We start from the raw sequence: 251,998 nt of genomic DNA, 5'->3' as shown, positions 1-251,998 counted from the left end.
TCACACGCATTTTGGCCATATTACAGATACATGCTCTACTACTCCAGAAATGTTTGTAACCTACAAGGTTGTCTAAAGTTTTCTGTGATGCAGTCATCTACGTCATTATTTCATCATAGCGCCTTTGGGTTGCTTATTCAGATTCCTTGAGAAAATTGAGGAGTTCATGCTGACCAACAATCTTTTCTTCTTGTGGCAACTGATGGCTGAAGCATCAGAAGATTTGCAGGAGGTTTCACATTCAGGAGATGGTGTCCTGCTACTGGAGGAGGAATGTTGTGGAGACACATCACTTGGCCAGGGAGAAGAGGGCCTTGAAGAATCCTTTCTGAGTGCCTCTGGTTTCTTTATTTGGACATTCATAGCATCACCAATTACTAGGAAGTCGATGTCATGTTTACTCTGCTGGAATCTGTGTGGAAACAACAGAAACACAATAATTATATAATGTATAAAGTATATGTACTGCCATTTTTCCAAATGATAACTTGCACAGTGCAACTAATTGTTTAAAACATTACTTTATAGAGACAGAAATTTCAATTCATAATAAATAAAATAAAAAGGCAATTTTGTATGTTGACTCAGAGTTGGCGTCATCTTAAGTCCTTGCAGAGGTTGGCATCATCTCTTCACATGTGTTGGGTCATCTGAAATCTTCATAAGACGCTGGATTCAAACTGGAGCTGGCATAATCTCTCGAAATCTCCAGAGGTAGAAACAGAAAAGCAAATGGAAAATAATTAGCGTAGCTAATCTACACCCCTCATGTCTCTTCACAGACTAGAGTCAAGCTCTCTACAGGGTCTTCTTTCCCAGCAGATTCTGCCAAGCCGTCCCCTTGGCTGTGGTTTCGCTAGATAGCATGTAGGGACAGATGGCAGGTAATCTCAAGCCCTCATGTCTCTTCACAGTGCCAGACTACAGTCAAGCTCAGCAGGATCTTCTTTTCCCGCTGATTCTGCCAAGTTTGTTTTCTTGGCCGTGGTTTCACCAGATAGCAGGTAGGGACAGTTGGAATCTCATTCGTCCATTCTCGCTTAATCTCTAGAAACCTCTCGAGCTAGAAACAAATGTAAGAAAATAAGTTAATCTACACAATGTCTCTTCACAGACCAGAGTCAAGCTCTACTCATGACTAATTAGATGATGAGGCATTTGGATATTAACTTCTTGTTATCAAGCCGCCTTGGGTTAGATGTTATAACCCCAGTGACTTGAGGCTGGACACTATTGGCGCAACTATCGAAGGTATCACCACCTTGACAGTACATAGAGACATGGATTTAGTCCAAGTTGACAATGTCTTCTTACTACTTAGTTCCACGTGTATAGAGATCATAACATTTCAGGAGAACAGCGATGGTCAGCAAGCATATGTAGCAAATTAGCTCAAGGAATATCGTCTCAGGTTACACATTTACCTATGGTTCCCTGAGAAGGGGAACAAGACACTGCGTCCAAAGACACTTTCGGGAATGGCGAATGACGATGTCTGAAGTACTTGTATCAAACTCGACAATGACATTGGCCTGCGACAGCCCGTTGTAGGATTTGAGAATGAACCAGACCCAAATGAATCTTTCAGACTTATCAAGAAGCAGAATTTCATAGAAACTCCTGATCAACATGCAGGAACCTAAATCAGACAACTCCATTCAGTCTGAGCTAACTAACCCCTAGCCAAGTACTTTTATGGCCATGCAAGCTTGTAAAGATGAGCCTAGCTAAAGGAAGAATGTGTCAACATTAGGCAGTTAACCCAAGACTAATGGTCAAAAGAGACATCATGACCAGCACAAGGAAAACCACAACAATTACATCAGAGGTTGGTTGAAAACAAACCTTACTCTTCTTAGGGTGTTTTCACACTTGGTCCTTTTCAGGGGTCTGAGCGTAGTTTGTGTGATTTTTGGACCATATGTGAACACACCAAATGATCTCAGACCCCTTTAAAGCAAACCAAACCGAGACCATTTCGGGAGGCGGTCTGAGTACTGTTGTGGAAAATATGCAATTGTCCTGTTACTGTTGTGGAAAATATGCAATTGTCCTGTTATAAGTTTGCCTTTTTGTCTGTAGAACACTTCTGTATTGTAATCAACCACACTTGAAACTTGTTTATTAAGAAAGTGGTTTATGAAGTAAAACTCCACAAGAGTTATTGTAACTTGTTTATTAAGAAAATGGTTTATAAAGAAAAACAATGCAATTGTTATTGTAAAAGGATTTGTTGAGAAAGTGGTTTATAAAGAAAAACATACCACACTTAATGTATTAAGCATTTATTTAAAAGCATAGTGAGGAACAAAACATGTAATAGAAAGAGCTTTGCTAAAAAAAAAGAAGAAAACTGCTAGCATTACCGTCGGATGTGTTGCGGACGACACACAGAATGCAACAAATAAGAAAAAGTCAGAAGAAGAAGGATGAAGAGGCCAAAGGCTTTACATAGACAGGTCCAAAAGGGATGTCCAGAACGTATGACAGTTCAAGACTTCAGATTGGATAAAGATAATGAATTATGAGGGGATTTCCAGAGATGACGACCTCAAGAATTCAGGTGGTCTATAAAAGGCTGAAAGGAGAAGATGAAGGCAGACGCTGATTCTTAGAAATGGCCTCTCCGGTGTTGGATGCCATGCCTTTGAAGCCTCTGACAGACAATGCTTATAAACGATTTACTTTTGATGTTGTTTTGTCTTGTTTTTTTATATATTAGAACTTTATATGTAAACTAGTTAACCTGTAAATAATAAAACTAAATTTAATTGAAACTATGAAGCTTGCCTGCCAAAAGTCTTTTGATTTCTACTAAAGTGAGCTGAACAGACCTCAGAGAAGTCTTCTGACCTATGGATTGTGAGTATGAAAATACAGATGCTTATGATTTAGGACAGATTCGACTTACTTCACCTAACCTGAGAATAATCAAAATAAGGTTAAAGGTGTCTAGAAATACGCACCATAAAACCGTACGGTTCACTAAAAACACTGAATCTGAACACAAACTGCTCTGGGCTCACTTGATTTCTTTCATTCGCGAATCCTAGTTTGGTCATCAGATGCTTCTGTACAAATCGGCTGTTCATCATGACTGCTTCTTCTGGCAGATCTCTACAAATTATTCGTTCACAACGTACACTTGTTTATTGTCATTTCAACCACTTCCAAACTGTGAGACGCGGTAGTACTTGCCTTACTACGATCGACCTGACTTCTCAGCAATCTATCTCCAATCTCTACTCCAGCGTCATTCAACTAGTGTCTCCGTGTCTCCAAGTCTCCAGCGATTCTGCATATCCTCCTTCCACGCCTTCATTCCTGTAAGAAGATCCATTCCTTTCACTGCCAGCACACCACTCTCCAATCCAGCATTGCACTTCTCACTCACCTGCTTCCCGTTCACCAGCCCTGTTGTTGTCAAACTTCCTATTTGCATTTCATCTCTGTCTTATGAGTCTGATTCCATAATAGTTTTAATATCCTCCTGGGACCCAAGAATAGACTTTTGTCCACTGTAGTGGACATTATATTTTAGTGTATTTCTCTGACATCATACACTGGGTGTCCTGTAAAGAGCACATTCAGGGCTTTTCAGAGATAACAAATGTTTGGAGGTTTCACCATGAAAACATCTTATCATTGGTCTTTAAAAATGTCTGACATTAATTTAGTGATCAAATGTAGCATTCTTATGGAAATATGATAATATATTGTAATTATAATTTAAATTGGACTACTTTTCAAATTGTATTTCATGAAACAACATCTCAGGAAAATGTTATGGGGTTTCAAATTAAAAAAAATACTTTCTGTTACAGAACAGGGCATTGATTTCATACGTGTCCACTGTAGAGGACATCAGGACTTACATCATGTTTATCAGGCATTTTAGGAGACACAACAAGTGAATATGGAAATAAATTATACATCAATATTCCTATGAAATATTATATATTATTATTAAAATGTTGCCAATTATTACACTTCTTTTTTCATTAAATGTTGCTCCAAGAACACATTAATGTGCAAATTAGATACAGTGTATAGATACATTGCATTGAATGGGAATATTAATTTACGGCCATTTTACCCACATATTGCATAACGGAATAAATTGATACACAATTTTACTTTATTTCTTTCATAACATAGTTGAGAATAATCTTTATAGAACTTTTGGTTGAAAAAAATCCTGAAACCCCAAAATTTATTGGAGATTGAAAAAAAAATCCCATTGTTTTTGCCTATACATATAATTTCTTGTCATTTTATTTTTTAAACAACTTAGTCCTGGCGTCCACTACAGAGGACATAGCATAACGTATGAATAAAATATTATTTTTCAAAAATGTTTTTTTACCATTTGTTTATTGTGCTCTAAACAGTGTGATGACATGGAAAAAAACTAAATTCAAAAAACTTTTTTTTTCTGGGTCTCAGGAGGATATCACTATTAGTAGGGATAGTATGATCACTGTATAATAACAGTCTTTAAATGCAAGATACTTAAAGTGTACCTAAAATCTATTTGCAATAGTTTCACTTTAGCACAATCAAATATAGGCTACTTAAGTATATATTTAGTTGGACCTCAGCACTGTTTCTGGATAACTAAAGTACATTAAGTACAAAGTTAGTTGTTCCAATTTAGCAGACTTTAAGTATACCAATTTAGTATACTAAAAGTACCATTGCGGGGTATTTATATTAAGTACACAAATATGTTAATGCATTAGTGGTATACTTGGCATAAAATAAATGTATTTCAAATACATTTTTTTTTTTTTTTCACTAGGGTGTGTATATTGGATCCGTGCATTACTGTAGTTCTTAAAGTGAAAGCAGCCTAATATAAGAATCAGTAGAGAATACGTTTTATTCATACAGTGAAGAATATGCAGTTTTATTTTTTCATTTGATACTCAATTTCATACTTGAATGCTACTTTTAGGCCTACCTACTTTACCTGGAAAATTTAAAGTAGTTTATTTTATTTGCATCTTTCTTTTATTGTATTTGTATGGAAGCCCTAAACCACAACGAAAAAAAAAAATCCCTAAACAAACAAAACATTCTACAATTACGAGATTAAAGTCTAAATATTTCGAGATTAAAGTAAAAATATTTCGAGATTAAAGTCGAAACATTACGAGAATAAAGTCGTAATATTTTGAGAAAGTCAAAATTACGAGAATACAGTCTTCCGTAGAAGTTTTTTGTATGTGTGTGTAAAGAAATGGATCTAAACAAAGTAGTAGCTTTTTACTTTTATCTGGGCTTTCAATATTTTGAAGGAGTAACACTGCACTCACGAACAACAAGGTGCCAGACAAACAAAACTGAAGATCTCAAAAAATTAATAAAACTGTCTGCACACTTGAATCCTTTCAGCAAATTTAATAGCCAAGCTTTCGGTCAAACGACCATCCTCAGGACATACAAACAGTCAATGTAGCAATCAACTTAACTGTGTTCAAACACATCAGGATAATTAACAGTGATTACCACACCTGTGGAAGCCAGGTAGGAGAGTTGTAGTCCAAAGGTGGGAGTTGTAGTTTTTCTCTAACCTACCCAACATATTGAGTAATCTACATAATTTACACATTTACTCCCCATAGTGAAAATCCCCCATTACAAGAAACAAACATAAGTACAAATATACAAAAATACAGAAATACAAGCACATATATACATATATATATACATACATGCTGTATAAGTACATGGAGACTGCAAGGACATCAGTAAAAACCTTCATAAACTGCAGTATTCAAGACTTATAAAAACAGTACAGCTGTGACTATAACATGACACTCATGTCGAAATCCACATTTAAACCTTTGGGATATAAGGCATCCAAAGTATGAATCCAGTACAGTTCCCTTTGGCATAGCACTTTATCAATGTTGCCACCTCTAGATAATTAAATCTGCTCAATTCCCTGAGCTTTCAATAAAAGGAAATTCTACAGTTGCTAATCTATCAATATGGTATTACCATTTGTTTTAGGACGTTACAAAATATATACTGCGCCAGAACAGACTTTTCAGACTAGATGGAGTTCCAGAGACAGACTGGAAATCACGGGATCTGGTCAAATGATTGGATACAGAAATATCCACTTAAAATGTATCCAGAAAGGATTTACGGTGAAGAGGGAGACAGTATGGTTACTGTTAAGTGTTCTCTGCCCAAATGGCGTTGCCTATAGACGAGCAGGTAGACACATAGGCTTGTAATTAATTTGCTTGTAACAAATGGTCATTCCATGTTGGTAGATTAGCACCTGTAGAATTTCCTTTTGTTGAAAGCCCAGATAAAAGTAAAAAGCTATAAACCCTATATTATTCTGTGGACACCACATCGACAGCCAGCCATTGAGTGAGGACAGTCTGTTAAGTATCTCATCATTCCGCTGAACAGGGAGCGGAGGCCCAACAGAGCTACTCTCTAGAAAGAGAGGAGGCCAACACACTCAACCTAAGAGACAGCATCACAGTGGCCTACAGAAAGCAGACACACTTGATATGCTGCCTAAAAAGCAGCTCCCACACCAACAACACAAACAGGCTTTTTCCAATCCAAATCCGAGGTGCGGCGCAGCTCAGGGACCTCTTCAGGGGACATACCCTTGCCGTCACCCAGGTCTTTAAGCATGAATTATTCATTTCAGTGTGTGTTTCAAGGTCTGTCATATTCTGAGATTGTTTCCGGAGAGAGTGAGCCCTCACGCATCGTGCTGTGTGAAATATATGGACTGAATGGAGCGTCAAAACATCCTACTGCTGTATGGGCAGATGAACGTGAATGTGTTAAACAAGATAAATGGTGTATGTTTAATTGCATCATTAGTATGTGATTAATAGCGATTAATGTGCTGTATTGTGAATAAGTCACAGGTAAAGGGCGTTGTTAGGCACGACGCGAAGCGATACAGCACTATCCTCGAATACCTTATGGCTTTTATAAAAGAGTTACCACACAATACAAATAGTAAAGCCAAAAAATATGTATCAAGGCAACTTTCATGAAGATCACTAAAAGCCCTCCTTCCGCTGGGAAAAATTGACCCTGACCGTTTAACAGCAACAGAAGTTATAAATATTATTTTACCATTAGATGGCGGCAAAGATGTCTTTATGAGTGAGTCAGTCAGAAGACTTTTATATTGAAAGGACTGAAACTTGTAGACACGGAGAAGCAAGACGCAACTGACAAGTGACTAGTTTGTCGGCACGGGAAAACCCCTCAACTGTTAAAAGGATAAGATATCGCAGCGGACATTCAAACAGATTTTTTTTAGTACGAATATATGACTGACCTGAAGGAAAATGCTATATCTAGTGTAAATGCAGGTACATTCGCCTACTCGATATCTCACAATACTCTATAAGCTTCAATGAACAATATCAATGAGAACATAAGTTTACGTTGTTAAGAGTGGTTGCTAGGGGTGTTGTGTAGTGATACATAGAACCGTTGTGTAAAGCAGTCATAGCATTGTTTTATCGTGAAATAAACACTATTGACCAATCAGAATCAAGGACTGGAACTAACCGTTTTATAATAAATATATATATATATATATATATATATATATATATATATATATATATATATATATATATATATATATATATATATATATAACATTATGTGAACGTTATTTTTCAATGTCATATGAATGTTCTGAAACAAATAGTAACATAAAAAAAACAAAAAAAACATTAGATGAACATCCAACTATAACGTTTCAGAAATAAAGTGTTGCACAATGTATAAATACCCAGACAGCAACATAGTGTCGGCCCAGATCCGGCCCACATCCGGACCGTGTGAAATCCACATGAACCAGATTTGGGCCAGATCTGGGCTGATACTATGTTGCTGTCTGGGTAACGCTTTTATGCTAACGTTTCCTGAACATTAGCCAACATTCTGAGAATGTTTATTTTTAGGTGGGAAGCCAGGCATTGCTGTTCACAGAAGTGGAACATGAATGCCATTTTTATAGCAAAAGAGTGCAAGGTAAACTGCAAGTTGCCAAAATACTTCTGTAATCTGTAAAAATGACCATCTGTAATACTATTCAGTAATGCAAACTACTATTTTTGTCAACTTTCACAATTTTGAATTGAAAGTACAGGCTGTAATTTCCGTGATTCATGTAATTAAAACTGAATGTGAGTCAAGAAACGGATCCCTTTTCGACATTTTAAGCAAATGATTGTGATTGAGTGATTGTGCGCATAAAATAAAAAGCATTATTTGTAAAAATTATGAAGAAACATTTAACAAAAAAATTCCAGTGCAAGATCAATACAAGTTATCAGCATGATATACTCTGAATCACCTGACATACAAATAAATAAAAATCATTATGAATGATAAAATTCATCCCACAGAAAGAATTTTGTCAGGATCTGTGTCAATATTTAGTTGCTGATCAAATACTGATCTAAAAAAAATGACACTGTCGGTTCATCTCTTACAGTTTTACAGTGAATTGTAATTCAAATCTGGTCTGATTTTATGTTCACACCCCTGTGTAAAGTGTGTAGGGTTAGTAGTCTAGATCTAAACTTAACAGGAAACAGCAAAGAAAGTTTTTGAAGACTAAGATTACCTACATTAATGTCACCTTGGTGGGAAACTTACTCATTCATTAAAATGTTAAGACAAAAGAAGAAATATTGTTTTGAATAATACTTAAGTACGCAATTAAATGTTATGAATTTATTTTTATTCATATCCGCAGCACAACCCCAAGCTCAAGCATTTAGATGAGCTGCATCCTCTCAATAACACAGCTACGGTTTCCAATATCACAAGATTTTAATTGTATTCTTTTACAACAAAAAAATGTGGTATCAATTATGGCACCATGATATTAAGCACTACAACAGATATGCAATTAAAATGTCTTTAATTATGAAAATAACAACAGTGCAGTAGACGGGTTAAGGTAGCTTGACTGTGCTGACAAAATAACAGCGCTGGTTCCAAATATCTCCCTGTAAAATGTTTGTGTCAGGTACTCTTCATCTCTGGATACAAAAAACACAAAACAGAACACTGAGTTTGCTGTTAAGACAAAACACAATGTTGAAATGCTGTTTTAATGGTGATAAAAAATAAACCAACCTACTAACAGCTACGCCATGGTTCGGAGCCGCTACATATTTTGTGTGGCACCGCATGTGTTCAACAGCACGTCTCCGGTGGAAGAGTAAGTACTCAGGTCCTCTGCTCTATAAAGAGATTCAGGTCTGCAAACACACACACACAAAGCGGACACATTACACATTTTTACTGCTATAAACCCAGAGATAATGTAATGTTTATGCAAGTGAATTTAGAAAGAAATTGAGGCAAGTGGGGAAACTTTCCAGTGCAGAAATAATAGGTTCAATAAATGTTAGAAATAGTGACCTCCTAAGATAAAGGTTGGAGATGCAGCCCTCAAAGGTGTCCTTGCCCAGGAGAACGCTAGGGGAATACCGGCCAGATGAAGAGTCCCTCTCTCTCTGTCCAACATCATTTTCATCAATACGAAGTTCAGTTCTAAAACAAAGGTGAAAAATAAGGCTTATTTACAATTTAAGAGACTCATGTTTATCAGTATCTAAAGCTACACAGAAATCATTCATTTGGCTATCATCACACTTCTCATAGCAGAGGTGTCAGAATATCATTTATAGAACGCAAACCCTCCTTACAAAAGTTACTATAGCTAGGTTTCCATACCGATTTTGGTATATCACAAAAATGTATGTAAAAATCAAATGAATCTTACCCTGGACCCTGTCCGAAAACAGTGAGATAATGCCATTTGCCATCCTGGTACTGTTTAGTAGATTTCCACATGTTGCCTTGGAATTTCAGGACCACATATCCTTTCTCCATGGAAAGTTGAATGTTATTATTCTACCACAGAAAAATCACAGAGCCAATGTTAAAAACAGGTTGATATTTTACTACAGTCTGTAAATTGCTAATGAAATGTAAGGAAAAGTAAGCCTGATTGCCCAGTTAGTCAGACTAGTTCTTTAGACACATAATGGCTATGTTTATGCCACTGGCCAAAGTTTTGTTCGTGTCAGATGCATTTGAGCATATAGTGTGTGTAATTGTGGAAGGGATGTACATTATTGCTGTTCTGCAGCAGGACACCGTCTTTTGTACTCTTGAAGCCCAGTGAAAGGTTCACATCGTCTAAGCTGAAGTCTTCATGGAGTTTCTCCAATGCACTGCCTAGGCTGAATTCAGCGTTCCTGATCATCTGGAAAAGAGGTGAAAATAGATTATGGTTAATAAATTATACCTTTCTGTGTTTCATTTGCCGAAATCAAGCATTATTCTTTTAAATGCACAATGCAAATAAAATAATATTAACTTGATTACCAGTAATTCATCAGAGCAGCCTTTGCCAATCCCCACTTTTTCCAGAAAGACTGGCGTTATACCACCAGCAGTGCCGATTTTCACACACCCTTTCAGAGGAGGGATAGTGATATTGTATCTAGGGTACAATAATTCAGAATTAGTAAACATTCATATGATTGCTTAGAAAAGGTCTGAATCACTTGGTTAATCAAAACAGGTTAAAGGGAAGACATGAAGACACAGACCTCTCACGCAAAGCATTAGGTATGCCACCGATGTACGAGTGCTTGAACTTTGGTGGAACGACGTCTGTCCTTTTGACCTCGGTGTTCCCTATTCGGACCCTAAACTCCTTCCCTGAAATAATGTAGACTTTCACATCTATATCCTGTAATATGGAAGACAAAAGTGCAAGTTATTTTTTTACTGCCATGATTATGTCCAGTACCTTAGAGAAAAAGTCAGCCTCATTCTTCCTTACCGTAAAAAGGCTTGGTTTATCTTCACTTATGACGGGCTCCAAAATATTATCTTTGTCCCGGCCACGTAGAACAATGTAACCTCTCTCAAGAGAGACACTGTAGTAAAAGTCCTGATAGCGTATGAAGAAAATAAATAAATAAAATATAAAAGACACAACAGAAAAAGGTTCAGTAGGTATGAACAAATTCTTACATCATTCTCATCTCCAAAATACCACAAAAGAGCATCCTTAGCTTGGGTTCGCACTCTCTGGTTGATCACTTGATTGTTGAGGAATTTTTCAATCAGGACTTTGGCATAACCGGTGCCTTGAAAGTATTCTGAATCTGACAGCGTGTTTTGTCTGAGCAAACAAAAAGAGAAGCAGATTTTTTTCTTTAATTTTTATAAAGCTTGCTGTACATGCAAATGTAGTGATGTGATGAACACGATTGGTGTTATTGTGAATATATTATTAATTATTAGTACATAAGCATCAAACCATTCACACGTTGAGAGCTTACCTCTTGCAAGGGGTTTCTGTGTTGATATTAACCGCATTCTTAAAGTTGTACAGACTGATAAATTGGTCATTAAAGGTGGAAAACTCAATGCAGCCAATGTATTTGCCATAGTTGAGTGAGTCTGGTGGCTAAAAAAGGCAAAGACAAATGGATTTAATAAATAAACATGTATTAAAAATGAACCAAGAATTAAAGAGATCATCACACAAAATCCATTGACACTAGGAGGAAAAAAAGGCATTTACTGTGAAGTCATCTGGATAACCTCCTACATAGAAGACCACATTATCTGGACTGAGATCCAGCAGGTTACGCGTCAGCTGTCCCAGGCTTCCCTTCATCTGCTCAGGCTTGAACTGCTGTGTGTGAACGACTTGTGCATCTTGATAAATTCTAGGTGGGCAACAAATTAAAAAAAAACAGGTGCATATAGTAGATAAAAAATAATGGTAAACCTGTACAATAAGGTTCCACTTGTTAACATTAGTAAACTACTTTAGTCAAAAATAACTGGAAAATGGTTCCAAAGCATTTAATAAACATAGTTAATGTTAATTTCAACATTTAGGCTACTAATACATTATTAAATAAAATAAAATAAATACCTGTTTATATTATGTAATGGACCATGAACTAACAATGAACAGTTGTCTTTTATCACCTAACATTAATAAAGATGAATAAATGCTGTAACAAATGTACTTTTTATTGTTAGTTAATGCTAATTAACTAATGGGACCCCATTGACTTATCAAGTGTTACCAATATAATGCAAGTACAACATTTCAGCTGTAATGGTATTTTTAGTTGTAACTTGTAGAAACATATGGCATATGAACATATGAAAGGACAAATCAACATATTTTATTCCTTTAAATAGACACAAAACTAGAACATACTTAATGGCAGCTATTTGTGACTCAACATCAAACTCATAATGTTTGATTATTATGCATTCAGCATTGTATTGTATTAGAATATTTTTGGAGATGCATAAGTAAAACCTGATAGACACTGTAGGACATAATAACAGATTCATTTAAGGGCCTTTTGCACTGGGTCCCCCAATAACTAAATTTTCCCCTATGGCTATTTTCCTGGTTGCATTCGCACCGCTAGTAGGAAGTCTGAAGTGACGTAAGCTTGCCGACAACGATGTCATTTAAATGTGCCATTCAACACCTGGAGGATGTAGGACGCCATGATCGGAGTTAACAGGTTTAATGATAAAAGGGAATGGGATGCGATTGGAAGAGCAAAAAGGAGGGTTAAGAGACGAAATCTCCACATATCATCGAGGCTGAGAAACGAACACAACGCTGCAGACAAAGGGGAATGCAGTTAACATTAGCTTTCTGTATGTTTCTGTGCCGATAACTCTCTGTATGTTAGTTTGTGGAGTAAGCATATGTAAACTGGTGTTTGTTTTACTGCCGGTTTTTCGTACGACATACTTTCGGCCAACTAATGTACACTTACATCCCTGGTAGCTCCTATTGTGCTGCATGGTTTAGACCCTACTCTGAAGTAGGAGCTAATTTAGTTCCCCCAAAAGGAGTTCCTAGAACTAAAACCTCCCAGTTCCAGCGGTGCAAACACGCCAATAAGTGGGTACTTCCTCCAAAAGTTATAGGAACTATGAAAACGTTCCTATTTATAATAATTGTTTCTGCCTAAAAGAAACAAACATAATAAATACCAATGGTTCTTATTTAATTGATACCGCATGTTACTATACCTGTAAAGGTCGATTTTGTCAAAGGAAGCCAGGCTAGATGAGGACTCAGTGATTTTGGTTGTCTCGACATCATACTCCACTCCATTGAGCTTATAAATGACATGCAGGATATTATCTCGAAGAGCCATGCCGATGAAGTCTCCAGATGCCTGTGAGAACATTCAGGTAATGCATTAATGAGAGTAACAATTAGTAGGCTGGAGCAAAAATGAACTTGTATCCTCACACAATTGACAGGACAGGTAATCACACTCACGTCTTTTTTTCCGAGGTAAAGCACAAACAGATCGTCTTCGACCTTCTGGGTCTGACGGCGGCGGCGCCTGGTGCCGTCCCCTCGAACGGGGGGTTTCTCGGGTCTCTGGAGGGACAGGGTGAGAGAGGTGTATGCACGCAGGTCATCCAAGTCTCTCGGGGGACGCATCTCCACATATCCATTACCAGAGAATTTCATAGGGACGACAATCTGCAACACATTTAAAACATGAAGAGGACCATGCAACATTATGCTTGAAAAAAAAAAAAAGTCATGAGTTATGGGTCTTGAAAACTAGACAGGTCTTATAACCTTTACACAGTACAATCTTTTGAAGGTCCATTCTTGGCAAATATATGTCGTCTACCCTGACAATAGTGAAACACTCCATGAGTTAGTAAACCACATGAGGTTTTCCTGATGTATTGCTGAAGGCAGCTGAAATTCAGATTCAGATTTGGTGTGTAAGGGAGATTAAACTCTTGTCCTGTATTACTTTCTGAACCATCGAAGAAGTAACTGCATTTATAGAGCAAATCGAGCAATCAATTTTAAAAGGAATGTATATAAGCTAAAGCTAAGGAGAAATCCGACAGCATCTTCATTTTAATCTGTTTATCTTGTCGTTTGGTAACACTTTATTTTGATGCTTCCCAACATACATTCTACTAACTTTGTAACTACATGCCAACTCTCAGTTAGGGATGCACGATATATCGGCCACCATATCGGTATGGTTGATATGTGTTCTTTTTTAATGTTATCGGCCCAATGAGAAAATTTGGCCAAAATATTAAAGCCGATAAATAATGGATTTTCCTTCATCTGCACACTGTTGGTCATCATGATGGTTTTGAATTGCTTGAAATATGATTTGGAATCGCTTCAAAAGTGCAACGCAAGTCCGTCAAATTGACTACATAAAACTTTAATGAGATCATTATACTGTAGTTGTGTGTTTGGGACATTGTGTGCTTTGTTTTTGTAATCAGGCTCTAAAAAATATATATACAAATTCATATTTAGATTTATCGGGCAATATCAGTTTATCGGTTATTGGCTTTTTCAAATATAAAGAATTATCGGTTATTGGTATCGGCCAAAATGTTCATATCGGTGCATCCCTACTATCAGTCGTTAGAGTATTAGTAGACTGTCTGCTTAAAGTCTAAAGAATTTCTCTACTAATTAAATTCAAATATGGTTGGAAAATACTGCAGCCTATTTTATGTCAATTTAATTGTAGCAGCAATGTTCAATGTGTAGGATATAAAAAGAAATAGTCTTACTCTGTTAGCAGCCTCACGCGCTTGCTCAATCAGTTCCTTTATCTTATTAATATTTTCAGACACATTGTTCCCGGAGCCAATCTGAAAATTCAACTCTTCTATTTTATCCAGCAGGGACGGGACGGAGCCGCTCAGGTTTTTGACTGTCAGATGGAAAGTGCAGAGAAAGTGAGTGAACAATACAAAAGTGGAAGCTACTGAAGAAAAATGATTAAAAACAACACCTACAGCCCGTTAAAGTTAACATTAACATTACCAGCACTTACCAGTCATTTCCACATCATTGAGAACACTGTCAATATTTGAAACTGAAGGACTAACAGAGATGTTGGCAACTTCTGCTTTGATGTCATTAAGCTGGTCCATTGTGTCACTTGTGCTGCGATTGGCTGCTGCCGCCGCTTTCTTAGCCGCGTCGATGATCTTTCCAATGTCATCTGTGATCAGACAGAATGAAAACATATTTTCAAGCACATTCATGACCCTAAAAGTCTATAGTTGACAGCTAAGCTGCGTCCATTGATCAGACTAATCTGGTTTGGGCTAGTTGTCCGTTTTTTTCCCAGCAAAGAAAACTATATAAGATACAATGAATGAAAATCAAACACGCCAGCACCTGTCCTTTCATAAAGCCTCTGTAAACAAACTTCTCAATGAACTCCGCTACCAAAAGCATCGGGTTATATGAAGCTGTCTTGTGTAAGCATTGGGCTTAGTTGTTTCAAACAATGCTCTTTTCTTACCTCGCTGAATTCCTCTCAAACCATCCTGAACTGTGAGCAGCTCCTTTTCTAGTGCTTTCTTTTTCTGCTCGGCTTCTTGCAAACGATTCTTCTGATTATTGAGGTCTTTGGTTGCTCCTGGTAAAGACGTAATAACAGTTTTTAAGCAACCAATGATTGATCAAATGAAATCAAGTTTGATACAGTACGTAGGTTGATCTTTGTAGAGTTAAGTTTTTATTTTAAATTCACACATGTGTCACCTTTAAGATCTTTAGCTGCGTTTTTGGCATCTTTAAGTAGGTTATTGCCATTGTTTTTCAGAGTTTTTGCCCTGTTGATTAAGTCCCCTTGACTGACCTCCTGAAAAGAAAAATCAACAAAAGTCACACTTAAAAATGTATTACTGACAAAATATCAAAATTCAGTTCCCTACAGTTCCCATAGATGTAACATACACATTAACTATGGACATGTTCAGCTATCATTTCACAACTATACTTTTAGTCATTTTACAACACTATATATTTTTTTTTAGTGAAAAGTTTTTACAACAAAAAAAAAGTTGTTCGTGCACTGACAACAACGTTGTTAAAATTATCCCATTCACACAAATTCGCAAAAACAACTAAAAACGCTGTATTCTGCTGCCTGGCCAGTAGTTGGCGATGTCACTTTGTAAAGAAACGCTACGCACCTATAGACTGAACATGTAATACACACGCATATGAAGTCACCATTTTCCAAAATTCATGTTTTTGTAGTTTACACGGAGACGATAACGGTATTGTTTCGCAAAATTTGCGCTTTGAAACCCGATTTGAATAGTTTGTGTTTTCATGTCCCCAAAAAGCTATCGTCGTGTAAATGAACAGCCAAAACGCATAAAAAGTTTTCAGTTTTTAGTTGATGAAGGTGTCGTGTAAACGGCCCCTTAAAGTCCCCGTGTGGTGAAAATCAAGCTTTTAATGTTGTTTATATGTCTATGAGGTGTTTTTAATTTGCTTTAAGACAAACCATGTGTAAATTCATAAGTCGACACGATTGCTGAGTATTTTCTCCTTAAAACTGCAGTGAACCAAAGACAGTCTCAAAAACACGCTTTGAAATCGCTGGTGTTTCTGACGTCACAAACTACCTTGTAACCAATCAGATCAACGTGTGATCATCAACGAGTGGATCTCTGAGCTGGTGTGAGTGAGTGGAGGCGGGGCTCATTTGCATATTCATAGAACCGCGTATACTAAATGAGGCAAGGGTGTCGGGTTACATTCAAGCTATTTTAAGGCATGAAGATATGTTTTTTTTTCAAGAAAAAAACTTTAAATATGTAATTTTGGTGATCAAAGATGAGTTTTAATGTATAAAATGATTGACTACAGGGGGACTTTAAACTTCTTTTTGTGAAATGCTTGGCTTGAAAAGGGTGCTTCCTTTAATGTTTTATATAATTCATTGGCATTCAGAAGTTTGACACAAGTGTCCAAATACTTTTTGGGGCAATGTATGTATCCTAACTTTGAGATTTATGCTAATTAGATAAGGTCTCCTACATTAAGCGCTTTGTCTGCCGCCTCTTTGGCCTCCTTCGCAGCCTCCTCTGCAGCATTGACAGCGTCTGTGATGTTTTTGTACGCCTCTATCCCGGAGAGAGCGGTCTGCACACCAGAGCGCCCACTCACATTCTGCACAGCCCTGTCCGAGAGAAAATATCACTGCTAGTCATATCAACAAGGAGAAAAATAATGTGGAAGATATACATGTATATGTATGAGGAAAACATGGAACTGCCATTAAAACAAAACTTCATGAGAAGGTGAAAAGGGCGTGAAAGTTTGGCATGATTTATCTGATTGAGTGACACAGGAAGATTTGTGGTCACATGAGAGGCACTCATGATCTTACTCAGGTGTCAGTAAACTAATAAACCCTCTTACTCTTGGAGGTCTTTGGCCAGTTTGTACATGTTCTCTGCATGCTCTTCTGCCTGTTTCACAATTCTCTCTTTGGCTGCTGCTTGTGAGATAACTTGGACTTTATCCTTGAGTTCAGTCTTTGCACCGCTAAGTTGCGCGGCAAGCTGTTCATACTCCTGTGGGAATACAAGAGGATTTGTCACCAGTGAAATCACTAAAACTGTAACTGATAAATAACTCATCTGTAACTTGTACTACTTAACCAGTTAGAAAAAGCCAGTTAATGAATTTAAAAATATTATTAAATATAAATATTGATGAAAAATGTGTGTTTATATATATATATATTTATTTATGCCACATTTATGACAACTTTATGCCACACCTGCCAATGGCCAGTGACTTTCTATTTTCATTATTAAATGTAGAAATAAAACGAAGACAAGGACAATCCATATTTTCTTAGCATTGTGTTATTATGGGGGAAATGCTCAATGCAAAAAAAAAAAAAACATAGTTGTCAAAAAAAAAAGGCTTTACATAAGTAAGTGATAGTTTCTTAAAATGATTTTTTTATCTGTCTTGTCTCATAATTCATCCAAACCCAAAGGTGTATGAGTGTGATTATAAATTAAGCTCCAAATCTCCTGTAGTTTCTTATACTAAGCACATTTGTCTGAAAAGTTTACCGTTTTACTGTCATTGAACATGTTCAGGAGGTCCTTGGTGTCTTTCAGCTGGTTCACTGCAAGAGTAATCTGAGTCCCAACAATGTTTCTCTCGCGCTCCAAATCTTTCACTCGTTTCTAAAAAAGAAAGAAAAAAACTTAATGGACATCATTCCCTCTTGATAGAACGTGTTTTGAGGATTTTAAAGCTCTTGATGCTTACCAGAATGTCTCGAAGGCCTTCACTATTGATGTCATTCTGATTGCTGGCTTTCTTCACCATATTATCAGCCTGTTTGAGCAAATCCTCTAACTCTTTCAGCTTGGCCTCATAGTTGCTCAGCAGGCTATCAACACGCTTGGATGCCACTTCATTCTCATCGCATTGCTTTATGATGTTTTTAACATCCTCTAAAACTGTAATGAAAACATATAACCACACATTAATGTAGCCAATGGCATTAATTATTAGCCTACATGTTAGCATAAGCAGCTTAGACGTTCACAGACTAAATCGGTAGTTTGATTAGGGGATAAATACATTTGTTTGCTTCAGCTTGCTCTTTCTTGGCTGCATCTTTCTGTGTCGTGAAGCTTCGCCTCTCCATTTCCTTCACCATGTTCTCGGACTGTTCCAGAAGTTTGGCTAAATCCGCGGAGGGAAGAGCCGCTCCACTGCTGTTGGAGTCCATGAGCTGTTTCAGGAGCTCTGAACAACACATCAAATATTTATATTTCAAATACATCACAGATTTGATTACTTAAAGTCCCCATGTGGTGAAAATCAAGCTTTTAGTGTTGTTTATATGTCTATGTGGTGTTTTTAATATGCTTTAAGACAAACCATGTGTAAATTCATAAGTCGACAGCATTGCTGAGTATTTTCTCCTTAAAACTGCAGTGAACCAAAGATTGTTTCTGACGTCACAAACTACCTTGTAACCAATCAGATCAACGTGTGATCGTCAACGAGTGGATCTCTGAGCTGAGTGAGTGAGTGGAGGCGGGGCTCATTTGCATATTCATAGAACCGCGTATGCTAAATGAGGCAAGGGTGTCGAGTTACATTCAAGATATTTTTAGGCATTAATAATTATTTTTCAAGGAAAAAACATTTAAATATGTAATTTTGGTGATCAAAGATGAGTTTTAAGGGATACAATTATTGACTACAGGGGGACTTTAATCACTATTGTTAATTTATATAAATTCTAAACTTTCTTCAAAACAATTGTTGAATTTGAATCTAAGAAAAGACAACTACCCGTGTACCGTGGGTGTTTAAAATAAAGGAGCTGTGGCTGGGAACATTCATAGGGTCAGTGCATTATGGGATTGTTTACAGGATCTGTTAGGACAGGCCTGCTACACGAGACGCATCGGAAACTGCACACCTGGGGGGATTTTTCAACTCAGGACACAAATGGAGCACTGCTAATGCAGTTTGCCAAGTTAACTCCATGTAAACTGAGGTTTATTAACTGAACCGCTGTCCTCATTATCACACAGAATTACAGGTCAATTCTTATTAGCAAAAAACAGTTTGTGTTTTTTTACCTTTTATTTTTGCAAGGAGGTTCTGTGCCTCAGTGTTCAGATCTTTTGCCCTTTGGTGGCTGTTTTCAGCATTAGCAAGAGCTTTCTGAGAGTCGTCTGATCGCTTCCTGACCTGGACATACAAATGCTTGGTGAATTATTTGATTCCCGCATGAAAATAGACAGATTTAGACACACTAAATCAATTCTAACTTGCTTAAACACAGTATTCTACATGAAATCTGCATCTGTTTAGAAGAGAAAAGTCTTACCTGTTGTTTTAGATTGTCCATATCATCGCCCAGATTGATCACATCTTGTTCCAGTTGGTTAACTTTAGGCATCTGATTGTTGACCGTGAAGCTGAATGTATTCACCAGATTCTGAAAAAAAAGAAATAAAAAAATATAGAGTTTATGTTTATTAGCCTATTCATGTAATTATTAATTTATGTTCTTTGAAACATATTGTTATACATTGTTCAGTTGATGCTTATTGAGTTTGGGAAAGGTTTTAAAACATTAAAGTGTTGTCATTCACTCCATTGTCTTAAAGGCAGTTCAAAAGGGACTTTACTGTTTAAATAAGAAGAAATCTTTACTATTAAAACAAGAGATGACTGAAATTTGTCAATTGGGGCAGATTTATAAAATGCAAATATGTAAGACACTTGCCCATTTTTATTTCATTGCATCAGTTATTGGAATTTTCTGACTCTCTGCTTGTTTGATTTCAAAATCAAAAGTCATAAAATGTAAAAAAAAATTATAATTTGCTTTTGTAAAAACATTGCTTTGCTTTTGCCTTAATGGTTGAGAAACATTTCCAAGTACTGTGACTGTTCAGTCATGTCTGAAAATTTAGCTGACTCAAATTACCCACAGAACGTTCCAGACTACATGTTCTCTATGATCATTAAGTTGGATGTGGATTCTGAGGTAAATGATAATCACTATGATATACTTTGAGCCACCTACTTATTTTAATGCAATAAACTTTCAGAAAAGAACAGCAGTGTGTGTGAGTGTGTGTGTGGTAGACTATTAACGTTAACATGATCACACTCGTTCTATGTGCAATTTGCCCTTACTAGGAAAAAGAAAATACAACTTTGTTGTGTCACAGGACAAAACACTGAGGAATAAACCAGGGAAATACCGTTGTGGCAGCAATGGCTTCTTCAAGCTTTCTCAGATGTTCTTTAGATGAAGGTCTGAGAGAGTCTAAATCCATTTGATCTTTGATTCTTCTCAGCTCAACATCAAGCTTTTCCAGATCGCTCAGCAATGTCTGAGCACAGTTATCACACTCTGAAAAATGACATACGGCGTTACAAAAGAACATTAAAAATATAAAAAATAATGTAACCCTGTGATGCCAGTAATATCCTTTACCTTCACACTGTTCTTCTGTGTTTGTGTCCTGAAGCTCTAGAGAATTCCTGCACACTGTGAAAGAACAAGACATGTTGTGAATGAAGATATTTACATTTAATATTTATTTAGTGTTCACAGAACAAAGTATTAGTAACTATTGCGTTAGTACATTAAATCTACTGCAGACAAGCATATATTTTTTGTAGTACGGTAATGAGAAAATGAGTGTGTTGGAGGGTGGGAGGGGATAGCATATGTTTGAAAAACTTAATGGTGCTATTTTTTTTATTATTTTAAGTTGAAATGGTGCTATTTTTTTATTATTTTAAGTTGAAATGTGGCATTCACCCTTGAAGAGCTAAATGTATATGCTAAACAAATAAATCCACACCTCCAGTCTTAGAGTCACACAAGTTTCCGGGACAGTTGCACAGACGACAGCGCCCACCGTAGACCAGAGGATCACCGTAATATCCCGGGGCACATCTGAGGAAACATGGTCAGAAACGCTTCATTACAGCTTCTTCTCTTATACAGCAGCGGACCGATGTCATGAGGTGATCGTATGCGCTGGATTCACAATGTGTTGACTTCTCTGAACATCCAGCTTCAGTAGATAAACCATGCTGGATGCCCAGGTTTACACCAGTGTCTAACCAGCATAAAGCAGCCTGGAAAAGCTAGTCTTTTCAGCAGTGATGATGAGTAGTCATAGATGACATGAGTGAGTTTGAGTTTTTACAGAAACACTGCATAGAGTATATGTGAAGCACACAGGGATATCAATTTTAGGAAATTCAAGTTGTAGTATTTCACCCCGCACCACTCACCGCTCGCATCGTTCGCCCGTGTGACCCTCTTTACACAGACACTGGAATCTGCCACGTGTTTCAGAGCAGCTCAGTGCAAAACTGCAGAAAGATATGCCACATCATAAATGCATCATATAAAAGAAAGCACATCATTAGGTAAAATTTAAATAAAAAGATTTACAATATGGCACAATATCCACTTAAAACTGTCAGGAAACCTGGAAAAAAAAGGACCTATTATGCCATTACAAAGTCTTGATGTTGTTTTTAGGCTCTACTAGAACTGGTTTTCATGCTTGAATGTAAAAAAAAAAAAATCATATTATTTTCCCCATATTCTCCAATGTTGTAGCTCCTCTCTTCCCAGTCTGTCAGTAACGCTCTGTTTAGTTCCTGTCTCTATGAAGCTCCTCCTTCTGAAAAGCACACTGTGCTCTGATTGGTCGGTTGGATCAATGTGTTGTGATTGGTCGAGCGCTTCGAGTGTGTTTGGGAAATGTCCCGCCTCTTACCATAACCGCCAGTTTCAACACACTAATAACTAACTCAACCAGGCCCCGCCCCTTTATTCTGCGTATTAATAATTTAAATGAGGAATATAGTGACTTGTTCGTTCCCCGAAGAAACTCAAGACTACAATGGAGGCGTTTCAGGAGTTCAGAAACACTGACACTGATATAGAGAAGAACTTTGCAGAGCTTTTTCATGCTCAAACAGCAACACAATTACACACTAAAAAGCAGAATAGGTCCTCTTTAATGTACAACAATTTGTTGAACTTCATTATAAAAATCTATTTGCACATGCCTTTGTTACTCAAAAAACGCTAAAAATGATTTCTATGAGTACCATTTTGTCAAGAAAAAAGGTCAATATGTTGATGAATTGTCAGTACATATGAAATTTTTGAGAGACCATGACTTCATAAACTGATGTTGATTCCCTAAAATGGTTTTGTTTTTGAAGTTTAAAGGGGTTCACTTTGCTACACTTGTGGTATTCCTGGTCAAAAAAAAAAAAGAAAAAAAAAAAGACATGCCTCTACAAAAAAACATGCTTAAATGCTCTAAGATGGCTGAACTAATTTCACGTTGTCAAACTGAGTTACGAATACTCGCAATTTCTGGTTACCAATTCAAACACACAATTATCCATATGAAGAATGTATGTAATCTACCCAAACATGATGAAGGACTCTACTTGCAAATTTTAAGGCAGGTTTTTTTAAGTAAACTCAACTTGCATTGTACTTTTTCCATCACACATGCAAGACTTACTTGTTGGCTTCATTGCTGAGAGGACATTGGCACACCCTGCATTTTCCCTGAACAGCATTCAAGTAATATCCCTCTCTACAGCGCTCACAGTGCTCTCCCGCAGTGTCATCCTGGCAGTTCTGTTCAACACAGAGCATTTGGGTTAAAAGTACATGAGCACAGGCAAACAGAGCGCATTATTGGAGGTCAGTGCAGCACTTACTAGACATCGGCCGGTGATCTGCTCACACTCGTTCGAGTGGCCGTTACAGGAGCAGGGAACACAGCGAGGTAACTGACCTCTTCTGTCTAGATAGTAACCAGCAGCACATCCCTGATAGGAGGGAAACACACATGTACTGTAGAACAAGGGGTGGCGAAAAAAGAAATAAAAAGCTTACACTTATTTTAAGGTATCATTGTTACAATGTAATTATATATTTAAGTACTGAGTAATATTAAGCAACTACATGTACTTACTATTGTGTTAGGGTAGGATTAGGGTTTGGTTGAGGGTTAGTTACATGTAATTATGCATAATTTGCTGTTATAACTATTGTAAGTACATGTAACAGGGACACTGTAAAATAAAGTGTTACCAAAAAGTGGGAAAATTAGGAAAATGAGAAACAGTATCTTACATTATGTACAGTGACCCCCAAAAAGATTATAGACTCAAAGCAGAAACGTGTTCCTTTTAACTCACATTTTACCAATGTCATTCAGCATTATCGTTCCTGTTTTTAAAGTGGCCATTGTTTCAGTGCTTCACAAAAGCAATAGACAGAGTTGGTGCAAAAGTCTTCCAAGTTACCTTTACTGACATATGGATCTTTTTTCAATTCACAACTTTTTGTTTAGGTTAAACAAAGCAAAAACAAAATCCTTTCAAGTACCCAAGGGAAACAAGTACCCCTGCTTGCGAATCACTGCATTATACAACATTAACACAAGTGTAATCTGCAAACAAATGCTCTTCAGAATTGTGAGATACAAACTCGTAGCTGTGACAAAAAGTCAGAATTGCAAGAAAAAATGCGCTGTTATCTTTTAAATAGTGTTATTCAGTGGCTTTTTATCTCACAGTTCTGACTTTTTTTCTCGCAATTACGATATTACGAGATATAAACTATTTTGAGAAATTCTGTCAGTCTTTTTTCCCTTCATAATTTGGGCTTAAGTCACAATTTTGAGTTTATATCTCACAATTCAGAGAAAAGAAGTCAGAATGCTGAGATATAAACTTGTAATTGCGAGAAAAATGTTAGAAATGCGAGAAATAAGTCAGAATTGCGAGATATAAATTCGCAATTACGATAAAAAAGCTAGAATTGCAAATGTGCTTTTTATCTCACAGTTCTGACTTTTTTCTCGTAACTGCATGATATAAACGCGCAATTGCGTGAAGTTTCAAAGTCAGAATTGCGAGGTATAAACTATTTTGAGAAATTCTGTCTTTTTTCCCTTCAGAATTAAACTTTATAACAAGTTCAGAGAAAAGAAGTCAGAATTGCAAAATAAAATCACAACTGTGAGATAAAAGCTAGAACTGCGAGAAAAAAGTCTGAATTGTGAGATAAAAAGCCGCGATTATCTTTTAAATACATTCAGCAACGTCTACAATTACAACATATTGTTTTAGTAACTGTTGAAATATCTCTTTACTATCCAAATAAAATTTACTCTGAAATAAATGTCATGGGCTATAAACGTTCAGAGCATAATTTGATTTAAAACTCAGTGTAAAAAATAGGATATATTTTATGCCATAACTTTGGTTCTCTGGAATTCTAAATGGAAGAGTTGCAAGTATCGCACATGTAATAAGTACTTCACAACCCTGGATACACTATAGACATTAAACAAATCTGTTCTGGCAATTATAAAAGCTATTTGGACAAAAACACTAATCATCCACAATCAAATTTCAAAGACCTGTTTTCGTCCGCACACATACATAAAAAGCAATACTTGAAAACAATAATATTCCTCTTTACCTGTGCATCATCCACTGAAGGAAACTGGACCTGCTGTGTGTCATGGATGGAAGGGTACTGAACGCGCTGAGCATCATTTAGTGCTGGATACTGAACTCTTTGAGTCCACTCTGCCTGTTCTCTCCGAGGATGGTCTGGCCTGCGTTCGGGTCGGGGCCCTCCAGACCCCAGCGCTAGCAGGGCCGCGAACACAACGGCCCTCAGTGCTGCACTCCTCCATGCCATCGACTCTGACATTCCTGACTGGTTGATGCGTGTGAAATAACTCGTACCGCTCTCAGGTACGGTCTTCTTAAAGAGGGAGAAACGCCCCAGACAAACTCTCATACGTGAATCAGTCGTGGACACGCTGCCGCAATTGAACCAGGAAATTGAGTCACACTTAGGTATGTGAGTGAGGAGAGATGTGTACTGGACTCAACACCTGGAGAAATAACTCAGCTACACACATTCACTCAAAAGTAAACAAGACATGAACTAAAATGCCCCAGCACTTTATCAGTACATGGGATAGTTGTTGTGGTATTCATTTATTATTAATATCTTCTCTCAAGAACCTCTTATGTTTGCTATTTCACTATTTCTTCACTGTCAGTGTTTTATCATTGTTTGTAACTATGACAAACCGTGAGTGTTTAAGACACAGCTCCACATTAATCAGAATGACTCACAGCAACAGTTTGTTTTGTCAGCTCTTCCACACCCAGTCTAGAGAAGTCAGCACACGCCCCGTACGTGGAGGAAAACATGCCCTCCGGTTACAGACTTCACAGGTCTTCCCTTGCCTTTATTGGCATGTCCCGAAAACAAAATGTATTTAGGGTGTGGTGGGAAGGATATGGCTACAGAAAGGATTCTGGAAATGCAATGGAAAAGTGCTTTAATTCTTTAACAATCCAACAAAAGAAATACACATTCTGCTGTGTTGCAAAGTCAATTTAAAGCATATCGAAATTGGATTGTTCCACTCACTCATTTTGAAAATGAAATTAAATATTTGTTTGTGAAAATAATATATATTGTGTGGAATGATATATCTTTTATCTTCAAAATTACATGAATTAATCATGTTAAACAACTTGGGGTAGCAATGGGGTTGTAATTATTGAGTTTATTAAGGGAAAGTGGATTATTTCATAAAATCCAGATTTCTTTTATTGTAAGTATACACAATTTGAGGCCCGGACCTCATTTCATATGTTACTACTTTCTTCTAACTTGACTGTACATCCATTTGTGTGCAATTCAGGTAAATGTTGTACTCGATATCTTAAAAATTATGAAGTGATATTAGTGCTCTTGGGTGTGATAGGACAAGTCAGTACAGCAGACCATAATTACTATACCTTACCCTGCAATTTCATACAAAAAATTCAAATGTGTTTTGATCTCTTATCACCCCATTTACCATTCCCATTACATACAAAAAAATATTCAGACATATCTTTCAGGTAATAAGTATTAGCTGGTTTATAGATAATATAAAATAGCGTAACCACAGGCCCTTAAAATCTCTTATGTATCTTCAATAGCAATACAAATGTACATTTCACTTGTGGAAGTCTTAAACTTGGGGAAAGAATGTAACAAGATGCTTGTAATAAAAATATTTGACTTATGGGTTACCACAGAAATTTGAGTGCTAACTACCTTTATGGGCACCACAGATCCAGCAAACTGATCCGCTGCAGTGTGTCAGAAAAGCTGCACCTGAGAGCTGAAAAATACTGCCTCCGCAGGGTACATTGGGTACATGCAGAAATGTAGCATTATATTTAGATGTACTCCCATGGCATACAAAGGTTGCAGTGATGAGCATTGTAGCCAATGACAGATATGTCTGTAGAGCACGTGAATGTAGTGATCTCGTCATTGCAACTCAATTTCTGCACTCTCATGATTGCTTTCATCATAACTAACAGTTCAAACACGATGTAAATAAGAGTGTAGACAGCATCACTGATTATAACGGAAGTTTTGGCGAGAGTCCAGAACTCAGTCATTGTTAAACGGTGTTTGGTGTTTTAAGCCCCCAACGGCGCCTTCCAGGCAGCGAGGGGATGGGTAGGTTTAAGGTTGAGGGTAGGGTTAGCTGCCTCTAAGGAGCCATTGGGGGCTTAAAACACCATCGAGCTTGATAAACTCCTGCTGTTTGATTGACAGCTCCAGCGATTGTAAAAGGAGCGCCCTTTGGTTGCTTTCTGTATATAATTTAATCACAGTTTAAATAATAGATTAATTTCATGCTACTAAGAGAAACAATGTAAAGGGGATCATTTAGTCACTGGCTTGATTTACTGACGCATAAACAGCAATAAATGGTTTTGAGACATTGTATGACTGTGCCTGGATGCCAGCCGAACTTAGCCCCGCCCACAACATTTTTATGTCGGGAAGTTCGGTCTGGACTTGATCCGTTGTTGGAGCTATTATGCCCGAACAAAAGCTGTTCGGACCAATCAAATTGTCAGGGCGGGCTTTATACGATGATGGACAGATGATCAACAGTAACGTAATCATCCACATCACCAACGAGCGCTTGGGTTGAATTCGTTTACAACAAAGATGACTACCGCTGGAGAATTGAGATTTCACACTTACAAATAAGTCATATAGAATAAATGCATATTTGGCGTGCTGTCCGAGGAGAGGCTCCGGGCTCGGTATTCGGCCCGAATATATAGAAATGCTTCCTCTCATGCTGATAGGGTAGACATGGTAATTGTTTGATGACAAGTTGATTGGATTGATTATTTGAACGTGCTCCTCCCGAACTTTGTTTATGAAACATCATGTGTCAGGCCCGGATTGGCTAATCGGGAGCACCGGGAGAATTCCCGGTGGGCCGGTCTGTTTTATTGGCCAGGAGGGCCGGTGTTGTCATGGCACTGGGTTGAATGCTTTCCCTATAGGCTCCAGTCAGAGCGCAGCCCCACAATTTTTTTATAATTATTTTCTCGCAGCCCCACAAAAAATAAATAAAGTCACTTTGTTAGAGATGTGCGAACAAAAAATAAGAGATACAAAAACATGGATAATAATAGCCTAGGCGCAAAGGCGGCGCTAAAAAGGCCAGAATAATAAAACATCTCTAGAAAAGCGGCCAAATAGCCTACGAGTCAGGGCCGTACCGACCATTGAGGTAATTTTTCCTGAGTGTAGCCTATAATGAACATTGTGAAATAATTGCCTAATATTAACTCTAATTTGGTGCTGCAATGATTCGCATATCGCGACGATAACCGACCTCATCATCTGAGCTGCTTCAGCACTCAAACACCGCTCATCAGAAATGGCAAAATGTTTGATATGACCGATCAAAGCAAGCAGGATTTATGTTCACAGAAGCGCGAGCCGCGGCCGTGCGCGAATCCCAACGCGACGCTTCACGAGATAAGGTGCACGTTGACGTTGCTAAACTAAACAGCTGTTTTGCGATAGAAATTTTAAACGACCGACCGACATAAATAATCACTTTGCAAAGACTGTATCAATCTAAGCTCAGCTTCAGGAAGGGGAGATTTACAGGTTAAGATAAAGAAACTGAGAGAAGAAGAAGGAGATGGAGATGAGAGAGGAGAGCAGGTAGAGCAATAGCCTATTGCATAATAATGAGAATAACTTTATTACAATGGATTCCTATTTAACACAGATGTTCTTTGCCAATGACTGTGGAAAAATAATATGCCCCCGAACCCCCTAGATCACTTTTGGGACCTCTGTATTTATAAAACCCTGTGTACTGATATTGCACAGAATAGAAAATTCTATTTTTGAAAAATACAATGAATTACAAGGCTGTACAGAACAGAGCACTATTGCAGACTTAGGCTCAATCCCAATTCACCCCTTGGCCCTTGACCCCTCCGTTTTGCGCGTTCCCGTGAAGGGGTAGGGTTGGCTCGATTCTCTTTTGGTTGGAGCGGTAGGGGTAGGGGGAAGGGCCAGATAGCCCTTGGAAGATTGGGCCTTATATACTGAGGGTTTAATTACATTAATTTAATAGTCAGTCGGGAACTAAAGTGGGCCGGTCTAAGGCATGAAACTCCAGGGCTGAAAATGAGTCCCACTCCAGCCCTGTCATGTGTAGATTCCGCCATCGCGTCTGTTATAGAAGATATCGACTGCACATTAATTTGAAAAGAGGAACAGAGAACCGCGATCAAGGCATTTGTCGATCGGAAAGATGAATGAAGAACATACGTCAGTCCGTTGCTCTGATTGGCTGTAGGTCTATCCAATTGAGTGCAGAGGCATTTTCTTTCCTGGTTCGGTTGAAACACGCCCCATAATCACAGCCCAATGGAGCAGTATCAGACTTAGCCTGGGAAAACCCAGACAAACTTCCGGCAAATTTAGATTTGCTCTGCAAGTAGTCTGGCAAAGAGCTCATTCAAGCCCATTTCTAATCCGTCCAAATCGAGGCACCAATCAGAAACGTTGGGGCGGGCTTTACACGATGATGACCGCTCTGATTGGTTTTAGGTCTATCCAATTGCGCCCAGAGGCATTTGAGCGACGTCCGTTGGTGAAGCGCAGCAACTTTTAAATGCATTATTATATTCAAATTGCAAACACATGAGGCCAGTCTCCATGAAAGACCCACTGGCAGATGAATGTGCTACTACATTTCTCTCCGAAACGGTAGGAAATTAAATTAGATTTAATAGAGGATTTTAACTGTGACAAGATGATTGACAGGACAGTTTAAGTGACAGGACGCACGCGACAGATCCGTCCGATAAAGATGACGAAGTAGTATGTCCCAAAGCTTGCCTACTTTTTTGCTACACATTCAAAAGTAAATACCTTTTCTTCACAAAAAGAGTACATACTTTTATGGCGTAGTGTAACTTAGGCGAATTGGGACGCAGCATATGGCTTTACACGATGACGATCGTTCTGGGCCGGGTTTCCCGATAACGATGTATCTTAGCTCTTAAGAGCGCTCTCTACGTGCAAGGTTACGAACGCTCGCAGCAATTCCACGAGCGTTTCCCAAAAATGCCCTTAACATGAACGCGCGAGAACGCGTTTTACGTGCTACTTAAGAGTCGCTGTCCATTCGCGAAGTGCTGAAATATAACCTTATATGGAATCGTATTCTGAACGTTTAGCCTTAATTATTAGATTTAACCTAATAATTGTCATCTGTGGATTAGCAATCAAGACAAGTCTAAAGTCTACATTCAGGTGGAGATAGCCTACTGACAAAATGTATGAACAAAAAAACAAACAAGAAAAGATACCTTTCAAAAAAGATTAAATTAATGTAGGCCTAATTTTAGAGGACATAGAGCGAAACAAAGATGTTATTTTTAACAGATTTAAAGGACACCATACAAATAAGGAAAAACAAAACATCTGGGTGGACAATGCAAACAACCCGGGGTGTTCAAAGATCAGGGAAGGTGGTCTGCAAGAAATGCCCAATACATGGCTGGCTTTCGTGCACGTCAGCAAGTCATTGACAGATTTTTTTTTTATTCATCCATATTTTGCCCAGTCTTTGAAGCATATTTCCCACATTACTTCATTCTTTTATGAATTTTTTTGTTCATTCATTTAATTTAGATGTGTATTTTTTTCTTCCCTTTTTTATTATTTAATTTATACATTCATTTAAACAAAAAAACAAGTACAATAAAGTGTACAATAAAAAAGTACAATCAAAACCTTATATTTGTACTCACTTTGCAGTGTAATCTGTTAAATCTAGATAAAAGTGTAATCTGCCGGTTGTCCTGCAGGTGACCTCATAAATCTGTCTTCTTACGATGCACTTGGGGATTTACGATTACTCCAGAGCACTCGTAGTTCTACGAAGATTTTCAAGTGCTACTTAAGTTACGATGCTTTTGGGAAACAGACCATAATATTAAGATCAGTCGTACGATCGTTTTTACGAACTTCTTAGGCTTACGATGCTTTTGGGAAACGCAGCCCTGATTGGTTTTAGGTCTATCCAATTGTGCCCAGAGGCATTTGAGCGACGTCCGTTGGTGACGCCCCTTTGGAAATGAGTTATTAATGAAGCTTTGCCAGACCATAACTCAGTTACTACTGAGAATGATCTGGTTTTAACCAGGCTATATCAGACTCACATTCTGACTAGAATCTGAGTATGACGACGTCAGGCTATGACTGTACATGAATCATATCAGAAATCACCGTTGTGATCATAGATTAGGCAACAGATTGGGTAACTTAAATTTTGTGGCATTACTGTCGGGTCCATATCTTACAGTTAAAGTCTGTTTGCAAAGCTTACGCCAAAATGCGACTGATTTAACAAAGATTCGACAGTGAAATGCACAGAATAATTAAAAACAAATAATACTGAGACATTCCCATAGTTAAAAATTAAAACCACTCTCTGGCTTTAGGATCCTTTAGAAGGTAATGTCAAGTGGTCCCGTGTCTTTCTTTTCTCCATCTCACAAACGTGTCAGTGGGCGGGGCCAAAGATGCGATGATGTAGAAGAGGAAGAGGAGACGCAAGATCCAGATGCAGCATAGTTTATTCAACAGACACAAACAAAGAACATCTAAACAGCGATCACCACAAAGTGCTCTTACAAACTCACACCAGAGGTCCACCACAGGTACAGCTTCTCCTCTCCCTTTCCCCGCAGCAGGGGTGGAAAGAAGACTGAAAACAACTGACTCAAGTAAAGTACAATTACTTTCCAAACAAAATGTAGTGTGAGTACAGTAAAAAGTACTTGTCCAAGTAAGAGTTAAAGAGCAGCTTATTTACGAGTACTCATGAGTACTGAGTAGTGAGTACTGAGCTGCGGATTCTACCCAGTTGTAATCAACACTGTACACTGAAATTTCACAAATGTTGAAAACACTGTACATACTGTAATACACATTCTCTTTTGCTGCTTGTCAGAAAGAATGTAGAATATCTTTGGCCTCCAATGTTTTAATTTTGACTGCCAACTTTTTAAAATACATCACTTATCAGTGATAAAATGTGTCTTCCAAAACAACAAGGAAAGACTATTACAGAGATGAAAAGATGAAAAAGTTGTATTCAGTACACTCATCACCATTTTAAATCATAATGTAATCATAAGACACACAACAGATGGGTAGAGAGAGAGAGAGAGAGAGAGAGAGAGAGAGAGAGAGAGAGAGAGAGAGAGAGAGAGAGAGAATTTGTCTCTGAACTGTGCCAGTTTTTAATGTTTTGTGATAAAGAAATGAGAATTACTATTATTTACTAATATTATCAAATAGTTAACCTCACCTAATGCACTGAAATAGGCAAACATGAGCTAACACTAATTATATTGGGTAACACTTTATTTTACAGTGTCCTTGTCACATATGTTACATGTACTTTCCATAGTAATACCAGTAAATTATGCATAATTACATGCAACTAACCCTCAACCAAATCCTAATCCCACCCTAACCCTATAGTGAGTACATGTAGTTGCTTATTATTACTCGGTATTTAAATATATAATTACACTGTAACAATGACACCTTAAAATAAAGTGTAACCTTATATTGTAATTCCATATAGTATACAATGCTACCATTGCATACATCCCAACAGCCCAATAATACCGTGATAACCAGGGGTTAACTGGGATTTCGGAGGCGGGGGAACTCTAAATTCCTTAAAGGCACAATATGTATTTTTTTTATTTAAAAATATAAAAAATCACTATATCTATGTTATATATTTTTTAAAGTTGTGTATTTACATTATCCCGACAGTTCCAATTAACTTCTAAATCCAGAGAAATTAATATTTTAATTCGAAGACACGGACCGTGTCTTTATTTCCGTTTTGTCGCCGTCAATGGCGTCATATCCGTGTTGTCTCTGGTTTCCGCTCGTGCTGCCATGGCAACCAGAGCTATGAACCAGAGCCCTCTGATAGTAACCAAACTGACGCGGACAACTGTGTAGTTCGCAATGTCTATTTGAACGCTGTTGTTGTTTCGTTCAAACATTATGGACCATGGCAAGCAGACTTTGGATAAAAAAGGAGAACTAAACCGAGAATCAATATCAGCGCGGTGTTTTCGAGATGTCGAGAGCTCCCATGGACACTATATAAACGAGAGCTCCACGTCCGAGACTTCGACAACTCCTACATGTACTTTATTAAACAGGTGAGCACATTTACATAAAACTAATCAAGGTTATATAGTTCAACAATGATAAAATGTTAGAATATGATCTGTATGTTATTCTAATGTTGATCTAGCTAGCTTACTGCTAGTCTCATACAGACAAACTAACGTTAACACATACATTTCAACACATTCAAATGCAGTTTAGTGTGATAGTGTAATGTTAGACCGAGTGAAACAGCGCTGCGTTACCTCTCAAGTTTAATTTGTCTAATAAACTGACCTGTGAGTAGTAATTCTGCGTGTAGTTCGGTAGAATGAAATGTCCATATTCCTTTTATATCCGCGGGACTCGCATCGCGTTTGGAGCTGATAGCTGTCTCTTAGCAATCCCGAACTGCTTCATATCACATGTATTCAGTCATCCATATACATTATTAGATCGGTCGGCTTGACGTTGACGACAAAATCCATAATTCATAGCAAATGTTGCGTCATCAATCTACGCCTTTGTTATTGTAAATAGGTTAGCGACCCCTAGTGGAGAAAAAATCCCATATTGTGCCTTTAAAAGTAATGCTAAGAATACATCATTATTGTTTACTTCATTTTTTTAAATAATAGTGTTGTCATTAGAACATCTTTTAAAATAAAATATTGGTATCTAAATATCTATTAATTGCACTTTATATCTAATACACTTTTTTTTATTTTAATTAATCTCTTTAACTGATATATTAAATGCAAAGCTAGTCTACATATTTACATAGAATATTTGTTATTATTTTATATTAAATGGCAAATACAGTGTTATTGATATCAGATGACAGCTGGGAAGTGTTGTAATCTTTCCTTTGATCATAACGGTTACATCCTTCAGCTGGAGTGCCCATGATCTCCACCAGAGGGCACTCGTCCAGACTCCCTTGCTCTCCCATTATGAACTACATTCCCCATGGTCCATAGCCTGGACTCATTACCTGTCGATCATTTGCTTGATGACTTTGCCTATTTAAGCTGTGTTCTCCCTTGCTTTCTTTGCGTAGTCTTGTGAATGTTACTGCAGCATTTCTGAGCACCTGTATTCCAGTTCCCTGCTCCAGTCTTCAATTTTCTCTGTCCATTTTCTTGGATTTTGCCATGATTGACATGTGTATTTGATCATTCACCTTTGTTTGACTATTCTTATGGACTGTCCTAAATAAAGGCTGTTCTTGGATCGCTCATCAAGTCTCAGAGCAGTTATTTGTATCACATACTAATATGTGAATGTTAAAATGTAAAGTGCCATGAGATGGTGGGACGAGGGGAGAAAATGTCAAAATGACCCGTATTGGAATTATTTGTTTTCTTCAAATAAATGGGTGTCTTATTAATTAAATAATTAAAATAATTGATACACAAATGTTTATTTGTCCACTTTTCTTGTATATGTGCATTACAATATATGAAATGTACTTTTTAAAGTACTTTTTCTTAAACTCTAAACTAAATTCGATCTATTGCAGAGTATATTCAAGTCTGAGCCTTTACTTCCCACATTTCTCACTGAACATGTAAAACTCTTCCTTTGTTTGGGCCTTGTCACATGCCAGTGTTTGTTTATATTAATCACGTCTTCCTTTGTTCTGTTTTCCCGCCACTCATTTGTTTCCATGACAACCTTTATCAGTTCATCTGTGTCACCTGTGTTTAGTTCATCATCTATGTCACCTGTGTTCTGTTAATCAGTGTTCATCTGTGTTTATATTTAGTTCCATTCAGTTCAGTCAGTCTTTGTCTGATCTACGGCGTATTTTGCGTACGCGCGCACTTGTACTTGTGTGTACCTTCTGCCTGTCTGTACCTGTTTGAATTATATTATTAGCAAAGGTTTGCATTGGAACTTTTATTTCTCCTTCGTCTTCTGCCTTCACCACACCGTGACCGGCCTAAGTTGTCCTTTTTCTGTAGCCTTTCTCTACTCATCTATGTTTTGACAGTGACATACATTTTGTGTTTTGCTAAATTTGCCGGTGATGATTCACGTTGTTTCTAGATTATTGTGCAGAGTGATAAGATGCATTTTAAAGGGGTGTGTATCATCTGGACCAATCAGACACACAATTATTCATTATTTAATGAATATTCCAACAGATGTCTCAACACTGTAACAAGCAAAGGTCCAAGAAGGCCCACATACTGTAGACTCTGAGAAGTCGGCTCTCCCACTAATCATTATCAGCTTTAACTCCCCATTGCTAACTCTAGTCCAGCAACAAGTGGACCTTAGAGACATTCCAGGTGGGGGAAGGCGGCCACACGTGAAAGCATAGGCCATAGAAAAGACTCCATAATGCCCCCATCCATTCATATAAAACCTTCTATGAATGAACATGCATATCCCCAGGACATTTTACTGTCTTGTATAGTGTCTTTTGTACTGTATACCGTTTTATGGTAGAACCACTAGATAATGTGATTGTAGTGAAGTGCCGCTGTTTGGGTTGCGTCTTCTCTGCGTGTGTCGTCTCCGCCCTAGAGGCCCGCAGGTAATCAGCGTCTCATTCCCACGAGTATATTAAGGTGGCTGTTTTGCCAACGGACATGGCGTCAATGTGCGACCGCCTCTTTAGCGTGTCATTCTGCTGTCGGTCTGGTGTTCTGACTGGAGGTGAGTGTGACGGCCGTTTGTGATTGTTGCTCAAATCTACCGGACTTTAAACGGTTAACAGTGTTACTCTTGTCAGGTGCTGGGCTGTGTGCGGATAAGCACACATTGTGCTGAGTGTTTGCAGCCATTGGCAATACGCGCCGTTTGCCAGATACCAACGCATGTTATATATTGCACTAAGCGTCGCTGGTGTATTGCTGCTTGGCTCCCTGGTAGGTCTCTTTCTAGCTTTTGTAGCCGTATTTATTTAAGTAATGTATAGTGATGGGGTTTATGCGTGTATTCCAGCTCACCTTTGTGAACTTTGTTCATCTGTTGCTGCCGGACGAATGACGCGATCTCCGCATGTTTGGTATGTGCGGTTAGTGTATAACAATGATGAGTTAATGCTATGTATTTTTTTAGCTTATATTCGGGCTTTTGCAGGTGAATTAATCTGCCTGTATAAGGACACTTGAAGACTGCTGCTCGGATTGGGACTTCGCTGCTGTTTTGTTCCTACTATTTGAACTTTTTGTTTCTATTATTTTGTTTCATCAACATGCTGGAAGTGCAGTTGCTCACATGTGAGCACGCTTCAGCATTGTTGATGTTTGTTTTTGTTTGCTTATTTGTTTGAGTTATTTTGCTTTATCATTGTGTGATTATTTAATTCATTGTTTTTCTGTTTGCTTGTTTTTGATTTCTTTATTCTTTTGGGTGCTGTCCTCATTTTTTTTGTTGTGTTGTGAATAATATCTTCTTTTTTTGGTCCTGTGAGTGATACTCACCCTGTTAAAGGAAAGAGGGGTTGTGAGTGGTAACCGGCCTGTGAAGTTTGGACAGGTTGGTGACACTGATCTATTCACAATTACTACAACCGATGAGTGCAGGTTTGAGAGGATCGTCTTTTTCTTTTTGTTATAATGGTTTTGTATATTGTGTTTTGTAAACTGGGTACCCATATGTAAGAATAATTATTTTCTTTTTTTGTAATTTGCATTTCTTGTGTTTCAGGCACTGTGAATCCGGAGCAGGAGGGCTAGTTGCTCTATTTGGTGGTGGGTCCTGATGATGCACAGTGTGTGTGGTCTACAACCCATAGTGATTGATCTTGGTTGACGTGAGTGTGCGTGTGTGTGCAGTGTAGTGCACGTGTGGGTGTTCCTTGACCATCGCTGACGTTGGTAAAGTCTGGCACTAGCTCGTCCTGCTTCTGGTAATCACGAGTCCTGGTAATCCTTGTATCCCTGGTAAATTGTTATTGTGTGGTAGTTATGATTGAGCCTAATTGTCTTGCACTTGAGTATTTTATCTTTGTCCAATTAAGAATATTTTTGTACTTTTTCATATCCACGTCTCAGAGTCTCTGTGTAAGGGAAAAATCGAATCTGTGTGTCCTTATTAGGATACTTCCCTGGCTTAGTGACCAGGGTGGCGTAGTCGACTCTTCCTCCTTTGTTCTTTCTTTCTTTCTTTCTCTCTTTTTTCTTACTTTGTCTCCCTGTCTTTTCCAAGTTCTTTCTGTCATCAATCCTACTGCTCTTCGCCACATAACCATGAATGTGTAGCGGTACTGTCTACCTCTGAGGTAATCCCTTAATAAGAAAGGGGGTGTTTTTAATTGAGCTCATTGGGTGATGTATAAAAGTGGTCGTAGTGTGTGTGCGTCTTCGCTTGGTCAGAGAGCGAGTCACTGTACTTCAAGCGGCACGTGTGAATGTCCGCGAGGTAGGAGCTGTTGGCCGTGATCGTATCGTGGTCTGTTCATTTGTTGGTTTGTCGTGCAGGGTTTCATGAGTATATTGTTGTCAAAAGGTGGACTGAGGAGCTTTGCGGGATGCTTTCAATTATATCCGTTCCCATGGATATGTGTTTAATACGCAACAGTTTCAGGTGCCATGTCGTTATGCTCTGATGTAAAAAGACTGACAGTGACACAAGACCTCATGTTAGCAAAATGTTTTAATCTTTTAACTATCAAATAAAAAAACTCTAAAAAAAAACAATAAAAAAAAACATGTATGTAGCTGGAAGTAGTGCCTTTTCTTTTTCCTTTGCTCACTCGGTTTCTCCCTGTCCGCACCTGTGCTCAGTTGTGTCTGGCTCGTTGGCTCGTCCTTTCCACCAGCATCCTTGACCTCCACACTTTTTAAAGTATTAAAGTGTTTTTTTAAGTATTCAGAAATTGAGCTTTTCATTTTTATATGACTTAATTCCTGAATTCCTAATTGGCGCGTTACACCATCAGTGTGCAATGCGCGTGACATGTACGTTCGTTAATAAATAAACTGCAAGTGTCTTGCGGAAGAACATTGTAGCCGGAGCTACTTCTCTCCGTTAATGTCTATGGCGAGTCACGCAGGCACTGGGCAACTCCGCAGCCGAGCCGACCCCGGGATAAAATAGTCCGAATATAAACACTTATAGTTACGGACTGCATCAGCTGCTGATACAACGGCGTTCTGTTGCGCATGCGTGAATTTAACTGAGTAGTACGTGACCATGCTCTCGCACAAATGCGACCACATGAAATTTTAACTCGCACATTCTCATAAAATGGTCACAGTCTGGAACCCTGCCGTTGATTTGGGGCATGTGGCGTGGTGCCTTCACCATTGAGTATAAATGTGTTGTGAGTAACAAACTTGAATTAAGCCTTAAGCAGCATGCAACAGAAGATCAGCCACTTAGCTGTCACCAGTAGGTTCTGCAGGCTTTGTCTTTTTTTTTGTATTTTGTTTTTAGGTGAATTGATTTGTTTTTGTGTATGTATATTTCTTTTATTTATTGGTGATTTTGATTCAACTCATTTGCTTTATATATTTTTTTTGTTTATTGTGATTTATAGTTATTGCATTCTTTTAGGTGTTTTTTTGTAACTTGTTGATTGATTTTTGACCTGTTCCAGTCAGTAAATAAATTTGTCTTCGCCTGACGCGGCACCTCGATCAGATGGGCCGAACTGACGCGGTGAACTCTTTTAATACTGTGTTGTAAGATGTATGTCTTGATTAATGTGTTTTCTTTTTATAATTGGTTTAGGGTGTGTTTTGTGTCATTCTGTATCTTCCTTCAGAATTGGGGTGGCCAGCTGCAGAGGATAAGCGTCTCCCTGTGTTGTGGTGGTGGGTTCTTCGCTTGAATGCTGTGCTCACAGTGAGGTGTGGCGTGCCGTAAAGTGAGTGTGCACGTATGGTTGCTGTCCTGTCTAGGAGTGCCAGTACCCAATTCTGAAGTGGTAATGTCCGTGTATCCTTTGTGTGAATGTGATTTGAGTTCTTTGGTTGGTGTTTTGTGTGTTAAATAAAATTCAATACTCTTATTGATTGAGAATAAAAGTTTTTTTATTTTTGTACTCGACCCATGTCTGATACCTGACTCAGCCGCAACAAACCTGTGAGCCTTGCTCTCATGTTAAGGGCGTTTCACCAGAAATCGGCCCCAGTGTGGCGTAGTCGGTGACTTTGTAGCAGCCCACCTTATTCTGTGGTCTGTTGATCCATGCTACCATGTAGGTTAAGAAGAATTTACTAAACCTTTTAGTACACCCACCAGTTAATGCTGCCACACATGAATGCATTGTATGCTTGTTATATTAATCAGAGCATAAAGGTACACAAACTGCCAACTTACTCCAATCATGCAAATGAGTCCGCTTTTAAACAAAGGAAATTTTCCCAGTGATTGTTATAGTGATTGTTGTCATGAAATAATAGACCGGTAGATGCCGGGACTGAAGAATCAGAACTGAGAATTGCAGGGAGTTTGTGAAAGGCTGCCGGTGTCAGGTAAAGGTAAATCAGATGATGAATCTACTTGAAAATATTTTTCTCTACAAAAAGAGAACCACTGGTCTAATGAGAGTGTTGACATGTAGTTGCAAAGTTATTTATAGTTAAAGGGGTCATGAACTGAGAATTCAAATTTCCCTTGATCTTTTGACAGTTAAGAGTTTGTTTTACTATAAAACATACCCAGTAAGTTTAAAAACTCAAATCTTCCTTGTTATTCCAAAAGGTGCTTTTATTGAAACCAGGGCCAGAAAACGACAGGATCTCAAAAGTGGAGACTTGTGACATCACAGGGGAGCGAAAGACCGCCTTTGCAGAAGAATATCAACGCCTACGTCTACATCACCGCGTCTTTGGCGCGTAAAGTGAATAGTTACATGAGAACGAGAAAAGATCGACGATGACAGGATCAATACCATTACTTTCCAAAGGATCCTAATGCTTGGAAAGTGCTTTTTTTTTTTTTAACAATGAATGTCTCAGCAGTGCATTAGTATTCGGTACATTTCACTGTGGATTATTTGTTAATTCAGTTGTAGTTTCAACGCAGGCTTTGCAAAAAGACTTTTATGATATAGATCTGCCAGCAATGCCACAAAAATGTAAGTAACCATGTTTATTCCAATGCCTGTTCTGTGATCTGTGATCAGTGATCAAGTTCAGACAGATTATCTCTCAAAATCGTTCAATACTGTTTATGCATTAGTAAATCAAGCCAGTGACTAAAAGATAAACTTCACATCGTTTCTCTTAGTAGGATGAAAAATCTTATTTAAACTGTATTTAAAATATAAACAGAAAACGTAAAAAATTAAAATAAAAATCCAGTTCATGACCCCTTTAATTTCAGGGAAGAAAAAAGTAATGAATAAAAAAAGTTATGTTAAGTTTCATTGTGTTTTTTTATTTTTTATTATTGTTCCCTGTCCCATGTATAGAGTTCTTGTTACTAGTTTGTCGTCTTCTGTTTCGCACCTGTTTCCTGTTACGTTAATTATCCTGTGTGTATTTAAGCCCTCAGTTTTTTCTGTTCATTGTTCAGTGTCATCTTTTGTTTTCATGTGGAAAATCGTTATTCTCTCTTAGAATAACAACTGTCAACCAGCAAGACTTGGAATGCATTTTTGAGCCACTTTTCACGATGTCATCTGCCATCCTCACAAACTGAACTGACAACATTTAAATGTCTTTTATGCAATGGAAATCAACGTTTGACTTTTTAAAGGTATAATTTCAACATATAGCACAGCAGAGGTGATGACTGACCAAAGCAGAGCCAGAGGGACGAGGGACCCAAGGTGGGTCAGAGTAAAGCCAGGGTTTCCGAGGACCAAGGCAGAGCTGTATGGAACCAGCAGAGACAAAGGAGATTGGATGCTAGACAGAACCAGCTGAGGAGGAAGTTCCTGGAACTCGGAGGAATTAGACTGTCCATTAAACTGGGCGGGATCGGCAGGGAAGAAAAGAGCCCAGGAGTTGGTATGTGGGTGAAAAGCTATTCCAGGATGTCTACCTTTAGGATGGACATGGCAGCTTGCTCAGGTTCTGGGACAGAGCTTTCCACCGGCGGAGGGTCCGTGGCGGGATCGGGCGTGGGTTGTTGGGGCACATGAATAGATAGATCTCTACCCTTCTCTGAAGTTTGTATATGTGTGAAAAATAGTGTGGAATGTAGTAATTTTCTACTTTTTATTTTATCAATGTCTATTTAATTCCCAGATAATGTACTTTCTTTTCTAAGAATGTCCCCATAACCTAAATCAGTCCTTCAATTATGATTAAATAGGCTAACATACTTTTCTCCGTTCACTCTGTTGTGTTATCACTATTTCTGAATTTAAAACTATGCTTAACTATGCTTGTTCATTGTAAAGCGTCCTTGAGCCCTGGAAAGGCGCTATATAAATAAAATGTATTAATATTTTCATAGTATGTGATACAGCTATGCAACAGACTAACATGTGTTTCATAGCTGAATAGCTTTGCACTTAGAAAATGTAGTGAGCATTAGACATGTCCTTAAATGGTTCCCTGTAAAATTGTGTATGAATTACATAGTAACCTGTGTATAATGTTAAGGCAATTGTTTGTTGGGATCGGTTATTATAGGAATTTGTCAGTTTGATTCAGACAACCAGTTAACTATAAACAAAATATAAAAGTACACCTTCTAGGTACTACAAATGTCAACGGAAAATACTTTTTGAATATTTATGAATTAATACTTAAATATAAAGTCAATTCTTCTGCCTGATGAATTTCAAGAAACAATGGAGTAGTTAATGGCTGAAGTCAGGAAAGTGTGTGGATTAAATGGGAAATTTAAACTGCAGTACCAAGACAAGAGACTAGTAAACACAAGTAAACTTGACATCTACTGCAGCCAAGTATGGAGCTAAAAGAGTCTCAATAAAGATAAATGCACACACTACATTCACACATGCACACACATGATTCATAAATACACACACAGGATACACAAATGCGCACAAAATTCACAAATGCACACACAAAATTTAAAAAGCACAGAAGATTCACAAATGCATACAAAATTCAGAAATGCACACAAAATTCTGAAATACACACACAATTTACAAATCCACACAAGATTCAGAAATGTATTTCTGATGCACACACAAATATATCTTGATTTACAAACTGCTTGCGGTCTGTGAACTTCACAAATGCCTTTTTTTAAACAGGGAATGATCTGCAACCAATCAGATATCTCCCTTGTTTTAGCCAATCACAAGAACGCACCCCACGTGGGGGATTGTTTACGTATAAGCCAATCACATGAACGCTTTCACACAGTGCTATATTAGCGTTGCCACCCGTCCTGGTTTTCCAGGGATTGTTCTCTTTTTTGAGCGACAGTCCCGGAAAATTTATATTCTTTCCCGGGACACGAATTGTCCCGTTTTTTGGTGAAAATGTACTTCTAAAGTATAATTTCCTGGTTTCAAATTAAACCGTTTCCTTCTACTGTTACTGTGTTTTCTTCATGGTTGTGTACATCCAATCCTGTGTCCGTAAACGGGTAAAAACAGTGGATTGGCCAATGCCGGGCGTTTACTTTTATTTGATTGGAAGCTCAACTTATCGCCTATCGCCTAGCAACTGCCTGTGCTGTCGATCGGTCGCACGCATCCACACACACCCAGGATGAAACAGTGTGAGTTCAGTTGCTAGCTTTTTTTTTACTTTCTATTTACTCAGTTTTGTGAAATGGGGGGAGAGACGGACGAGGAGGATAACACAACAAAATCGGATGAGCCACCAGTGTCAAAGAAAAAACGATTTACAACCTACAACTCAGACTGGGCGAAAAGAAAAAACTTTTCTGAATGGGTAAGGCCCACCCAAGGAGACCCATTCTCCGCTACTTGTATTTTGTTTCCTGCCAAATTTCAGTTAAGTATGAAGGAAAAACAGCGCTGGAAAATCATGCAAAAACAAAGAAGCACCAGAGTTTTGCATTAAGCAAACGCAAAAATCTAGCTATTGCAACGTTTATAAAAAAATAAAAAATAAATCATCTGAGTGTCCCGGTTTTTAACAAATCAAAGGTGGCAACCCTATGCTATATGCATGTGGTGCGGGCGCGGGCTAGCGCGGTGGAGTTCTGTCAGTTGGTTGAGACCTCAACATGGCTTCTGGCAATGACAGGGGAGTGGTAACTTAACGTGTTTAGCTAGTTATCTCCTTGTTAATTGTTAATGTTAACCGGTTTAATTGTGCAACTACTGTATCAGCATAAGCTAGCGAGCTGAGCTAGCGAGTCTGCATGCTAATAGGGTCAGGCTAGTATATTTCCATAAAGTTGAAATTCTTGTGAATTAAGTGACAAACATCTAACTGCTGTGAAGGGTCTCCAGCAAACGATAGCCATCAGCCAGTTCTTGCAAGTATCTGACGGCTCCAGCACTACTTCTACACTGCCTAGGCGAGGCCCACACAGTGGCTCCGCAACTCCCGCAATCGATCTCCGTGTCGCTTTTGGATCAGAGCCAACACTAAAAGCGGAGGTGCTCTGGGTTCTCCACACGGTGACTAGACACCAGTCCTACAGTGCGAATGAGGAAATCGGGGAATTGTTTCAAACGATGTTTCCGGACTCTGACATCGCTAAATCCTTCAGGTGCGGGAAAGATAAAACGTCCTACATTACGCGCTTTGGAATAGTGGATTTTATAAAAAGAGAACTAATTTCCAAAATCACGGGACCGTTCGTGCTGATGTTCGACGAAAGTCTGAATCGCACCACCAAAATGAAACAGCTGGACCTGCACATACGTTTTTGGGAGGGCGGGCAGGTGCAGTCAAGATACCTGGGATCCCATTTGATGGGGCATGCAACAGCCGAGGACTTAATGAAACATGTGAAAGTAAGTAAATGTTTTATTTTAGCAAACATTTTTACTGTTACGACTTTGTTTATAGATTTTTTTTTTCATTAGCAAAAGGGTGATTAAAGTGATATTTTCTGTTGTATTAAGTGGATTGTTTTGTTACCCATTTTTCTTAATTTCATATCGTTTCTACTACCTGTTGAACAGTATGGTGTCTACCTCCCTTAGCTGTAACTGTGCTAGGTGGCTATTTTGCAAGAAATAATTCAATTAAACTTGTAATGTTATAACACCAATGACAGTAGGAAGGAAGAAACATTGAGCTGCAGTAGCCTACCGTAAGATTTTCTTCTTCCTGTTCCTTTTTTTCTCTCTCGTTCAAGCACGTTATGAATGAATGAATAAACATTTATGTATGACTTGTGCAAATAAATAAATAAATAAATAAATAAATAAATGTCCTTTCGGAACCCAGTCAGTTCACACCAAAGGGCTCAGAAGAGCTAGAACTTGCCCATGCTGGCCTTGGGAAGAGGATGTTAAGTATACCAGACCACTTGAATCACGATGAGGTAATCATATAGTATATAATATTGTAGAATGGGTAATGATTAAAAATGTTAATCATTTGCAGAATAGTGAATCATTTCATTTTTTAAAGATTGTAGCTCTACTTGAGGAGGAATTTCCTAAACTGAAGACCTTACAAGGAGGTCTACAGGTAGAATTTTTCTAAATCTCCAATTACGAAAAATATAGTTAATGTTTTTCCAATTCAAAACCTCAGATATGTCATGTGATGTCCGGCGATGAATTACCATTCATACACCACTATTCAAGTTGTAGAGGACAGTACTATGACTTGTTTGCCTGACAAAATATAACTTTTAATATTAACGATTGTGAGACTGCAAGGTTTTAAAGGACTCTTACTACTTTCCATTTTAAAATAGGTGGCAGCAGACGTCGCAAGCTGTCCATAATTCCAACTGACGCTGAGGGTTACTCCACAAGACTTCTTAAATCAGCATCTAACAATGGGAAAAACATAGTATTTGTAGTTCCACTACAGGAGAAGCTTTCTACTGAACCACTTCCCTATGATTCAGTAGAGTTCGCCAAGATGCCACAGTCAAAATGCATTACCCCACATGGGGGATTGTTTACTTATAAGCCAATCACATGAACGCGTTCACACAGCGCTATATGCATGTGGTGCGGGCGCGGGCTAGCGCGGTGGAGTTCTGTCAGTTGGTTGAGACCTACACATGGCTTCTGGCAATGACAGGGGAGCGGTAAGTATAACTTAACGTGTTTAGCTAGTTATCTCCTTGTTATGAGATGTTTTTTAATTGTTAATGTTAACCGGTTTAATTATGCAACTATCAACATAAGCTAGCGAGCTACGCTAGCGCGTCTGCATTATTGTGTGTGCATCAGAAATACATTTCTAAATCTTGTCCTGTGCATTTCTGAATATTGTGTGCATTTGTAAATTTTGTTTGCATTTCTGAATTTTGTGTGCATGTGTGAATCTTCTGTGCTTTTTAAATTTTGTGTGTGCATTTGTGAATTTTGTGCGCATTTGTGTATCCTGTGTGTGTATTTATGAATCATGTGTGTGCATGTATGAATCCTGTGTGTGCATATGTGAATGTAGTGTGTGCATTTATCTTTATTGAGACTCTTTTAGCTCCATAGTATGGGATTTAATCTCACTGTTTGTGATAATTTTGTGTCTGTTTAACTTACAGATCAATGCTGAATTTCTGAGAATTACAACCGTTCCAGTTAAACCACGATTCCTGGTGGAGAGGCACGACAGCAAGCAGATCAAGATCATCAGAAACAAGTGAGGAGCTGGCGGAGAGCTTCTGATATTATGTCAAATAGTTCTGTCAGCCTCATCAAAATGCACTTCTGCACTAACATATCACTATTTTAACAGGGTAAATTGTTGATTATATCATACTAAAGCATAGGCCAGCCAACATGTTGTTTGATCATAATTATAAAACCAAAGTGAATTCATGTTAATCACGTCTCACAATTCCCCCCGCAACCAACAGATGTCCTCGTTACTCTGAATGATTCAGTTATCATTTAATACTGGGTTTCCATGGTAAAAAAAAAACTGGCCTTAAACTGTACATACTTGGTTGTATCTGTTTGTTAAGTAAGAATCTGTCTTAATTACAGATTGTACTGAGAATGTCTAGTTCTGACAGACTGTGGTTTGAGTTATGTTTTTGTTTTTTTGTTACAGTTTTTGGACTGTTGGTACATTTTTTTTTATTTCCAGACAAACCTCATGCAGGGATCTTGAATTTTTGGTTAGCATTATATCTGCATTTTAATAGATCAAATCACACAGTGAAAAGCATGCACTCTTAATGCGCACAGGCGTGTTTTTGTTTGTATTTTTGCTAAGTGAGGGACATACTCGATAATGTCAGATCGCACATCATTAGACTATATATATCACACACCCCTATAGCACTTGCTGTAAAAATGTATAGTGATGTATAGACAGAAAATGTATAGAGAGACATGAAGAATACTGACAAAATAGATACATAAAATGAAAAAGGAAGCCACAAGATGCATAATACATATTAAGACAATTCATGTTTGAAAATTAATGTTGCATCATACAACAAAGAATGCAGAAAGTAGGAATATCATTCTAAATGATTGAGGTATTCTCCAGAAGATCACTATTCAGCAGTGAAACCTTCATACCATTTAAGCCATCAAATCAAATATGATCTCAAGCAATGTGACTTACTTTAGCTCTGCTGCTGTCTCTTTCTTGACTGAACACAAGCAATCTGAACAAAGATGCAGGCTGGAGGAGCCTGAAAACAGGCGGACTAAGAGGTATCAATGATATGGAACCTCTGCAACAGGAAATGTTTTCAATGGAATGTCTTTAAATGTAAAATGACTGACCATTTCAAATTCACCAGTAATCTTTCTACTTCTACCTTCCACAGACCTAGAACATTTTTAAATTCTGAAACCCTGAATTTACTTCACTGCCTTTTCTGTCTGCTCTCAACATATTTATTCTCTGTAAAATGGAACAGATCAACAGAGCAAAAGACTAAGTAATATTAGTAAATATTAGTAAATAATGAGTAATAAATTGAAAATATCAATAATAAAAATCTCCCTATATCTGTAAAAAAAATGTTTGCAGTATTTCAGACTTCATAGTCCACTCTTCTTTCCCTCATGGAATTAAACTTATGTCATCTGCTCATACCACCATGAGCCTCTTCCTTCTAATTCTTTTACAAGGGCTTTTTCAATGGAGAACAGTGCCAATTCAGAAAGATGTTCTTGTCCCATTGCACTGCGCAGGTAGTTTTTCATCAGTTTAGGCATGCACCCCTGCAGATGTAGCTCCAATGGTAGCATAGAGACACAAGAGTTTAACCTGCTAGTCTTCCAAAAAATCTAAAAAAAATGGCATAGTAAATAATGACCTGCAAATTACCACAATAGATAAATAACTAGGCGTACCTTAGTGGGAAGGTCCAAACTCCACCTCGGAGTCGCTGTCATCGGAAGCCTGCGTGTTGCCAGATGTTGAGTTTTTTTTTACGGTACATATTTGATGCCGTAATGGACCGCTCATTGGCTTAAAACCTCCCACATTCTTAACACACTCTGAGGTGTGCATGAGCCCATTTTGGAGTGTCTGTAATGAGCCGATTTCGTGGCTTTGTTTTGATGAGGTTGACTTTTGAAAAAACACGTTCGCATTTGAATGGGGGAAAACGAGAACATCGAGGGCAAACTTTCCCAATTCTCTGAACACGGTTACCCCCTCGAAATCCTCCAAAGTAGAGATATAGTGCCAGAATTCATCCAATATCTATTGCCTTTGTATCTTCGCTTAAAGCCACGAGTGGCAATCACCTCCACTGGTCATCGATGGCTAGGAGACGGTCTGCGTCTGTCATGTCAATCCGCCGTGGCACTTGTTGCATGAGGGGAAGAAAAGACGGAGACTCGGCTCATGCCTTGGCATCAGTCATAGTGGTAGGGGAGCGGCACACGATTTGGGTCAAGAGGGCATTGAAGGCACCCTCCTTTGCAGCCATGCTCTCCTTTCCTGTCACCAAGTCGCTTATCGTGTCAGTGCTTGGGCTGGCTCTGTACTGGGTCTGTGTTTTACAACAAGACTGAAAACCCTTTCACAATCAGCAGTGCTATGGAAGACAACAAATATCCCAAGCATTACTACTGAAAGGTTGGAGAAGACCTCCTTGCCTCCCCTCTTCAACAGGCCAATGTCTCGCCAGGCCTCATCAATACGCTTGTTGAGGATGCTGTGGTAAAAGCTGGTGGTTTGATACATGCGGAAATCATTTTCCACTCGATCCACAGTGACCTCTTCAGGCAGAATAGAAGGAAAGTGACAGATAAAAAATAGGAGGGAACAGAATTTCACAAATTGCCTCTTTGCTATGTCTGCCACAACAGCATGCATATAAGCAGCTCATCGCCAAATTAATATTTCAGCAGATGAAAAGAACTTCCAAACATCTCTGAAGAATGGCTTCAGCTCTAGGTTTTCTTGGCTTTGAATAAAGGTTTCAGTGTCATGTCCAATTGAGAGTTCCTCATCAGGTTGCTGATTTTCCCTTGTGATGGTTGGCATGATACCTCTACCAATTTCATTCATCATAGTGATCACATACTGAGGCTTACAGAACGAAAGAAAAACCTTTTCCAGTTGTAGCTCCAATGTTGGAAGCAAGATATGTATGCAAGGCTCTTCTTTTTGAAGTATTTGGTTGCCGATGTCAAAAAATAGGTATGGCTCTCTTCAGAAAGAGTGAATACACCTTTGATATGGGGTTGCTGAGAAACTGAAGTATCTTCTCATGTTTTGTCAGATCCCTTTTCTCTTCTTTGTTGATTCTTTCAGGTTATTATTATTTTTTATTTTTTTTGCAGCTTTCCTTCCAATTTCATTTTGCTTGAAGATGAATATGGTCAAGTCAAACTCTTGAAGCTTTAACTTCAGGTAGACTGGTAAGTGGTGTGGCTTTAGGCTACTGGGTAGAGCCATACAGGGGTGTGGGCAGCTTTGGTGAGGCCAGCTTTGTAGTTTGTATGCTGGTGGAGGGTGAAGCTGTAGGCTTCTGGGTAAGACCAGATGGAGGCTTTGGCAACTTGGAGGAACCTGAGGGCTCTGTCTTCTTTTTCTTTCCTGCATTTTTAAAGATGTGTGTGTGAGAACAGAAGTTTGCTACTCCTGTCTCATGTGCTTTATTGCTGTCTAATAACTCCTGACAGATACCACATCATGTATGACAGGGATTCCCATTCAGTCAGTCACGTTTGACGTTATGTCGATACTGTCGTATTGGGGTCTCGCCTGGGAGCCTAATCACCGCTAATTGGTAAATAAACAGGCCAATAGATATTGGCCAGTGGGATTTGCATGCAGAGCCACTCTCAGCCAGACACAGGTACAGTATATAAAGACGACTTGAACTCCTCACGTCCTCATTAGCTCTAATGTGACCACACCCATGTGTGCAAGAGCAATTGACATGCAAATCGTCCACGTGAAGGAACGCAGACCTGTAAACGCCCCCATCACCTCAAAAACAAAGAATCAGAGACTTCAGTAGCCTACTCCTCTGCTTTTCACCGAGTTTGGAAGACACGTTGTGTTTGTGCTGTGCTGTGCTGTTTACCTTGCATTTACCTCAGAAGAATTAGAAGAATGCGATTTGAAGATGTGAACAATTTTTAAGGTAAGAAATATCCACTCATAATAGTAAGCATGTTATTGTTGCATAAACTATACATTGTAGTTACTAGTTAAACTGGTGTCAGCCAAAAATGTATGTATATATATATACTGTGTATATATATATATATATATATATAGAAACATGTTGAGATGTGAACTATAGACAGGTAGGCAACCTTTCAATGCTAAATTTATGTACGACACAAGGATGTTTTTATGTTCGATAATAAAACACAGCATGGTATAAAAGTAGGCTAGTATGAGTTTTTACTCTAACAGGGTCAATTATAATGTTTAGACCCGTGTTTACTTTAAATACTGTTTTTGTGGATATCTGCTCAAACATAGATACTGTATGTATAATGTGGTAACAATAATGTCTCATAGTTTGGAGCGGCTTGATCGCTTCAGTAAATGTTCTCTGCACGCGCTGTGAGTTTGAAAAGCAAAATGCGCCAAACATTAGGCTTCATGTTTTTACTCCAATCTCATTTCATAATGTCATAACGAATGGAAACATTTGAAGTAACATCCATATATTTTTCTCTAGTGTAGTGTTTCTGAAGTGTTAATTTTTTACGATTTATAGGCCGCCTGCTATAGGCTATTGTTGTTATTATCTTATAGGGTGGCCATTTCCATAACACCAAAAAGGAGGACACTTTGTGGCATTTAGTGAGGCAAGAATAATTGCATAGGACTCTGGTGTTTGTGTACTCGCAACTAAAATACAATTTCATCCATCATATCGATACAGTGATTCTGAAATAGCCTACTCTATTCATTGCCAGACAATTTGATCAACGATATATCTTGATGTAGACCTATGTATTACAGAAGAGGCAAAAAAGTGTTTGTTCACAGTATTTGTATTTATTCAAGACATTGTGATGTCTGTTTCAAAAACTGCCCACCGAGATGAACCTGTCTTGCAAAGTGCACAGTGCCTGAAAACATAACATTTCTGGACTTCTGGAAATAGCAGAAATACATAAATAAACAAATAATGAATGTGAAAAATAAATAAAACAAAGAAGTTCCCCCTCTGCAGCAGCTCAGGCGACAACAGCTCCTCTAGGGTCATCATGGCTAAATTCGTGCTCTTTTGTCCATTCCGGATTAAATGAGATCTGACGTTTCGGCATGTTAACGTTATGATATGACGTAGCCAGCACGTGGACTCCACGACGTGGAAGCTTGTTTACGATTTTAACCAATGATATATCAGATATTTATTTGACACCGCTTTCAGCCAATCATTTGTTTGACCAGAGATCTTACGGCATTAGACGCTATGTGGCTGCGCCCCAATAAAGATTCTAGAGCGTTTTTTTTTTTTTGCCGATTCAGCGCAACTCCAAAAAGGAGGACAAATGAGTGACCGGCTTGAGGCTGCGCCGGACGCCGGACAGGGGGCTTAAAATCCGGACTGTCCAGCCAAAATCCGGACGTATGGCCACCCTAACAAGGCACAACAAACCTGGTGTTCATTATATATATATAGTAAATTTTAAAGCGCAATTTTAACCAGAAAAACCGTGTAGCCCTATAGTTTCTCTTGATATCAGCATGGTCACAGTTGTTTCTGTGTTTTTTTTATTTTTATACAGAGACCAGATGCCACTGATGAGTCCTGCTGACTTCAACATTCACATGAGTCCATGAGTGTACATGAACATGGTAAAGTGAAAAATCAAACACCTTGGAAATGACAGGTATGGACTATGTTTCAGGAATGGCACAAATGTGTGTGACTGTTCAAGTCCCTGTCTTTAGTTCAGTGTATTCAATAAGGTGCTTTTTTTGTCATTTGTGTATTTTTGGATTATGTTGTGTTGTAAATAAATCCAAACAATCAAAAAGCCACACTATTTTAAATCTCCTGATTCTTTGTTCTGGTTCTCTCACAGTCCCCACCTGATAGGGCCATTAGGGCCCCCTATGGCCCCCATTAGGGCCTTCTCGCATACATTTTTAAATTAATATATTGTTTTATCTGAATGAGTACGCAGGATGATTTTCACATAGTTTTGAAGCAAATAATGTAGGGTACGTGATACAAGTTTCAAAAGTCTTGTGAAGAAATAATCAGTATGGGTTTCATGACCTTATTTCAGTGACAATTTAAAAAAAATTTTTTTTTAACAAACTTCACATAAACTATTGCGTGCTGAATTTGTGCTGAATACAGTGTAATCAGACTTTAGCCATTAACATGTCACAAGTAACAGAAATATAAGCACAAATGTCAGAGCATGTCAGAACACCGCCAGGACCCAGAAAACACCTCAGACCCCAGAGGGTTAATTTTGTCTGTATCTGTGAATATACCAATTATTATGGGCCGTTTTCATCAGAGTTTTTCTCTTCTGTTTGTATCTATAGGAAAATTATTGAGTAGCCTACGCGTGACACAGCTTTTAGAAAATATGGTGTAGGAGATAAATGTTCAGAAACTCCTTGCCAAAGCAAGGTCAGTCTTTAAAATCTTTTGAAAGTCTTCAGTGATGACTCAGAGGAAACTTACTGTTATAAACGATAGGCCCACACTAAACATGATATAAGCAAAATATGAGGAAGAACTCTTTCAACTCATCAATAATGAAACACAGCATTTCAGCTTGCACAGGGTGACACCATTTATCACAAACAAAAAAAGGACCTATTATGCATTTTTACATCTTCAGCTTTCTTTAGTAATATTGCTGTTTGAGCACGAAAAAGGTCTGCAAAGTTCCAGTTATTCTCTATATCAGTGTCACTGTTTCTGAACTCCCTGAAACGCCTCCATTGCAGTCTTGAGTTTCTTCCGGAAACGAACTCGTCACTATATTCCTCATTTGTGACCCTGGATCACAAAACCAATCACAAGTCGCACGGGTATATGTGTGGCAATAGCCAACAATACATTGTATGGGTCAATATTATTTATTTTTTAAACATTTAAGTACTACTTCAGTAATTTAATTATGTTGAATCCCCTGTGTACATTAAAAGTGCAATACAAAGAACTGTATTTTGAGTTCAGTTTGTTGAGTATAAAAATTGTATATATAACAGGAATATATTACATAAATGTGTTTTGGCTGTGCGGTAAGTTGTAGGAAGGCAGACAACGAAGATGATTAGTTCCAATACAAAGTTGTAATTACTATCCAGAAGCCAGGCAAACAGGCTAAGCAACACACACTTACACATAGTGATCGGACAAGGGGTGAAGGAACAGGTACAACTTATAAAGCAAGCACAAACGAGATAATGAAGGATACACAGCTGATCTAGATGAGCTCATAATGACGGTGAACATAGTAACAGGAAATGTGAAAACACAAGGAAAACAGAAACTGAAGAAATATAAACTAAGGCCACATTTACACATAGCCGGGTATTTAGAGAAATACCCCCCGTTTTCAATAATAACATTGTGCACACAACATCGTTTTCAAAAAAGTTGTCATTTACATCAACCCGCATAAATACGGCGTCGAGCGCCATCATAACTATGCCAAACCTATGGGCGGCAGTGTAGAGAGAAGGATAAAGCCATGCAAGCCAATCAGAATCGACAACAATGAATAACACGAGCGACTTCCGAGGGCGCTCACATGACATTAAGCATTTTCTGGCGCATAATGTAACGATTGAGAACCTAAAACCCCGTTTCTCCCAGTTGACACGGCAACACATAACCGGCGTTATCAAAATATCTGTGTCTTCCCTTCGTGTAAACGGGGCCTAAAAGTCCATGAACTAAACAGAACATACTGTACCTTAACCACACTTTGAATCTCAGGAATTGTTTAATTTATTTAATTTATTTATTTCTATAGCACTTTTCAAAATTTTGCATGGTTGCAATAATTAAAGATGGGGCATCTAATGAACCAACAGAGTCAACTTCCAATGTCTCTGGAACTCCACCACAGGACCTGTCTGACCTGGACGAGTCCCCCGTGCAACCTAAATTGCAACGATTCCCAGTAATATCGGGAAAACCGCAATGTTTTTCTTCTTGATGATATGAGAGATTCGGCTGGTTGGAATACAGTACATCCAGTGATGTGGTTTTCTGTAAGCCCTGCAGGCACTTTCCTGAGCAAAGTGAAGCAAAATTTACGGAAGAGGGATTTAAAGATTGGAAACACCTGAGCCAGGCCTGTTTGAAGCATCAGGGCAGCAAAGGACACCTGCATTCACAAGCTAAACTGGCCACTTACAAAGTCAACAGCCCGATGGCAGAGGTACAGTGCACGATCAGCTAAACAGAGACAAAGTAAACGCATCTTTTGTGGAGAGAAATTGGGAACACATTAAAGTTGTGCTTGATATTGTACTTTTTTGTGCCAAGAAAGATATCCCATAGCGTGGTCACAGAGAAAGTGAGGAAGCATTAAACAGGGGATTTTTTGGGGAATTGTTCCGTTTGCTTTCAAACTATGATCAGGAAATTCAAAAGGGCTTTGACCAGCTGCCTAAAAATGCGACGATGACGAGCTCAGATATTAAGAATGATTTACTTGAGTCTGCCGCTTCCTTGTTGCTGCGCAAGAGATGAACAGAGTTGTATGCGACACCGAACACATATTATGCCATTATGGCAGACGAGTGTAAAGATCTTGTGAAAAGAGAGCTTGTTGCAGTTTGCATTCGATACTTGCATGGAGGACTTGTGAAAGAAAGGGCCATTGGTTTTTTGGATACATGTGACACGACAGCTGATGCGCTTTCAGAGAAAATACTTAAAGTGTTAGCACCACTTAACCTGGACCCTGAATTGTGCGTGGGATTTTGTTTTGCCGGCGCCTCTGTGACGTCAGGTGCAAAAGGCGGAGTGCAGGTCGCCCTTAAACGTACTTTTCCTCATGGTTTTTATGCACATTGTTGTTCACATCGCCTCAATCTTGTTCTCAGCAGTGTTGCTAAAGCATCTAGACACTAGACATCTGAATTCTGTTCATGGCTTTATGACTGGAAGCAACCGTCATGCACGATTTATGGAAATTCATAAGGAGTTGAATCCAGAGCGGCAGCGCTTGGAGTTAGAGCGGTCCGTGGACACTAGATGGGGCTCCAGTCGGGCGCAGTCACCAAGATCTTGACACTACTCGATGCGATCCTAGAAACATTTGCCGAGTATTCCGAAACTAGCCATGGTCAAACTAATCTAGAAACTGACTATCTTTTGCAACAGATGCAAACAAAGAAGTTATCGTTTCTTCTAGTAACATTTGGAAACATTTTTGAGATTTTGCAACAAAAGGTTTACAATCACCAGCTGTATCGGTCACAAACTGCATTCATTTAACTGAGGGACTGAAATCAAATTTAAAAGTGTCAGGGACAACACAAAGCACGATTTTGAAAAAGTGCTGAAATTAACACAAGACTTGATGGAAAAACAAGACATACACAAATGGGACATCACTGCTAAACTGTCTGCCTCTGTAGTCACAAGCTCTCTTGGAAAAGGTGGCAACATTAAAAGTGATGAAGATCTGAGGCATCTGTGGAATGAGGTGTTGGATCGACAAATCATGGAGCTGAACAGCCGTTTCCATGACGACACCTATGGCTTCATGCGTGCTGCTGTTGGCTGTTTACCTGGTGCCAACACTTTTGGAGACATTGACACACTAACAGTTGCATGCAAACATTATAGCGTAGACATTGGTGATGCTGAGCTTGCAGTGTTCATGCAGCAACTAAAAACGGGAGGCGGATGCTGGACAGGGCTTCACATCACTTATGGACGTATTGGATAACAGTCCTGAGGACATCTTTCCAAACGTTAACAAAATGATACGAGCACTGATTACTCTGCCAATGACATCATGCGGTGTTGAAAGAATGTTCTCCACTACAAACCGCATAAAGACATGTCTACGGTCCTCAGTGCTTCTGGACGCCTAAACAATTTAACTCTTCTCTCATTTGAAAGTGAACTGACAGAGACACTTGATTACAATGAGATCATCTCCGTTTTTAATCAAAAACCCCATCGTCTCAGACTAATATTGTAGGATCTGGAGTGGAGGATATGTAAAGGAAGGTAGATGTAAAAAATACAAAAATGTTCTCAATATTTTTTGTAAAAAAATCTAACAATAATTCATATAGGCTAATATTTATAGGCTTACTTGACAGAAAATATGACTGTTATTGTGTTTGTTACAGTGTATATGTGCATATAGTGAGTATATATGTTGTTATTCGCTATTATATTAAATGTTGTTATTTGCTGTTATGGAACGTTATGCTGTGTTGTGTGTATATATATATATATATATATATATATATATTTATTTTTTGGGGGGGGTGATTTGGCGTGCAGTTTTCGTACGCTACACTGCCCACCCTGTTTTATGAAGGCCCACCCACTTTAACATTTCTGGCCTCGCCCCTGGTTACACCTACTAGTTACGCCTCCCGTGAAGAAACAAGCGTGGATGTCAATGGCTAAAACAATCTTTTGAAGTAAATTATTTTATGTTTAATGTATGCAATGTTTGTAAAGGCTAACTTATTTTGCTTTCGAATCTTATAAAGTATGAAATAACAGCTAAGTAAAACATAAAATAAATTATATAATCAGATTAATACACTGTAAAAACCCGATAAGTTCAGTAGACGCAAGGCAAGGCAAGTTTATTTATACAGTATATATAGCACATTTGATATACACTATGACAATACAAAGTGCTTTACATAGAGAGGAATTAAAATAATCACAAAATAAAAGCAAGGAAAATTCAAACAGTTATTCAAAAACTTTACATTGAAAGGAATTATAATAAATCACACTATAGCAATTCATAGAGCTTTGCATAGAAAATAGACAATAAAAGCAGGTGAAATTAAAACAGTTATAAAATGATGTATATGTGAAATACATATATGCGAAAACCCTCTATTGTTATACAATTACTCAAGTATACCTGAAGATCTTGCACATGTGACCTTGAAATGGCTTTGTTTTTTGTCCACTCTCTGTACCACAAAATGTACACATCTGTGTATAAGGCAACAACCTGCGCATGAAGTGAACTGAAATTAATTATACTATGTTTTTAACATTCACAGAGCAATATGACAAATCTCATGAGACATTTGGCTAGGAACTATACACTCATTCCTGCGTAATAATCAAGAAACTTTGATGCAGTACCATGAGTCCAGCAGGCGTAATGATATGACGCAGCGCCTGATAATAGTCCCCAGCTCGGTAGCCTATTATCAGGCGGCAGGCGCTGCGTCATATCATTACGCCTGCTGGACTCATGGTACTGCAGCAAAGTTTCTTGATTATTACGCAGGAATGAGAGTATAGCCTAGAAAATTGCAACTTTTCATTTTCCGTCGGTTTTAGTACACGATTTAACTACAGAAGAGTCAAGTTTTAAATAGGAAAAATATCGAAAACTCTTTGTTAATTTTTTTGAGAGAGATGCTAATGGTCTTGTCCGGTTCAATTCATTATGCTAAGCTATGCTAAAAGTGGTACCGCCAGACCCGGAGATCGGCTGAATGGATTCCAAAATGATAAAACTCAACTGTTTAACTCTGGGGGCAGAGCCGATCAGCCCTATACGCACACTACGCAAGGTGCGTAGGGCCCCGCAAATTACTCAAGGCCCCGCCTCCCCTCGTGTCAAAGCGCGTCAATCAATGTTTACAATATCGATGAGAAAATGAAGCGGAACTATCTTTCTGGTCACGAAAAGAGAGAGAAAAAAACACCATGAGAGTTAATTGCGGCAACAGTTATCAGGTAGACTTGTGTGCTCTCCTCTCAAAGTTTGATGTCAGCAAAGAACAGTAGGCTAAAGTTAAGTTGATGTGCGTTGATTTATTATGTTTAATAAACGACAAAGGACAACGGTGTTTGTTTATAAACTGCAGCTCGGAAAAGATAACCGCGTCGCGCGTTAACATGCGATCATATGAACGTGCATGAAATGAAACGCGCACTTTCCAGCAGAAACATCTGTTGTGAGTTGGGACCAGTACAATATGGGCGTGATGGCACTCCTCATTATAGTTTTAAAACAAGACGATGATTATCTAGTCGCTAAGTCAAGGTTTAGTTACAACTCTGCACTAATGCAATATGGAAAGCAATGTATGACATTGACTATTGATAGGCTCCATTGAATTTAAAATGTTGATTGGCTGGAGATTCTGGTCAATATGGATGCACATCCCTCAGTAAATAATAACCATCAAGAATCAAGAGTATCAAGAATTACTTTTATTATTTAAAAACACAGTGACATGCTATCGCGCCATTTTAGCTTTTATTCATTCACAGGATATGCATTTTTGATATCAATAATTCAATTTGTACTATTTAAAATGTGAATTCTTGATATTAAGAATTAACTTTTTACTAGTAACAATGTCTTCTGATATCAGGAATTACATTTTCACTAGAACTAGTTAAAGGAGGGATTGTAGTGGGAACACTGGGGTGTCAGGTGTGACTGTGTGGCAATGGCAAATAGTTCATGGCTCACGGGTCAGGTATGAGGGCCCCTAAACAGAATTTTGCTTAGGGCCCCAGGGAGGTCAGGATCGGCTCTGTCTGGGGGAGTTGCAAAATGAGCCTATTTCCCAAAAAAAGTGGAGTATCCCTTTAAAGAGAAGAGGGGCAAACACTTCTCAAGTCCGCAATATACAGTGTTGCATATGCTGAAAATCTGTGAATTATTTGTCTCTCTCTCCTCCAGGCAATGTAAAGTTGTTTCAGCTTGTCCTGTATTTCAAAAACCGAATTGCATGTAAATTTTGCAGAAAATACTACAGGTGTAGTTTTTTCTTTTTAAGTTAAACATACAAAAAGCCAGTCTGTACCTTATTTTGTTTACTTATAGGAAACAATGACACAGTGAAACTCTCCATATCTTCCTCGACTTTGTCTGGTTCAGCTTGCGGGTCAGTTAATGACTTTGCAGATGTTATTTGGTACATCTCTGCAATGATATGACATAGTATTGAAATAAAATGAAAAGTGTATGTTAATAACATTTGTAGTACTACATTAACTTTTATTTCATGAACTATATTACCTTTGTCTGTTTCCTCATCCACACCTATTAATGGGTGTCCGTGTCGCCCTAGGTACACATCTTTTTGGGACATTTTTTGAATGTCCTGCAAGAAGTTATTGTTGATCCTCTGGTTGTGCAGATGGAAACACAGCCGCAAGGCGAACATGTAATGAATGTCCTTCAATTGGAGGAAATACCTGCTGGTATGTTGACAGCTCTTTGTTAATTTGCTCTGCTGAAGCTGAATTAACAATACAGGCAAGATCTGGCAACAGTTTTATGCTCCTCAGTCTCTCTTCAGGCCTTTTTAGAGGGAGTACCTTTCACTAGTTCCAGTCAGAGGGTGAGGGTAGGTGAATCGGTCAGTTGTTTGATCTTCATGTATATTTGGCCCCATAGAGCTTTGAAGGGTATTCACCCATTCCTTCTGCACTGTAAGTTTTTTTTTTCCAATGCAGCAGGAATATTTTCTGCTGTTGGAGCACATAACCTGCCATCATGTGGTTGGAAAAACCTTTGAGTCCTATTATTGACATGTCTGGCAACATGTCCAGTAGGGTGCATCAAATTTGAATGGGAAATTTTAAAATTTCAAAATATAAATTTTGCTGGCATTGCATTTTGTTCCAATTAACATAAAAATGACTTTTGCAAAGTTTTGAGGAATTCCATTGAGATTTAGGGGTGCCACCTAACACATGAACTTTGGTGAAATTTTGAAAATGTGCAATTTTTTGTCTAATTGCCAAAAGGTTGACCTGCAAATGTTGAGTACAGTGAACTTTTATACAGTAACATGTTCTATAGGGTTATCAAAGTAAAAGTTGTTTGTTTGCCCTTTGGGCAACTTGGCCATTTCTCAGAATTCAACTTTCAAGATTCTCCATTCATTTGTCCTATAGACAAAATGAATGGAGGTCAATGGGACATGTTCACGTGGCCTTACCCTGTTAATTTACTGTAACAACTACAATGCTACTCTCAATACACATGAGACATCTACAGTGGGGAGAACAAGTATTTGATACACTGCAGATTTTTCAGGTTTTCCCATTTACAAAGCATGTAGAAGTCTGTCATTTTGATCATAGGTACTCTTCAACTGTGAGTGACAGAATCTAAAACAAAAATCCAGAAAATCACATTGTATGATTTTTAAGTAATTAATTAGCATTTTATTGCATGACATAAGTATTTGATACATCAGAAGAGCAGAACTTAATTTTTGGTACAGAAACCTTTGTTTGCAGTTACAGAGATCATACATTTCCTGTAGTTCTTGACCAGGTTTGCACAAACTGCAGCAGGGTTTTTGGCCCACTCCTCTATACAGACCTTCTCCAGATCCTTCAGGTTTCGGGGCTGTCGCTGGGCAATACGGACTTTCAGCTCCCTCCAAAGATTTTGTATGGGTTCAGGTCTGGAGACTGGCTAGGCCACTCCAGGACCTTGAGATGCTTCTTACGGAGCCACTCCTTAGTTGCCCTGGCTGTGTGTTTCGGGTCGTTGTCATGCTGGAAGACCCAGCCACGACCCATCTTCAATGCTCTTACTGAGGGAAGGAGGTTGTTGGCCAAGATCTCGCGATACATGGCACCATCCATCCTCCCCTCAATACGGTGCAGTCGTTCTGTCCCCTTTGCAGAAAAGCATCCCCAAAGAATGATGTTTCCACCTCCATGCTTCACGGTTGGGATGGTGTTCTTGGGGTTGTACTCATCCTTCTTCTTCCTCCAAACACGGCGAGTGGAGTTTAGACCAAAAAGCTCTATTTTTGTCTCATCAGACCACATGACCTTCTCCCATTCCTCCTCTGGATCATCCAGATGGTCATTGGCAAACTTCAGACGGGCCTGGACATGCGCTGGCTTGAGCAGGGGGACCTTGCATGCGCTGCATGATTTTAATCCATGATGGCGTAGTGTGTTACTAATGGTTTTCTTTGAGACTGTGGTGCCAGCTCTCTTCAGGTCATTGACCAGGTCCTGCCGTGTAGTTCTGGGCTGATCCCTCACCTTCCTCATGATCATTGATGCCCCACGAGGTGAGATCTTGCATGGTGCCCCACGAGGTGAGATCTTGCATGGTGCCCAGACCGAGGGAGATTGACCGTCATCTTGAACTTCTTCCATTTTCTAATAATTGCGCCAACAGTTGTTGCCTTCTCACCAAGCTGCTTGCCTATTGTCCTGTAGACCATCCCAGCCTTGTGCTGGTCTACAATTTTATCCCTGATGTCCTTACACAGCTCTCTGGTCTTGGCCATTGTGGAGAGGTTGGAGTCTGTTTGATTGAGTGTGTGGACAGGTGTCTTTTATACAGGTAACAAGTTCAAACAGGTGCAGTTAATACAGGTAATGAGTGGAGAACAGGAGGGCTTCTTAAAGAAAAACTAACAGGTCTGTGAGAGCCGGAATTCTTACTGGTTGGTAGGTGATCAAATACTTATGTCATGCAATAAAATGCAAATTAATTATTTAAAAATCATACAATGTGATTTTCTGGATTTTTGTTTTAGATTACGTCTCTCACAGTTGAAGTGTACCTATGATAAAAATTACAGACCTCTACATGCTTTGTAAGTAGGAAAACCTACAAAATCGGCAGTGTATCAAATACTTGTTCTCCCCACTGTATACTCTGAATATGACATTGTCCACTCTAGAATACTGTTGATGTTAAGCTTAATAGCTTAGCTAACATACACTCACCTAAAGGATTATTAGTAACAACTGTTCAATTTCTCATTAATGTAATTATCTAATCAACCAATCACATGGCAGTTGCTTCAATGCATTTAGGGGTGTGGTCCTGGTCAAGACAATCTCCTGAACTCCAAACTGAATGTCAGAATGGGAAAGAAAGGTTTTGAGCGTGGCATGGTTGTTGGTGCCAGACGGGCCGGTCTGAGTATTTCACAATCTGCTCAGTTACTGGGATTTCCACGCACAACCATTTCTAGGGTTTACAAAGAATGGTGTGAAAAGGGAAAAACATCCAGTATGCGGCAGTCCTGTGGGCGAAAATGCCTTGTTGATGCTAGAGGTCAGAGGAGAATGGGCCGACTGATTCAAGCTGATAGAAGAGCAACTTTGACTGAAATAACCACTCGTTACAACCGAGGTATGCATCAAAGCATTTGTGAAGCCACAACATGCACAACCTTGAGGCGGATGGGCTACAACAGCAGAAGACCCCACCGGGTACCACTCATCTCCACTACAAATAGGAAAAATAGGCTACAATTTGCACGGGCTCACCAAAATTGGACAGTTGAAGACTGGAAAAATGTTGCCTGGTCTGATGAGTCTCGATTTCTGTTGAGACATTCAGATGGTAGAGTCAGAATTTGGCGTAAACAGAATGAGAACATGGATCCATCATGCCTTGTTACCACTGTGCAGGCTGGTGGTGGTGGTGTAATGGTGTGGGGGATGTTTTCTTGGCACACTTTAGGCCCCTTAGTGCCAATTGGGCATCGTTTAAATGCCAAGGCCTACCTGAGCATTGTTTCTGACCATGTCCATCCCTTTATGACCACCATGTACCCATCCTCTGATGGCTACTTCCAGCAAGATAATGCACCATGTCACAAAGCTCGAATCATTTCAAATTGGTTTCTTGAACATGACAATGAGTTCACTGTACTAAAATGGCCCCCACAGTCACCAGATCTCAACCCAATAGAGCATCTTTGGGATGTGGTGGAACGGGAGCTTCGTGCCCTGGATGTGCATCCCACAAATCTCCAACAACTGCAAGATGCTATCCTATCAATATGGGCCAACATTTCTAAAGAATGCTTTCAGCACCTTGTTGAATCAATGCCACGTAGAATTAAGGCAGTTCTGAAGGCGAAAGGGGGTCAAACACAGTATTAGTATGGTGTTCCTAATAATCCTTTAGGTGAGTGTAGATAACTAACTGTGGTTAACAAACTGTTGCTAGCTAACGTTAGCTAGATGTAATGAGCACCAAATACCTATATGACTTAAATGACTTATGATAAATAAGTATACAAAGACACAACTACAGATATGATAGTAATGTGTAATAATAGGGGATATTTTGGGGATATTTAATTTAATTTTATCAATCAATAAATTCCTCTTGAAACAAACTTTGTTGTATTATTTTAATTTAATACTGTGAAGCTGCTTTGATACAATCTGTATTGTGAAAAGCGCTATACAAATAAACTTGACTTGACTTGACTTGACTAATACATACCCAAAACAGAAAGATCACCTTAAACAGAAAGATCACCTCAGTTTTCTTGAGCTGTAGTATTGTTTACCTCAGATCTCCATGGCGACCACTGAGCACTGTTAACCACTTTATCCAACAAAAACAGATGTGCGGTGGCACCCCTAAATCATCATGTAGCCTTCTGGTCAAATATTTTGCATGTGTTGTTTCTACATATATTGGAACACTTTTAGCACCCAGCCATATCAAAATTCAAGAATTGTGTTTTTTGATGCACCCTAATGTCCAGCTATATCAGAGAAGAAGACCATGGGTGGACATTTGAAATGAGCAGATTCCTGCCACCACAGGGGTGACTGATAGTACACCACACCATGGGAGCACCCAAGATGCAGAACCCCTCCTGTGGAAAAAAAAAAAAAAAAATGGGGAAAATGCAGATCAATTGCTAATTTCATGTAATATGTTTTCACAATGAGTTATATAGTTTGGCAATCAAATGTAAAATATAAATGTATTGTTTTTCAGTAACTGGCAGTCAATAATGTCTATGAATCATTATTAATCAGGGCAAAATGGTTATGATAGATGGAGGTAACATTCGTGCTTTTGTCTTCTGTGGGACTTTTAGTATACTGTATGCTAGTATGATCGTTTTTTTCTTTTATTAAACTGCTGCATTTAGATTTTTTTTTCTTCCTGCTTCTTCCTGCTAAGTAGGGAGTAGGGAGGAAGGAAGGACGTATGGGATGGAGGGAAGGAAGGAAGGAACTGTAAATCAAATTTAAAGCAAGTAGGCATAATGTTTAAGAAGTATATCAAACAGCTTACCTTCACAAAGTCCTGTTGCAATTATCTCCTTATCAAGGTTTTCCCATCTAGCTGAAACTTTCACCTGTGTGTCCTGTGAAGTGGTGTTCGTCAGGTCTGGTCGTCTCATGAGATGCACTACACAGAAAGAGTAAGTATTTTAAGAGCAGACAGTGGAAACTGTCTTTTGAGGGTAAAGCAGCTTTTTCATGAACGGGTACACTGAATTCCTACCTGGTAAGTCAAAGGCCACTTTCCAGTTGGTGTCAGCAATCAAAATAGGAGGATGGTGGCCACAGTGGTAACAGAAGTAATTGTAGGTGTAGCTCCTCAAAGCAGAGAAGTGGTAAAAAGCTTTCCTTATTGTGTTGTGTGGAATGTACACTTTACTGTGTTCCCCCAATGTACGCAAAAAACATCCGACAGCAATGTGGTTCTGTTGCAGGTAAAGACAAATTTACATTGTAGTTAAGCCAATATGTAAGATAATATTCAGGTAAATATTAAGCCCAGTTGCCTAAAATTCACAGATTTTTTTAGACTTACAGAAAGACCTGTTGTCAAAAGTTAGCACAAAGGGAATTGTGAGGAACACTTTGTTATTGAATTTGTGAAATCCAGAATCATATTCTTGGAATCTGACTGGGGTTCCACAAACAGGGCATTTCTTTATGTACACTGCAACACCTGAACAAAAAATACATAAATAAATCAAATATATATAATTATATACAACAACAATATGTTTCCACTCCAACTCACAAAGTGTGACAAATACCTCTGTGCACAGAAAACAAAGCATAAATGGTAGCGTGCTTTGTCTTCAGTATTGCTTCACTGAGGTCAGGGTAGCATGGTCCGGGGCAGTAAGGGCATTGTGTCTCTTTAGGCACAAAGCTTTCAGGTATCGTCATTTCCTTTAAAGTTAAGTCTTGAGGAAGATTTTCAGGAATTCTCTTGCACCTAAAAAAAGTAGTCTGTCATGTTAATCACTACTGATGTGGTCTCATTTGATGGTTGTGATTCATCATCCCTCTCTAGTTCTTTCTCCTCAAGGTCCTCTATTTCTTCAGGACTTGCATTTGAATGATCTCTCAGTACTAATAGATGCTCCTGGAATACCCACCACATACATACGTGTCTGTGGACACAACTCAGTGTGTGTTTACTGCCCCCACATTGACAGTGCCATCTTCCAGACATTGTGTCAAATGTCACAATGGTTCACCCAAGCTGACACCAGCTGTCTCTGAGGTTAGTAAATACTGAAAAGTAAATGTAAGTCTGTGGCAGGCCATATTCCCCCCAAAAAATAGGGAAGACACAATCAACCTCCTCTTCACTGGCCTTCAAATGTAAGTCCTTACATTCCTGGGCTCTTGACTTTGAGATTAGTCCTTTGTCTAACATTTGCTCCAAAGATGCAGAGTTTAGTGTTCGTGGAGGAATGTAGCGTTGTGCAGAGATAGTTCTTTGAAGGTGGTGGCATCCAGATCCAGGGTGTCCACTCTGGGCTGCTATCTTTGCCATGTCTCTGCAAATGTCTGACTCACAGTATATTTGTCCTGAGAAGCGATTTTTTGACATGGACTGGCACTCTTGGCCCATGTAGTTCCTTTGGTGTGACGTATAGCGCATTTTTTTTATCTATGCAAAGCATAGGTTGCTCCAAGCCATGTTGCATTTTCTCATGCCTCTTCAGATTAGATGTGTTGGAAACGACTCTTTTGTGATTCTGTCTGCAAAACTACATGGGGTTCTTGTTGCATTGGTGCATTAACTTGCTCCTCTGAAAGTCTGTCCTCGGAAAAATAATCATATTTGCTCATGGGTGGGTTGTTGGGCCACTAAGAAATAAAGAACAAAAAAAAAAAGATGTAGCATTCCAAAATGGATTGCTAAAACAAGCAACTGAACTGATATTACAGAGAAATTGTCAAACATGAAGATTTTTCTGTCACTTCATAACCTATGAATCCAGGGGATTTTTTTTTTATTAGTGCCAGTTCTATGCAATTATGATTGATTCATATTTTTGTATAATGAATACAGCTGCACATACAATAGGACGAACCACTGATCCATTATTAGAGTAAATTACCAGTTTTTGCTTCTCTGTAAAATATTGCATATCTAAAATGCCGCTGTGACAGATGTGTCTGTCAGTCTGACTGAAGTCCTGCAGTAAGGACAATTAGTGTCTACACTGAGACTATATAGTTCATCCTCTGAGGCAAACACAAATTGCCTCTCTGAAAAAGAAAGACAGATTTGAAACAGCTTTAGAATTTTGTATACAGCTAAATGATATAAAAAAAAAAAACGTAAAGTGTAAATAAAGTGCTTATTACAGTACAGAACATCTCTTTTTAAACATAATGTCGATAAAGGGAAGGAAGCAGTGCGTGCGAGGCTTCTCTCGGAGCTGGTACACCAGAAAGGCCTGGCTAGCTGGATGTGGTCATGCTAATGCCTTATTGTGCTTTCTGTGATTACTTTTTAAAACAACGTGACAGATCCATCATGGACAGTGTGAGGGATATGAAGCACCTGTCTGAGAAAGTAACGAAACAGTTTGAGATCAATTTCAAATGCAAATGGAAAGTTTGTGCAGTTCAACCTTTTAATATTGGCATTAAATAATTACTTTTTCACAGAGAATTGGTATCCTGCAATGTGTGTTAAATTGCGTTTGGGTGGTTATTATTAATAATAATCATCATTTTTATTTTTATTTGTATAGTGCCTTTCCAACACCTACGGTCGCTTAACAAAGATAGGTTAAGGCAGTCGTTCTCAAACTGGGGTACGTGAGGTGACAGAAGGGGGTACGCAAACAAAATGCTGAATTTTGCCATTGATTTAATTATTATTATTATTATTACCTTTATTTAAAGGTGCCTTATGCAACTTGTTCCATAATAAAATATCCAATATTAACCCTTATATGTCATCAGCTAACGTTAAAACATAGTATCTGGCAGAGTGTCAGAACTGACATTCCCCCCACTGCCTTGGTAGCCAGCATATCGTCGCTGTCCGATGAAAACCGCGTATGTCCATTTTGCCGATTTTGAGATTTTTCGACGGATAGAATGTCCAGGTTCATTTCCGTATACAGTATGCTTCACATATCTAAATGACCAATGAAAAGTTGTGAAATCATGTCATCTGATTTTCACGTATATCCATTTGGTGTCAAAGCTGTCAATCACGCCGCGTATCTCCCGCCCTGTGGAGGCATCTCGCCGGTCTAAGCGTCTCTGGAAGCTCAGCATTGGATAGCCGAATAACTCTGTGAGGTAAAGTATCAGCAAACGTTTGTTTTTGACAACTGTTCAAGTTTATTATATATTCGCAATATATTCACAACTGTTATTTACCGGTAAATGGTCTAGACGAAGTAATTGTCACTTTTTATTGTGGAGATGTTCATGCACGGGTCTGTTAACTTAAGCAATACTTTTAAGGTAGTCTAATATTTTCCTGACTAATAAATTACTGACACAGTAAAGGGTAGATTTAAATAAAGAATAACGAATTTTAAATAAAGAAAAACTAAATTTAAATAAAGAAAAAAACGAAATTTAAAAAACGAAAAATGAAATTTAAATAAAGAAAAAACGAAATTTAAATAAAGAAAAATGACATTTAAATAAAGAAAAAACGAAAATTAAATAAAGAAAAATGACATTTAAATAAAGAAAAAACGAAAATTAAATAAAGAAAAAACGAAAATTAAATAAAGAAAAAACGAAAATTAAATAAAGAAAAACCCGAAATTTAAATAAAGAAAAACTAAATTAAGTTAAATTAAAAACGAGATTAATTTAGATTGATAATGGGTAAAAAGGCTAATAGCCTACATGTTGGGTCCGTGTACTTTTTCGTTCATTCATTATTCTATTTCGGAATGAAAGATGAAATGTAAAAAAAAGGGTGCAGCTTGTTTTTTTGTTTTAAAGAAAAAAACAGAAATGGCTGTATTTTTTTGTACATAGCATAGCCTACTTTGTTATGATTTTAGTATCATAATGATTAATAAATGCACGCACAATTATCCGTGAACTTGATTTGAAGCCTTTCAACTTGTGTGTGCAAAATGCAGAATTAAATGAATGTGCAGCAATTTGTACAAATAGAGTCTGTAGGTCTACTATACTGTTAAAAGTATGAAAAGTGAACAGCACGAGTAATAGGATGCACAATTTGAGACGGGTCAAACATGATTTTGACCACTTCATTAAGTTTGGTTTTGTAGAAAACCTTTCTTTAAAGTGAATTTCGTTTTGTATAAATTGTATCTTAATTTTAATAAATTTTTCATCAACCAATTGCCTGGAGTGGATTTAATAAATAAGAAGCAAATATATAGCAGACAATATAATCATGGAGGCGCCCGCGCGGTCACTTGCATTGCACGTTAACTGGAGCGCATCTCATCCTAACTTAACGAAACTCAGTGTATGCCTCACACAGACATGAGAAATACATCAAATACACAAAGCTTGAAAAGTCTTTAAACGAAATAATTCAAAACGAAAAGAAAAAGGCTCTCTGATTATGTATGATTATATGATCATATAGCCTAGCCTATTTTGTGAATTGTTCATTCCCGGTTGGCACACATTTTGCTGCCCTTACAAAAGTGCCGCTCTAGGCAATTGCCTAGTTCGCCTATATGGACGCGCCGGCCCAGCAATGAGTGTTGATTCATTGTCCCTTCATAGTTTGCAAGAGACATTTAATAAACTGAGACGTAGGCTATTTAATAAACTGAGCGTAGCCTATTCATCTGTCAATATGAAACGCGACTTGGCCATTCTAATTAATGATCGGAAGAACGCGTATCGACCACCGTTACTGTAAAATATGCACGTATGTCCATTTAAACTCGATTTTGGTCAAATGTGGATTATATCATTACACTGGCAAGAATATGGTTACATTTAAAGATGCCGTACCAAGTATGACAATGCTACGTTCAACTGCTTTTGAAATTACGGTGTTTTTTTCACTTCCTGAAAAGTAACCGTTTTGGACATACGTGAGTTTCATCGGGCAGCGACGATATATTGGAGTCGGGACGTTTTGGGGCGTGTACATTTGTAAGGGTGTGTGTGAGGTGATAGCCAATGACAGGCTTTGAGGGCAGGTACACTGAGAGTTACAAACACGCCCAATATTTTGTTAAAGTAATGGCGGACGCAAGCCCTACTAGCGACAGAGCTTGCCAAAAAAATAAGAAAAGAAAATATAGCAATGCAAAGACAGCATCGGATAAAGCCCGGAGTAAAACCAGAGTAAATCTGGGTTTGGCGTTTGTCAGATGAAGTTTGCATTTGGATTGAAGAGCGATGCAGAGTTGGCCACGTTTCTATTGGACAGGTACAGTAATGTAATACCTCATTTATCAGGTTAGCTAGTTAGTCAATGAGTGCTCTAGCTATGTACTGCTGCTAGATTGTTATTTTGCTAGATATCGAAATTATTTATTTCTGCGAGTAGGTCAACATGAGAACTAACGTTATGCAAACGTTAGCTAGCTAAATAACATCCAAGCAGACGTTCCTTTATTCCATGTGCTGCTGGAAAATATTGTAACAACCTAATGTTCGCAAACATTCATTGTGATCTCTGCAAAAGAGAAAGTAAAAAATATGCTTTGTGGGTTCAGGTTGGTCGACCAAACGTAATAAATTGCACGGAATTTTTAGCTATATTTTGCCTTGTGCAAGTTGGTCAAAAGACGCATATTGTTTATCCCCTATGCCTGGTACAGTACTGGATAGTCCAGATGACGTCGTGATTAGTTGAGCTGTTTTTGCTCATGTTGGCTTGATATTCAAACTCGTTCCGATCTTGTTATTCAATTATTATCACAACGCTATTTCAAAATGTCACGTTTTCCAAATTTGGAGAAGAGCATTCAACTTTTGATTCTAGTATGAAAGTTTACCTCTGGGGAATGCATATTTGATATTGCTCGCATAGGTTGCACACCAGTCTCTACCCTACCGTCTCAGCTGTGTAACTCTGATGGTCTGTCTGACTGCAGCCTGCAAGCAAAAAGTGTCTCCGCCTACTGGGAAGCAAAGCTGTCAATCAAACTCCGTTGGTAACCGTTACCAGTGTAATTCAACTAATTGCCTATAGGTGGCTCCAAGTTGCATAAGGCACCTTTAACCAGAAAGAAAAACTCATTGAGATTAAAAATCTCTTTTCCAAGAGTGTCCTGGCCAAGACAGGCAGCAGCACAATTAACAAGATTGCAGACATAAAAACATATAACATCAACATATAACATTTAACAATTTATGCCGGTAATAACTAGTGAGTTACAAGGTCATAAAATATCAAAGTTTCATATATATTTATCACAAGCGATAAACAACAGCAAGGATCGTCCGAATAGTCAGTCAAAACATCTACAGCCAGTTTGTGTAGCCTCCATGTTAATAAAAAGTAATTTAAAATCAACCAATGAAACCGGCTCCTGAAGATTCAGGACATTTTGCAGCTGATTTAACGCCGCATACTTAAACGCCCCTTTTCCCAATTCAGTCTGGACTTGAGGGACAGATAAAAATTATAAGTCCTCAGAACGAAGATAATATCTTCCTGTACCTTTCTTTTTGATGTAAGATTGAAGGTATGTGGGAAGTAGACCAAGAATAGCTTTGTAGATAAAAATGTACCAATGATTAAGTCTATGGGTGGACAATGCAGAACAACCAACCTGATCATACAAAGAACAGTGATGAGTAAGTGCTCTAAAGTTTGTGATAAACCTAAGAGCTCCGTGATAAACAGTATCCAATAATTTCAAGCTTGTAATGGACGCATGCATGTATATAATATCGCCATAGTCCAGCACTGACATGAAAGTGGCAGCAACAAGCCTCCTTTTGGCCTCAAAGGAAAAACATGACTTAAAATAAAATAAAATAAAATAAAATAAAAACCCAGTTTCAGCTTCAGTTTTTTTACCAACTGCTGAATGTGAGGTTTAAAAGAGAGTGAATCATCAATTAGGATACCAAGATACTTGTATTGAGATACAGACTCAATCTCGGAGCCCTGCGAAGTAGTGATAGGTAAAAGGTTCCGTGACTTTGATTTTGCACTGGAAAACATCATAAGTTTTGTTTTGTCGTCATTCAAAACAAGTTTTAAATCGAACAAGGTAAGTTGTACAGTATCAAAAGCAAGTTGTAGCTGACAAAGAGCTTGGTTTGGAGTTGATGCAGAGCAGTATATCACAGTATCATCGGCATAAAAATGAAAATTTGCGTTGGAGACATTTTGATCAAGAATGTTGATGTATAATATAAATAGGAGTGGTCCCAGCACTGACCCCTGGGGCACACCCTTGGATATACTAAGAGGGCTGGAAGTGAGACCATCTTCCTGTATGCACTGAGATCTACCTGATTGATAGTTTTCAAACCAGCAGACTGTTTGTTCTGACAACCCGACACTGAGAAGTCTCTGTTTTAATATTGCGTGATCCACAGTATCAAAAGCCTAGATAGGTCAATGAAAAGAGCTGCACAATGTTGTTTTTTTATCTAAAGAGTCAATGAAATCATTTACTACTTTTAGGGCTGCTGTAGTTGTGTTGTGTTTTTTACGAAAAACCTGATTGAAAATTAGACAAAATATTGTTGGTAGTTAGAAACTCTTTCAATTGTTCATTCACCAGAGTTTCCATAACCTTGGCCAGGACGGACAGTTTCGAGATGGGTCTGTAATTATTTAAATCTGTTGGGTCTCCCCCTTTTAACAGAGGAAGAACAAATGCAGATTTCCATATAAGTGGAATTTCGTTTGTGTCCAGAGAGAGATTAAAAAGGTAAGTCAAAGGTGGTGCAATAAAATCAGATGCTAACTGTAGAAAATAAGGCTCCAAGTTATCAGGACCAGCTGATTTTCTAATGTCTAAAAGTGTGAGGGCTTTATGCACTTCTGAGACTAAAAATGGATTAAAACTAAAAGAATTACTTACTCTAATATTGTCACACCACTGTATGGACTAGGACACAGAGATAATGGTAACAAAGGTTTATTTAGACACTGTATGCAGCTCCGGATAGCAAGGAAGCACAAAAGGTCAAACTCAGGGAATATAACGTTGAACTTAGAGTCTTTAGTATGCATGGAACAGATATAGTCACTCAGGGCAATGAGCTGGGATTCAGGAAGCTTCGCTGGTGGAGACAAACAGAACGGGTCTTGATCTTGAGGTTATCCAGGTAATAGCCGATCACTGATACAGACAGAGAACACACAGAGAGTTATGGAAAGTCTGAACTTGAGAATACTTGCGGGATCACAGAGACACTTGGGAATAACGCTGGGGAGTCACAGACGTCTGAAGACGAGACCGGACAGTGAACTGTGGTGTGACTGGGGTTTATATCCAGAGTGAGCGTGGCATGTGAAGTGATGAGTTGCAGGTGCAGATAATCAGAATTCGGGTGAGTGTGATCGAGACCAGGTGTGTTGAGTTGACGCTGGCTGAGGTGTGCTGAGTGGATCCGTGACAAATATGACCATGAGTATGACCTTTAGGGTGATTGTGATGTGAAATGTTGAGGAAATCGAATAAGGAACCAGAGGCAATAAAATGCTCATTAAAACAGCCAAGCATTTCAGCCTTATCGGATAATTTACGTGAATCCTTAAAGGGGTCATATAATGCCATTTTGGCACTGCCAACACATATTTCAGTATAATCAACTTGTAAAAGTGCATGTACCATTATATGACCCCTTTAAGAATACATGGTGGCAGCTCCATGCCAGTTTTATTTCCAGCCAAGGAAATATCGTCTTCCAAAATTTTAAGGGGTTATTTAAATTATTTGAAGTTTCTATAAAAAAGTGGTCTGCTTTGGCCTTTCTAATAGCCACTGTGCACAAATTGCGCAGTCTCCTGAAGAGCAGCCAATCAGAATCCAGGCTTGTTTTCCTGGCTTTTGCCCAGGCCTTATTACGCTCGTGAAGAGAGTTGGCTAAATCTACATGCAATTCTACCCCACCTTAAAATAACATTAAAACTGAGTATGTATTTCTATCAGGTAAAATGCCGTAAATGCATGACATCCGATCAATTTACCTCATCTTTTGCGGTCAAAACTGACTGCATTCACACAAGCTGCGTGAATGACATGTTTCGTGCAGTTTAGGCTGCCTTGCCAAATCGCGCTATACTGCCATTCACGACCATGTACTTTTGTAAAAGTAGGGATTTAGCATTTACTAGCATGAAGAATAAATAAAGACACAGACTGTGCATTGAGATCGATTTAAGATCTCTCTTAGATCAAAAACCCTGTGTGAGTTTCTGTGTTTAATGTTAATCACATTATACGAATATCCACACGCTTGCAAATGTGACATTGATTTTATACAACCAGTGGTGGAAATGGGCAAAATTCACTGGGCGGACTGAAAATTCCGATTTTTTATGAATTTTTTGTTTTGTTTCATTTTTTATGAAAATAAAAATAAAAATAGAGGTCATCTGGCTTTAGATAACCTTTCAGATGTTTAAAAACCTTTATAATCTATAATAACTAAATTATATAAATTATTTATTTGATGTTTCATTTAACCCCCTGGGGTCGGCTATTACAAATAATAAAAACAAAACGTTGTGTTTTTCGTAAAATAAAATATAAATAAATATGATGCGTTGTCCCATATCTCTCAAAGTGGAGTTCATTCTGAAATGTGACAGAAAATGATCTGTAACTCCGCGAATGCTTGTCACTGTGGCATGAAACGTGTCTTTACAAAGCTTGAAGTCTCCATTTTTAAATGATGTAAACCATATAAAAAACAAATATTCTCTGTTTAAGTAATCCGTATGAAAGTAACGACATGTACAGTTTCTCCAGTCCGAGCTAATTAACTCTAATGTGACCACGTCCACGCACGCACGAGCGATTGACATGCAAATGATCCACGTGCTGTTAACGGACTCATTACCTCAAAAACAAGTACCGTATTCCTGTTTTTCCTCGAGTTTGGAAGACTGTGTTTGTGCTCAATGTGCTGTGCTGTTTACCTTGGATTTACCTCAGAAGAATTAGAAGAACACGATTTGAGTATTTATGAGAACGATTTTTAAGGTAAGATTATTTATTTACCTCAAGCGGTCTGTTTTGAAGTTCTGTGAGTAGTAGGAAAGACGTGCACTGATCAAGCGGCAACCTCCCCGTCTCTCTCTTGAAACCAACACGGAAGTGAGTTAAACTGCAATTCATTGACTGGCCGCTTGAGGCTGGTTGCAGAAGTGAGTCAAATCTGTATCTCCCCCATGTTAAAATTACCAACTTTACAGCAGAAAAAAACATGTTTACAGCCTGGTTCTCTATGTGGCTTTGGTCTATACAGCTAATTTTGCCCTTCATAACAACTGTGAGGGGGGTGAATTTTTTTATAACTCATCCGTTTAGTTGATTAATATTTAAAGTTCTGCATAATTAAGGGTGTGTCCACTTTTGAGTGACAGGTGGATACCCGCTGATGTCAATGCTAGTCGTTTGTTTGCTGTTAGCCGCGTCACTACTCACTTCACCTCAGCAAATTTTAGCTGCTGAACTTGCCATCTCTGCAGTGTTTGTGCTTTTTTCGGGATTATTTCATACAATTTAATACACCCATTACTTCGCCCACGGCTTTGGATTCCGTCGTTGTCGTCGAGTATCGTTCGAGAGAACAACCAGCGCTGTATTTCAGTAGTTTTCCTCTGTGAACATGCACTAACGGATGTCTGACAATTTCTTTGGTTTTTGGAGTTTTCAGATTTAAAAACGCCTATAGATATAAAGGCTCGTTCGTTCTGCTCTCACGGAACAGATAGATTATAATATGCTTATGTACCGTCAGATGAAATCCTGCAGGTGTCGTTGCTTTCTCCGTCCATGCAATAAATGCACATCCTTACATGAGCGTGGATTTCCAGCGCATTTACTTGAACTTCATAGGCAATATATCTATGGTTTAACCCATTTGAGAGGCGGCCAAAATCAGAATTTAAAATGGACTGAATAAGCTCTCTACGAACTTGACGAGCGATTCCGCGCTGACGGACCATAGACTATAAAAAAAGAATGACTGACATGTAACTGTTATGCACATAAATCACTGTCACACACACTCTCTCAGAATAATAGTTAAGTTACTGCATAATACATGTTCAACTAGCAGAATAGTACAGAATCACGATACACAGTCTCACTTGTAGCCATGTCTTTTAATAATATTTCGAAGGGCAAAAACAGGAACTTTTCATTGGCTTTACATCATCAACTGTCACTTTAGCACGAGGCCCTGTGCAGTCGCAGACTTAGTACTTTCCATAGGGTACTTTCAGTAGCATATAGCATTACCTCCCAAGCCTGAGCTAACTGGATCACGTCGAGCGGTGAGCCGCGAGCGTGGTTTCATAGCCAGGCTCCCCCAGCTTCACCCACGCCCTGCCTCTTTGCCCATTTTCTGTTATCCGAGAGTGACGCAAGGTGACGCGAGGCCAAGATGGCGACGGCCGACTCACCCACTTTAGGCTTCAAAAATGCTCTTCAGAAACCTACGGGTGACGTCACGGACACTACGTCCATATTTTTTTACAGTCTATGGCACTGATAGAGAAGCATTTCCATTGGCTGCAGTCTGCATTGGCCAATAACAAAAGACGACATAGCGCAGCCAATTTTACAGAATGCCATTGATAAATATCAATATACCTCTAAGTTTTTATTATCATATATTGTGCTACGTTTATGTAGCTATTATATTGTAGATAAAATATAGTAATCGTTACAATGTCCACAAAAAAAATGTCCACAGTTTTTTTTTCAACTGGAACGCCGTCCCCCCTCGAAATTCACTCCCCACACTCCGTCCCCCCGCGCCCCCCCCCCCATTTCCCCATTTTTTTTTTACAACAAAATAATAGCTCCAACGAAAGCCACAGCAGAACAGCAGCACACAGAAGTGTTTGTGAACGAATCTGTGGCTTTGAACAAATTTGTGAGAGTCGATTCATTCATAAATTTGCTTTGTTACTGTATGAATGAATGACTCGATGACTCACACATAAAGACAGTGACTTACTGCCACCTACTGGCGGTTTTAATTTAATATTTAAAAGCATCACTTCGCTTTTTACCATCATTGCATATTTCTCTATTGAACATTTTTTTTTATTTAAAGCATTATTTATTTTATAAAAGTATTTGTAAAAGTAAAAAATGCACTGGAAAAATGATTTTTGGGGGCAAATAAAGTCCCTTACTGAAAAAGGTGTGACTGCAGAGAAGGGGGTACGTAGAAGAAGGATGTTAAAATCAACACATACCAAGGTCAGAAAGTAATATACAAGAGGCCACTTGCAAAGTTAGGTTAAAGATACAAACAAAGAGGGATTCAAGCAAATGGCATCAATAACAAGGTATAATTTACAGACTGTGAGCAGTAGAAAAAAATTATTTTTAAGAGGTTTTTGAAGGAGAGAAGGGTGGATGCTTGACGGATGTCTTGAGGAAGAGCCACAATGCTAAAAGACCTGATGGCTCCCATGGTTACCAAACTATTGAAACTGACTGAATATGGCACAGCCTTACCTAAGATATTTTTCACCAGCCGCCACTGGTCCATTCCCTGTATAATATGTTTTGGGGGTTTTTTTTCACAAATGTATGACTTTTGGAAGTGCAATTTGATTACCATTTGCATTTTTAATAAAGTTAAATTAGCTAACCTTCTATGTCATTTTTACTCTTCAAAGTGTACACTTGCAGGTGTTGATTATAATGAATTTACTGTTAGGCCCATAAATAATAATAAGGATAAACAATATTTAAAAAGTATATAATTATCTAACATCTGACCAATTAAAAATTAACCTCAAAACATAAAATGTTAAATGGGGAATATCTACAGGCCTATAGACTAGGTGCACAATGGGCGGAGCCAACGTTCGATTTCAGTCAGAGTTGGCATATCAGTTTCCGGTTATGAGCCTGTCGATTTCACTACTAGAATTTTATCACAGAAATGGCAGCCGTCGCTAGCAGTTCTTCCTTTTCCTTTTCCCGGTGTCTTTCGGATTTACCGGCAGTGAGCGTCAGCGACATCCACAGGATCGTCGTTGCCCTGTCCCACACCCCGACAAGTAAGAGGGACAAGGGATTTAAAATGTACATTTCTTCGTACATTCACAACTATGAGGGTAAGTATCTGATAACTTCTAACGTTAGCGCTTGCCTAACGCTACCTAGTAAAAGTACCAGCTAGTGTTTGTGACTATAAATGTATATAAATGTTTAATATAAATGAATATAAATGTTTGCTTGTTATCAAATACTAATGTTGTTATTCAACACAAATGATATACTCAACCTTCCGTCAGTTTCCATAAAAGATCAGGATTCAGGAGAGGTGGTTGTCAGGGCAATGTGCTACAGGTCGCTGACGAAAAAAGAGAAACCTTACAGCTTGAGTGTATGGTGATGCTAGTTATGGATAAGATAAGATAAGATAAGATAATGTAAGAAGATGAGATAAGATCAGATAAGAGTTTGCTTTTCAGCTAAATAACCCAGCGTTTTTGATGTTCCTGGGGATTAGCAATGTTTACTGTAGGGCTACATGTTTACTGTACGGGCGTCACGGTTCGGTGCATGAATATACACGGTACAAAAAATAAATAAAATTTGCGTGCAAATTAATTAATGTAATGTGGAACTACTGTTAGATACGCGGGTTCTTTAGGGACACCTAATCTGTAGCCCCGCCTTTGCTCTGAAGCTCTGTTACCCAACCAAAATCACACACACTGTTTAAAAGCAAAAAATATTTATCCAACCCCATTTAAAAACAGTCTGTCGGTGCCATCTTTTGGACATTGATCATATTGCATTGGTTTTCATTTCTTGTCCTCAAACAGAGCACTAATCTGTTTATTTTTAAGTTACACATTCTACATTGACTAAAAAAGATGGTCTTTTAATGGTAGTATTATTTTATACATAAATCAATAACTTATAATTCAGATGAGAATAAAGTTAGTGTTAATTAAAATTAAGGAAAACAAATATATGGATCTGAAACATAGCAAATTAATTTTAAATTCATTCAGGTACAATTACCAAACATATCTCAAGGTCTTTGTCTTTTTATTAATTTAATTAATAAACTAATTATATAAAACTATTGTCAATGCACTACAAATAAACTGGTTCTATGCCTTTACTTTATTAATAAAACTTATTTAAAAAATACAAGGCTTAAGACATTTATTTTCTTTTGGTGGTACAGACTGAGACATGCACAATAAAAAAAAATTGCCTTCTACATTTTTGTTTTGCTTTTCCCTCCATTGTACCGAACTCGTACCGAACTGTGATGTATGAACCGAGCCGAGACTTCTGTGTACCGTTCCACCCCTAGTACACACAAATACATACATTCACCCACATAAAAATTAAATCACAGATCACAGATAACCATGTGTATAAAACCATGAGAAGGGCACACTTACAGTTGGTCTGGTGACCGGGCTTTCAGTGACTGTGCTGGTGGAAGATGCTTGGCTCTGCTGGTCACCCTGATCATTTTGGATGTTGCACTCTCTATCAGCCTCCAAAACGCCATCAGGTGCTTGTAAGATGGGAATCTGAAATATAGTATCCTCATCAGAAAGAGAAAACGGAGAAAATTGTAGTAACACATAGAAATGGACAATGGCAGACAAAGTACACAAATACTGTACATCAGTGAAAGTAAAACACTTAATATTCACTGCTGTTGAAATTACACAGCCTAGCCTCTCATTCTGTTCAATGTTTTTTTTTAAATATTGCTTCATTGTTTTCTAGTTTTCAAGGTAAATGCAAAATGTTTCGACTGATGCTGTGTTGAGTTTGGTTATGATAACATTAATATTGCGCACAGAGGGGTCAATAGCCCAAGTATAATAGTGGCCATTGCAATGACAGACTAGGATCCACTACCGATAGGCCAGAGCAAACAATAACAATTACGTAGTAATTCACATAATTAGCCTCCTCAAGAAAAGTAGGTACTGGATTACATTTACTTAGTTACTGTCCAACACTGAAAACAGAAAGTGGGATTGTACATCTTACCTGGTGTAAAATCTAATGTCCTCAGGTGACGAGGCAAATCGCTGAAGTCAAAAGAATTGTTTAGATGGAGAGTTTGGACTTGTTCTCTCAAGGCCTCAATTTCTGCCTTCATCCTCTCGGACTCTTCCCTGTCAACACAAACGGTGGGTCGGGCTTCGTGCTCCATCGGGACGGCTTCCTCATCTGGGATGGCCTCATCCTCGATGTCCTCCAGCTCAGGCTCTGGACTAGAGGGTTTAGTACGCCGTTCCCAAAACCCGGCACGTCTCTTCACAGAGTAGTCATTCCAGTGGAACAACTATGGCACTGCATTACGTGATAAAACCCGTCTACCCTTAGCAGTCGTCCGGATTAAATGTTCTTCAAAGTGACGACTGCATACCTTCGTGTTTTGAGTGACTGTAAATTCCGCCCGCCGTATTCTGTGCAGCCACTTAGCACATAGGATAGCCTCCTGAGGAAACCGATGAAAACTTAATACACTGTTGTGTCCACTTGAAGCCGAGCAACTTGGCACACAGCAGTGATCCTTTGAGCTGGCCACAGTTTTCATCAGTTTAAATGTACCACGTACATTGTACTTCTTTCGTACACCAGCACCACTCATTTTGCGAACAACGCCGACGGCTCCGCTTTGGTTGCTAGGATGTAAATAGAACGACCGGAAATGAATACGCCAACTTCTAGACAAACCGGAAGTTTGTTCCTTCGCCTGTGCAAGTAGCCCATATAGCATTAAAAAAAATTGTCAGAACGTCGTCTCTCAGTTGCTGAATGTCGCGCAACAACATTGCTATAGCCCTGGCGCGTCTTGCAATGTTACGAGCACACAGACAGCGACGTTGCCATAGCAGAAATGCAACGTGCCACAGACGTTGCCACAACGTAAATGTGTTTGCTGGGCCTATCGCTCCGAGACTGTAAGCTTGATCACGAACAGTTGGTACCAGAGCTGCCAACTCTAACGCATTCACCGTGAGACTCACGCAGTTGACACTTTTCTCTCACGCCACACATCCATTTTCTCACGCACAGAAAAATCGCTAAGCAAAGAGGACATGGAGACCGACAGACTAGACAGAGCAGGTTACTTATGATATAAAAAAACCCTCAGATTCTGTCAATTTTATTTCGAAATTCAAACAATAAATACCGTTTAAATACACATTTACCACTTGTAAATGTGACATGACAGATCCCTAGCGGCACGTGAACCGATCATCTTTACTAGCTAATAGTAAATAAACACGAATGAACAATGTTGAAAGAAACTACAACTTACCGAAATGTATATTCCTCATACATAATATCGATCAATCAGTGTATTTCATCCAAGTAAAGGGGTCAATAAAACAGCTGGAGAACAATAATATCACATAACATTTACCTCAGCCATTTAATGACCATAATATAGGCTATAGCACATTAGTTGGCTAGAAAAAAAAGAGCTATAGAGAGTATTTTGCTAAATATGTGTACTATATTACATATGTATTATATTTTTACTTATATCATTAAATAAAGTTGTTATTATAATAAAAAAACGCATTCTATTTAATTTGAGTTATTTTTAACCTTAAATAATACTACCAGCTGATAGGGCTCTCTGTTTGTTTACAGCATTAGGTGAGATTGTTTTTTTCTTGAGAAAAATTAACGCCTGTCTTGTGTAACTAATATTTATCCAAATGAGTCAATATTAAATCAAATCACAAGAATTTAATTTAATTGGAATCGTGAAATTTGCGTCAAGCAATAATAAAAAAAGTAGTTTACCAGAAATTGTACCATATAAACATTGTAACATGTTGTCACTAAACCTAATAAAATTCAGTTTAGGTCATTTTAGCATTTACAGTTTAGTAAATGTTTTGACAATCACAAGACACTTTTTTTTTCTTTTTTTTTTTTTACAACAACAACACACAAGTGTATAAACAACAATGGATTTGGAAAAGAGAAAGACAAGTCTGTGTCCTGTTATCTGAGGAGACATCACACATCTTCCACTTCAACTCAACAGAAGTTACCTTAAGAGTTGAGGCTCATTCTTTAGTATGCAGCATCCAGTTCAGCCAGCAATTAAAGAATGTTTGTTAATATTTACTACAAGTTTTGTAAACTTAATATCCAATATACTGCTAAATTCATGTCTGTGTATTAGTCTTAACCTAATCTTGGATGAAGTTCCTGTAAGCGGCTAGTTTTTACATAGAAATAAAACACAGACTGCATAAAATCACATTCACCAGGGTTGCGTTTCCCAAAAAGCATCATAAGTCTAAGTTGATCGTAGAAACATTTGCCACCAATGTTCTCAACAATTGACTTAGCTCACATTCAAAACGTAGTACTGCGTTTACAGGAAAAAATGCCATCTAACGTTAACATCATTGCCCTGCTTTGACGTTAAAATTACACTAAAGCATTGACGCTAAAATGGCATTCAAAAGCACCAGGGAAATGTCGCGCTTTACAGCGCTGCGTAAAAACAGCGTTTCCCAACGATTAAAACATTTCCTCATCATGATATTCTTACAACATTCAAAAAGCAAATAAGAAATGTTCACAGATGTTTTAATTTATTTACAAGTTGTCCCATCACGTTTGCTCCGGTCGTGTACACTCATGGTAATTATAGCTAAAAATCTCCCACCCAAACCCAAACCTTACCCTAAACCTACCCTTCCATTAAATTAAAATTTACTCTAGAGTCTCATACTTAAAGAAACTGAACAAGACATTTGTTTTAATAAACATGTTTATTAATGTTTATTTGTAACAACCAATACAAATCTTTATAAAACTTTGCAAAATGTAAAGTGCAGTAAATGAAAATAAAAATTGTAAATAGTGAATTTGAATAAAAATTGTACATAAAAAGAAACAACCAAAAATACTGTGGTGATTTATTTGCAATCATTTTTGCACCTGTGCCTCCATTACGGCCACCATGTGCCCCATGAGTCCAAGCAGGGAATGTGTGTCCGCTCTCATGTCCTGCCGCAAGGCATCGTCCATTTCTTTGCTGTGCTGCAATAACCTCTCATCTGCCCTTTCCAAATATTGCACCAGTTCTGAAGAACTGTCTCTCTTCCTTTTTCCTGTGTACAACAATAATAGCAGATGACAGATCATCAATGTCTTGTCACAGCATTGCAAATAATTGTTTTCTGCAGGGAATTACGCGTATGCATCTGCTACATGATTAAATATTATTTGTGACAGGTATATACTACTATGTTATATTTCATCATACTATATAGCATCATACTGCATCACTATCACTTCATCTTTTGCTCATGTCCCATAATAGATCATCAACATATACAGTAGCAAGTTAATGTCAGATTGACTTTATATTCTATTTTAAACTTATGTTTTTTCTACACGTTTGCTTTGTTTATCATATCAAAGCATTTTGTATTGATGTTCATTAAGTTAAATGAAGAAAAAATATAAACATTATTTCAGTACCTGATAGTAATGGATACAGTATACACATCTCAATGTTTGCATAGTGTGTAGTGTGACCATTTGCACACCAAGTCTTATGCCATTCTGAAGATGCATCTGCAGAGCTGCTACACGACGGCGCGGGAGAGCTGCAGCCTAGCGGTGGCGGTAACTCAACGTTGTCATCACCGTCGCTGATGGCAGGAAATTCTATATGCAAAAACAAGAAGACAGTGCTTTAAAAAAGATTTTGTCCACTACACTTCATACACTGTTCTGTGATACTTTATACAATGAAATCAAAGATAATACAATCCTAGCTAGCAACATTGCAAACACTGATGTGAGAAATTAGTACCTCGCTAAACAGCTAAGAAACACATAACTGGCTGGGAACAAGTAAAATAATGTAAAAACAGAACTTACCAGGATCAGTGCAACTTTGCTGCAGCGAATCATCCACCATTGACTCCAGCATTATTGTTGCTGAGTTCAGTGCCCCGGTCACCTGGCATGCCGGTCTATCGCTGAGGACAGAGTCGAGAACGTCGAAATGTGGGTTTCGATGTGGGTGTAACGGGTGTTATATTTATTTATTAATTTCACTCAAAATCTCTCCCTGTGTTATTATCATTTGTTATATTTCTTTCATTATTTTGTATTCTGGAATTATTCTTTTAATATTTCATTTAATTTATTCTTCTAATATTGATTTCTATTAACTGAGATGTCATATTTCTATGGTTAGATGGTCATTTTACAGTATTGTTCAATACGGTGCGTGGTTCCTTTAAGACTTGTGTTCCGGTTCCGGTTGTTCTCCTTCAGTTCGCGGTAAATGCGACTGAAGACAGGTGAGTTATACTGATGCTCCGTCTAAAAAGTTTAATAAATGCACTTTAATCTTATTCAAACGTGTATGAAGTTTGTGTGAATGATGTAATGAGTTATAACATGTATTTTCGGAGAGAATTCATTAAGCATGAGTGTGCAAGCTCTGTTGGCTAAAATAATGAATTGTGAGAGAAGGCCACAGACTCGAGCTTGTTCTTAATTTCATTTTTTTATTCATGCAGGTATGTTTTCTTTCATTCTTCTGTTAATATTGTTTTGAGTTTATGTAAAATGCTTAATTTTTTTATGAAATCTTTTGAACAAACACGATTTGATTATATGAGAAACTGAAATTTACATGTTTATGAAGGTGTCAAAAGTGTAAAATGTTTCAGTTCGCGGTAAATGCGACTGAAGTGAGGCTGAATTGTGAGAGAAGGCCACAGACTCGAGCTTGTTCTTAAAATTCTTTTTAGTCATTCAGAATAAAATCTGGCCTGAGAAATTTCTGCTGCCCGGTCTCGTTCTTCGACCAACACAACGCAGAGCTAAACAAAGACCGGTCACATGGGCGACCATTGCCGCTTCGACCGAGGTCCTTTTTTTTGTCCCTGTACTCCTTCTTTAAGTTTAAGTTTGTTGCTAATCTGTTCGACGTTCCTGTCGAACCGCGCTGCAGACATCTCTCACTGAATTTGCTGCAAAACCGGTTTCGTCCGTGAAGTCCTGTCTAATTTACTCTGGACTTCTGCAGAGGACCAGAGTGCAAGAAAGCAGCTTGTTTCCTCCTCGGACCACTGTTGTTTTTGCTTTATCGCGTCCATCGTGTTTAGCTGCTAATTCAAAAATGGTGGTTACAAGTTTCGGTTCGTCTTGTTGGTCACGGTAACCCCGCCCCCAGCCGCTGACGCAAACGGTTCTTACTTCTAGACCAGCAATGATTTGGTGCTACTTATGAACCACTTTTCCTGGTTCAGAGCTGGTGCTTTGGTGTCGAAAAACAAAGAACCGATTTGAAACTAGGCTCTGGCTCCGAACCAGCACCAGCACTGCCTTGGTGGAAAAGGGGTATCAGTAGTGGTGTTCAGTTCGAACCAGAGTCGCACAATAATGCCTACAGAGATCGGATCTGGACATCCATAACAGAGTTTAAATTAAAAGTGTATAACCGATCTATATTTAGTCAAGGTTGGCTAAACGTATACCTTACATAGATTTCCAATAAGTTACATTATATTTGTCCCAAATCATTGTTACAGCACAAATCAAATCTATGCTTTATAATGACAAATAATAATAATTTAGATCAAATTTGCTTTTTTCCAAACACCAAACTTCAAATAAAGACACCACTGTATTCATTCTTGAAGGGAACTTTTGGCTGTATGGCGATAAGATTGACTGTTTAGGACACACTGCCTTGAGCTTGAGCATGAGAACAGAATGACGCATCTGGTGTAGTTCAGCAGCCTCTATATTTTACTACACTTTACGTACAGTGTATTTTACTCCCAGTGAGGAGTTTAAAATGCAGTGGAACTGTTGACAGGAACAAAATCACAGAGAAAATATATTGACATATATTTAGATTTATTTGAGGGCTAATAAATATTTTAGGGGGCATAAAGCCTCTCTAAAATAGGTCTAGTGACATCCCTGGTATTTAGTGGATTAGACTGATCATCAGTTCCACACACACAGAGGTATAGATATACTTTAACGATCATGAAAAAAAATAAAACGACAACACTGGTATCAGCCGTTATTCAGTATTTTGGGTATCGTATTTGGATCAGTTTTAAATAAATAGTATTGGTGCATCCGTACTTTAGACTTGTCAGTTAACGTTAAAGTTCGTAGTTCTGCTTATCGTTTCATTGTTTTACAGTTTGAATCACCGATGACTCATTATCAGCTAAATCTGCAAATAAAAGTCGTCACCTTTATTTATATAGTGCTTTTTACAATACAGATTGTATCAAAGCAGCTTCACAGTGATAACATGAAAATAATACAACAAAGTTTGTTTCTAGAAGAAAATTGCGTCATCGTCCACCTTAAGGCAGATCAGTAATATTGTTGAATATTAAATGTCCCCAACTAAGCAAGCCAAAAGCCAAGGCAACAGTGGCAAGGAACCAAAACTCCATCAGGAGACAGAATAGAGAAAAAAATCTTGGGAGAACCCAGGCTCAGTCGGGGGCCAGTGTAAATGGTGTAGAGAGAGCCTCATGCAACCAAACAGTTTGCAATTTTGACCAAGAACAATCTGGCCAACATGTAAAAGCAGCCAATCACAGTTCATTTTGTTTTGAGAAGACTTTTAGCAACAGACACAAGTATACAAACCAAAGTACTGGCATTGACCAAAAGTAATTCTGATTAGTAAACAGACATAACATTAAGAAACAGATGTATTGCTTGTGCTTCAAATATATAGTTCAGTAGTTCTGAAAAGGTTGTCACTAACACAATATAAGTATAAAAGTCGTCAGACTCATCAGTTCTAAAATGGGAGAAATGCATTTTGAAAAATGTAAGCTTAGACTTTGAGGGAAGACTGTCAAAGTTTGATTAGCAAACATTATGATGCAAGACACTGGAAAAGTACAAGCTGTGCAAATGCTAATATTGCCAAAAGCCTGAATTTAACCTACATTATTGTAGCCTGTTTCAATCATGTGTTCACTACGAAGACATTGCCAAGCTACTGTGACACTTACAGCTGTTCCAGGGTAAGAGGAGCAAAAATAACAGCACTTTTCCATATTTATTTATGTATACTGTGAATCAAATCAGATATTTATTATGCCTGTGTTGGACAAACATTTACTTCTTTATAAAGGTATCCTTCTTCAGATAATCTGTCAAGCTGATTCTCCTTTTATACATTCAATACTTTGTTCAAAATCAGCTAGTTGTTTTACACTAATTCCCAATGCTTGGAAAGTGAATTATTGTGAAAGGTACATTACCACCCATGACCAAATGAGAGAGATTTATTCGTTGTTGAGGTTTGCACTAACTCAGTATAGACTCTGTGCTACAAATCTGTTTCAGTTCATCATCTGACAAACTAAATGATAAGCCACTCACACAATCACATTAAAAAAATGTAAAATACATTTCCATGGTAACCAGTTTTCCTATGTCCTGATTTCCCATTGCGTGTGTATGTGTGTGTGTGTGTGTGTGTGTGTGTGGGAGGGGGAGCACTGGGGCAGAGAGAGAGAGCGAGAGCGAGCGAGAAATGGGGGCGGGTGAGTGCGAGAGATGAGGCAATATGTGATGGTAAAAGACCACATTCACTGTTATAGATCACAGTACCAGTGTAACAGGTATTACAAACTGTACTGCATTACACTGTTCATCTGCGCATCGAGTCTTTGACTGGCATTGGAGAATAAATGGGCTGGGTTTTGACAGAATTTCATGTTTAATAGGCTGAGAAGTATCAGTCGGGATTTAAAAGTGTCATTTTTGGACATTTTTTTAAAAAGGATTTCTTGATTTTGGACAAGACAGAAATGGCAGTTTTTCCAACAGGCCACTCATAAGAAAAGGATACAATGCTTTGAAAAAGACTTCTGTTAAACCGGACTGTATTTTTTTTTCCACAAAAAAGTTTCTTCACGGAGTGCAGCAGGCAGAACTGAGCAGACCTCGTGCCAAATTCTTCAAGCTGATTTGCCATTAGAAGAATGGAGTAAAGCTGGGATCTTCTATGAAAGCTGGGATTGATTATTCCAGATCTTGAAACATGGCTCAGTCTGAAGACATGCCTACGGAGATGAGCGCTGAGGCGAAGGCAGAGAGCGAGTCTGCAGGGGCGATAAAACGGGCTCGGACCATGGCTCTCTACAACCCCATCCCAGCCAAACACAACTGTCTCACCGTCAACAGGTCTCTCTTTATCTTCGCTGAGAATAACTGCATAAGAAAATATGCAAAGAGGATTATAGAGTGGCCATATCCTTTAACAAGCTTTTCTTCTTTTGCCAATGATAGAATGACAAATTGCATGCAATAATCACAGATTTGCTTATTTTCTTTACTTAATGTTTTTGATAGAAGTTGGCTGTCCTTTTACTGTCAGTTGTTTGGTGAAATAATTTCAGACACATTTAGTAAAGCTAGAAAGAAAACAAATAATTAGTAATTATCTGCTGGCGAAACGGCAAGTTCTGTATTAAAAGGTGCTATCAGTTTTTTGTAGACTAAGACTGTCATCTCATATTTCACTGGTTTGCATTGGTTTGCATCTCTACCATTAAGAAATGTAAGACTTTGTGACGCTAGACACTCTTTCTAGGGCGTAACAGTGTAATACAAAACTGTTGTCAGAGTTAATAGAGCTGCTTGAGATTTATGTATATAAGTTTAGTAAGAAATGTTAAAAAGAGTTGGTACGTAATTACTACATTAAAACTAGTTTTAAAATAGGTTTTATTTGCCTTCCATTACACAAGATCAAGGTAAATTTAGCCAATATGAGATTAATACAATGAGTTCAACAGAAAGCATGTGGAGGCTTTTCTCACATGTAATCTCACACGTGTCTCCTCTAGAGTCATATTTGCCAAGACACCAAAGCCTGCAATCAAAAGGTAGACATATCAATATAGACGCACACATTTCAACGCACGCAACTCATTCTTCCTAAACCAAATAACCCTCTAACTGTAAATGTCGAAAACGTATCTCAAAACGTTCAAGAAATACAGATCTTATGTGCGTGTATGTAGTTCTTTGTCATGGATTGGATGTATTCATGTCCAATAACAACACTATTCAACAAGACCTACGGACTAACCAAGATTAGTTAACCAATGACAAAACACACCTAAATACAATTCAATGCCAAAGAACAGAACTTCAAAATAAAGACATGACAAATAGTACAACAAAAAGACAAGAGTATGAAAGCATCAACCAAACTCAGAGATTCCACATGGCCAAAAGATTGCATAACATCCTAAACTTTATACAACTAATTAATTGCAATTAAGACTTAATAATGGCTCGAGGCTAGAGGATGATAACAGCTGTAATCTGGGTTTGTTGCAACTGGGCTGTGACAATAATGCTAAAGTGGACCTGATCACAGGTTTCTGACCTTGTGGCTGTGGTGGACCTGGGATGTTGGATTGTGGTTTACTTGTATAGTGATCTTGTGGTGGTGCTGGATAGGGATCCCCACTGGCTGGAGAAACTGACTCTGCATGGCCAGGAGATGTACACTTGGGAACAAGGCTTGGTGTGGCTGATAGAGAAGCATGGGTGGACATGGTAGGCGCATGAGAATAGGTGGGTGTTGCAGGCATTGGAGCCAAGGCTGCTCTTACTTCACTTGAGACAAGAGCCGTGACATGGATCCCAGGGACATGACCAGCCTCAGGGAATCATAAACATCTTGGAGAACAGAGAATGCAGTGGACTCTGGACTGGCAGCCATAACATGACTCGGGACATGGGTGGTCTCTATGACAGGGAACTAAATAACTAAGTCCAGAGACTGCCATAAACACTGGAGGGGTATGCTGCAGAAATACCAAGCTCCTGGTTTGAGACAGGGGGTGTGAGTTCCTGCTTACGGTTTGTGCGAGATGTGAGCACCTTGGGTAATGGTAGTACACAGGTTTGGTCTTAGATGGACACTACCTCATCTGTAGCAGATATGGGTGCTGATTCAGGTTCATGGTAGGCATGAGTATGGACTCGTGGCTGTGAACGTGATGTGAGAAAGCTGGCATATTTGGGGAAAACTAAGAGGGAAAAAGTGATCACCATCCACTACTTCAACAGTATATGGTATGGAAGCTTGTTTCCGCCAGAGAATAACAAAAAAAAGGTAAATTGCAGCTGTTTATCTCACAATTCTGACTTTTTTTCTCATTGCGAAATATAAACTCACAACTGCGAGAAAGAAACTTGCAATTCTGACTTTTTTTCTCGCAATTGCGAGTTTATATCTCACAATTCTGACTTTATAACACACAATTCTGACTTTATATCATGCAATTCTGACTTTATAACTCTTGATTTTTTTCTTCTTCTTGGAATTGGACATTATAACTCGCAAATGCCAGTTTATATCTCACAATTATGAGATAAGATGTAAGAATTGCAAGATATAATCTCGCAATCGCATGTTATAAAGTCAGAATTACGAGATATAAACTCGCAATTGCATGTTATAAAGTCAGAATCACAAGATTATATCTCACAATTCTTAGTTTATATCTCGCAATTCTGACTTCATGACACGCAATTGTGACTTTATATCACACAATTCTGACTTTATATATTTAACTTTAACTCACATTTGTGAGATAAAAAGTAAATTATCTTTTGAAATGTTTTATTCTGTGGTGGAAACAAGCTTCCATAACATGATTAACCACTCAGCCACAAAGCAAAATGAACATCCCGGAAGATTCCAATTGACTTTGCCTGAAATTGGCATATTTAATGTTTTTGAGAGAATCATAAATGCAACCTAGCCTTATTGGAAAAACATGCCTGTGGCAACATTTCTGCAAAATTACATTACGTTGCTTCTCGAACGTTTCGCAACACTTTCAAAGTTAAATGTCCAGTGAGTGACACTAAAAGTGCTTTCAGTTCTATCCAAAACAGATAAAAGTGAATCAATGTTGAATGTGAAATGAAATGTCTGGTGAGTGGCACTAAAAGGTTAATGTTCTATCGCTTTTGAAAAGAATGTACTGCCAACACCAAACCTAACCAATAGTGTTAACAAAAGCAAACGTGATGTAAAAACGCAATTGTCAGGGATCAGCCAGGCTCCACCATCACACAATCACTGAGATCACGATCACCTGAGTATCAAACTTCAGACGTATCATCGCTTACCTTCTGCGCTTCGTCTTCCTGAGTGTGTCTATTCATCTCCAGTGTTTCCCTGTTCGTCGTCATCTTCGTATTCTTCGTCGTGCCAGCAAACACTCACCTCTCTTCCCATACCGGTGTGTGCTTCATCATCCACGCTCTCATCTACCACCATAACAGAAAGGACAGTCAGTATCTCCGGTTCTTCATCCTTCATTGACATTCATCCACAACAGTTCCCGCTACCGCTATTCTCTTAACATTTAATACAACTGTTTCTCATCTCAACCATCTTGTTTGGAGTGTCTGTTTCGTTACAGCAATGACATTTTAGCAAGTACATTGTTGTGTCAGGTGAACTACCAAGTTTATTATGTCAGAAAAGGTTATGTGATGCAAACTGTATTAGTTTACAAATCAGGCACTATGGTCATAACTTAGTATAATGCAAAATAGGGTTTGCTTGTTGGGTTCAGAGTTGATGGCCGTGTATTCTTTAACTGAGCAGAATTACATAAAGTTGGAATCCATGTACATAATAAGTACAATGTACAACACAATGACAACTCCGTTAGGTCCTCTAGAAAGAGCATGTTCTGACTGTGAATAAAGACTTTTCTCCAGGCTATAGTCAGAATGACAAAGATTGTAACAAAGCCTCAGAGATGGGAAAATAAATGGCAAATGTCTTTTCCTAGCAATGTAAGACACTATATTAATATTACACTCAAATCCAAGCCATTCTGTAAAGTTTATGTGTATTACTGTTTGTCCAGCATGTATTGGTGTCTGTATGTTTACTTTTTATGTTATATCTTTGTTTATTTTTTTACAGTGAAGGATCAAGTGAATATATAGGCTACAATTTTCACATAACAGCCAATTATCCAAGGAAGAAACAGACATGTGGGTATGAGAAAATTATACGGTTAATTAGACTTGCTGACTACTATTTTTCTTCTGCTAATAGTAGTAACTTGTCACCCTGATTTAGTTCTGGTTGCTTGTTCATCTATAAGCCCATCCTCTCAGTGTACTCTATCATGGCTTTCATTACTTGTACTTTTCAACTCAATCAACCACTATGTCACACAATTAGCAATATATTTCATGTTTCCTAAAAATCCTTTAACTTTGATTATATTCACAAGTGTCAGCTACCAATCCAATCAGCAGAAACTGGTCACGGCACATTCTTACGAGGATTGCACCCGTTTTCCACACTTGAGCCTGAAAATACATTACAAGCAGCATTTGAGATAATGTTTGAATGTTTCTCAGGTGAGCAAAACTCAGTCAACCCTCCCTGGAGGAGGTTAAGTGTTGAATGCTGGTTGCCATGGCAATCCTCGCTGCTAGAGAGATGCCAAAAATAAAAAAGCTGAAGATTCTAAGTTAGTGCACCTGATTGAATTGACATCACTATGCGTATTATTTTATAATGCCATTGTGTGTGTGTGTGTGTGTGTGTGTGTGTGTGTGTGTGTGTGTGTGTGTGTGTGTGTGTGTGTGTGTGTGTGTGTGTGTGTGTGTGTGTGTGTGTGTGTGTGTGTGTGTGTGTGTGTGTGTGTTATAGCTTCCAAGTATTTTACCTCTCTTGCAACCATCTTTTTATCTGAAAAGAATGGTGAAATTTGGTGCTCTGGTTGCTCAGAAAGTATTAGCACAGATTTTCTCTACAAGCTGCATGATTTGAGGTATCATTCATGTCTGTAGCACAGCCAGTGCAGGCGACTTACTGTAAGGTCTAAACTGTTCAAATCACTAAATATGATCAACAGGAAAAGTGATGTTTGCCCCAGCACACACACAACTAAAACCATTCTTTGTTCGCTTTTGAAGCGGGTTTATTTGGTGAGGATGTCATTGGGCTCATGAATCTGGCCATTGAGGATTACCCTTTGATCACCCCCTCAAACAAGCTTAAGAGAACATGAATGAATTTGGATTTCCATTAATTTGGATTTGCAGTGAAATGCTCATTAAGGTTAAAAAAAAAATATCAATGGATATTCTCACATGAGTTAGCATTTTATTTTCTCCCACCATATGCATTAAAAAAAAATCTCAGCTGTTTTTTTATTAAATTTTTTTAGCCATGTGGCAATTTAATGGTCATTCAAATTTCATAGTTTACAAAAAGCAATCAATCCAAAAGTAATTTTGTAAATCCTTTTTGACCTCTGCCAAGCACATGCATTTAAAAAAAAAAAAATAGTCTTTTATTTCTGAAATACTGAAAACCATTTACAAGAACAATATGAGGTCATCGCTTCACTCAGTTCATAAGAATAAAAAGAAAAAGTTTTGAAACTTAAAAAGGCTCATTATTATGTCAGCACCAGTTTTGCAATACAAAAAGAATTATATACATTTATATAAAATATAATACTTAAATGCTGAACATGTGACTGACTGTCATGGCTGTTTGCAGCAGAGAAACAAAGGAGCAGGATCTAATTGCAGCAATCTTTAGTTTATTAACAAACTCATAATAACTAAAATAATAAAATACTCAGGCATCACAGAAATCTCAAAATCACGAACAGAACTACCACCACACAAAGACCAAATTGAAACAAAGACTAACAGAAAACATGATCAATATATACCAACAAAAACAAAGGGAGGAAATGAGAAACAGGTGGATCACATTAATCAAACAATGAATAACCCAGTCCCACTTTATATTAAGTGTCCTTAACTACTAAGTACTAACATTTAAATTAATCATTTGATTCAATGCACTTATTGTGTACAAACATGTTTTTACATTGTACTTACATTTTAAAATACCTGCATTTAAATACATCTATAATTACACTGTTGACCTTCCCTTACACCTCAACCCACACTTAAACCTACCCATACCACCACACCTGTCCCTAAAATGATCCATATCCCACCTAAATAACAGAAAAAGTGTTTTGCAATACAATATGAACACGATAAGTACATTATACTTTATTTTTATTTTTATATAAGTACAGTACAGAGTCGTTTAAGGGATAGTTCCCCCAAAAATGAAAATTACCCCATGATTTACTCACCCTCAAGCCATCCTAAGTGTTTAAGACTTTCTTATTTCAGACAAACACAATCTGAGATATATTAAGGCCTTCTGAAGAGAATTGATGCGTTTGTGTAAGAAAAATATACTTATTTAAAACTTTAAAAACTAAAACTAGATCCGAGGAGATGAAGACCCTGGTAGGAAAAGAGAAAAAGGTGGATCACATTAATCGAACAATGCATAACCATAGTAACAAATGCAAATAAAGGAAACAGAACAGGAAACAATGATAAAAAATAAAATTAAAAAATTTAAAAAAACCTTCTAAGAGTCCAACTCAAACACAGTCAAAAGGTGAAATAATGTGACACTCTGCAATAAACACAGAGATGTTAGTCCCGTCCTTATCAGTCCATGATAAGAATTGTAACTCAGAACATTGTTTAGAAAAAAGAGATTTAGTGTTTAACATATTTGCAAGGTTTTGCTAGGGAGTTTTCTTACAATTCTGAGTGGTCTGTGGATATTGTCTGTATTGTTTTGATCCCATGGCTGGTCTCTGTCCATTCAGTTCCTACCAACTGGAGGTTTTGGAGTTGTCTTCTATGTTGGCTTGTGTTTTGGATTTGACGAGTTTGGATATCTCTAGACTGCTTTGTTTTCTGCCTGGTATGTTACTCATAATTCTGCAAATGATTATGAAATCTATGAAAAAATCTCAGCTGTTACACACTCTTATTTGTCCAATCTGACAACTCCATTTGACATTTCTGTTGTATACTGTTTTTGTTCCAAAGAAACATTAATATGAAATCCTTTGGAAGATCATTTTATGATCTGAGACTATAAGATAGACTGGTGCACGCTAAACCCAACGCAGGACTCTAAAACACATGTTTTTATCACTTAGAGATTTGCATTTAGGGTTATGTTTAGCCCAAGAAGTTCAGTGACCCAAAGAAAAGTATTGCAAAAAAAGTATTGGCTTGGAAAAATATTTTTTCTATGGCCTCAAAAATGTTTTAAGACCTGCAAATTGTGTTTGACACTGTTGGACCAAAGTTCACCAAGTATCAGTACCATCTTCCAAGTTTTAGTTTAACTGTTCTCATAATGATGACTCACACTTGTTTCCTACACTTCAATATAACTACCGGGCAGTTTCAGATGGTGCTTACAAAATTGTTCGTATTTATCCTGCTAGTATTTCCTTCGGATTTGTTTGCTGTGTTTTATGGATTCACAATAATTTTCAGTGACAATCCAGTTTACAGTTTACATCATTCTTTCTGCAATCCAACTGTAAAGTCAAAAGTAACATTAGCCGCGTTTCCATTACCCTTTAAATTGCGCAAATTGAAATTGCGAATTGAAAATACGCTTAATGGAAACACGTCAATTTCGCAAAAACTCCCATTTATCGCAAAAAAGTTTTTACGCTCGCATGAGGTGGTTTTTCAGGCAATTCGAAAAAGAAATATTTCGCAAAACTGCAATGGAAACAGTTTTTGCGCATTTACAGGTCACCTGACGTAGAAGGCGCGGTGTGTTTGGACAGAATACGAGAGTTCTTTATTAAATTCATAAAAGACAAAAGAATTACAGGAATAATGGATTCTAAACCTCAAAGAAATGCCACAATCAAGACCACGAAGCAGATATGAGGGAGAAAAACCTCAAACACAGTATAAGGGTCTTGCTTGGCTAACATGCCTACGTTTCCTTCCATTAATAATAATAATGTCTAGTGCGGTACGTGGCTGTGATATAAACCTACCAACGTCCGTTGGCATGATTTTAGGAATGACTTATCGCGAGAGGAAAAAAAAATGACTTTTTAGTCGCATAACATCAGTTAATGGAAACACTATCATTTCGCAATCGTTTTTTTATCGATATTTAGAAAAATCGCAAAAGTTTTGCGCACATCTGTAATGGAAACGCGCCTACTTTCTCATTTCCTTACTTATCAATACATCTTTAGTTTGGGCAACCAGGGTTTAAGAATCTGAGAAATAAGTACTAAATTATTTCAGTTAAAACAAGGAATGATATCTGTAGCTGAAGTTAGGACACTACTGAAATGGTTTAAATATCGCTCTCTACTGTTAGAGCTTGCTTGAGAAATGAATTAAAATATACAAACTTATCAATATCCAGCACTAGAAAAAGTAATGTCAATAATTAAGACTTCTTTACTTGTTTAAGGACATATTTTACTTGCTTTAAAGGGTGGCCTATATTTTAAAAAACATTGTAGCTTCTGATCTACTCTTCTGAAGACATCTTACTGTATGTTCGTCTGGTCTTCCAGTGGTCATGTCAGAATCAACTGAAAACAGGGATTTGTCGTTTTCCACATGGACACAGGTTCCCAAGACATTCTGGTGGATGCAGCCAGCAAAGCTAAAGAAAGAGATTCTAGACTCTGATTTTTTGGTTACAATTTAATTTAATGTGACATAGTAATGTTAATTAGCTACATGTATTTACTATGGAGTTATGTTTAGGGTTAGTGTTTGGTCTAGGGTTAGTTACTTATAATTATGCATAATGTACTGTTATTACTATACTCGTGTAAATACGTCACCTTAAAATAAAGTGTTACCAATTTGTAGTAACTTTTAAATTGGGCGGTGGGTTTGTTGATGCATCCTTTGCATAGACTGAGAGTTTAAGAAGAGTAAATGTTGAAATCAAGTGTTTTATATGTGTTTAATGCTGTTATTTTTGGCTTTTAGAAGAGTTTCTGTTGTTGAGGTTTTTGTGGTTAGTGGTTATCATTGTGCTGAAGAGTAATGTTGGTGGCTTATGTTGTGGTTGGCTATTTCAAAGAATACATTACTTCATGCTATAACGGTAGAGACAAGTAATATTTTACCTATTCATTACATTTACATGCTAAATAAGTGAAATTTAACATGTGGTTTTCTATATGTTTATTTTTACTGAAATACATAAAAAGAGTTGGTTCCAATGCCACCACTCAAGTAGTTGGAACAACTTAGTTTCTGAATAATGTACTGTAGCATTATGCTACAATGCTACTTAATGTAATATGTTGGTTGAACATAATTGCATTAGAAGTTGTCATATCTCAGAATATTGATGCAAGCTGTTGGATGATATTCATTCATTCATTCATTCATTATCAAAATATTTTTAGAGTGTGGCAGACAACCAACGATCAATTTCAATCTACAATTCTACCACTTGTAGACATGTTGGGTTTGAGTTGACTAGTTGTGGATAAATCACTACAAAGCTAATCAAGGCTGACAGGGGCTAAAGCAAGACAATGCAGCCACTGTGAATATGTTAATGAAGACATGCATGCTTCTCACCTGCATCATCCACTCAAACACTCCATTACTGCAGCATGGAGCCATTTATATAAGGTCAACTACTTTACTGGATGACAAGTCAACTAATAAGAATGATTAGTCATGCATTTAATCAAACAAGTCCATATGCTACTGATACAGTAGGGTCATTCCATGTCAAATCAACCAAATATTTTATGGAAGAAAACAAAGATAAATGAAAATGAGTAAAATTAAACAATTAATTTTAAAATGAAGGAAAAGGAAAAGTTGATTGAGAATTAGAATCCAAAAGGATATTAAAGGGATAGTTCACTTAGAAATTAATTTTTGGTATGTTTTAGCTTACCTCAAGGGCATCCAAGATGTAGGTGTCTTTTTTTCCGCGGTAGTTTCAATTTTGATATTTTTAGGTCAAACCGTTCTTGTCTGTCAGTCATATAATGCAGGTCTATGGTCATTATCTCAAAACACAAGCACAGAGTCCAAATTAAAACAATTCCCCGTCGTCCAAATTAAACAATTCCCCATCGTAAGTACACATTGATGGCCTAAGACACGAAACGAGCGGTTTGTGTGAGAAAACGAACAGTATTTATATAGTTTTTACCACTTATACACAGCCATGTCCGAGTGATCTGATCTGACGTGTATGCAGACTGGTGCATAGATATATACACTAGATGTCGCCTTAAAGACATTCGTTCCAATGAACTGCCGTAGACAAGGCGACATCTAGTGTATATATCTATGCACCAGTCTGCGCACACGTCAGATCAGATCACTCGGACATGGCTGCGTATAAGTGGTAAAAACGATATAAATACTGTTCGTTTTCGACGACGGGGAATTGTTTTAATTTGGACTCTGTGCTTGTGTTTTGAGATAATGACCATAGACCTGCATTATATGACTGACAGACAAGAACGGTTTGACCTAAAAATATCAAAATTTAAACTACTGCGGAAAAAAAGACACCTACATCTTGGATGCCCTTGAGGTAAGCTAAAACATACCAAAAATTAATTTCAAAGTGAACTATCCCTTTAAGATATCTTTAATACTTTTAAAGAGTTACATGCACGCAAACTTTGGAAAAAGAATGTTTATGGCACTCACACAGGTATATTCTGTGCAATTGTGTTGATAGAAAAAAATGAGATACATTTCTGGTTTCAACCCTATTTGTTGTTCTTTTTTTTTTCTTCTTTTTTTTCTAATTGCAGAAATACATACAGAAATTTTACAAAATACACATATCGACAAAAACAAAACAACAAAAAAACACAGATAAACAACAATATAAGAATATGCCATAACATTATTTGTTGTTCAGATATTCCTCTTTAAAAGAAACAGATATCAACTGTATGCAAAGTGTCCCACATTTAGTTTTTGATCACTGAAAATGTGTTTATTTGACCAGTTTACTCATGGAGTATACTTTGACCAGTTTACTCATGGAGTATACTTAAACTGTATCGTTTAAGATCTCCATATCTCTGGGATTGAAAGTAACAGACCTACCGATCTCTGTGTAAAAAATTAAATAATGACACCATCTTTCTAAAGTAAAGAAATTGCCGGGGACCTCTGGTTGAGTTGACACGGAATGACTCATAACCATTTATGTGTATACAGTGTATGTTCCTACTGAAGAGAAAAGGGAATTAATGCAGGTATGCAGAATTTTTGGATGTGTTGAGTAGTGAGTATAGAGACTGTGAGTCTTGAAGAGAAGAGTCTTCATTGTTTAGATGCGAGCTAGAATATTTAAATTTAATAGTTCTCCTTTTGTTAGAAATTAAGTGTGTTATTTCATCTGATATAATATTTGCCTTGACTTCTATGCCATTACTCCATTTGAGTATATGATCCTGGCCACCATCATAGCCAACTGTATCGTTTTATCCCTGGAGCAACATCTTCCTGGTGAGGACAAGACACCTATGTCCAAAAGGCTGGTAAGCATTCAAAACTTCAATTACACCACCACAGCACATACACTTTCTAGTTTTTCAACCTTCACTAACACTATCAAACCCGGCCAATTTCCTAGGCACAAATTAAGCAAATCTCAAACATCATAACTACTGGACACTGTACTTATAGTTTCCCTGGGCTGGGTTAACTTGCTTACAATACTAACTCTGAAAATTAAATCTGATCATTTGTTTTCTTTAATCATTGTATCTGTTTCTTTATCATTGGGTCCATTAGGAGAAGACAGAGCCTTATTTCATTGGGATCTTCTGTTTTGAGGCTGGTATCAAGCTGGTGGCACTTGGTTTTGTTTTTCACAAGGGTTCCTATCTCAGAAATGGCTGGAATGTAATGGACTTCATTGTTGTGCTAAGTGGGTAAGTGATTTTTTTCCCCTCAATACTTCACAGTTATGAATAGTTTGAGATAACAGATGAGAGCTTTACAACTATAGAAAGTATGGCTTCCATTAAACTTTCATTAAAAACAAATCTGATAGGACTGTAAAGAGGTAGTAGGTATCTACCCTAAGAGTTCTGCCATGTGCAATATCGGATAGGTGTGCACAATTATCCAAAATAAAAACAGGCACTCTCAGGTAAAAAAGCAGGAGGACTCTCCCATGGTGGCGTGATGTCCTATGCTGCTTTATACTACACTTTAAATATACAGTTGCTAACTTCCCTAAGCATTTCTTCATGGGGCATTTTGAAAGCTCATTTCTCTTACTTAATTGGATGAGGGAAGTTTCAGCTGATCTTAACATCATCAATTCTGACTGAGAGACCTATTCATATACCTTCAGGCATGTTCTCAGAATCGAACTGAATCAAACTTTAGTTCTGAGTTCATGCAAGACGCACATCCACATCCTTCAGATGTGTGTGCTGCGTCATCAACCCGGAACTAGAGTCCGACTCAGTTAGATTCTGAACTGGCTCGACTATTTAAAGGCTTAATTACTACTCCAAATCCCCAAATGCCATATCCCAAAGCTGATTCGAAAGACCGCTGTTCGCCAGCAGCAGCAGCCATCTTCTTTGTTTTCAAGTAGCAGGGAATTCATGCGGAACCCTCACAACTCTGCCGTCATTATGTTAAGCCCGCCCACCAACTCTATACACGATGCGATTGGCCTGACTAGAGTTTGTTTTTTCCAGCTCAAAAGCCAACAGAGAGTTGCTAGACGACCCTGGCTGCAAAATAAAATGTGCTGCCGCTAGGGTGCGTCTAGATTTCTAGGCTAACATGTTTGTGTATTTTTTAAACATTTTCTCCCAACAGCCCAAGCATACACATAGGTTTATAGAGAAGTGCATAAAAAGATTAATATAAAAAATAACTGTAAATAATAAATCAGCACCATAGAAGGTTCCAAGTGATCAAGGGCTTAGGGCATTCCATTTAAACCCATTGCACAGGCTCTGTCAGTAGTGGGCACTCGTGCAAAGTTGACCAAGGTAACCATGAGTTGGAAGGAAGTTAGAGAAAGGAACACATTCCTAAATTAGAACACAGTCACTACCGGATTATGAATGAATGAATGAGGCATTTATATAGATATATACAACTTGCCTTCGCAGTTGTGCATTGCATCCACTACATTAGAGTACAAAATACATTACACAAGTTAGTAGATGCAAGGATGCCAAAAGACTCAATAGCTTATACTGAATGTTTGTCTGATGAGGATATGGTGAAAACAACTACTCACATACATCACATGCATTAAATAATTAGGATGGAATTATTTACGGAAAACTGTAGAATCCAAACAAACAATAAGTACCGATTATGATTGTGAAGACCAAATGGATCTGCATACAAATATACAAACAGAATACATCTCATTTGTTTAACAACTGATTATATTGACACCATCACACCAGGACAAATAAGCAAAATTCATTCATTCAACATAAGATGTGCTAGATAAAGGTGAAGGGATGAGGCGAGAACTCAAGACGCAGAGCATGGGCTTTTATTTGTAGTTATAACTGGCCCCATGAGGTACACTGAACAAAGGATATTCACACGACAACACAAAACCAACACACCAACATGACCACACAGGACAGACACACACCAACAGGACAATACAAGATGGCGAGAGGGATCAATTTACAGAGACAAGAAGTGGAGGGAGAGAGGGGAGCCAAGCCAGTGTTGGCGGGACAGCCCAGGAAGTCTTTGAAAGGTCTGGAGGCCAGGCAGATGATCAGGGAGGGACCGGAGGGTTGCACCAGGGAGGCTCCGACGGGTCTGGAGACCCGGCTGAGGGCCAGAGCAGAGCCAGTGGAATGGACCAGGGGGGCTCTGGTGGGCTTGGAGACCCGGCTGAGGGCCAGAGCAGAGCCAGGGCTGAGGGCCAGAGCAGAGCCAGGGGGGTGGACCAGGGGGGCTCTGGTGGGCCTGGAGACCCGGCTCAGGGCCAGAGCAGTGCCAGGGGAATGGACCAGGGGGGCTCTGGTGGGTCTGGAGACCCGGCTGAGGGCCAGAGCAAAGCCATGGGGGTGGACCAGGGGGCTCTGGTGGGTCTGGAGACCCGGCTGAGGGCCAGAGCAGAGTCAGGGGAATGGACCAGGGGGGCTCTGGTGGGTCTGGAGACCCGGCTGAGGGCCAGAGCAGAGCCAAGGGGGTGGACCAGGGGGGCTCTGGTGGGTCTGGAGTCCTGGCTTAGAGGGCCAGGATGGTGCAGGGAGCTTGGGTGGAGTCGGAAGAGCAGGGGGATTGGGCGGCTCTGGCACGACCTCTGTGACAGGGAGAGTGGCCAACTCAGGGGAGGCAGGAATGAGAGGAGCCAGCAGGGAAGTGTGTGCAGCCCCAGACACACATTAACTGCGGGCAGGGGTGGCTAGGATGGCCTCCGTGGCTCTGACAGGAAAAGGGGGCTGCTCTGGGATGGCCTCCATGGCATATGGCTCTGTTACCTCCAGGACAACCAGACTTGGGACCGCCAGACTTGGGAGCTCTGGGACCACCGGAGTAGGTGAGAAGGAGGAAGCCTTGTTCCTCTTCCACTGAGGCGATGTGGGAGCGACACACCTTGAGTCACGGGCACCTCGAGAGAAACTAAAAGATAATAAAAGATTCGTTCCTTTTCATTTCCCTTAAAAAAATCTAACGAGTTTGAACTGCAACACACTATTTTTGCACCAACTTCTTGCAGCAAAAAAAAAAAAAAAATAGGCAGTCCTCCAAAAACTATCACTGGAGAAACATCCACTAAAAAATAATACAAATGATTAACATTTTATTCAAATACATAACTACATTTGAATGGCTGTCAGTGGTGTAGTTAATGTCTGTGCTAGCCAGCAAAACCTTGACCCCCTGTTGTCAAGGTAATGTGGGTGTCTACAACAAGAAATGATTTTGCACCATAGATTTTAATCCATTTAATAGATGAAAATATGACAAATCATGCCAGGTCTTTTTTTCACATTTTAATAGATGTTCTTAAAAGGTGGGAAATGGTCTGACATTGATTTTAACACACATCACATCAATGAAAGGTGTAATTTCTTTCTGGTTGTATAGACTTAGTACAGTGCATCGACTGGGCCTTATTCATAAAACATGAGCAGAACATATTTCTGTGTAAATTGTTCTTAAATCCAGTCTTACTAATTATTAAGTTAAATGCAAAATGGTTTTACAGAGAAATTCGTTTTTGTTTGTTTTATGAATGAGGCCAATCTTGTTTTTGATAACTGAATTCTCACAGCAACTGTTCTTAGTTTTGCCTGGAAAGATCCACATATCTGTAAATTTGTATACACCCTTATTAGAATTTCAGATTTTTCTCTTTAAATGCCTGTTTTTCTCTTAAAATTCTGATCTTGAAATGGTGGTTAAAATCTGAAATCATTCCGATTATCCCTGCTACATATCTGACACACTTTTGGCTCCAACATACCTGACCTCTTTAAAAACAGTGAAAGTAAGTCAGACTTAAAAGAAAACTACATGTGTCATTTCACTCATCTGGGAACTGAAACAAGGCCAGTAGGCCATTGCTTGTGGCTTTCATTTCATCTGAAATTAATGATTAGCTGCAAGTGAATCTGCTGGGACAGAGCCAATTTGATTTTTTTTTTTATTCACAGGTCTGCTGGGAACATATGGAGAAACTTTGCATTTGACATGATAAAACAAATATGAGTATCATAATGTTGAACTGACAGCTCATTGCTGTACCTTTCCTGCAGCAGCTCACATGTGTCCTCCGCTATTTTCCATATGCGTTTTGTCCATAGCAATGGGTTATTCTCTACTCTAAAGCAACGTTGCTGGCTGGTGGTATTTAATCTTAAGGTGGTGCGCAGATGTGACTAATCGATAATCAAATTTGTTGTCGATTATTTTCATTATCGATAACAATCCACAAGAACCAATTAGGTTCATTCTTTTTTATTACGCAGCAACTGAATTCAGCTGAACATCAACCGAAATGCATTATTTACCTGTCATCACTGAAAAGCTGCTTTGAAACAATCTGTATAGTATAAAGCGCTATATAAATAAAGATGCCGTTTGAGCTTCAACAAGAACCAATGAGGTTAATTCTTGTGTTATGCAGCACGTTTGAGCTTCTGAAAGAACCAATGAGGTTCATTCTCGTGTTACGCAGCACGTTTGAGCTTCAGCAAGAACCAATGAGGTTCATTCTCGTGTTACGCAGCACGTTTGAGCTTCAGCAAGAACCAATGAGGTTCATTCTCATGTTACGCAGCACGTTTGAGCTTCAGCAAGAACCAATGAGGTTCATTCTCGTGTTACACAGCACGTTTGAGCTTCAGAAAGAACCAATGAGGTTCATTCTCGTGTTACGCAGCACGTTTGAGCTTCTGAAAGAACCAATGAGGTTCATTCTCGTGTTACGCAGCACGTTTGAGCTTCAGCAAGAACTAATGAGGTTCATTCTCGTGTTACGCAGCACGTTTGAGCTTCAGCGAGAACCAATGAGGTTCATTCTTGTGTTACGCAGCACGTTTGAGCTTCAGCGAGAACCAATGAGTTTCATTCTTGTGTTACGCAGCACGTTTGAGCTTCAGCGAGAACCAATGAGGTTCATTCTCGCGTTACGCTGCACGTTTGAGCTTCAGCAAGAACCAGTGAGGTTCATTCTCGTGTTACGCTGCACGTTTGAGCTTCAGCAAGAACCAATGAGGTTCATTCTCATGTTACGCAGCACGTTTGAGCTTCAGCAAGAACCAATGAGGTTCATTCTCGTGTTACGCTGCACGTTTGAGCTTCAGCAAGAACCAGTGAGGTTCATTCTCGTGTTACGCTGCACGTTTGAGCTTCAGCAAGAACCAATGAGGTTCATTCTCATGTTACGCAGCACATTTGAGCTTCAGCAAGGACCAATGAGGTTCATTCTCATGTTACGCAGCACGTTTGAGCTTCAGCAAGAAGCAATGAGGTTCATTCTCGTGTTACGCTGCACGTTTGAGCTTCAGCAAGAACCAATGAGGTTCATTCTCGTGTTACGCAGCACGTTTGAGCTTCAGCAAGAACCAATGAGGTTCATTCTTGTGCGTTTGTTCGTCAACCAGGTTCCTGTTTATGATCGCTGATCAAAATGTGAATAAAGCCTAAATTCAATCTGTTCATCATATAAAGTGACCGTGTCTAAATATTAGGACTAAATCGCTCAGTTCATTTGGATTAGAACTTTTTGAAGCATCAAAGTGTGAGTTGCGTGGACTGTCAGTGGAGGGACAGAAATCTCTCTGATTTGATTAAAAATATCTTCATCTGTGTTTTGAAGATGAACGAATGTCTTACGGGTTTGTAATGACATGAAGGTGAGTAAATGATGACAGAATTTTCATTTTTGGGTGAACTAACCCTTTAAGGTTCCCCATCTTCCCCTGTATCTTGAGGATGTGGACAACAAAGTTGCATGAGCATATAGTGCGATCAGATGTTCAGAACACGGCATAGACTCGGCATGAAGCCTTTTCTTTCATAGTGTGTGAAAGATGAAGCATTTGCTGCAGATATGCTGATGATTCACCACTAAGTGTTGATAATGTTATTCCTCCATCTTCCTCCATCCCCTCCCCCTTCACTGCCTCTCAGAGCTCAGTTCAGTGTTGTGTGTAGGTGTTCATGTGTGGGTGAGCCCATATTCATTTCATGTTTGCATTTCAGCTTTTTTACTGGCAGGTACAAAGAAGCCAAATTGTGAAATAATTAATAGTGTTTGGTCATGTTACACTGATTGATAGAAATGGAAGCCACAAAACAAAGGTACAAACATAATTGCTTATTATGACATGTGCAAAACACATTGTTAAAAAAATCCTGTGTTTAAAGAAGTTATCAGTAAATTTGTGAAATGTTGTTAAATCTAAAGACACAGATTATTCTTAAACATACTGTCCTATTTTTTAATTCCCAATATGCTTTAAACATAGTACATAGCCTACTGTAAATACTCCATTGATTAATCAGGAAGCGTTACATAAGTTCTTTTGAATCACAGATTGAAAGCTCTTGTAAGAAACCGCTGTTTATAAAAATGGATAATGAAACAGACTCCTCTCTGTTCCTGTGGCAGATATGAAGGATTTGTTGATTCAAATCATGATGTATAATAGTATGGACGTGGTGCAGTTCTGGAGGCTACAGAAAGATTCACAACCTTGAATTTTCACACCATTTACACCCCCAAGCAATGCTTTCATCCACTCACCCACTCACTCGCTCCATGGCTCGCTCTCTTTCTGACGCTCGCTTTTTCCTCTTTCCTCTTCCCTCTTCCATACTGTAATTATTATTCTCTTATTCAAATTTATCCTAGAGCTCATGACTTTAAGTTCCTCCTGAATATTAACAATGGTCTTAGTGCTCACAGATATTTTTGTAAAATGTATTTATCACTGTGACATTTCTGGGAAGTGCACACACTGCTAAAACAGCTCTCACTAAGGTTCACACCGCATGCCATAGTTAGTGCCCACTTCCCATTTCTTTTGTCAGGTTGTTCACACCTTTGAAATGCGGCACATATCAGGATGAACAGGTGAAACTCCTGACCTGAACTGACCTGCCTCAACTAATTTAAGAATATCATTTAATCTTAACACTTTTTTTCTATTAGAAATTCATTAACATTAATTAATGCATTTGGTAATGCATTTTAACATCATTTACTAATTTAGTGTTAATTCATGTTGCAACACATATGTTAATGAATGTCAATTATACCTAATGCATTAACCTTGATGAACCTTGTTGCAAAGTCTTATTTATAACAAAATAACATTTTGTTTTTATATATAAAAACATATATAAATAGGTAGTACTTTATTTTACAGTTCTGTTCCGCATGTACATACTATATACTTATCATAGTAATTACAATAACTGGGTAATAACCAGGTAGTAACCCTGAACCCCTAAACCCTAACCTTGACCCATGTAGTTACCTTATATTACCAGCAATTTTTTGAGGGGGACTAAGACGTAGTGTAACCACATTTTTACATCTGAACTGCTAATATCACTGTGCAGAGAATCACAACATTTGATATTGTAAATAAATAAAAATTCACCTTGAAGGATTTTATGATTCAAGGGTAAATCAAGCATGCAGTTTTGACTAAATGTAATGTTAGATGTGAAAACTATTGCATAAATTATGTCATTTATTTCTGTGTCAATATATATATATTTTTGCTTTAGGCCACATTTAACAGCTGTTTTGATGAAGCCTTATTTCCCTTTTTCTTTGTGTGTGTGTTTTTCCCCTCAGGATTCTGGCCACTGCTGGTTCTCATATGAATATTCCTGTGGATCTGAGAACCCTTAGGGCTGTGCGTGTGTTAAGACCCCTCAAGCTAGTTTCGGGAATCCCCAGTAAGTTACTCATCCTATTCCCACTACATATAATAATCAAAATCAAGGCAGTTTAACCCTGCTCCTGAAGGGCCGCTGTCCTGCAGAGTTTAGCTCTGAACTCTGTGGCCCTCCAGGAGCAGGATTGGACACCCCTGATCAAAAGCAATGTCATCTTGTTACTATAAACACATATGAAACACAATAGTTGGTATTAAAAGTAAAACCACTTATTGGCAAGAAGTACTTAATTTGTACTAATCCATTTTAATTCCACCAGGTTTACAGATAGTTCTGAAGTCCATTATGAAAGCGATGGTGCCCCTGCTGCAAATCGGTCTTCTGCTCTTCTTTGCCATTCTGATGTTTGCTATCATCGGTCTGGAGTTTTACAGTGGCAAATTACACCACACTTGCCTGCCCTATCCAGATATACTCGGTAAGGAGAATCTTTTTGGTATTTAACTCAAGTGAAACAGGAGTGCTGGACAGTTGTAATATGGCAAACACAAGACATCTGCCATGCATGTAATTTGAAATCTTTGATCTTGGATGCTCAGTTCTGCAGAAAGGCTTTTAAATGGTGCGATCAAGTCCTCCTGGGAAGTTTGTTTTTACAAGTTTGTAATTGGTAAAAGTCACTTTGGTCGAAGCAAGATGGCTATGTACCTTTTTTTCTTTTTTACAAAAAATTCAGTAAAATGAAAACTACTTCTAAACTACTTCGAAAAAATTTAGGAGGAATGCGCATCAGGTGTGTTTTTGCTTTTTTCTATGTTTTATTCAACTTTTGAAGGTGCTGTACATTGAATCTGAATATATAGTGTGTATACACAATATATTTTTTATCTAATTAATTACATGATATGAAGACTAATTCATCTAATTAATCGTATTTAATCACACATGAATATTGGCTGAGAAATTAGCCCAAAAAAGATCAATTAAAGTCATTATTATGTTAGATGAGCATTGGATAGACAATGTACACTTTTTTTTTTATTTTATTTTTTTTATAATATTTATGATTGAACATAAGCCTGTCACTTATACATGACCACATACATATGAGAGAAGTCTTTCATGTATTACAGAGGTTCAGGGGTGGCCAGATATTTGCAGGCTAAGGAAGACAGTTTAACATGTGCCCCTGTATGAGTTGTAGAGGACACTTAATTATCCATCTCAATACTGCGTTCAGCTCTGTCGTGATGTAGAGCATTGCCAAGCTCATTTTCCTCCTCTGATTCTGTGGCCATGTCTGCATTAATCTAGAAAGATTTAAAACAGCGTTTCATTTCAAAATGCTCTCCGTCCACACTAGCGTTTTCGAGCGTTTTATAAAAGTTTCTCATCCACACTGAAACGTCAGAAAACGCCAAATTAACCATTAACCTTACTGTGCATGCGTAAAACCTCATAAAAGCTCAGTGAGATGATACAGACGGAACAGACATAATAAAGTTCTCATGCTATTCTTCTGGCAGGATCATTTTATTTAGCTAAATATCTCAGCATTCACTGATGCGTCCAGGTCGCAGTCATTATATTATATATATATATTATATGTTTGGTCTAAAACGCTAAAACTGCTCTCATGTTTTGCCGAAGCACAGCAATTGCGAGTAAATTTAAATCAGCTTTGCAGGACTGTGATATGAAGAGTGTACAAAGTAACATATCTTTAACAACACTGTGAAAGTGAATAGCACATAATAGCAGTATAATCATACATATCGCACCTTGAGCTAAATAACAATGATTAGTTTTCTGTTAACAAACATTTGCTCACCTGTCCATTAAAACACATAATATATTAAGGGCCCTATCTTGCACCCAGCGCAATTGACTTTGTACACTGACACATGTATCATTCCTATTTTGCACCCAACGCACAGCGGACTTTTCCCTCCACAGACGCACGTTGGTAAATTAGGGAATGAACTTGCGCTCCCGGGGGCGGTTCAGCGCAAAGAGGAGGAGTGTTCCGGCGCAAATGTTCCCTGGTGCTATTTTGCAGTTCCAGAAAACAATTCCGCCACAGACCAGGAAAAGCCTAGTCTAAAGTCAGTGGCGCGTTATTCAGATGCTATTTTATTATAAGGCATCAGCGCCCGAGATCCGCCCACAAAGTTACTTGCGTTTTGCATTTGATACTTGCGTTTCAGATCGTTAAAATGGGGCCCTAAAGGTATTTGTTGTTTCCATGGTTTCTACGAAAGAAAAACTGGAAATCGAGGGTAGCGCGGATATGACGTCATTGACAGGCGACGCACAGACCAGGTCCGTAACACTGGTTAATATTGCTGATTTCTCTGGAATTAACCATTGTTGGAAACGTTTGATGTACTTGCCAACACCGATTTTTACTGCCATATGGCGAGAGTTCATTTTATGCCCTGGATGTGGATTCTCAAGGCTGGCCCACACCTGTTCCCTCTCTCGCATTGATAGGCACTTCAAGTCCTTAAAATGTGGTTCAAGGGCTGAAGCCAGTTTCAGCCATTCATTGTTCATGTCAGCTTGCCGTTCAGCAAGATCTTTTTTGAAGATAGTATTGAACCTTACCATACACAGTGGGCTGGATCCTCATCAGAGACCTTCATTATGATGGCGAAGTGCAGGGAGCATCACAGAGCATGAGATATAAGCACCATATAAGTAGTGGGGTTCATGTGTGTTTAACTTGTTAAAATGATCTTTTCGACATGACTTGAACACACCACATCTGGAAAATGATGTCATGACAACTGTGATTGGCTGAAGTCACAAGCAGAATGCCCTTCATTAGCATCTATCCTGAGCTGTGACATAAAATGCAGCAGATAAGGACATATATTGATCTATTTCACACTCCAAAGAATAACCAGAATGAGTACAAGATCTAATATTACTAGCAATGTTATAGCGTGAGAATACTCAGACATTTCTGAAAGGCCAATGGAGAAAGACGCCAGCAGAGACTAACAAGGCCATGATTAACAGTAAACTGTTTGACTGTAATTGAGGTGAAATCTAGGGTGTTTCTCAATTGGAAAGCTGCGTCCTATTAAGGCTGCAAAACTAGGCTTCCACGTCATCAAGCTCCTTCGAAGGCAGTCTCAACTTTAAGCATCCTAGGAAGGCAGCCTTCGTTTCGCACCCTTCATTCAGCGTATTTTGAAGGATGCATCAAGTGTATCATTTGTGTCCTTCAGTCACCCAAAATCATCTGAACAAATTCCAATCCATGAAAAGGAATTTACAGAAAATGAGTTGGCACTGAGCTCATCACATTTCATCATGAAATGGAAGACAAGATGAAGATGCATGTTTTCTTTTGTTTTAGTTGTGAATTCACTGCTGATGGAACAGCCTTGTTATTCACTGTATTGCATTCAGTGTTGGGGAAAATTACTTTTAAAAGTAATGTATTACAATATTGTGTTACTCATTAAAAAAATAACTAATTGCGTCACTTAGTTACTATTTATGGAAAGTCATGTATTTATGAAAAGGAACGGTTTTCTCACCGTTTTCTTTTTATATAACAAAAAAGCTTATATTTTTGGCAAATGTAAAGGCCCTTTTTACACCAGAAGTGCAAGTGCAAATGGAAATGCAAAATCATGCCTGTACAGTAGAGGTGTTACGAACCGCTCTGAGACACGAGGGTTAAGATCCAAATGCAGCTTTATAGTGGGTAATCCAGAGGCGTATCCAGTAAACAGGCAATAGGTCAAAACACAGGTAGGCAGTCCAAACAAACCAACAAAGAAACACAAACAAAACAGGCAGGAACCAGAGGCAAAAGAGTAATCCAGGGAACAGGGCAAGAAATCCAAATAAACCAAAAGACTAGAAACCAGGGAAAACGCTCAGAATTGCAGTGTAACACTTAAACAAGACTTCGCGGTGAGTGAATGAATGAACATGGTATAAAAAGACTGCGACTAACAGGGTGATGGGACACAGGTGAAAGCAATCAGTGATAATGAGGTACAGGTGACTGTGATGAGTGATCAGAGATGAGTCCGGGCAGTGAGTATGGGAAATGTAGTCTGAGTGAACGTGAGTGTCTGATGTGGAGTGCCCTCTGGTGGCTCTCAAGGGCACTCCAGCTGGTGACCGTTACATAGCCCCCCCTTTAAGGAGCGGATTCCAGACGCTCCTAAATTGTCCAGGAGGGTGGTGGAGCGGAGGCGGACCCGGGGGCGGGATGGAGGGCCAGGCCCGTGGAGCAGAAGAGGACCTGGAGACTGTGGCGACGCAGGCAGTGCAGGTGACCAGGGCGGAGCAGGCAGTGCAGGCGACCGGGGCGGAGCAGGCAGTGCAGGTGACCCTTCAGGTGGCCAGGGCGGAGCAGACGACCCTTCAGGCGGCCAGGGCGGAGCAGACGACCCTTCAGGCGGCCAGGGCGGAGCAGACGACCCTTCAGGCGGCCAGGGCGGAGCAGACGACCCTTCAGGCGGCCAGGGCGGAGCAGACGACCCTTCAGGCGGCCAGGGCGGAGCGGCCAGGGCGGAGCAGACGACCCTTCAGGCGGCCAGGGCGGAGCAGACGACCCTTCAGGCGGCCAGGGCGGAGCAGACGACCCTTCGGGCGGCCAGGGCGGCGGAGACGACCCTTCGGGCGGCCAGGGCGGCGGAGACGACCCTTCGGGCGGCCAGGGCGGCGGAGACGACCCTTCGGGCGGCCAGGGCGGCGGAGACGACCCTTCGGGCGGCCAGGGCGGCCAGGGCGGCGGAGACGACCCTTCGGGCGGCCAGGGCGGAGACTTTCCCTCGGGCGGGCAGGGCAGAGCAGACAGTCCATCGGGCGGCCACGGCGGAGACTTTCCCTCGGGCGGCCAGGGCGGAGACTTTCCCTCGGGCGGCCAGGGCGGAGAAGATCGTGCAGGCAGCCAGGGTGGAGACGACCCCTCGGGCGGCCATGGCGGAGACGACCCCTCGGGCGGCCATGGCGCTGGAACAGACACCACCGGCTCAGGCGCTGGAACAGACACCACCGGCTCAGGAGCAGACACCACCGGCTCAGGAACAGGAACAGACACCACCGGCTCAGGAACAGGAACAGACACCACCGGCTCAGGAACAGACACCATTGGCTCATGAACAGATACGGACACTTGTTCAGGAATATAAACAAACACTGGCTTCAGCACAGTGTCCGGGGTTCCAACCGGACTGAAGGCTGCCATCTTGGTAGTGTGTGCAGCCCAGGCACGCCAGATAGCAACCAAATAAAAGGTGAAGACAGCCCTCTGGGCCGTGGCAGGGCTGATGGGTACAGCCTCCGGCACAGGAACAGTCTCTGCATCGGCAGACGTGACGTGGACAGTCTCTGGGTCGGCAGACGTGACGTGGACAGTCTCTGGGTCGGCAGACGTGACGTGGACAGTCTCTGGACCGGCAGACGTGACGTGGACAGTCTCTGGACCGGCAGATGTGACGTGGACAGTCTCTGGACCGGCAGACGTGACGTGAACAGTCTCTGGATCGGCAGACTTGCTGTGTCTCTTCCACGCATGCAATACCGCCACTGCGTAAAGGAGAAAGACAGCCCTCCTGGCCGTGGCAGGACTGATGGTGGGCAGCTCCGAGACAATCCTCTTGTCCGAAGACACAGGCTCGGCGGTGGCCATCTTGTCCGAAGACACAGGCGTGGAGTCGGCCATCTTGTCCGAAGACACAGGCGTGGAGTCGGCCATCTTGTCCGAAGACACAGGCGTGGAGTCGGCCATCTTGTCCGAAGACACAGGCGTGGAAGAAGTGGTGTACACCGTCTCTGGCTCTGGCTGGACAGGACTGACGTGAAGCTCTGGCTCTGGCTCGGCAGGACTGACGTGAAGCTCTGGCTCTGGCTCGGCAGGACTGACGTGAAGCTCTGGCTCTGGCTCGGCAGGACTGACGTGAAGCTCTGGCTCTGGCTCGGCAGGACTGACGTGAAGCTCTGGCTCTGGCTCGGCAGGACTGACGTGAAGCTCTGGCTCGGCAGGACTGACGTGAAGCTCTGGCTCTGGCTCGGCAGGACTGACGTGAACGATCTCTGTGGCGGCCATCTTGTCTGAAGACACAGGCTCGGCAGACGTAACGTGAATAGTCTCTGGATCAGCAGACGGGACGTGAACGGTCTCTGGCTCGGGAGATCCCATGTGCTTTTTCCATGCCTGCAGAACGGCCAATGCGTAGAAGGTGAAGACAGCCCTCTTGGCCATGGCAGGACTGATGGTGGGAATGGTAGACTCTGCGATAGTCCTCCTCCTTCGCTGTTTACAAGGTTGTGGCGGTGCTGCCGCCTCTTTGGCCACCACCGGACTTGAGACCACCGACATCGGGTCCTCTCGGACCACCGGACTCGGGGCCATCGGACCTGGGACCACCGGAACTGGGACCACCGGACTCGGGACCACCGGACCTGGGACCACCGGAACTGGGACCACCGGACCAGGCATGGAGGAAGTCTTCCTTCTCCTCCGTTTCGGGGCCACCGGAACTGGGACCACCGGAACTGGGACCACCGGAACAGGCTCTGTGCTGGACGAGACCAGCGGTGAAGAGGGCTCTAGCTTGGCAAGCATGTCGCTTGCTGTCTCAGGCGCGGCAGGCATGATGCTCTCAGTCTCAGGGGCGGCGGGCATGACGCATACTGCCTTGGCTTCGGCAGATTTGGCGTGAAGTGCGGGCTCGGCTGGACTGGCGTGAAGTGCAGGCTCGGCTGGACTGGCGTGAAGTGCAGGCTCGGCTGGACTGGCGTGAAGTGCAGACGATGACCTGGCGTGCCATGGAAGGAAGCTCTCCTGACATCTGGAGAGTGCCTCTCTCCAATCCAGACCGGAGAGATCGGGGAGCTCCCTCGGGTCGACCTCCTTAGCCCCCAGCCGGTAACACAACTTAATTGCCTCGTCACCCAGAGAGCAAGAGGCAGCGAGAGGAACAAACCCCCAGGTGTACTGGAACAGATCGAGGCTATCCAGGGCCAAGGCCGCGATCTGTCCAGCGAACTCCCGGCTCATGCTTGGAAGATCAGGCGAGATCCGTACTGCTGGATTCCTGGAGGTCATAGCTGCTGGATCTGGGTGTGGCGAAGTCTTCTGTTACAAACCGCTCTGAGACACGAGGGTTAAGATCCAAATGCAGCTTTATAGTGGGTAATCCAGAGGCGTATCCAGTAAACAGGCAATAGGTCAAAACACAGGTAGGCAGTCCAAACAAACCAACAAAGAAACACAAACAAAACAGGCAGGAACCAGAGGCAAAAAAGTAATCCAGGGAACAGGGCAAGAAATCCAAATAAACCAAAAGACTAGAAACCAGGGAAAACGCTCAGAATTGCAGTGTAACACTTAAACAAGACTTCGCGGTGAGTGAATGAATGAACATGGTATAAAAAGACTGCGACTAACAGGGTGATGGGACACAGGTGAAAGCAATCAGTGATAATGAGGTACAGGTGACTGTGATGAGTGATCAGAGATGAGTCCGGGCAGTGAGTATGGGAAATGTAGTCTGAGAGTGAACGTGAGTGTCTGATGTGGAGTGCCCTCTGGTGGCTCTCAAGGGCACTCCAGCTGGTGACCGTTACAAGAGGGCTCCGCTCAGACAAACCTTTTGGCTGTGCATTTTTGCTTATCAGTGTGATTGAATTTGATCATCGAAGGTCAGCAGCAAAGACATTGGTTAATAAAGTTAGATTAGATGAAGTTTATTTGTATTGTTTAGTTAATTTAATTGTTGTAGGTTTTGCGTAATATTCTGAATTTGCATTTTCACTGTTTTTATTCATTTTGAGGAATACTGAATCTGTTTTTGTGCAAGTGAGATGAGTAAATGTTCATATTTAGTCTAGAACTGCAATAACCGTCATGTTCACACACAGCGTACACAACACCTCTGCACTTACTCCTGATTTCACCGATCCTTTCCCTCTGATTCTAGGGATAAGTTATGAGTAGAGTTAGGTTTAGGTTTAGGGATATGGTTAGGACTAAATTTTCAGACAGGAATGTTGTTCCAGGATCAACTAAATATGTTGACCCAGGAATGCATCTAGCTCTGCAAAATCAGGATGTGCACTGATCGCATTGTACTGTAATAAAAAGTCAGTTAATCCAAAGATTTGTAAGATCAACATTTTTCCCAAATTAATTGTAATAGTATTTTAGTACTGTGATCGCGGGGACGGAAACCTTTTTGGTTTTGCCATGCCATTGGACTGTCTCATTCTACCATTAATGCTGAGGAGGACTCTTGTATAGAAGCCTGAGAAGAACTGGTCTATTAAAGGTCCCATTCCATGGATTATTTTTATTATTTTATAATGTTTCCAGGGGTGCCCTTATAATGTTAGTTTGTTTTTTAGATCAAAAATTGTTATAATTTAGAAATAAAAGGCATATTTCCTAGCCTGATTTCATTCCCTGGTTTGAACACTCTGTTTGAAGGGGCGTGTCTGCTGTGAGACTTCAGTGTAAACGCCCTCTGCTGTGATTGGCTGACATGCTTGCATATGAAATATCTGGCATTACATGTGGAACTATCTGGAAAACTTTTACTATTACAGCTATTATACGTTTTTACTATTACAGCTATCTGGATTAACGAATCATGAGAAGTTTTTTAAGTATTTAGATCTATTACCATCACATAAAAGGTTGCAGTGATGAGCACTGAGCAGATGACAGTCTATTGATCGCGTGAAAGATCTTATCATTGCAACGCAGTTTCTGCACTATCACTAATGATTTCACCAATGCAAACATGAGGCATATAAATACAGTAAGAGCTTCGTTGTACAGTGTAACAGCGTCATTGATTTCATAACGAGTTTTGGCAAGTGTCCAGATAAACTCGCGCTGTGTGATTGACAGCTTGGACGATTGGAAAGGGATTGTTCTTTGATCGCTTTCTGTATATTAATCACAGTTTAAGTAAGATTATTTTCATCCTACTAAGAGAAACGAACGATGTGAAGAGTGATCGCTACTTCCATATTAAATCACTACTTACCGCTTGCTGGAATATAGTTGAAATAGTCCCCTTTGTCAGTATGAAACGCTGAGAGAAGTCTGCTTGATATTATTCCAGGTTAGAAAAACAGTCCGTGGTGAAATGGACAGAGCAAACTAACAACTTCGAATTAAACTTTTGCGGTATCCGATTATAGATAAACATCAACCACGTCTGTTGACATTTCGCCATCAATACGCCTGTGTTCCTGTGGGCGGAGGTTACGGTTCTAGTGACATCATTAAAGCAGGATTTAGAGGGGTGTAGTCCAATCCAGCCGTTTTTTGTAGTCAACTTCTATTAAATAAAATATCTCGCTTGGCATTGAACTTTGAGCTTTATAATTTTACAGATATTATTTATACTCTAACAACAACATTACACACTAACTAAAGTTTGAAACATGGGATCACATAGAACGGGACCTTTAAGGGCGCTGCTTCACTAGGATGCAGTATTTGAGAAACACCCCTAAATGTAGTCTGTCATAGCAGACACTGCCCCCTTCTGACTAGGAGGATGGCATCCTACACAATTCTAAAGCTCTAACTTTAAAGTCTGCCTTGGTGATTTTAATGTACAGTAAACTTATTTATTTTGAACTGTAAAGCAAACGAAGTGAGCATCACTAATATAATGCTTTCACCAATATATTGTGTTCAGCTACCTAATGTTTGATAAAAAATATATATAATACTGTTGTTTAGCAAAAAGACTACAGGAGCATAACGTTTCTGCAATCTTTAGATTTGCTGTATTTGTGTAGTCACTGAATGCATCGTATAATGTTCCTCTCACTGTTCTTTCAGATAATGAGACCGTGGACTCTTCTGAGGTTGAGTTTGCGTGTGGAGTGAGGAAGTGCCCTGATAAATACACCTGCATCGGCTCATGGATTGGCCCCAATGATGGCATCACTCAGTTTGATAACATCTTGTTTGCAGTACTAACAGTATTTCAGTGCATTACCATGGAGGGATGGACTGCAGTCCTCTACAATGTGAGTTCATGCAGTTTTATAGTTGACTGATTGGATTTATGTTTACATTGATAAAACACTCAACGTTTATCTTTATGCATCCTCATTAACCTATAGGAGGATCTTTGTTGACATCTTTGTACGCATGCGCGAGTGGTTGTGTGGCAACAAAACAAACAGTATTGCGGGCAGTAAAGACGCGACGAGCACTTTCAAGAGAGTTAGCGGGCGAAATCCACAATATATAAGCACTTTAACATCTGAAGACCGGAGGAGGTTTGGAGAGAAGCTCAAAATTTGTATTGGTGACAAAATCGAAGTTATTCAAAGCCCATGAGATCTGGGATGACAAAAAACGTTGGTCCGACTTGCCCGTGTCTTGGCCACCAATCTGCTGGGGAGACATTTATTCTTATTTAATAGAAACCCCTGGACCCTTCACTCATGAAAGATTAAAGGCTTTCAAAAGTCTGGAGGCCTATGATTATTTTGTTTTTTCAAAAAGTTGGGCCGATCTTTTCTGCCAAACAGAAAGCAGTGATCGTGCTAAAAGCAGAGGTTAGAACAGCCTTTTCTTTTGCTTTTAAGTTTTGCGATCCAGAATAGCCCATTTTGATGTGAGGAACATAGTCTGGGTGCTGTGGATCGCGGTTTGGGACACCTGAATCAGAACGCGAAAACATATGACTCGGTTGATTTGACTCAGTTTTATTATTTTTTTTATTCAATCTTCTATAAATACATAGTCACTAAGACTTAGGCCTACCATGAACAAAATGAGCCTCACAAACTCGATCAGTAACGTTAGCTGCAGGAATCCAGGCTTTCTTCGGAGCGTCCAGGTTCAATCGCCTAATTGCACGCAACCATTTCTTTCGTTTTTCGCGATCCTTTTCGGAGGGAATTCGAAAAAACTTTTTATCAGGCCCCCAACGAGCCGTACAATCGACCACACAGCAAGAGTGAACCATCCTCTTCTCTAAATCCTCCTCCAAACGTGCAAAACAATCAAATTAGAGGTATCTAGCGGTGTTTCCTGCCACACGATTCCCATGATGCGACGCGACAAACATAAACAATGACGTCACAAAAGATCCGCCTATACCAACTTAACATATGGAGCTGCAGTGCTTGCAGTGATTTCTATATGAAAATATGACAGGATCTTGTCTTCAACTGAATATCTTTGCTTAATGTGATTCATTTATGCAGGATGTTTCTCCTTTAAGGAGAAAACAAAGTAAATAGTGTTGAAATCATGCTGTAAATGTCTATATTGCATTTATTCAAACATAATGTTTACTTTGCAAACAGCAATGATTTATTGGACTGTAAATAAAAAACAAAACTAAAATAACATACACCTAGCCATAATCTTCAGGTGATTATTTTCTACTCAGGTTTTACTTTATTTGTTGATTATTGTTATTTTTCCACAGACTAATGATGCTTTAGGACCCACATGGAATTGGGTATATTTCATTCCTCTCATCATTATCGGCTCATTTTTTGTGCTCAACCTTGTTTTGGGTGTCCTCTCTGGGTAAGAAATTCACAAATACATCCCAAAAGTTGGAATTCTGTCATTATCTATTCATGCTCATGTTGTTTCAAACCTGATTTCATTTTTGTCATGAAACACAAAAGGAGAATTTTAATAATGCACTGTGTTTTTGTTGTTTGTACTAAAAAAACAATTACATTGAATGAGGACTGTAACTTACAAGCATCAAAAGGATGCAAAAGTATCTACTTATTAAATTGTTCTCTTCTGGAATCATACAGTATGTGTGTGGAACAGACCAAAATTGCACCTTTACTTCACCTTTCAAAATTGTCTGATTTGTGATTGATGTTGTTAACTGGATCAAATTTGTTAATAAATCAACATCACTATTTATTTTATGAACAATCAAATATGTACCAAGGAGAGCTATAGTGGATATCTGGATTTTTTGTAAATACAGTCTAATTTATAGCTTCTGAATGTTTGTATAAAAAGCACAAGTCATGTTAACTATTTTTATTATACTTTTTAGATATCTGTTTGGTGCTTTTGCATGATTTTTTGAGTCTTGAGGGCTCCAGTCCCATTTCATAGTAATTGCATGGGAAAATGTACAGTATTTGTGTACTACAGAAAGAAATCCACGTAGGCCTAACTGTTGATCGATTTTTCATTATTTTGTCAACTAATCTTTAATCTTATTTATTCTTATCCAATAATTTCAGGGTTTGATATGCAAAAACGAATGATTATTAGTTTTGTAGTTTTCACTGAATGAGAGAATTATTGCCTTCTGGTGAGCCTGCAGTCGTGGGTGGGCTGAAAACCACACACTCTGGATGATTGGTTCAGTAGGGATTGATTACTGTACTCTTTGCCTCGTTCAGCCTCCACAGTGTTTCTTAGCTGTTCATGCCTTTTATAGATTGTAAAAGGTCAGAACTTATAAAGCACTTAATTGATGCCCAATCTATTGATCATTTACGGAATTATTGTGTGAATGTGTGTAATGACACTTAATTCCCTAAATATTTCTGTAGGGAATTTGCTAAAGAGAGAGAGAGAGTGGAGAACAGACGTGCCTTCATGAAGCTTAGACGACAGCAACAGGTGGAGAGAGAACTCAACGGCTACCGGGCCTGGATAGACAGAGCAGGTACAAGTCAGAAGCATGCATTCATTTACATCCAAAATATTGCTGGTTTTGCTGTTCTACAAATGTTCAGACTTGGATTTATAAGAATGCTGTCAAAAAGTGGATTTGAGGACTTGGTTTCGGCTTGCAAAATACTGGTACTTTGCAATTGTACATGTTTTCTTGTTGTAATGTTAAGCAATAGAACAGTACAATGTTTAAAGTGGAACAACTGTTGTCAGATAAATGAGTCAGGATCGATACTGGTATCGGTTTTGTATGCTTTGTTAAGTGTTCGCGTTGGTTGGTCGGTTAGTCTCATTTCATTCATGTTGATCACTGATGTGTATTTATTCATGTCGGCAAATTTTGTTTAATCTATTTCAGCATACAGTTTTGTATGTTTAACACTCATGTTTTTTGTCATATGTTGTGTATATGTAAGGGGTGGGAAACAAGCCTGCATTACCTGGCATTGGATTCGTCAAAGCATTGATTTATTTTAATAATTTGATTTGTGGCAACATGTTCTCACTACTCACTTCACATATGGATGCTCGGCCAGGACCCCATTGGCATCAATGACCAAGCATCCATATGTGACGATTTGGGAGTGGGAACGTGTTGCTAAGAGAGACAGAGCTTAAAAGAGACAAAAGGCTTGTCAACAATGAATTGATGCCAAAAAAAAAAAAAAAAAAAGTGATCAAAGAAGTGTGGGTGAAATGTTCTGAAGGAGTTGTGGTTGTATTTCCTATGAGACCCGTAGAAACAAGACATCAAGTGATTTTTCGATGCCGCTGATGCAGTAGTATCTGCTAGCGGGACACCGTAGATGTGACAGTAGCTTCATTCATGATGCTTCACTGGCTAATTATTTACTAGCCAAGCTAAATGTTCAAACTTGGATGGCTATTATGCTACTGAAATATTTCCAGTATACTCTTAAAATTGCTAAGACTACTGTGGTATTGCTTGATTTGAATGCAATTTTATTTGTATTTTTTTGCTTTTTAAAACCATTTCAGCCAGGCTAGCAAAGTTTCATGTCTTTACCCAGGTTCAGTGACAGACTGTGCTCTGATTGTGTACTACACCTACACCACTCTTTTCACATTTCACCCTGCCACCCACCACCTGAACACAACATTCAGGTGAACATGAGTGTGTGAAGCTGCTCATTCTCCCACGCAGTGAAGGGTCAACCAAAAGGTGACACTGACTCACTGACTGGAGTGTTTGTGTATGTGCCTGTCTGTGCTCAGAATAGTTGATGCTTCTACAGTACAGCAGATCATTTTTAAGAGGCCTACAAATTGTCTTATTTTTTCACAAAGCAAACTGAATTGACCAATAATCGATTTTATTATGTTAATTTCATGTTAATAAGTCATATTGTCTCTCTCTCTCTCTCTCTCTCTCTCTCTCTCTCTCTCTCTCTCTCTCTCTCACAGAGGAAGTAATGCTCGCAGAAGAAAACAAGAATTCTGGGAGGTCAGCGTTAGATGGTATGAATTACATTTTAACAGAGCTGCACAAAAACAAATGTGTTGTCTTGTGGATGGAGAGTTTGGTTTTTAAACCAGTTTTAAACCCAAAAAATCTACTTTGAAAGCTCAGATTTAAAGACTGCTGTTATTGATTAAATGTGATATTAATAATCATACATTTATATCTTGTGGAAGAGTCTAGCCCAAAATAAGCTCTAGCTCTGCAGAGCCTCAATAAAAAGAAATAATACCTATTTTCAGACAGTAATAATTTGGAGTGAAGATCATGTGTTCACAGGTTAAAAATGTTTGTTTGCAATTGGAAGGCTAATGGCAGCCACAATAAATGCTTCCAGACACTAACAACATATTTTTATTTACTTGGATAGACCTTCATGATAAGAAAACATAAAGCCAACAAATGGTGTCATTTAACCCTTTTAATTTTAGTTTTGAAACGGGCCACTAGCAAGAAAAATGCGAGGCGTCGAGGACCAGGGGAGGAGAAATATTCTGAAATCTCTACGGTTGGTAAGTAAAATATAAATGTCATCTCTTTTTTTCATCCACATTAAGACTTGACTTGTTTTACCTTTAGTAATCAGCTTTTATGTTTGAGGTACTAATCAGAATTAATCTGTCTGAAGGGAAGGAAACAACTATAATTAACACACATTCCATAAATTCATCTCCATTTTTCAGGCTTTTGACACACCACCATTGATATTCTGATAGAAAACAAACAGCAAATTTCAAATGATATTGATTCTGTGAGACTATGGATTTCTTTTTTCTTTTGCGTGTCAGGTGGGCCCCGACCAAGGGTTGGTATACGAACAGCAAGGCGAGGTCCTGCTGCTTACATGCGGCGCAAGGAACGCATGTTGCGAATCTCTATTCGTCGCATGGTTAAAACCGACAGCTTCTATTGGATAGTCCTCAGTCTGGTGGGTCTCAACACCATCTGTGTTTCCATCGTTCATCACAATCAACCGGAATGGCTCACTGTTATTCAATGTAAGTGTAATACTGCAACTAATACTGCTTCTACTGAAAGTAATAATCCTGATAAAGTTTCTGAGACTGTGTAGGCAATTTTTAGCCTGACAAGCCAGACCCACATCAAGATGTTGGGTCTGGGAACTCACCATTGGCAGGGCTCAATCCGAGGGGCGGGATAAATGGTTATCTTTCAAATTCCCTCTGCACGCAATAGGATAGCTCTACAACCAACCAGAGCGTTTTCCCACCAGCGGAGCTAGTTGATAGATTAAACTTTTGCCGTATCTGGTCGGTAAAACTACGAACACATCTTCCTTTTTTAAGAATGACTTAAGTGCCGTTCTTTGTTCTTTTCTCAAAGAAAAGCTTGTTTTTTCCAGCTCAAAAGCCAATGGAGAGTTGCTAGACCACCCTGGCTGCAAAATTAAATTTGTTGCCGCTAGGGTGCATCTGGATTTCTTGGCTAGGCAATTTTATTAACTTTATTACTCAGATTAAAATATTTAAAAGCTTTTAAGTATAAATAATTTTATGAAGTATTGCTGATCAAATATCTTAAGTCTAATAGTCTTAATTATTCTCATATTTGCACCAGGTTAGCATCAGAGGACATAAATAATAATACATCAAAATATTTTTTTTCAAGTTATGACCTCCCAAATAGTAATGGGATATTTTCACTCATGTTTAAACCGCTTTACAGCTCTATACAAAGTTCGTAAATTGACTTTATGGACTGGATTATCCCAAAACTTGAGACACTAGTTGATCAGCTACACAGCAATGGGCTCATGTTTAAATATCCATTGAAATGTGTTTGGTTGACAACATCCCCGACTTCAGACAGTAATGCCTTCTTCCCCTTTAGACCAAAACAAATTGTCTAGTAAAAACGAAGGGGGTATGTGTGTGTATGCGTCTAACAAAGTTCAATCTACAAACTGCAACCCTCGAATCTTTGCAACACATCTGAATCAGCAGAATATTTATCGGTTAGGTGTCTGAGCTACTGCTACTGCTGCTGAGAAAGTTAACAGTGGCTGTCATCATTGCTTGCTACATCCCCTCGAATGCAAAAGCACAGGCCAGTATTTCCCAGTCCTGGAGCACCCTTAACACTGCACATTTAGAATGCCTCTCTTATCATGCCTTAACGCACCTGACAACTAGCTCAGACAACTGGCTATGCTGTAGCACCTAGGCTGTTTGTGTGTGTGTTCTATCCTTTAAAAGTATACTACATTGACCGTGAACTTGAATGGGTACATTTTCAAGGGATGTACCCATACAGCATCCATACTCCTCCTGACCCAGAGAGGACAGTGCAGGCTTTGCTCTGGACAGTTTGGTTTCTGCTCGAAAGGAATAAGGATCACAAAAGTAAAGAAGTTCATGCGCCTGCTGTTCTTGACGGATGAGGAAAAGAAGTTGATCTGTGCGAAAAACACCAAGTGTTAACACCAAGGGGACCCAACAATTAATGTAATACATTTAGGCACATAAGCATAGGATGAGCACAGGTTTCAAATATTTAGGCTGCACATGCCACCGCGCCCCCTGTTGAAGCTGAAATTTACATCATAAGAACTTTGCGTGAGACATAGCAGCAAGCAGAAAACCAGAGCATTTTCTTGGATTAAAACTATCACATTCTATTCAGTAAACTGCTATTTAACAAACACTAAGAGGAAATTGTAATAAAAGTAGGTAAATTCAGTCACAACAGTTTCCATCAGCATGTCTCTATCCCCTCTCCAGGCATTTTTTATCATGTCTACACCAACATTATGAGACCAACGTTCAGCATTTCCCCGCCCCCACCTCATGAACTTAGACCTCTCCTCTGCACTGCCCCGTTTCAGACACAAAAACAGTCATGGCATCCATCAAAATGTGGAATAGCCTCACCAGTGATTAGTGGACTTGGAGGAGTATGAATTGTTGATCATTTGTTAAATTAAAAGTTGTTAATATAACAAATTTTGTGTTTTGCTAAATTTGCTCCTTCAGTATTTGTAGATTATTATTTCACATGTTTCTATGCTATATTGGAATACAATGATATGCATTTCATAAGTTTTAAAGGTTTTTATAAGTAAAAACATTAAATATGGCCAAATAGTCAATGTTTACAGTGTTCACCCTTCTTCTTCATAACCTCTGCAGTTCACTCTGCTTGGAGTTGATCACAATTTGTGGGCTTCTGCTTGTCCACTCGCCTTTATAGGATTGACCACAGGTTCTCAATGCCACTGATCCAAAATTTCAATGTAATGATCTCCTAGCCACTCTTGCTTGTGACATGGGGCTCCATCATGCTGAGAAATGCATGGATCATCACCAAAATGCTCCTGAGTCATTGGGAGAAGTTGCACTTGCAGGACGTCTTGATGCTATTCTTTATTCATGGCAGTGTTTTTGAACAGAATTGTGAGAAAGCCACTCCCCTGGATGAAAAGCAGCCCCACACATGGGTGGACTCGGGATACTTCACTATCGGCACAACACAGGACTGGTGGTAGCATTAACCTTTACTTCTACGGACAATTCATTTTTCAGATGTCCCCAACAGTCGGAAGGGGTCTTCATCAGAGAAAGTAACTTTTCTGCTGTCCAATCCTTCTACTTCCTGCAGAATTTCAGTTTGTCCTTGATGTTTTTCTCGAAGAGAAGTGGCTTCTTTGCTGCTCTTCTTGACACCAGGCTGTTGTCCAAAAGTCTTGGCCTCACTGTGCGTGTGTGACACAAGGTAAGAAAATAAGATGATGATCAAGTTTCAAAAGCCTTTAATAATTCACTTCGAAGGCAATCCAAACAGGCAGGCATACAAAACACAACCTCTAACATAGACGTGACCGGAAAAGATGAACACTGAAAAGGCTGCAACTTAAATACAAAGCAAATAAGGAAAAAAATGACAAACACCTGTAATGATAAATTAATATCCATGACAACTAAAGAGTGGTGGAAAACTGAACAAAGGAATACATGTGACTAAAAATAACAAACTAAAAGTACATGAAAACAAAACTAACCAAAAAGAACCGTGACATTACACCGCCTCCCGGACGGCGTGACCTCACGGTGTGAAGAGAAGGCTTAGGAGGAGGAGGAGATGGCAAAGGGAATGGTAAGCATGGTAGGCAGAGGGATGGTGAGAGCAGGCAGACAGACTGACCGAGAAGACCAGGGAAGAGCCAATGGATGAAGCATCCAGGGAGGAATGGCCAGATGGGGACGACCCAGATCACAGCCCACAGTGGAGCCGAGGGAGGGAGGAGCCAAGGTGTTGCTGTGGCTGACGACATCCTGGTGACGACCAACGGAGGAGGAGCCGATGGATCCCAGGGCGCAGACGGAGAGCCGATGGACTTGAGCGACACCGATGGCACTGGAGACCTAGGCGGACGAGCGTCGGAGACAGAGTGCCCGAGGACTGAGGCTTAACCGGTTTTACAGAGGACAGAAGTGGAGCCGGAGGGAAGGAGGATCCTGCTGACGCCTTAGAGGTGGAGAGCCCAAGCGCAGCGGAAGGCTTGTAAGTCCGTGGTGAAAGTTGAGTGATAACTGACCAAGGTGGAGCCGGTGGGATGAGGGAACCCGGTGGAGCCGCAAGTTCGAGGGTTTCTAGTGGAGCAGAGGGTGGAAGGAGCCAAGGCTGAGCTGACAGGTCAAAGGGTCGAGGTACAGCATAGGAATCAGAGGCAGGAAGCGGAGCCACATGATCCTCTTGCTCGGGCGAGGCTGGTGATTGCACAACCTGTGGCTTCACGTTGCAGCAAGTCGTTCGGGAAGAGGAAGGGCTGCAGGCATCCCACAGAGGCGGGGCTGGAGGACTGGTTGAGGTCTGAGATGACGGAGAGAAAGGGAAGCTGGACGGGATCAATGGCAGTTCATACAGGTGAACGATACAGTTTCGATGCTGTCTTGAAACAGCAACGACGAATAACAGATATATTATTCAGGGTGGGAAAGGGTGGCAGGCAGTACCTCAGTGTCCAAATCCACCAGATTTTCCTCTGCCACAGATGTCGCTGGTTCACACCCCTGGTCAGGCTGAAGCTCTCTGTCTGCGGGGGGCTCCAGCGAAATATCCTCGGTCAAGGGTGGTGGTGGGCTGGGCTCTGGGTTCGGCTGTGAGACGTCTGCAAGGTTGGGCTGAACGTTGATGTTACCATCGACATCCGCTTAAGCCACAGCGCAAATCTAATAAAGTCCTTCAGGGTCCAGCACGGATCTCCCTGTAGCATGATGAAGCAAATATCATTGTCCAGTCCACACCGAAATCCCTCCATCAAACAGACGTCATTACAGTGTGCATGATAGCAGGTGTTGATTAATTCCTCCACGTAGTCCTCCAGGTCTCTTCCTCTCTGAAAAATACAAACAGTCTCCCCTTTCAATAAATGATTCCCCCTCCCAGGGGGAACATTAATGGAGGCAATCTCCATACTTTGTTTGTTCTGGTCATCTGTCACAAAATAAGGTTGAAGGAAGAACAAGAAGATATTGATCAATATTCAAAAGTCTTTAATAATCCACGTCACAGGCAGGCAAACAAAACTGAACCTCTAACATAGACGTGACCGGGAAAATTAACACGGAAAAGGCTGCAACTTCAATACAAAACAAATTAGGGAAATAATGACAATTACCTGTGATGATAAATTAATCTCCATGACAACTAAAGAGTGGCGGGAAACTGAACAAAGGAACACATGTGATTGAAAATAACAAACTAAAAGTCCATGAAAATGAAACTAACTAAACAGAACCATGACAGCATGCATGCATATTGAGCAGCTCTGCACTGGTGGAGACATGATTCCATAGCTGACTTCTCAGGAGGAGTCCTGATGCTTAGTGGACACTCTGGGACGTCCTGAACCCTCTTCATTGCAGTTGAACCTCTCTCATTGAAGTTATTGATAATCCATTAAATGGTTATTTCATGTGCAATATTCTTTGCAGCAATTTCTTTGCATGTTAGGCCATTTTGATGCAAAGCGATTATGGTTGCATGTCATTTTTGGAGGTAACCTTTAGCTAACACAAGAACAGAATGATTGCAAGCACTTCTTCCCCCTTTTATAGCAATCGGTCTGCTTTTATAATCCAATCAGAAAGATTACTGATTACTGAATGATACTACTCATTCACACTTTCCCATGTGCTGATGAGATGATTAGTGAAATTATGTTAGCTGGTCAGTTTGTGCCAGGGCCCAAAAAGTTTTTTTGCACTCATTTAAAATGCATCTGATCACTCTGCACAATAATCTAGAAACATTATGAATAAACGCTATAACAACTGAGGCAGCAAATTTTGCAAGACATTGCTACAAACTTTTACTGCCATGACTGTAAATGTTGTTGTTCCTGCACCATAACCTTATAACCTAACTGGAAACTATGGATAAACACTAAGGTTCTCTCTTCAACTACTTACTCTATTAATATTTTGCAGTTTTCAGATCTAGTGAAGAAACAAGAAGAAAAAAAAATCATTACTCCTGGCATCAAAAAGTGAAATGGTACATACTGTATAGACAAAGGGTCCAGGACCTTTTGGACAATGATGAGGAACCACTCCTCCACTGATGTGATATCACACCCCAGCAGGATGTTTAATCTCATTCAACAAAACTGTGTTTGGGTCGTTTCACACAATATCAAGACACCATACAGAAAAAAGCTGAGAGACCTTTAGCTGTAATGTAAGGACAACAATCTATCTCATAATGTTAGAAAAACGAAAGAGATAATTGTTTGGTCTGAGATCGTGATGTTGAGGTGTAAAGAGTTAACAGAGGGGTTAACATCACAGAGGACTTCACCCAGAACTCCTCCTTCTTAGTAAAGAAGGTCTAACAGTGACTACACTTCCTCAAGAGACTCAGAATGCCTGACATGAGCACACTCATCCTCAAATACCTCTACAGATGTATTATGGGGAGAATCATGACCAATAAAATCACTTGTCTGGTTCGGCAACTATTCCACTACTAACAGAAATGCATTACAGTCTATGTTAAGGACTCTGCATAAACAGATCCAGCTTTCCTAAGTCTAAGACATTCTCTCTGTCCCCAAAGATCAAATGATCTCCAAAACACTGTTGTGCCCATATAGATAATACTTTGGGAAACACCCTGGACCAGTGGTCAGTCCATCACAAAACTAATACACACTCATACATTCATGCTCTCAATCACAGCTACAGGCAATTTTAATATCTCCAATTAACAAGACTTATATGTGGGGGTAAACTCTAATGCCCAGAGAAAACCTAACCAACTTGTGGAAAACATTCCCGACCATTCTTGTTACCGTCTTGGTGTTATTTAGGATTGCATTTTATCAGATATATTAGACCAATGTAATTCAATTACTAATTATTGTCATTGTTTGAAATTAGGCTTTATAGAAAGTTCAGAAGATAATAAGTAGAAAGCCTTAGGGCTAGTCTAATGCAAGTCAAACAGCCCATGGCATATGCAACTAGAGTGCAATCTGTTACCCAGAAAGAAAGAATTAGCACTGTTTAGTGCAAACTGTGGGCCAAGACTGGCTGTCCACTGAAGCTAAGCTTGGTTGAGTCTGGTTAGTATCTGGATGGGAGACCTCCTGGGAAAACTAGGTTGCTGCTGGAAGTGGTGTTAGTAAGACCAACAGGGGGTGATCACCCTGTGGTCTGTGCGGGTCACCCCAGTGTTGTGACAGGGACACTATACTGTAACAAGTACCGTCCTTCGGATGAGACGTTAAACCGAAGGTCCTGACTCTCTGTGGTCATTAAAAATCCCAGGATTTTCTTTCTCAGTGGCCTCTGTCCATCTTCATGGCCTCCTAATCATCCCCATACTGATTGGCTTCATCATTCTGTCTCCTCTCCACCAGTAAGCTGGTGTGTGGTGGGCGTTCTGGCGCACTATGGCTGCCGTCGCATCAACCTGGTGGAACTGCACATTGGTGGTGGTTAAGGAGATTCCCTCCTTCTATGTAAAGCACTTTGAGTGCTGAGAAAAGCGCTATATAAATGTAACAAATTATTATTATTATTATTATTATTATATTATTATTCTAGTGATTCTGAAGACTTTGGTAAGCTGGTTCAAGTGTGTTTAATTAGGGCTGGAGCTAAACTCTGCTGGAAGGTGGCCCTGCAGAAGCAGGAATGGACACCCCTGATCCATGGCGGTGCTTCTCATGCCTGTCCTGGGAACCCCCCACAACTGAATATTCATCGGTCACATCAAATTCAAGTTTTGCGGTCTCTACTAATGAGCTGATGAGTTTAATCAAGTGTGTAAGATGAGAGAGACATACAAAATGTGCAATGGCCGGGGGTCCTTGGGACAGTTTTAGAAGCACTGTTCTGTGGTGCTCAAGTCAGCTTACATGTGGTCTGATCACAAACTCCTTGAAGCACCTTCTCCAAGGTCAATGTCTGAATGCTGCTTCCGATAAAAAAATAAATAAAAAAAACTCTTAATACTTTACAGCTTTGAAAGCACATTTTATCAGGAGACACACTTTAACTAACAGAACCACTTTAGAGCAGCATTATGTTTTCCACTGAAACTGCTGCTAATAAAATGACTACACAAAATAGACCTGTCAGACAGAAAAATGCCCCACTGCCTGCTCAACATGTCAGAACCGTTCTGTGTATCGATGACGGACATTCACTTAATGGTCCCTAGTGTTTTAAGAGTTGCTGAAAATACTCCACACTGCACAACAGGGCATCCAGCACTCTGTAGCTCAAGGCAGGTTGTGTTGTCATGAGGGCTCTGTGAAGCTGTCAGTGTTCCTACATTTTTATTTCAAAAGAACAAGCGGACACTTTTTGTCAGAGATGACACCATATTTAATTTTATGAATAACAACAAGTAGGGATGTACCCGAGGCAGAATAATGACTTGAAAACAAATATCTATTTGCATTACAAATGTGCTTTAATTTGATGCTTAGTGCACTGGTGTAACTAAATGTTCTACCTCTGGAATATACTTTTTAGGAGCATAAAAGAGAGAAACCATAACTAGGAGCACCTGCTTGTGACTGACCAGTACAGTGACTGTGACATACAGAAACAGCAGATTTTCACACAGACAGTGATTTGTAGAGGAAAAACCAACCAGACATCCATCATTTTCAGTAAGAATTTACAACTCCATGTGACACTTTTGGCGATGCACATCAGCAACATGATGCAGTGGCTACCTATGGAATAGTACAACTGAGTAGAAACAATTAATAGCACCCCACCAAACAGAAAGTGCTTTAATCACTGTCATTGTGAATGGATCTAGACAGCTTCAATTATTTTAATGGGAGCAATTTACTTTTTATGCTCACTTACAGAGTAGGCTAATACATGGCCCTACAGTAGGTGCCTACCACTGAAAAGATTTTTTACAATTTGCAGACTACGCAGAATTCGTGTTTCTTGGACTTTTTCTTGCTGAGATGTTTCTGAAAATGTATGGCCTTGGTTTCCGTCTGTACTTCCATTCATCCTTTAACTGCTTTGATTGTGGGGTAAGTGCTTCTTTTACATGTTTTCAATCAAACAAAATAGACATGCAACCCCTATGTCTGATAAATCCAGGCACTGATCGAAGCATAATGTTATGCGTTTTGTGCAGGTTATTGTAGGAAGTATTTTTGAAGTGGTTTGGGGATTCTTCAGGCCGGGAGTGTCTTTTGGCATCAGTGTCCTCAGAGCCTTACGTCTGCTACGAATCTTTAAGATAACAAAGTAAGTTTATAACATTTATCCAAGGTATCAATTCAAGGAATTTTTTTGTATGATGGCCACCAGCAAATGCAAATTATGTTGTTGACATTAAACTACATAAAGGCATCAGATTCAGTGGGCATATGAAACAGATGTGTCTGCTACGTATTCTCTTGACTACAACACCAACATAAAAGTGTTAAGGTAAAATAATGACAATGTAAAGAACATGCATTGTGTTTTATCAGGTACTGGACATCCTTGCGGAACTTGGTGGTGTCCCTCATGAGCTCCATGAAGTCAATCATCAGTTTGCTCTTCCTCCTCTTTCTGTTTATTGTAGTCTTCGCTTTACTTGGCATGCAGCTGTTTGGTGGCAGGTGAGAAATTGATCATGGTATTAAAGCACTGACCTCTTTCAGTCATTCTTACAAACAAACATAAAACCATTCAACTACAGATACACTGTCCTTACATATGACAACAAAACATTACATTAATTTATTAAAACATTCTCTACAAAATAATCTAAAGGGGGAAAAAAACATTTAAATTGAGCCTCAAGACTGACCTACCTTCTCGAACGCCTCACAGTCTTCACATACATGCACATTAGGGGTGGAGCCGAACCCGAATACGGTATTCGGAAAGCACAAATAATGTGTTTTTTACGAATACTTATTTCGAACAAATACTTTTAAAAATATTTGTATTCGGGAACAAGAAAAACTTTATATCAAAAAGCTACGTTTCCTCATGAGACATGGCGACCGGCGGTGCTGCTGATGTGGTGGCTGAAATATTTTGGATTAGGCTAATGTCACGTTGTCATAAGGGGTAGTTCACATAGCGCGTTTTTTGCGCGTGCAGATTTCAAATGTAGGCGCGCGGCAAGCGCGCTGCATAGCAACGACAGACGCCACGGGAGGGCAAGCGCTTGTGGAAAGGAGAAAGCGTGCGAACTGCGCTCTTCATGATTACGAAGTATCAGCAAAGAATTAATTGATTTCTAGCCCTTGCATTAGCTTTAGATATATTTATGGAGATGAGAAATGAAATAAAAAAGCCGTCATTTTGTCATTAATATCAGTCCGTCAGAAAAGCAGTTCTAGGCTTATTCTTGGCTGGATAACTCTTAGCAGGTTTAAAAAGCTCTTTTAAAATTAAATATGAATGCAGTTTTGGATTAAATATAAGTACAGTCAAGTCAAATAAAACATGTTTTATCTCCTGTTTGGTAACACTACAATAAGATACCATTCATTAACATTACTTAATGCGCATCTAACATCAACACATTGAGTGAACAATATATTTTTACAACATTAATGTTTGTGAATGTTATTTAATACAAACACTTGATTGGTCATGTTTGTTCACTTCATTCATTGTGCATTAAATAATGTTAACCCTCTACTGCATAGCGTTGCCCCCAGGCAACGGAAAGTTTTCTTAAGCCCTGTGTTCAGTACATTTTTCTTTAAATGATTGCAACCAATTAGAATGTTTGAAAAAGTATCAAAGAACAGTCCAATAAGGTTTGGGAGTCACTATCAAGCACCATTTGAAGGCGGGACGTCCTTTTCTGACACATGGTCACAGGAGCACATGGTGTGAGATGAAAGCAAGATTATTTGCTTTAGTAATCATATTTAAAATGACATGAACTGTACATAAAAAATATGTGTGTGTGTATGAAGGTGTAGAGAAGCCTTTTGGCAGGTTTTGTGAATTTCTTTTTATTTTGCATGTTCACAAATTCAGTTTTTCTTTTTGTTGCCTCAGGGCAACGTTATGCGATAAGGGGTACTTTTCAAGGATGTCTTGGACAATACCTCACAATGGCAAATAATGTGTTACAAGTAGGGAAGATGTAGGGTTCCTGGGTGCACAGGAACACCCAAAGTCACCAAAGTGACACTAATGTGCAGCATCCACAGTCATGTTAGAACAGAAAGGGGCCATCTACAAACTGTTCCCACAAAGTTGGGAGCATGAAATTGTCCAAATTGTCTTGGTATGCTAAAGCATTAGGAGTTCCTTTCACTGGACCTAAGGGGCAAAGCCCAACCCCTGAAAAACAACCCCACACCATAATCCCCCCTCCACCAAACAACCCCACACCATAATCCCCCCTCCACCAAACAACCCCACACCATAATCCCCCCTCTACAAAACTTTACACTTGGCACAATGCAGTCAGGCAAGTACCGTTTTCCTGCCAAACCCAGACTCGTCCATTGGATTGCCAGTCAGAGTTATTTAAGTGTTTTTCCCTTTTTACTTAAATGATTTCTTGACATTTTTTAATAATTTTTTTTATTTTTGTATTGCTCTCTGAGAATTGTATAATGATCATTTTCTCTATGATTCTTTACCATTGTTGCATAACGTTGCCCTCAGGCAACAAAAAAATATTTTGGGGTGGGGGGGTTGGGGGAGGGACATTTTTCAATAAATCAATAAAATGTTCCCAAATGAGCCAGGAAATGATGTGAAATAATTTTTATCATGTGTCATCAAAATTCATGCAGTAGAGGGTTAACATAAATAATGTTAACTTTTGATTTTAAAAATGTATTTTTAAATGAACCCCAAGGAGAATAATTGCGACAGTATATAGCCTAACTATTGTTTATTGTTAGGTCATTTTATCTATTGTTATCTAACAAATGTAATATTAATGTAGTGTTTTTAATACTACAGTTTCCATCTTTGTAACCGTGATATAAACTTTAATATATGTAAATTTAATCTAAATTAAGCTTTACCGAAATTGTTACCGAGAACCGTGGATGTTCACAGGTATTGGTACCGAATACTGAAATTTTGGCACCGTGACAACACTAGTAGCTCTGTTAGCTTGGTAATTTAGACAATATGCTGTTGACAGAGTAACATTAACGTAGGTAATGGCTGTTATGTTATTTTCTTTTCAATGACGTTCCTTGTTACATGTTCATTGCTGGATTTATGGAAAAACATCAACCAATATTGCATATCCATAATTATTATAATTGATATATAATTAAAGAATACTTACACTATAACGTAAATTAGAAGTGTAACGCAAAAAAAAATGGATTTTTACACCTATTTTGAAATTTACTCGAATACAAATACAAATACAAATACTTTTCCTCTCTCAACAAATACAAATACAGATACAAATACCGGCTGCTTTGCACACCCCTAATGCACATACACACGGTTTGCACCAAACTAGTCAACTACTCAACTAGTCCTGCCACTACATGACACAGTGTGTTAGCTAGTCGATCAGATACCTTAATTTGACCTTGTTCCATGCATCACTCCATGATCATTCCCCTTTGCACACACTTGTTTCAGAGTAACTGTGTGACATTAGGTTTAAAGTTCCCCCATTATGCTATTTTAAAGTTTCCTAATGTTGTTTTGGAGTCTCCTACAACAGGTTTATATGCATCAAAGGTCAAAAAACTGTTTAATTTCCTCATAATATACATTTGCATATTCCAACATTTTCAATAATTCTCAAACGACTCATCAGATGAATCAATCTCTCTAAATCCCTCCATTCCGCGAGCTACTCTGCTCTGATTGGCCAGACAGCTCAGTCAGTTGTGATTGGTTTACTGCGCGTCGAAAACAAAAACGCCCATTGCCATAACAACGTCAGGTCTGCATGTCCTGAGGCTTCCTACACCGTAAACTAAAGACAGTAACAAACAATTACGTTGATTTTACCATATCAATCCGAGCGCGAGTCCGATGATGAAACATTGGAAGAACTAGTTATTCAACCCGAACCTCCATCGCAAGGACGACTCGAGCAGGACGTTTCTCAGTGATACACTACTCAGTTTGAGGCACATTATGAGATGTTGCAACTGTAATTCCTCACCATCAGCATCAACAAGTGCATGTCCATCAACAAACCGATTATTTTACTTGTAATATTTATTTACAGAGTATTTTTCTAATATATTGCAGTGAACACGTGGAAACTGTATCAATAACATTGCATGTATGCAACGTAGACATTAGCCGAGCTCTAGCGTGAATGACTGATGTAACAAACGTTGGTAAAACAAATCTTGATCCATGCTTAATCTTTCCTCAAAGTAGTGAGAATGACAATCTGCATTAATAGACACAGTTATAGGTAATAGTGGCCCACAACTGATTAGCAGAAGTAAAGCAATATATCTGTGCTTCATGCAGTAACAAAGGGTTACATTTGCAGCCAAATGGTTCAATTATATGGATGCTTACAAGGATTAAAAAAAATACAAACACAAATGTAATTTTAGCGAAATCAGTTGAAATAGTTCTTTCTCTTCCACAGGTTCATTTTTGAAGATTACACTCCAACTAATTTTGACACGTTTCCAGCTGCCATCATGACTGTCTTTCAGGTATGACTCTTCAGATTACTATATTTTGTGATTTTCTTCAATGGACATGAACATTTTAAATGCTTTTGATTCAAAAGGCTTATACGTATCTCATATTCGACCTAATTAGCAGCAAAGCTTTTTTTAACAGTTGGTAATATCTATATAATAGATTTATTAAAGCCACTTTATTTTTCTTGCTCATCCCCTCATTGTGACTGCCATTTTGAAATCATATTTCCATCTGTTTGCAATTCGATTGAGGTTTACTCCTGTAACATGCCGGAGAAAGCAGGCGAAGATCTAAAAGCAGGGTTTTTTTTTAATAAAGTAACACAAGGTAAATAAAGTAAAACAGATAACACAGAACTCAAGGAACAAAACCACGAGGATCACAGAAGCAACCATTACAGGTAAAACAACAGACAAAGTAATAAGTGAAACACAAGGGATATGAATGTACAGGGGTAAACAAGCTTAACAAGGTAATGAGGAAACAAGATACACATGGGGAGACTTATCAACAAGAAAAACTACAAAGAACTACAAAACATGACACAAGACAGGGGAAAACAGGCTGAGATCGTGGCAACTCCAACATTTAATTGCTCTTTCTGAATTTCTTAATACAACATAGATTCTTACTGGAGAAGACTGGAATGAGGTGATGTACAATGGGATACGCTCCCAAGGAGGAGTGCAGTATGGAATGTGGTCCTCCATCTACTTTATTGTTTTAACCTTGTTTGGGAACTGTATCCTTTTTAGCCATGACTATTTTCTATGTGAAAAAAAATAGACAAAAGATGAAGGAAAACCCTCTAATTTTGTTGTTGCACATGAAAACCGTGTTGCAAGTTTGAAACATCTGTTCAAATAGAACCTAAATTCTTGACGATGCTTTGAACAGACACATTGCTCAATGTATTCTTGGCCATTGCTGTGGATAATCTAGCCAATGCACAGGAACTAACTAAGGTAAGACAATGAAACTTAACACTTTGCATAACAGTTTCCTTTTTCTTTTCTTTAAAAAATTACAATAATACAATAGAAGTAAAAAATGTCAAGAAAACAAACAAAGGAGAAAAAAAGGGGGGGGGGGGGGGGGGGGGGGGGGGGGGAACCAACCTGCATGCATGCCAATTACTCAATGTAATCTACAGTTTACACATTAAAAAAATACAGAAATTAATATCTAAAATATTAAGTCATGCCTTAAATGAATTCTACTATATAGCAGGTATATCTAAATTATAAATACATAAAAATATATATTTGAAGGAAATACAATAGCATAACCGCTTTCTAATAAACATGTAAATAATATGACACTGACTTTGCGCTAGATAAGTATCCATAAAATAGTAACATATTATGTATGCTTCTCATTAGTATATCTTTAATTATGTATCATGTCTCATGTATTTAAGTAATACTAATGAAAAGTATAACAATTTTTTTTAATGTTAGTTCATAGTGTATTGTGTTATATTGAAGAGGTATATTTTGTGTTAGGAAGAAGAGGAGGAGGAAGAAGAGTTCTTCAATCAGCGTTATAAAAGCAGAGAATTTGGCCTCTCAGAGTAAGTTTTTTGTCTTCTTCTTTTTTTTCTCTGACATAAGCTATTTTTCAAATTAAGGATGCAGTTTCGTATCATGTATTAAGAAGCTGGTAAGACAAAGCCGTCAAAGTATCTAGCAAGAATTTGATGTTGACTGATGCAAGTCTTATTGTGCTTCAGACATGCTTTTAAACCACTATGACACTATGCTACTATGTAATTTTTCAGACCCATCAAACACATGAACAGAAGTGTCATATATGAATGTACCATTTGTCTGTCATGTTTTTTGATCAGTATTGGTTCTGGTCAAATTTGATAGGTAAGAACACATAAACACTTAAATTGGTCAATTGGAATGACAATCATGTTCTCTTTTGTCTTTAAATCTTGATTGTTGAGGGTGTAAGAATTTAATTGTTTTTCTTTTTACTTTTAATTTTTCTATCTTGAGTTGCTAGGAAACTCAAGTGCCTACACCACAGGGGGAGTAGTGTTTATTTTAAAGAGAAAAAAAAAATCAACATGTTATTAGAGCTTGAGTGATTAGAAGCTTTAATTTAGTACAGTAGACAGTGGAGTTTAGATTCAAAAGTACATAACCCAAATTCACAGAAGTCAGTAAACGAGGAGAGGTCAAAACAAGTCCCCAAAAACCCTTTGGATTCTTTCTATGGATTTTCATCTGACTATGTTCACAATGGCTTTTGGCAAGATAGTTTCTTTTTCCTATGATACATCATAACCAAGACTTGGACAGTGTCGAGTATTTTAAATCAATCCATGCTCTTTTGTTCTTACGCTTTAATGGCATTGTGATCATAGTTGGCATGTCAATTGCAGCATTCGTTTCTGTCCTCCTACTGGATCCTCTGTGGACTGGCATCATATAAGTAGTCACATTTTAGGACTGCTACCCAAAATTTCTGACTGCCAGAAGTCGGAGGCTGAAATTCATTGCAAGTAATGAGCATGTCATAATCCATGAGCATGGCACACTAGGCAGTCTAAGACTGTTGATTTGCATATTATAAATATTTATGATTGCCAAAATCTGACATACATTTTGTATAGTGTACACAAGTTTGAAAAGTAGCAGTGAGGTCAAATCCAGTTTTGATTAAAACAAAGTTCCTAGTGACTAGATCTTTTAGCCAGTGTCACCACTCCACTTGAGCAGCCTTCATTTTAGTTATTTTTCTTCTGTTTGGGGAAAGACTATGAGAAATAAGGCATTGGGTATAACCTGTCAGTATAGCACCAAGTACAATCACAAATATAGCATCAGTTACAATCACAAATATAGCATCAATTTCAATCACAAATGGGCGCAATTGATTTGGCTGCACTGTAACTCTCTGATGACCATGCAGTAAAGATTTGCAAAGGCTAAGAATCCCTGAAGGTCCTTCTCTATTTTAGGCTTTGGCTTTGGCTTTTGTACCTTTGAGGCATCGATTTTTTTTAACCATGATTGTTACCTAGGAAGGTAGGAAGGTTGTTTTTGTTTTTTTAAAGGAAATTCTCCTGGACTTTTATAGCCTCGGACAGTGACGTCATCGGAATGCGTTCTCGTCAGAGGCTATAATTTGATGTCCCACAGGTGCATCAACAGGTCTTTTTGTCTTCAGACCTTACTGTGTGTATGTGTGTGACTAAAGCTAGTGTGTGACTCTGTCTCTCTGCTAGGAGTTAGTTTCACTAGGCAGTGTGCAGCAAATTATCTCACTCTTTTCAACAAGTGAAAAAGGAAAAGAAAATATGAGCGATGTGTAAAGTAAATGTTGTGTGCCTCCGTGTTCACTGCCCATGCCTGAATGCGACACACATCAGTTTTGCTTTGTGTGTTTGGGGGAAGAGTATGCTGCCCTTGTTTTTGAGCACGGTGAGTGCGAGCACCGTAAAACGTTCACAGTTAAAGTGCTTCGCGTTCGCTTTGCTTATTTCAAAGGATTAGCACCCACAATGCGATCGTGGGGCTCGCATGTCGATCTGGCTGAGAAGCGAGAGACGGGTCTGTCCCTATCGCTTGCTCTCTCCAGATTGCGATGTCCTTTTGCCTGACTACCAAAGCGTGCCCCGCTGCTTCTTCAGCTCGGGCAGAGGACACTGAAACTCGTGAGTTCGCCGTCTCAGAGCGTCACGATTTAGTTAACTACTCGAGGCGGTCACTCGTGCAGTGGCCAGATTACACTGGCCCTAGAAACAAGAGACCCCCAAACGCTTAAGCGAGTTAACTCGTTTAGAAAAAGTATACATTGTGTGTAATTGTGCCCTCAACGCCGACCCATTCGACTATCGCGGGTGCGAAGGCATGTGGTGATACGATACTGCCTCAGATCAGAGAGACACTCGGGGGCAATCACATTTCAGCAGCAGGTCAGCACTGCACACTATGGCTGTGTTACAGACATACCATGCTGATCTTTTGAAAGATTTAAGCCCAGCCTTTCATCTAGACCGTGTTTACTTGTCTGTTTGATATATGGCTGCATTTAATGCTAAGGAATTAAAGATAATACTCATCTAATTTGAGAAGTTAGATGCTTGTATTAATATACTGTCTGGCCGTTCTTTGGCTACATTTGATTCTTCGGGATTAAATAGTGAAATAGCCATCTAAAATGGATTGTGAGAGCGCTGCCTCAGAGCGCTCCTCCTGTTATGATAAAGCGTGTGAGAAGATACTCAAGGTGTGACTCGTGCAGTGGCCAGATTACAGCTAGACTGCCCCTTCTTGAGGATCTCCCTGGCGTTAACTCGTTCATGGGGAAAACCTTATTCTTTGTGTGTCTTTGTGCTCTCAAAGTCAACTTATTTGACTATCGTGGGTGCAAGGGCGTGTGGTTATACGATGATGCCCCAGTCCGAAGAGACACTCGCAGGCTATCACTTCCCTGGTGCTCATCGTCACTTCATCTCAAGTCAGCGCTCCCCACCAAGCCCGGCATAATAACATCCCCGCTGGTGGGGAAGGCGTTTCGGTCAGCGGGTCAAGCTGGAGCTGCTCTGCATACTATGGCAGTGTTACAGGCATACCATACTGACCTGCTGAAAGAAATGCTCAAAAGCAGAGTACAGTGAGTTACGCCCCCCATCGTGGAGACTGGGGACCGGCTTGTCGCACTTAGCGGCCTCATAATAGTAATTGCCTAGTTGGTACAATGTTGGAGTCCCTGAAAGATCGGTTTTCTGCAGGGTTATCTCCCTCCACTTTAAAAATGTATGTGGTGGCCATAGCTGCTTACCATACACCTTTGGGTGGTCAGTCATTGAGGAGAAACCCGTTGGTGTCTCATTTCCTCCATGGTACCTTGAGGCTGAGGCCTGAAACACACACAACGGTACCAGCTTTGTATTTGGCCTTGGTATTAGAAGGTTTTTCTCACTCTGAAGACTGTTTCTTCTGGCTTTAATATCTCTTTAGAGAACTGACGCAGCATCCCGTTCCCTTGCCAGGGAACAACAGTTACAGTCATAACCTGAGATGTTTTTAATATTAGATATTAGTTTACAGAAGCTTGGCTACTTTAACATATTAGTCAGATGTGTTAAGGACAACTGTGCACTTTTTGTCAGTAGAGAAGACAGTGATGTTCTGAGATCACTAAGATGTGAAATATTTTGAGCAACAGAGAAACACATCTAGTTGACAAGTAATTATCATTTTCATTTCAAGTGCAGTTAAATTGTTTGACTAGTTTCTCTCTTCTCTAAGATGCCTGCATAATGGCACATACAGCTTAAAGTTAGTTACAGTTAAGCCAGTCCCTGTAGCTGGTTACCTGTCTAGTCTGAAGCTTGTAGGTTTTGAGTAGAACTGTTAGTCGTTTTGGCTGAATAGAGTTGCTCAGGGCATAGAGAGAATGAGAGAAAGGGCACATGAAAATCGACCTACAATTAATCTAGTTATTGCAATATTAAGACATATAAAAGAATACTTCCAAAACCACTGGATAAAACTCATCGAAAACATTGATTACAGTTTGTGCATTTCACACAAATGTGTGATGTGGCATTAATGGTACTGAAGTGCCAAAGAACCCTTTAACATTTAACTCAACTCTGGCCCTTGAGTTTAGCTCAAACCTTAATCAAACTCACCTGTCTAATACTTTCTAGTAATCCTAAAGACCTTAATTAGCTTGTTCAGTTGAGTTTGATTCAGGTTGGAGTTAAGCTGTAAGACAGGGGACCACGGGGGTCAGAGTTTTTCTTTCCATCTATATGAATTATGAGTTGACTTGTGTGCAGTCTGGCAATATGCATTGTTTGGTTTGTTTTATCTACAAATACACTAATGGCTTATTTTCAATTAATCATTTATTTGATTTCATGGACAACAAAAGAATACACATAATTGTAAGTACAGCTGTCTATGTATCTTTTTATCTGTTGTGTCTGCCATTATCATTGCACTGTCCATCTCATTAACACTCCAAATGACATGCTGACATGTAGATCCTTGCACTCTGTTTCTCTTATTGTTTCTTCTCTATTTATTTATTTTTATGCAAGAATTTCCCCCTGGTTTTCTCTTGAATTCTGTTTTATTTAGCCTGAATCGATAGCCATTGTTTTTATTCTAATTTCCAGATTTTTATCACACACCCCTGTGAATTGTAATTGTGCATGCTGCAAATGATATAACTCTTGTGACTGAGATATAGCATGTCCACGCAGAAGAAGACGGAGACCGTACTTGTACAGGAAGAGGGCTATCCACCGAGGACGACCATCTCCAGCAGAGGCAGAGGAGGAACCGGTTTGCAAACAAGCGGAAGAGCAGCCTGTGAATGCTTTTGCTGGCCGCCGTGAGAGACGCAAAAAGATTAACATGTCCGTCTGGGAGCAAAGGACAAACCAGCTGCGGAAACGGCGCAAGATGGCCAGTCGTGAGGTACTGTTTGGCAGTCCCACAGAGGATCAGTTGGACACTCCAGTGAGTGATCATCACCAACAGAGCTGCATGTCCCCTGAGACGAGCCCTTTACACTTGCCAGAATCACCAATGTCTGTGGGGATTCCCCTGCCAGAGCCACCCATGTCTATCACTATTCCTCTCCCTGAACCTCCAGAGTCTGAGCCGTTGCCCCTGATGGGATCGGGGCCGGAGGAGAGGCTGAGCGTTAATAACCACCATTCAAATACAGAAAGGAAGCATCGTGTGGCAAGAAAGTTTCGGGCTGCCGCCATTGCAGGGGTAGTGGAGGGTGGGCGACACAAACGGCACAGACATCGAGAGCCCAGAACAGAGAGCCGAAATGCAGAGAATCACCAGCAGTTTGGGTGCAGTGAGAAACAGGCTGAAGAGGGTGAGGGTAAAATGGAGGAAACACAGTCTAAAAACATGATGCACATGCATGAAACTGAAATGTCTGGCAAGCAAATTGAGAACCAGGAGGAATGCACAAGGTAAGAATACCATCACAGCTAATTTTATTTAGCAAGTTACTAAGTTCACATGCTAGTTTACCTTATGTTACTGTTGACATTCTGTTACTGTTGTGCTTTGGTAAAGAACTAATAATGAATGAATTTAGAAATGTTAGTGGTGCAATTATACTGTAGTTGAAGTAACTCCCAGCTTGGTTTTCTATTTGTTGAAGTTGTTCTGCAAGGCACAGAACAGAGCAAAGTTATATGAAATAATTTTTCAAGATCAAACATTCACACCTGTACATTTGTATTTAAGGGAGTTTGTGGGAGATGTGACAGGACTTTCCCAAGCATCTGGCCTTCAGGAGCTTCAGTCTGTCTGTACTGGAGTGGAGGATCAAGCAGAAAGCCAGGAAACTCCATTTCTGAGGCACAAAGAAGACTTTACATCAGAATCTAAATACATCACAGGGGAAGTCTCAGACATTGAGAACAACGGCAGCTATCTTAACCAGGATGCGTGTATGACAGAAACCTGCATTAAAAGAGAGACGTCATCCCAGCCGTTGTTGGAAATGGCACCAATGAGTGGTATTTGAGCTGTCTGTCAATTCTTCCCTCCATCCATCCATTCTGCTTCTGTTTTTTTAATTGCATCTTTATTGTGTAGAGTATGATTCCTCTAGATTGGTCTTCTTGTACAGTTTTTTTCTGTTATATCATACCAATTTCTAGAGGTTCAGATGCTTTGGAAATGAAGCACCAAACCAAAACAGTTTGATAGTAAACAAAAATATAATATCTTTAAAATTTTAGTGAAATCAATATAATTTCGATATTATAATATAAAACCCCTAATACGTCTAGCTTCTTAAGTGACAGATATGCAGCAAATACAATGAAGTTTGGTTAGCATAGTCTATAATGTTAATGTTTTCACCTCCAATTTACAAGTTTATCTAAGGACATGTAACTGGTCACAATTTCACGATTTACCATGACTATTTAAATCCTGTCATGCATAACTCCAATGCATTTTCAATGTCTCTTAATTAAGAAAAATGTCTCTTAATTAAAGATCATAAAAGCTGGGTGCATAATGATTATAAAAGAAGTATCAGAATTATGTTTGGAGTACAGCATGTCAAGCAATCTCCAAAAATAATTTTATCTGAACTACCTATTTGCATTTAACAACGTTTTTACTCTGTATAACTTTATCAGAACATACGTGTGAGAACAATTACTATAATACAATGTGCATTATATACAGTGCATTGAATGAAGTATGAGTTTGAAATAAGCAGTTTTCAGCAATGAAGTGGCCATTGTGTTTGGTGTTTTTTCAGTAGGAAATTCTTAATGATCAAAGTGCAACAGTGAAGTAGTTCAGTGGCTGATGGTGGCTGAGTCCTGAAGGAGGGGTGGACTGCAGCCATTGATTCTGTTTGAAAAAGCGGATAATTTGCTAAAGTGAGGACAGATTCATTTATAGAGACACAGAAGTGGGTCATCAATGCCTGTGGCAATCTCAGAAAATAAAGAGCAGTTTGTCTTTAGAGTATTCTGTGCTATTGCTGTTGTAGTCTTGGTTCTGGGTGTTGTGTGAAATCTAGGTTAGTGTTCACTCAGGCAAATCTACAGTAAATCCCATTTCGGTTTATTTACACCTAATATATGTATGCTTAAACATCACTTAAAACAGATATTAAACATGTTACACAATGGGCTCATGTATATTTCAGCATGTGCATGCCATAAGTGGAATGATGCATCTCAGATAATCAAAATCACAAGAAATCGTGGTCAAGATCAAAACCTGAGAGATACAGAGAGTCTAAAGAGTTGTACCAAGAAAATTATAGGCACAACAGTTCAGAAATAACGCTTTATACAGTTCAATGCATGTTTAATGAAAGCCCAAACATATGTACTTTGAGACCGGCAACAAAGCTTGCCAGCTATCTGCAGTTATAGATTTGCCCTGATATAATTACCCTGGCAATTACACCCCATTCACAGACTCAGAGCCAAAGCTTATTGCTTATTGCAGCAAATGAAATCGCTACATTTGATGAAGAACTTTTGCGAACATTAACAAAGTGTGTTCTATAAAGTATGCACGTATGTAGTATGAATACAATCCAGACACGCTACATCTGCCATGCAGGCGCTGTCATGTGACACACACATTAGTGGTGTTGCTTCCCCCGCCATTCACGACTCTTCTCCTGTGGCCCCATGGGAAAGTTTAGTGTCCATCAGATGCACGCTTCAGAATCTCAGAGAAAGTATTAGGTCATCCTGGTATTTCTTGTGTATTTTTATTTTATTTTTTAAATACTGCAAATTCGGACATACTGTGCACTGCATTTCACATCCCTATGTAATAGGGAAGTAAAAATATTTGGACTTACTGTAGGGGTGATAGGGGTTAAATCCTCAACTGTCTGGCGATTAGAAGTTTGCACAGGCTTTAAGTTGACGCCCAAACTTGCTCTGTATCTGAGATGATTTGTCCTGATCTGACCTGGCGACCGGTACTGTCAAATTTTAAGATGGAAACCAACCTGAACCCCGAAACTGCACACTCAAATAACCTGTAACCATTTAACCCTGTCAAAACTACAAAAAAAACCCCCCAAAAAACAAAAAAACACTTCCCAAATAAACGTGAATACACTCTTTCCACAACAACACACTCAATTGTGTCTAAAACGAAGATAGTTAGTTACTAAATCATAAAGAATACACAGCAATACATTACATAAGTGTATTTATTGTAATATTATTTAAGGAACTTTTCACAAGGACATTTTTCACGTTTTTTTTAAATGTTCATGCATTTTTAAATTCATTTATCAAAATGTTTGATTTCTTTGTCAAGTGAAATATCATTTTTGAAATATCATATATATATATACAGTATATATATATATATATATATATATATATATATATATATATATATATAATATTTCAAAAAGGATATATATACATTATTATTATTATTTTTATAAAAAAAAAATAAAAAAAATTATTTGGAAACAAGTTCTGTTTATATTTATGATTTAAACCGGTTGTGAATAAAGTCCTGAAATATTAGTTTTGTTCTCTTGATTTAACCCATCACAGTCAGTTTCAAGGATGTGGAAGCCAGTCACTCAGATAAAGCTGACGATGATGATGACGACGATGATGATGATGATGATGATGATGAGAATGGAGGTGAACAGTCGACTGTCCCTAAACCTGACATACCAGACAGCATGTTCATTTTCAAAAGCACAAATCCGTAAGTGTTTACACAATCTCACACCTTTAGTTGTTTGTACAATATATCATGCATGACAAAACGGGACAAATCTAACATCTAAAATCATTTTTCTTTCTGTAACTAAAGCATAAGACGGATCTGCCACTATGTGGTGACCCTGCGGTACTTTGAGATGACCATTCTCCTGGTGATTGTGGCCAGCAGTATTGCACTAGCCGCTGAGGACCCTGTGTGCGCCAGTTCAGAGAGGAATAAAGTAAACTATTGTATTTCTACATATTGAATTCTTAAGGACTCGTATAATGATTACTGTAGTGACTGAGTATTTTGATTTTAAAGTGCCCCTATTATGCTTTTTTAAATGTTCCCAATTTTGTTTTGGAGTCTCTTACAATAGGCTTGCATGCATCCAAGGTGATATATATATATATATATATATATATATATATATATATATATATATATATATATATATATATATATATATATATATATATAATACCTTTTTCATAATATACATTGTACCTCACCTAATTTCTCAAAGAGTCTGATTCAGATTCAGTCTCTCTAAAACCCTCCTTTCTGTGAGCTTACTCTGCTCTGATTGGTCAGATGTCCAGTCTGTTGTGATTTGTTCTACTCTGCTCTGATTGGCCAGATGGCACAGTCTGTTGTTGATTGGTCTACTCTGCTCTGATTGGTCAGATGGCACAGTCTGTTGTTGATTGGTCTACTCTGCTCTGATTGGTCAGATGGCTCAGTCTGTTGTGATTGGTCTACTCTGCTCTGATTGGTCAGATGGCCCAGTCTGTTGTGATTGGTCTACTCTGCTCTGATTGGTCAGATGGCCCAGTCTGTTGTGATTGTTCTACTCTGCTCTGATTGGTCAGCTGTCCAGTCTGTTGTGATTTGTTCTACTCTGCTCTGATTGGTCAGATGGCTCAGTCTGTTGTGATTGGTATTCTGCTCTGATTGGTCAGATGGCCCAGTCCGTTGTGATTTGTTCTACTCTGCTCTGATTGGTCAGATGGCCCAGTCCGTTGTGATTGGTCTACTCTGCTCTGATTGGTCAGATGGCCCAGTCCGTTGTGATTGGTCTACTCTGCTCTGATTGGTCAGATGTCCAGTCTGTTGTGATTGGTCTACTCTACTCTGATTGGTCAGATGGCTCAGTCTGTTGTGATTGGTATTCTGCTCTGATTGGTCAGATGGCCCAGTCCGTTGTGATTTGTTCTACTCTGCTCTGATTGGTCAGATGTCCAGTCCGTTGTGATTTGTTCTACTCTGCTCTGATTGGTCAGATGTCCAGTCTGTTGTGATTGGTCTACTCTGCTCTGATTGGTCAGATGGCTCAGTCTGTTGTGATTGGTATTCTGCTCTGATTGGTCAGATGGCCCAGTCCGTTGTGATTGGTCTACTCTGCTCTGATTGGTCAGATGGCTCAGTCTGTTGTGATTGGTCTACTCTGCTCTGATTGGTCAGCTGTCCAGTCTGTTGTGATTTGTTCTACTCTGCTCTGATTAGCCAGATGGCACAGTCTGTTGTTGATTGGTCTACTCTGCTCTGATTGGTCAGATGGCTCAGTCTGTTGTGATTGGTCTACTCTGCTCTGATTGGTCAGATGGCCCAGTCCGTTGTGATTGGTCTACTCTGCTCTGATTGGTCAGATGTCCAGTCTGTTGTGATTGGTCTACTCTACTCTGATTGGTCAGATGGCTCAGTCTGTTGTGATTGGTATTCTGCTCTGATTGGTCAGATGGCCCAGTCCGTTGTGATTTGTTCTACTCTGCTCTGATTGGTCAGATGTCCAGTCTGTTGTGATTGGTCTACTCTGCTCTGATTGGTCAGATGGCTCAGTCTGTTGTGATTGGTATTCTGCTCTGATTGGTCAGATGGCCCAGTCCGTTGTGATTTGTTCTACTCTGCTCTGATTGGTCAGATGTCCAGTCTGTTGTGATTGGTCTACTCTGCTCTGATTGGTCAGATGGCTCAGTCTGTTGTGATTGGTATTCTGCTCTGATTGGTCAGATGTCCAGTCCGTTGTGATTTGTTCTACTCTGCTCTGATTGGTCAGATGTCCAGTCTGTTGTGATTGGTCAACTCTGCTCTGATTGGTCCGATGGCCCAGTCCGTTGTGATTGGTCTACTCTGCTCTGATTGGTCAGATGGCCCAGTCCGTTGTGATTGGTCTACTCTGCTCTGATTGGTCAGATGGCCCAGTCTGTTGTGATTGGTCTACTCTGCTCTGATTGGTCAGATGGTCCAGTCTGTTGTGATTGGTCTACTCTGCTCTGATTGGTCAGATGACCCAGTCTGTTGTGATTGGTCTACTCTGCTCTGATTGGTCAGATGACCCAGTCTGTTGTGATTGGTGTACTCAGTTCTGATTGGTCGTAAACTAAATGTTTATTACCATATCTGAATTTCACCTCTGGAGGCTTCCTCGGCGCTTGATACACAATGATATGAACAGTAACGATGGAAGTGATACTGAAATTGCTGACGACTCGTTTCGACAGTTCGAATGTGATTCTTTCTTTTCAGAGACAGCAACTTTATTTTTACTTTAATCTTCAAAACTTTTTCAAACCTCTACATTCACAAACAGTTATATTACGCACTGCATGAAAGGTAATTTTCAAAAAAAGCATAAAATGGGCACATTAAATCAGCATGGCGAGTCTTGTCCTGTCTTTTGACACCAAAATGTAAATAAAAGTGACATGGTTGTTTACTGTGTTTGCAGGTTCTCCGTTACTTTGATTATGTTTTCACTGGCGTTTTCACATTTGAGATGATTATAAAGGTATCTGCTTTCTTACTTCAAACATGATTTAAATAACTGTTATATTAAAGGTGGTGTATGGAATTTTGATAACTTCATGACATGCCCTCTTCCAAAACCCAGCCATGCAAAGACATTTCACCAAACCCGATTTCAGTAAACTGAACTCCAAATCATTGACAGGCAGTTAGCCTTTATGATTAGCTAAAAAGGTGCGGGCTTCTCCCCTAATACTTTTTCAAGTCTAGGGACAACACAGAGACAGATGTGATATGTAATTTCAATTATATATATTTTTTGTATATATAGATATATAGGTAAACATATATAGAATTTTACTTATACTGAAAATGATATACTCTATATTCTCTATAATATTGTAATATGCCATTTTCTACAGATGATTGACCAGGGCCTCATTCTTCATGATGGATCATATTTCCGGGACTTGTGGAACATTCTAGACTTTATTGTGGTGGTTGGAGCTCTAATTGCCTTTGCATTGACGTAAGTATTCAAGTGATATCCATCTTTCTTGTGTGACAAGTTGTTTGCATAAAGTCAGATTTCTGATGATAATATTAACCTGTAATCATTTTGCTTTAGAGACATCTGGGGATAACTCCATATTCCAGACCGGATAACATTGAATAACTTTAAACAAATATGTTCCCCTACCTACATTTTTGCAAAACTCCAGAAATGTACCTATAAATACAATTCACTGCAGTTTCCAGCTTAAATAGTTCACCCGAAGATGAAAACAAATGTCTTCACTCACCCTCATGTCGTTCCAAACCCGTAAGACTTTCGTTTGTCTTCAAAACACAAATGAAGATATTTTAAATTAAATCTGAGAGATTTCTGTCCCTCCATTGACAGTCCACGCGACTACCACTTTGTCACTTCAAAAAGTTCATAAAGAGATTGTAAAACTATATGAATTAGGGCTGCACGATACAGCAAATTATCACAAATGTACATATTGTGATATGCATATCACAACGGCTTGCGATAACTGCATGATTTTAATTCTCCAAAAAATTACAAAAAGTCCAAGTTTTAGGTTGAAGCAGAGAGTAGACTGGACACATGACTGTAATGTAAGTGTGAAATGCTAAATGTTGTTAAATGCAATAAGTGAAGTACTCACGCACACAGAAAGCCGCCTCTCGGACAGCGAGTAATCCCTAATTCAGTTCCAAATACACACAAGTTATTAATTAATAACGGAACTGTATTCTAAAGTTTTGCCGATATAGGCAAGTAGGTGAACTTCTATAATTGGATATTAATTGTGAGTGAATGTGGTTGATTAGTTGTTTTATTTTCAAGTCTCAGTGGATAATTCTGCAAATATTCTGCCCAGATTAGGCCACTCTAGTCATTAATGACCATCAGCATCAAAGTCTTTATTTTTACTCGAACCCGTCCATTCTTACAGTGCAGTCACATTAGCAAAAGGTTCATTTTCTACGGTTAATAGTGTAGCGATGTATTAAAAATAAACAGCTTTATGTTGGTCTACATGACCAATGAATCCACTGCAAAATCTTTCGCCCTCACCTGAAATTCCCATTTGCGTGGATTCTGAAATTACTGAATTTTCCCTATGAAAATTCGAAACAAAGTTAAATGTGCCCACACATTTAGGCTCCTGTTGACAACAGTACTAGACCGAGAATAGGAAGTAAAGACTGGCCTGTGGGTGTATGTGTTATTTGACAGATTGGGAAGGTTGGAGTCCAGAGGATCACACTTACTAACTTTTGTAGTTTATGCAGGCTAAACAGGTATGGTCATCATTTAATACCAAATGCTCTATAGCTAATTGTAGGGTATAGAATGTAAAAAAAGAGTACAGTATATGTATGATAAGCCAAACAATCTCTTCATTCTTTGTGTGTGCAACTTCATCAGTGTGGACCTCGGACAGTAGAAGAAGCCGGTGGCAACTGCACTAGTGGAGGTGGTGTGTTAAGAGATTTGGCTATTTGAGATATCAACATCCAAATGCAGTCTAAACATTTCATATGCTTTCTTAATAGCAGGCCAAATCCTGTTCTATTTTTAAAGCATCTTGCGGGCTGATTCAGAGAAGGCTATGGGCCCGTGGGCTGTACTTTGGATACCCTTCATTTAAGTTATATAAGTCCACAGTGGTTGGTTCTGCTCTTGTATGCTTGATGTTTGCTAATATATTCTGTAATGGTACAAATACAAATTTCACACATATATAGTTACTTTCTGATTTATGATAGCCATTTTGAAGAATATATGTGAAATATGATCTCAAATATATATTATCTTCAGTTGAATGGTGGTGTCCTAATTTTAAGAGTCTGTATGGGGAACAATTTAGAGTCCTAAATTCATGCTGTCCACATCAGAGATAATTCCACGGGTAATATCTTATTAATATGATCTGAAAACTGCCAAGCATTAGACAAAAAATAATAATAAAAATAAAAATAAAATATTAGCAGATAATAAGATTTCTCTCAATTTATAAAAAATGTTAAGGGTCATTTTACCTAAAAAAAAAGCATATTTGTTTGTGTTGTTATTTAAGGAAATATTTCTGTAAAAGGATATTCCACACTTTCATATGCTCTGGTTGAGCTCAGGCACTTCAGCTTGATTATTTAATGGCTTTACACACACTTGAGATGTTCATGTGTTCTTTCTCTTTTAATGCTTCTCTGTTATTGTTTTGGATTGTGTCTCTGTGGCTGCCAGGAATTTAATGGGGTAACAGCAAATGCTTCTCATTTGTCTCATTGTCTGTCCATTTAAATATACATTCGGATGCCACCGATCATTTATTTGTGTGGGTGTTTGTTTGTGTGTGTGTGTGTGTGTGTGTGTGTTAATATAGTGATGTCTGATCCATGTTTGCAAGTACTAATGAAAAAAATTTCATTCATTCTCTCAGTATATCAGCCATACATAGATATTCTTAGGTTATGCATTATGTATTACGGCTATCGATTTAACTTGTTAATTTAGTGTGATTCATTATTTAAACACAACGTATGCAATTAATCATGACCTCTTGCCCATTAGTACATTTCATAATAAGAAATATTCCTTCTTCACGTTTTTGAAAGAATTAGTCATTTTTCAAACACTGATTTTAAAATGGCACCATCTTATCAGTGTACTTAGCTTTTTGTTTGATATGTTGACGATAATGTCAGTCGGCTTATACTGACACCTAGCGGCATGGATGCAGAATAATGCAAATCTTTCAGTTACCAATTCAACTTTCAGTATCCAATTCACAGCAAACAAAGATGACTTTTTTCATGAGTAAAAGCATCCATTAACATAGCAAGATATAGTGAGTAGTATTCAGCTGGTCATGTGATCTCAACATGTTGGCCCTCATGTGACCCGCTCCATGCAAAAGAGCTGTTACTTATATAAAAGTAAAAAAAATGTGATTTGGGGACTAATATATGTGATTAATTGCAATACATTTTATTTTGACAGCCGTAATACTTGTTGTGTGGGCATTTTTTCTTTCTTTTTAAAAATGTTTTAAATAACAAATATTAAAATATTTTAATATGTTTTGTTAATCACAGAAACAACAAAGGCAGAGACATAAAGACCATTAAGTCCTTGAGGGTTCTCAGAGTTCTCCGCCCTCTCAAGACCATCAAAAGACTTCCAAAGCTTAAGGTATCTGCTCTTTCACATTTTAGATATGTTTAGATCAGCATGCTTTTCATCCCTCTCCATCCCGCCTTTTTTCAGTTTGCCTGCCACACTGAAATATCTGTAGGACTGATGTTTTTTCAGACGGGGTGGGAACTCCTAAGGGTTCAGGTTAGGCCGCCCTTTTGGAGTTCCTGTCCCCCTTTGTAGATGTCCAAGCTGCAGATATATCTCTCTCATAAATATCTAGTTCAGTCATGAAACTCTAGATGGCACAGACGGATGGGTCCTTTACATGCATCCTGCGAGCAGTCACATCATAATCGCATGGCACAAGCTGATTGGCCTCTGCTGATCCTGCAGCCAATGAGATTTCTTGCTCAGTATTTAAATAGTCTGGTCCATTGTTTGCTGTAGCTTAGTCCCTCCACCTCCCCCAGCTCCACCTGCCTGGATTTAAGCATGTCTATTTATGCAGCAGGATATCTTACATGCTCACAGCTGCATGTCTGTGTATCTAATGGCAGGAGCAATAATCAAGATCAGCAGAGAAGCAGATCTACTCCGCCAAGAACAAATGCAGTAACATTGCCATATTCAATAACATGCTAAAACTATTTCTATTCATGAGTTGTCATGATTTAAATTACAATCAGTACATGTACTTTACCACCTTGATCTATTATTCTCTATAATAAAAAATGCTATGCAGTAGTTAGTTAAGCTAATTTTAAGTCTGTTTATTCTACACTCTAATGTTGCTGGGGCAATAAACTAGTGTTTAGTATATAGTCTATATGTGTTATGTATTTCAAACACTTAAACACTCTAGTCGAGAAATATTCCAAGAATATTCCTTTGAAACAGTCTCACAAAAACACATTTAATTAATTAATTCATCAGGACGCTCTGCTGTCCAAATATGAGTAATCCCTCTGTGAATAATTAAAAGTAGACTAAATATAACATGCAGCACTTGACATTTTTCATTTTATATCAATATGCAGTAATATGCAGAGCCAGAATTATCAGAATTATCATCAGACCATTTAACTAAACCATAATTGAATTAGTGATGGGAGATCTTTGGGGATAGGGATGACAGAGACATATGAAGTTACTGGTCATGTGCACTTAATTCCCAACCTTATCTCATGAGAAAACGTATAACTATTTTACGCAGTGGCATTCGTCTGTGAATAATGTAAAGTCCACCCTTAAACCAGTGGTGTGCAGTGGTGATTTGAAATGAGGTGTAACATGTTACATAATGGTGTAACATTGTCACTAATCTATCTTCAGGAGTCTTTATATGAACATTGATACTAGCTCAGACAGACAGTTTCCCCATATCTGATGCAAATCTCATTAGCTATGTAGATTAACCACATTAATTATTTCTTCTGTTTGAATGTTTTGTGTCATGCAGGCTGTGTTCGATTGTGTGGTCACATCCCTGAAGAACGTCCTCAACATTCTCATCGTGTACAAGCTCTTCATGTTCATCTTTGCTGTCATTGCAGTGCAGCTCTTTAAGGGAAAGTTCTTTTACTGTACTGATGGCTCAATGGGTACCCAGAAAGAATGCCAGTAAGTGCAGACATATGCCATATATTTTAAGAGAGAGGGTGGACAATGTTCACAACAAGCTAATTTATGACTGTTTTAGTGCAAGATACCATGACTAACATTGTAGGTAGACTGTAGAAAAACTAAATAAAAAAAATGAATCTTGGCTTAGAGTGATAACTATTTACCAACTATTTACCTTCTATTCCCTAAATAGTTGTATGAGTGCGGGATAAAAATGATACAACACTTACACTTGAGGCTAATATACAGTTGTAATCGAAATGATTCAACCGCCATTCAGGATTATTGGTGAAATTTACAGACTTTTAGCTTTGCAATTAACAAATCAAACAAAAGTAATTGAAATAGCTCAACAAATGTTTTGAGTGGTTTCCCCAAATTCAACTAAAATGCTACTTTTAATGACTTCTACAGTCTCAAAATTATTCAACCCCTTTATGGCAAGCATCTTTAGTACTTAGTAGTAGTACTATGTAGTACGCATTAGTGGATCTGTTAAAGTCAATGGTCTCAGGGGGGAGGCAAGAGAGACGCGGCGTCCTGTTGTAACTTCACCTGCTGATGACAGTGTTCCTTTAGAAAAACAAGTGATTTATACCCTTTTTAATGTCACATTTTGTAATATTTACGTTGTTTTATTTTTCTAAATATGGATCATTTTCTCATCCAATTTTTTTGAGAAGGCACTGCCCCCATATATATATATATATATATATATATATATATATATATATATATATACATATTACCACTAATGTAGTTTTAAAACCATTTCCAAACCAATAATTTGCGAACCTAGAAGACATTTTTGGATCTTAAATTTTTTTGCAGAGTAATAGTTTAAATAAATAGTCTCTCTGGATTGGGAAGTTTTTATTTACAATATTTCTAAATCAAAAGTAAATCAAACTATTGTATTTCAAAAGTACAGAAAATACAGGAAAATTCTGGTAAAGCTGTGCAATGGTCAGTGAGTTTTCAGTTACATTTTCTTGGTTTGCTTGTTTGCCCCTGTTTTTAATAGTTTTGTGTTGTGTAGGGGCTACTACATTGACTATGCGAGGGACAGAAAGGAGGTGAAGAAGAGGGAGTGGAGGAGACACGAGTTCCACTATGATAATGTCCTCTGGGCTCTTCTTACACTCTTCACTGTGTCCACGGGAGAGGGCTGGCCACAGTAAGTCCACTTATTAATATATCGCACAGGACTTTGTATATTGTTGATTGTTTTTTGTTTTACATCAAATCTTCACCCTCTGCATCATTTAATTATAATTTAAAATCAGTAGCTCTGTTTGCCTTGCTATTAGGCTGAAACTGCTTGATGGTCTCGAGACACTCCATAACATGTTAATATATCAGGTCACACTCAATGGCTTGGAGAAGTAGGGCTGTAGGAAGCTCTGGATGTTTCTTACTGTACCTTACAGAGCATCAAGACTGAGCATTTGGCAACAAGTGATGCATTTTTGGTCAGCTCCCAAGATTGTTCTGCACATGAAGGAGATCTGAGAAGGATGAAGACTTTTCTGGAAGGAAGAGTCCTGTCAGTGCTGGGCTATTTTGAGGCCTTCTCGAGTACTAGTAACACATCTGCCAAGGAAATTTGTGTCAGTGTAGATCTAGCTCTCTATGTTTTGGTGTCAGACAGGTTGCCCTAAAAATGACCTGTTATGGTAGAGCTGGAGAATGGGGATGTACATGAATATAGGTGAAAACGTATGAGATTTGCTTGAGATGCAAGATACGTTTTTTTCTTTTTTTCAAGTTGTTTAGTTCTATAGTTATACACACATATAGACAATGCCTTTCTTTATGCATGACTGCCTGCTTAAAGACATGATGGTGAACGAAATTACCATATTCTATTTACTGAAACAGTTCAAAGTCATTTTAAATAAATGTATATGTTAACAAGGTTTTACTGCTAAAATCAGAGGACTGAAAGCCATAACAACGCAGCTCTGGGCTTTGATTCCGTTGGGCCTCAATTTGCCAGAGAACCTTGTGTGTGAGAGCAAATCGAATCCAAAAATGCCAGAAACGTCAGCAAGTGTCAAACATGAAAGAGCTGGGCTTCTCTTCAAATATAATAGATGCCACATTGTGAAAGCTTTGGCAGTGTTGAATGAACAAAATCCCTTAAAAGTTACCAGAACTTGTCCAGAAATGTTCTAAAATCTTGATAAGTAAATGTGCTGTGCAAAAGTCTTAGGTGCTTCACAAAAACATTTATTTTAAGAAAGTTATTTATGTTTTTTTCTTTATTGCGCTATTAGGAAATATCAATTGTTGATTTCCAAATATTGCAATTGCAAATATTATAGGCGAAATTTTTGTCTGAACAAAAGTAGTCATACAACAGATGGTATGGCCCACATGGAGATATGATCTCATCATCATCAAACCAGTCCAGGGTTACATGAAGAGAATCCAAGAAGAACTGTGGCGACTTCTCCAAGATGCTTGAAAATAACCTACTTGCAAACTACAACCTGATCTCACAGGAAAGAATAACTGTTGTGGGGTCGTGATTTTGCACGAATTCGAATGAATGTGAATCGTACAGAAATTTACGATTATCAGAAAATAGTAAGCATGAAGGTCCACCCCTAACCCCACCTTCAAACCTACCATCACTGGGACGCAAGCAGATCATACAAAAACATATGAATGAGATTGTTAGAAATCATATCAATTATCCCCCAATTCGTCAAAACATAAAATGGTTATGAATGGCCATGAGATTGTGTTGGCGAACTACTTTAAATAGAAGCAATCTCGAGGGGAACGAAGTCACCCAAGCATCTGATCGACTCAAAGCACAGTTTGCTTCTACTATGTAATATTTTACAATTTTGGATGTGGGTAATAGAGAACTGTAGTTGTTGCAATTTTTAAAAGATTTATCTGTTCTTTAAATGGCTTAATTCCATCATTTGATTTATGAAGTAGATTCAGAGAGCCCAGAAACATTGGCCTCCGAAAGAAACATTTCTTCGGTCATGCAGTTATTAGAGCCGTGATGCTGCTAATGGTCCAATAATAAACTGTGTGTAGAGTCTGGATAAATGCTCACATATCTCCTAAAACCTTTGCAAGTTCTGCAAGTCCCTTCTTTGAGTGGATTTCATAACAGATCTTATTTTAATACAATGATTTTCTCCAATTATGGTAATTATTGACGTGCAAATTGGTCCTTGTGATTAGCCAGCCAAATTGTTTAGTCGTGTTCAGATATTATGGGTGGCTTGAAGATTTTGTGCCAGATAGCAGTTCACAGTTAACTTCTGAAGTATAGTCCGCTGTTTTGACCTGTTGGAAAACATCAGTTTAGAACCAGAATGGGGCATGACACCTCATGACACCTCTGTTTGTTACGATTCGTGTGTTACAGGGTTACAGCCGAAACGAACGTACATTTGGGATCCATGTGGAGAGATGTTTATTTAATAGCCGATGTAAAGAATCAGTGTTTGATAATAATGTGGACTGTCATTGATGAATTCAGTTTGGGTTGAGTAGCATGTCTATGAAGAAGCAGGAAGAGATTTAATGATGCAGATTTGACTCTTTTACAGACTGTGATTACACGTTTCGACAGTTATTAACTTTTTTATATTTACATTTTTAAAGAAATTGTATGTACATTTATAAAACTACGTATATTAAGTGTTATATTACCTTGGCATTACATTATAGAAAACTAGTTAAAGTTCACCCAAAATTGAAAATCATCCCATAATTTACTCTCCCTAAAGCCATCCTAGGTGTATATGACATTCTTATGTCAACCAAACACAGTCGGAGTTATATTGAAAAATATAAAATACAAGTTTTTATGTAAGAAAATAAGAGTTTTTAAAGCTCAAAAAAGTAAATCCATCCATCATAAAAGTAATCCATACGGCTCCAGGGGATTAATAAAGGCCTTCTGAAGTGAAGTGATGCGTTTTTGTGAGAAAAATATCCATATTTATAACTTTATAATCACTGTCTTCCGGTAATGGCTGTACGCGAGTGGAGTTCGGGTGGAAGAGTGACCTCTGACCTGACGCATGACATAAGATGTAGGAGTAGTGTAATCTTAGGTGAGAGTTGGGCTGGGTAATAAACTCAAGCTCCTCCGGCATTTCTCTTTAAAAAATCTAATTCTAATTTGTATCCGGTGTTCTGTCCGTGTTCATCAATATGTTACGTGTCGGGTTATGCGTACGTTTATTTAATGAGAATGGAGCCACGATTTGGGAAAACAGGCAACATATTCAGTAAGTAAGTCAAGTCAAGTCACCTTTATTTATATGGCGCTTTATTCATGTGCAATACAGCTTTACAGTGATAAACATGAAAATAATGATCAACAATGCAAACAGAATTAAATTCTATAGTAAAACAGCTCTAAAAAGACAATAGTGCAATTTCTTTAACTGAAGTCAGTTCAGGGTAGATTAGTTTGGTTCAAGAACTGTGTACATTTTCTCAATTATGGAATTGAATTCAATTCAGCTGATATCATCATTCAGCTCAGTTCTCATCCGATAGTGTCTGTTCAGTCAAATCAAATATATTGCTGCAATTATGAATGGTAAAATATGACCTTCATTATTGGCTGAATTCATTGGATGAATCCATTATTTGTTCATATCCCTGCTTTCTACAGAGTTCTTCAACACTCTGTGGATGTCACTGAAGAAGACCATGGCCCAAGCAGAGGAAACCGAATGGAGATGTCCATTTTCTACGTCGTATACTTTGTGGTTTTTCCTTTCTTTTTTGTCAACATCTTTGTTGCTCTCATCATAATCACTTTCCAGGAGCAGGGTGACAAAATGATGGAGGAGTGCAACTTGGAGAAAAACGAGGTGAATATACATTCATATACAATGAATATATGCAATATGCAGGAAGTAAAAATCCAAATATATGACCTCAATATCCAGTAGACTGGATTGTGAATCAAGCTTTATATATATACATGGGTGTCGGAAGAAAAAAAAAAAGTGGGTGGGTCCTCCCTCAGAAAATTTTTACTGGAGTAAATACCATGTATTCTGGTGCCTTTTAATTAAACAAGTAAACTAAACTAAACTAAACTAAACTCCACTTCACGTCGGGTGGTTCTTTGCCTCCACGTTGTGCATTAAATGCACAGCTATCCGTGGATTATCCCCCTAATTCCATGGTCATTTGCCAGCAATGACAACTTAAAGCTGTTATTGATGTTTGCAACGCAATATTTGACTGGAAGGGTACAACGGGCGGTTACTTTCGTCAGTTGCGGCTCGTTGAGAAATATAATGTAGCGATTCAGCGGAAATGGAGTTTAATTTATTAGGGAATTCCTCAAGTGGAATGGATTTGACTGACGGCGCTCTGAAAAGCGAACAGACAAATGCGCTGAATTAGAGATGGTAAAAGTGAATGGGTAGCCTATAATATCATTGATCTTAAAAAGTGGGTGGGTCTTGTCCCACCCATATACAATGGTTCCGACGCCCATGTATATATATATATATATATATATATATTTCATGTTGCTAGGTTTTATTAACTGCCATTTAGCATCATTAAATGATAGTAACACAATAATAATGAATAAACACTATAAATAAAGCTATTCTGCTGAGTTTCCAATCTGCAGTACTAACCAGCATGTTCCTTCACTGCTTTCTTTTCTCACTCTTTCAGCGGGCATGCATTGACTTTACTATCAGTGCAAAACCCCTAACAAGATACATGCCTCAGAACAGGCAGACCCTCCAGTACCGATTGTGGCACTTTGTGGTGTCACCATCATTCGAGTACACGGTTCTAGTCATGATTGCACTCAACACAGTAGTGCTCATGATGAAGGTATAACTTTCAAAATGCAATAACTTGGACAGAATTATGTTAATAAAAAAAATAAAAAAATGAAGCTATATAATTGTAATATTTTATTTGAATTTATTTTATATTAAATGAAAAAACTTGAGTGCCCATTAAATGGTCTTGAACTTGCTGAAATATCTGAAATATAATATGTTGAGGTGTATACAGCATTTCTGATTTGATAACCTTCACACTTTTCAGTACCACTCTGCGCCAGCTGCCTACGACATTGTCCTGAAGCACCTCAACACAGCGTTCACTGTGCTGTTCTCTCTGGAATGCATCTTAAAGATCATGGCCTTTGGATTCATAGTGAGTTTAATGACATCACATTGGTGTTAACGAGTGTCCTTCAAAGGAGAATACATCTATAATGTATTTGAATTGATTTACTTGTTTATTGTTTTCATTGTTTTCACTCACAGAACTATTTCCGTGATACGTGGAACATCTTTGATTTTATCACTGTGCTGGGCAGTATAACTGAAATTGTGGTAGATTTACAGGTAGGAGTATTTCACATGTCTGAATATGAATCAAATAACACTGCCGTCTCTAGGGTTTCTGGGCCCCTTCTAGGGTTTGTTAGCTCTTGCCCCCTTCTTTTTAACTTGTTTTCTAAAAATCATTAAAACAAGATAAATTGTCTATCAAGTAACCTTTGTCACAAGTACACAATTGCTTTCCTCTCTCTTTCGATTTAGTCTGTGAACACCATCAATATGAGTTTTCTAAAGCTTTTCCGGGCCGCTAGACTCATTAAACTGTTGAGACAAGGCTACACAATACGGATTCTGCTGTGGACGTTTGTTCAGTCCTTCAAGGTAAAATTACTTTTGCACTGAATGGTCATGAATGGCACATACTTTTGTCTTTTACATGGTCATGAAAAACCTGAAAAAAATAAAAAAATAAAAAAAAGTAATTTGACAAGTGTTATTTCCAGGTCTGGAAAATGTATAGAAATGACCAACATTTTAGCCATAGAAGTCATAGAAAAGTACTGGAAAATATATATTTCTAGTTTTGTTCAGCTCAACATCAACAACAGCTAAAAAAAATAAAAATAAAAAAATAAAAATTGTTTGTGTAGGATAAAATATTCTCACAATCCAGTGCCCATCATAATGTGGATTTTACACAATCATTTAAATCAGTTAAATTAAAAGACAACTAGAAATCCACCCAGCTATCTATGTTAAATTATTTGTAAAGGAAGAAGAAAAAAAAAAATCCAGCTATCACAAATGACTAGAAAGGTCAAGGAATAAATTAACTATTCAAATAGTATGCAAACCTTTGTTTTTTTGTTTTGTTTTTTTGATAGAGCTTGTTTTCAGTTCTGTCTGTACAGAATCTGCATATTTATGTGATTAACATTTTTAATCTCTTCTTTTTTCAGGCTCTTCCATATGTTTGCCTCCTCATTGCCATGCTTTTCTTCATTTACGCCATTATTGGCATGCAGGTACGTTTTTCATAACAATATGTATGGCAGTTGTCAAAAATTATGTAAACTTTACAAATGTCAAGTCTTCCCTGTGTTTTTTGTGTCCTAAGACTCTTATTTTGAAGTTTATTTCATTTCGTGGTTCCTGTTTTCTTTGTTTCTCATCAGCCAACCCCGTAATCCCATCGACCAAAGCGCATCAATAGAGGGGTCTTTAGTTCATCATCATTAGTGGTGGAGATGGAATTCCACTTGTGCTTGAGGTGCCCAAAGATGTGCTAATAGTGAGCTTTGGCAAGGTCATCGCTGCTATTGCAGTTCCTCGTGTAAATATTCGTAACATTTTAATGATCCAACAACTGTTAGTTAGACAGAGTTCAGACAGGTCTCGCTTGGTCAGCCCCATAGATCGAAGCCCCCTTCCTATAGGGCCATACATCAGACTTGATATGATCACTGGGTGGTGTTTAATCGGGGCAGTGGTTCCAGTCATTTACTTAATAGCAGTGACATTGTCTGGGGACCAGTATTTTCCAATCTTCAACTTATAACAACCCGTTACTATGGATACATCAAGGATGGTAATCTTATGGCCATCATCTACCATTATGTCAGGATTTATGAAGCTCGTCTTCTTAGGTATTATTGGTTCTACCCACGTCTGGACTGCACTTTTTCTCAGCATTTTCTCTGTCTGTTTTGCTACCCGATAATGCCAGGTACATCTTGTGCCCAGGGTTACTTCACATACCTGGAGAAAATGATTTAATGTCTCCTTTGTGCGACAGGGCCTTCGACATCTTGTATCTTCAAACGTCTTATTCCTCCCTCTGGCGGTCCTTGCTTTTGTGTTCAGGACACGAAGTTGAATGCCCAGTAATTGTCAGGTTTTTTGTGCCAGTGGTAACTTTCTCCATCCACATCTTTATTCACCAAGTCTTTTCCGTCCACAAAGACTTGCAGCTGTCTTTGCTTCCTCTGCAGTAAATACAGTTTCTTTACCAATTCTGCAGGGCAAATTGATCTTGTACAAAATTGTCTTGAAAGATGGTTGTTCAGTCAGGGCTCTTTTGATGGAATTATTACTTGAGAGGAGTTTGCCAAATCGAGTTTTCTGTAGCAACTGAAATTGAGGTCCCCGAATTGTGAATTTCCAAGCCACCAGTTTTTATTGGTGCATACAGAAAGCCCAGTGGCGTGTCCTAAGGTAGACAGAATTACTTCCTCATTGCTTTTCTGATCCTTCTGTCCATCTGAGCCAGAGTGTTTCAATGGGCGTATCCCAACACTACCTCATTAATCAGTTCCGGGACTAGAAATGTTTTAAGAATGTCCATCCGCTGGCGGGGTTTCAACAAGGCTGTCATGACTTCATTTTAGATTTTACATAAATGTATTTTTAGATTTATGTAATGTGAATCTGTCTGTTTTTTAATTTATTTTACTACTGTCTGTATAGTTATGTTATGTGCTGGTGAGCCAAAGACAATTTTCCACCTTGGTGGACAATAAAGAAATACAATACAATACAATTCAATACATTCTGCTCCAGTTCAGTGGTTTGCTTCTAACTAAACTCCATTCCCAGTTATTTTTGTTTGTCCAGTACCCTCATAGCTAGTATTATTCCTTCTCTGGTGGTATAGGAGTGGGGCAACAGTACCAGATGCTTCCGTCAGCCATCTTTGGCTAGATGAAATTGCAATCAGCCTGAAGTCACCTGGACTCATTGGGCACTCCACCTTCGGAAGAAAAGTCATTCTCGCACTGGACAAGGTTGTAGGAAGCACTTCTGTTGCCAGAATGATGTTGAACATTCCCGCCACTGAAGGTTGGTGCCCTTTCAACATGGGCCCGATGGTGGTTGTCGCTTAGACCTTCGCCCATTACTCCTCCATCCCATCAATTAATCTGTCTAATCCTCAATATGCCTTCTTCCACCGAACTTGCAAGATTGTATATGCTGCATCTGTCCTCCGCAGCTTGTAAAGTTCCAAACTTTCCATCGCCTTTTCCAACATTTTTTTTTTGGGTTGTAGTCTGTAACTCCTCCACTCTTCCCTTGGAAACGCCGTCATTTCGCAATAGTTTTTTGTCTACATTTAGAGAGAAAAAAAATCGCTAAAGTTTTGCGCAAAACTGTAACGGAAACACGCCTAGTGATGATTGCTCGGAGGGATGTTTATTCGGAAGTGGGTCCGTTGGCACCACTTGGGGAGAGGATGTCTGACTCATCATACATTGAATCTGCTGAGGAGATGTCTATTCTAACAGTTGCAGTCTCTTCTTGATGGAGTCGTTTGAGCGGTGAGAGAGAATTGACTGAAGAATCTTCAAATCCTTTTTTTTTTACATGTTCTTCCTCTGTTCAGCATTTGCAAGTTCAATTAGGTGGTTGGCCTCCTGTGTTGTCCACGCCTTCCTCTTCTTTTGAAGGAGTTTTATCCTTTCCTCGTTCACTTCCTCTGGGTGTTGTTGATGCCTATGCATGCCCAGGCTTCTCTAGGAAGGGAAGGTTCTTCCAGTCATTGCAGGTTGTCATTGTCAAGGAGGTGGTAGTTCAGTCCAGAGAAGTCTTGTCAGCCCTTGCCACGGCTTCACTGCTGCTGCATTCCTGGATACCAGGGGGCCCAGGGTTTCCATTTTCATTAATTGTAACTGTAATCAGCAGTCAATGTGAAAACCAGGCTATTATAGTGTGAGTTAAACAAGGTAAATGAGACACAGCTGAAAACAATGAGCACTGATAAGTCCAGGCAGAGAATTATGGGAGATGTAGTTTGTTAGGGAATGACAATATTCTGATGTGGAGTGCCCTCTGGTGGCTCTCAAGGGCAATCCAGCTGGTGACCGTTACACTATTAAAGCAAACACAAACGAGATGATAAATCAAACACAGCTGAAACACAGAACTCAAAATGACGGTAACCAAGGAGACAAACGAGTGACGGGAAACTAAGACAAAGAAGAACATGTGACTGAGAAAAACAAACTAAAAGCCCATGAAAATTAAACTAACTGAACAGAACTGTGACACTATTATATCTTCTTCATTCTTTAGGTGTTTGGGAATATTAAATTGACTGATGAAAGCCACATTAATCAACACAACAATTTCAAGACATTCTTTGGTGCCTTGATGCTGCTCTTTAGGTAAGATCACAAAACACTGAGAGAAAATTTATTTAAATATATTTTATTATTTTAGTAGAATTGGTAAAACTTTAGTTTAGGGTCCAGTTCTCACTATTAACTAGTTGCTTATTAGCATGCATATTCTACCATATTCTACATCCCTTAACCCTACCCAATACCTACACTTAACAACTATCTTACTACCCATTAATAAGCAGTTATTAGGAGTTTATTGAGGCTAAAGTCATAGTTAATATGGACCCTAATCTAATGTGTGACCAATAAAACACTTTTTTTATTGGTGAAATTTTTTTATGATGTAGAAATTTCAATTGTAGATTTATTTAGATTGAAGATGTCATATAATGATAAATTAAGCCATTGGGGGCACAATATTATATTGTATTCTTTCTTTAGTGAAATTTAGCATTAAATATACTATGGTGCCCAAATATATGATAAAAGCTGTAAGGTTAACTTTCATTTTAGTTCACCCCAAAATTAAAATTCTGTCATAATTTTCATAAGACTTTTCACTGAAACTTACTAAAAAGTATCATTAAAGGGTTGTGGAAGGGTATCAAAAAATTTGAGTTCCTCTTACAAAGAACAAGACCACTTTTATGATTCTTTTTTTGTACTTTTACGGTATATTTTGTCCTTTTTAGGACAACCGTGGTCACTATGAACTGTTTTTGAACAGAATAAAAAAATGCATGAAGACTCAAAAATTCTCCTTGTATGTTCCGCTGAAAAAAAAAAACGTTGGAACATCAGGAGGGTGAGTAAATAAAGGCAGAATTGTCATTTTTGGGTGAACTACTCCTTTAATTGAGAGGTGTTTCAGTCTAATGTTTGGCTGACTCATTCCTGGGTAGATATATTACTTTGCTTCTTGCAGAAGTGCCACTGGAGAGTCTTGGCAAGAGATCATGCTCTCATGTCTAGAAGGGAAGGAGTGTGAACCGGACCCTTCAATAGTACCACCTTTCACTTCTCCAGATCATGAAGGGGGCTGTGGCACTGACTTTGCCTATTTCTATTTTGTCTCCTTCATCTTTTTCAGCTCATTTTTGGTAAGAATTCATCAACAGTTGCATAAACTGCTTAGACTAGTCTTAAAAGTTAGTCATCTAAATTTTTTCTTCAAGACTGGTAATAAACTCAGTTACATAAAAAGGTAGATCGGTATCCTTTAAATTGGAAAAGTAAGATGGATTACACATTGGTTAACTGCTAGTTGGTCAAACTAAGTTGTTAACTGGCCCCTGAATTCTAGAATGTAAAGGGGAAAGTGGGGTAGATTGTGCCATTGTTACTCAAGTTCAAAGTACTCCAAAATAAGGGTAAAACTAATACACCTAATGATATTTTGGGATGTCTACTATTATCTGAAATTAGAAGAAAGCAATTAGTCATAAAAGCTAACAATATTTGTAGTAAAATATGGCAAGTTTCAAGTATAAGTGATTAAAAAAGAGGTTATAGTAAGTGTCTTGATATATGGGTGTGAATTAGTTAAGTGTTTGCGGAAAAAAATGTGTCATGTAGAACATTCAAAATGCTTCATAATTTCCTCATGTGCATCTCTCATATTTAGTTCTTTCTAAATATATGTTTACACAACAAAAACAAAGCACAGGTGGCTAGATTAAGGGGCGACACATCTTACCCACTGAAACATCTTAACATACTCAACCCTTATACTTATTTACTTTTACGCCATAAATTTAAATGATAGCCACAAAAATAATAATGGACCCTTTTCACAGACTGTGGTGATGCATTTCCACAGTAATTTTTGTTTAATTTTTTTAATGTAATGTACATCTATAACATTGTATTTTTGAGAACCCCGGAAATGTGAAAAGGGTCCATAGATATTTTTATAATAAATTACAGAAATTTTTTCTCTTGGCCTACATCCAAAATGTTGCCACTTTATTTTTCCTTAGATGCTGAATCTGTTTGTGGCTGTGATTATGGACAACTTTGAGTATTTGACACGAGACTCGTCCATTCTTGGACCTCACCACCTGGACGAGTTTGTGCGCATCTGGGGGGAATATGACCGAGCAGCATGGTAAGCACAAAAAGATCACCTGTAACTGTAACTACTGGAATACTAGTTATAATAAAAAATGTAATGATTGTCACTGTTCTTACTGCCATACGCATAGAGGCACATCACTAGGAACCGCTGCTCATTAACATCCACAATCATGTCCCCATTTAATTTCACTTTGGTTTATTCATTCAGATGTGACTCAATTCAGTAGTTCAACTCAAGTTTGTATGTTAGCACATTTAACAGTAGTTAGGAATATGCAAAGATCCTAGGTCTTCACCCTCCAAGTGTAAGTCCAGGGCAAGGAAAACTTACATAAAAAAGGATAGAACTTGCATGAAATGGACCTCAATGGAGGAGTGGATCTGACGTTATATTTTGGTAGATGTTCAGCTTCAATGGTTGTTTGCGACTGTAGTGACGGCTTAATTTTTTTGTGCTTGAATCAAATTAAGTTGAATAGTTTGCAAAGAACATTTGGCTACATTTCTCACTGCTTTGGACACAGGCAGATGTTTTCAGTTTTGTGGTGGTGAAATTTGTTGAAATTCTCAGATGGGGCCTTGGATTCCTATGCGCTGCCGGAGCACAAACTAAGCTGTATTGCTTTGTGCAATCAGGACTTGCTTGAGCTGTTTATTTAGACTGGCCTCAAGTGAAAATTATTACACATCAGAATGTCGATGGTTAGAAAGTCTAAAATTATTTTAGGCTAATGAAAGAAGCTCTTGCAGTTATAGTTGCATTCTCCAAGACTGGAATTTAGATGGAATTTCTCAAATTTAGCAAAGCCAGTGGATGACTTTGAGCAAATAGGTGTCCCCTGTAAGTAAAGCTGAAGGCCACATCCTTCTGTTTACAGGCTTTCAAGGGAAGGATGATGTCATGTCAGATGAAAAGGCGCATTAAGGAAGACAGGGCCTCGATTGTTCAAAGAAAGGTGGGTTTGTACGTGCCTACCCTAACATCCTTATTTGTGGTGTTAGCATGTATAAAACTACGTGTATTAATGTTAGGGCTGCAACTAAGGATTTTTATTTTCTGATAATCAATTATCCTGTTGATTACTTGTTTGTTTGATTAATTGGAGAAAAGAAATTGGATATTTTTATATATATTTATTTTAAATACTTTATTTGGCATCCTGCCTTATGTTTTCTTCCAACTGCAAACTGAGGGCTATTAAAACTATAAATCTATGGATGTAGGCTATGCTATATAGTACATTATGTGGCAAAAGGGAAGATAAGATAACATCTCGGGTAAGAACTAGAATGTTACGCAGGAACGTGCCACTGACCTAGTGTGCTGCGTATCTGGCTGATGGAATATGTTTTCAGAACTTAAGATCTGTTTACACCAAGGACGAAAACTATAGCGATAAAGATATAATTTTGTTCTAAAAAGAAAAGAAAAGCAGAGTCCACACCACAACTGTAATAATAGTGACACAGATAAACAATATCATTGGAATCACTTTCAGAACCTTTTTTTTTTTTCAGCTGATGAACAATACAAACACTGACAGCCAATCAGAATCCATCCTGCTTAAAAGAGCTGGTGGTTTGGACACCAATACAGTGCCTTGCAAAAGTATTTGTACCCCTTAATTTGTTTCACATCAATCTACACTCCATACACCATAATGGCAAAGCAAAAAACAGATTTGTGATAACATTGCAAATTTATAAAAAAAATAAGAAACTGAAATAATTACATTGCATAAGTATTCATACCCTTATCTGGAACAGTTGAAATTTAGCTCAGGAGCATTCTAATTTCGCTGGATCATCTTTGAAATGTTTCTGCACTTTGACTTGAGTTACCCTGTTGCAAATTCAATTGAATGGACATGATTTGGAAAGGCACACACCTGTCAATAACAGATAATGGCGCTTTTCCACTGCATGGTATGGTTCGGTACAACTCTCTTTTGGGGGGTTTTCTACTTTGTACAGTACCTAGTACTTTTTTTTTAGTACCTGGTACTTTCTTTTTAGTACCACCTCAGTTGAGGTTCCAAGCGAGCCATACCGATACTAAAATGTGACGTGTGAACACTGCAGATCACTGATTGGTCAGAGAGAATCATCATTACCAGCATCATTGGATTTGCGTCATTTGGATTTGATGTAAATATAATGATCAGTCTATAATACCACTTTGAAGCAGAACTAAACTGCAGTGGAAAAGCAAACCGAGTCAAAGTAAAGCGAGCCGAGCCATACCATGCAGTGGAAAAGTGCCATAAAATGCATATAAGAGCAAAAACCAAGCCATCAGGTCAAAGGAACGGCTTGCAGAGCTCAAGCACAGGATTGTGTCAATTCACAAATCTGGAGACGACTACAAAAGAAATTCTGCTGCATTGACGGTTCACAGAAGTAGGTAGCCTCCATAATCCTTAATGGAAGAAGTTCTGAACAAACAGGACTCTTCCTAGAACTGGCCAAACTGAGCAATCAATGGAGAAGGGTTTTGGTAAGAGTGATGACGAAGAAGGTCACTCTGGTTGAACTCCATGATCATATATGGAGACGGGAGAAAGAAGGACAAATCACTGCAACACTTGGAATTTGCAAAAAACTCCTAAAGGACTGTGAGAACCAAGAATCTCTGGTCTGATGAACCTCAGTTACAAGTGTCATGTCTGGAGGAAACCAGGCACTGCTCATCACCTGCACAATCCCATCCCAATGGTTAAGTGTGGTGGCAGCATCATGCTGTGGGGGTGTTTTTCAGCGGCTGGGACTGGGTGACTCGCCAGGGTACACGGAAAGCTCAACAGAGCAAGATATAGAGATAACCTTAATTAAAACCTGGTCCAGAGCATTCAGAAACTTGGACTGGGCAGAAGGTCCACCTTCCAAAAGGACTATGACCCTAAGCACACAGCTAAGACAATGCAAGAGTGGCTTATGGACAACTCTGTCAATGTCATTGAGTGGCCCAGCCAGAGCCTGGACTTGAACCCAATCAAACATCTTTGGAGAAACCTTAAAAGGGCTGTCCACCAACAGTCCCCATCCAACCTGACAGAGCTTCAGATAATCTGCAGAGAATAATGGCAAAAAAATCCCCAAACGCAGAATGCAATGCAAAGCTTGTCGGATCATAACCAAAAAGACTTGAGGCTGTAAAGGTGCTTCAACTAAGTACTGAGTTAAGGGATGAAATATGTATGACAATGTAATTATTTCATTTCTTTTAAAATAAACGGTGTGATGTTATTTCCATCAAGAGGTCCATCAGTGTTTGGTCAAGATCTTGTATTGACAATGCAAGAGTCCAGCACTCTGTAAAGTCTCCTCCAGCACATCCAAATTGTTTTCTACAGAGCTGTTTTGTAACTGAATTGAATTCATTTCAGCTTCACACAGTTATTGAACAAAACTGAATCAACACTGAACTGACCTCAGCTGAACAATGACACTATTTTCTTTTTAAGGCTGCTTTACAGCAGAATTGAACTTTGTTGGCATCATTTAATCTTTATTTTTAAAGATTATTTATAAAAGATCTTTATCTCTATTTTTCCTATTTATTCCTACAAAGCTGCTTTGAAACAATATATTTTGTATAAAGCACTATATAAATAAAGGTGACTTGACTTGACACCCTTATTACTCTTTGTCCAGCAATAAATATTTTTAATACATTCATTATTTAGCTTCCTTTCTCAGTTGCGTTCCATCTGGCTGACTCTTAACAATCACTTGACCTTGAAAATCATCTTTTACATATACAAATATATATGATTTTTTGAGGACACTTTGGCAATTTTGCTAACTTTTTTTCATATAGACGTGTTTTCAATGCAAAGCACATCAAGTATGTTTCTATCCACCTATTTTTATGAGCATTTTGTAATATTGCACATACATTCGAAGAATGCACATAAAAAAAAACGGATGCACTCAATTGAGGCAGATACATTTTTTGCGCTTAAACTACGATGGAAACACATTTACCAAATAAATCCCTTGTTTCCCTGCATTAACAGGGGATGTTATGGGATAACTGGACTAACCAATTTTGCGCATAAGTTAAATTCGCAACTTTGGATGGAAACATACTGACAAAGGTTCAGCATGCACATCAATAAGACTTGACAAATGAATAATAAAAACATTGTTGACTGTTTTCATTATCGAGTAGTCGTTGCAGCCCTAATTAATTTGAAGTTGTCAACTTGAAAAAAAATGAATCGATTAATTAAGTCTTGAAGACACCTACAAAGTAGTTAACTCTAAGTTTGTGTTTACAGTCAGAGACTTGAACTTTGTTGCAGCTTGCTTACTAGCTAGTCATTGATAGGTAAAGACCGATAGCCAGCCTTTTGTTGTTATCTTATTCTGATGGTTTCAGTTTAGTGTGAATTTCTCTACACTTTACGCCAAGGGCAATTGAAAGTAATAAATGTAATAACATTCCATGTAAAAAAAATAAAATAATTGGCATAGCTGAGTTTACTGATTTTGAAGAAGTTTGCTTACTGAGTTTAAGTTCACTTTCTTATAATAGTACAGTAGGAAGAAGGAATTCACTCATCTATTTTACAGTACTGTAAAACTGTAGTTATGAACAATTTTTTTTTTTCATTTGTCATTTCAGCTTATTTTTGTATTCATTACTTGTATTTTTACTTATTTGTATTTTATTTTATTTTATTTTATTTTAGTATTCTTATAAGCTGCCAAATGTTGATTGATTATTGTATTTGTTTAATGATGATAAAGGCAATAAACATAGGTATTAAGAACAGTTGTATTAATGGTAATAGAAGAGTATATGGTAGGGATGTGCCCAAAGCCAAATACTATGTTCAGAAAGGAAATGACGCATTCTATGGAGCTCCTAAAAGTACATGGTGATGAAAAAATATATAAGATTGAAGGAAAATATTTTTTTTAATGATTTTGCAATTCGCAATGATCACAATTATATAGGCACATCCCTAGTATAGGGAAATGTTTGTTCCTCTTGATATTCTGCAAAGAATCTGGGCCCGTATTCATAAAGAATCTTAATGCAAAGAGTAGCTCCTAGTGACAAAATTCTAAGAAAATTCTTAGAAATGTGGGCGTTTACTCTTAAAATTAAAGAAAAAATCCTAGTAAGGAAAAAAGTAATTCAGAAAGCATCTTAACCCTTAAAAGAGGTCTTAAGGTCAAAATTGTTAGGAGCACGGACAAGGACTTTTAAGAGGCTTAAGAGTTTCTTTAGCAGAGGAGAAAATGTCAGAAAGACGAAGAGGGAGAAGAAATGTGTTGCAGACAGTGGATGACAGTGAGTTAATAAGACGCTATAGATTAGATCGTGCAGGGATCATGTTTGTGACAGATCTTATTAGAGACGCGCTAACATCTCCGACACAGCACAGAAATGCCATAGTGCCAGAAATGAAAGTAATCACTACATTAAGATATTTGGCAACTGGGAAAATTCCATGTTTGATACATTAAAACCAACATTCAAACCACCTCTTAAATAGACATGCCAGCAATCAGTGTAATTGGAAAGAGTGGAACCATTTTTATCATTCTAAGCCAATCAAATACCTTATAGGAAATTAACAGCATGGTAAAAAAAATAAAAAGGATTTATATACACATATATAATGTGTGTGTGTGTGTGTGTGTGTGTGTGTGTGTGTGTGTGTGTGTGTGTGTGTGTGTGTGTGTGTGTGTGTGTGTGTGTGTGTGTGTGTGTGTGAGAACGGTCAAATAGGAAAAATGACGCATGTAATTTCAAAGTGAAGGCTTAGAATAGACCCTATACTTAAAATCACTTTTTTTTTTTTCTTCTTGGACAACCAACCAATCACAGTCTTCAAAAGATTGTGTCATACATAGCAACGGGGTCAACCCCGCCTCCTCACTAAGATGAAAGTTTTGTCTTTTCCTTACTCAGAGTTGCTCTCAGATCGGTCCCGAATCGCTCTTAAGCTAAGACTCCTATGTAAAAGTTTTTAAGCTAAATTAAGAGTTTTCTGAGAGGATTCTTAGAATCTTTATGAATACGGGCCCAGGTGTACAAATAATTAAAAAAGAGAAAGTGCTCTGAATAAGCATTAATGTTAAGAGTGTCTTTGGTTTCTATGGACATTTGTGGGGTCTTTTTTTGTGTGTGTTTTTGTGGAAGGCTATAAAACAGTGATAGACAGTGCATTTTAGATATATGAGGTGTTTTAATGAAAAAAATATATATTGTGTATACAAATATGAATGTTCTATTGCTGTAAACATACCCCTCCATATTTCACTATCATAATGATCACATTAGTGTCCATGAACTCATTTAACTTCATAAGTAGCATTGGCTGAATTTAACTCATTCCTGAAGTATTACAGTATAAGAGGAAACATGTATGATCTGGTTATATTAATGCTGAGCTCTTTGGCCTGAAAAAAAAGTGCTGTGTTTCGCACCAAATGAATAGAGTCCAAAACACAGCTATTACCATCCACACAGTCATACATGGTGGTGGCAGCATTGGTTTCTTTTCAGCAAGAGGAACTGAAGAGCTTTTTGACACCAGGTTCAAGATTACTTTAAAATCATAAAATGTGTTGGATAAAATTGTTGGTGCATTAGAGATTAGAATGGATCTCTCCAGGAGCAGGGTTGGCAACACACAGCAGTGGTGTTTTGTTCCTGAATTAATCAGTGTTTTTGAGTGAATCAGTTGAATGTATGATTCAGTGATTTACTGGTGAAGACAGTACATTTCATTCTGGAGAAATTAATGACAAACCTGTTTTTAATCATGAATTGTGTTTAATGAATATTGCTGTGTTTACATTTAGATTTTTAGAGGAAACAATGCACAATATTTCTTTATTCTGTAAATTAAATGTAACAAAAATGTGTGGGAAGACAAAAGTATATGTCAGATTCTTCTTCTTTTTTTTCTTTTTCTTTTTTCTTTTTTGTTGTTGTCATTTGCTTCCAACATTAATTTTCTGTGATTCTCACACGAATTAACTCTGCTTTATTACCCTCCAGTGGCCGTATTCACTACACTGCCATGTATGAGATGCTAACCCACATGTCTCCTCCTCTTGGATTGGGAAAGAAGTGTCCTGCCAAAGTTGCCTACAAGGTAGAAAAGTTTTATCTTGACTAATTGACTACATTGTTTAATATTTGTAGTTGCTGAATGCTACTGAAATACAGAGAAAAACTAATTATAATTAAGGATGCATACTTAAAAAAAAATTAAGTACCAATAATTCTTAAATATCTGAGCATTTTAAATATTTAACATTTGCAACCCTGCTGTGTTGCTATTGGCAGAGACTGGTGCTGATGAATATGCCAGTTGATGAGGACATGACGGTTCACTTCACATCCACACTGATGTCTCTGATCCGCACTGCACTGGAGATAAAAATTGCTAGAGGTCAGAACTGTGAATTTATGCTTAAAAAGTATAGTATTCCCAAAAATACGAATTTTGACATCCTTGACTCACACTCATATTATTCCACACCTGTATGGGTGCGTCTCATCCGGTTCCCTAGGTGTGCACAAATACGGGCACTGGTAAGGACCCTGTCTCCCTATACATTGGTACACTGATGAATATTTCCGGCAACATGACAATACATTCATGCTATAAAATGGCACCACTGCTGTAATAGTAAACTAATTAATATGAAGAAGAAAAAAAATTTGATCAAAAATCATTTTGGAATCGGATTGTGACTTTTTGGATTGGATCTGCCTAAAGATTCCCACCCTAGTGCTAACATTGCAATGCACACTGGAAGGATTTTGCAATTGAGACTCAATGACCACTGAACTAGGGCGCTGAATGAGACGCATCTGTCAAACACAAGAATATTGCTGTTATATTATAAGTGAAATTGCTCCAAAATGACAAAATAACACCACAGAAGTATCAAGAAGTAATCTATATCAGTGGCAAACCAGCAGGCTAGTCCGTGGAGAATGAGAGAGATGGATAAACAGTCCATGGTCGGAGCCAGGAGAACAGGCAGACTGGCAAACAGAGTTTAGAGGGGCAGGCTGGATTCAGTAGATAAAGTGAACAGACAAGGGCAGGGCCTAAAGAAAAACAAAATAATGCTGAGAAGAGAAGAGGCTGGGTTTCTTGGAGACAACAATCTGGCATAAGACAGCTAATCAGAAGAGGAATAGGGGAGAAATCCCAGCACTACATAAGTGACCGAAAGATTTAACTTACCTGTATATTTAATGAGGATACAGTCTATGCAGGTTTTCAAAAGTTTTTCAATAATCTATTATGTTAATCTCTTATTTGAAACCATATGTTTCCTATTAGGGGGCGAGGACAGGCTACAGTTGGACACGGAATTGCAGAAGGAGATCAGTTTCACCTGGCCACACCTGTCCCAAAAGACTCTGGACCTGCTGGTACCCATCAACAAAGGTGAGACTCAGATGCAAAGTGAAATAGTAATAGAAGTTGTACACCGGGTGCGCACACACACACACACACATATACATACATATATACACACACAAACACACCCACACACACACCTATTATTGAAATTAACACAACTATCATACACAATTGATTGACCAATGAACTGCACTCCAATTTCAATGTTGTTGTTAAGTTGTGGATATTTTCAACAAACAGTTTGCTTCGAACATTCAGTTTAACTGCATTAAAGAGGGCAAATGATATCGTTCAACTGAACCGTGTATATGCATTTTAAACGCATTATGTTCTTCATTTATGCAATAAATGCACGTCCCTGAATGAGCACGGTTTTATATTGTATTTTATTCCACTGCTCAGGTAATTTTTATGGTATGAACCATTTTAGGGGTGGCCAAAATCATGATTTAAAATCAGTCAGAATTAGAAATGTACCTTCATAGAGAACCCAGGTGCAAAATGGGGTCTCTTGAACAATAGAAACTGCAGACCATCAATACCCTTCACAGAAACTAGCATCAGTAGCTGCACAGTCTTCAATGAGAGTGTGCAAGCTAACCGACTTCAGATGGTCAAAGGGAGAGTATGCGAGGCTATAGTAAACCTAACATAAACCTAGAGCATGGACGGAGTCAGACATGCATGCAAACGTTCCTAAAGAAATCACAAAAACAACGTGGACCAAGTGACAGACAGTATAAACACAGAGTGTAATTGAGGATCTGACGTGTTCAGAGTTGTGTACTTGGTCTTTAGCTGGTATTCTCCAGATTGGGTCTTAACCATCTTGGACTACCTTCTAACTTTTGTTTGAAGGGTCTTTTTGCACTCCGCTATGTTTGTCTCCAGTAATGGATTCCTTCATAAAAATAAAAAAAATCACTGAAAAGAAAACACAGCTGTGCTATATGACAGATAACTGCATACAAGGTTATTGCTCTGCCCCCACTAAACATGATCAATTCAAGCTTTTGAAACCTTGGAGTCAGAGTCTTCCAGAGTCTTGAGACTTCCTTTATTTGCCAGCTGCCATGATTTATGTGCCTTCTGATGTGCCAGCATTCTGTTTAGTTTTTAAAATGGCTGAATAATTAATGTCTGTCTGCATTTGTGCCCAGAATGACCTTGTTCACAACCTGTTACCAAACTAGGAGCAGATATACTTCCATATACAAGAATTACATGACACCTTTCTATTTTAAAAGTGTCATGAGCATGAAACTGGCGTATCTGCTCAAAGGTTGGTTTGGTTGATGTAAATTAATCTGTTGTACTTTCATAATGACAATCTAGAGGTGTGTGTGTGTGTGTGTGTGTATCTTCAGACACAGACATGACCGTTGGAAAGATCTATGCTTCTATGATGATTATGGATTACTTTAAGCAGAGCAAAGCTAAGAAGCTGAGGCTACAGATAGAGGCCCAGGTATGCTGACATGACTTCATTATTATTTTTTGCAGGGTTCACATTTAGACAAATTTGTATTAATCATCATCATATCATGCTTTCTTCTTTTGGTAAGTTTTTAATAAGGCGATGACAAAGGTCAAGAGGATACATTTTAGTGATTGTTAGAATACATTATTTTTCTCTAAACATATTTTGATGTTATATGTTTTGTATATTTTGTGTGTACGTAAAGGCTTTGCATTTTTTCATAATTTCACGATAATATGTTTTGCTTTTCTACAGAGAAGTTCCACCCTGCCCCTGATAGCTCACAGCGCAGGATCAGCCCTGTAAGTTTTGTTGGCTTCAAAGAAGTGTCATGTTTAAAATAACGTACAATTGAACCATATTCAGTGTATACCAGTGGCAGGGCCAGACATTTCAAAGTGAATGGACCATTTTACAATGAATGGGATAAAAATTATTTGACAAAAATGACTGGTTAAATGTGATTTATTGTCAGCCAACAGTTTCATGAAAACAACTAAATCCATGTATAAATAAAATAACCAATGAACAGAATAAGAATAATCTAAATAAAAACGAATAATAATAGGCGGAGCACGTGTAAGGTCTTCCCCTGGCCACAGACTCACTCAAACCACTGCCTGCTGCCTGAAAAAGTGGGATCAAGATGCTGCGCTGATTTAAGTGCTATGGGAAAACATCTTTGTTTGAACGGTTGTGAACACGTGTGGCAAACACGCCAAGAACGTCCTGAACACACCCCCAGAACGACAATGCAGCGCAACATCTCAGTCCTGCTTTTTCAGGGAACAGGGTTACACTCAATTAACCAGAGACGTTCCCTTTCAAAAGCTACTCTCAATGCTGCACTGATTTAAGTGCTATGGGAACGAGGATACCAACGTCGCCTCACTGGAAGTGTCTGGACCCCTCATGGTTGAGTAGTGTGTGCGCACAAACACGAGAAAGGCCTCAGACATGAGTTTGGGATGTCAACTCTAGGACGTGTGAGTAACAAATGAACAGCTGCTCTGACTTAAGCCACTGGCTAGTGCGGTTGACGTAAATCTGAAGAGCATGAACTGGACACAATAAATGGAATTTATCCAAGTCGTCTGTCCTCCAGAGGACAGAAGGCTTAAAAAATGACAGGATGCACAGTCGGAAAAGGAAGCAGGATGCCGAAACCAACAGAGTCCTCAAATGCCCAATTATCTTTAGTGACGAGATAGCAATAAGGAAAAACATTTCTAGAGTCAGAAGCTTGACCCGTGCTGATTCTAGTGGATTAAAGGGGTTGTTGACTAGCCCTTCAAGGACCACTGCTAAGTCCTATGAGGAAACTCTCACTCTGACGGGTGGTCTCAGTCGCCTAGCTCCATGAATGAAGCGGGCAATCAGAGGGTGTTTGATTGCCCGCTAACCCTAAGTCCAACGTCTCTTCGCTGGTCCCCCTCAGGGGCTAAACATGAGGGTTCCAAAGCTCGGGCCGGGGATGGAATATCTGCACCTGAGACAAAAGGTCCCTCCTGTTCGGTATTGCCCAGGGAGAGCCATTGAGGAGGGATATTATTCCTGAGAACCAAACTCTGGTCGGCCAGTGAGGCGCTATCAGCAAGAGGCAAGACCCTTGTTGACAGATCTTGGCCAGGACTCCCGGGATCAGAGTAATCCGTGGAAACGCATAACCAAGCTGCAATATCACCCTGTAGCCCAAGACTGGTTGCCCGCTGAAGCTATGCAGGGTTGAACCTGGTTAGTATCTGGATAGGAGACCACCTGGGAAAACTAGGTTGCTGCTGAAAGAGGTGTTAGTGAGGCCAGCAGGGGGTGCTCAGCCTTTGGTCTGTGTGGGTACTAACGCCCCATTTTAGTGACAGGGACACTATATTGTAACAAGAACAGTCCTTCGGATGAGATGTTAAACCGAAGTCCTGACTCTCTGTGCTCATTAAAAATCCCATGGCACTTCTTGTAAAGAGTAGGGGTGTAACCCTTGGTGTCCTGGGCAAATTCCCTCCATTGGCCTTTATCAATCATGGCATCCTAATAATAATCCCCATCCACTGAATTGGCTCGATCACTCTCTCTCCTCTCCACCTATAGCTGGTGTGTGGTGAGCGCACTGGCATCGCTGTACTGTGGCTGCAGTTGCATCATCCAAGTGGATGGTCATGACACTGGTGGTGGAGGAGGAGAGATCCCCTGATACGATTGTAAAGCGCTTTGGGTGTACAGTAGTCCATAGGAAAGCGCTATATAAATGTCTCATTCATTCATTCATAAAGGTATTTCTGGGCCATGCATGGGCCATGGTGTCCAGACCCAGTGGGGATGGAAGAGTCAGCGAGAAGTAAAGTGGACATTACGCTTTCCTGTGAAGCGAAGAGGTCCACCTCTGCTTCGTAAAATCAAAAAAAAAAAAAAAGATTACAGCTTCTCCAGACCCCTTGGTTAGGACAGCCATCTAAGACCACACCCCAGCCTGTCAGGGAAGCGTCTGTCGTTAGCATCCTGCTACGACAACACGCACCTAGAGTGGGACCCAAGGTGAGGAACTGGGATCTGAGCTACATAGAAAGGGTACGAAGCCCGCAGCGCGTAACGAGGTGTAGGTCTGTGAAACTTTGGGAGTGCTGATGGACTCGATCTACTCCATCCATGTTTTGATCATCGTTCTGAATCCGATCTGGATGTAATCTTTGATAAAAACGAGATTTTCTCAGCTTTTTGCTCTTTCTTGAAACTTTTGTGAAAATTATCAAAAATGATGTTGTGGAAAGAGTTAAATTAATATTGTATGCCTTCATTTGATTGCCAGAAAAATGAAAATAGATAACACAGAATTTCTGAGAATTTTTTTTTTAATAGAAATAGATTTTTTTTTACTTGATAAATTGTTGTTTTTATGAATTGAATTAATTAGACATGCTTTTTTATTACTAAAATTTAATTTAACCATTAAAATGGAGTAAAAAAAAATGTAAACAGAAAACACAGAATTTGGTACAAATAAAATAGAATTTGAGAAAAAACAAAAACGTATTTCATAGGCCCCTAAACATGTAATGTTTGTTAAACTTTTAATAAATTGTATATGTTTAAATTGTATAAGTTTCATGATTTCAGTTAATTAAACATGCTTTTTGATTAATACAATTTAATATAACCATTAAAATGGAGTCCAAAAAAATTTAACCAGGGAAAAAAAGGTATCCAGAATTTTTTTTACGAAATTTGAAAAAATAAATAAACGTCATTTGTGAAAAAATAAAATGGATTTCATAGGGCCCCACAATAGCATGCTATAAACGATACTGTTATGTGCACTGCATATTGACTTGATTATGGGTATTTGAGGTTTCAAGCCATTAACTCACAATATTGTGTATGTATTAAAGATGTGGTTCTGTGTTGTAGGACCAGTGGAGGGTTTGTGGCTTTAAGCCCAATTTCCCCACAGGAGCTGTTATTGCACCCCATGACCCAGCGCACAGACAGCAGTGAAGACTATGATGCCTCTCAGGTACAAAAAAAAAAGGTCTTGTTCCTTGAAATAGTTGACAGGGATACATTCTGTGTCATAGTATTACAACTTGTACAAAGTAAAATACTGAAGAATGAGTGAATGATTTATAAACTGACGACATATTGACTAATGTGATGCTGATTCACAGGTTGATGAATCAGGGTTGAATGGCGTGTGGGGGGAAGATCGCCCACCTGAACATGCATTCAGAACCAGACACAAGAGCTACAAAGCTGCAGGTTGGTTACTGCATTTCCCGTGTAGAGTGAGAAGACGCCGCATAACTCTAGAATACACCAGCCAACGCTTGACCAATGAGTCACCATGCAAGAGAAGAGCTTTTAAAATGCAGGCTTGTACGTCAAGCACTGTAGGTGACGAGGAGGAAGTTCTGAGAGTGCATTCGAAAATATTATACCTCATGATATGAGCCATTTAACTTTTCTCTCGCACATACTGTATAATAGCACATTAATGAGAAAACATTCAGTGTCAGATATCAAATCCGATGTGAATAACCAGAATTCAAAAACCCTTGCTTTAAGTCTTTAACCTGTGTGGACTATGTGATGTATAACATCTATTTTGCAATTTACAGTGTCCCACTCAGACCAGACACAGTACATGGAAAAGGTGCGGGGACGACCAAAAGAACAACGGTTCTTACTGTCCCCAGATAACTCCAACTCAAAATCCCGTTCCCGCTCTCCCAGTGAGGAGCGCATACATGGGGTCACCAGACAGGTAAACAAACAGCTCAAAACGCATATTTGTAAAGGTTCTTTCACGTGAATCGCATCACAGTTTCACTTTATCTTTGATGTTTACTTGAAGGACCTTGTTATACAGTACCTTTACGACGATGTAAAGCCAGAAACATGGAAACAAGAATACAAGGAAAACCTGTGATTTCTGAGAATGTTGTAATCAACACTATGCTACAAATGCTGTCCCCTGCTGGCCAGATGAAATTAAGACAAAGCTGGTAGATGTGTTTCACTCTGATAGAAACCAGTTACCACATTTCAGAGTCAAGATCACATCTTCCAAGACACACATCCAGACCAAAACTAGTAGATTTTTTAGTAACTGAAATGGAGGAAAAACTGCTAAACTAGACATCCCCTTCTGAACCAATGGTTTGGTTATTCCAATAATTTCTGTGAGGACTTAATTCAAACTACAGCATACAATAAAAATCTACAAAATCGTGTGCAACATCGTTTCCCCTCCAGCATGACAGTATCAATGTGCACAAAGCAAGGTCCATACAGATATGATTTTCTTAAGGAGCTTTCAAACAGGCAGTTTAGTCTGAAACAGAGCACGAAAAATCCTATGAAAAATTAGATGAATGTAATGCGAAAGCTAGTCTCGGCCTCAGACATCACGCCACTGTTGGCTGAACGTCTGATGCGTTTGGCACACAAAATGGGAAACACTTCGGGAGTTTCGAAGTTTTCATCCAATTAGTTGAATTCTCCAGGATTTCAAGGAGACATGAATGGATCATTTCCATTTACATTTCCGACACAACATTCTTGAATGGATAATTTATTAGATGTACACCGTTCTGTCATCGTAGACACATCGACTTTACATTTCCATGCCCTCTAAAAATGCAGCAGAACAAAATTAACTGTAATTGGTTGCTTTACATGTCGGTCAGACATGTAAGGTCCTTGGCCAATGAAAGCTGCCATGTTAATGAAAACGGTTTGATGAACTTCATGAACTGTGAGCAAGACCCCTTTTTCCAACCTCACTGATGCTTTTGTCTTGTGACTAAATGGGAGCATCCAGTGCTGGCCCTCTCTCTTCGCAAAGAACACAAGTTTGCATAGGTCCTCCGAACCACCAGGGGGCCCCCTTGCTCTCAAAGATGATTTCAGTAGCGCATCATTATATAATGGGCCACTAACATGACAGTAATATGTAGATTCAACTTTAAAGGAAAATGTTTTTTTTCCATACTGACACGTGTCTTGACATATAAGCAAACATAAGTTTAAGCAAAATTTATTTGATTTTGTTTGTGATTAAATATTTATGAGGAAGTTTCCAGATTTTATTCCATAACAGATTACCAGCACAACCATTCCAAAATGATATACTGCAATAGCAGGTCTGGAGACAATATCCCTTTGAAACAAAGGCCGTACACAACGATTATAAATTTTAATATAGGAAAGAGAGAAACAGATGCGGCCTACTTCAGTATCAGCAGGATCCAGCGAGTATGGAGAGAGCAGAGGACAGGTGTTTTTAAGAAGCATTTTTAGACCAGAGGGAACAGCATCCATAACCACAGCAACATCTTTAGGAGTAACTGGAATATTATATTTAGAAAGAAATTCAGAATAGGTCAACATAAATCCTTCATGGTTATACAGTTGGCTAACAAAAACTATATCATTACAAAACCAATTAATAAGAAATAAAAATTTAGATTTATACAGAATGGTAAATGGTAAATGGACTGCATTTATATAGCGCTTTCACAGACCCAATGGCCACCAAAGCGCTTTACAATATTGCCTCACATTCACCCATTCACTCACTCTTTCATACACCGACGGCGGTGTCAGCCATGCAAGGCGATCCAGCTCGTCGGGAGCTGGATGTGAATCCTCAGAATGTGCTTATTATTCCAGATAAAATACCGGTTTGGAAAGAAATTGTGTTTATAGATTAAATTCCAAGAAACAAGCATCTGTTTGTGAAAATTTGATAGTTTTAAAGGAAGTTTGGTAATTGAAGACCACCAACTTGTGAAAAGATAAAGTGAGATATAATATTCCAGACAGATGTTGTTGTTTTTTAAGGAATTGCTTAAGCCAGTTAACTTTGAAGGTGTGATTAAGTGTGGTAAAATCTAAGAAGTTCAGGCCTCCATTTTCAGTTGAGTTCATAACCACAGATTTCTTTATATAATGGGTTTTATTTTTCCATAAGAAGTTAAACAGCATTTTATCAATAATTTGACAAGTATTATCATTAACTGCTAAAGAGAGCGCTGCATATGTAAGTCTCGAGATGCCCTCTGCCTTTGTGATCAGTACTCTCCCCCTCAAGGATAGGTCTCTCAGTAACCACTCATTATTTCTTTGTTTTGTCAATGACTGGTGAAAAATTAAGCTTACATCGTTCCTCTTCATTCTTTACAATCTTAATACCTAAATATGTGATTTCATCTTTAATGGGAATATTACAAATTGACAGAAGATTACTGTTTTTAAGAGACATTAATTCACACTTATTTATATTCAGATGAAGCCCTGAAGCTTTAGAGAATGTATGGATAATATTAAGGGCTAAAGGTATTTCTCCTGCATCTTAAAAAAAAAAAAGAGTGGTATCGTCTGCCAATTGACTAATGATAATTTCACTGCCAGCAGTAGTGATACCTCTTAGGGCTCTGTTTTATATGATCTGCAAGAAGTTGTGAACAAAGTAAAAATAAATATGAGGAAATAGGGCATCTTTGTCTGATACCACGACTGAGATTACATCTGGGTGAGGTGCCATTACGCAGCTTGATTGAACAATTTGCATTAGAATATAAAGTTTTAATGGAATTAATAAAGAAATCACCATTTTTAGGGCCGAATATATGAAATGATGTTCAACAGTGTCGAAGGCCTTATGGAAGTCCAAGAATTTTTTTTAACTCTTGTCTGGGTATAGATGTGGGTAATCAACGAGGTCTAATACCAAGCGAATATTACTTTAAATGTGTCTATTACGCATTAAACCTGACTGTGTGTCATCGATAATAAAATCCAAAGTTTCCTTAATTCTAGAAGCTAATATAGAGCCTAAGATTTTATAATCATTATTAAGTAGGGAAATTGGTCACCAATTGTCTAAAATTAAAGTGTCATTTTTTGGTTTGGGAATTAAGATAATTAGGCCTTGTGTCAGGGTAGGCGGGAGTTTCCCATAGCCTACTCAATACAATGTAAGAAAAGATTTAAAAGAAAAGGAGCAAGTTCTTCTGAGAAGGTTTTAAAGAATTCAGAGTTTAAACCATAAGAGGATTTATTAAACTCGAGCTCTGTAATAGCTTGAAGGACGATATTCATTATTCGACAAATTTGGAGGGAGATTTATGAGCAAAAGCCGTAATTTTAGAAATTATCGTCTCCTCTTCAAGTTTTTTTTTTAGCTTTAGATAATAAACTAACAAATTGTGGATATCATTTTACTTAATTGTTCTCATTACCAGTTTTGTTACGACCAACAGCTGGAGTGCCCATGATAGCCACTAGAGGGTACTACCAGACTATTGCCACATTCACAGACTCCATTACCCATAATCCATTGCTCAGTTTTTCAAATTTTCCATGATTGTTTGCAGCTGTATCTCATTAGCCTCATTAGCTCACCCTATAACAGCCAGGTTCACTCACTCATTCTACGCTGTCTTTTTGTTGTTGTTACTACTGCAATTCATTCTGTCTCTTGTTCCTGTGTTCATGGTTTTGATCTCTGCCTGTTCTTGGGCTTACCTATTTGCCTGTGTCCCTGTGATTGTTTGGACTGCTTACTGTGTATGACCTCTTGCCTGTTTATTGGATTATGGGTAATGGAGTCTAGAATGTGGCAATAGTCTGGGGTGTTGTACCCTCTAGTGGCTATCATGAGCACTCCAGCTGTTGGTCGTGACAAGTTGAATGTGTTTTAATATAGGAAATACAAACAAATACAGAAGTTTTTTTCTCTAAATACATATATTTTGCTTTTTTAATGTGATATATAAATAAAAAGCTTGAAAAAAAATTAATCGAAACATTACTGATTAATTTTAGGCACTGACAGGGTCCCCCTCACAAAGTTTTGCTTTAATGGAAACTGAGTAAAAGAACTCATTTGAATTAAGTTGCTAAAATCTCTATTATCTTGAAAATATGTTTAAACCAGGACTGTCAGTTGAATAAACATTTAAATAATGATTATTTGCATAATTTTAAGCATAAGTTTCACGAAACCAAAATAATAGGCCTTTGAGTAATTATTAGGTTCATCAGTTTATGTGGATGAGACTCATAATGTCTCGCATGTCTGTTTCGCTCACACAAACATCTGATTCTGTCACTTATTAATTATATATATTTATTGAAAATAATAATAGTAATAATCCAATAATAAAACAACTTTCCTCACACTTATGTAAATGAATGGCAGTATTTTACTCATGGGTGATATTCGATAATGAATCCTCACTAGTGAAAATGCTCATATACGGGCCAGATTATGTTTAGCTTTAAATGTAGTGTTATGCACAGACTTGTCTTACGGTTAGGTTTAGGGTAAAGAAGGGAGTATAAAGTAAGCAGTAGAAATATATAAAAAACGTTTTTGCAACTTTTAGTTTCAATTTGCTCAGTGCTAAATTATCATATTAAAAAGGAGTTTTGAGGTCGAAGGTACCGTTTGTTTTTGTACAAATAACTATTTGATCTCAAATAATCAAGAACATGAACTAATGAACATTAAATTCAAGAGAAATGATCAAATTAAATTGCATGTAGCTATTTCTACGTTTTGGTTTTGTCAGAGACCATAAGTCTCTGTATATCCCAATATTTGCATAAAAATAGGTGGATGGAAACATAATTAATGAGACTTAGATCCAGACCAAGACATTTTTGGAACGTCAGATCAATCAGAAGAACTCTAGAAATCTACCATCTTAAGTTTGATTGTGTTGATCTTACAATCTCTTAACTTGTAGTGCTCTGGCTACATCTTCAAATGTGACATAAATTGGATCATAGTCCTAAATACTTGACATCTGATTTCTCCTCAGGGAAACAGCTCAGAAAGCCCCGTTCCCTCCACCTCAGAGTCCAGCACGCCGAGCGGCAAGCGTCGCCTGTCCCAGACCTCCACCTGCTCACGCCCTCACATCTCCTACTCACCCTTAATTTTACACACGCAACCTTCATCACAAGCTGATGATGACGACGATGACCCAACCGTCCAGCAGATGTTAGGGTGCTGTAGCACTGCTTTATGGGATGACGGCGCTGAAGACCAGGAAGGTAGAGGGAGACAACAGGAAAGCCCCCGTTTTGAAGTGGGTTCATCCGCCCGCCGATATCCTTCTGAATCCTTCCTTAACCTACAAGATGAAGAGCACAGCCCGGATTCTGCTACCCATATGGAAACTCTCACCTTTGAGGCAGCGGTGGCCACCAGCCTAGGCCGCGCGAACACGGTCAGCGCCTCGATGCGCACGAGGTCACGGGTAGGCTGGCAGGTGCCCAACGGACACTTCCGGAAGAGATTGGCACAGAGCGTATCTCTCGCTGGCGGCGAAGTTCTCAGCGATGTAGAAGACGACAAATACTAGATCAGTTAGTAGAACAGAGACACAACGGGACAAATGTAGATTTCGAGGAGAGCACTAAGGTGGATGCTGATCTTTACAATATTCATGCAGTGTTTTATAGATATACAAATTAAATGTGTTCAATGAAATGAGGAACAGAATATATAAAACAACCCCATGTATTTACATTTAAGGCCCAATTCAGGTATTAAGCGCTTTATTTACAGTTGGGGATAGTGAGATGATGGTTTAAAGCGCTTAAACGTTTCTTACATTTAATGTCTTTTTTTTCTACAAAAATTCCATTGTTTCCAATTCATCTCTGTGCCACATTATTGAAATTCCTTAATAATGCAAATACTTTGTTTGAAGTTTAAATTCAATTTCTAAATTGAATAGGCCAGTGCAACGAAATGCAACATGACTTCCAAAGTTCAGTTCATAATATGAAGTACTCCATTTATCGAAACAAGGTAAAAAAAAAAATGGGAAAAAAAATCATGTTTCTTTCAAATATTGTTAAAAAGAAAATGCAAAAATATTTTACAGCTGAGGCTTTAATTATTAAATGTTGAAATTTAGTTTAGCTGAATGTCTTATAAAGGGGTTCTGAGAAAGGGGAAAGGTTAAATCTGATGTCACAGTCAATTCAGGAATTGTTTTTAAAAGACAAAAGATTTCTTTGAAAAATATGTATGAATCTTTCTTTCAGGCTACTTGGAATTTGGATTTTTGTTACTGAATTTGAATGGATAAGCATCCTGATAACTGTATGTTTAAACTAATAAAATATTGTCTTTTTACCCTGTTTTAGTTATCTGCCGTTTTTCTCTTACCAAAGTAATCTCTTGCTAATATTATTTTCCCCCCAAATCCCTTTTGCAAAATTGTATTACTGGTTGATAGGCAGTGGTTGGCAAAAGCTATTTTTAGTAATCCCGCTCACCATTACTCAGATATTTTACCAAATTTACCATTGCTAGCAGATGTCAAGCTGTCACTGACTTATGGGAATACACTTACATCAGTTGTACATTTGTTATTGTGGTGCTTTATGGGAATGAATGAGTGCACTCGATAGCATCCACTGGTTTCAGACACCACAACAGATGGCTGTTCCCTCAAATAGAGGGCGATTTCAGACACAGCCACCATCTTGTGAGTCAATCTGGGCAGTACAGCTGTTGTCATTCACATGGAGAATTTGGGCCAAACCAGTCACAATGCTGGCACTGCTGATAGAGGGAAAAGGGTTTTCAAAAAGGGTTTGTTGCATTTGGTTATTTCCTGGCTGATGTGCGGCAGGAGACAGCAACATTAATCAGACTGTTCAGATGGCAGGCCTCATCCTACTAAGTGTTGTTGCTGTAATTGAGAGCTGTTTGACCAGTCATGACTACACGAAAACCAACACTCTCCAAGAGAGTATTCTGGAAATTTTCATCACAAAGTGTCTGAAAACAAACTCCTGGTGCTCATGCCACAACTGTTTTTTTCGGGCATTGACTTTAGAGGGGAAAGAGACCATCTGAGACATACATGTTCAACCTGTGAGAAACACCTTCATGCTAAATTGGATATCCAGCTTGGAGTTAAAAGGGGTCACAATGCACAAGCTGTGATGTCAGCATGTGCAATAATCAACCACTACAGGTGACCATATGACAGACCCGACAGAAACATAGTGTCAGCCCAGATCCGGTGCACGTGGATTCCACACGGCTCAGATGTGGGCCGGATCTGGGCCGACACTATTTTACTGTCTGGGAGAAAACAACTCAAACTATTGTACTGCAACAAGGAGTTGAATGGTTCAGAGAGAAAATTGTTCAATCTGGACATCAAGTTTAAGAAATCCCTGGGGAATGGATACGCTTGAAAAGGCGAGTGTCTAGTGATCTTCATGGACCTGTCATGGACACTGCTGCTGAAGCAACCCAACTCATCAAAAGATGAGATGCAAAATATTCTTGTTCAGATTCTTCTTGTTCTGCCAATCAGCTCTGCCACCTGTGAAAGAGCCTTCAGTGCCCAAAAGAGAATAAACTCAGATGTCTCTCATCCTTTCAGACACGATCCTCATTTCAACAGAAGGCCCAGAGCTTCAGTAGTATGACGCAGAGCTGTGGAGAGCTGGCTGAAGTCAAGTGGAAAGAGAATGCCTTTTGCTAAGAAATGGTAGATTAAATCGATTTGCAACCATAAAGAATAATTCAGACAGATAAAGTATGTATTGTTTATTTGACTTTTTTTCAGTTGCATTGTTCTTGCATTATTGTTTTTGCAGTACAAATCTACTGTCCAACCCCCACTGTGTTTAGTTACACCACTGCTGTCAATCTAAAAAAAGAAATATAAAATCCCATAAGTGTAACCCATATGCTTCATGCACTCTCTCTTCCCTTTTGCTCTGCCCATTCAAATTACAAAGCACCCTCAACTTTTGTTTTTATTCAAGTCCATTCAGTGCCATGTAAGGAGAAATGGAAACATAAACTTCATTAGCTTGTGTCCACCATCTTGGAACATTCATCTAATGCCTGCTACAGCGATTTCAGCAATCCTATCCACCTTATTCCTGGGGGCGCTGCTGTAAAAATTATTATGGGTGAAACTTCCGGTTAGATAGCGGAAGCAGAAGTAAGCTAGTTAGTCCCAGTGGCTATGGTGCGTGGCTAACCGACCGTTATAAGCAGTTATTTTCCGAAGTAAGTCTTTCTAGATTAAAAAACTGCAATTTGACAAATACTGTTTTATTTTGTTTTTATTATTTTGTGTTTTATTATTGTACAATGTCATTGCGGAGCTCTGGTACCTGTTGCGCTGTTCGCGGCTGTACTAACAACCAGACTAAGCTAAATCTGTGGCTTCAACAACAGTGCGTTGAACATGTACCCAGAACAAAAAGAGATTGTTCTTGTGACAAACGGTACAGTTTCCATCGCCTACCAACAGACGAGGAATGCAAAAAAATGTGGCTGAAAAACCTAAACTTGAAAAGGCCAACCAAAACACTGTATGTGTGTTCATTTCATTTTGTTGACAAAAAACCAACGGAGGAAAACCCACATCCTACTTTGTGGTTGGGCTACAAAAAACCACCAGAAAAGAGACGTCGGGTCCTGAAAAGGATTGACAGCAGTGCCACGAGAACATCAGGTATGATTTCAGATGTAGGGAGGACACATCATTGTAGTGCTTGTCCGGTAACGTTAATGGCAACCAGTTAGTTTGACTGCTTTCTGTAAATCTTAAAATGTAAGGCAGCAAATGGCATGGATTGCAGGGCAGTGTGTTTACAGTACACAGTTTTTTGAGTGTAGAAAAAACGCTGATGGAGTTTTGATAGAGAGAAACAAGAAACAATTCTAGTTTCACTGTTATTTATTTAATTAATCGACCAACTAATCTCTGTGTAAAAATAATATGATGCTGCCATCTTTCTAAAGTCATTTTACACCCCTGTAAAGTGGCTCCTAATCTCAGATTAAAAAAAAATTTGACCCTCTCTACAAAATAGTGGATTACTCAGAAAATATACATCTATGACATTTAATATTTTGACTTTAATCACTATTTATGTTTTTGTCTTTCTTCAGAAAAAAATATTAACAAAAACAAAAAATTGAGCCGGGGAAGTTTCTGAAATTTGGTTGATTTGACACAGAATGACCCTTCTCAGAAACTAAAGCTAAAATGCATATCTTAAAAACTGAATGTGTTAGCAGCACAATCCAATAATGATGAAGTGATAATATATCTAATAACTGTGAACGGTATTGTTACCCTCAGATGGGCTTGATGGGTCGGAAGAGATGGATCGAGATGAGGAGCCGTGCTCTATATTAAAGCCCTCCTGTGATGCCCAAACACTGTGGTCAGACCCAGAGATGGAGGACCACACCTATTCAAAAGGGCTAACCATCACCTTCAGAGCGAGCACTACACCATCCACAGAATTATCATGCCGGGTTGCAGATAGTGTTTTGAAGAGTGATGCAGACTCCCTCTTGTATACAGGGATTCCACTCATTGCGTTACACACCCTTGTAACCTGCCCACACCCATTTGCTCCTACTTCTTCAACCATGCCTGTTGTGGACCAAATCCTAATGACCTTAATGAAACTAAGGCTAAACTTTGTCATGGCTGATTTAGCACGACGATTTAAAGCGTCGCAAGGTCAGGTCAGCAAGACTGTTGGAATCTGTATAGACATAATGTCTGAACACACCAAGGATCTTATTATCTGGTTGCCTCGTGAAACAATCAAAGCTATGTTGCCCGAAGCTTTTAAAGAACGCTTTTCAAACACAACCTGTGTAATCGACTGCTCAGAGGCTGTCTTACAGAAAGCCAAAAACCTGGACTCTAGAAGTGAATCATACAGCCACTACTATGCCAACAACACTGTGAAATATTTAGTGGCAATTTCTCCCTCTGGAATAATCATGTTCATTTCAGATGCTTATGGTGGCAAATGCAGTGACAGGTACATAACACAGAACTCAAAACTCGTGCTGGAGATGAGGTGATGGGGGATCGTGGTTTCACAATCAGGGATTTGCTGGAGGAGCGTAGAGTGAAATTAATCATTCCAGCATTTACACGCAAAGGATGCCAGCTGACCAACGAGGAGGTAACGCATACACGGCGCATTGCTCACGCCCGCATTCATGTTGAACGGGCAATAAGGCGTCTGAAGGTGAACAAGATTCTTTCGCAAACAGTGCCAATTAGCTTGGTCCCAAAAACTGATCAAATGCTCAAGATCTGTGCTGGTCTAGTGAATTTAAAGGGTAACTAAACCCCTGGTCAGAGCCCGACTCCACCCACTGGCAATATTTGAAAAATGCTAGAAAAGAGGGCTGACACCAGCGGAGATAGAGGGGACGAACCGTGAGCAGGGGGGCGTGCACCTGAGACCTGCTGTCAGACTCTCTAAAATGGAGAGTGACTGACAGGGTCGCAAGACGACGTAAAGTACATGCATCTGATGAGTTTTATCGAGTTGATGTCAATAGCGCGCGCTCTCTATAGGCATTTTCATATTTTGCCGCTATGTGAAAAAATTCATCAAAATGCGCCGACGCGTTTGTCACCCCAAAGGATTAACTTTAGCCTAACCATAAATTGTGATTAAAATATATATGATCACTCACATCAAGACGCCGCTGCGGTGGTGGAGTCCATGCAGGAGGAGCAGCGTTTGACACTGCGTCGCTTTTCAGCGCGAGCTGTGTGGAGAAGCCCATTTCCACCTCCATTGCGTTGGAGAAGCAATCACGCGTAAAATGCAGGTTTCACACTCACGGTCTTCCAGGCCAAGTGCATGCAAACACTGGCGCCTAATTTCCAAGTCTGCTGGAAAGCTATGCAGTCCAGCAGTGCTGTTGCAACCAGCAACACTACACCTACATACCCTCCTGACCACTGTACAATACAGATAAATCTACGCTAGCTCATACCAAGGGCGTGGTGAGCTCATACCAGGGGCGTGGTGAGCTGGAACCTGCTTACGTCACCTGCCACCGCTTACGTCACTTGCCACCGCAAACATCCAATAGGAAAATTCAACTGCAGTAGCCACCGTTCAACCTTAAGAGGGCAGCACTCAGACGTTTGTACACCATATATTGTAAAATTAAAACACTTTATACCCAAATGTCCAAAAAGTTACTCGAATCAATGAACAGCACTAATAAAGCCCCATTCTTACAGATCATTAACTAAAAAAAGTTGGTTTAGGGTTTAGTTACCCTTTAAGAGGTGAGCTTATTTCAAGTGAAAAGTGAGAATGAGAAGACATTTATTATTGCACTCCAACACACACACACACACACACACACACACACACACACACACACACACACACACACACACACACACACACACACACACACACACACACACACACACACACACACACACACATTCATTTCACTTTTTTTTATGATACAATGTATTATCTAACTTTTGTATCTAACACATGTAATATACCTTTCTAATGCCTTGCGTTTTTAATACTTTTTTCTTGTTTTTATTTTAACTACATTTTTGTTTTCCTATTGATGCTTTCATTCAGTACTCTTGATGTTTGTGGTGTGTACAAGTTATAACACCTGGTATCTCCTTACTATATTTTCAAAAGATCCAGGTTTTTAGGGCAGAGCTTCAATTTCTTTGCAACAAAATCATCCACTAATCTTGGAAGCATGTGTGCAAAATAAAAATTCTGGAGGTGTTTCATGTGTGCATCTGTATATTTTTTGTCAAATGAAATGTCTAACTCCAGGTGCTCAGTTGATGTCCAGATAACCAGCTTGCAGCCCCAGGCACATCATTGTCAGCTGGATCTGGAAGAATAAATGTAAAATAAAATGGCTTACATTTTGTTATAATGAGTATCAACAAGTATCTCTCCCATTAGTTCAAATCTTAAAATAAAAAATGTTCACCCACCTGGAGGTAGTGTCCACTTTGCCCATTGGGAAGGATGAGATACTTCCCATCACTTAAGCATCTGATGTCACCATTTGGCCGACTAAGAAATTCTGCAAGTGACATGGCACTCTTTAGGGGACACTTTATCTCAAGAAGCTGTGTGGAGTCCAAAACTCCATCTGAGCTGGCTCCAAACCAGGGATGGTCAGGACACACCACCAGGCCTTTCCTCTCCACAGTGTGCCCATGAGCCTCCATGAGCTGTATGGCTATGTCCTCATGTTCTTTTCCATATTTAGTTGCAGTATTGCCAGGGAAGGTGGGATGCAAGTGTTCATTCAGGAATTTTTGTGGGTTAGTAGTGCTCCATTTGGGGGTTCTCTTTGCTGTGCTCGCAGTCAATCGCAGCTTCCTTGCATCATGCCAAAGTTGTGATGCACTCTGTACCTGTGTCTCTTCAGTCAACTTCTCCATCTGAGCAGGGCTTAGTTGAATATAGGTCTCATAAAAAGTGAGACACTTCTTACAGGTTAATGCTGTTCCATGTTCTGTATGTGGTATCTGTAGATCACACTGGCTCTGAGAAGACTCATTATTCTCTACATCTAATCTGTAACACAGCTGAAGGAGACCATCCGTCTGTAGATTAAATAGTGGGGCCATCACAGAAGAACTGACATAAGTTTTAAATTCTGAGTGATCCTTGAAAAGTTTGAGGGGTGCTTCTGTAGATGACACACTTAGGGGATCTGGTGCTGATGAGCCTGGATGAATGTGGTCTGGTTTATGACGTTTGAAATTAATGTGCTTCACCTTTTTCTGCTCTACATTCTGCCTTGTGCCGGCATTCCACTTCCTCTGCACATCAGTACATGCTATCCCTGTCTTTCCCTGTCTGACTGCATTCTCAACCTACATTAGAAAATGGTCCATTATAAAATACACTCAGCAGTTGCAAGCTGATTCAATTAAATTCACATTTATTTGTATGTAAAATCCACATTTATTTATTTATTTATTTGCCTTTCACAATACAAATCATTTCAAAGCAGCTTTACAGAAAATGCATCTCTACATTACAATTTAGAGTTATATTTTATCAGAGGTGACTGTGTCCAAGTAATGTCTTTCATAAATGTGCATATACATAGGCCTACTATTCACACAGTTAGCTAATAATGTATTAATCTAATGCAGAAACTGAGCTCATTGAAGTAATGAATACATGTTTGTTAACGAATAGGTTATGACAATTTATTAAGATGTAACAGGCAAACTGACATTACAAAACTATCCTAAGTATCAACATTTTACCTTCCAAAGTATTGCAGCTGCGTGGCTGCAAGATCGCCCTGGTCCCGCAACACATGAACACCCTGCCGTTTGTATTTCACCTGACGATGAAACTAAAACCCAGGCCTGGTGATGTGGAACTTTAACCCTCTGGGGTCTAAGGTGTTTTTGGGGTCCTTGAGATGTTCTGACATGCCCTGACATTTGTGCTTTTTTCAGTTGCTTATAAACATATTAATGGCAAAGGTGTAATTACACTCTATTTAGCACAAACAGGGCTACCATAATATGTGAGCAACGTGTATGTACATGTTTGTATTTTTGAGAGAATAATGTTTATGCATGGTTATTGAAAAAACAAAAAACTAAAGTTTCTGAAATAAGGCCACAAAACACATACTAAATATGTGTCAATAAGACTTCTGAATAATGCATTTTGTCGCCTAGAGTTTTTTCTTCAAAATGATCTGAAAATCATCCTGCCTAATCATTCACATAAAACAATACATTGATTTACATTTTGCAAGACACTTTCTGTTGGGAAAGGCAATATGCGAGTGGGCGTCAACGATCCAACACCATCATGCATATTTAGTGGTTCACACCTGAGGAGACAATGGGGCCCGCATACTTAATGAGCCATTCATTCAGGTGTGTCACTGAGCCACAAGAAAGAATGCAAGAGCTATATATATATATATATATATATATATATATGGTATATATTCTACCAAATTGGTTCACAGTTGGAAGCATCTCATTTTTTTTTTTTTTTTCATGTCTAGTAATTGTGCAGTTAATTCTCATACTGTATTTTCAGTTTTGGAATGTGTATCCTCTCCCCAAATTTGTCACTAATAAAACACAATAAAAATTATTTAATGAAAAGGCTTATATTTACCTTTTAATAGTTTGTTTACATCTACCTTGTAAATATATTTTTTTATTAAAAAGGTTACAATTACAAATATAGCTGCGAGCTGCTCACAGCTATATTTATATATATCTATATCTATATATCTATATCTATATATATATCTATATCTATCTATATATATATATATATATAAATGAATGTAACTATATATATATATATATATATATATATATATATATATATATATATAGATAGATAGATAGATGTAATGAAGATTAAGTTCCAGTAAAATATGTTCACATTTCCCCATGATATCTTCATGTCCTATGTCCTATTCTGAGTGGCAGTATCTAGAAGATGAGGTTATGATCCGTGATAGCATTGGAAATAATTAGCCAAAATGTAGGCCTACAGTATGAGCCCTTTACCGTGTTAAAGTGATATAAAGCCATAGGATAGCTGTAATATTTTTCTCTGACTGGGTATGTTTAGGCATAAAATAATAGTTCATTCCTACTTCCATAGGAATTAATTGAAAACGCTCGCTCTGCTTCACTTGGCTCTGCTTTTCTTTACAGTAAAACATTGTTCTCAAGGATTCATCCAACCCTGTTTAAAAATAATCCAACACTGCCCTCTTTTGGAAATACTATATGTTCAATCGGTAGTATTATTTCATACAGAAATAAATTATTTATAATTCAGATGAGAATAAAGTTAGTGTTAATTAAAATGGCAAGGAAAACAAATATATTGATCTGAAATCTACTATCATTTGCTGCAAATAGGTTGACTATTTTATTATTATATTTTATTACGGCTATAATGAACTGGCTGCGATGTCACGATTGCAATGCTGGAATGCACAGTGTGTGTGTGTGTGTGTGTGTGTGTGTGTGTGTGTGTGTGTGTGTGTGTGTGTGTGTGTGTGTGTGTGTGTGTGTGTGTGTGTGTGTGTGTGTGTGTGTGAGAGAGAGAGGCGCGGGCGCGATCGAACAGTGGAAACATAGGCTACTCCGTCATTTTGTTCATACAGGACACCATTTAAACTGCAATGTGTTTACTTATATTTATGTACACTCGCAATGAAACACAACATTGTGCTTTTGTAAAAAAAACATTCAAGCAATCCCACCCCCGAAATGGAGCTATGTTTAAAATGAAACTAAAATGCTCACGGCTGCATGGGCATTCATAACGGTGTGTGACTGCGCGTCCACGGCGAGGAACGAGCAGAACAGTCAACGTTTTTTATTTCATTCCAACTTCCATAGGAATTCATTGAAAATACTCGCTCTACTCTGCACCATTATCAATGTCTGTGCAGACGAACATATTTTACTTTCGTTGTTAAGTTAGCGATTCAAAAGCCCCCTGCGGTGTCACACGTCGATTAACCGGTGGTAAAATATTCTCACCGTCCCATACCTAGTATATTTTTATATAGATACAATAGGCCTACCTGATTTTGAACACAAGAGGGCAGTATAGCCCTATGTATGACTTGATTTTTTTTTTTTACTTTACTGTTTTTAAACTTAAAATAAAATTAGAATAAAAATCTTTTTAAAATAAGAATAAAATGGGTTTAGTTCTGATATTTTTATAATTTTATATAGAAATAAATGGTGTATAATTACATTTTTAGAAGATATTGGGCTTTTTGTGTTTCCTTTTTTGACATTACTTTAATCCCACGCCATAGCAAAACCGTTTGAGATATTTATTATCCGTAAACAATTTAGCATCTTTAATGTATTTTCATCATGTTGAAATAGTTTGATGGGAATAAAATAAACCACTTAAGAGGAGTGGGTAAAAATTCAGAGGCTGATTTTGCAAAGAAATCCACATTCAAACCAAAATATCTGACTTCCTGTTGTTTGGAGCTAATGACGGTAAATTAGAAAGTTGTCCGGCTCGATGAGACCAATATACGTACTGATTTGTGTAACTGTGGGTAAAACTAGCCCCCCCACTTTTGTCAAAAGCATTTTGAAAGTGACACACTTCCTGCTGCCAGTTGGTGGCGCTATAACTTTGACTCACAATAGTTACATCCATCTGATCGACCTCTTACCACGAATACACTGCTGAAGTTTCATCAAGATCAGTTAATGTATGCTGAAGTTATAATACACTTCCTGTGTGCCTTATTCGCCATAAATTTGTTTCCTCGTCACGGCCAAACCGTTCTAGATATCAAAAATCCCCTGGCAATTTAGCATCCTCAGTGCCTTGACTTCATGCACACCGAGTTTGGTGGCGATCGGGTGAATTCCCTAGGAGAAGTGTTTCAAATACCAGACCATGCGTTTCCAAACAACCCTTAACCCTCTGAGGTCGGCAAACGCGCCCCCGCGTTTTGCTGGATTTTCTTCACATTGTAGCACAATAAACTTAAATTACTCCGTCATTTATGGTCATACAGAAAAAAGAAATATAAAAAAAGAATCTGTGATATTTCTACTTTTGTATGTGTCCACTTACAATCAAATCAAAACATTGTACTTTTGTAAAATAAAGAAAATAAACAGGGTGTGCGTTCTGCCTCTCCATCGCGGTAAACTTTTTTTTCTTGAGCACGTCTATAAACTGAAACAAAACTCAGTGAATACTTTTCACACATTTATGAGCCATATACCTTTATACACATTTAAGTGTGTACTTTTAAATGATCGGATTCAAACTGAAAACAAATATTCTCTGTTTAAGTAATTTGTATAAAACCAACAGGATGTCCAGTATTTCAAACGCTTGCTAATTACTTTTAATTCGACCACGCCCACTCGCGCAAAAGTGATTCACATGCAAATCTCCACATGGGACGCGAACGCCCTCGTTACCTCAAACACAAAATACCAAAACACTTCACAAGTCTCTGCTTTTCGAGTTCGAGTTTGGAAGACACGTCTGAGCTTACATTGAATTTTCCTCAGAAGAAGAAGAACGTGATTTGAAGACAAGAAAGATGTAAGGTAAGAAATTCTTACTTATTAGGTTATGGTATTGTTGCATAAACTTCACATTGCAGTTGAACTGTTGCTAGATATATGGTGAATATTATACTATTTAGACCCGTGTTTACTGTTAAATACTGTTTGTGGATATCTGCTCAAACATAGATATGTATAACCATAATGTTTAATATTTTGGAGCGCGATCGCATTTGAATGTATCATATTTTGGAGCGCGATCCCGTTTGAATGTATCATATTTTGGAGCGCGATCGCGTTTGAATGTATCATATTTTGGAGCACGCTGTGGGTTTGAATGTATCATATTTTGGAGCGCGATCGCGTTTGAAAGGAAAAATGCACCAAACATTAGGCTTTATGTTTTTACTATTATCTCATTTCATATCATCATAACGAATGGAAACATTTGAAGTAACATAAGATAATCAATATATTTTTCTCTAGCATTGTTACTGAATTCTTTTGGAAGATTTATAGGCTGCTATAGGTTATTGTTATAATTATTTTATGCAGTACTGCACATAGCTTGTGCCTACAAGGCACAACAAACATGGTGTTCATTATATTATATATTGTTGGAAACATTTGTGTGTGTGTGTGTGTATTCTGTGAATTTTAAAAAGCAATTTTAACCAGAAAAATCTAAAATGTATTCCCAAAATCGTGCAGGCCTAGTTTCTCTTGATACCAGTATGTTCACTTTTTTTCTTTTCTTTCAGGGACCAGATGCAACTGAGTCCTGCTGACTTCAACATTCGCATGAGTCTCTGTACATCAACATGGTAAAGTGAAAATCAAACACCTTGGAAATGAAAGGTATGTACAATGTTTTTAGGAATGGCACAAAGGTCTCTGTCTTTGGATCATTGTTTTCAATGTGCTCTTTTGTCATTTGTTGTGTATCTTTGGATTATGTTGTGTTGTAAATAAATCCAAACAATCTAAAAGCCATTATTTTTTAAATCTCCTCATTCTTTGTGCAAGGTTGCTCTGAATGACAGGGCCTGATCGCTCCTAATAGGGCAGTTAGGGGAGTGTCTTTGTCTTTCTCAGGTGTTAAAAGCTTACATATTCATGAGATGATCACGCCTCTTCGCATAAGGCTTTTTCACACAAAACACGTCTTAGAAATTTTAAATCAATATATTGTCTTATCTGAATGAGCGGTCAGGGTGATTTTCACCTAGTTTTGGAGCAAATATTCTAGGCTACGTGATACAATTTTCAAAAGTCTTGTGAAGAAATAATCAGTATGGGTTTCATGGCCTTATTTCAGTGACAATTTTTTTTTGTATTTTCACAAACAACGCATAAATGTCATTATCTCAAAACTACAAACTTTTACATACATGCTGCTGATATATTATTGTAGCAGAGTTTGTGCTAAATACAGTGTAATAAGACTTTAGCCATGACAATGTCACAAGTAACAGAAATAAGCACAAATGTCAGAGCATGTCAGAACACCTCCAGGGCCAGAAAACAGCTCAGACCCCAGAGGGTTAATAGCCGACTTCCTGTTGGGCTGACGTAAAACTTAGAGCACGAAAGTTGTTCGGCCCGATGAGATCTATATGTGTACCGAGTTTCATATTATTACATGCAAGTGTGTTTGATTTATGGACAAGTGTTCGGATCCCGTTCCAGGGGGCGCTGTCAAGCCCCCCTGCCACGCCCAGGTACCAGCTTCAGCCCGGCCCTGATGGCCGCGGGTTCTGACCCGTGTGCAAAGTTTCAAGAGCTTTTGAGTATGTTAAGCGCCCCAAAAGTGCCTGAATAGTCATAATAATAATAATAATAATAATAATAATAATAATAATAATCCTACCGAAAACAATAGGGCCTTCGCCCTTTCAGGGCTTGGGCCCTAATAATAAATAATCCTACCGGAAACAATAGGGCCTTCGCCCTTTCAGGGCTTGGGCCCTAATAATCCTACCGAAAACAATAGGGCCTTCGCCCTGTCAGGGCTTGGGCCCTAATAATAATAACTAGAACTATCTAGAACTAGAACTAGAACAGAACTATCTGTTGTAACTCATTCTGTGAATGAGTGTGTGTATATATAGTGCAGCAGATTAATGGCATATTTCAAGAGAATCGTTCAAATTGGTATAGAAGCATGAAATTTGGCACAGATACTCTCTAAGGGTCACTTTTTGGGAAAAAGGCGTTGGCCACCGAAAAATTCAACATGGCGGCCATTTTTTCAAGATGGCCGCTATTTCTGTAAAATGCTCATTATGTCAATTGTTAAAACAGTGATGTAGGCATAACATTTTGTGAAAATACTCTCTTCAGAATGTTTTTTTGGAAAACGGTGCTTGTCCCTCAAAAATTCAAGATGGCTACCAGTTTTCAAGATGGCCGCCATTTCTCTTGAATCCTTACATCTTTTTTTCAAATGGTGCTGCTATCATGAAATTTGGTACAAATATTCTTCAAGGAACATTATCATGGAAAAAGGTGTGTGCCGCTCAAATTCAAGATGGTGACCATTTTCAAGATGGCCACCATTTCTGTCAGAGCTCAATTTAATGTGTTAAGGAAGGTTTTGTTTAATATAGTGAACGTCATTACACAACCAGGGCACACTGGTGACTTAACTGCTGTGGAACTCAGCATGGGGTTCAGTGTCAGCTGATCTAGTTTTACTTACACTGTAGTTCTTGACTAGTAGTAATAGTATAGCTAAGTTTAGTGTCCCAAATGCTGTCTACCAGCCCCTCATCAATTAGCTAGTAATAGTAGTTAGATAGCCGCACCTGAATTGACAGGTTGTGCCAGCGCGGGAGAGCCGAGCCAAGGGTAAGCGTGACTTGACAAGGGTGACTTGTTCATGTATGCTTACCTGGAAGGTGTACAGATCACACGGGACTTAAATGGCACTGGATGAATGATCGGGCTAGGTGTAGGTGACCCGTACCTAGTTGTATCCCATACCTGAATGTGTACTATGTCTATGATTGAGGTGGTGAAAGGATAACCCCTCGGCCTTAATCAGACAACAAACCCCCAAAATGGCAAATGAAAATCCCATGTCAGCCAAGAGGCCAACTGATTGGAAGAAATGTTGTCTTTGTCAGACAGACACAAAGGAACCCCTCCAATCACCACCTACCCATCATGTTTCTCAACATGATGGCTATAAAATGATTGCCACCAACATTCCACTCTTACACAAGATGAACAAAATGCCAATGACCCTGGACCTGGAACGACTGGATGAAGGTGGTGGTATAGAAGCTTTGAGAAGGAACCAAGCGAAGTATCACTACAATTGTCGACTTCGGTTCAACAACACAAAGTTACTTCGTGCCCAGAAGCAACAATCCGATGCTCAATGTAGTGAGATAGATGAAGGCCAAACAAAGCATCGCAGAACCATGATGCAGAAAAGTCTAGATGATCAGGTTTGCTTTCTTTGTGATAACATATCTCCTGAATCTGACCTACGTCAGGTAATGACACTGCAACTGAATGACAGACTACATGAATGTGCACAAACACTGAATGATGCTAAATTATTGTCTCAACTAAGTGGTGCTGATGCCATTGCACAGGAGCTGAAATACCATAATTTGCGTCTCATTCATCTTTACAACAGAGAGAAACCTCAGAAGGCTTGAGAAAGAGTCACAGAGTGAAACGATTCAACCAGCCATCTTTCCTATGGCTCTTTCTGAACTGGTCACCTATATTGTTGAAACCAGTCTCAATTCTGATGGTCCTTCCGCCTTCCGTCTCGCAGATACAGTGGGGAGAACAAGTATTTGATACACTGCTGATTTTGCAGGTTTTCCCACTTACAAAGCATGTAGAAGTCTGTAATTTTTATCATATGTATTCTTCAACTGTGAGTGACGGAATCTAAAACAAAAATCCAGAAAATCACATTGTATGATTTAAGTAATTAATTTGCATTTTATTGCAAGACATAAGTATTTGATACATCAGAAAAGCAGAACTTAATATTTGGTACAGAAACCTTTGTTTGCAATTACAGAGATCATTCGTTTCCTGTAGTTCTTGACCAGGTTTGCACACGCTGCAGCAGGGATTTTGGCACACTCCTCCAGACCTTCTCCAGATCCTTCAGGTTTCGGGGCTGTCGCTGGGCAATACAGACTTTCAGCTCCCTCCAAAGATTTTTTATTGGGTTCAGGTCTGGAGACTGGCTAGGCCACTCCAGGACCTTGAGATGCTTCTTACAGAGGCACTCCTTAGTTGCCTTGGCTGTGTGTTTCAGGTCGTTGTCATGCTGGAAGACCCAGCCACAACCTATCTTCAATGCTCTTACTGAGGGAAGGAGGTTGTTGGCCAAGATCTCGCGATACATGGCCCCATCCATCCTCCCCTCAATACGGTGCAGTCGTCCTGTCCCCTTTGCAGAAAAGTATCCCCAAAGAATGATGTTTCCACCTCCATGCTTCACGGTTGGGATGGTGTTCTTGGGGTTGTACTCATCCTCCTTCTTCCTCCAAACACGGCAAGTGGAGTTTAGACCAAAAAGCTCTATTTTTGTCTCATCAGACCACATGACCTTCTCCCATTCCTCCTCTGGATCATCCAGATGGTCATTGGCAAACTTCAGATGGGCCTGGACAGTCATGGCCTAGTGGTTAGGGAGTTGAACTGGTAACCCAAAGGTTGCTGGTTCGATTCCAGAACCGGTGGGAAATGACTGAGGTGCCCTTGAGCAAGGCACCTAACCCCTAATTGCTCCCCGGGCGCCACACAAAGGCTGCCCGCTGCTCTGGGTGTGTGTATCCACGTTTGCAGTGTGTGTGTGTGTGTTAACTACTCACTACTCTGCTCCTAATGTGTGTGCATTAACTTGGATGGGTTAAATGCAGAGGTCAAATTCCAAGTATGGGTTACCATACTTGGCCGTCACGTGTCACTGTCACTTTCACTGTCACTGTCACATGCACTGGCTTGAGCAGGGGGACCTTGTGTGCGCTGTAGGATTTTAATCCATGATGGCGTAGTGTGTTACTAATGGTTTTCTTAGAGACTGTGGTCCCAGCTCTCTTCAGGTCATTGACCTGCCGTGTAGTTCTGGGCTGATCCCTCACCTTCCTCATGATCATTGATGCCCCACGAGGTGAGATCTTGCATGGTGCCCCAGACCGAGGGAGATTGACCGTCATCTTGAACTTCTTCCATTTTCTAATAATTGTGCCAACAGTTGTTGCCTTCTCACCAAGCTGCTTGCCTATTGTCCTGTAGCCCATTACACAGCTCTCTGGTCTTGGCCATTGTGGAGAGGTTGGAGTCTGTTTGATTGAGTGTGTGGACAGGTGTCTTTTATACAGGTAACAAGTTCAAACAGGTGCAGTTAATACAGGTAATGAGTGGAGAACAGGAGGGCTTCTTAAAGAAAAACTAACAGGTCTGTGAGAGCCGGAATTCTTACTGGTTGGTAGGTGATCAAATACTTATGTCATGCAATAAAATGCAAATTAATTATTTAAAAATCATACAATGTGATTTTCTGGATTTAGATTCCGTCTCTCACAGTTTCAGTGTACCTATGATAAAAATTACAGACCTCTACATGCTTTGTAAGTAGGAAAACCTTCAAAATCAGCAGTGTATCAAATACTTGTTCTCCCCACTGTATGTGCAACCTGTACCAGCAGCGTATCCTTTTTCTAACAGTGGCACTTCCTCTCTGTGGACTACACCTTGCCGTGGTGGAGAGGCTTGTGTACTCCAATGAACCTGAGACCTATGCCGGTGGGGATTTTATATCCCTGGCAAGTTTAACTAAGCTGGACAGGTCAAAGGAGAGGAGGCAGACAAAGCAGACATTATGACTATTTGACAGAAATGGTGGCCATCTTGAAAATGGTGTCCATCCTGAATTTTTGAGTGGCACATACCTTTTTCCAAAAGAGTGTTCCTTGAAGAGTATTTCTGCCTAATTTTATGCTTGCATCACCATTTGAACACTTGAAATAATTAATATTCGACAGGAACGGTGGCCATCTTTAAAAATGGCGGCCATCTTGAATTTTTGAGGGACAAGCATCTTTTTCTATTAACATGTCCTTTAGAGAGTATTTGTATAAAATGTTATGCTTGGATCACTGTTTGAATAATTGATATAATAAGCATTGAATAGCAATGGCGGCCATTTTGAAAAATGGCCGCCATATTGAATTTTTGAGTGGCCAACGCCTTTTTCCAAAATAGTGGCCCTTAGAGAGTATCTGTGCCAAATTTCATGCTTCTATACCAAAGTGAACGATTTTTTTACTAATCTGCTGCACTAATATGTGTGAACATACATTCACATTTATATGGGAACATGTATGTGAAAAATATGTACACAATAAAATATAAAATTTTGTTAATATTACATGTAATGCCATTTTTGTCTTCATTTATAAATATTTTATTTTCATTAACATATAGCCATACATGGTCAAAGCATATATTGCAGTATATTGAAAAATATAAGCACTAGTTTCCCATAAATGGAAATGTATTATGTAATATATCACATTATATTTTGCAGTATATTCCCATATATTTTTGTTCTTTAAGTGGCAAGCATCCAGCATTCATTGCATCCAGGTGGGACATTTGATCATGTGAAAGAGTTCCTCTATGGGGATGAGGAGTGGAAAGTAAAGTGGGAGAAAATGTGACAGCATCCTGGGAACGCATCCTAAAGCACTCACAGTGACGGCATGGGAGTTCCCACATTTCCACACCCAAACACACAGAGGTCATCCAGGAATTAAATGAGACGCTCAGTGTTCTTTGGGAAATAATGGGAGAAACACACAATGAAACTCAGGAACCCTGACAGTCACACAGATTCAAGGCTGAGAAAACTATTCATGTTATTTTTATATATATAAATTGTGTCAGTGTTGTAACGTAATTTAGTGATTCTGACAGGACAATTAAGCTCAAAAGGATTTATTAATTAGTTTATAGGGAATTCGAAAGAATCACTTATTACGACCGAGCAAATGACTCGTCCAGGGTTCATTTGAACCGGCCGCAACTATCAGCTCTGCAGCGGATATAAATATCCATACTATAGTGAAACACTATTTATTAGCAAGGTAACTTAGATCACCAGTTTAAGACATTAAATTCGTAAGCACATAACACAAGTAACACTTCTCTTTAAAATACAAACTAGACTTTATTGATTTTTCTAACACATAAAACTAATATCTAACACAAACACACGCACACACATTCATATCTTTTGAATTAAGAAAATACGATCATACTGATAGGAAACAAGACACACTTTCATTTAAACATCTAATAGTTAAAACAATTAAATGACATATATGGGATCTAAGCATATTAGACACACATATAGGTTGTAGACACAATATAGAATTATGTAGTTGAACGATGTTTGATTATAAGTCCATCAAGAATTTTTTTTGGATGATTTTATGTAATTTTATAGGTAAAGTCTTAAGTCTCTGTGGTTTTAAGAGATTTCAACCCTGGGGTCATTCAGAGTTCCTTAAGAAGAAGGAGGACTGTTTTTTTTTTATATCTGTCGTGGGATCAAGCAACATCTGCCGTTATCTTGATCGGGCACTGAGCTGTGCCATCTCTGAACCAATCAGTCTAACATTGACAACGTTCTTCCTTTAGTTGCTTTAGTTGGCCATAAAGTTCTTAGCGTAGACTGGCTGGAGCCTGGATTTTATGGTTCTGCATTGGTGATTTGGGGTCTGGAATGTGGAGTTCTGTGTGGAATTATGTTTGAACAAATCACCTGGAAGATTCATTTGTGTTTGATTCGCACTCAATCCTACAGTGTAAAACATGAGATCCTTTTGGTGATATCCTCATTTGTATTTTTTTTAAAACAGTATTTATAACTAGCTGTATATAAACACAGTAGGCAAGGCAAGTTTATTCATATAGCACATTTCAGACACAATGGTAATTCAAAATGCTTTACACAGAGAAGGAATTTAAATTGACATAAAATAATCACAACAGATGCATAAGGTAAAAATATAATGTATAAGATATAAAAATAACAATAAAAGCAGAGAGTACTGAATCACTAAATTCGGTGCGCCTCTGTCTGAATGGAAGAGTCAGAGAGCTTCGGATCGCGAGACACACTAGTAACAATTCCCAACTTCCTAGTGACTGTCGCCTCTGATGGCTTTCGGTAATCACCGTCTCACTTCCCAATCCTCTCAACTCTTCCAACCAGACAGCCCTAACCAAGAATCAAAACAGCATAAGTAAAACAGTTCTAAAAATAATAAAAAGATGTTAGATAAATAAGATAAAATGCAATCAGTCGAACACACAGTGGCACAGCTAGTGCTCAGTCAGTAAATGCACAGAGTGTTTTGAGTCTGGATTTGAATGTTACTGTTAAAGCACGTCTGATCTCTTCTGCTGGTTCCAGTCTCAGCAGACCCTCCTTGCTTTGAGTGAACCACTGTTATAATTTCTAACTGACGTGATCCTGATGATCAGACTGATCTGTTAGTTTTATATTCGATGAGCATATCTGCAATGTATTGAGGTCCTAGACCATTGAGTGATTTATAAACAAGTAACAGTACTTTAAAATCAATTCTAAATGCAACTGGAAGCCAGTGCAAGGACCCGAGGACTGGTGTGATATGTTCATATTTTCTGGCATTCTGTATGAACTGCAACTGTCTTGTGTGTGTGTGTTTGTGTACAGGTGTCATAAGCCATTTTAAGACATTTGCTAACTTCAGCACAAGAGAAACATTTATTAAGCATTTGTGATTATATTTCTTTAAAGCCACACTAAGTAGAAATTGTGTTTTTGTCAAACAGCGACCCCTAGAGTCGCTGTGGAATACTTGCACTGTCGTAAATATATTATATTATAACGTTTTTACATGATTGCAGCTAAATCACAAGTAAATAGTCTATAGTCTAGGCCTACTGTATAATTTAATTTGTGTTGTTTTTATTGGAATGTAAACAATATAACATAATAGCCTATACAACGTTTTCTTTTCTTTTTTTTTTTAGCATTTTTGGGAGGAGTACAATTTACATATGTGGTTTCAACAACCATATGCATTTACACTTGTCCAGTTTCATCTGGAATGCGTCTCAGATCTCCTTCCTCCTGAAGTGGTTTGAGGGATCGGATTCAAATCCGTCTCAAATGCGTTTCGGAGGGCATTTAAACCTGGAATTTTCACGATCGGATAGCTATCCGATCTGAGAAAATGCATGAAGTGGCCAGGTGTAAACAACCCCCATGACAAAAACATACGCACGAAAGCCGAAACGCTGGTTGGCCTCTCACGTCCAAATTTGACGAAGTGGTGGGGGAAGTGACGTATGCCGTAAAGCAGTCGAATTTTGTAGTTCTTTTTGTGCTCTTGTTACTACCCGAACACCGAAGTTACATAGTGCCAGTAAAAGCGATACAGACCCTTTCAGGCTATGGCAGACGTGTCATTCAACCTATTGTAAGTCGATGTACCATCACAAGGATCTTGGAAATATATTATGAAGGTTGAAAAGTTACATAGTGTCGCTTTAAAACTTTTGGTAACACTTTATTTTGATGGTTCCTTTTGAACATTCTACTGACTATAAGTAACTTTGCAACTACATGTCAACTTATTATAACCATGACCCTACCAGTCTACTAATACTCTACTAACACTCTAATGAGAGTTGGTACACATGTAGGTGCAACATTACTTATAGTCAACATGTGTTAAAGGGACCATCAAAATAAAGTTGAACCATTTTTTTTTATAGACATAATAACCCTAATATATTCAGTCTGGATATTCAGTTCAGACTGATGTCTGTTCAGAGTTGAGCTCTATGTGTGTTTGTTTGGTCTGAGTGTTGAGATTCTCTCTACAGATCAGCACACACTGGAGAGGCTCTGAAATCACTGTCAAACTCAACAAGCAGAGAGACATCACATACAAAGACATCACGTACCAAGACTCTGGCACGCGAAAGACGGGGAAACAGTGAATCAACATACATGGTAAATAGAGCACAACTAAGGTCACCATGGTAACAAGAAACAACGATGCGCCTGGTCTGTTGTCACTGACAGGTGTTCTGGCAGGAGTGGGCGGGGCTTTGCATGTGATTATGCCTGTGACAACCAATAAACACACAGGTGCCAGAATTGAGCCAAAAGCGAGATTAAAACCATAACCAGGGCCACTGAAAGCCCCCAATAATGCACAGATTACAGGAAAAATAAGTATAATGATGGAGATTATGATGTAAGAGGGGGTTGAGAAAATCTGAGCAGAGATCAGTGGATATTTCAGTGTCAGAACCCCCTCCAGAGACACCAGCTGTTGCAGGTGAACGCCACACAATTTCAGATAACAATATCCACAGATTATAATGACTGAGTCAAAGACATGGAAAAGACTGAAAGAAAGAAGTTTTGACACTATATGTATATACAGGAGCAGTTGCAACAGGTCACAGAGGAGGAGGAGGCTGATGAAGGCTGAGATCCGGCCTCTGGTCTTTCTCTGAAGATGCACTAAATAAAAAGCCCAAATCAGACACGGCACCCCCACACACAGAGCAGTGATGTAGAAGATGGACAGTCTGATGAGAAAATCTCTGTCGTTCTCCTCCATGGTCTAAGTTTACTGCTGCACTTTGAGTTGCTGAAAGAAAAGAAAAGAAAAAAACCTTTTAAGAAGAACACCTAAACTGGTCTCACAGTCTGGCCAAACAGTTTTAATGGTTTTAGAGGGGTTTGGGTTGAGAGACCAGCTAAATCAGTTTACTATAGAAACTGACTATAGCAAACCACTTTGAGTTGGTTTTGTATTGTTTCCTTTCACCAGAAAAATGACAAAGATATTTATAAAGAGTGAAGTTGGGCCCTTTCACTTCAGGTAAGTTAAGGAAATTAAAAATGGCATATGCCTTTGAAAGAATGCTACAGACTAATCATAACAATATTAAAACAACAATTTCAAATCGTGAAATATCCAACATGAATATTTACGATCAGTAATCCTGTTGTGTGAGGTGAACCCCGAGGACAAACACACACACACTCTGTAGACTGTGTGAGTGGGTTCAATCTTCGGCTGGCTGGCAGGAGATATCAATAACAGGTCACATGACCTTCCGCCCCACTTAAGACAAATACTGAATAAATGCAGATTTATTCATTTAGGCTTAAATGAAACAAGTTACAATAATTTTCCATTTTCTGTAAACTGTTTAAACATACTTTAAATCAGGGCTGGACTGGCCATCGGGCATACCGGGCATTTGCCCGGTGGGCCGACGTGCTTTTTGGGCCGATACATCTCATACTCATACATAATTTTTTATTATTTTTCTATTTTTAATTTTTTTTAACGGCCCATAAAATTTGTACATCGGCGGCCCATTCGTTTTGTTTTGTTTTGCTTAATTGGCGGCGCTGGGTTTGTGCCGGTGTAATGCAGTCAGTGGTCAAAAAAAGTCAGTGTTATTTATTTTTTTCTGAAAGACCAGCCCATGAAACACGTAGATCAGCGGCCCATTGGTTCTTTTCTTGATTGACACTGGGCTGGCCCAATCACAACTTTAAACTAGTGAGCGCGCGTGCAGCAGTTTCAGTTGTATCTGTCAAAGTAGTCTGCGAGATGGAGAAGAAACGCAAGGATTGTGCGTGAGAAATAGCGTGAAAAAATTGAACCAGGCCCTTAAAGCAGACACTGTAAAATGTGTCAAAATATATGTTTTCTGCCCTTCATCAGCTCCTGTGATGATGATGATAGTGAGGAGGATCAGGAGAGAGATGAGAAAGTGTATAGCCTGCGGTAAGCAGAACTACTTTCAAAACACTTAAGCTATGTCATGATCGAGTGTAGGAACCCATAACCCAGTTACAGATTATTTCCACATTGCATAGTTGACGATTACATAGACAGTATATAAAGACGATTACCGCAATTCACTAGAAATTTAATGAGAGTCGTTTGTAAACAATGTTTTCCGCCAAAATAAAAGCTTGATGCAGTTTGCGTCAAAATAAAAGATCATGTGCTTATCTCTTTCAAGTATAGAAATTGGTACAAAACTAATTATGAAAGTTTCCTTTATTTTTTAGTGCATTTGTTTTACAAAATATGGCTATTACTGTCATTGGATTAATATTATAGCCTAACTATTATTATGTAGTAGGTGTAATGTAAATAGACACTGTAACTAAAAGAGGTTTGAATTTTTCGTTTAATTTGCACACTGAATATGGGTTGGAGATTTGAATTTTGAACTCTCAAAGTGCACCAGATTGATGAATTTAACATTAAAATGCACAAAATTTTCTCACGTGGGGGCATGCCCCCGGACCCCCCCTAGAAGAACCAAGGTCCACCCACCACAGTTTTACCAAAAATCCTGTGAGAAACACTGGCATTGCTATGCCATTGCAGCTTATAGCTTGTTTTAGGATTCATCACTGTGGAGTATAGTTCAACTGTATTAATTAATAAATGTCAAATTTTCACTCGTTCCTATACTCACTCATGACATGGCATTAGTGGTTTTAAGGAATAGGAGTTGGTATGCATATAATTAAGGGCGTGCAAAGATGGGTTGTGTTTATGATCAGTGGGCCAGTCTGGGCCAAAATGCCCGGGCCGATTTTTTGTCCCAGTCCAGCCCTGCTTTAAATAAATGAATATATTTATTTATTTTCATCCACATCTGAATGTTTGGCTCCTGGCAGTTCAGTCCAGCTGCTATTGAGCTCCAAGAATAGTTTATAGTCAAAATAAATACAATTAAACAATAGCAAAGTTGTACTCAAAATCTGCACACAATCTGAAAGCAGAAACTAGCCCGACTGACTTCTGTTAATCAGCTAAGCAGACACAGTTATAAGCTGCCAATCTCAAATAAATGTTTGCAGATTATCTTGTTTGAGTCTTGGTCTATCATTACAAAAAAAAAAAAAAAAAAAAAAAAAAAGCTGTTACTGACAAAAATACCTGTGGTGTGGGAAATTAAACCTGAGAAACTTTCAGTTTCTCTTCTTTTTTTTTTCGATTGCTCACATTCTTCACCATCTGCAAAACACTATTTGCAGCACATATATATGACAAAATAATGGTTTTATAAGTTTTGAAAGCAGTGTTTGCATAAAAAAAAATAAAAAAAAAATATATATATATATATATATATATAATTTTTTTAATTTTTTTAATGCAAACACTGCTTTCAAAACTGATAAAACCACATTCAAATCAGAATGATGGCAAACTTTGCACATTTCTGCAGGAAATATTATAAAATATTGGATATTTATAATGAAATAAAATAATAATTATTACAAACAAAACTAATTGCAATTTCAGCTGAAAGTCTGCCCAGGTAGTTTCTCTTTGTAATATTTTTTGTCAGTCATCTTTTAGTAAAACAGGATGGCTTCAGAATGATTTTGTTTCACATGCATTAACATGGATCAAGGAAAACACACGAGGAAAGAAGAGAGGGAGAACTAGAACCTTCACATACTGTACATCCATCCATCTCTTCCACACATCATGAAACTCTTCCTGTTTTTAGGGGTTATAGGTCAGTTATGAATGACAAAGTGTGTTTGTTGGGTCACAACTTTTGCCAGTGTTATGGAAGAATGACTTGATTTGATTGATTTGAGGTATTTTTTAAATTATTTTGTCAGTTTTAGAGCATTTTGAATGTGAAATGAACCGCTGTGTGAAGCTTAAAGTTGTTTCGGGGAACCGTGTGAAGAGTTTTGAGATATTGATATTGAGAAATGTGTATCGATTGTAAAAACAACTGTAATTACGAGACTTCAGATGCAAAAGCCTCTAAGTCCGTCTAAAGTTTTTGTTTAATATGAAAATTTTTATCAGGCTCCTATGTGTAGGGTTCTAGCCAAGTACCGGCATTTCTGAATGGGCTGAGGCTGGGAATATTATTATATGTGCGGAGAATATTATTATCTCATTTTTGACAGAGGTGGCTTTTAGAGGCTTTTGCATCGGAGGTCTTCAACTGTATCTGTATTTTTATCACAGTTATATTATATTAATTAACAGGGTCAAAACTATTGTGGAACATTTGGATACATTGTGTTTATTTATTTTTCAATTAAATGAGCATACATTTTGTATTTACCAGCTTTTTTGTATTTACAACAGTTTTCTGCTTGTGTGTTTTCTGTTTCTGTATTACAGTTTTTCATTTCTTTTTTTCTTTTTTACAATAACTACCCATTTCTCAGTAGGCCACATAAAAAATAAAAATAAAATCGCAAATACTTTTCACGATGCAGGAACTACTAATGATCTCGACCATCATTTTTAAGTGAAAAATATGTATTTCAAAATACTGGTCCAGATCACTAGTAATAGTAGTGACTAAGTAACACTTGAGTAATTAGTGATGCAGTTTATGACCACGTTGAGAGTAAAAAAAGACAATTGCTAACGTCTCAGACACACATTGTTGCAACTCAATGTAAAAACTGCACATAATGTAATAAGTATTATTATAATGTAATAAAAAAGGATTATTATAATGTAATAAAATCAAAACGTAATAAAATCTTGAGCTCATAATGTAATAATACATTTTCAATGTAATAACAGTTTAAAGAAAAAAAAAAAAAAAGAAAAAGAAAAGATGTCACTCTCTAATTATGTACTTTATTTTTATTTTTGAGATATAGTCATTTAAATGGTTGTTATAAAAACTTGTTTAACACTTTAAAGAGCATCCATAATATTCAATATACAGTTTCTCATTGTATCAACACTTGGTGTAGAAGTGATTACTTTATTATCCCCATCTGGTCATTCTAGTGAAGGTCTGCTAATTCTGGGCCTCATTGCAGAAGGTCATGGGGACCACTATGTTAGTCTTCATGGGACCGTATCTCCATTTATTCAGTCTATTAAGGAGGCAGAGTCGCAACTTGTCTTGTCTCCAACACTAACTGTGGCCCTATTCCTCACTCAAACATGGACCATAGCTTTCATCCTAGCCGTATTCCTGATTCAGATATGGACCTGGTCATAATCCTAGCAATGACACTAACAGATATCCTTGTGTCAATGCTAATCTTAGTCTTGACTCTCTGGCTGTTAGCCCATATTTGCCTTTGAACATACTTTCATCGATTATTAAGATTTGTCTGTCCATGGACATGTCTATGCTTCACACTTTTAATAAACTCTGAGCCATTTTCAGAGAGCTTCCCCAGCCATTCTTCTGGTATATATATATCAGAGAAGCTTTAGTAGATCTTTTGCAACTTGAGATGGACGAGGACTGTTGCATTAGCAGGATAAAGTTGTACAAAGGGGGCTTGCTCTAAAACTGAAGAAGCATGGATTGTAATGAGACGTGTGTTCTATGGATGGTTTACCATAAAGAACATCTACTGGAAGAACATCACACTATTCAATGTTGCATTTCAACATACATGTTTAACATTCTTTTACTTTGAATATGTGACCCTGGTTCACAAAACCAGTCTTATGTTGCACGGGTATATTTGTGGCAATAGCCAACAAAACATTGTATGGGTCAAAATTATAGATTTTTCTTTTATGCCAAAAATCATTAGGATATTAAGTAAAGATCATGTTCCATGAAGATATTTTGTAAATTTCCCACCTTAAATATATAAAACATTTATTTTTGTGAATGGATGCAGCACTATCGCCAATAGAAATGGAGAACTTTAAAGGCGATTTTCTCAATATTTAGATTTTTCTGTACCCTCAGATTCCAGATTTTCAAATAGTTGTATCTCGGCCAAATATTGTCCTATCTTAACAAACCATACATCAATGGAAAGATGATGTATTCAGCTTTCAGATGATGTATAAATCTCAAAAAAAAAAAAAATACCCATAAGACTGGTTTTGTGGTCCAGGGTCACATATAAGGTTGGACTGATGTAGGCCTAGTGTTTGTCTGAAGATGTAGTTCTGACATTTTTTTCTTGCCTTTCTTCAGGACTCCCAGAAATGTGTGTAGCCTATGTTGTTAAACCATAGATGTGGCTGCTTTAACTGTTCCAGTGTTATTTATTTAGTGATTTTGTAAGCATTATTTATTTATTTTTTTGCTATCAGAGCTGCCAACTCTCACACATTCACCGTGAGACTCACGCGACTGACACTTTTCACACACTCTCACACTACCATTTCTCACGCACAGAAAAATCGTGAAGCAAAGATTACCGACAGACTAGACAGAGCAGGTTACTCTAAAAATCTCAGCTCTCAGATTCTGTCAATTTTATTACGAAATTCTACTAGCTGAATTCTACTATTCATCTCTAGCTAATAGCCCAGTAAATAAACACGAACACTGTTGAAAGATACAGTACAACTTACCGAAATGTATATTCCTCATACATAATATCGACCAATCAGTGTTTTTCATCCGTATCATCAATAAAACAGCTGGAGAACAATGATGTCACATAACATTTACCTCAGGAAAGCCATTTAATGACCATAATATAGGCTATAGCACGTTATTTGGTTAGAAAAAAAAAGCTATAGAGTATTTTGCTAAATATGTGTACTATATTTCATATTTATATTTTTACTTATGTAACCCAGTAGAACAACATTCTACAGGTATTGAGTTTATTTCTATTCATTTAGTAATTTGTTTTGTTTTGCTCTCATCCAGAACTAAAATGTGAGTGAATTATAAGTCATTATATTGATGTAAGCTAATTGTGTATATGCCCCTTTAAGAGCGCGATCTTATGTCAGGTTTGATTGCTGTACACATGTGGAAAACGTGGCATTAACCATCAAGTTAGGTGTTTCTTATTTTATTGGTTAATGTGAAGTTAAGTCCCGCCCTCGCTGGTGTTTTTGTGTAACTTGAGTGGTTGTTCGAGAGAGATGAGAGGGTTGAGATTGACAAGTGAGGGAGGTTGAGAGAGAGATGTGAACGTGAGAGACGCGTTTGCGGTAAGAGAGTGATTTGACCATGGGCGTCGGAACCATTGTATATGGGTGGGACAAGACCCACCCACTTTTTAAGACCAATGATATTGGACCCGCTTACTTTTACATTCAGCGCATAGCTGTTCGCTTTTCAGAGCGTCGTCAGTCAAATCCATTCCACTTGAGGAATGCCCTAATGAATTAAACTCCATTTCCGCTGAAATAGCTACATTATATTTCTCAACGAGCCGCAACTGACGAAAAAAACGCCCGTTGTACTCTTCCAGTCAAATATTGCGTTGCAAACATCAATAACAGCTTTAAGTTGTCAATGCTGGCAAATTACCATGGTATCAGCAGGTTAATCCACGGATAGCTGTGCATGTAATGCACGACGTGGATGCGAGTTTAGTTTACTTGTTTAATTAAAAGGCATCAGAATACATGAAATGGTGTAAGTAACATTTTCTGGGGGAGGACCCACCCACTTTTTTTTTGCTTCCGACGCCCATGGATTTGACTGACGATGTACAAGTTTAAAAAATCTTTAACTGTAATGTAGATCAGAGGTGACGCACTGTCACAGAGATGAATCGCTTGTGTGTGCTTCTTTGAGATTGCTGCGAGTGTTTTACGGCCGTTTCCAGTGTTGTTAATCTGCCGTGCAGGCGCGAATACAGACTGTTTAGGTGAATTATCAATGCGCATATCCGCGCATCTGAACGCGTAAGATAAAACAACCGTTACCAGACTAAAGACGGTTATCGCTGTTGTTTCCTTTTCAACGAGGGAGACCTTGAGGACCAGATAGCTCCCCAAATACCCGAGTTATTTGGGGTTCCTCTGGCGCCGTGGGAGGTGCGTTTCGTTCGGCTGACGAGCGAGAGAGAGGACGAGGAGCTGCGCGAGGCCTGCTTCAGGATTCGCGGATCGCTGTATTGTCTCACGTGGAATTTGAGGTATCAGTTTGATTTGTTTTGTGCTCAGGAGAGTGAAGGGGCCATTTGTCAGTTTCCCGGCCACCACGAACACGAGCCACGTTTCAGGCCTGCAACGGGGTGGGTTGTGTGAATGATTGGTTCAATCTATACTGAGTGTATTTGACCAAGAGATTAATTTCAGTAGGTCTGGCATCTGAGATATTCCCCTTCAGGGGTTAATTTGTGTCAGATTTAAATGCAATGTGATGGTGTGAACACTTCACATTCTGAAATTCATTGTTTGAGCCAGTTAACATTTGATCATTATATTCTAATTAAATCCTTTATTTGTTTTGTACTTCTAACAGTGTGTTATTCTTTCAGAAGGGTTTATGTTGACTTCATCAGTTAAAGGGCGTAGGGATTTATTTTGAGTACATTTCCAAAAGAAAAGTATTTATTTCAGTGACATCAGAGGGGCCTTGTAATACAACATCTCTTAGGCACTAGTTTATTGAACCTGGTGCTGTCCCTTACTGAACCTTTAGAAAAGGAGGTAGGGGGTGCTACACTTATATCATTAAATAAAGTTGTTATTATAATAAAAAACGAATTATATTTAATATTTTTATTAAACCTTAAACCGAGTTATTTTTAACCTTAAATAACACTACCAGCTGACAGGGCTCTCTGTATGTTTAGCATTAGGTGAGATTTTTTTTTTCTTGAGAAAAACTAACGCCTATCTTTTGTACCTAATATTTATCCAAATGAGTCAATATTAAATAAAATCACAAGAATTTAATTGAATTGAAATCGTGAAATTTGTGTCAAGCAATAATAATAAAAAAACATAGCTTACCAGAAATTGTACCGTGTAAACATTGTAACATGTTGTCACTAAGCCTAATAAAATTCAGTTTAAGTACTAAAATGTTTTGACAATCACAATACACTTATGACAATAATACCCCCCCCCCCCACATTATGTGTACATTATGAGTATAATGTATACATTATGAGTATAATGTATACATAATGTATACATAAGTATACATTATGAGTACATTATGAGCATTTTATTACAATAATAACATAATCGTTATTACATTATGTGCAGTTATTACATTATGAGTTGCTACACACGTTAATGTTGTGATTAGTAATTAATTAGTAATTCTTTATAATTTGTCATAATTACCTATTAGTTCTTAATGAGGCTAATCTCATTCAGTAATTATTGATTACCTAATAGGGAATTGTTTCCTAAATTTGATATTACTTACTGATTAGTTAAGATTGTTTCCATATTAGTTAATAGTTTATTAATGACGGACCATTATTCTAAAGTGTTACCAAAATTTCTTTAAAAAACAAGAATGGCATTCTCTAATCATTAGACTTTTTCTGGTTCGGGTTCATGCACTTGAACAATGAAACTCAGCATCCAGTCACTTTGAAACAAAGTACCAGACCTGCCAAACACAAGGTCATTTGTGCTGGGTTATTAAATAGGATCAAGCTGGATCATAAAATGTAATAAGTTATTTGACCCGGACAGACCAGTAAAGAACTGACCTGAGATCAGGCAGAGAGTGATGATGATGATGATGATGATGATGATGATGATGGCAGCTCTAATTCCAGATTGACTTCAGTCTCAAGGATATTCAAAGAAACAGTCGTGTCAGATAACAGTCATAAACAAATATGCATACCATCTATCTGTCTCTCTCATTTCTGCTTCCTTGTTCTCTATAACGGTTCCACCCATCTGCATCTCTAACAGGGCAGGAAAGTGTTGAGATATGAGTGAAAGACATGCAGAGCAATATATGCATAAAATCACACGCAATGCAGATGCACATCAGTATGGTTCTATAATTACATGCAGTAAATAGGGACTTTACACAGAGGTCTGTTGTTCAGCCTAACCCTAAACTCATCTATTTTCTGCCTCTGCAAACTCACGCTCATCTGCATACACTTTTCAGAGCCAATGCCATTTCTATTTATGTATTTATACCAACAGGAAGTCAGATATTTTGGTAGCATTTTCTCTCTCTCTGCGTCTCTCTGCGTCTCTCTGTGTGTGTACGGATGGGGGGGATGGGGGATTATTGTTTCTGGTAGGATTATTATTAGGGCCCAAGCCCTGACAGGGCGAAGGCCCTATTGTTTCCGGTAGGATTATTAGGGCCCAAGCCCCTAATAATAATAATAATCCTAATGAAAACAATAGGGCCTTCGCCCTTTCAGGGCTTGGGCCCTAATAATCCTACCGAAAACAATAGGGCCTTCGCCCTGGAAGGGCTTAGGCCCTAATAATCCTTCCGGAAACAATAGGGCCTTCGCCCTTTCAGGGCTTGGGCCCTAACAACAATTCAAGTGCAATCTTTCTTTGTAAAAACTAAAGTATACATTTTATCATACATATTTCAAAGTTAAGGATTCATTACTTTGAATATAGCCTAGGCTACATTGGAACAAACACATAATAACATATTATTTGATTACTTTATTTTTGACAAAACATACTATATTTAACATATGAGCAAAAATTGGCAAACAAAAGCTTATTTGAGGTGGTATTATTATTATTACGATAGTATTATTCCTCACAGCGCCGCGAGACGGTGTAAACAAGTACAATGATCTGAATAAACTTGATGTGTTTTCTCGAGCTGATATGGGGGCGTTCACAGTTTGCCACGGATGCCTCAGTCATTTTCGTTTGAATAGCGCGCTCTCCGTGGGCGGGGTCACATTAAAAATAATGAGCTGAGATGAGAACGACTGACATCTCGCTCTTTTCATACAGATTACATAAACTGAGAATATTTGTTTTTTTATAAAAATTACTTCATTTGAAAGAAGAGAATTCAAGCTTCATGCCTGTGTGTCTGTATGCCTGTTTGACTGAGTATTCGCTGAGTTATTGTTCATTTTCGGATGTGTTTCAGAATGGACTTCACTGACAGAGAGAATGCAGAACTCACATCATGTTTATTTTTTCTTTATTTGGCAGTATACACAAAAATAATACACACTTAACAGGATCGATTGATGTATGAAACTGGTTTGTAAGTTCAAAGTCAACAGAGTATTTGGAGTCTCGTTTGAACTGATCAGGAAAAAAACTAGCAAATCACGCCGGCGTGATTGCCGACCTCAGAGGGTTAAGGCTCTGACTAGGCTCTATGTCTGCTTTAAGATAGTCAAGATTGTGTCCCACCTCCTTTAACAAAACGCGACCGACTTTATTGCTGTTGAAAGTACTGATAAGCCTCAGAGCTTTTCAGATTGTTCATCGCTTCACCGTCCGTAGCAACGGAGTCAATAAAGTATATACTAGTGTAAGTTATCTGAGGCCACTTCTTCAGGTCATCCTCCCATCCCCCAACAGTAGAAGGCAGAGGTATAATAACATTATTCTGTTTGAGGTGTAACAAGCTGTGTTCCCACATGTTTAAGTTACCGCTTATGACCGTAACCATGGAAAACGCCGGTTCCGGTTCAGTGACAGTACGCGCCGGAAGTCGCGCCCATAACTCGCGCAAAGCGTCATGGGGCGTAGGAATAGTGTGGATAAGATCCTTACAAATCACACAGTGCGACATGCTTCTAATAAACTTGGGTACGACATGTATGTAGACTGTATGATGATAACACCTATTAAATCATAGGCTATGGCGCAAGTTAGCATAGAGGTGTTATTGAGGCCAGTAGGGTGTGCTCACCCTGTGGTCTGTGTGGGTCCTAACTCCCCAGTAAAGTGATGGGGAACACTATACTGTCAAAAGAGCACTGTCCTTCGGATGAGACGTTAAACCGAGGTCCTGACTCTCTGTGGTCATAAAAAAATCCCAGGATGTTTTTCGAAAGAGTAGGGTTTAACCCCAGCATCCTGGCCAAATTTGCCCATTGGCCTCTGTCCATCATGGCCTCCTAATCATCCCCATATACACTGATTGGCTTCATCACGTTCTCCTCTTCACCAGTAAACTGGTGTGTGGTGGGCCTTCTGGAGCAATATGGCCCATGTGCAGCTGCACATTGGTGGTGGTTGGGGAGATTCCCCACTTCTATGTAAAGCGTTTTGGGTTGCAAGACTGTGACAACAATATATACCGGGCATTAGACCATGCTAATTATCACTCACACCAGGGGAGGATTAATGCATAGGCTAACCTAGGCTGTAGCTTATAGGAGCCCACATGATCAGGGGGCTTATGTAATCATTCCACTGGAGGCGAGCTTGACGATCCCAAGTGCAGTTTATTCAACATAAACTAAATACTAGTGATGTGACGTTCGAAGCTTGTATAAAAAAAATGAAACATCTCACATTGAAGCAGTGTATCGGAGCTTGATTCGTTTTGCCATAACCACGTGATCTGTGACGTCCGAAGCTTCGTTTCCACACACAGTCACGTGACTGCTTCGGATTCAGATAAAAAAAATAGCGCGAACCCCTTGAGCAGGTTTCCAGTGTCATGCCCTTCGGTAGTAGTAAATAAAAAAAGAAATAGACTTAGCCCTCACACTGTTGAATAAGTCCTGTTCCTTAATAAAAAAAACATTAATTTATTAAATTACCCATAAAATAAAATGTCAACTCCCCAGTTCACAAGCACTTCACCATTCCACAACATTTTTATTTTATTGTGATTATATATGCCTACATGAGCCTTGCCTATGAACTCGTAGGATTAGGACTGAGGCTAAAGTTTATTTGAATAAGGCTGCATTTGTAGATCAAAGCAGATTCATAAGAATTGTTTCTGTACAAGTGAATTAGTCCCTTTTTTATTTCATAAATTAATTCATACAGTTGTGTGTTCATACATTGTATAAGAACTACATCAACACTAACACATGAATTATGAGGATTAATTGTATTGCTTTGTGGTTTACAGAGCAGAAAGTGATTTATTAAAATAAAAAATCTTCTGGGACAGAAAGTCAGCTTTTCCACCTTTTGACCACAAGATGTCGTTAGTGTGCAACGTGTTGAAAAGCTTCGAGTAATGAACCATTTTACGATACAGTCGAGGGGGAAAGCCCCAGTGCTTCACAAAGCTTCATTTCACCATCACTACTAAATACAAAAACAAAGGCGTGGAATTGAACTCCACCAACAGTGGTTACACATACAATACTTAACAAGGACATGTGGCAAACATGAGGGCTTAAATACACACAAGGACTAATGACTGAACAAGACACACCTGCGCACAATGAAACAGAGGCTGCGTTCGAAATCGCATACTTCCCTACTATTTAGTATGGGAAAAAGAGTAGGCGAGCGAAAAAGTATGAACGAATCCAAAAGAGTAGGCGAGAATTACCCTGGGTGACGTACTAATTATCGCGAGATTCGGACTTAAGTGCGTTCGAATATGCCTACTTTCCTACTATATAGTAGGCGAAAACAGTACGTGAAGGAAGCAGTACGTTCGAAACATCAGTATTCATAAAAGAGTAGGCGAGAAGTTCCCGGATGGCTTACTGCTTTCGGCCAGATTTTCGAGTGCTCGACTGATGGATACTCTTCTATCCCAGGAGGCCACGCGAGAGGATACGTCATTATCAAACATCGCAGAGATCGGCGACGCGGGTGCTTTCAAATGTGAGTAAACACGGTTCCTTGTGTTAAAATTGCATGTGTTGAACTACTGTAGAGTAAACTGTTGAATTGTTGAAGGTGTAAAGACGTTACACAGTGTAGTATAGTTGTGATTTTGCTGTAAAAACACGTTTTATTATGTATAACGTTAGCTAACAGGGGAGCTCCAGTAAGGACACGTAAGTTACGTCTCTAACGTGGATTTACATAAACCATATACATCGTAAAGATGCTTATTTTAAATGTCTATTTACATCTGACAGGACAATCTTCAGTAAGTATTGCAGAAGAGCACATCACAACATGAAATAGACATCTGAGTGATGAATGTGTGCTATTATGTAGAACAAATTTATAAAGTAACTAAACATAAGTTATCTATTTTATTTGTTCATTACTGTTGATAAATTGAGGAACATTTATATTGGATAAAAAGTTAAAACAACCTCAACATGTAAATGTAGTGTTGAGCTCATCACAGAGGTTTTGTGAATCTTGTCTGGATGTTACAGGGACAGATGATGAACAGATGTGTGTTTGTCCAGTGGAGAGTAGCTCATGAAGCAGAATGCTGCCATCAAAGGCTTTGAGTATACTACAGAAATGAATAACAACTATTTAAATATTAAGTTGTAGTTTATTTTAATTATTGTAATTTCAAACAGAGCTATTACAACACTTTTCTGATTCTTGATTTCTGTGCATTTGCTGCAGATCTTTTGTGGTGGAGCTGGACCTGCAAGGGAAGATGATGGCGGCATTTGTGAAAAGCGTTTTTGTCTTCTAAATAATACTGAAATCAAATGACATTGTGCGGTTAAAATGACTGCTTTTGTGTTATGTTTGTGCATTTTTGTAGGATCTGAAATGTCATCAGGCTGGTGTGAGCACTGAGGATGAGGAGCCCAGAGCTGAATCCTGGAGATGGTGCCATGGATGAGACCCACCATCACTCCAGTGGCGGAGCCAGGATTTTTTCATAGGGGTGGCCAGGCAAGGGCCAGCAACCAGTCTGGGGTGGCACAGAAATCTTAATTATTTTGGATTATAATTGGACTGTTTTGGACCTACACAACTGAATAAAGTTAATTTGTACTTAATTGTAATTGAGATAGTAGTGAATTAGGAATCATGGAATATTTTATATATTTTTTTATTATTACCCACCACCTCATATTAAAATTAATTAAATAGTAATAAAAGGGCACACACTATAGCTTAAGTTCAACTTGCTCAGTTAGCTGGGTTCTGGTTCTCAAAATATCCAATAGCTTGTTCTACATTGTTGCATCTTCATGGATGAGATAACATGCAGATAACTACTGTAGTCCACAGATTATTCAACCTTCAATGCGTTTTATATAATCAATGAACTCTTCAACCAATTCTGAGTTTGTCAAAAAAAGTGTAACTTTCTATATTAGTTGTCAAAATAAATAATTGCAACAGTTCTATCATACCTAAATTAAAAAGGAAAACAAAAGTTCTATTTTGAATCCCCATGTGCAAGAATGTGAACAAGGCGGAAGTCAACAGCACATAATGTAAAATGTTATGTTTTTCATAATGTAATGTTGCCAGAATGTAAAATGAGTTATTTTATGGATTTAAAAATTATCCATTTTTGTTTGTCCTTTACAAATTAACGCAAAATGAATGCCTATCGTCTAGTACAAATGCACAGTGCTCACATTTATTTGGACATTAAAACATTACATATCAGTTTGTGCCTTATATTGTGATCTCACATAGCAGAATATTTTAATCCAGACACATGTGACGCATATATAACAAATACATGCATGCAGTTTTGACAGCTTTAATCGCCTTTTTGATTCTTACAGGAGTTAATTGACGACAACTACGGCTACAGCACGCCGCATTTGCGCGTGATGTGCGTACCGCAAGCACAGGTAAGTTAGTAAGTTTTAATGACATTTGGCCTGACAACATCTCATCTTACCAAAGATAGCCAACTGAATAAGGACAACGCCCTTTTCTCAGCATCTGACAGAAGTGTCACAAGCTTTCACACACATCTTCTAAAATAAAAGTAGCATCAGAAAAAAAGAGAATTACGTTTGTTGTTGACTGCACACTATTCGACTTAGGCCTACTCAAAATGGTCTTGCAACCCACCAGTTGAGAAAGGGCAAGGGTTGACTCTATATTTACTATGTGCATATCACTGTCTGATGTTCTGCTGAAGCTCATTCGGCACTTGCACATTTCCGCACTCGTTTGACTTGGGCCTGGCGCTGAGGTGAAGTTGGAGTGTGCGTCTGAAAAGTCTCATGTTTTTTGTGGTCTTAAAGAGACGGTTCAGCGTTTTAAAAAACGCAATTTTTGTCAATAAAAAAAGAGACAGAAACTTAGTTGTGAGAGGGGTGGCCAAAGGGGTGGCCAAGCTTAGACCAAGGGTGGCCACGGCCACCCCTGGCCACCCCCTAGCTCTGCCAGTGCATTACTCCACCAGCCCTTATGAGACCCTCCATTACTCCACCTGCCCTTACGAGACCCTCCATCACTCCACCTGTCCTTATTGCCTCAGATTGTGAAGCGCAACAACCTCAGGCATGAAGGCACGGCTCACCTCAGGCGGTCAGCTGATTCATCAGAATAAAGCCTCAAATGGGAACCGCTGTGTTGAGATGGCAGAAGGATGTGGGGTTCAGTGCCTGTAGTCTACATACATGATTGTAGTTTGAATAAAGCTTTGTTTCATGTGTTGACTTGTATGCATTTGTTTATTGTGTGATGGTGACTTTCATTCATTCTTTGACTAATTTATTAATATTTCTCATTGTTGTCAGTAAATAAAATATAATTATTTAATTAATGCTTTATTTAATTGTTTGAATGAAAATGTAGATATGTTACACTATATACACATCTAGAGTGTATTCATGCATAGCTATGTCGTATGACATACATTACATTTTGTTTGTTTTATTGAATTATATCATTTTCAGTAAAAAGTTATATAATTAAGTATTGGTCAGCATTTATCATTGTTATTATTGTATGTTTTGGGGTGGGATAGCAATGCAATTCATTCTGGGGTAATATTAATTTTTAATATTAATGATACTTACATTTTTTGAGTACAAAATCAACAGTTTTCTCCAAAGGCGATTCTTTGCACAGCTGCCCTTTGTGCAGACATTACAAACGCTGAGGAAACCCGTTCTAGGTAGGGCTGTCGAGTTACTGATGTTATGAGATATATATATATATATATAGATCTGGCTATATGATTTTGTACTCAAAATTTTTTGTTATTTATAGGCCTAGGCCTGAGGGATGAAACGAGAGTTAAATTCAACAAGAAAAAGAGGAAAACATAAAGCAGTAAGCCGCTTTGCTTGTGGATGAAAATGTTTGGATATAAAATAAAGAAATTAACATATTCAAGAGATGACAATTTTGGGATTCCGTAATAAAAATAAATAATATCGTTAAGGATAAAACGGTGGGTCACATTAGTAGGGTTAAATATAAGAACTTAAATCAACCCTAAATGTATTCACAAAATAAATGGGCAGCAGTTTCTTCAAAAAGACCACAAAATGAGCAAGTTTAATCTAAATCAAGATATTTACAGATAGATGAATTAAACGTGTCGTTCAAATCTTTTAAGTTGTTGCGCGTGTGATAACGCGTCGTAGGTCACATGATAACGTCAACATGGCAGATGTCCGGTTCGCATTCATACTCAACGAGATCTGGCTATAAAGTACCTACTCTTTTAGCACTCGTTAAGTAAGTACTTATTGAAATTAAGTACCTACTCATTGAGTATGCGGTTTCGAACGCAGCCAATGAACCAGTGACGACATGACAACACAGAACACATGGCAGGATCACATGAGGGCCAGGGAATCACATGACAAGACATGAAACATGACTGACATGAAACATTAACCAAAAACCAAAACAACCTGTGACTGCTTCTGTTCAGCGGTTTTTGCTAATATTTTGTGATGAATCTATTTCTGCAGTACTAGTAATTGCTAGTTGGATGTAGGTTTAATTACGGATGATAGATGAATGTCCCATCCCTAAATCACCCATCCCTACATCAGATTTAGTTGTAAACTCACACCACACCTATTACCAATGCTATTACTGTTACCTAATGTCAAGAACAGGTACTGTTGATCTGACAATGCTCAACACAATTGGATCAGAGCCCTGTCAATGCTTGGTAATCTAAAGCCTTTTAACCATGCCAGAAAATAGACCTACTTCAATGATTTTCAAACAGGGGGCGAGACCACATCTCTATTCATGGCTTGTAAACACTCAATTATATATTCTGAAATATAGCCCTGGTTGCACTAAGTCAATGTTCTTATTACTTTCGTGTGACTGATCAAGCTATTATATGTAGCTATGAGTAACAAAATGCCAGAGAAATCCCTGAGCCTAGGGCCCTGTGTAGACCTTAATCCAAACCGCCCTTGCATTACAATTATTCAAATTCTCAGCGTTAAGGAGTGATATGGTATCATATCACACTGAAGTAGGCTGCATTCAAATAAACATTCATTTAAAGTAAAAGTTCTTCTTTGGCGAAATTGCATTTCCTTAAAGGTGCAATGTGCAAGTCTCTGAGTTTTTGCAGAACTATGCCCCCTCTGGCGACAAGCGAAACTGCAACCAGAGTGCACGCTCATTCCGTCCCGAATCCCTCTTATTTATTTTACTGTACAGGATTATAGAGGCAATGGCAGTGATCAGAGAAGGGCTCATTCAGCCCATCAGGCAATTGTTTAAGCATGTATGGGTTAGAAAAACTGGTATTTTTAACATGAAATGTTGCGCATTGCACCTTTAATAGCCTAAACAAAGGCTCCATCTAAACTAAGATGTCCCTCTTTGTACCTTTATACCTCCCTTCAAATTTAAATGGGAATGTCACTGTTTCCGTCACAAGAAAAAACACACACACACACAAAATAAATTAAATACGTTCAGCCCAAGCACAGACTGGATAGGCTATTTTTTTACATACATAGTTGTTGAAAATGTAAAAGTAAAAGAGTGACGCATGTTCATTGTGTTAATGTCACAGCAATGCTCACTTTCATGTCTGCTATGCTCCCGTTTGCCTGTGTTCTCATTAGTCTCCTAGGTTACTCATTTCAATCTAGTTTGTTACTATGGTTACTCATAAGTTCTCATTTCCCTCTCCTGTGTTTATCAATTCATCCTTGTTTGCACTTATAACCCAGCAAACACAGAACGTTGGCACAACGTACCAAACCTTCTAACAACGTTTTAACAACATGGCCAAAAGGTTGCTATAACTACGTTGTGTGGTGAAGGTTGTTACAGCGTTGTCACAATGTTGACATTAAACCACCGTTCAGGGCCATTGCTTAAGGTTGTGCCAAGGGTGTCTTGACAGATACCCTGAAGTGCGAAAATCAGCCTTTTAAATTTCAACTGACCATTGGGCTGTCTCTCATTCTTCATCGAGCAAGGATACGTGAGAATTGCGTTTAATTCACTTCAGCTAAATAAGATACGTAATTATTCAAACACAACCTACAACTTCCTTGTCTAATGTGACGTATTTGAACATCTTCTGGTCAGGTATGACAAATATTTAATAACTTTATGCCAAAAGTATGAAGCCAAAATGACTCTAATGATGAGTAATTGATTTCAGTGCGTAGCCTAGGCTACTTGTTGCATGTTAATGCTTTTTCCTTTTTTGGGGGAAACGCACAGAGAAAAAAAAAAGTTTGTAACTACTCGCACAACTGTTTATTTTTTCCTTTCATTTGTCATCTCAATTTTCTCATGTCTGCTCATGCTAGTTAACATTAATCCACTCCCTGTTTTGTTTTCTCACAAATGTTGTCACGATCCACACTTAATGAAACCAGGGAAGATCCAATAGCAGTATAATACTTTATTAAGGGTAATCCAAATCGTAGTCCTCCAGGCAGAAATCCAAAATCCAAATAAGCAATCCAACATGAGACACAAAAACAAGAACAGGCAGGAACAGGACACAGAAGTGGCGTGACATACAACAAGGACTCCGTAACACACACTAAAACAGACAGGGTATAAAAACAGGTAAATGACAATGCTAATGGGGAATTGGCTGAGTGTAATAATGAGTGACAAGGGACAGCTGAGTGCAATGAAGAGACAAGGATCATGGGGAATGTAGTTCGAATGTGACAGACACCGTGGGGAAGGAGGACATCTAGTGGTGACCCGAAGAACACAACCCAGACACTGTGACAAATGTATGACTTTTGGAAGTGCAGTTTTAATAAAGTTGAATTAGGTAACCTTCTATGTCGTTTTAAGTGTACACTTGCAGATGTTGATTATAATGAATTTACTGTTAATAATAATAAATAAATACATAAATAATAATAGGGATAACAAATATTTTAAAAGTATATACATTTTTAACATATGACTAATTTTAAAATGAACCACAAAACATGCTAAATGGTGGATATCTATATCTAGCATAAAAAAGAAAAAGAAAATGGCCAGTCGTCTCTCAGTTGCTGAATGTTGCGTAATAATGTTGCTACAGCCCTGTCACGTCTTACAATTCTACGTTGTTACAATGTTGCGAGCACGTAGACAGCGACGTTGCCATAGCAGAAATTCAACGTGCCACAGACGTTGCCACAATGCAAATGTGTTTGCTGGGAATATATTGGCCTGTGTTTCTGTTCCCTTTGTCAGTTCTCGTTAACGTTTAAACTGAGTTTGATCATGTTTTTCTTGTTAATAAAGTCTGTTTACATTAATTGTCGTCATCGTGGTCCTGCATACACCACGCTTTGCTAAAGCGTGACAGAAGAACCGATCACAAAAGATGGATTACGCAGTATTGTTTACTGCCTTAGCCTGGGAAGGACTTCAGGGTTTCCGCGGGGTTGTAAAAGGTAGTAAAAGGTAGTAAATTAAATGATGCCAAATTAAGGCCAGTAAAAAGTAGTAAAAAGTAGTAAACGTCATCTGACGAGGCAGTACATTTTCGAAGCCCCATCTAACTGGGTCTATATCATGGGTGTCCAAACTTCGGCCCGCGGTCCAGTTTTTATTGGCCCGCAGCCAGGGTCCGAAATTAACAAGCGCCAAGTGCGGTTAGATTTTCCGTTTGGCGAGTAAATCTCAAAAGGCTATCCGCCACACTGGCGGGTCAATGTTCATCATACCAAAATAGTAATAAAAAAATATTACAATTGCCTTTTGTAATGTTATGATGCCTGGAAATTAGTTAAAATCTCCTGCGAATCTAGAGCGAGCGAGCGAGCAAAAGCGCGCATGCAAACCGTGTAGCGAGCGCCCGGCAGAGAGGGAGAGACCTTGCGTGTGTGTGTGTCTCTCTCTCTCTCTCTCTCTCATGCAGTGGTGACGCGTTCATATAAACGGCACCTAAACGCTGTAAAAAAAAAATATTATGACATTTTAATTGTTTATTAATAAACAAGTGTTTCTGTGTCAGCTGCAAAGATGAAGTTGACACTGACTCGCGATCTTCGCAGTAGTGAACGCGCCGGAGAAAAATGCATTTCTTACGGATTAGCCTACTTTTATTTAGTTTTGAATGGTTCTGTTTAAAAGTAGAAATTTCAAGCTTTCTGTAGATAATAGATATAGGATATTTCTAATTTGTTTAGGTCTGTGAGGCGAGTAGCCTAGGCTACCTATACGCTGAGTTTCGGTTCATGTCTGAACGTGTTGTGATTATACAAAATAATGAAACATGGATTAAAATTAAGATAAAATTAATACAAAACGAAATTCGTTTCAAAGAGAGGCTTTGTGTTTTCTGTTTGATGTCTCTGTGAAAGTTTTAAAAGCATCCTTAATGGAGAACGAACGGTTAGGCTACATAACATGTTTTTTTCCTCAAATGCAAACACGAAATAAAAGACAAAATACTTTTTAAAAAGACAATTTTTTGGGAAAAAATATGGATTTATAGCTTTTGAAAAAAAATCTGGATGGATTAATAGCGTTTTGGAAAAAAATATGGATGGATTGATAGCGTTTTGAAAAAAAATCTGGATGGATTAATAGCGTTTTGGAAAAAAAATCTGGATGGATTTATAGCGTTTTGGAAAAAAATATGGATGGATTTATAGCGTTTTGGGAAAAAATTTGGATGGATTTATAGCGTTTTGGAAAAAAATATGGATGGATTTATAGCGTTTTATAGCCAGGTTGTAAAAATACAGTATTGTGTATTGTGTCAATATGTCACCTCTAGTGTGTGGCCCGGCCCTTTGTTTTTTTTTCTGTATTTGGCCCTCACTAAAAAAAGTTTGGACACCCCTGGTCTATATGGTTTTCAATTAGGGTAACTTACGTGTGCAGGCCTATTTCCTTACTAAACTTCCATGAATTTATTTTTATTTTGAGTCGGACCCAAAGACAGAGGTTTAAGTCTCTCTGGTTCTCTATCTCTCCCTCCCAGTGTTGAAATTAAGTTATAATTGCCTCATTAAATTGTGATTAAATATGTTATTAATTCATTTTACTTGTCACTTTACTTAACACTGCTACAGTTGAAGTTTGAAGCCGTGTTGGTAGTAAAAATATTGTGATGGTAGTAAAATAGGTGGTAAAAAGGTAGTAAATTCAATTTAAGAATCTCTGTATAAACCCTGGACTTTCTTTGCTGGACTATTCTATTCGTCGACACACTAGCCCAACGGACTGCTCAGAGTCTGCCCCAATGGAGCTGCCAACGCAAAGAGAAGCGGACGTGCCCACCATCGCACCGGAGCATGAGCCCGTTACATCTGACCTGGCGTTTGAGCCGGCCAACGAGCCCGTGGCAGAGGAGATATTAGTGGAGTTTGAGGGAATAGAGGATTGCCTGCCCACAACCTCGCCGCAGTGAGTGACATACTGGACTGGGAGATGGATTTGTTGGTCTCACCCTCCCTCACCCCTTCCACCACCACTTCTAGTTCCAGCCCTGTCTTCATCGTCTCCTGTCTGCCCTATTGTTCACCCTTCACCTCCTCACTGCATCGGGGATTTACCTGGGGCATCCAATGAGCCATCCTCGACCGTGACTGTATACGTTATTATATAAAGCAAAGGATATGCAATGATAGATGAAATGCCAGAAATAATGCTTTTCTCTTCTGTGTTTTTTGCAAATATGTCTAATTATGATAATATTTATATAATCGTTCAAATTAAATATCTAAATAACATATTTCTATAAGTACTTTTACTTTTACAATTTTTTTGAATATTCTACCCACCTCTGGTTATTTTAGGTTATTTAAAAAATAACTACCCGGCAACATTAACGTTATTTTATAGTTGCAAAATAATAACCTAAAAACAAGCATTATGTAACGTGCTGTATAAATTATTTTAGGTTATTTAAAAATATTTTATGGTTTCAAAAAATAAAACCTAAATAGAATGTTCCTAGAATGTTGTTTGGTTCTCAAAAAAAGAACCAAACGAGAACCAAATACTCAAGTGTGTGTGTGTGTGTGTGTGTGTGCGTGTGTGTGTGTGTGTGTGTGTGTGTGTGCGCGCGCGCACCGTGCGTCAGAGTGAATGGAAAAATGGAAAACCTTCTCTTTTTTATTTTAAAGAATGATATTGCTAGTGTTGAACACAATGTTTAACCCCTTGATTTCATGCAAACTAAAGTACATTTATTCATGAAATGAGTCAGGTAATTAACTTTGATCCTTTTTATTTCACATACTTTCAAAATGTGCAATCATTACATTATACAAAAACATTTAAGATGTCATAGATACAACAAATATTAATAAATCCCATTCAACCACAAGCTAGCCTACCCCGTACCCAATTTTTGTTCGTACCCAAAAACTGGTTTTGATATATTTTGTTCACAGATTGAGTTTCAAACACCATAAAACAGATCATGAACATACACAGATACACAATAACATCTTTCCAGTTCTCAATGATTCACCAAACAGCTGGACAAAAAAATTTAAAATAAAATAAGAGTAAATTGTGGCTAGTTTTCTGACCTACTTTAAGCTTACTAAAGTTTTCTTTGTCCAAAAAAAACCACAAAAAAAACCTTCAAACCTAATTTTAACAAATTACCTTTGATGAAATCAGTCTGTTGGAACTAATTCCAGTTATTCATCACATTTACTCATTTGGATGACTTTGAGCAACTTTTTTTCATATGAAAATTTAGATTAGGAAAGTGGGCGAACCTCTTCCCACATGAAGAGCACTGGTGCGGCTTCTCTCCAGTATGAACTCTCTTGTGAGATTTCAAGTATGATGAGGTAGAGAAACTCTTTCCACAGTGTGAGCATCAGGGTGGGAATTATGTAATTTTAGGGGCAAGGCCATTTGGCCTCCACCTTTTCTTTTTTTTTAGGGGCACCAAGGCCATATGACAGGGCACAAAGGCCATTGAGTACAATTCGATGGTTTTCCCATTCAGATTGATACCATAACATCCTAATTTGGAATAAGACATGGATTATGACTTTTTTAATAAATATAAATAAATTCTATAGAGAGAGAGAGAGAGAGAGCGCCATTACATCCAGAAGGTATACACCCTCACACAACAATAGAAACAACATAAATGCCAATAAAAGCATTCAGAAACACCACAAATGCCAATAAAAGCATTTAAAATATTAATTCAGTCCTCTATATCATGTGAGTGTGAGAGATAGAACCATTTCATCCAGAAGGTATACACCCTCACAACAATAGAAACAACATAAATGGCAATAAAAGCATTCAGAAACAACACAAATGCCAAATAAAAACATTCAAAAAGTTCATTCAGTCAATTACATCATGTGAGAATGTGTGTGAGTGAGAGAGAGATTGATAGAGAGAGAGAGAGATAAATAGGTAGATAAATAGATAGAGAGAGAGAGAGAGAGAGAGAGAGAGATAAAGAGAGAGATAGAGAGAGATAAAGAGAGAGAGAGAGACAGTGTGTGAGGGAGAGAGAGAGTGAGGGAATGCAGTGGATTATTTCAATCAGACTCATCACTTGAAAGAGAATCTGACTCAGGGTCAGGGTTGGAGTTCAGTCTTGACCCATATGGACGAACGCCTGGTCTCCTCAGGCAAGCTCTCCACCACCTTTCCACAGCTTTTTCACCATTATACTCCAAGGGATCACAGCCTTGAGACTTTATGAAAAGAAGATCCTCAATTGTGGACAAATTCAGTCTCAAGCGCCAGTCTCCTTGCATTCTCTTAATCGTTGAAAACTGCCGTTCCACCTGGGCTGTGGATACAGGGAACACGAGAACAATCCTGACAAGGTGAAGCAGGTTGGGGTAGATGTTTTCCTTCTCATTGAGCATCCTGTTCCACAGCACAAGGAAAGCCTCCCGCCTGTGATGCTGAACGATGTCAAATTTTACCCTAAGCCACTCTCGCTCCACCTCTGCCACATTGCAGCCATTAGTTACGAGCAATGGCTCAAAATGCTCACAGAGCCTTTGTAGTTCAATGTCCCCATATGTGTTGATGGCACTGATGTTCTCTGGCATGTTAACTGGATCAAAGATCTCTGCAGCCAGGAGCACTGGATCTGTGGAAAAGGTTGAAAAGCGGTAAGTGATGCACTCTATGATTTTGTCAATCATGTCAAGCATTTGGTGACGGAATGCCTCAGAGGTTGTTGACTGGTGGTTGATGTCGACTCCCTTGTATTGGAAAACACCAACACTGGCTGTGTCTGTGAAAGCAGAGAGGACAGGACGGAGATAGGGACCAGGTTTTTCCCTCAGTCGAGGGAAACTGAAACAGATACAGTTCATGAACCCTTTGTACTAAAAGCACAAGTATGATCTCATTTGAAAGCTGACACCTGGTAGTTTATTGTAAATGTATAAAAGTTATAAATAGATTTAAAAAAAAATTAAGTTATGAGAATTTTTTTTTTTATGAAACATCTTCATGAAAATAAAATTGAAGTTGGCATTGTATCAATCTAATTAAAATGTTTTCAGGTCAAAAAAAGATTTTGAAATATGTTATATTTAGCAATTTATATGAAGCTATGGGCTATGCTTACCTATAACTTTATTCTTTATTCATATAAAAACACCCCAAATCGCACGAAAATCAAACACAAAACACAAATACTTAAATCGTGCATTTATTAGCTGCTTGTTTCGGTGAAGAAATGCCACTTTCGCTTTGTTTATCACGGATGTGCAGAATCAGGAAGTGTACACAGACGCGTCATGCAGAAGAGGTCACGTTGAATCACGTGAGATGATTGACAGCTGTTCAGCGAATCATAAAGATTTGAGGTCAAGTATGACGCAAATCAGGAAGAGGAGACACATATCTAGCTGTGTTCGCTGTTTGAGCTCTTCAGATCGCATAATTCAGTGGAAAATGAATACAAATGTTATTCTGTATGACGAAATATTTTACTAGCATGTAATAATTATTCATTATTTCTCCAAATATGCGCACCATTGGACTAATAGCCCTGTCGTATGCTGTATATTATATGTATTTGAACACAAATAAACCGGAGAAGACGAGAATGAATGTCGTGTGAGTAATTTTTTCTATTCAAAATAACGATCGTTACAGATTAATTATTTTGCTCTCCTGGCATAAATTAAGAAATTAATGTCACTGCAAACCAGTTTAATCATAAACAGTGGTCAAATATCGAAGCTGGAGTCTTAAACCTTTCTCATAATGCTGATTTTGTCCAGATCAAGTAAGAGTGTGATGTTTTAAAGAGTAATGCATTTTGAACAACAATAATCCGGGATCACCAGTGATCCTATGATGGGCAAGGGGTTGTATAGTTTGTCAAGGTATAACTTTAAATCTTATAGTAACTTTGAACTATTAAAAAACTACTAGAAAATAGCACAACTAAAACACTGTGGCATAACGTTATTGCTATCCATAACATCAGCAGCAGATCAGAACATTAAGAATGTGCTCTTCTTAGTAAGACACTTGTCACTGTTGGGATTGAACTTGATACTCACCGTATCATAAATCTATCCAGACGCATGCACTTAGCAGCAGCAGACTCCCGTAATAGTTTGGCATTTTTGTCGCGAATTCTTTTTAAGCTTGGCATTTCTGGAAAAGACGTGCAACAGTATTAGCGACCCATCATTTAAAAGTGTCTAGCTGCAGCTAGCATAAGTTTAATGTAGCACTAACGTCAGCAAGACGTTGATTACAAATAGTTCTAAATAGTCCTACCAAATAGTGCTTCTTAAACGTAGATGTTCAGTTCAACGTAACACCACATACGTCCGTCATGTAGGCTATAATATCAATACGGCTTAGCAGGAATAAATACTAGCTAACGTTACATTCACAGCCTCAGGTAGTAAACTAAATGCTAAATGGTGCTGCAGCCGCCAACCTTTTTCCCCCTGAGGAGATGTTTGTTGTCCTAAGTAGCTTGCTAGTTCAGCATGCAAAAATGGCAAATACCGGTAATACTAAGTGTTACGTTCAGTCAAATACTAACGTTACCACATTAATCAGTTACGTATCATATCAAACCGGCTTAGCTCGTTTGCTAATGCTTACCTGAGTGTCTGTCGTTCTTCTGTTGGTGCTGACGTTACATGCTTCCTCTTGCACTGCTGTTTTGAGGCGTGAGATCATCGATGTGATTATGACACTCACTGCACCTGCGCGAATCCACAAACTAATTGAAGTTCAGAGACTACTTGGGTGGCTCGCTTTAATTCAAAGCAAGCCCACTATGCCGCACTGGTGCTTTATACATGGAACTTGGACAGGGCCAGGGCACACAGGCCATTGTGGCCGTACGATGATTTTTTTTTCACGGGGCATGAAGGCCAAAGTGTAGGGCAACGGTGGCCATGGCCGCGGTATAATTCCCACCCTGGTGAGCATGTGTGCAATTTCTCTCCAGTATGAACTCTCTGGTGTGATTTTAAAGCACTGGATGTAGTGTAGGTCTTCCCACATTCAAAGCACATATGAGGTCTCTCACCAGTATGTACACGCTCATGCTCTTTTAACTTTTGCAGATGTGCAAAAAACTTTCCACATAAAGAACAAAATTTTGGCTTCACAGTAGCATGAACTTTAAAGTCCCTGTAAAGGCAATTCTAAAAAAAAATTCTAAACACATTAGAAATGTTAGAAATGTATTGCTAAAACATATTACAAAGACTGTGAACTGTGAAGTACTGAATTGTGGAGTTAGACCGTTAAACAGTTTTTCTCCATTGCTGTTTTCCGGATTTTTTGGGCGGGGCTAAAACGGGGGCTCGATGACGCACTGAAGCCCCTGAGCTCCTGGACACGCCCCTACTTGATGACGCACTGGAGTCCCTGACGCTGCCCCTCCCCTAAAAATATAGCACATTCACATCAGTTTGCCGATCGCGAGTTACTGTCAGTAGCCTACTAGGGGTGGCACAGTTCACAAAACCCACGGTTCGGTTCGTATCACGGTTTTAGGGTCACGGTTTTCGGTTCTGTACGGTTCTTGTTGTTATTTTTTCTTTTAATCTTTAACACTCCAAACATGTACTTCAGCATATGATATATAGCTTAATTATCTAATTATTAATTTATTTCATAAATGGGGCGTGTTTGCAAAACGCAGCTTCTCATTTCCCATTCCGAAGTAATATAGTGAGCGCGCGGTCACCGTGAGGAAACTTTCAGTGGCCCTGGAGGTCCATCCATCTGTAGTGAGAGCTACGTGGGGACAGTTCTTTGTCAATTTCTCCTCGTGTCTCGTCATCATAGGCGTAATTTGCGGGTGGGACATGTCCCCACCACTTTTTGCCAGGGTCGATATTGTCCCCACCACTTTTGAAACATCTCGCGGCACAGGTGTACCAATACAAATAAATAAAACATCTCCAGTTAACTAGCAAAGTATTCGTTTCGTTCGTTTGTTAAATAAAAAGCAATCTAGCGCTGAAATGTGTTTTTTTTAATCAAGTGATCAAAGTGCTCGTTGCCGCTGCGATCAGTGGCGCTGATACAGTGTTCTCTTTTGGCTCGCGCACACGCCACACAGTCTTCACTCGGACGCGCGCTTCAATCCGTTGAGGAGACTCTCTATTCGTTCCGGTGAAATCACAAAACAAAATTCACACAAATCTGTCCCTGCTTGATATACAACCACTGATAAACATAATCGGTTTTGATGAAAAAGCAAAAATATATATACGAGTGCGGATTAGAACTCAGAACCTATGACACGCTTGGCAAAAGTTCTGCCACTGGACCATTAAAGTACATACGTGAAACAGTCGATCTATGTATTTATTCACGTGAAAAAACAACATATAGTGGAGTAGATCTCATTAAAGGTCTAAGTAAACCGAGTGTACTATTTAAATCGATTGCTGGACATCGTAATGTTATTCTACATACATCTGATTTATGATTTAGCATTGTATTAGCACGGGCACGAGGCTACATTGCGCATGTGTCGAACCGTGCGACGCACACACGCTCCGAACCGAGACAAGCGAACCGAACGGTTCGGATGTTTTTTCATGTACCGTGCCACCCCTATAGCCTACTATTAGTTACTACAGCCTACAGTTTGCTAGCTAGCTATGCCTTCGTCACGGAAATGCGTACTACCTGGATGCGATCACGTACAAAACAGATCGGTGTCCTTATTTAAATTTCTGAAAAACGATCAAGAAGAGGTGGATTAATTTTGTGAAGAGCCACCTTGATGGAAAGCTGAGGATCACCGCCAAAACCCGCCTCTGTAGTGATCAATTTACACGGGATAGTTTTATAAACTTTCGTTGGAGACAACTGGGATTCACTGATAATCCGCTGTTACTGGTGAATGGGGCCGAACCGACGAGCTCTCGCCTCGGCCTTCATCCTCCCGTCGCGCCGACAACTGGTGCCATCGTCGGCAGACGGCAGTGCGTGCCCACCAATGAGTGTAAGTTGCCTTGTATGCTTATGTTATAATTATAGTAGGTAGTCCAGGCTCGAACATGTATGGCTTTGTAAAACCTAGGAGCATCCATTCCGGCTGTAGCGGTGACAGTTGAGTCAGTGTGGCTGTGGCGACGGCAGCTTAGCTTTCCCGCGAGTGGGCGTGGTTTCAGCGCAGCCAGTGGACACGCCCCCAGCGTTTGAGAGCAGAGACTACTGCTCATTTTTTCAAGATTTTGATAGCTTATTTTATGTACTTGCCGGCTTTTTTTATAATTCAAATTTGGCTGGGTGGCTAATAACACCTTTTTCTGTGGTGTGACAAACTCAGAACACATACTTAATTTTGACTTTACAGGGACTTTAAGGTGTCTGTGTAAGTATGTTGCCAAAGCAAATGTTTTATCACACTGATCACAGCTGAATGACTTCACTCCAGTGTGAGAGCGCAGATGATTTGTGTGAGCGCTTTTGGATGTGAAACTCTTTCCACACTGAGTGCATGTGAACGGTTTTTCTCCAGTGTGAATTCGCATGTGCGACTTTAAGCATGCTTTGTCAATGAAACTTTTTCCACACTGGGTGCATGTGAATGGTTTTTCTCCAGTGTGAACTCTCATGCATCTCTTAAGGTCTGGTTCATGTACGTAACTCTGTCCACACTGAGTGCATGTGAACGGTCGTTCTCCCGTGTGAACTCTCATGTGTATATCCAACTTTCCTTTCTCTGTGAAATCCTTTCCACACTGAGTGCATGTGAACAGCATTCTCTCCAGTGTGAATTCTCATGTGTCGCTTAAGGTCTGGTTTATGCGTGTAACACTTTCCACACTCAGTGCAGGCGAAAGATCCTTTGACTCCAGATTTCCCAGCTTTTTTGAGTGTGAATTTCCTTTTAGTCTGGGAAATGACTGTGTTTCCATCTGCAATGCGAAATAATGAGTTTTTTTAAATATATGGTGATGGTCTTCATTCACTTCAATATTGAATATTGAATATTCTTTAAAGGAGGACAAATGTAAAACAAGAAGGAATGTAAGTGAATCTAGTTTCTAGATGTATTTTTTATGTATGTCATGTTTATCTTAATGTTTCTTGTCAGTCATTAAAGAGAATGAAGGAAAACACCAACCTGTTTCTTCCTCTGTATCTTCATCTCTCATTCTGCAGGGTTCTTCCTCAAAGTCCATCTTTACAGTAATATGTCAGTAGTTTCTCCTGGAGTAATTCCTCCTGCTTGCTTGCTTCTTCTCCTGTGGGAAGATGGGAATATTCCCAGCAATTAAACTCTCATGAACGGCTGTGGGAGCGGCTTCACTGACTGAAGGTGTGAATTGTGGTCGCTGTTGCTCATTTAGCAGATGATCATCACACTTACAATCTGTGAGCCTAGAATTGTTTGCATAATTCAGCTCACAGCCTGACGTTCCACCAAACCCCTCCTCCATTAATGTTAAGAACAAAGACTTCTTTCAATTCTTTAATTACCACAGTAGTTCAGAGAGAAGCTGAAAGTATATTGATGAGGGTTGATTGCTGTTAGCAGACATCAATTAAACGTGAATGTGTGCAATCCCATACGGTAAAAAAAAGAAGAAGATATTTTCAAATATATTTCTATATTGCTGAAACAGCCAGACACCTCTTAGAGGGCAAGAAGTCGTCCTCTGGTACCAAGCCCAGGAAGGACAGGACTTTCCTCTGATCCACATGCAGTTTCTGCCCTTCACCCATCTAAGGTCTTGGCCTGTGACTGCCATAAAAATTCCTCAGGACCTCAGCAGCAGTGGGTGAAACAAAAGCACCTTTCCCACAGCGCATTTATCCCGGAAAATTTGCCATAAAATTGCTAGAGTGCCTTCTGTGTGAACGCAAACACGTCCCGGGATTGATGCCGGGATGAGGACCTAGGAACATTGCCGGGATCAGACCCGGAACACGCCCTGTGTGAACAAAAGCCAGGACCAATGCCGTAAGGGGTGTGTCGTAGTGATGACGCTAAAGCTGAGATTGTTCATCAGTAGGGGTGCACCGAAAATGGCATTATCGGTTTCGGGCCGAAATAAAAAAAACAGCCTAAAACGTAAACCGAAAATGAATGTCACCCGCCCCTCCCATCCGTGCGCAAGCACTTAGGTTTCACTCACGGTCGAGCTGTTATCACGCGTCTGCCTTTCAAAGATTAAGCATGTCAGAGGGCTGTCACTTATTGCACAATCGATCGGACCAACCAACACAAGTTTCAAAAAGGAAAATAGGGAATCGATTTTAACGGCCTTCTCTCGGAGTGCGTCCAGCTCGTCATGATACGCCCGCAGCGAACGCGCGTCACACAGCAACTGCAGGTTCTGACACACACACACACACACACACACACAGCCTATTTCTGCATAATATGTAGCCTTCAGTAATGTTTTTCATTGATGTTATGGCAGTCCACATTGCTGACTTGTGCGCGTCTCAAGCGCACTCTTTACGTTCGTCTTAATGCCTGTTTAGTTGTCCGTGGATTTGCCTATATTTGGCGTTGAAAACGGATCAACGCCAAATATAGGCAATTTACTAACGATTCAATGAACACTTATGTCTCAAAAATCAAACAGGATTTTTTCACAAAAGTGACAGCCCTATACGAGAGGACACCAAAGCTGCAATATGTAGCCTAACATTTGTCCTGCAAAAATCTCCTAAATTGTGGATTTTTTTGCACAACTTTAAAAAAAACTATTTTATTTGATGGAACATAAAACTTGAAGAATAATATTATTTGGTATTATTATTTATATTTATTGTTAAAAATATTTTAGGATTTGTTATGTAACTGTTAATAAAAGTTAGATTATTATATTGTGATTTTTCATTTCAGATCCATTAAATTCAAGCAATTTAAATATATATATATATATATATATATACGTTTTTAAAAGAAGCCATTTTTGGCTTCAGTTTCGGTTTTCGGCCAAGTGCATCCTAAATTTTCGGTTTCGGCCCAGAATTTTCATTTCGGTGCATCACTATTCATCAGCTTAGTGGAACGGTATGCAGTGATCGAATCAGAAAAAAATGGACAAGCGTGGAAAAATCGCAGATCATAAGCAAACTTAGATGCTGTGGAGATATTACACGTCACATCGATGTCACAAGTCTTTACGGGATGTGTGTGAACAGATTCCGGAAAATCCCTGGCAGTGTGAATGAACCAGAATCAAACGATCCCGGGACAAATCCCGGGACACATTATACGTGTATTTTCCGGAATCTCTGTGTGAAAGGGGCTAAAGAGAGACCACAATGATCCATCCAAATCCATTCATAACTATGTTTGGAAACCTTAAAACTGATGCAAACTACATACAGCCATTTCATATTATTCAGAGAAATAAGTATTCTCAGTGACAGCTATTTGTAATCCTAAATTTTACACAAATTCAGCTGTTAATGTACAAATGAATAAATCCATGATAGTTCAATCTTTTTCCATCTTGTTTGGACTCTATTTGTTTAGAATATTGCCAAATGTACACTTGTGGTGGTTTGGAAAGTGAGAAATGCATTGGTAAAACTTTAAAGACACTTCAAAGACTTCTGTGTGAATTCTGATCTTCTCTGATGAGTCCAGTTTTCAGTTTTCAGCTTTGCCCAAAACCTGGTCCTCTAATGGTTAGACAGAGATCTAGGGAGGCTTACAACCCACAGTCTCTCGCACCCACTGTGCAATTTGGAGGAGGATTGGTGGTGATCTAGTGGTTCTTCAGTAAGGCTAGAATCAGGCAGATACGTCTTTGCGAAGGACACATACCTCAAGCCACGTAAAAGATTATCCTAAAAGAAAAAATGCTTAATTATTGTGGCATAAAGTCACCCAACAGCAATGTGACTGACTGATAGGGAGCATGCCAAGATGCATGACAACTGTGATAGGAAATCAGGGTTATTCCACCAAATATTGATTTCTGAACTCTTCCTAAGTTAAAACATTAGCATTTTGTTGTTTAAAAATAAATATAAACTTGTTTTCTTTGCATTATTCGAAGTCTGAAAACATGGCATCTTTTTTCGTTATTTTGACCAGTTGTCATTTCCTGCAAATAAATGCTCTATTTATTTGAAATTTGGAAGAAATGTCAGTAGTTTGTAGAATAAATCAAAAATGTTGATTTTACTCAAACAGATACATGTAAATAATAAATCCAGAGAATCTGCTAATTTTGCAGTGGTCTCCTAATTTTTTTCAGAGCTATATCAGTATATGATTTTCTAATTTACTTTAGAGGTAATATAGCTGATAGTTAACAAATAATCTTTTGTCTATTTGTTTGATGCATAATAAGGTTCTTCACTTTATTAGTTTCAGAGAAACAACAGTTTATCTTTCCATAAGATAACGTAACTCTTCCATAGCCACACTCAAGCAGTCTCGGTTCCCCCATCTTAGAATTCACTGCAATCCCCAAAGCTCCTCTGGACACAAAAATCACAGCTATATTTTAAAGGGATAGTTCACCCAAAAATGAAAAATCTGTCATTAATTTACTCGCCCTCATGTTGTTCCAAACATGTAAGACTGTCGTTCATCTTCGAAACACAAATAAAGATGTGTTAATGAAATTTGAGAAATTTCTGTCCCTTCATTGATAGTCCATGCAACTCACACTTTGATGCTTCAAAAAGTTCATAAAGAGATCATACACTGCAAGAAAAATATTTCTTATTTCAAACAGAAACTAGGTTATTTTTCTTACCCCCATTGGCAGATAATTTTGCTTGTTTTTAAGCAAAAAATCTGGCATCATTTTTATTTATTTTTTTGGAAAACCAGACAACATCTTATGTCATTTTACTTAGTACATGCAGTTTGAATTAAGAATTTTGAGATATTTTGGACCGGAAACGAGACAAAAATGTGACCCGTGCTGGCAAAATGAGTTGCAGTGCGCAAATTTAATGTATAATTTGTTGGAATCAGACAAAAAAATGACTGAGCTACACCTGTTTGAAGCCAATATAGTCAGCAAAGTAAATTGAGAAAAATCTAGTTAAAGTTTTCTGAGGGTTCCAAAACTAAATCACCAAGCAACTGTTGGAAATCTCAGAAGCAAAGACCAGGGCCCGTATTCATAAAGATTCTAAGAATCCTCTCAGAAAACTCTTAATTTAGCTTAAAAACTTTTACGTAGGAGTCTTAGCTTAAAAGCGATTCGGGACCGATCTGAGAGCAACTCTGAGTAAGGAAAAGACAAAAACTTTCATCTTAGTAAGGAGGCGGGGTTGACCCCGTTGCTATGTTTGACACAATCTTTTGACGACTGTGATTGGTTGGTTGTCCAAGAAGGGAAAAAAAAGTGATTTTAAGTATAGGGTCTATTCTAAGCCTTCACTTTGAAATTACATACGTAATTTTTCCTATTTGACCGTTCTCACACACACACACACTCACACACACACATTATATATGTGTATATAAATCCTTTTTATTTTTATTTACCATGCTGTTAATTTCCTATAAGGTATTTGCTTGGCTTAGAATGATAAAAATTGTTCCACTCTTTCCAATTACACTAATTGCTGGCATGTCTATTTAAGTGGTGGTTTGAATGTTGGTTTTAATGTATCAAACATGGAATTTTCCCAGTTGCCAAATATCGTAATGTAGTGATTACTTTCATTTCTGGCGCTATGGCATTTCTGTGCTGTTTCGGAGATGTTAGCGTGTCTCTAATAAGATCAGTCACAAACATGATCCCTGCACGATCTAATCTATAGCGTCTTATTAACTCACTGTTATTCATTGTCTTCAACACATTTCTTCTCCCTCTTCGTCTTTCTGCCATTTTCTCCTCTGTTAAAGAAACTCTTAAGCCTCTTAAAAGTCCTCGTCCGTGCTCCTAACAATTTTGACCTTAAGAGCTCTTTTAAGGGTTAAGATGCTTTCTGAATTACTCTTTTCTTTACTAGGATTTTTTCTTTAATTTTAAGAGTAAACGCCCACATTTCTAAGAATTTTCTTAGAATTTTGTCACTAGGAGCTACTCTTTGCATTAAGATTCTTTATGAATACGGGCCCTGGGCCGGTATCCCTAACGATTCTGAGAATCCTCTCAGAGAGCTCCTAACTTAACCTAAAAATTCCTTGCCAGGAGTTTTAGCTTAGAAGTGATTCCAGAACATTTTCAGTGAACTCTGAGCAAGGAATGGATGGAAAATCCTATCTTAGTGAGGAGGTGTGGTTGACCCCGTTGCTAGGTATGAGTCATCATTTCAAAAGCCGTGATTGGTTGATCCTACAAGTTTGATGAAAATGAACTTTTGGTGATAATGAGCAAAGGATGTACCCTCAAATCAATAAACATAATTATACACTCTAATCTTATGCAGACTGTAATTGTAAATAATATTTCACATTCAAGAAAATATCTGGAAAATGAATAGTAAGCTGTAGGGGTTATAGCCTAACATTAGAATCTAAAATATGTGAAAACTTAAGCTCATTACACCCTGTTCAAATAATGATTCATGTCTTATTTGCTCATATTAATATCCTAGCTGGCATTTTTTGTACTTTCACTCCCATATGGACCCCATTGAAAACAAGATGGCCTATCTCAAGGGGCTGTCCTTAATGAAGTAGAAATTGCAACGTTACAACTCAGTGTGGTCTTAACGAGGGTAACACGGCTCAGCTTTTATCAATGTCTGTGATTGCTGGCTGGTCTATTTATGAAGGCTTGTTAACAAATATCCTACAAACACAGAAAATGGAGAAAAAAAGGTTTTGTGCAGCTGCTTAGGGGAACTCCTAAGCCACTAAAAGTCCTCTTCCCTGCTCTTAGCAGACTCGCCTTAGGAGCCCTTTTAAGCGCTAGGAATCTTGAGGAATAGCTTTTATATTAACTGGGATTTTCGTGTCACTTTTAGGGGAAATTCTAAGAAAACGTCATGACTCTGAGAATTTTCTTAGAATTTGGCCGCTAGGAGCCACTTTTTGCACAAAAATTCTTTAGGGATACGGGCCCAGGAGACTTGGATGTATCTTCAACAGGACTCTTTATTGAGAACGTTCTGTTTCATGCTGCAGTGAAGTCTGACTAAGGGAGCTATGCATTGTATTTTATAGGATGTCAGTGGGCAGGCCTTAAAGGTGTTCACCTTACACACAGCCTTAAAAGTGACCACTAAAACAAAAGCATCTAAAGACAATACAGGTAATCCCCCCGACTGTGAAGATAATAGTACCCCAAATGACCTGGGGCCGTATGTATAAAGCCACTCAGAGTAAAATTTTAGTCTTAAGTCTGTCAAAATTCTAACATTTACTCTAAATCATAAACTTAAGAATAAGTGTGATTCAGGGTAAGCAGGGTCTGAAACAGCACTATTGTGACACCGACCACACCAAACACACAGTAGTGGCCAAAAGTGATGTGCAGTTATTTTATTTTTTTAATGACCCAACACGTTTGCTTGAACCATCAAATTATGAGGAAAATATTTTTATATTTATATTTTTTACATATTTTAAAATATGAGGGAATAACAAAACACTAAACTTAGTGAAGGTATTTATCTGACAAAATTATTTCAAGTCAAGTCACCTTTTACAATACAGATTGTTTCAAAGCGGATTTACATTGATTACAGGAAAATGATGCAACAAAGTTAGTTTTGGCTGTACAGCAGCTTTAGAAGACAATAGTGTCACTGTCCAGCTTAATTAAGTTCAGTGTTGATTCATTTCCATTGTAAAAATCATTAGTTATCCATTTATTTATTTATATTTATTCGCTCTGGAGAAATCAGTCCATCGTCCAGCTCAGTTCAGTTCCCAAATAATAGTGTCAATGCAGGCAGATCAATAATTCTGTTGAATATTAAGTGACAAAAAAGGGCAAACTACAGCTACAGGTTTTAGAAAAACTAAAAAGCTCACAGGAGAAAAAAAACCCAAAATCATACATTGTCTGCAACATAGTCAGTTATTAATATTTCATTGTCCTCTCCTGTTTTTTCATGTGTTTATGATTTCTTTGTATGATCGCCTGGCTAAAAAATATGTCTGTACAATTTGGCATGTTTCATTGTGTTATCACAAATAAGCAATTGACTCCAGGCACAACTACACAGTACGCTTACAAAATCTTTAACACATTTTTTATACTATTTGAATAAAGGGTGAAATCTGTCAATTTTCCTTTGCCTCACGTTTGGCCACTGATCTTCAAATCTTGCAGCAAAATCAAGCCACTTTTATGAGGATTTCAGGCTTTCCTGAGTTGTTGGATCCATTGATGGATCAAGTTTGCATCATAGCTCCAACTGTAAATGAGGAGACATCTACAAATGTGTGATAATTTTGCACAATGCAAAGCAATAAAAATTTTTTTTAAATTTAATTCAGTGTCTTAATTAAATTATTTTATTATTATTATATTAAATGATTGGTGTCATGCTGCGGTGACCTCACCCTTGCAGGATCACTATTGGCTGATTCAGTGGTTGAGGGCAGCCATTTTGGGTTGACATCATTGTAGTCCTTAGTTTACAACACTTAAGTCCCACTTCAGTCAGCACTTAAGAATCAGTCTTATACTTTACTGAAAGTTGCTTTTAGCTTCTTAATAAAAGTCTCTTACTCTTAGAGAAGTCCTACTTTTAAGTCAAAACTTAAGACTATTCTTAAGAGCATTTCTTAGACGTTTTATACATACGGGTCCTGGGAACGTATTCACAAAACATTTTAAGGCTAAAAGTAGCTCATAACTTTGTGATTTAGGAGAAACTCTTAAAAACAATGTCAATCCTAATTTTAGGACTCCTAAATTTTGTCTCTAAGAGTATTTCACAAAACATTTTAGCTCTAAAACCAGCTCCTAAATCTGTGAAACATTAGGAGTAGTCAAGAGGACTAAGTCATTAAGACCAAATCATAAACTATCCTAATGGATGTTGCCGGCAATCCACCTCAGATATCCGAATGCCATTGAGACAACAGTGATAGAGCCTTGGGTGCGGAAACTTTTCTTCATAAATGCAATAAATGTTTTGATTTATAGATTTTAATCTGTAGCAGTTGTTTTCACACTTACAACTGATCAAATAGAGTAAGCAAATATAATAAGCGTAGTTGGCGTTCTGTCCAAGGGGATTGAGGCCACCGAGTTTATATACCTCCTCTCGAGATGATTAGATAGACCGTTTGGACCTGCTCCTCCCAAACTTTGTTTATAAAACATCATTTGTCAAGTCAAGTCAAGTCAAGTTTATTTGTATAGCGCTTTTCACAATACAGATTGTATCAAAGCAGCTTCACAGTATTAAATTAAAATAATACAACAAAGTTTGTTTCAAGAGGAATTTATTGATTGATAAAATTAAATTAAATATCCCCAAAATATCCCCAACTGAGCAAGCCAAAGGCAACAGTGGCAAGGAACCGAAAAACTTCATCAAGTGACCTAATGGTGTCCTAAAACTCCATCAGGTGACCTAATGGAGAAAAAAAAAACCTTGGGAGAACCCAGGCTCAGTCGGGGGCCAGTTCTCCTCTGGCATTTATGAGCTACAGGCCGGATTGTAGTTTGAACTGTAGGATTATATGAATGCCTGGCTGAAGAGATGCGACTTTAATCTAGTTTTAAACTGGGAGAGCGAGTCTGAGCAACGAACAGTATCAGGAAGACTATTCCAGAGTTTTGGAGCCAAATGTGAGAATGCTCTCCCTCCTTTGGTGGTTCTGGATATCCTAGGTATGACCAAAAGCCTTGAATTTAGTGATCTTAAAGAGCGCGATGGATTATAGGGTGACAAAAGATCCGTTAAATAGACAGGAGCTAAGCCGTTTAGGGCTTTATAGGTCAGTAGCAATACCTTATAATTAATACGGAGCTTTATAGGTAACCAATGCAGTGATGATAAAATCGGTGTTATATGATCATATTTTCTTGATCTAGTAAGAACTCTAGCGGCGGCATTTTGGACTAACTGTAGCTTGTTTATTGAGGATGCAGGACAACCAGCTAGTAAAGCATTACAGTAATCCAGTCTCGAGGTCATGAATGCATGAACTAACTTTTCTGCATCAGAAACTGATAGCATATTACGTAGCTTAGCAATGTTTCTAAGGTGGAAAAATGCTGTTTTTGTAACATATGAAATATGATTTTCAAAAGACAGGTTGCAATCGAGTATAACACCCAGGTCTTTTACTGTAGAGGATAAAGTAACAGGACATCCTATGATGTTAAAGTTGTATTGTGCGAGGTTTTGTGGGCGGTTTTTTGAACCGATAAGTATTACCTCTGTCTTGTCTGGATTTAATAAAAGAAAATTACGGGTCATCCAATCTTTTATATCTTTAACACACTCTGTCAATTTGGAAAATTTTGAGTTTTCATCCGGCCGTGATGAAATATATATTTGAGTGTCATCAGCATAACAATGGAAACTAATTCCATGTTTCCTTATAATATTTCCAAGTGGCATCATATATATTGAAAATAACAGAGGGCCTAATACAGATCCCTGCCGCACTCCATAGTTTACTGGAGTTATGATCGATTTTTCTCCATTTAAATAGACAAAATGGTAGCGGTCAGATAGGTATGATTTGAACCAGCTTCAATTTTCTCAGCTCAGATTTGTCTCTTGAATTCTGCAATCTCTCGAGATGCAGACATGTAAGAGGCTGACTATACTGTCCTCCCTTCATGTATAATCTTTGCGAAGTTTGACAGCAAGTTAAACTCCATCCATTATAGAGTTAAGAAATTCCAGCATTTATTATATCTTGATAACACAGAACTACGGTGGATCAGAGTGAAAATAAAATAAAGAAATGCATATCTCCAATTAGACTCATGACTAAACATAGCTTCAAATAACACAAATGATAATTCAGATTACAGCAATGCCATTGACATTAAACACATTTGCATATTAAAATAGATTATTTGTATATTTCCTAAAATATTTACGATTTGTATTGAAAAGCTTAAGATAACACGTCACATGCTTAAATTACAATATTTTTTCTAATTACTTTACAGGTTAATATCAAAAATATACTTCTGAGTTACCCAAAGCAAGTAGATAAAGAAAACTTACAGCTATTGCTCTTCAAAACTTCAGAAAGCAAGGATTGACTAGGAGTATCCAAGAAAACTCCCAGTCTGAGCAACACACACCAGCCATGTGCCCAGCTGCTCACTTCCTGCTATACATTACCCACAGTTTCTTAAACGTCCACTAGATGGCCATTTCAGACCAAAATTAATTTATTGTGAAACAGGGTACAGAACACTGACAATTAGCTGAACATATACCAGTTTACAGTTTTTCTCAGTCGCTTTGGTGCATTTCTCACATCACTATTTACATTTGCACAACAGTTAGATCAACCTCCACAACATTTAGTCATTTGTGCACATCATAGTAGCAGTTTCTCATTCCTTCCAACAAATTGCAAATGCTTTTGGACATGCATCAGTTGCTTTCATACAACTCTCTGCTGTTTTATAACATTATCATTTGCTTATGTCATGTCAGTCAAAATTAACTATACTTGTGAATGCTGAATAGTCATTCCATATAAAACTAATAGTCTTCATTTCATTGCTTGAGTCATTACATACAAAAATGTTGAACTAGTTGTCAAAATCTGTCAAGCAAATTTTACAAATTTTTTAAAAAAATTATTTTTTATTTTTAAATGTCTCCTAAATTGAACATTTTCTCTCAGGTGAATCTCAGCTTTCACTGATGAGAAGGGGTGTGTGAAGCATTAGTTGCAACCAATGTTCAGTTCCAATATGTACTGCAATATTGTTTCCAGTTGTGCACAGCTCTACCCAAAGGGACTTTATGTTTGTTGTAAATAAGGGTGTATTTTTTCTTTTGCACAATGCTGTGAACAAATTAGAATAGCAAAGAGCATATGCAGTAAAAATGTGAAACATACATATTCAGTGTCTTGTACTCAGTTACCTCACTAAATACAGTAATGTGTAACTTTACTGTATTTTTCAAATGGCTGTGCAAATAGTATCTAGTGCTGTCTTGAGCATTTTCAGGTAGTGTCACCAAGATCTGACTTTTTTGCATTGGAAAACATTTACAGAGTAAACTGTCATAATGAAAACATGACAAAGCCATTTGACTATCTTGTTCATAAACAATGGTGTCAGGACTTTTCATCTTGATGACACTGACACTTTCATTGACATGAATACTTGCTTTTGAGGAATGAGCCATCCATTTTGAGCCTAGAGCCTATAGGTCTATTCTAACTAGGTTTTGCAGTTTGTACCAATTGTTTTGAGAACTGCATTAACTGTTGTGCAAATGTAAATAGTGATGTGAGAAATGCACCAAAGCGACTGAGAAAAACTGTAATTAGTGACACTAACCTTTATTTGAACACATTTATTTTAAAATCTTTATTTGAATATGGGAACATTTTTATTTTAAAATCTTAATTTGAATATGGCATCATGATACCTCATTCCACAATATTTATATGATTAAATTGCTAAAAAGGTCTGCACTTTAAAAATCTTTTATTATTGACATGAGATAAAGTTTTTTTTTTTTCTTCTTCTCCCGTTTCTTTTATATGGGCACAATGTTCATGATCGGCATTTCTTGCTTGATGTGTTATTGTTCCCATTATTTATGTGCCGTCCCAGATGGAATCAAACTGGAGTCTATGAACTGTTTAAACTTGGGTTCATATATTATTATATTTTTTTTTTTTGTAATTGGGTGGTTGATGTGACATGGCATTTCCACTGTCACACAAGTTAAAATTGAATATAATTAATTTTGTCATCATTTAAAATGCAGTAAATGGTTAAACATTTATTTGCCTTACATAGACCGGTTGTTATAAAAACTGCTGTGTAATTAGATTTTGTAAATTTTTTAGCCAAATCTCAAAATTGTCCTGTGGTGTGACTGTCTCAAGCATGGTTCAATAAATTTCAAGTTTTATAAATTAAAAAGAAAAGCATAAAGATTGTAATAAATACCTCAGGCATACTTTACAAGTGTTTTAGTAAATGACAATCATTATTTTAATCCATATATTTCTAAGAGCATAGGAACTTGATTAATTTTGTCACTAAAATGTCCTCCGGTAAATGACACTTGTCCTCCGGTGTGACACCATATCCTGATTTTAAATCGGGCAATTCCACTGACAACTTTAATTAGTTGAAGGACCCCATTCAAGATCCTGTTAGGCTGGATCCCAAATGGCACACTTCATGAGGACTCGCGGTCTCGTGGCCTTAAATTGCGCGTACTCGCCAAGTGTATGAGTCCGTAGGGTGTCCCATTCTGCATTTCAGCGCTCAGAAGTGTGCTCACGAGCGCCGCCTTTGTGCCCTCGGTGCGGACTTCAGTGAAGCCCACACTTTCGCACCCTCCACACAAGTTACCTACCCAGGCATCGTTGCGAACGTCCAATCAGATAATTGAGAGGAGGAGTTTCATGGCTGTTTGACTTTCGATAGCATGATGTCATCTAGGCTGTCCCAAAATACACTCTCTCATGGACTCGAGCGCCCCTTAGGTCTGTACTTCCTGACGTCACCAAGTGTGAACTCGGAGTGTGCCATTTGGGATCCGGCCACACTGAAGCCCATGACATGTGCACATGGTAAGTTTTTGTCACAGAATTTTTTTAATATTTAACTTTTTGGAACCACTATAAAAGTGTTGTTTTGTTGTTCTTTGGTGCGACATCCCTAAATTATATTGTTTAATTAAAAACTGTATATTAACTACTTAATCGTGGGAAATTATACAAATGTGTCTGGCTAACTGCTAATGATAGGCTAGCTACGAATTACAAGGTCATTAACTGACTCAAAAGGCTGAAACATCCTTTGGTGTGACAGATAATATCCACCGGTGTGACACCTGTACTGTGTTTCTTTAACCCTTTAACGTGCATTATAACCAAATGGTTGACCCTTTTTCCCGATCAAATTGCTATTATTAAAACTCGCCAAACCCCATTTTTGGCTCTATGTCCTTAAACCCTTCATTGAAAAGAGCGTGTAATGGCAATTATATCCACTGGGTGGCCATGCTGTTAAAATATATTGTTGCTGAGAAGCTGAAAAAAACCCCCCAAAACGGACGTGTATTGACTTCAAAACCCTGCCTGAAATTGACGCTTAAAGCAGGGCTCAGTAGTTTCGGGATTTCTTCGCTGTATTCTCGCTTTTTGCTCGCAGGTTTCTCTCTAGAGCTCCCCCTACAGCTTCGGAATAGATTTTTGACAACACTGTTGTAAAAACTCGTTGGCGATTCTCAGACACCAGAGGCTAGTAGATCAACGACATCAAAGCAGATGGGACATTCTTTAACCCTCTGAGGTCGAGAAACGCACCGACGCGTTTTGCTGGATTTTTTTCACATAGCAGCAACATAAAATTAAATTACTCCGTCATTTATGGTTATACAGAAAAAAGAAATATAAAAAAATAATCTGTGATATTTCTACTTTTGTATGTGTCCACTTACAATCAAATCAAAACATTGTGCTTTTGTAAAATAAAGAAAATAAACAGGGTGTGCGTTCTGCCTCTCCATCGCGGTGAACTTTTTTTTCTTGAGCACGTCTATAAACTGAAACAAAACTCAGCGAATACTTCTCACACATTTATGAGCCATACACCTTTATACACATTTAAGTGTGTACTTTTAAATGATCGGATTCAAACTGAAAACAAATATTCTCTGTTTAAGTAATTTGTATAAAACCAACAGGATGTCCAGTATCTCAAACGCTTGCTAATTACTTTTTAATTCGACACGCCCACTCGCGCAAAAGAGATTCACATGCAAATCTCCACATGGGACGCGAACGCCCTCGTTACCTCAAACACAAAACACCAAAACACTTCACAAGTCTCTGCTTTTCGTCGAGTTTGGAAGACACGTCTGAGCTTACTGGATTTACCTCAGAAGAAGAAGAACGCGATTTGAAGACAAGAAAGATGTAAGGTAAGAAATTCTTACTTATTAGTTTATGGTATTGTTGCATAAACTTCACATTGCAGTTGAACTGTTGCTAGATATATGGTGAATATTATACTATTTAGACCCGTGTTTCCTGTTAAATACTGTTTGTGGATATCTGCTCAAACATAGATATGTATAACCATAATGTTTAATATTTTGGAGCGCGATGGCGTTTGAATGTATCATATTTTGGAGCGCGCTGTGGGTTTGAGTATCATATTTTGGAGCGCGCTGTGGGTTTGAATGTATCATATTTTGGAGCGCGCTGTGGGTTTGAGTATCATATTTTGGAGCGCGCTGTGGGTTTGAATGTATCATATTTTGGAGCGCGATTGCGTTTGAAAGGAAAAATGCACCAAACATTAGGCTTTATGTTTTTACTATTATCTCATTTCATATCATCATAACGAATGGAAACATTTGAAGTAACATATGATAATCAATATATTTTTCTCTAGCGTAGTTGTTCTTGAAATCTTTTGGAAGATTTAATTTATTGTTATTATTATTTTATGCAGCACTGCGTAGCCTATGCCTACAAGGCACAACAAACCTGGTGTTCATTTTATATTGTTGGAAACGTGTGTGTGTGTGTGTGTGTGTGTGTGTGTATTCTGTGAATTTTAAAAATTAATTTTAACCAGAAAAATCTAAAATCTATTCCCAAAATCGTGCAGCCCTATAGTTTCTCTTGATATCAGTATGTTCACAGTTTTTTCTTTTTTCTTTTCTTGAGTCTCTGTACATGAACATGGTAAAGTGAAAATCAAACACCTTGGAAATGAAAGGTATGTACGATGTTTTTAGGAATGGCACAAAGGTCTCTGTCTTTGGATCATTGTTTTCAATGTGCTCTTTTGTCATGTGTATTTTTGGATTGTGTTGTGTTGTAAATAAATCCAAACAATCTAAAAGCCATTATTTTTTAAATCTCCTCATTCTTTGTGCAATGTTGCTCTGAATGACAGGGCCTGATCGCTCCTAATAGGGCAGTTAGGGGAGTGTCTTTGTCTTTCTCAGGTGTTAAAAGCTTACATATTAATGAGATGATCACGCCTCTTCGCATATGGCTTTGTCACA

General features: G+C 38.6%; 3 protein-coding genes and 5 long non-coding RNA genes across 10 annotated transcripts; 4 read left to right on the top strand and 4 right to left on the bottom strand.

The window, feature by feature from the left end:
- Positions 1-8,730: 8,730 nt before the first annotated feature.
- LOC309500669 (laminin subunit alpha-3) lies at positions 8,731-25,289 on the bottom strand. Its single transcript, XM_082172349.1, has 31 exons — positions 24,948-25,289; positions 23,174-23,284; positions 22,972-23,090; positions 21,713-21,793; positions 21,274-21,368; positions 20,901-20,954; positions 20,665-20,816; positions 19,779-19,889; positions 19,528-19,639; positions 18,512-18,679; positions 18,194-18,387; positions 17,992-18,108; positions 17,324-17,478; positions 16,940-17,081; positions 15,650-15,749; positions 15,408-15,524; positions 14,931-15,101; positions 14,665-14,807; positions 13,376-13,585; positions 13,120-13,268; positions 11,627-11,774; positions 11,382-11,509; positions 11,071-11,221; positions 10,877-10,987; positions 10,641-10,783; positions 10,414-10,531; positions 10,157-10,291; positions 9,806-9,936; positions 9,442-9,573; positions 9,154-9,278; positions 8,731-9,056 (listed from the first exon to the last, which is right to left on the bottom strand). The coding sequence occupies exons 1-30, from the start codon at positions 25,272-25,274 to the stop codon at positions 9,185-9,187; spliced, it is 4,119 nt and encodes a 1,372-aa protein (XP_082028475.1). The 5' UTR covers positions 25,275-25,289; the 3' UTR covers positions 8,731-9,056; positions 9,154-9,184.
- Positions 25,290-35,646: 10,357 nt separating this feature from the next.
- On the top strand, positions 35,647-37,030 carry LOC309501885. 2 transcript variants are annotated; one of them, XR_014207033.1, is made up of 3 exons: positions 35,647-35,699; positions 35,776-35,911; positions 35,988-37,030. It is a non-coding gene; the product is annotated as an uncharacterized lncRNA (long non-coding RNA). The 2 variants fall into 2 exon arrangements; XR_014207034.1 differs by lacking the exon at positions 35,647-35,699 and having other exon boundaries at positions 35,717-35,911.
- A 49,430-nt stretch (positions 37,031-86,460) lies between these two features.
- Positions 86,461-185,671, top strand: cacna1eb (calcium channel, voltage-dependent, R type, alpha 1E subunit b). Of its 2 annotated transcripts, XM_082171918.1 has the most exons (45): positions 86,461-87,088; positions 98,166-98,271; positions 98,528-98,667; positions 106,059-106,162; positions 106,422-106,580; positions 115,938-116,128; positions 117,547-117,650; positions 118,655-118,770; positions 120,204-120,257; positions 120,690-120,770; positions 121,047-121,256; positions 129,675-129,787; positions 129,895-130,007; positions 130,235-130,366; positions 134,317-134,386; positions 135,003-135,120; positions 135,276-135,343; positions 135,884-135,951; positions 140,614-141,345; positions 141,626-141,900; positions 144,445-144,604; positions 144,713-144,842; positions 147,333-147,392; positions 147,772-147,878; positions 150,962-151,058; positions 152,464-152,624; positions 153,667-153,804; positions 157,288-157,489; positions 158,316-158,480; positions 158,700-158,810; positions 158,924-159,004; positions 159,203-159,322; positions 159,901-159,966; positions 163,010-163,101; positions 163,985-164,159; positions 165,039-165,166; positions 172,160-172,256; positions 172,451-172,556; positions 173,463-173,570; positions 174,914-175,014; positions 175,282-175,328; positions 178,426-178,531; positions 178,683-178,773; positions 179,133-179,278; positions 184,347-185,671. In XM_082171918.1, exons 1-45 carry the CDS (start codon positions 86,880-86,882, stop codon positions 184,890-184,892), a joined length of 6,504 nt encoding a protein of 2,167 aa, XP_082028044.1. In that variant the 5' UTR covers positions 86,461-86,879; the 3' UTR covers positions 184,893-185,671. The 2 variants fall into 2 exon arrangements, with proteins under 2 accessions (XP_082028044.1, XP_082028045.1); XM_082171919.1 differs by lacking the exon at positions 158,316-158,480.
- LOC309500483 (uncharacterized protein) lies at positions 110,078-112,487 on the bottom strand (the record flags this gene model as incomplete). Its single annotated transcript, XM_082172093.1, has 2 exons — positions 110,078-110,522; positions 111,560-112,487. The coding sequence occupies 2 exons, from the start codon at positions 112,485-112,487 to the stop codon at positions 110,227-110,229; spliced, it is 1,224 nt and encodes a 407-aa protein (XP_082028219.1). The 3' UTR covers positions 110,078-110,226.
- Positions 185,672-204,343: 18,672 nt separating the features above from the next.
- LOC309500345 lies at positions 204,344-216,172 on the bottom strand. The gene is made up of 2 exons (XR_014206555.1): positions 215,908-216,172; positions 204,344-207,124 (listed from the first exon to the last, which is right to left on the bottom strand). It is a non-coding gene; the product is annotated as an uncharacterized lncRNA (long non-coding RNA).
- Positions 216,173-219,599: 3,427 nt separating this feature from the next.
- On the top strand, positions 219,600-220,909 carry LOC309501894. The gene is made up of 3 exons (XR_014207042.1): positions 219,600-219,961; positions 220,471-220,548; positions 220,673-220,909. It is a non-coding gene; the product is annotated as an uncharacterized lncRNA (long non-coding RNA).
- A 5,965-nt stretch (positions 220,910-226,874) lies between these two features.
- On the top strand, positions 226,875-228,163 carry LOC309502159. Its single transcript, XR_014207173.1, has 2 exons — positions 226,875-227,965; positions 227,997-228,163. It is a non-coding gene; the product is annotated as an uncharacterized lncRNA (long non-coding RNA).
- Positions 228,164-236,685: 8,522 nt separating this feature from the next.
- On the bottom strand, positions 236,686-247,097 carry LOC309500347. The gene is made up of 3 exons (XR_014206556.1): positions 246,992-247,097; positions 237,024-237,144; positions 236,686-236,814 (listed from the first exon to the last, which is right to left on the bottom strand). It is a non-coding gene; the product is annotated as an uncharacterized lncRNA (long non-coding RNA).
- Between the last annotated feature and the right edge of the window lie 4,901 nt (positions 247,098-251,998).

This window comes from Leuciscus leuciscus, assembly GCF_965113295.1.
Source record: "Leuciscus leuciscus genome assembly, chromosome: 6".
Taxonomy (NCBI): domain Eukaryota; kingdom Metazoa; phylum Chordata; class Actinopteri; order Cypriniformes; family Leuciscidae; genus Leuciscus; species Leuciscus leuciscus.
Note: the sequence above shows the minus strand (reverse complement) of the source record. Positions and strands in the feature narration are given on the sequence as shown.

Coding starts and splice junctions, on each gene's coding strand:
- LOC309500669 (XM_082172349.1), bottom strand. CDS start 25,274: ATGAGAGTTTGTCTGGGGCGTTTCTCCCTCTTTAAGAAGACCGTACCT. Junction 14,808..14,930: donor CAATGATGTGGAAATGACTG/GTAAGTGCTGGT, acceptor TCCATCTGACAG/TCAAAAACCTGAGCGGCTCC. Junction 10,988..11,070: donor ATTTTGGAGATGAGAATGAT/GTAAGAATTTGT, acceptor ATACGCTATCAG/GACTTTTACTACAGTGTCTC.
- cacna1eb (XM_082171918.1), top strand. CDS start 86,880: ATGGCTCAGTCTGAAGACATGCCTACGGAGATGAGCGCTGAGGCGAAG. Junction 117,651..118,654: donor GTTTTGGGTGTCCTCTCTGG/GTAAGAAATTCA, acceptor ATATTTCTGTAG/GGAATTTGCTAAAGAGAGAG. Junction 179,279..184,346: donor TACATGGGGTCACCAGACAG/GTAAACAAACAG, acceptor ATTTCTCCTCAG/GGAAACAGCTCAGAAAGCCC.